The 283,602-nt window shown below is 41.9% G+C and overlaps 6 protein-coding genes across 10 annotated transcripts in view; 3 read left to right on the top strand and 3 right to left on the bottom strand.

Moving 5' to 3' along the window:
- mapk14a (mitogen-activated protein kinase 14a) overlaps positions 1-17,238 on the top strand; it is a 31,241-nt gene extending 14,003 nt beyond the window's left edge. Inside the window, exons 7-12 of one of the 2 annotated variants that reach the window (XM_061684943.1) lie at positions 1-15; positions 676-747; positions 6,005-6,084; positions 10,125-10,203; positions 12,159-12,332; positions 16,394-17,238. The exon at positions 1-15 is cut by the window's left edge and continues 100 nt beyond it. In XM_061684943.1, coding sequence (XP_061540927.1) covers positions 1-15; positions 676-747; positions 6,005-6,084; positions 10,125-10,203; positions 12,159-12,332; positions 16,394-16,458 — 485 coding nt within the window. In that variant the 3' untranslated portion in view covers positions 16,459-17,238. Of the gene's footprint in view, positions 16-675; positions 748-4,474; positions 4,555-6,004; positions 6,085-10,124; positions 10,204-12,158; positions 12,333-16,393 lie in introns of both variants that reach the window. The other variant, XM_061684942.1, reaches the window with a different exon arrangement.
- Positions 17,239-17,751: 513 nt separating this feature from the next.
- On the top strand, positions 17,752-43,578 carry srpk1a (SRSF protein kinase 1a). Of its 2 annotated transcripts, none has more exons than XM_061684940.1 (16): positions 17,752-17,856; positions 23,096-23,150; positions 23,951-24,078; positions 24,264-24,372; positions 24,494-24,581; positions 25,598-25,685; positions 26,265-26,371; positions 31,277-31,442; positions 31,520-31,545; positions 32,951-33,179; positions 33,467-33,775; positions 33,869-33,969; positions 34,938-35,045; positions 35,192-35,261; positions 37,675-37,767; positions 41,961-43,578. In XM_061684940.1, exons 1-16 carry the CDS (start codon positions 17,844-17,846, stop codon positions 42,143-42,145), a joined length of 1,875 nt encoding a protein of 624 aa, XP_061540924.1. In that variant the 5' UTR covers positions 17,752-17,843; the 3' UTR covers positions 42,146-43,578. The 2 variants fall into 2 exon arrangements, with proteins under 2 accessions (XP_061540924.1, XP_061540925.1); XM_061684941.1 differs by lacking the exon at positions 37,675-37,767 and adding an exon at positions 37,500-37,592.
- A 1,750-nt stretch (positions 43,579-45,328) lies between these two features.
- lhfpl5b (LHFPL tetraspan subfamily member 5b) lies at positions 45,329-49,610 on the bottom strand. The gene is made up of 4 exons (XM_061699045.1): positions 49,202-49,610; positions 46,325-46,573; positions 45,502-45,629; positions 45,329-45,364 (listed from the first exon to the last, which is right to left on the bottom strand). The coding sequence occupies exons 1-4, from the start codon at positions 49,608-49,610 to the stop codon at positions 45,329-45,331; spliced, it is 822 nt and encodes a 273-aa protein (XP_061555029.1).
- Positions 49,611-68,935: 19,325 nt separating this feature from the next.
- On the bottom strand, positions 68,936-188,826 carry cpne5a (copine Va). Of its 2 annotated transcripts, XM_061695065.1 has the most exons (21): positions 188,582-188,826; positions 167,865-167,905; positions 162,694-162,740; positions 151,094-151,197; positions 145,645-145,684; positions 144,178-144,192; positions 143,943-144,019; positions 124,445-124,508; positions 118,251-118,354; positions 116,357-116,461; positions 112,106-112,147; positions 111,921-111,996; positions 106,969-107,022; positions 106,570-106,631; positions 92,567-92,613; positions 90,363-90,544; positions 88,453-88,580; positions 85,047-85,149; positions 71,098-71,155; positions 70,578-70,651; positions 68,936-69,380 (listed from the first exon to the last, which is right to left on the bottom strand). In XM_061695065.1, exons 1-21 carry the CDS (start codon positions 188,692-188,694, stop codon positions 69,189-69,191), a joined length of 1,728 nt encoding a protein of 575 aa, XP_061551049.1. In that variant the 5' UTR covers positions 188,695-188,826; the 3' UTR covers positions 68,936-69,188. The 2 variants fall into 2 exon arrangements, with proteins under 2 accessions (XP_061551049.1, XP_061550958.1); XM_061694974.1 differs by lacking the exons at positions 111,921-111,996; positions 116,357-116,461; positions 118,251-118,354; ... (6 more) ...; positions 167,865-167,905; positions 188,582-188,826 and having other exon boundaries at positions 112,106-112,111.
- A 29,795-nt stretch (positions 188,827-218,621) lies between these two features.
- Positions 218,622-228,703, bottom strand: dclre1b (DNA cross-link repair 1B). 2 transcript variants are annotated; one of them, XM_061694755.1, is made up of 5 exons: positions 228,652-228,703; positions 227,592-228,559; positions 226,425-226,590; positions 223,009-223,191; positions 218,622-221,448 (listed from the first exon to the last, which is right to left on the bottom strand). In XM_061694755.1, exons 2-5 carry the CDS (start codon positions 227,784-227,786, stop codon positions 220,343-220,345), a joined length of 1,650 nt encoding a protein of 549 aa, XP_061550739.1. In that variant the 5' UTR covers positions 227,787-228,559; positions 228,652-228,703; the 3' UTR covers positions 218,622-220,342. The 2 variants fall into 2 exon arrangements, with proteins under 2 accessions (XP_061550739.1, XP_061550827.1); XM_061694843.1 differs by lacking the exons at positions 227,592-228,559; positions 228,652-228,703 and adding an exon at positions 226,687-226,752.
- A 40,764-nt stretch (positions 228,704-269,467) lies between these two features.
- Positions 269,468-275,354, top strand: adora1b (adenosine A1 receptor b). Its single transcript, XM_061694621.1, has 2 exons — positions 269,468-269,808; positions 274,392-275,354. Exons 1-2 carry the CDS (start codon positions 269,468-269,470, stop codon positions 275,164-275,166), a joined length of 1,116 nt encoding a protein of 371 aa, XP_061550605.1. The 3' UTR covers positions 275,167-275,354.
- The last annotated feature ends 8,248 nt before the right edge of the window (positions 275,355-283,602 follow it).

The raw sequence follows: 283,602 nt of genomic DNA, 5'->3' as shown, positions 1-283,602 counted from the left end.
ATTACAACATGACAGGTAGGGCGGCATCAAAATTTAGCATTATCTAGTATCGATACTCTTGTATTATGGCTGTTCACACTGCAGGTCTAGGGACTTTGCACGCACCACTTCCGCATTTGGGGCGAGGTTTGTGTGCTAACCTCCGATTGCCAGGCAAATGCTTTGCGATAACAATGACAGCATCAAACTCTTCTAGAAAGAAGATGCTTTAGAACTGATAAATATAAGAACATTTTGGTTCCGGATGCACAAAATCCTTGAAATTGCCACAATTGCATCAGGAATGAGACCTACACAAGGGGCCATGTTTACTTCCGTAAACACACTGTGCCACTTGACTTCAACTGTGTCAACTTCACAGACGCATTCTGTTCACATTAGAAGTTGCATTTGTAATATGAATGAATACATAAAAAGATCGGCTTTAACAAGAAATCCGAATTGGGTATCATTTGTGGATGTGTCAGTGTGGATGTCGCCTATGTGATGTTGGCCACTTAATATATTTTTCAAATTCCCAGGTCTCTTCTTTCAAAATCCACAAAGGATACAGAATGACATCAGACTGAGCAACTTAACAACAATGGCTTTATCATGATGATATAAAAACATTTTTGCACAATAATGTGGTGACCCACTTGTCTCATTTGTGTCTTCTCCTTGCGTGTGTTGCAGTGGATATTTGGTCGGTGGGCTGCATCATGGCAGAACTTCTCACAGGAAGAACTTTGTTCCCAGGAACAGACCGTATCCTTCACATGGGAGTGCCCCTTTAGGTGGTGACGCTTTGGCGCAGTGGGCTGCATGTCACTCATTGTTTTGGAAAAGAACTTCTTTGTGCTCTTATCCTTTGACACTTTTCCTTCCACATGTGAGGCAGCCTGAGGTTTTGATGACTATTTAGGTGCACATTTTTCTCACTTCCCTTCACGCCATGCGCTCTCCACTTCAATGTTTCACTTGTGTGCTCTACTTATTGTACTCGACACCGGCGGTCTCAACTGGTGGGATGGAAATTAACTCATTTACTTCCAGCTGTTTTCAGAGCAGCCGACCCCAAAGTGCCAGCTGTTTTAGTGCATTTTGACTGATTTTTCAGGGCCCACAGAATTTTGTGCTCTATTATGATATATACACTGAATCTACAAAAAAACCTGTGTGTGTGTGTATATATATGTATGTATATGTATATATATATGTATATGTATATATATATATGTGTGTGTGTATATATATATATATGTATATGTATATATATATATACACACACACACACACATACACACACACACACACAGTCATCTTTTGCCAGGAAAAATAATTTGAGTCTACCTTTTACCATTCTTTAGTAATCAGCAGTAGAACACAGGCTGGTTTCACCAAAAACGAGCTTTTTGTGAAAAGAAACATCAAGCAGTCGGGCTGGGCATTAAGAACCTCACGATTTGTTTCCGATATCGATTCAGTAAGAAGTAGAAATACACCAAAAATTAAGAATAAATATTGACAGTTTTGAAATTCTTGTTCTTTTTTAAAGCCATGTGAACTTCGTATGTCACATCACATTTTTTAAAGTGCATGTAAACTTAAATCGGATGGAAGGGGGTTTAAAGTTTAACACTGAATAACTTATGATAAATTAAAGCATTTAAATAAATAAAAAAACAATCACTTAAATACAAAGAAATTAATATTCATTCATTCATCTTCCGTTCCGCTTATCCTCACGAGGGTCAGAAAATGTAAAATCAAACACTTCCAGGGCCCTTCACTACCATAGCTACCATGAAATAAAGATTGAGATTTATAGCTGCAAAATATTTCACTGTGAATATGAGGTTTGTCTGCAACAAGCAGTGGCTGACTAAACAGGTCATTTATTTATATAATTTTACAAGACATACGGAAACATGTTGAAATAAGAGCAAACCATAACGACAGGCATGCATGTGTTTTCATGTATTCTGTTTTTTAACTTTGCTGCGAGGCCGTAACGATGCAAAGTGGACATTTTCCATCGCAACAGCGCCCCGAGTTGAAAAATGTTCAACTCTGGAGGGGCGTCGCTGTGCCGTCCGATGACGCATCCAACCGGAGAGGGGTTGGCGGAGTGATTTCAGAGCGCTAAAAGCAATAGACCTGCCTGCGGAAAAAGCATCCGTGCGACTTCCCGGTAGGCCGCTAAGCAAGTTCTTCCACATATGGGCAAGCTCGCACCGGAGTGCCGTCGACCGTATGCCGTCCCTCGTGCGCCCCTGCCCTGCGGTGAACACCAAGAAGGGTTAGGTAATTTAACCTAACAATCTTACCTAAATGAAAAGGCCTTAACTGTCACCTGAGATTTTTTTTTAATGTGGATTTTTCAATATGTAAATAAGCTTTGCTCTGATTGGATTGCTGTTATTCTACTTTAAATATGGATAACAGCTTTGCTCTAATTGGTCCTTGGCGATATCACAGCGTCTAGGAACTTGGGGTGGCCAAGTGTTCATAGCGACGTTACATTAGCATCTTTTGATGTCTTACTGTCATTGTGAAGCAGAATTCACCATGCGTTAAATTGTTGGCCTCCTAATAGGGAACGTGAGATGAAAGGGGACGTGGGTGAAACTAAAGAGAGGGGGAATATTGAGACGTTTAGGCTCGCTGTCTGCCTCCATTAATTTGAACATTATGTTTGTGTGCGCACATTTCGGCGAAAATGACCGCAAGCCTCACTATTTCATCCACTGTTATGTCATAAATTATGAATATAGTTTAAGTATTGTTGTATTTGAATGGCTTACTGGCAGCTAAAACCAGCTCGCTTAAAACCCCAAAATAATTACTTCCTAAGTCACAAACACCGAAATCTGAGCCGGTCATTTGCAAACTTTGTGCCTTGCCTTTTGCATTCAATCGACAAACTGCATAGTTTCCAAACTTAAATTCACTCATTTTGACCTATGTTATGCATAAAATAGTAGAAAAAAAATATTTTGGTGGAAGGGCACCTTCAAAATAAAATCTCCCATTTTATTTTAAGCAAGCAAATTATTTTTTTTTTTTGCTTTTTATTTTTGTCCCTGTCTGGGCTTTGCTTTTTTTTCCTGATATCAAAACAGCTTTGAAACTGTTTTTTTTTTTTTTTTCAATTATTAGCTTGAATCAACTTGCACAGAAATACAAGCAAAACATAATTTGTTCCTCATAGATATTGTGAAAATAATTGGCCGATTTAAGGATTGACTAAGTCCTTATTAAATTAGCATTAGTGTAATGTGTCTATTCTCATGTAGAGTTGTACAGGGGTACACATCGATTGACAACCAACCATTAGCATCCACATTTTGAAAAGCCTGGGGTCACAGTTACGCTTCAACGTTTTGCCTTTTTGTAAATGCGCCACCAGCGTAGGATGTGAATTAAATGCTTTGTCGCGGTCCACCAGTTGAGACTGTCCGCTCCAGATGGTCCCCGCACCACTGATTGCGTAGCCCCGCTCATTTTGGCACGAGACCCATCTCACCTGGGCTTCTTCTTCTCATGACAGCTTTCACACTAACGGCCGAGCTCTAAAGACGGCACAGAATCTTCGCCTCTTCTTCTTCTTTTTTTCTTCTTGCGCTCATTCTCCCCTGTCCTCCTTTTCCCTCCCTGCTCCTCCTCTGCCTTTCCTCCTTCACCTTTTTGTCTTCTTCCTCTTTCTTCTTATCCACCTTATGCGCCCCTCCTCCACCTTTCCTTGTCTTTCTCCTCCTTTATCCTCTTTCACCTCCTTCATTTACCTGATTCACTTCCACCTTCCCTTCCTCCTCCTGCACCCCTCCTTCTACTCCTCAGTCCTCAACTTCTTCCTCTTTGCATCTTCCACCGTCTGTTCCACCTCCTTCCTCCTCCGCCACCTTTCCTCCTTTCTGATCTTGTCCTTTTCCTCCCTCCTTTCTTCTCCTCCTCATCCTTCTCTACCCTTACTTATTTTTTCCTTTTCATTCTCTTCCTTCCTTTTCCTCCTCCACCCTTCCTCCTTAATCTCCTGTGTCCTTCTCCTATTCTTCTTTCTCCTCCCCTCTTCCTTTCTCCTTTCCCTCTTCTCCATCTACTCCTTGTCCTTCCCCTTCTTCTTTCTCCTCCTCCTTCCTCTCCTTTTCCGCCTACCACCACCTCTTCCTCTTCTTATACGCTTGCTCAATCGCCTGTTGCACCTTCTTCAGCTGATAGTCAACTGCTGTGCCTCCACCACACACCACTTTTTTCACATCTTATTCCTCCACTTCCTCCTTCATCTCCTCCTCCTCTATCTCACCCACTACTTCCTCCTCCCGTTCCACTTTCTCCAGTTAGGCTTCCCGATGCATTTTGTCTACTGTCTGTTGACGCGGTTGTAGAGTAGCGGCATGGTGGCGGACGTGGCGAGGAGGCTGAAGACTCCTGGGCGGGCCCTGTCGTCCCACTGTCCTGTCTGTCAGCGTCTTCCTTTAACACTTTCCGGTAGATATTGATCAGTTGAAGCTAATCATGCTGCTGGTTGGAACACCGGGGCCTGAGCTCTTGATGAAAATTTCTTCAGAGTCTGTGAGTTGCCGACGTTACGCCTCGTCAAGCCTCGGCGACACCTTGTCCGTGCGTGTTACCCCACTGACCGCATGTTTGCCTAGCTTAATCAAAACGTGAGGGGCTGTTGGGAATCGCTCACTAGCCGCTATACAGTGAGCCATTTTGTAATGTTTTTAGAATGTGGAGTGAGTATTTACAGTACTGCCGTCAATTAATTTAGAAAATTTAAGAATAACCGATGGTCACTAGAAAAGCAATATATCCCATGAGCCATTTGCCGTTTCATGATTTGTGGCGTGAAAATTATCTTTTCATATAAGTAGTGCAACACATCACAAGACAGATGGACAGAGTGCTTTGTTTGTATTAATTTAATAAAATATACTCAGCTTAAAACAACACAAAGAGTTTAGAGTATGTTAGAATTTTTGACTGATGAGCAGTGTCTGCATTTTTAATTTTTTTTTATTTTTTAATATACAGAACTGGCAGTCTGTGTATGCTCTGTAGTGGACAGTGTCTTTGTTCTCCAAGCTTGTGTTCATGTTCGGAGAAAGGCTACAAGCTTTCACGCTCATCTGCAACCCATTAAGGGTAAAGAGGCACGGAGTGAGATGTGGAAACATTTTCCTAACGGCTTACAATCAGGGCAAGGGGAAAGATATAAAGTCCGCAAAGCCTGATATAATTTACAGTGTGGCCAAACATCGTCAGAGTTGGAAGAGCAAAATGTGAGTGATTGTGATGCATTTAAACGACGAATGGAATGCTAACAAATGTAAATTATTTTGTGACTCGAAAATTTCTGACCCATTGGTTGCATTTTCCCTATTAATCACTATTGTTGTTTGTAGATGAGCAAAGTCGAGCACTAAGCAAGCAACTACGCAGCTGGATTGAGTCATACATTTGATTAAGACACATTTCTAAATAATTATGTAAGTGTATTGTTTACTGTGGGGGCAAAGCAAATGTGCTCAGATATATGGAACCTTCTTAATACATTGGCGAGGTATCGGATCAGACTCCGTATCAGTTGATACTCAAAATCAAGGGATGACTACTTGGACTCTGGTGCAAAAAATGTGACGGTGTAGCCCTACAGTATGAATGTCTTCAATGTTTATTACGGTAGGTCTACCAGCTGACGTTGATCCGATACGTTGTAAATATGCAACAACAGTGACGTGAGTAGTATCGACAACAATATAAAAATCCCTATTTAGTGATTAGGGAACGAGTGAAGGATTCCCAACACACACAAAGTGCGTTTGCTGATGATGGGTGCTGGCTTTACTCACTCACGCACTGACTCTTGTCTTTCCTCTTCCTTCTACTTCCATTCTGTACTTTTGGCTTCCAAGCGTGGAGTTTGCTTCTCAGTGTAAAAACAGTGTTACATTGAGAAGAGGCTTCCCTAACCAACTCTGCCCCTGTCGCTATACTCCCCTTGACAACAGCTTTATAGACATAAACCAGCTTCAGCAGATAATGCGGTTGACGGGAACACCGCCGGCGTCACTAATAAACAGGATGCCCAGCCACGAGGTGAGCACGTAGAGCAGTGGTTCTCAAACTTGGGGTCATGAGCTCTGGGTTCCGCAAAATAATTAGCAGTAATACTATTATGTCGTATCATTTTTTAAAAATTGCATAATTGATACATGGAGATCACCACACCAATAACGCAAATATAATAAACCAATTACTCCTCCTTACCTTGGTTTTGAGGCAATTAAAATCCTAGGAAGGAATTAAGTCCCATTTGATTTAAGAACAAAACTCCATTTTATTTATTTATTTAAAAGGTGGTTTCCCAGAATTAAGGGCATATTACGAGAATAAAGTTTTAATAAAATTCACCTGTTAAAATGTTTTTCTATCCTTAAGCTTTGACTTTGTCATATTGTGACTTTATTTTAATGTCATTACGCATTTTCTTCTTTGGAAAACATGAATTTATAATTGAAACTTTTAAACCTTTTTTTCCTCAAAAAAATCAACTTTTTAAAATATTGAAGAATAATATAGAGTTACAAAAGTGGTCATTTTGACCTTCAACAGAATAGGAGGGTTAACAATATGGTTATGATTCTGGTTGTAGTTTGCACTGACTGCCTCATAATTGAGAGCTGTTCTGAATGTTTTTTATTCTCATGTAAGATATGATAACCAAAACATTGGACACAGCTCTAATGCAGGCAGTGCAAAATATAAAAAAAACAATAATGTATATTATTAACTGAATAGCACTCTCTCACCGCCTGTCAAAACTGAACATTATTAGCTTTTGTAAACGCAGAATATTTGATAAAGCTATTGTACTGGATCTCGCTGGTCTTAAGGTTACATACAGTGGGTACGGAAAGTTTTCAGACCCACTTAAATTTTTCACTGTTTGTTATATTGCAGCCATTTGTTAAAATAATTTAAGATAATTTTGTCCTCATTAATGTACACACAGCGCCCCATAGTTACAGAAAAAAAACTTAACTGAAATGTTTGCTGATTTATTAAAAAACAAAAACTGAAATATCACACAGGCATAAGTATTCAGACCCTTTGCTGTGAGACTCGTATATTTAACTCTGGTGCTGTCCATTTCTTCTGATCATCCTTAAAATTGTTCTACACCTTCATTGGAGTCCAGCTGTGTTTGATTATACTGATTGGACTTGATTAGGAAAGCCACACACCTGTCTATATAAAGACCTTACAGCTCACAGTGCATGTCAGAGCAAATGAGAATCATGGGGTCAAAGGAACTGCCTGAAGAGCTCAGAGACAGAATTGGTGGCAAAGGCACAGATCTGGCCAAGGTTACAAAAACATTTCTGCTGCACTTAAGGTTCCTAAGAACACAGTAGCCTCCATAATGCTTAAATGTAAGACATTTGGGACGACCAAACCGAGCAATCACGGGAGAAGAGCCTTGGTGAGAGAGGTAAAGAAGAATCCAAAGATCACTGGCTGAGCTCCAGAGATGCAGTCGGAAGATGGGAAAAAGTTCTAGAAAGTCAACCATCACTGCAGCCCTCCACCAGTCGGGGCTTTATGGCAGAGTGGCCCGACGGAAGCCTCTCCTCAGTGCAAGACACATGAAAGCCCGCATGGAGTTTGCTTAAAAAAAAAAAAAAAAAAGACCTGAAGTACTCCAAAATGGTGGGAAAGAAGATTCTCTGGTCTGATGAGACCAAGATAGAAATTGTTGGCCTTAATTCTAAGTGGCATGTGTGGAGAAAACCAGGCACTGCTCATCACCTGTCCAATACAGTCCCAACAGTGAAGCATGGTGGTGGCAGCATCATGCTGTGGGGGTGTTTTTCAGCCTGCAGGGACAGGGACGACTGGTTGCAATCGAAGAAAAGATGAATGCGGCCAAGTACAGAGATATTCTGGACGAAAACCTTCTCCAGAGTGCCAATAACCTCAGGCTGGGCCGAAGGTTCACCTTCAAACAAGACAATGACCCTAAGCACACAGCTAAAATAACGAAGGAGTGGATTCAGAACAACTCTGTGACTGTTTTTGAATGGCCCAGCCAGAGCCCTGATTTAAACTCAATTGAGCATCTCTGGAAAGACCTGAACAGGGCTGCCCACCAACGTTCACCATCCAACCTGACAGAACTGGAGAGGATCTGCAAGGAGGAATGGCAGAGGATCCCCAAATCCAGGTGTGAAAAACTTGTTGCATCATTCCCAATAAGGCTCATGGCTGTATTCGCTCAGAAGGGTCCTTCTACTAAATACTGAGCAAAGGGTCTGAATACCTATGGGTGTGTTATATTTCAGTTTTTCTTTTTTAATAAATCTGCAAAAATTTCAACAATTCAGTTAATTTTTCTGTCAATATAGGGTGCGGTGTGTACATTAATGTGGAAAAAATGAACTTAAATGATTTTAGCAAATGGCTGCAATAGAAAAAAAGAGTGAAATATTTAAAGGGTTCTGAATACTTTCCGTACCCACTGTATATAGAATATATATTACTTAATAAACATTCCAGTTTATAATCCAGTTAGAAACATCAGTTATGAGGACTGCACAGTTAGGATGACGCAGTGATGCCGACGCATCACCTCAAAGCTCTTACTCGGTGTCCAATCAGATTGCTGATGTCATCCTTGTGCTGGGGCATATTTTCATGGCTTTTGGGGATTGCTCTGATATGCTGTGATGCCTTAACCGCTATTATAACAATCAAAGTCTGGCTTGTTGTTTTGTCTTGCATACATGTAGTTGGGTAATATACTATCTATAACCATAGTTGGTTGGACGTGCTCACATTGATCAACCTATCCACCAAAGGTTTATCAGTGCTTATCCTGAAGTTAGATTCCCAAATCCACCTTTTTTTGTCATATTAATATACTATTTGTCACAAGTGCAGTTCAGGGCTGGGCCATATGACAAGTTTTTGTTGTTGTTGTTTTCTCACAAAAAATGCAATTTTCGAATTGTAATTAAAAAAAAAAATAAATTCCCCCCTCACTCATAGTAAATTTCATTATTTAAAACAAGTTGTTTTTTCTTCTTTGGTTTACTTTTTTGTCTCCCAATACAATACAAGATTGGAAACTTTTTTTATAGTTTGTTTTCCACAGGCATTAACTTTCTTCGTCTTCATAAATAAGAGAAATTTTATATTTTTTCTTTTCTCATATGGAAATAGATGTATCCATATATGTCAACCCGAGCCGTAATTAACAGTTTGAATGTTCAACAATATCATAAAATGAGCCATCAAACTGCCTGTCTTGACTGGTCCATATCATTAGCCTCATAGACCAATTGCCCAAGTCATTGTTAACTTGTTACTTACAATATCAATAAAAAAAATAACATTGTTCTTGCTAAAAATTTAGTTGGTTCTTTCTTTTCCCGAAAACATTAAAATATGACCTGGGCAACTATGCTAATGATAGGTTTGTTGTACAAGAGTAGCAGCGCACCCCTCTAGCGCTCTCATGCTCTTTCCCCCCCCCCCCCCCCCCCCCCCATGTCATTTCTCAGTTGTACAGGTGAAGCAAGATGACCTCGGCAAAATAATTGTGGTTCGGAAGCACATACCTCGGAGCAAAATTGTCCTGTGTGGATATATGACTGCTTTAGCAATGTATAAAATGGGCACCATGTCTTTGACAATTCCCAGGGCGATTGACTTGATTTCTCCTCCAAGGGCTGAGAAAATGAATCTGCACATGTCGGTTTCTTTGCAGGTATTTAAGTTGCTAGTTTCTTTTTGGACAATACTCGCCTGAGGGGTCGGAAAAGTTGCAAAGATGTCAACACTGACTTTGATTTTGAAAACCAGCTATCTGTTTGCAGCCATTTTGTCAGTGTGGATGTGCTTTGAATTGCAAAATCTGCACACACACACACACACACACACACACACACACAAAAGATCCTAAGCAATAAATGCAAATTAATTGTTTAAATCTATGAAGCGCCCAGCCCTACGTAGGAGTAAGCGAGTAGAAATGAGTGAATGCGTGGAGCATGAAGTGATGTGCGTACATAGAAAGCGTCAAATGTGTTGTTGATCATGAGATGTTTTGACGGAACTGTTTGTATTCTTCCCAGGCCAGGACTTACATCAGCTCCTTGCCACACATGCCTAAGAGGAATTTTGCTGACGTGTTTATTGGCGCCAATCCGCAAGGTAATTGGCCGTGGCACAAAACTTCTAAACTGAGTGATTGAAAAAGTTATAGAACCCCAAACATGACATGAGGTGCAAACAACATACATTGTAGCCACAATATAGACATAACGCACACACACAATACTTATTTGTGGCCACCAAATAGCTGGAGCTCCCTACAGAACAGTTGGGTAAGCAAATGGAGTGCATCCTTTAATGTAAGAAACGGTAAGGTAGGGTTAGCGGCCGGTGTTAAAGCTTTGCAATGGACAGGGATAGTATGATTGAATTTTATTTTAGCCTGGGGATGATGTTACAAGGACATTCTGAAAAGCCTGGCAGCCTGGAATCGGTATTACCGAGAGGGATTTTAAAACAGTGGTACCTTGAGATATGAATTTAATTTGTTCCATGACCACACTCGGAACTCAAAACACTCGTATCTCAAATTATATCCCCATTGAAATAAATGGAAATGTCAATAATCTGTTTCACCCCCCCCCCCCCCAAAAAAAACACAAAAAGTTTGTCATGTGTTTTTGATAAGGAAAATGGCACTCTATAATAATTTTCTTTATAAAATCAGATAGTAATAACAAAATGAAATAGAATGTAAAGAATTAAGCATTTGTGCTTCATGATTTTATGCTTCAATTCAAGTCATTGTGTAATATAATAATCAATCATTGATGATTGACAATCATTGTATAATATAGGTCTACAGACACAAACGAAGACGAGTCACTGCTGCTGTAAATGATTTAGTCTGCTACAATAATATGTCTATTTTTGGCATAGGGTAATGAATTTATGGCTATTAGTATTGTGATATAACGCCATGACTGTCAATGTTAATCGCTAGCCCGTTGTTTTCCATTACGTGTTAGCATTAAGCTGGCGGAGGTGTTCTTAAGGCATAGTTCTTTAGTTGGTTTAAATAAATAATGTGTAATTCTCTTTGTTTTGTTTAGTTTGACAGTAAACTTCAGCTGTGATTGATATTAAAGGCCCCGTATTTCACCAAACCACCTTTTTATGGTATTTGGGATGTAATATTGGCTCGATGGCACCTCAGTAAACCTGAAATATGAATTAAAATCTTCTATGCATTCCTGAGTTTGACGTTTTTCTTCCAAGAGGCCTGAAATCAGGGCATTCGAATTTCTCAAGCTTATCTAAGTCACGACCGAAGACCTCCACCTACCTCTCTGCTCCCGAGCCAGTGCTGTCAACATAGCAAGCACGTGTGATCTCACAAGTGGGCCTTCTACACGGAAGCAACCAATCAGAAGAAAGGGGCGGTTTTAGCCAAATATGGTCGAAGCGGATACAAAACTAGGTCAAACAGAAGTAGCTGTCAGAGGGGGCCTTTGCTGGACGCTCGTATGACAAAACCAAGGTTTATTTTTTATTTAAAAAAAATAAAATCAAATTGACACTTTTATACTAAGTCCATGTTAGAGATTCCCTATATGGAGGGCGAGCCAAAATATGGGACCTTTTAACTGCTTGAGGCCTCTTTTTGAAAAAAAATGTTCTCTATCTGCCAAACTTCTGCTTTTTGTGAAGTGAATTGAATTAAATGCACCCATGCAGCGATTGTCTCATGTTAGTGCTCGCACGTCATGGCAAAAAGTCGGCCAAATGACGGCTCGAATCTCGAAAGACTCAAAAGTTAGGTCTCTCGTATCTCCAGGCATCACTGTATTGAGAACCAGGGTTCTAGCGAAAGGTGCGCTCCATTTCCTGACTTGCAGACATTCAAATTGATGGAAAGTTGATCATGGGAATGATATTAAACCCACAAATTAGTTTTTGTACACATTATACATAGTTTGTTGACACAAATTAATATTTCATGACCCTAATTAGCTTTTTTGTGTGCACATTTTATCCATATTGTGGCCACAATGTAATTCATTTCTAAAAAGTGACAAATGCTAACATGTATTCTCTCTCGCCTTGTTTTGAAGCGGTAGACCTGCTGGAGAAAATGCTGGTTCTGGATACGGACAAGCGGATAACAGCCGCCGAGGCCCTGGCCCACCCGTACTTCACTCAGTATCATGATCCGGACGACGAGCCCGAGGCCGACCCGTACGACCAGAGCTTTGAAAGCCGCGAGCTCGAGATCGAAGAGTGGAAACGTATGTCGTTATTCTTTTTCTGCGCTAAGCTCTGATGCTTGTTTAGATGGTGGCTACCTTCCAAGTTCTGTTTCTCCAATATTTGGACATTTGACAACAATCTTAAGGAGGATACATATTATGCAATGTTTACACTATTTATAGATTTCTCAATAGAGATAAGACAACATGAACATATCAAAATGTTCACGATTCGTATTATTACAGTATTACTAAAAGAAATGGCTACACGCTGTGAAGACCTTGCAAAATATTTTACTTTGAATAGCAAAAAAAATTTAATCGGCAGCCCTATGTATTTTCTGACACAAGAAATTGTAAACAGCAACAACCAAAGAAAATGAATCAGTGCCTCCAACAAAACTGCAGCTCTGCTTAGTTTTTGGCTTTGACGTACTAATACATCGTTTGAGCATCGCCATCACAATGTACGTGTGCGCAATAGTCACATTGCAGGGTCCTGCGCAATGTTGGTGTATTGATATGCAGTCAATCAACTGCAATATTAATAAGTGACCAACAGAGAGATGTGGGAGGACATGCTAATAAGATTAGCACCAATGTTACCCTAAATTAATAAACATCAAACAACCTACACGGAGCAGCCCAGAGTGTTATATACTATTTTTTTTGTATGATAACTATTACTGAGGACACAGGAAACAATTATACGCCTGCATTTACTGTATCATTCTTCAGAGTGTGACAGACAAATGCATGTCGCAATAGATTATACTTGGAGGGAGGGCGGAGAGCCACGGCATTATTGAAGGAACATACTTAAGGTGAACAGGTTTTTCTCTAATGCACTCAAACATAGAAATACTAATGCACATGTTTAAACATAGGCGTAAAATATGAAATTGATTAAAAACATGAATAATGTTGGTATTATGATAAAGACTACAGTTCAACTGGGCATGAAAATATTTTTACTTCATGACTGGCTGGACTATTGTTCAATACTACAGTGCATTTAAATGCAGACTTCATACAAATGACTCTATACTTTTGTGCATACTTATTCGAGAGAGGGGGAAAAGATAAATGTCCTGTATTTTTTAGCATCGCAATATATATCGCAGGGTTTAAGAAAATCTGTCATTTTTTTCCAATATCGTGCAGCCCTGCATCACACCCATGTAGGATGTGAGTTTCTACATGATAGTGTTTCAGACTGCCTAAAAATGGCTCTGGATCTAAACACAGCCAAACTGATCAAGTGACGGGTGGAGAAAGTCATTGTGGGTTGGCAGCATTATGTAAATTAGCCGGACTGTTACACCACAGTGGGACAAAATTGAGATGGTGTCGCTCACAGACACATTTCGGGAAATAGCAAACAAAAGGTTGACTTAATGTTTTCATTTCACACTTGATGGATGGGCAAACACTCCAGACACGCAACTCCTCATATGTAGATTTTAGGGCTGGGCGATTATGGAAAATTAATACTTACTATATATAGTGTTTGTGTAGATATTCGTTATTTGAAGGTAAATCACTCCCTTGACTGCTAATGCTATCTTTTGCTAGTCCGTCAAAAGGGTTTTCCATATAGTGCTAGCATTGAGTTTGCGACATTTCTAAAACAAAGTATGTGTTGTATTTAAATTACACACATTGTATATGTGTGATTCTTTTTGTTGTGTTTAGTTTTACAGTAAACTTCAACTGGCGTGTCATAAACAGCTTAAAGCACGTTCAGGGAGGGCAGAATAACATGTCACTCAGTGCATTCAGTGTGCTTTTACAACGAAGAAACTTTCTTCGATTATGTTTATTGATCGTGAGAAGCCAAAATCGAAATCATTATTAAATTTGAATTAATCGCCCAGCCCTAGTAGGTATGCAACTTTCTATACAAGTCATCCAAAACTCACTTTTACATCATGTTCACTTTGACTGATTAATATCGGGTTATCTTCTGCTTATACTTGACAATTATTATAATTATATTCATAATGTTATTTAAGTCACTTGTAGTGTTGGGCATCGTTTTAATTTGAATGATTCTGGTTCCAAACGATTCTTTATTTTATTTTATTTTTTTTGGTCCTATTCAGCTGCATGACCATGCAGAATGGTGGATCTGTATGGCTTTTGTGCTGTGTAACAGGAGAGTTTGAAATACTCCCTCTGTTTATTTATTTTCAATTATTCTAATATTTATTGAAAATGCAGCTGGACAGAAAAGGGCTTTAGGGGACAGACAGAGGGACAAAACTGACAAAAAGGGAGGACAAGGAGTGGATAAGCAAAGACGAAGAAAGCCATGCAAATTGCTAAGCTATCATTACATGCAGTTGTTAAAACACTGAAATTAGCGATTTGGTGAAGCAATACACTTGTCACATAGGTCTGGCTGGAACGGCATTTTTGCGGAGAGTAACCAACTTTGAACAACAAAATAAAAGGCCAATTAATAAGTGTTACGAGATAGAAATGTAAAATAATGCACACAGGATACCACGTCTAAACTGGAAATTAATTGGTACGTCACTGCACCAGTCACTTCAGAAAGTACGCAGGTTAAAGGTATCTTATTATTATTAATAAATATTTGTAATATAAGATAACCTTTATTAGTCCCACAATGGCGAAATTTGCATCGTTTCAGCAGCAATTGTGGATATAGAAAATATAAATATGTAATTTGTATAGCATGCAAGACATCTACAAGTACATTGCACAAAATGGAAACCAAAAATATTGTCCATACGTAAACTATCCAATTCAATCTATCAGCAATGTTTTGTTTTTGTTTGCAAAACAGTGCCTAGTTTCAATTTTGACGTTTGAGATCTGATTAATATGATTTAGTAGACTTTTGTTTTTGTTACCAGGGTGGAAAACAGAATTGGCACAGGCGAATTAATCCATAGACACAATGTTTTTGATGATGGCACGCCAAAATGTCATGTACTGCAACTTTGTTTCAGGCTGCAGCTGTGTCCACCATTAAAAGGTTGATGTAAAAAAACAAAACAATAAAATGACAAATATTTAATATTTTATTCCAGATTATAATTGACTGTACCATGGTAATGTTCTTGACAAAATGTGATAAAATATGAAAATTCTGACAAATTTGGACACATTGTTTCGGACGTTAATTTTTATAGGTTGGTAGCTCTGCTAATAGAGCTTGTGTTATAGTTGGTAGTCTGAGCACAAACACTTAAAGCCTATAGCAAGTCTATGGAACTGAATAAACACCATATCACATGCATGTTTGTCACCTGGTGTACGGCATTGCTGTGCTAGCACACCCGAGGAAGGGGGGGGCCCGGCCCCCTCCACCCACAAAGGGGGTGGATGGCTGCGCTGGGAACCCATCCCGTAGTCAGTCAGGGAGGTGCTACCTTCTTCCCAGGACCGAAGGCGGTGCCCCAGCCCAACTGAGGCGCTCTGACCAGCCCCCAATGGCTATTTATAATAGCTGCGCTTTCAGTACAATATGTGTCAGCATTGTAGAGAGTCTCCTTCGCTCACTTGGTAGAGAAAATAGCTATTCTAATGTTAGCTGGTTATTTACATTAACATTGCTCCACCGTAAAAGACACAGTCATTTAAGACACACTTTGAAACTTTGTAGGTTTTTGGCACTTCTTTGTTGATTCGTGGCGCGTTCTTCTTTGGGTCGGCAATTCTGCAGACTGTAGGCATCGAAACTAGGAACCGAAATGTTTAAATTTGAACGATCTGTAATCGATGCCCAAAATGTGTCATGAGTTCAGTACATAAGTAAAACATTTTGGGTGTTGACAGTTTAGACAAATGTCTTCAGATATACAGTTAATTGATCTCTATGGGTATCACGGAATGGATTGTGGTGGAACTTTGAAATGCCGCCGTATGTAGGTACTGGATTCCTAATATCATTATCGGAGCCTGTACATACCTGTTGACATATAGTAACATAATCATCTCGTCTTGTGTGACGTTTAAATCATCTCTCTGCCTTGTACTGTCCATATACTTGTGAAGTGTAATGACAAAGTTAAATGTAATCTAATCAGCCACATAGGATAAAAACACCATGTTCTCATGACTTACAGGGTTGACCTACGAGGAAGTGTGCAGTTTTGAGCCGCCCATATTTGACGAGGACGACATGCAGTAACAGGAAGTTCCTCTTGCCAGTACACTGACCCCATCAAGACAATTTGTACATTTTTGCCTTAGTCACCAACCAGACTTAAATGATGCTTTTACTCCCAGAAGACATCAAACCACTAAATATGATATCGCTTCTCGTCATCATTTAAACAAGGTCATTTTAATCTTGGGTAAAACCATATTTTGACTTTTCATTGTGACACTTGGATGCTGGAAAACCTGGATCCTTATAGCTGTTCTACATTGTGTTCTCTGTTAAGTGTTTTATTATTGAAAATCAAGAAAATGTTGGATCTACCGTTCATGTGAATCTGGAACATCGGTACCGTTGTTGTGACAATAACTTTCATTCAGAATTTTCATGACTTTTAGTGTTGACCATGTTTGCAAATTCAAAGTTGAGTGACTTTTCTGTCATTTTACAGTGTATTTTTCAAAAAGGGCTTCACTTAAGAATATTTGTTATGTTGTGCCATATTTAAAGTGAATTGTGCGTCACTGTCTCTAATCTGTCCAAATATCTTTTGTTTGCGTGAGTGCTTTACTGCTTTAAGTGTCATAATGCGCTGTTAGAAATCCTGCTTAAAATGTGTAAAGGAGCTATTTCAGATCTATTTATACTTTGTGGAGGGTGTATTTATAAATGAGAACTCCCAGCATCTATTTTCAGTCCAACAGAGTAATTACTTGTGTCATTTGACACGCAAAATAAAGACTATTTTTAAGATACTGCTTTTGTATGTTTTCATTGTTAAATTCAATAATAAAAATTTGTGACTGCTTACATTGCCTTGGTATTATTTAACCACAATTAGAACTAATATGCCATTAGTTTTCTTTGTCAGCTTGATCTTTTGGAAATCAACAAAATATAACTAAGTGTATATATATATATATATATATATATATATATATATTTGAGGGAATAGGCTTTCATGGAAAAAAATGACGTGCTGTTGCGACCCCTAGTGGGGCAAGCTGAAAGGAAGATTAAGATATAACTAGGATATGTAAGAACACATTAACGCACAAGTTGTTTATAGATGATGGTTTGAATTTTAAGGAAGGGGCAGGACAAGATTTTGCTTTCTTCTGCCCGTTCTAAAACTTTTGTACTTTTATGTGGACTTAGTGATATCATTTTGTATAGTCTTTTTATGCTTTATTGTTTTTATGCTTTGAAAATATTAATTGTTCGAGATTAATCAAGATTCAATCAAATCAAAATGAAAAAAATGAAACCATCCCTTTTCAAAGCAGTTGATCCGCAATAGTGTGCTTTGCGCATGCGCACCAGCTGAGCTCCATCTCAACCAATGCGCACACAGAAACTTCGCTCACAGGCGGTGTAGCTAACAGCTAAGCTAAGCTACGGTTGCTGCATACGACATGGAGAGAAAAGGTAAACGGTTGCCCCATGTTGTCTGAGAAACATTGGTCGGCGAGTGTGACGCCATGTAATCGCTGCTCTCCGACGTGTGCGCGGAGGTTTATTGGACATAGACGCGCGTAAATGGATCAATCGAATGCGTCTGTCTGTCGATCCCGTACGGCCAGCCGTGGAGAGCTAGCATTAGCCGTGTCAGGATTAGCTAGCCACAGAGAAGCTTCTCGCTCTTTCTGTGACATCTAAGACGCCTTTTTCAAAATTATTATTATTTTACATCAACACGCTATTCAATAAGTAATACGTTTGCCTATATATCTGATATTTATTCAATTGCAAATATTTGGTTAGCTTAGTGCTTTAATGTACTGCACAGAATTATCAAAAGATGAATAAGAATTCGCTGGCTTCCAGCGTCACACAATTGACTGATGGATGGATTGTGTGTGTTTAATAATAATTAAAACATTGACAAGCGACATCCCTCGCTATTCGCAGGACTCAAGGTAGCGAATAGTACACTCCCCCCACCATAAAATATTATTGCTTGCATTACCCTAAATATAATCCAAACTGATCTTTAATCAGTTTTTATTATAAGATCATTTTACGACACTGGTTTTAAATCAAATATTGTAGTGATTAATTCGATTAGTGGAATAGTTGGTTAAAATGTATTTTGCATGAATGTTTTTGCAAAATAATTTTTTATTACTGTTTATTAACTGATTAGTGTTATGTTTTTGATGTTGTTTGATTAAACTAATAAACCAAATAAACAACCATTAAGCAGTATCACACGAGAGGGAGTACTCAGCAACCTTTTTGAAACTGAGAGTTACTTCTTGAAGGGTTACCAGTGTTTGATGTCATACATGCAAAGCAGTCGCCTTTCAGTGAAATTGGCCGTTTTGAACTCAAAATAGACCCAATTAGTTTTTCCTTGGGGTGGCGCTGTCATCATGGGCTGTTTCGTACTCCTTGAACTCTGGCAGCTAGCGGTAACGGTACTTCTACTCCGTTACAATGATGTAAATGTCGCTCGCTGATTTTATTGATCAATTATTGCTTATTTATCAACTATTTCATGCGCGAGACTACAACTTCGACTTCCGCATTGGGCATCTAATTTAAGCGCAAAAGAAAGTCACATGACCTCACACAACGTCTTCTATTGGGCTTCCCGGGCATAGGCATTAACACGAGATAAGCCAGCCCAGTTGATTGTCGTGCCTAAAGGCCTCTGTATACCGACAACGATTGCATCATCGTGACCAACGCATTGGCCCGCGCAGCCCCTCTGCGTCACTTTATGCGCACACGGCAAAAATTGTTGCTGCACATAGAATGCCGCGGAGAAAATCTCTCGTGATTTGTCCGTTTTAGTCACATGCTGTGATGACGTACTCAGCGTGCCGCTTGGTTCCACATACCATCTACGCCGCCGCCGCCTTGATTGATTTTGCAGCATAATTAAACATATCATCTGGTCATCTAGGACCATTTGTTCTAGCAGACACTGTTCCACGGTCACCATTGTTGTTGCTTTGTTCCTTGTTACGAAAAGGAAAGTAAAACCAGCTACTGGAAATGGCCAAAAAATGCAGCGGAAACTCCACCCTGTGGTGTCGTAGCCAATACCAGCCGTAGCGACACCCCCGGCTTGGAGGAGAACTGCAGTACATTTTCAAAACTGCGCGCGTGTGTTACGCTCGAGTATAAAGGCAAACTGCGCGCGGTATAGCCGCACTGACGTCAGCGCGTTCGCCGCCTGCGCAAGTATAAAGAAGCCTTAAATGGCCACGATTTTCGGAAGGTCATCAATACCATGAAGGCAGTGGCTCGCTCCGCTTGTTGACATTTAGACAAACAAAAACAACAGCTTGCATGTATTGTAGTATTTGTCTGCCCAAATGTGGGTATTTCAGCTCACTTATAACTTGAGAAAACACCATACAGTAATTTACAATTTTAAAAAAATATTTTTAAATTATTATTATTGTTTGTGCTATTTACTCAGTACTTGAGTAATTATTTCACTGTGTACTTTTTACTCTTCAAGTATTTTTTTGGAGGACTACTTTTTACTTTTACTTGAGTCACATTATTGTCAAGTAACAGTACTCTTACTTGAATACAATATTTGTCTACTCTACCCACCTCTGGAGCGGACATCCTCTATTGCTACTCTTATATTTAAGCAACATTTTTGCTCATCAGATCAGCCAGTGTCGTATTTGTTGCACTGGTCTTTTGTATTGTCTTGTTGCGGTGCTGTGGGTCGTGGCCTTAGTTGCGGTCCCAGTGGAACCGTGAAGCACCGCTAGTACATTAGTATTAATTAGGAAAGGTGCCTACCGTTATCTAACTTGTTTATGTATGTTCATGTTAAATGTATTAAGCGACGAAGTGATGTTAGGGATGATGTCACAACACAGAATTAACTAACTTCAAATTAAGACATGACCAATAAAAATGAAAAAATACTGTACCAAATATTTTCCTGGAGGATGCATTTGGGATTAGCCTTTGGAGGTGGTAATACTGAAAAATGAAGTGAAACAGACAATGATTTTAGTCAATTATTTTCCAGAATGAGAGTGCTTAAAGAGTTATTGAAATAGATTTGATAATTGATTAGCTGTTGATTAAACAATTGTTGTACCTCTACATACAAGCACTTACAAAGTAACCTCTAGATGTACTTTATGAATGAGATGTTTAAAATGACAAACCTCTTCAGTCTTCCTTATTGGTTTGTTATTTATGAACCCTGTGTACTCTGGTTCACGGGTTTACCTTTTCATGGAGCTTCATAACCTTCTGGCGCTTAAAGGGCTGTTTGCCAGAAATTAGGGCTGCACAATGAATGTAGTTTTAATTGTGATCGCGATTTTTGGCTGCCACGATTAAATGAGCATGATCGTCGGTGAATTTTTACATTTTATATTTGGGCATTGCTGCATATGAAAAGTGCTTCATATACAGCAGTGCCCGCAACCTAGTCAGCCAGCCACCAGGGGGAAAACACATGGTTAAAGCTTCATTGAGCATAGGCAGCGCTCTGCGGGGCCAACTTAAAAATAAAAGCCAAATATGGCATTGATGTCCAATGAAGTCATATTTGAAGCTTTTATTTAGAAGTTGGACCTATAAGCATGTTGGTGGCGAGGCGGCATGTTACAGTAAGACACTATTTTCAGTCGTTCTAGCGGCTGCCTTGAGTTCAACTTTTTGGCTAGCCCCACCACAATGAAAAAACCCTGGAGTAAATGGAGAGAGAAATCGCAATTGTCGAGTTCTTTGCAGTTTTTGACCGTGCACGACTTGCCAATTGTCAAGCAGAACAACTGAGATGTACCGTCCTTGACAATTCACTATAATGACGACGGGGATTTTCAAATGAAAAGTTGGTGCTTATAGCCTAATGTTCTTGGCTTCTATGCATTAACTGTATTTGCTTCGATTAAGTTGTAATTCGTGATTGCACTTTGTAATAGTACATTAATTCAGTTGACCCTTGCTGAAGTAGAATTTGATGGGTATATTTTTTTTCTTTAATCAATGTCTATCATTTATTCTTATTTAAATAATCATTTTGCACTGAAAACTGTTCCATATTGTTTGTTGAAAAGTAGTGCGATAAAAATAAAGATTTTTCCCGAACATGAGAAATAATCGGAACACAATTTTTATCAAAATAATGGTGATTATTATTTTGGCTGTAATCGTGCAGCCCTACCAGAAATCTTAGAAAGAGCATGGTTACTACAGAGGTGCCAATGGGAGGCTTTTTTAACCTAATAATTTAGTAATGCTCCACAGAAACATTTGCCAGTAGGTGAGTTTGCCAATGCCGATTAACAAATCAGCAAGGGTTGACTTATAGTAGGTTTGCTTTTGGGATGCATTGATACCACTTCTCCCCCTCCCCAAGTACAAATATGGTACTTGCATTCATTGAGAAAGTTATTTACTCAGTTTCTTGTTCCTTTTAAATGACTGATGCAACTTAGGGTACATTTGTTTGGACAAATATAATGATGACAACAAAAATAGCCTATAAGAGTTCAATTTAAGAGCAGGTGTCTAGCCAGTGTAGCCTTTTTTGCATGGTTTTCCTTGATAGTAACCAAAATCACTGGGAATACAATTAAGATTAAGCATGTCAAGTAGGACATAAAGTATTATGGAATCAGCTGCATTTTTCTTCTGTTCATTGTATTCTTCAGGTGATATACTGTACTTTTAGTGGTACCAGGCATTAAAATGAACAATACATTTTATAATTTTTTTCCATGACTGCGTTTGAGTACTCGCTGATACCAAGTATTGATAATTTATAATGCCATTACGTCTTGCAATTGTGATGAAAATGTATTTTATTTTAATCAAATATTGTTCAAAAAGACCAAACTTTTCTTGAACATGGCATAATTTAGACTCAGATTTACTGACATTTTAAAACCCAACCATGTTTTTCTGAGTTTCTCATTTCTTCTTCCCACACATTTCACTTCAATATAGTCTGTAACACAAGGCATTTCAGTTATGTGGTGTCTAAGTCTGAACACTAGGGGCACTGTGTAAAAGGAGTGCATACTGTAGAATAGCGACAAAGAAAAACATTGAGTCTGGTGGATATACAAGTAGGAATATGGGTTTTATGTTACCTCCGTGTTAACTACAAAGAAAAGTGAGTTGAAAAGAAATACAGGACTGCCTCTTGAAAATACATTTAAAATCAAATACTGTAGATTAGAGATGAAGAAAAACATTGAGTCTGGTGGATATACAAGTAGGAATATGGGTTTTATGTTACATCTGTGTTAACTACGAAGTAAACTGAGCTGAAAATAAATACAGGACTGCCTCTTGAAAATACGTTCAGAATCAAATGTTGACAGGAAAACTGAAGTGACTTTATCACACCGATTGAAATGTATCGTCCATTTTGCAGTGTAATTTGCAGTCTGTTCACAAAATGTTGCTATCCGACTTTAACTTAAAGTTCCTCTTCATGGCCGACATGGGTCCTACTCAACCTGTCCGAAAGGTGGATGGGTGTCAGGCTGGTGGAGTAATATTGGTGTCATAGTATCGGAGAATTTTTGTATGAGTACAAACGTACAGTATCAGCACCGATACTGTTGTCTGTATCGGCGCATCAAGTTTCTCAATGGAAACAGTTTTTGCTTTACCTTGTGTGCACATCAACGGTGCAGTCACGTGACTGAGCCTCTTATTTCCACAGTTTTGGCTCTTCAGGCAAGGAAAAAGAGGAGCAAAGCCAAGAAGACCTGCAAAAAGTGAGTTTTTATCCTTCAATGTGTTGTTACTTCCTGCTCTGTGTGCTACATTGACGCGAGTTTGGTTTGTTGTTGTGGTCCACATATTTTAATCAGCACTTGGACTTGATTGTTTTTAGTGTCATTCAAATGGTTTTTCAAAAACCTACGCTTTTTGAAAAATAGTCGCTATAGGGGTTAGAAAAATCGCTAATCTGGAAACACTGACTATTGCTCTCGCCAAAGGAATGCCGTAAAAAACAACAACCTTGAAGTAATACCCAGCTTCATTTAAAGTACATCACAATATCCATGTAACAGCAATAAGGAAAACTCTTAATGAAAGAAAGAAAACACTTAAGTCACTCATCATTTTGTTGTGAGGCTAGTATGTCCAGCAGCATTATTTAAAAAAACAAAAACAAAACAGTTTTATGACAACACGATAATCTTTTGTCCCCCACCCCTAGCGAATACTTTGTGATAATTGTCAATCACTACAAGGAATAAGCAACATTCATGTTGCTTTACCATACTGATTGTTAAAGTTGTCTTTTCTCCCAACTAATCATGCTGTCAATGGCCTCCTCTAGGGTTGTTTTTTTTTCAAATCGAATTATTTGATATTTGACCAATAATTTCAGCCCTTCTCCCCGCGTAACTAAATGTGCTAAACAAAACATTACACTTAGCTCTCAGTATGCTGCAGTACAGTCATAACTCAAGCACACTAATTGTTAAATGAATCCCTTCCTGACAGTGTTAGTGAAAAGTCAGCATTACTAGATTTGTGTAAAAGCAGAATTATGGATTGTCAACAGGCAGCCGGCGAATCCCAGCAGTCGTCAGCAGGCCCAAAATGAAGCGTCGCCTCGGGAACCTGAAGAACCCGAGGAGATTCTGGGCTCTGACGATGAAGAGCAGGAGGATCCCAACGACTATTGCAAAGGTTGAGTCCTCCGTTTTGTTAAAACCTTCCTCTCAACTAGCCCGTCAAATTAACCTCTTTGTAAGAGTAATACGACAATCAATCAATCAATCAACATCGACAATTATCAATATTAATCAACAATGAATATCATCTATGGCTCTGTCGACCTCAGCTTTGGATGTAAAGACCGTTCTTGTTTCCAGGGGGCTACCATCATGTAAAAGTCGGCGACCTTTACAATGGAAAGTATCATGTCATTAGGAAACTGGGATGGGGACACTTCTCGACCGTGTGGCTCGCCTGGGACATCCAGTAGGGAACTTTACTCAATATTTTCACTGCACTGTTTTGGAGTCTCTATGCTAGGATGATTTCCAATGGCAGCTGACCCATACTGGATCTTAAAACAGTATTTTTGCTCTATTCTTCGCAGGATGAAGAGGTTTGTTGCAATGAAGGTGGTCAAGAGTGCAGAACACTACACAGAAACAGCTGTGGACGAAATCAAGCTTCTCAAGTCTGTAAGCAAAAGCTTGAAAGGTCCCCTTCCATCAGAATCAATTTTTTCTACTGTTTTATGCATAACATAGGTCAAAATGAGTGTGTGACATGGTTTGTTTGACATCTTTCTGGTTTGTCGATTGAATGCAAAAGTCAGTTAAGTGTATAAGCCTTGGAAAATGTGTGGATTTGAAATCGCTGACATTGTGATGTAATTTTCTCAATTCATATTCAAATACAGTACCTGCCCACTTTTTGTTTGGTACCCACCCACTCATCTGAGCTGAACAGCAACGGAGCATTTCCGGGTTTTAAGTGAGCAGGTCTCAGGGGCTGCCAAGCCATAAAAAACTGTTTATTAAGTATTCATGTGTTGCGAAGATCATCTCCCACCGCACTTGCAATTCAAATTATTTGGGAACGGATGACAAAATATACTTCTATAATATAATAATATACTTAATATACTCACGTTAAGTCCCCCACCCCCTTTTTTTGTAATTCTTTTTTTTATTTTCATCCACGTCTCCCTTTCAGTTTGGGGAATTGTGGATCACAATGATAGTAAGGGATGGGCTCGTCACCGGCCACGGGGTGGAGGGGTGAAAAAAAAGTAAGACATCGATGCATGCGTTGTCGCTATGAATGCTTGGCTGACCCTAGCACTGACACTGATATTGACCAATCAGAGCAAGGTTGTTTTCCATATTTAAATTGGTGAAGAAGATCAGTCCAAGCAGAGCTCATTTACATGTCCCATAATAATGAGAAATCTGACCCTTTCAAATGCCAAGTGGAAAACACTAACTTAAATAGCTTAAAAAAGGCATTTCCATCCAAAGTTATTATGCAAACCCAATAAAACTACATCAAAGATTATGAAAATGAAATAGAAAAACAGCAATGGAAGGGGACCTTAAATGAAGATTATAAACGGCACACAACAGCCCTTTGCTCGTGTTCAGCTGATATTTTATTGTCACACTCAAAGTACTTTTATTCCAGTCTGGTACTGATTGTATTTCTTTGTGCCCAGGTGAGAAACTCAGACCCTGATGATCCCAAACGCGAAATGGTGGTTCAGATGTTGGATGACTTTAAGATCTCTGGTGTCAATGGAACCCGTATCCTTTATCTGGTTTAACACCTACCTGAGCAGTCCTGATTTTGACTCACATTTGATCCATCAGGCTTACGTTTTCACTGCCTGCACTCCCTGCAGAAATATTATCCAGATTTAGTCCCCAGAAAAAGTAAATTGGAGCCAGAAAAAGCAGTAGGTTGCAGTGTACGGTATGCCTGAAAAGTCGTCAACCAAAGATGAAAAGGATATTAAGGAGCAACAGTGTTCCTCTAAAGATAGCTAGTCCTCTATTTACAATTACAATTATTCAAAGGCAATAAGCAATAACCTTATGCTAATTTTGCCACTAGGAGCATGTACAAATGAAGACAAAATTGTGTGTACTCTTCTGTTAAATGATGAAAAAGCCACAATGGTCACTAAAATAACTTGAAACTGACGAGATTAGGAATTGCCAAAATTTGCATTGACTATGCCACAAAGCTTTTGGCAGAATGTCCTTTGACAGATGCTTAGTCCTATCAGCTCTGGGCTCACTAAGCTGCATCCGGCACATCAAGGCATTTAGGAGGGGAACTACATGCACGTCATTGTTATGATCTTAACGTTTTGTATTCAGATGTCTGCATGGTATTTGAGGTTTTGGGGCATCACTTATTAAAGTGGATCATCAAATCAAATTACCAGGGTTTGCCCCTACCCTGTGTAAAGAGCATTATTAGACAGGTGAGTACAAACAAAACAAAACAAACAGTGTCACACCCTTAAGGCGCTGATGACTCATTACAGTGTTCCAGGTTCAGGTTGCGCTTGTTGTTCTTTTTTTGAGCCTTATATTGTCCAAACTTCCATCAAGCATTGAAATATTGTCTTCCTTATTAACTACGTATACAAAATATTAAGAAGTCCAGCACAAAAGCAGCTTATTTTATTTTTTTGGAGGGAGGGAGCTTTTTTTTTTTAGTGGAAAACATATTGGCGGTATATCCCCGCCTATTCAAGAATTTTTTGGGTTAAAGAAAAAAAAAGTGCATTTCTATGCAATTATAATGGGCATAATTTTTTCATGGATTTTTGCTATTCACGGTTGGGCCCAGTTCCAATTCCATTATGCCCAGTTCCACTATGACAAGTCTCAAAATGTTTATTTTTTCGTTGAGGAGCAGTTTTTCTAATCATTTCTTCATTTGAGGAGCAACTTTATCCAGGTTTATCACACAAGGACCGATCTTAAAATACGACTTAAAAATACGACAGTATAATGGGGGAATTTAATGTAGTACTGCAGCTATAGAATATTGTTGGTCTTGAGTATCCTGCGTAACCATCTGCTGTGTGGATACATAACCCCTTTTACCTGTTATGCCTCTCTGACCACATTTGCCACATTTTTCACCGAAATGACATAAGTAACGTTAGTGTTGGGAATATTCTTTTTCTACGCGAGCTCATTGAAAAAAAGTTCAGTTCACCGTTCCAAAAATGAACATGTTCAGTTCATAATTAACAATTTTGAACCAAGGTCACCATTCCACAAAAAGAACTATGAACTTGTTCATGTTCATAGTTATTTTTTTCCTCTATGTTGCTGACAGGCGATTACCCAACAAAATGCTGGCATTTAATTTCCCCCATGTTGCCACCAATTCAGTCCACACTAGTAGCCAGCTGCAGCTTTCACCCTACAATCTCAAAAACATGAGGAAAAACTTGTTGCTTGAATGGTCTTTTTCATGAGGAATTAAAACAAAAACAGTGCTTTTGTCCTTAATGTGCAAACAAAAACACGCAAAACAGTATGACATTAACGATGGTGAAAGGACATTCTTCATATATATGTATATATATATATCTATATATATATATATATATATATATATATATATATATATATATATATATATATATATATATATATATATGTATGTATGTATGTATATATATGTATGTATGTATGTATGTATATATATATATATATATATACATGTGTATATATATGTGTATATATATATATATATATCTCTATCTCCATCCATCCATTTTCTGAGCCGCTCCTCCTCACTAGGGTCGCGGGCGTACTGGATCCTATCCCAGCTATCATCGGGCAGGAGGCGGGGTACACCCTGAACTGGTTGCCAGCCAATCGCAGGGCACATACAAACAAACAACCATTCACACTCACATTCACACCTACGGGCAATTTAGAGTTGTCAATTAACCTACCACGCATGTTTTTGGGATGTGGGAGGAAACCGGAGTGCCCGGAGAAACCCCACGCAGGCACGAGGAGAACATGCAAACTCCACACAGGCGGGGCTGGAGATTGAACCCCAGTCCTCAGAACTGAGAGGCAGACGCTCTAACCAGTCGTCCCCCGTGCCGCCGCATATATATATATATATATATACACACACACACATACACACACACACACACACACACACACAAATAAATTGCCCGTAGATGTGAGTGCGAATAATTGTTTGTTTCTATGTGCCCTGTGATTGGGTGGCGACCAGTTCTGGTGTACCCTGCCTCTTGCCTGAAGATAGCTGGTACAGGCTCCAGCACGCCCGCGACCCTTGTGAGGATAAGCGGTCCAGAAAATGGATGGATGGATATACATATTTACAGCGGCTGAAATAAGTATTTAACACGTCACCATTTCACAAAAGTATATTTCCGAATGTGCTATTGACATGAAAATTTCACCAGATGTTAGGAACAACCCAAGTAATCCATACATCCAAAGAAAGTACAACAAATAAGATCAGACATTGTGTGTAATAATCTGAAATGACACAGGGAACGTATTGAACACGCCAACTGGTATTCATTTAATACTTTGTACTAGTCTTTCCACGATCCAAATTTTTGGGGCCGATCAGCGAGTTTAAAAACCGATCACCGATACGATCACAAGGTGGAGCAATTTGTCTATTTAAATGACTTGTTCATTAACTGTATATATTTGTATACTGTATCTTCAAAAGTATTCTCTTGTCAGGTCATGTATTCTAATCAGTCAGGTCAAACATTACAACATGACAGAACAAATGGGTGATAACTTATAATTAAATTACTTTGTTGTAATTAAATTACTTCACACACACCGAAACTTTAGAGCATGATTCGACAGCACGCCCGCATGTTTACATACAACCGTTAGTGGGAGCACGAGCTTGCTAGGCTACATAAAGTTTTGTTGCCTGCTTGTGAGCCGTATCGTATTAAAAGTATGTGAACATAACTCAAGCAATCCTTGAATTAAAGTCGTCTCACGAGCACCTGTGACCACCACCAAGTTTTTCCCCATTTTGTTCTCACGCGGCGATCCGTTGTTGTCGTCATCACCATGGTATCGAGTGTATCCGGTTGCGTTTGAGTTGACGATAAAGCCCAGTGATCGTAAAAGACGGGATGCGGCGGTATGCGGTAGTCTGACCTAGTGCAATCGTGAAAGACCAAATGTGTCTTGGAGTCTGATCCAGGCATTACGTGTTGTCTGTCTCAGACACGTTGTCTGTCCCATACCGCCAACATGTTTTTTTTAAAATAACTTTACTGGTGGTCAGATATTTACAGTACTACGCCAAAAGACGCAAATATGCTAAAAATAAATTAGCTTTTGGATTCAAATATTCTGTACACGATGGCAACGCGGAGTAATGTCTTTTGCAGAGTGATCGGATCGGCGAATTATGACATTAAAACCGATCAGCATAAAATGCTAATTATCAGCCGATAACGATCAAGCCGGTCAGATCGGTATAAAGTCTACTTTGTACAAAAGCCTTTGTTTGCAATGACAGCTTCAAGACCCCTCCTGTATGGAGAAACTGCTCGCATGCATTGCTCTGGTGTGATTTTGCCCCATTCATCCACACAAGCAGTCTTCAAATCTTGAAGGTTCCGTGGGCTTTTTTTATGGACCTTGAGTTTCAGTTATTTCCGTCAATTTTCAATTGGATTCAAGTCAGGTGATTGGCTGGGCCATTCTAGCAGCTTTATTTTTTTCTTCTAAACCAATTGAGAGTTTCCTTGGCAGTATGTTTTGGATCATTATCCTGCTGAAATGTCCACCCTTGTTTCATTGTTATCACCGTGGTAGATGGTCGCAGATTTTTGTCAAGAATGTCTCGGTACATTTGCCCATCCATCCTTCCTTCAATAATGTGAAGTTTACCAGTACCATTTGCTGAAAAGCAGCCCCACACCATCATGTTCCCACCTCCGAACTTCACTGTTGGTATGGTGTTTTTAGGGTGATGTGCAGTGCCATTTCTCCTCCAAACGTGGCCTGCATTATGTCATCCAAACAGTTCAGTTTTGCCCTCATCAGACCAGGCTATATTCTCCCAATATTTAACTGGCTTGTCAAAATGTTGTTCAGCAAACTTTAAATGAGCTTTGACATGCTTTTTCTCAGCAATGGGGTCTTGCGTGGTGACCATGCATACAGGCCATGGCAGCGAAGTACATTACTCACTGTTTTCTTTGTGACAACAGTACCTGCAAATTCCAGGTCTTTTTGAAGCTCTCCACTGGTGGTCCTTGGCATCTTGGACAACTCTTCTGGTTATTCTTTCTACTTCTCTGTCAGAAATCTTGCGAGGAGCACTTGATTGAGGCAAATTTATGATTTATGATTGGCTTTCCACTTGGGTATTATGGCCCCAACCATGCTCACTGGAACGTTCAGAAGCTTAGATATGTGCCTTTAACCAGTGCCATCGTTATGTTTTGCAACAATTAGTTTGCGATGGTCTTGAGACAGCTCTCTGCTCTTACCCATCATGAGATGTGTCGTGACTCACACTTTGGCAATGAGACCTTTTTATACGCCATCAATTAGGACTGAACCAGCTGATATTCATTTGCACTGACAAGGGGCTGGATTGCTGTTTGATTATTGATAGATTTTATGTGTTGTCTTGGCTTTCAATGCCTTTTTGCACCTCCCTTTCTTCATGTGTTCAATACTTTTTCCCTGTGTAATTTCACATTTTTAGACGCAACTTAATTCCTGAGCTCTTTGTATGTATGGATTTCTAGGGTTGTTCCCAACATCTGGTGTAATCTTCAGGTCAGTAGCACCTTTGGAAGTATATTTAGTGAGAAAAATGGTGAAGTGTTAAATACTTATTTCAGCCGCTGTATATAATTGGCAATTTAAAGAAAAATGCATACAAACCAATCGGGAGAAGCTTCATCATGCAGCAAGACAATGACCCAAAACACACTGCCAACACAACAAAGGACTTCATCAGGGGGGAAAAGTGGAAGGTCTTAGACTGGCCAAGTCAATCACCGGACCTTAACCAAATAGAGCATGCCTTTTACCTCCTGAAGAGGAGACTGAAGGGAGAAACCCCTATAAACAAATGAGAACTGAAAGAGGCTGCAGTAAAGGCCTTGAAAAGTGTTTCAAATGAAGAACGCAACAGTCTGGTGATGTCCATCGAGCACAGGAAACAAGCTATTCTGTGATTCGCAGTTTTACTTTTTCATGTGTTTTCTGAGGCGCAAAATGCGAATTTCTACTCTCATATAGCGATCTGAGACCGCTTAATTTGAGCCTTGCATTATGTTCAAATTGGATTGGTTGACAAACCCATACTTTGCTCTCAGGTTCTCCAAGGCCTCGACTACTTGCACACAAAGTGTCAGATCATCCACACAGACATCAAGCCGGAGAATATCCTGATGAGTGTCGAAGAGCCTTATGTTCGGAAACTGGCGGCAGAAGCCACGGAATGGCAGCGGGCAGGAGCGCCACCTCCCTCGGGCTCAGCAAGTACGAAATGCGCTTCTAATGTCCACGCAGGTGTGCTGACCACTGTCTTGAAACTAATAGTATTCTTTATTTCACAGTTAGCACCGCACCTGCTCCAAAACAGGTAAAACTTTTTTTTGGGGGCTAGTTTTAGTTTTACAGTGTCCGCAAATGTTCCTTATTATTATTTATTAAATTATCCTTATTAAATCTGCTGCGCAGTTGTCTTAAAAAAATGCCACAGACATTATAAAGAACATTGCTATATTTGTTGATGAACTTGGGTATGGTGGATGCCACTTTGTTTTTCTTGTAAATAATACAAAACTTTTTTATACATTGGTTTTCAAGGGCCACATTTAATTTGAAAAAATATGGCCCATATTCGACTATTAGTAGATTTAATTTTAAAATAAAGCTAACATGCATATCGTCGCTGCCGGGCAGAATCCTTTTATCTGCCAAAACCATCATATACTGTTGCGCACACACAGCAACACAACATCACCCAAAAATTGTTCAATTGCTAATTTAATATGCAAAAAAATTGCTAATTTATTACGCGGTCATTGATTAAAATAGTACGAACCATGCACATTAAAGTTTGCGGTCACACCGAGCCCCCGACCAGACAAAAAGCCTTTAATATGTCTCAAACGCAAATGGCTCTGTAACGTCATGATCACAAACCTTTTTTTTTTTTCTTTTTTTTTTTTTTCTTCAAAGGGCTGTGGTCATGAGCGTTGCAATAAATAAAACAAATAGCAGGCGGCGACCGCACTGGCGTCACTGTGGCTATCCCGCACGCAGTTTGCCTTTAAACTAGGCTTTACACAATCAGGATTTTTGGGGCCGATCACAAGATGGAGCAATGTGTCTATTTACATGACTTGTTCATTTACTGTATATACTTGTGTACTGTATACTGAGTATACTTAAAGTATTCTATAGTATATTCTCATTTTAGACAAAAGTTAAAACATCAATGACCTCTACGGGTCATTCAAGGATTGGCCACTGACATAACTTTAGGTCAAATTAACATTACAACATGACAGAAATAGTGGGTGCTAACTTACTGTAATGTAATTACTTTATTGCAATTAAATTACTTTAACAAATACTATTAATGACATGCTTACACTAACTTTCTCACTGTCCGGCTATATGGACGGACGGGTGTAGTCCAGAGTTTGCGTCCCTTTGGCTTTCACTTTTTTTTTCTTTCCATGCTGCATTGCTTGAACGCGGCATGTTCCTCCTTGTGTACATTCTTCAGGTGCCCGATCAAATATGTTGTGTTGAAGCATTTAGATGACGTTCCCCATGACGTACCTCAGTTGTGCACAGACTGTAAATAACATACGTGTTGTCTGTCTAAGACAGCGCAAAATCATCCCACACAGACAAGATTGAAAAACTTTATTGGCCGTCAGCTAGTTACAATACTACGCCACAAGACACGTAACAAGGCAAGATCGAACATCCACATTAGTTTGTGAGCTTCTTTGTACTTCCCTCTTTAACAGACTGTAAAAATGTCCAAAAACAAGAAGAAGAAACTAAAAAAGAAGCAAAAGCGACAGGCGGCGTTGCTGGAAAAGTGCATCATGGACCTGGAGGAGATGGAGAAGATCACAGAGGTGCGGGATGAAGACGACGAGGATGTCGACGAGGAGACAGAGTCTCCGAAAGGCCGGGCCTGTGCTCCTCTGAGGCAGATGTCTCTGAAGGATGTGGGGAATCAAGACGCACAAGGTTAGAAGCCATTTGGAAATGGTTGTGAGCTTCCCTTTTTTTTTGTTTTTTTGCCATTTTCCAAGTCCCCTCATTTGTTGTTTTACTTTAATAATCAGTGTTTCCCATCCTTTATAGCGCAAAGCCACATATTTTACATTAGAAAGATCTGACGCCACCAAAACAATGTCACAAAATGGATAATTTCCTGTGGCTTGCCTGATGATCTCTCACGGCACACTGTGGTTTGCGATCACTATAACAGCAACGGAGTGTGAAAAGCATTTGTCCTTTGTGGATGCTCTCAGAGAGTGGCATGAATGCAGACGGGCTGTCCGAGCTGAGCTGTAACGGACACACGGAAGCGGAGCAGAGATTGCCCAGGTGGAGAGAGGAAGACCAACATAATGGCAACGCTGAGGAGAAGAAACACAACTCCATCTGCAACGGTTTGGATTGCGCCGACCTCAAGGAGGAGCTGCACGCTGAGATCGAAGAAGCGGCTCACTGCAGCGGCTTGTCTGCCAGGCACTTTTCTGCCGGGCTGGAGAAGGGGTTGGAAGAGAGCATTTGTCGAGAGCAAGGAGACGATGGAAGCGAGGAAAATCTGCAAAATGGTCAGTTAGACAAAAGCAGTCACCATCTCTGTGGCGTACATTCAGCCACATTGCTATTCTTCTTAGCCCTTTCTTATGTCTGCTCTGATATAGGCAAGAAAACGGCAGGATCCCTGCTCGTCAACCCCCTTGAGCCAGTCAATGCGGACAAGATCAAGGTTAAGATTGCAGACCTGGGAAATGCCTGCTGGGTGGTGAGTTGTCCTATCGTGACCTGAGGGATTTCCTGATTACACGTCAGGCCTTCCAGAGACAAACACACTCCGTGTCATCCAGATACCAGAATAGAACAGCGTTAGGTGCTTTGTAGGGCTGGGCGATATGGCCTTAAAAAAAATCAGATTATTTTGACAAAAATCCGACTTTCTATTTTAAGTGACATATTTACCCCTTCGCTGATCGAAAAAGCAAATATTTATTTCTCCTGATACTGATGTTTTTTTTTTCTTCAATTCATTAGTCTTTGTTTTTATCTCAAAACTGCCTGTGTGTCCTCCCGCTGCTCGCTGTTGTCTGCCTTCTGGCTGTGATGGACATGCGCAACAGCCGTGATGTAGCCTGAAAAACTGCAGCTAACCGGCGATAGCTACGGAGCCCAAAAGTTTGAGGCTCTCACCCAGAATGCAAAAGAGGAATGCGATGCAAAACCTGCAAGACAGAACTTGCCCTTCATGGCAACACGTATTATGTGTTTGATTCAACGTTATCAACAAATGTGAAGAGAAGATAGATATGTTGTCGCAGGCGGGCGAAGCGACGTGCCTACATGACTAATCATACAAATAATCGGTGACTAGTCGACGATCAAAATATTTGTTTGTAGCATCCCTACTGCACAACAGTATATTTGGCGGCGGTGCCGGCTTAGGTTGCCAACACTGACTGCTTTTGTAAACTAGTTCCTTTCTCTTTGCAGCAATTTTGTTGGTTTAAGCAACCCACATCAGCTGTGACGCGCTTTCAATTGTGGCAGATGCAAAAAAAAAAAAAAAAATCTATTTCAAAATTATATTGTTCATCCTTACAAATACATTCAGATAAAAGCGATTATTCGCCCAGCCCTTCTTTTTCTTTAGTAATGTCACCATGATGCTACCGCTTAGCAGTTGGCGAGTGTGGAAGACAGTTGTTAATTTTTATTTTTTTTTTTAATTGCCCGTAGAACAAGCACTTTACAGAAGACATCCAGACACGACAGTACCGCTCCTTAGAGGTACTCATCGGCGCAGGGTACAGCACACCTGCGGATATCTGGAGCGCAGCCTGCATGGTAAGAGGCTGCACAGGACATTGCACGAAATAATAGATGTTGAACTCATGCATCCTGACAAGGCGTCTTACACCAGTACAGCTACCGGCCTGTCGTGCTTCATGAAATTCTTGTTGATGATTATGATGATAATTTTGTTGCCTCAGGCATTTGAACTCGCCACAGGAGACTACTTGTTTGAACCACACACTGGTGAAGATTATTCCAGGGATGAAGGTATGACTCAGCCCTCTTCCTCTTTCCTAGTTTTTATTCATTGCGTCTTATAGCTGTGCAGAGTTCTGTGCCCTACATAGTTAGATGACATCTTATTCTGTGCTTGAAGAGCATCCATGCTAATTTATGTAGTTGTTGTTTTAATGATTGCCAGGCAGTTGACAAATTTCAAGTTTTCACAGTAACCACGGCAACATGTGACCAGTTAAATTATCTCCCTATCCATATAGATGCCTATGCTACGACCCCAGTAAAGTTGGTCAGTTAAGCGCACATGAAGTGATATTGAGTAAAAATTGTATGATTAGGGTGTCACCATTCCTGTGAGTCCCCCCACTCTTCCCCAACACCTGAATACTGGAGACAGGTCCATGATCAGCGTCATTACCTTGTCTTCTAATTCTTCGTCTCCTTGACCTCCTACTCATTACTATCATTATTCATTTAACGTCATGCTTTCTGTTCTGGCTTGATGCTGCTCCAGCATGTTAGGATGCACTCATTTTCTTCCCTTGACACATTTGATTTTTATGAGAATTTTGTCCTTATTCCCAGTGCGATTGAAACAAATAGACTCCATTGCTATACATACAGTTGGAAAAAGGATAGCATCCAAAACTCACTTTTACTTTGATTATTATACTGTAACTGTGCACCCCTTACATGTTTAGGGTATCCAGTTGATAAGCACCAAAGTAAGGTGAAAATTTTTGTAATGATGTCATGAGTGTTCACAGCTACCAATGGAACACTTTTGCAGCAATGATAATTTTGAAATATTAATATTAAATATTCATCTGTTTACAAACAGATCTTGAAATGTAGACTGGACATGTGATGGTTTTCTTTAATACAGGGTCCTAATGTTTACATTTAACTGATTTTGAGTAATTGTTTTTATATTCAGTGATTTATATCAATTTAACTACTACTAATAATATTTTTTATATAGTATTCACCGCAAAGTCAGCATATTGTTTTGTCAAAATGATGTTATAATGGCCAAATCCAATCAAAAGTAATTGTTCAGTCTTATTCCCATGAGAGCTGTCTTTTATTGGAATACTGGTACCACATTGCCAAGCAGTACATGAATGGGGCAACTTCCAATTGCTCTTCCTTGCCACATCCAATGTAGCAGCCACATCTACATACCATTCAGCGCTCAGTATTCTGTCTACGTATGTCCTGTTTGTCTCTGAGAAAACATGGCCCCTGTCAGTCACATGACTACTGGCCATTATCTTCAACGATCATGACACTCAAACATGTTTGAGTGTCATGTTTGTTGTTGCACTTTTATGCTGTGTATCAGAGACGAAGGGAGCAGTGTTGCCCAAATGCCCAACCTTTATGAAACAAAGGCACATATATATTCTTAAGACCTTTTTTGTCTAAAAGTATAAAGAAGGCTTTAGCACTTCATGACCTTGCCCCTTCCGACATCTCTGAGCTGCTTGTCCCTCATTCCAACACACGTCCTCTCCGCTCCACCAGTCTATGCCTTTTAGCCATCCCTCGCACAAACTATAAATCAAAAGGTGACCGTGCATTTGCATTTTTAGCCCCAACTCTGTGGAGCCAACTCCCGCAATCATTTAGGTATGCCACACCTTTAGATTGTTTAAAACAAAACAAAAAAACGCCTAAAAACAAATGTCCTGTCATTTTTGTTTTTTATCATTTTACTCCAGTTTGATTTCCCCTTGTTGTCATGTCTACCATCTTGTCTTTTGTCTTCTTGCTTTTCCTCTTAACCTGTTCAACTTTGCATATATATGTGTTGTAAAGCACTTTGCAACTGTGTTTAAAAAATTCTTTCGAAATAAATAAATAAATGAATGCAGTCAATAAATAAATAAATAACACTGTTGGCATCCAGTCTGTTTAGAGGCGAGAGACAAGTAAAACAAGCATACATGCTGCACGTGGCACTATGTTGGGGCCGGAAAAATTTGGGTTGCGGGCCATGTTAAATGTTATTTTTTTACTTCATGTCGTGGGCCGTGAAAAAATTTATGGCGAGCCGCAACCCTGGTCTATTGCTATTTGAGTGAAAAGTAAATTGCCTGCTTATTCAAATGCTTTTGTGTCTGAATTGTTATGGCCTCTCATGCGCTGCTTACCATGTCAGGCTGTCATCCTCATCCATTGTCGAGCACTCCACATGACTGTTTGCCATCTCTTCTTTTCTCCACCCATTTCTTGTTGCTCTGCTTCTGATGGCCTTGTCTCCAGATCACCTTGCGCTCATGATTGAGTTGCTCGGTAGAATTCCTCGCCAATATGCTCTGAGTGGGAAATACTCACAGGAATACTTCACAAAGAAAGGTATGCCACTTGTCAGTCACTGACACTCTCGTCCATGTTTGTCTTCTTTTTTCCCCCCGGCAACTGTGTGTGTGTGGTGTAGACCATATAGCGCTGATCATTGAGCTGCTGGGGAGTGTCCCACGCAAACTCATAATGAACGGAAAATATTCGAAGGATTTTTTCACCAAGAAAGGTAAAAAAAATAAATTTGTAAATAAATAATAGCATCTGTCTGCCAGCAGTGAATTATCCTGTTTGTGAGATTGTTTTGTTTGATTGGTAGCATGTATATATAATATTAATTAATATTATTATATAATATATATTATAACACACAATACAGTGGGGCACGAAAGTATTTAGTCAGCCACCAGTTGTGCAAGTTCTCCCACTTAAAAAGATGAGAGGCCTGTAATTTTCATCAAAGGTATACCTCACCGATGAGAGACAAAATTAGAAAAAAGAAATCACAGAAATCAGAAAATCACATTGTCTGATTTAAAAAAACAAAAACAAAAAAACAATTATTAGCAAATTATGGTGGAGAATAAGTATTTGGTCACCGACAAACAAGCAAGATTTCTGGCTCTCAGAGACCTGTAACTTCTTCTTTACGAGGCTCCTCTGTCCTCTACTCGTTACCTGTATCAATGGAACCTGTTTGCACTCGTTATCAGTGTAAAAGACACAACCTCAAACAGTCATACTCCAAACTCCACCATGGCCAAGACCAAAGAGCTGCCAAAGGACACCAGAAACAAAATTGTTGACCTGCACCAGACTGGGAAGACTGAATCTGCAATTGGTAAGCATCTTGGTGTGAAGAAATCAACTGTGGGAGCAATTATTAGAAAATTGAAGACATACAAGACCACTAATAATCTCCCTCGATCTGGGGCTCCACGCAAGATCTCAACCCGTGGGGTCAAAAGTATCACAAGAACGGTGAGCAAAAATCCCAAAACCACACAGGGGGACCTAGTGAATAACCTGCAGAGAGCTGGGATCAAAGTAACAAAGGCTACCATCAATAACACACTACGCCGCCAGGGATTAAAATCCTGCAGTGCAAGACGTGTCCCCCTGCTTAAAACAGTGCATGTCCAGGCCTGTCTCAAGTTTGCTAGAGAGGGCATTGAAAATGAAACATGGCTGGGTCTTTCAGCATGACAATAATCAGAATCAGAATCATCTTTATTTGCCAAGTATGTCCAAAACACACAAGGAATTTGTCTCCGGTAGTTGGAGCCGCTCTAGTACAACAGTCAGTCAATTTACAGAACACTTTGGAGACATAAAGACTTTGACAAAAAACAATTGTGCAAAAAGATGCAGAATCCTCTAGCACTTAGAGCAGTTCGAATGACTAATATTGCAATAGTCCGGTGCAATGACCATTGTGCAAAGGCCGCTGAGACTTCAAGGAGTGTATGCGGTTTAAAGTGACGAGTAGTGCAATCATCTGGGACAATGTTGGTTGTGCAAATGTTACAGATACTCCTCAATCAGTGTGCAAATGGAGCAGATGCTACTCTGGCATGAGTGGCCAGTATATGCAAATAGTGCAGCGAGACAACTACAGTGAATGCACGAGTAATACATAATTGGCCCCACAGAAATGTGACAACGAACTCAAGTCAAAAAATTGCCATCTTATTGCAAAGGAATTATAGGTTTGGTGTTTAAGAAGTTGATCGCAAGAGGGAAGAAGCTGTTGGAATGTCTACTAGTTCTAGTTTGCATTGATCGGTAGCGCCTACCTGAGGGAAGGAACTGGAAGAGCTGGAGACCGGGGTGCGGAGGGTCTGAGAGGATTTTGCACGCCCTTGTCTTAGTTCTGGCAGCGTGCAAGTCCTCAATGGTGGGTAGGGGGGTTCCGACAATCCTTTCAGCAGTTTTGATTGTCCGTTGCAGTCGAAGTTTGTCCTTTTTTGTAGCAGCACCAAACCAGACTGTGATGGAAGAACACAGGACTGATTCGATGACCGCTGTGTAGAACTGTCTCAGCAGCTCCGGTGGCAGGCCGTGCTTTCTCAGAAGCCGCAGGAAGTACATCCTCTGCTGGGCCTTTTTGAGGACGGAGTTGATGTTGGTCGCCCACTTCAGGTCCTGAGAGATTGTTATTCCCAGGAACTTGAAGGTTCTCGACGGTTGACACAAGGCAGCTGGACAACGTGAGGGGCAGCTGTGGCGAAGGATGCCTCCTGAAGTCCACGATCATCTCTACAGTCTTGAGCGTGTTCAGCTCCACGTTGTGTCGGCCGCACCACAGCTCCAGCCGCTCCGCTTCCTGTCGATATGCAGACTCGTCACCGTCCTTGATGAGGCCGATGACAGTGGTGTCATCTGCAAACTTCAGGAGCTTGACAGTCGGGTTCGCTGAGGTGCAGTCGTTCGTGTAGAGAGAGAAGAGCAGCGGAGAGAGGACACAACCTTGGGGCGCCCCAGTGCTGATGCTACGTGTGGATGAGGTGGCCTCCTCCAGCCTGACCTGCTATGTCCTGCCCGTCAGAAAGCTGTAAATCCACTGGCAGATGGCAGGTGAGCCGCTGAGCTGGAGAAGCTTGGTTGAAAGGAGTTCAGGGATGATGGTGTTGAACGCTGAGCTGAAAGTCCACGAACAGGATCCTCGTGTAGGTCCCTGCACTGTCGAGGTGTTCTAGGATGAAGTGCAGTCCCATGTTGACTGCATCATCCGCAGACCTGTTCGCTTGGTAGGCAAACTGCAGGGGGTCCAGCAGGGGACCTGTGACACTCTTGAGGTGGTCCAGCACGAGACGTTCAAAAGACTTCATGACCACAGATGTCAAAGCGACAGGCCTGTAGTCATTCAATACCAAACACATCGCCCGGGCAACGAAAGTGTGGCTTCGTAAGAAGCATTTCAAGGTCCTGGAGTGGCCTAGCCAGTCTCCAGATCTCAACCCCATAGAATATCTTTGGAGGGAGTTGAAAGTCTGTGTTGCCCAGCGACAGCCCCAAAGCATCACTGCTCTAGAAGAGATGTGCATGGAGGAATGGCCCAAAATACCAGCAACAGTGTATGAAAACCTTGTTAAGATTTACAGAAACCGTTTGACCTCTGTCATTGCCAACAAATGGTATATAACAAAGTATTGAGATGAACTTTTGTTTTTAACATAATACTTATTTTCCACCATAATTTGCTAATAAATTCTTTAAAAATCAATGGGATTTTCTGGATGTTTTTGTTTCTCATTTTGTCTCTCATAGGTGAGATATGATGAAAATTACAGGCCTCTCTCATCTTTTTAAGTGGGAGAACTTGGAAAATGTTTTGCCCCACTTTGTGTGTGTGTGTGTGTGTGTGTGTGTGTGTGTGTGTGTGTGTGTATGTATATGTATGTATATATATCCTGTAGTGGGTGTGGCTGCGGTCACACCAATGGGTATAAAAGATGCCTGAAAGAAATCAGTTCTTTTCAGACTTGTATAGAATATTATTTATTTTCATTGGAGTGCACAACAAAATTCAAATCCTCCTTTAGTGTGATACAAAAAAGTGGGTAATTTCAAAGGCACACAAAAAATGTGCAAAGAGCAGTAGACACAATTTGAAAAGAAATGAGTAAAAGTAATGATGTATTAAATAAAATGCAATAATGTGAGCTGGTACTGTAGAGTTAAAAAAAAGGAATGCCTTACCAGCGCCGACTCCTCGTCTTCTCTTAATTTAGGGAGGTCTTTAGTGAATTGCAGGTGCGCTTTGGCAGTCTGTGAAAGCCATCAGGCCCCCCAAACATTTCTATGGAGGTAAATGCAACTGCTTCCTCGAGCCGTATTTTCCCCCACACCCAGACATGGCAAATACTTCAACAATGGGACATGTTATTCTAATTGCCACTGTTAGTTGAGCCATGACCTTCCCAACAGAAATTTCAGTATAACCAGGTGTAAAGAAAGCATGACTAGGATATTAATAAATGTCTTGCGGATGAATGGACAACAGAAAAGAACATCATTACATAAGGATAAAATACTAGGTTTAGAATTAATGTTGACATGAGGTGAAAATAGTCACATTACAAAACGGTAAAGACCAGAGCAAAGCAGTGCTCTTGTAAACAATTTGATTCTCTTGTGAGCAATGCTGAAATATAATGCACTTATAAACATGATGGTAATATTGCACTTGTATAATTGTACATTGTAAAATAGCACTGGGAGTATTGCATATGTAACATGTCCAAGTAATAAATTAATTTAATTAATAAAAATAAAATAAATTAATGTACAAGGGAATAAAGCTCTTTGACTTTCTAACACCGAAAATACTAAGATATTTTTTTGACACCGCTAAGTTTAAGTCGTACATAAAAATGATCTCTTCATAAATGGATTGTAACCCTGCTTTTCTGTCCGCAGGGGACCTGAAACACATCACCAAGTTGAAGCCGTGGGGGTTGCTGGAGGTGCTGGTGGACAAGTACGAGTGGCCTCGCCAAGAGGCCGAGTCCTTTGCCGACTTCCTGCTTCCCATGCTGGAGCTGGTCCCCGACAAGAGAGCCACGGCGGCCGAGTGCCTACGCCACCCCTGGCTGACCCTCTAGTAGACCTCTCTTCCCTTCCACTCTCTCCGGAGAATGCAACAGATCACTTTCCAGTTTGGGCATATCATATGAATATTTATTTCTCTCGTCGTTCTTTGGTTATCATATTTGTCGATTCTCTCAGCGCAATGGGGATGTTCCTCGGTCGGCTTCAACTGATGTACCGACCTAGCGAACCGTTCTTATTCTCCTAGTGACTCTTCCTTGTTTGTTCTACTTCTGCACAAGAACCACCCCAAACAAACCAAGGATATGTAGCCATGTCCCCACAAGTTCATTAGTGCTGTCTCTTTCTTTTTAACTGGGTCTTTTATTTTCTATTAAACATGTATGATATACATTTTTGTATTAGTTAAGGAGGCTTACGAAATTGCACACGGGGCTGGCATGCACACTGACAATGGTAACATTCTAGCAGCATTTCTCCAGGCAGACTTATTAAGTGAGACACAAGTCTCTCGTCTGTTGATGCACAAACGTCATCTTTGTCAAGTGTTTTGCTGTGTAATAGCTTCATAATAATAATATTAATGATAACAATAATAATAGATGCAATCGTTTGCGAATCACTTTCAACCTCTATTCATTTGAGAACAGTGCAAATGCACGTGAATGGGCTCGACTTAACATTTTGCTTGTACTGCATTCACCTGAATGTGTACCTTGAAAGGATTTGCAAATATAATCATATTTTTCCACACATCCAATATATGTTTTTTTTATTTAGCCACAGTTCAACTTAGCGTCAAATGAGCAAGCGCATTGTCATTGGATGCTGGTATTCTAGAATAGCGTTTCCCAGCCTTTATTGAGCCAAGGAACATATTAGGAAAAAATCTCACGCCACACCAATGAACAAAGTTCTGCCTGTCATTATATGTTGCTGGCAGAGATAGTTGAACAAAGATACATGGTTTGCGGTACTTAATTTTTGGTGTATTGGTTGGTTGGGAATCAACTGTTCTAGAGTGGCACAATTCAGGAATTGAGTGCAACAGAAAGCCACAAAAAAACTAGACCATCAAAAAGGAAAAAAAAAAAAAAGGAAAAATTGTATATATCTGTACCAAAGAGTTTACTTTCCTCTAAATATATATTATGGTCATGTACAGTTTTTAACAAATCAGTATATCTTGGCTAAAGTGATTTAGATGGTTAGCTGTGTTTTAATAAATGGATGAAAGATGTTTGTGCTTATGTGTGTGTGTGTGAGAGAGAGAGAGAGAGAGAGAGAGCTAAAGCTTAACAAATTCAACGTAGATTAAAGTTGCATACCACACCAGTTTCTATGAATTGTTCTATTAAAAAACTGTCACTCCTTTGCAAAGTCTGTATCTTAGAGCCTTTAGGCTGGTTCATCAAGGGTTTTCTGCGAAGAAATAAAGAACATGTATTAGAATTAGGAACGCTTTTTTTCTGCTGAACAAATTCAATCATTGTCTCAGCATTTTTTATTGATTTTGTTGTTTGTTAAATCTATGTGTGTGTGGTGAGAAGCAGACTGAGGAGAGCAAGTAGCGACATCATGAGGACGGTGGTGGAAGAGTTGCCAGCAGAGTGACATACGAACCAGCCAAGTTAGTATATACAGCAGAGCTCACCGTTCTAGCACAGAAGTGGGCAAAAGTATGGCCGCTCCCTTCTTTAATCCGACCACTGAGCATTTACATCAGAGGTTAACAACCTTTCTGAAAGTGAGAGCTACCAATTTGATACAAACTTATGGAATACGAAATTTGCTCAAATTATCTTTATTGATAATGAAAAATATTCATCTATGTGAAGACTTAATTTTTCTCACAATAATGATCAATGATTTAGAGATGTAAAAAAAAATGTGCAGATCTATGAATCTCTGCAAGTATTGACATTGAACATGAACACTACATGCAACATACCTAGGAAATTACAAATTATATTTACATTTTAACAACTTTTTACCCAAAGAGACAAATGAGCTCTAATTACATTAAATATCGACATGACATTTTTCTTGATTTTATCAAAAGTCCCCTTCAAATTTTCCGTTTTATTAATAACCTTCGTTGTCATTTTATCGGGGTTGCCAGATAATTGGGGTTGAAACTCCCCCGAATGTTCCTTTTCTAGCTATTCTTGTTGGTCTTTTCCCTCCTGGCAGTTGAGACAGCACAGTTTCCCTCATTAATATGCGACAAGTAAATTAGCTTTGCTCTGATCGGAGCGCTCATCAGATTTTTAATATGCAAAAAGCAGCTTCGCTTTGATTGACCTTGGACAATATCTCGGCCGCCAAACGTTCAGAGAGACCTCGTGTTTGGATCATTTTGATGTGGGGTCGTCTTATCATCGTGAAGCAGAATTCCACCAAGCGTTGAATTGTTCAGAGGAATGGAGGGTCCCATTCGATCCCTTCACCGAATCATTGCAAACTTGGCTATTAAATCCACAGTTAGCTATATTTGTAATGTTGAATATATAGTTGTAAACCACAACCCGCATGCTTTTATATACTGTGTTTGCATGACTTGGTGGCAGCTGTCCAAATCCAGAAATGCACTTGCAGCAGTGTGTAAAAGCTTGTTTTCAAAGTCAGCCTCGAACACAGCACGATTCTGGTTCTGAAATGCTTAGGAATTTCTCCAAAAGGAAATTTAAGACTCGTCTGAGTTTGGCAGGTGACGCAAAGCTTTGCACATGACGCAGCCGTGTTGTCACTCAAGCCAGTTTTCTTGAGTTGCAGCAACCACGAAGTGGGCAGCTACCTGAATAATTAGTCATTTGCAACGTCGCCTGGAAATCTGATCCGGTTGTTTTGCAAGCCTTATGCCGTTTATCGTCTTTTGCATAGAATCGACACTGCATCGATGTCAAACTTAAACCAAGTCACAGACTCCTTTTGACCTACAGTATGTTATGCATAAAACAGTAGGGGGGGGGGGGGGGGGGGGGAGAATTTTGATGGAAGGTAGCCTTCAAATAATCAGTTCATTACAATTACATTAGATGGAATTAATGAAAAACTATATATATATATCTCCCCCCCCAAGTCCCAGGGCAGGCGGGGGACATTGAGTACGAGTGGACCACGTTCCGCACCTCCATTGTTAAGGCGGCCGACCTGAGTTGTGGCCGTAAGGTGGTCGGTGACTGTTGTTACAGAAATCCCCGAACCATGGATGATGTCAAGCGGAAGAAGGGGTCCTATTGAGCCTTTTTGGCCTGTTCATCAAGGGTTTTCTGCGAAGAAATAAAGAACATGTATCAGAATTAGGAAATTCTGATACAAATTCACTGATACACTGATACAAATTCAATCATTGTCTCAGCATTTTTTTATTGATTTTTTTTTTTCTCTGCAGGCAGCTGATGGGTACCAGCAGGCCAAGCAGAATGAAGCTTTGGTGGTTCAGTGAGGTCCTGGAGAACGACTTTCGGACAGCTTCAAGGAAATTTTGGTCCACCATCTGGCACGTCAGGACGGGGAAGGAGTGCACCATTAAAACTGTGTATAGTGGAGATGGGTCACTGCTGACCTCATCACTGGATGTTATGAGTCGGTGGGTCTAATACTTCTAAGACCTCAGTTCCACTGAGGCGCCTTCCTATTAGGAAGCAGAGTCTCCGGACTCTTGAGTTGGGCTTTCCTATCTTCGGGGTTGAAATCACCCAGGTGGTTAAAAACTTGGTGGACGGGGCCCGAGGGTGGATGAGATTCGCTCGGAGTTCCTGAAGGCTCTGGATGTTGTGGGGCTGTACTGGTTGACATGCCTCTGCAACAACAATTCAAGTATTTTGGGGTCTTGTTCATGAGTGAGGGAAGAGTGGCTCAGGAGATCAACAGGCATATTGGTGCAGTGTCTGCAATGATGCAGACTCTTTAAGTTCTCAATTTACCAATCGATCTATGTTCCCACCCTCACCTATGGTCACGAGCTGTGGGTTGTGACCAAAAGAACAAGATCGCGGATACAAGTGGCCTAAATGAGTTTCCTCCACATGGTGTCCGGGCTCTCCCTTAGAGACCGGGTGAGAAGCAGAGATCTGCACATGAAGTGCAACTGAACAGCCTGGTGATTAAATTCTGCATGACTGAGTTGGTGTTTAAAAACATTGTGGTGCATTCTGGAAGCTGATTAGCAACTGAACAGTGAAAAGGGTCTCTCGGCCCCTTCCAATGTGCCCCTCCTCTGTTGAGACATGCGTGCCTACCTGCGCCCTCCAGCTCAAAGTCTTCCGGCAGCAGTTTGTCCTGCCGGTTGCCCAACGTAAAGGAGAGAAATGCCAGCAGGAGCGCGTCCAGGATGCTGATGATGGCCAAGATGTAAGCCCAGCGCACCGTGCAGTTCCCCAAGCTGTACTTGTCCGTCCCCTGGCCGCACATCTTCTTCACCTCGGGGGCGTCCCAGCCGTCGGGATAAATCATGCAGCCCATCACCATCAAAATGGCTGTGAAGAAGAGTAAAACCATTCGGCTCAGGTGTTCTCTGTATTAGAGCGAGCAGTTTTTTTCCACAACGAGAGGTCTTGCCGTTTGTACTGTTTATGGCACAATTGTCTCAATCAAATGGTCAGTGACCTCAAACCACTTATTGGATTGGTCACTTTTTGGTACAACCTTAAGCACTTTTCACCTAGTTAGACACAACTTGCAAACATTTTCACCAACTACCTAAAACTTGTTTTGCACTCTGATGCACTTGTATTTCATAATGTTAAGCACAGGTCTCGCAACATAAACACAGCAATTCAAATCTGATCACACTAATGGCGAATGACGTGAAGAAACCAATTTCATCCAGTTCAGTGCGCACCGGTTGTTAAAGTTTCACTGCATAGAGACAATCAGAGTGATAGAGGCTAAGTAAGACTAAGGTGTGGTTGAGCAGGAAGTGGAAAGAGAGGGGGTATAAGACAAAGAACAATTACATACAGTATTTCAGATTAATTACGGACACCTATCATCGACCATGTTTTTGTCCACGCTTTGACAATTTTAAAAATATTTTTATTACAAGAGCTAAAACAGGATTTTTGTTTCATTTTGTGAAATGCAGTTCTACCATGAACAATAAAGATTATTCTCCGGAATTATGATCTGATCATCGTGTTTTCTTTTGTGTCTATGTCGTGTTTAATGACTGTTCAGTGGTGTTTTTAATTTTGATTGACTCAGGACCTGTTTTGAGGCAATTGCTTGAGCGGTTCAGAAAATGGCTGGATGGATGGATGTTTTGTTTCGCAGGAAGAGTGGTGTTTTGTGATAGTGGTTAGACCATTGGTTTTTGTGTTTATAATTTACAGAAAACAATGGAGGTTTTCAAGAAATGTCTGATCAATTGAAAAAAACTAAAGGACCTACAGCATCCAGATGGCCTATATTTCACTAACAAGTTGTCTTTATGTATTTTTTTTTTGTTCAATATATGAAACTGGCAGTCATTTCCCAAACATTATGTTCAATCGCTAATTTAATATGCTAAAAAAATAGATAATTATTTTATGCTGCCGTTAATGAAAACAGTACAAACGTGGCCCTGGGCACCAGCCGTGCCCAACAAGGTTCGCTGCAGTTGGTAAACATTAGTATCACGCCTCGTATCTCATGCCCAGCCCTTCTTCTGCAGCTAAACATTACAGTGATCGAGTTTAACAAGTCAAGCCTACTCAAATGTATCTATCCATCCATCCATCCATCCATCCATCCATTTTCTACCGCTTATCCGAGGTCGGGTCGCGGGGGCAGTTGCTTTAGCAGGGATGCCCAGACTTCCCTCTCCCCAGACACTTCATCCAGCTCTTCCGGGGGGATCCCGAGGCATTCACAGGCCAGCCGAGAGACGTAGTCTCTCCAGCGTGTCCTGGGTTGTCCCCGGGGTCTCCTCCCGGTGGGACGTGCCCGGAACACCTCACCGGGGAGGCGTCCGGCAGGCATCGGAATCAGATGCCCCAGCCACCTCATCTGGCTCCTCTCGATGTGGAGGAGCAGCGGCTCTACTCTGAGATCCTCCCGGATGACCGAGCTTCTCCCCCTATCTCGAAGGGAGAGCCCGGACACTCTGCGGAGGAAACTCATTTCGGCCGCTTGTATCAAATGTATCTAACCTCACTATTTCACTCGTTATTGCCTAAAATAAATACAGACTACAGAACACATACAGTATTAGTTGAAAAAGGAAATGTCCTCGTCTTCTGTTGCTGTTGTCAGCAGGCTTGCCCAGGTTTCGACCTAAAGGAGGGCAGGTCAAAATCTGTTGTAAAATCAAATATGTCACCAGAAACCAAGCCTAAAATAACTACTGAGTCTATTTTGGAGGGAATTTTTTCTGTAGTCGTTTTTAAATCCAAAATTATGGAATATTCACAGGATTAAAGCAGTGCTTTAAATAGCCTTCTCCCCATTGTTACAGTGATTAAAATCCCATTTTTGCACTTTACTGTGTGACGGTTGCTTCCTGTCTTGGCATCCTGGTATTGTTGAAGGTGCAACTGCGCAGTTGAAGCCACACCTGATCAGGTGACTGACATGTAACTAAAGCCCCACCAGAGGTGTCAAAGTGTGCGCACTGAAACCAGACGCACAAAGCCGCACAAAAGCTCGCCTGCAACTCGAGGCCAGCATGAAAACACGCCCGGCCTCCGTTTCATCGCCAAAGGCTTCATAATGCTGTCAGTGTATTTCACCTCAAAGGCTTGTTGCAATGACCTAAAACCGGAAAAATGATTACAAGTACAGAATACACAGATATACATGGTACAAATATACTCTACTTGTGTATACATGGTGGTACGTGTTTTAAATGGAAATGATGCACTTGTCTCTGACATTCCCTGTGATTGGCCAGAGACCAGTCCATTGTTCGTCTATATGTGCCGTAAGCTTTACTAGCGACCAGTACAGTCTCTACTGCTTCTTCTCATTGGGTCATGGGTGAGCTGGAGCTTATCCCAGCTGACTGCCCTTTGTGCGCGAAGTAGAGTACACCCAGAACCTGTCGCCATATTGCAGGGGCATAACAAGACAAAGAACCTGGAAGTCAGGATTTTATTTCAGTATTTTTTTTCTTGATACCTTACCAGAGGCCAGCTGCATCCAGGCGCAAATCTTGTAGACGCTGCCGGCGTTGCAGAAGAAGAAGAGGCTGAAGCAGACCGTGGTGCCCACCACCAGCAGCATGGACGTGGCCACGAAGAACATGGCGGCGCGGAAGGCCGGTGATGGGATGGAGCCAAAATCCAGCAAGCTGCCCTTGCAGGTGAGCTCCGAGTTGAGCGCGTTGCCGATGCAGTAGTGGAAGAGGCCGAAGTAGCCCGCCTGCGGTGTGTCGACGCTGTCGCCGATCCAGAAGGGTTGGATGAACACCACCACCGCGATGATGACCAGACACACGGTGAACACGGCCCAGAGGACGCCAATGGCCCGGGAATTCCTCACATAGTTGGTGTGGTAGATGCGCGACGCCTCCTGGGCCGGGAGCAGGTCCATCGTCGGTGCGAGTGGCGATCGAGAGTTGGACTTCGGGTGGGCGGCCCAAAGCCTCAACGTCCGTCGGTCTGTCAGTCGCGCACCTGTTGAGTCGGCTTGCGTCGACTGAACTCGTGGCAGAGTCAGCTTTCAGAACCCTGGACAGAGGCGTGATCCCTGTGTTTTGTGTGTGTGTGTGTGGTGTTTTATGTGTTTGTTTGGTGTGTGCGTGTGTGTCTGTGCGCTGTGGTGGTTGTGTGAGGCTTGTATATGTACGGTGTGCACTTAGACATTTTCATAGGATTTTGACAGTCACGATGTTGCCACCAAGTTACTCTAATTGTAACTGTTACTAAACTGTAAGTATTGTAACGCTTACAAAGGAAAGCAGTCTGAATTGGATTCACTGTACCTCGTGACCGATTAGGGAGGCGCTTCTGGGTTTGCCGCGAGGTTTGACAGCAATCTCAACCCCTCATGGAGTCTCCATTCAAAATGTGTGTGTGTGTGTGTGTTTTATATACAGTTGCGGTCGACTCAGTTTGGATAAAGACTGTGTAGTTTGTATAGGCTAATTTTGTTTGAGCTTTGGACACTCCTGAATCCTACGAGAAGCTGCTCGTCACTAACCCAGCACGCTGGTCTGATATTGCAGCCGTTGGTGCACTCACTCTCAACCTGGGGGAAAAGTGGTCAAATGAGTTCGAACCCCAGGCGGGACCTCACTACGGAACTGTAGTTGAGGCTTATCAATTGCATTTGTTTATCAAAAGCTGCATTTCCCACTGTTTCTTATTTTATTCATGGGGAAAGTATTTATTGTGTTCACAGAAAGGAAGGTAAAATAAAACCTCAAATTACTGTACCCCGATTTAAAAATCTTGCTCTTGAATGAATCCATCCATCCATTTTCTGAGCCGCTTCTCCTCACTCGGGTCGCGGGCGTGCTGGAGCCTATCCCAGCTGTCATCGGGCAGGAGGCGGGGTACACCCTGAACTGGTCGCCAGCCAATCGCAGGGCACATAGAAACAAACAACCATTCGCACTCACAGTCATGCCTACGGGCAATTTAGAGTCTCCAATTCATGCATGTTTTTGGGATGTGGGAGGAAACCGGAGTGCCCGGAGAAAACCCACGCAGGCACGGGGAGAACATGCAAACTCCACACGGTCGGGGCCGGGGATTGAACCCGGGTCCTCAGAACTGGGAGGCTGACGCTCTAACCAGTCGTCCACCGTGCCACTTCTTGAATGAATCACTTAACGCAAAAATGATGATAAACTGTTATTTCTAAATAAGCACTTTCAAAATCCTCTGCCCTCTTAACGGTCAGATGATAAAGATGTAATGGGGTCAGTTAAAATTCGTAGTTGCATTGTTTATATGTAATACATGCACGTCACTTCCAGCAAGTTTTCAACCACAGTTTAGCTAAAAATTTGGTTTTTGTGACGCATATTGAGTCATCCCCGAAGGTCAAGACACCGGGGTGTGGTTACTCTATCCATCGCTTGGGCTACCGGAAGTGACGTTGCAATTGCCAAACACAACGCGCTACACATTATACGCAATGGCGAGCAACGTGTTGGAATATGTGGAGGAGGGGGATTTCGACATACAGGAGCACCCAACTGAACTCGGCGTCGTCAAAGCGTGCATGTTTGAGCCGATCAGACGGTGGCGACGACGAGCAGCCAAGTAGCAGCTGTACAACAGAAAAAGAGAGTGGCCACTGGCTCGGTGTGACGGTATGTCAAAAGCGTGTCTTTTTATACACTCATGGCTTGAAATAATGGCACCCCAGGAGTGCCAATATTCTTAGCATGACTATACATATTATACATTCTTATATGTTTCAGTGACACGGCACAAGCTTTTACATAGGATGCAGTATTCCTATATATTGTGTGCCCCTCGCTCGAGTCGCGTTATAACACGCCGCGCACAAAATCTTTGCCGTGTGTCTGTTGCCTTGTCGCATATAGGCAAAAGGTACAGACGACAGTACTGAAAAGTACTGCGTGGGTCTTTTTTTCCCCCTACTCCCCAGTGCATAGTAACCATAATAGAGTCGTAGGTATACACAAGGAAATGCTCACCTCTTGTCTGCGCCGCTTCGCTGCTGCGAGATTTAGTTCTCTTGCTGGCGGTTGAGGTCCCGATGGCCGTAGGAAATATAGTTGGCACCGCAGCTGGTTTCAGCTTCTGCCTCCGTATCCAATGCTTTCTGCTAAGTCTTACTCAAAACACGCCGGTTCGAAGCGATCGCCACAGAGTTTGGAATGCTTGGTAGGCACACATAGCTGAGCACGTTTCTTCCCCTGTCGATTGACTTTCCCTGTCCACTGGTCACGTAGTCCTTCTTCACTTGGAAAGCCAAAAAAAAAAAAAACTCTCGCCGCTGCCTGAACCATTTGTACAGCCAAATGCCACACAATAAACCACCGTGACATCGTTAAATCATACGACAACAAATATACAAGGACGGGAACAACAGCATGGAACAATAGCACACAACGCCGAATGAACAGGATGTTTGGCTTGTGTGACGTCACAGCGACGGAAAGAGACGAAGACCGGAAGGCAGAAAGCAGAAGGCGCATTCTGCTTCATATTTATCCATTTAACTGCTGTATATCTGATACATAATCACTTCGAAATGGCAATGGTGGTTTCTAAAGGGGTTCGAGAGTTATCAAGAAAAAATATACAATCTTTGTCCTCTCACCTTTAAGCCCATGCCATTTTCTCAAAGTGACAGAAAAACATTATACAACCTGCCATACCAGTGATGAGGAACAGAGAATATGTTCAAAAATAACATATTTTGCACTTTATGTTCGAAAATTACTTGGTCAAACATTGTTTTGTAATACATAGTCATTCACAAGAGGCAAAAAGACGCAGAAATGCAACGCAGCACATACTGTTTGTGGTAAAGATACAGTTGCCTGTGATTACGCACATGGCCAGCAGGTGGTTTCGTGTGCAATGAATTACTCGAACCAATGACTGAAGTGTTAACAATGCTTCGCGAAGCTTCATCTCGGCTTCCCTACTAATTAAATACGCAGATAGTTTCCACTGCATCATGGGATTTTGGTTGACATCGCGCACTACAAATGGATGCTTTTAATCATTGTGTTGCTAATGAGTCACACAAGGAAAACAGGAGGTCTTTGGGTTTGCAGAAATAGGCCAAAGTGAGCGTTTCAAGTAAGTGCGCACGTGTATCGAACTGTATCTAACTAGCCAACAGCTTTTAGGTTGCCAAGTTTCACCTCACATCACTTCCGTCAGCACACAGCAGACCTGACGGAGATGCCGGATTCTATTCTATCGCACACAACCCACAGTCAGTGTTTCAGGAAAACGAAGTGCAACGCGACAGCTAAATAAGACACACATTCAACGAGCTAGGGTTAACACAAACACAGACGATTCATGTTCTGTTAACCCCTATCGTCAGTGAACATTGAGGATGAACGTTTTTATGGCGCAATCCACGCTGGGAACCACGCAGCTTCACAATTCTGCTGCTTTCAAACGTAGCATAGCACTAATGTATTGTGTTATCACCGAAAATTCTCCAATACAATATTTGATTGTCAAATAGCAGCGTAAAAATAGTGATTTCCAAATAAAATTCTTGCTTTAGTACTTTACTGAGTTTATCCAAGTCTGCATTAAATCCTGCTTGAGTGAAATTTCAAATTGATATCGTCTGTTACTGTATTTCTACGTTTTTTTTGGTTCGTTTGTTTTACTGTAATTAATATGGACGGCACATTGTACGACTGGTCAGCACGTCTGCCTCACAGTTCTGAGGATCCGGGTTCAAATCTGGCCTCGCCTGTATGGAGTTTGCATGTTCTCTCCGCGCCTGGATGAGTTTTATTCGGGCACGTCCCAAAAACATGCATGGTAGGTTATTTAAAGAGTCAAAATTGCCCGTAGGTGTGAATGTGAGTGTGAATGGTTGTTTGTTTACATATGCCCTGAGATTGCCTGGCAACCAGTTCAGGGTGTACCCTGCCTCTCGCCCAGAGTCAGCTGAGTTAGGCTCCCTACGCCCGCGACCCTAGTTTGGACAAACGGTAGGGAAAATGGATGGATGTAATAAATGTGAGTTTAAAAAAAAAAAAAAAAAACTCTCTGGGTGACGTCCACCAAAATCCCATGACACAGTTGAAACCACGGTTAATAGTAGTTTCTGCTCTTAGCGTCCTCATGAAAGATTTTCCACGATCACCAGAAATGCCAAGGTCGAGGATATTATGCATCACAGGTGCGCCCCATTTGCTTACCCAGGCGTCCAAGTTGTTCGTGGGAAAGACCACAAATTTGCATTTCGTGCATTTTTGTGGCCACAAATAGGAATATTGTGGCTACAATTAATTTTTTCCCCCATGGCACGTCTGTGTCTCTGTGGCTGAGCAATATGAATATGAATCTAAATGTGAATGTTTCTTCGAGTTTCCATTTTGAAATCATAACACAATGCTTATCAAGCTCCATGATCTTTTTCGCTGTTTTCTCCCCAATGTAGATGTAGAAACAAGAGTACTTTCCAAACCTTTTGTTTTTCTCTTCATGTGGCTTTTCTTTGTTGTCCAACAGGGGGCAGTATGCCATTAAATGTACGGAGAACCAGATGGCATGTGCTCAGCTCAGCCAATCAGGAGGCATTACTGTCTGTTTTGTTAGGTACAAAGCAGCAGTAAAGTCATTAAAATGTCGCCACTGTGCTTGCGGACCATCATTAAATGGAAGCGAACAACTTGGCGACTGCAAGGTAACAACTCCACTTATTGTTTTTGTGTCAAACGCGTTTTGGGGGAAAAAAACAAAAAACAAACAAAAAACATTAGCTTTTGGCTTCACATCGTTTTCCCATTGCATTCTTTTACTTTTACACTGACAACGTTTACATGATGTTTCCAAGAACAAACGTGCACAAGAATCATTGTTTTTGAGGTATTAGTTTACAAAGATTGTTTGTTGTTGTTAGTAATGTGTGGATAAATACTAAAATATCGATATTTGCGATACCAGATCTTTATGCTTAAAAAAAAAAAAAAAGATTCCCAAATCAAAATATCGTTCCCTTTGAAACTTCAGTCATTCTAGTGGTAATCTACACTGAGATCGAGAAAGAAAATGCATAAAAAACATTGTATCTATATATCAATTATTATTTATAATCAATCTACATTTTATCCATATGTCACCCATTATTTATAATCAATTTAATTTGCTTTCACTGTCAAATGAATATCACTGCAAAACGAAAAATCACACCAAGTGAATTTATTTATTTATTATTTCTCAGGAAAAGATCTTACTGTGCTTTTTCCTAAGACGGTTTTACCTTTTTTTTCAAAGTTTTGAGCAAGAATCTTAGCAAGTCAATTCGTACGAGGTCTTACAGTACAGTACACATTCAGCACATTTTTATTACTCACACTGTACATATTTCGCACGTTGGGCACATTCACATCTCATTCAGGGTCCCGTGGGGGGCTGGCACGAGGCATGACGGAGCGGATCTGTGCTGGTCTTCGGTCTGGTCACCCCTACTTCTGTGCCCTCCCGGTCGTGCGGAAGGGTCGGGCTGCGGAGGACACTCGGCCAGGTGTTCCAGCACTCTGGCCCACCATGCCTTTCCCCCGCGGAATTTTAATGCACCACTTACATTCGCACATCCTTTGGGGAGCTGGTTGGCCTGGGTGGGGCTGACAGTTGCGGGTCATCATTGCCCCGTGACCGTCTTGCCTCACCCCCAACAGTCTCTCCAGTTTTAATGCACTACACCCCACCACACACAATCACGGTAAAGGGATAATGGTTGCCAGCCGGGGACCTGGTAACCATAGTAATAGGGTGGCTTGACTTCTGGGGCCTGCTCCCACCCCCCTTTGGTTGTCGGGCAGCAGGGAGGTGGGGGTGCCCTCCTCCCCTCCTTGGGTCCCCGCCTTCCTTTGCCTTCTCCTGGCACCGTTGCCCGTCAATGCTCGCGGCGGGCGCTTAACATGGGCTCGCTTTTAGCGGACTGTGACCTTTTTTTCCAGTAGTTTAACTAACTAATTACAAACTAAAAAACAAACAAAAAAACTAATTATTGCGGAATTCATTCATTTATTTCATCAAATATTTACTGTCAATTTCAACTTAAGATAACTGTGGGTGTATTATAAAAAATCAAATTAAAAATAGAATTTTCTTTCCCCTGTATTTAAATGGACAAACACTTCTATAGATATTCATATATATACTGTAGCTATTCAGCACAACGGCCACAGCTCCGAAGCAATGCAATTGCCTTTGAGCTCAATATTTTTCTGTGTTGTACATGTGAAATGTTCTATACAAGTAGAGTGTAATTGTATGCCATTAGCTGTCTTTTTAATTCTGGGCTCCTGGTAGGTTATTATTGTTCAGCCGCAAAGCAGGAGGGCAGGGGAGGTTTTGGCTCTATGTAAAGCTGAAACTACTCATTAACGGCTCCCACTGCAGTGTCCCGCTTCCCAGGTGGACGCCTGGATGATTTGGTCACGGTACATTTCATTAGGAGCAGAAACAACACAGTGAGGGGAAGACTTCTGAAAGAAAGCCATGCTCATCATCTCTCAGAGGGGCTTTAGAGACATAAATAAAACATGTAACAATGCAATGAAAATCTCATTCTAATGTGCTTATAATGTGATCCACAACACAAGTATCCCTACAGATTATCTGACTTGGGAATGGAGGAGTAACTTGCAAGATGATATTGTGGCAACAACACTATCCAGCCGCAATTAAAGCTGCAAGCGATGATAAATGAGCCCTCGTATTCTATTTTTTTTCTGTCTGCTCCAAACGATCATCATAATTTGACGTCCTCATTGCGCAAAAAAACCCTTGAGCTTGGCAATTTAGCGTTGACCATCTCTAAGGGATAGCTGCTTCTGATTGGACCTCATTTGAGCCAATTCTCTTGTGGGGCTTTGTCAAAGTATGAGTGCAACTACTCAAATTACTCATTCTCTCTTTCACAAAAAAATATTTTTTGCATGAGAAACTTTCCATGTATAGCGTAAATTGAACTATGCATTGAACTTCTCAAACTGGCACTTGAAGTGTACTCTCGAAACTGAGTAGAAGAGAGAACAACACTGGCATTCAGTGACATTCATAGTCTTGGTACATTGTCCCACCCCTCAGTGGTCATAGTGAGGACAAAAAGAGCAAAATTGTCAACATTTGTCTTTAATCTGAGGTTAAGGCAATCCATTACAAAGCTTTTCACAAACCACAGCATGACAACAATCATGTCCAACACCTGGTTTGGAAATTAATCAGCATGCAAGTCAGAGACCTGGAGAGGTACGGGAACCACCCGGGAGAAAAAACAGGAGTGTGTTGTGCGGAGAAGCCGTTCAGAACAGCAGTTGTTCTCCAAGTGTCGTACGCCAGCTCCCTCTAATGGTATGCAAAATAATCACTGAATTCAATGTTCAAACTGTGCTTAATGTTACATTAGCTGAAGCTTTCTTTGAAATTCAGTATTTAACTATCTTTAACTTTTAAGTGGAATTCCCCCCCACCCAATCATTTATTTCGGTAATTATTTTCTTTAACTTGTGTGCAATACATTTGAATTGAATCCTTATTAAAGTGCAGTTTTTTTCCCTCCTATATGTCTATATGATGAGTCTATGTGATGTGGAGTGTTAATTTTCAAGCCATTCTTAATGAGTATTTTTAGGTGGTTCTTGGTTAAAAAAGGTTTAGAACTACTGAAGTACAGTATGTATGTGATTAGAGAACAGAGCAGAGATGTGGCATGCTCCATCCGGCTACTTGTTATCTCCAAAGAACAAGTCAAGCAATAGTGTATGGCCGACATGCTCATCAAGCTCAAATGAAGACCTATTTGCCAACTTTGTCAGCACACACACAAGCGCAAGATCTAAAATTGCCAAGTTTGAACATTTTTTTGGGCATGGAATATTCCAAATGCGGGTTTTATGTACACAATGACAGCTCAGTTTGGAAGAAGAAGAGTCCTCAACGGCTGATATCTTCAGACATACAATGAAAATATATTCTTTCAACATTTCATGCTTTGTAGTTGCATAAGTGTCAAATCGCTTGTTAAAGTCTCTATGGAGACATAAAGAACAATACTGGCATTATTGTGCTAATAGTTGAACTTGGAAAAATAAAGATGGTACAGTGACTAGAACCTGTTTTAACCTTCCTATTACATATCTTTTTTTTTGTTTTTTTGTTTTTTTTGGTCAGGAACAGCCATGATGTTCCCGTGTTTCATTATTCAAAAGTGCCACAAAACAAAAGAAAAATCCCTCTCATGATTTCATGGCAAAAAAAAGTAGGTGAACCATTTGGAATGACCGAGATTCATGCATAAATTGGTCATGAAATCTGATGCAATCTTCATTTAAATCACAAAAAGAGACAAAGGCAGTTGTCCTAAACGAATACCACGCAAGCAATGATATTTACATGTTTTTATGGAACACAATGTAAATTCTCACTTTACAGAGTAAAATGTTAATCATGGTACATCTTCTGACAGCTCTTGTGTGCAAGGCGCGCGTCACATCAGGGAAATGCCTCTTGCGAATTAAAAAACTAAAAAGTGATATACGTCTTTTCTATGGTAGCGCAGCTTGAACTGACACCTCCAATTTCGGCACATTGATTGTATTCCAGGTTGTCAGACTCTGATTAGTCATTTGCCTCAGGGTTCACATACTTTTTCCACCTTGTGCTAGGAATGGGAATCGAAAACCACTTCTTTTTCAGAACTGCTTCCCTGTAAATGGAATCGTTTGTTTGATGATTCCACAAATCGATTCCTCTTAGTGTCCGAGATAGTAAATCAACAACTACGTGAGAGCCTTAAGTGTATTATTTCCTTACATTACCCAATGAGAATCCACGAGGAATCGGATCGATAAGCAGTATCGATAATGAAACTGGAATTACTAAATTATTATCACTTCCCTAACCCTACACTGCACTAGGAATGAAATCATCTCATTTTTTTGTGCGGTATTATTTTAAGCAGACTGTGTTTGTCTATTGTTGCGACTTACTGTAAATGGAGATCAGATCACATTTCATGACCAGTTTATGCAGAAATCCAGGTCATTCCAAAGAGTTTACACCAAGCAGAAGATGTTCATATCAAAAACAAGTTCAACTGGAGAACTTTAAAATAGGTCAATTTGACCCGCATCATACCAGGAGGGTCGAAGTGTAAGCATTCTCATTCATAATTCTTCATTTGATTGACCTACTGGAATGGCTTTTGGACGAGGTATTCTGGTGTATTTGTCCCAACAATGCGTGGCCTGATTTCACAAATGAATCATGATGAATTATATCATATCTAATGAATAAAATCCCCCTTTTACATTGTACTGGTTCCACCCCCAAACAGCCTGGTTGAATCCTGTGTGGTTGCTTTTCCATTACACTTTTGTGAGGCCGGGGGGTGACAATGTTCCTTAGAACCTCTTCCGATCTGATTGGAAAGTGGTGCTAAAACGCAGGCCGAGGAGGCTTGTGACGCCACTGTCATCTAATTGGGCAACAGATGTAGGCATTTCTTTAAGCACGGTGACTTGTCACTTTCACAATCATGGCGTCTAAAGGCTGCCGCACACTGAGCGACGTCGCCGAACCTGACTGAACTAGTATGCATGGTTTGGCGACTGTTTTAATGAGTGGCCGATCAGTCTGCCACTGGTTTTGCCTCGATTCACAATTTAAATCACCGTCTTAACGTCGCAGCTTACAACGCAGATAAGCTTTCGCTCACAGGGAAAACACATTACTTAACTTAACCTAACTATATTCATAATGTATAATGTGCCTATGAATGAAAAAGGGAAGCTTGTGACCAAAATGTACGTGAACGTACGTACACGCTGGGTACGTTAAAAAAAAATGGAGCCAGCCAGCCTCTTGCTTTTATTCTCGTCAACATCCTCTCTCCTTAGCAACCTGCTCCTTCCTTGACCATTTTTATAGTTTAAGAAATTTGACAAAGTATAACATACTGAATACACAGCATCAAACGCCTATACAGGCTCGATGTTCAGCGCACCCACTTGTGGATGGCTCAGTGTGCGGGTGTGCGTCGGCAACTCTACATGATGGTCCGGTCCAGTCGGGTTCGATCACGTCGCTCAGTGTGCAGCAGGCTAAAAGCAGCTTTTGTTCCGTGTTCAACTGAGGAGGTGAAATACAGCGAGATGGAAGGCACGACAAGAAATGAACGTGTCACCTTCTTGGTCCTGTCCCAATCCCTTCCACTTTAGATTGGTGCCTGTTGTAATGAAAAAGCAACAGAGGCCAGGCTAGGCCAAGCGTGGCCGGGGCAGAGCGGGGACAGGCCGTTCTGGAACCTGTAATGAATGAGCGCCTATAGAGCACCGTTCCCTTGGGCATAAGCGTACAGCAGTATCAGAATTAAATGACCTAAAAAAAATAGATGGAAACAAAGTGGACAAAATGATACAACAATGACATTGTCACATCTCTGTCAATGAGCTTGTTATTTTGGCAACAAAACCAACAAGTGCTAACTTTATCAATAGCCACAGTTGAATTGTAAACAGGTCTTGACTTGAAGTTTTGTACAAGTAATACTCTTCATTATATTCATTGTATAAGTAATGAGCAGGAAGTATAAAAAGTCGACACAACATATGTGTGTGTGTGTGTGACAGAGAGAGAGGGAGAGAGAGAGAGAGAGAGAGACGCCAGCCATCATTGGTCAAAATATTGATCCTCAGCCACATTTTCCATGTGGCACAATAACACTTGGCTAAATGAATTTGGATATGTTTCCATATTTTTAGGCACATTTGGATCAACAGACTGATAAGGATTAAATAGAATAATGTTGTTGAAGCAAATTTGTAAAATACAGCGGTACCTCGAATACCACAATAGTTGTGCAGTTTGGAGTTCCAGCAAAATGTTGATGGAAAATGACCTTTTTTCGGATCTTCTGTGATGGTGTGGTGCATTTGGCGCCATCCGTTTGTGATGTTGGACAAGAAGGAGCGCCGGTTTTGTATGTGCTGCACAGTTTTTATGTACACAGCTACAGTATGTTAGTCCGCAAAAGTTGAATTTGGGCAACTGGACTCTTGTTGGCTGTTGAGGATGTTTCATCTTTAATCAAAAGGGTTTCTTCAGTTTTAAATCTTAGGTGTGGAGTTCCCCAATGTATGTCTCTGGTGGGAGGTTGTTGTTGATGCCAGGTGTGGCTAGTGAATGAGCGTTTTGCATTGAGACCGGTCGTTCACCTGCCTGGTGACAAACCGCTCATTAGTGGCCACTTTACCGAAGGTGTGAGACAATCTTTAGGGGAGAGACCGCTTGTTGTTTAAGCCATTGACTTGTTGAGTTGATTTATTAGTCAGTTAAGTGGTTGGTTAGATGATGAATCACTGATTGGCTGGTTGTTGGTTTGGTAGCTTGGCCAATTATTTGCTTGGTTGGTTAGTTGATTAGTCAATCGCTGGGTTGGTTATTTAGTTTAAATTCTAATTAAGTTAGTTAATAGATTGTTTGGTAACTTGTCAATTGGTTGGGTAGCTTAGTCAAATATGTGTTCGGTTGGTTAGTTGATTAGTCAGTTGATTGTTAGTTAGTTCATTAGTCAATTGCTTGCTTGGTTGTTGGTTTGTGAGGTTGGTCAATTCATAAATTAATTGATTAGTCAATTGCTTGGTTGGTTAATATCCAACTGATTAGTTAGTTAATCAATTAGTCAATTGATTGGTTGCTTTATTAGTCAACTCATTGGTTAGTTAGCAATTTGGTTGTTTATTTAGGTAATTAATTGGCTAGGTGTCCGTTTGGTAGGTTGGCCAGTTGACTGGTTGGTTGGTAAGGTGATTAATGAATTCATAGGTTTATTGTTGGTTTGTTCATTAATTAGTCAATTCATTAGTTTGTCTGTTGGTTGATTAGTCAATTCCTTGGTTGTTTGGTATTTTTGTCAATTGACTGGAAGGTTGTTGAATTGGTTGGTTTGGTAGGTTAGTCAATGAATTGGTTGGTTGGCGGTTCGATAATTAATCAATTGATTGGTTGGTTATTTAGCTAATTGATTGTTTGGTTGCTGGTTTGTTAAGTTGTCAATTGATTGGTAGGTTGATCAGTTGTTAGTCGGTTAGTCAATTGCCTGGTTGGTTGTTGGTTTGGTAGGTTGGTCGACTCAACTGATTCATACAGTACTATGCATAGGGTTGGGCATTGTTTAAATTTGACCAATTTCGATTCCTCATTTCGATTCCGATTCTTTTCGGGGGCTGGGTCAAAAAGGTTTGCATGGTTTAAATAAAGGGTGTCCAAATTATGAACATCAATTTTCTTAGCAGCCTACAGCATACACTAAAATGAACATTTTCTTTATAACTAGTATCAATATCCAACCTATGAACTAAAAGGCAATGTGTGTGGTACTAACCCAATTGACTTAATATTCATTAATTATTGTTTCAGCTAAAAGTTAAACATAGCATTGTTAAAATAGTTATTTACGACTTTTTTTTTTATCCCGTCAAATGGTTTATATATGCAAGTTTTAACTTGACTTCCTTTTTTAAGCGTGTAGCCTTTTATTTTGAAGGGTACGCACCAGAACTCAGCATTTTGGCACGAAAAGTAACGTCACACAACAGTGATGAATTTGGAAAATGAAAGTAAACCTAGACGGCAAGAAAAAGAGTAATAAATGGGACCAAATATTTTAATACATTGATTCCTTTACCTACCCACCGATGAGACACAAGGTTAGCGTTTGTGACAAGGACGTCTTAGTGTACTTTCTTCTTCAGGCTCGGCGGACTGAAAGCATTGAAACTGGGAGCCGAAGTTTTTTTAATTTCAATGATTCCGGGAGAGCCGGAATGTCAGTCCCGGGTCCAATCGGTTCTCGATGCCCAACCCTAACTATGCATCACGGTAACACCCCGCCAACGAACTGCCAGGGGGGCATCTTCAAAATAAAAGCCTCACAAATAACACAAGGCATCAATGCTTTGGATTTAAAAATAATTCAATGAAAATGAGCTGGCACGGTGCGTGACTGGTTAGCACATCTGCCTCACAGGTCTGGGGACGGGGGTTCAAATCCCGGCCCCGCCTGTGTGGAGTTTGCATGTTCTCCCCGTGCATGGGTGGGTTTTCTCCGGGCACGCTGGTTTCCTCCCACATCCCAAAACATGCACACTCTAAATTGCCCGTAGGTATGAATGTGAGCGTGAATGATAGTTTGTTTCTGTGTGCCCTGCGATTGGCTGGCGACCGGTTCAAGGTGTACCTCGCCTCTCGCCCGAAGATAGCTGGGATAGGCGCAAGCAGCCCGTGAGCCTAGTAAGGATAAGCAGTGAAGAAAATGGATGGCTGGATGGATGAAAATGAAATAACCTCTGTTGTCACACAACTAGTCCACTTTGGAGGAAAGTACACTGCCCTAGAAATGCACCCAGGAAGGTTAAATTTAGAAGTACAGTAGCATTTTAAAAAAATAGTTTATTTTAAAATTTTTAAATATGACTGTAATTATACTTTATTCAATAAAAATAAAAAATAAATAAATTCAGTTGCCCCTGCTTGAGCCGTCACCTTATCATGGTGGAAGGGTTTGTGTGTCCCAATGATCCTAGGAGCCGAGTGGTGTTCTGTTATTGGACTTCTGTGCTCACCACGGATTGTCCATAACGAACACCATGTTCAAGCATAAGGGTGTCCACACGTGCACTTGGCACCAGGACACCCGAGGTCGCCGTCCGATGATCGACTTTGTGGTCGTGTCATCGGAGTTGCGGCCGCATGTCTTGGACACTCAGGTGAAGAGAGGGGCGGAGCTGTCAACTGATCACCATCTGGTGGTGAGTTGGCTCCGATGGTGGGCGAAGATGCCGGTCCGACCTGGCAGACGTAACGTATTGTGAGGGTCGGTTGGGAACGTCTGGCAGAATCCCATGTCAGAAGGAGTTTCAACACCCACCTCTGGCAGGTGGGTGTTGCTCGGGGGGAGGCGGGGGACATTGAGTCCGAGTGGACCATGTTCCGTGCCTCTATTGCCGAGGCGGCCTGACCGGAGCTGTGGCCGTAAGGTAGTCGGTGCCTGTCATGCCGGCAATCCCTGAACCCATTGGTGGACACCAGCAGTGAGGGATGCCTTCAAGCTGAAGAAGGAGTCCTATCGGGCCTTTTTGGCCTGTGGGACTGAGGCAGCTGATGGGTACCGGCTGGCCAAGCAGAATGTGGCTTTGGTGGTCGCTGAGGCAAAAACCCGGGCGTGGGAGGAGTTCGGTGAGGCCATGGAGAACGACTTCCGGGCGGCTTTGAGGAAATTCTGGTCCACCATCCGGCGTCTCAGGAGGGGGAAGCAGTGCACCATCAACACTGTGTATAGTGGGGATGGAGCGCTGCTGACCTCGACTCGGGACGTTGTGAATCGGTGGGGAGAATACTTCGAAGACCTCCTCAATTCCAAAGACACGCCTTCCCTTGAGGAAGCAGAGTGTGGGTTCTCAGAGGTGGGCTCTCCTATCTCTGGGTTTAAGGTCACCGAGGTAGTTAAAAAGCTCCTCGGTGGCAAGGCCCCGGGGGTGGATGAGATTCACCCGGAGTTCCTAAAGGCTCTGGATGTTGTGGGGCTGTCCTGGTTGACACGCCTCTGCAACATCGCATGGACATCGGGGACAGTGCTTCTGGATTGGCAGACTGGGGTGGTGGTCCTCCTTTTTAAGAAGGCGGACTGGAGGGTGTGTTCCAACTACAGGGGGATCACACTCCTCAGCCTCCCTGGTAAGGTCTATTCAGGGGTGCTGGAGAGGAGGGTCCGTTGGGAAGTCAAATCTCAGATTCAGGAGGAGCAGTGTGGTTTTCGTCCTGGCCGTGGAACTGTGGACCAGCTCTTCACCCTCGGCAGGGTCCTCGAGGGTGCATGGGAGTTCGCCCAACCAGTCTACATGTGTTTTGTGGACTTGGAGAAGGTGTACGACCGTGTCCCTCGTGGAGTCCTGTGGGGGGTGCTTCGGGAGTATGGGGTACCGAACCACCTGATACGGGCTGTTCGGTCCCTGTACGACTGTAATCAGAGTTTGGGCCGCATTTCCGGCAGTAAGTCGGACTCCGTTTCCGGTGAGGGTTGGACTCCGCCAAGGCTGCCCTTTGTCACTGATTCTGTTCATAACTTTTATGGACAGAATTTCTAGGCGCAGCCGAGGCGTAGAGGGGGTCCGGTTTGGTCGCCTCAGAATTGCATCTCTGCTTTTTGCAGATGATGTGGTTCTGTTGGCTTCATCAAGCCATAATCTCCAACTCTCACTGGAGCGATTCGCAGCCGAGTGTGAAGCGCCTGGGATGAAAATCAGCACCTCCAAATCTGAGACCATGGTCCTCAGTCGGATAAGGGTGGAGTGCCCTCTCCAGGTCGGGGATGAGATCCTGACCCAAGTGGAGGAGGAACGGGAGATTGACAGGCGGATCGGTGCAGCGTCTGCAGTGATGCAGACTTTGTATTGATCCGTTGTGGTAAAGAAGGAGTTAAGCCGAAAGGCGAAGCTCTCGATTCACCGATCGATCTACGTTCCTACCCTCACCTATGGTCATGAGCTGTGGGTCTTGACCGAAAGAACAAGATCCCAGATACTAGCGGCCGAAATGGGTTTCCTCCGCAGGGTGTCCGGGCTCTCCCTTAGAGATATGGTGAGAAGCTTGGTCATCCGGGAGGGGCTCAGAGTAGAGCCGCTGCTTCTCCGCATTGGAAGGAGCCAGATAAGGTGGCTCTGGCATCTGTTTAGGATGCCTCCTGGACGCCTCCCTGGTGAGGTGTTCCGGGCACGTACCACCGGGAGGAGACCCCTGGGACGACCCAGGACACGCTGGAGAGACTACGTCTCTCGGCTTGCCTGGGAACGCCTTGGGATTCCCTTGGAAGAGCTAGAGGAAGTGGCTGGGGAGAGGGAAATCTGGGCTTCCCTGCTGAGATTGCTGCCTCCGCGACCCGATCTCGGATAAGCGGAAGACAATGGATGGCTGGATGGACGACCAAAACGGTTCATGTGTATGGACAAAGCAGACTACTCTCGAGTCACAAAATCCGTGAACGTACGTGAAATGGAATGTAGCCAATTCAAAGAACCAACCTAGACTGACAAACATAAAAACTTTCCAAAGCAAGTCTTTTTTTTGGACGACATCACCATTTTACAATGCTCTCCCCTCTGGCAGCCTTCAGCAACATTCCGCAAACATCGGTGCATATCCGAAACTGTCTGCTCATCATTTTTATGAGATCACTCATGATCACGGGAAATTTATGCCTCGGAGGACTTGTTTCCAGACCAGTGGTGGAACACAATCTTTACTTGTGTGGTGTTGTGTGTTGAGATTATCGGAGCACACCACACACAATACGACCAAAACTGTTAAATGCCTGATTTTTTTATCTTCATGTATGGGGTCTGTCAAAAATAAAACAATCATTGATTGGAAAAATCCTTCTGTGTCTACCAGACCTTAGCTTCTCACGCTGGCCGTGGTACCGCTGTACTGTTCACTATTTGAGAAATAACACATTCAGTGTCGTGAAAAAGTATTGGGTCCCTTCTCAAATTCTTATATTTCTGCTGAGTTTCCCCACTTTGTTTAAGATGATCAACAAATGTAAATATCAGGCAAATACAACCCCAGTGAACTTAAAATGCTGTTTTTAAATGGTTATTTCATTTATGAAGGAAAAAAACTATAAAAAAGTAATGGCCCCCTAAACCTAATAACTTGTTGAGACATGCTCAGCAGCAACAACTGAAATCAAGTGTTTTCTCTAACTGCCAATGAGTCTTTCACATCTCTGCGGAGATATTTTGGCCCACTCCTCCTTGCAGAATTGTTTGACAAAAATGGGGGGTTTTCGAGGATGTACGTCCTTTTTAAGGTCATGCCACTGCATTTCAATAGGATTCAAGTCTGGACTTTGACTAGGCCACTCCAAATCGTTCATTTTGTCTTTTGTCTGTCTGGTGTGTTTTGGAGCTTTATCCTGCTGCAGAACCCAAGTGAGCTTCAGCTTGAGTTGACAAACTGATGGCCGAACATTCTCCTTCAGGATTTTCTGTTAAAGAGCAGAATTCATGGTTCCATCAATCACAGCCAGTTGTCCAGGTACTGAAGGAGAAAAGCAACCAAAGACCATCACACCATGTTTGACCTTTTCTGAAATGCTGTGCTACATTTACGCCAGATGTAACGAGACACACACCTTCCAAAAAGCTCAACTTTCATCTCGTCACGCCATATAATATCCTCCCAAAAGTCTTCGGAATCATTCAGACGATTTTTTGCAAGATAAGACAAGCCTTTATGTTCTCTTTGGTCAGCCATTTTTGCCCAGTCCCCTCTGTTATGCTGTTATGCTATGAACACCGACTTAAATTGAAGCAAGGGAGGCCTGCAGTTCTTTAGAAGTTGTTCTGAGTTTCTTTTGGGGGTTGGCATCGGGTCACTGAGGCCTCCTCTAGGTTGCAGGTTTTCGGGGTGCGTCGGTGGGGCCGATGGACCGCCCCGGATCCCTTGGTGTGGGACGTGTCCCGTCCACCGGGCCGCTCTTGGGTGGACTCCTGAGCCTGACCCCGCCTCTCGATTAGGTGGTGTGAGGTCCGCGGCCCCCGTGATACAGGCACAGTAATTACAGGACACTTCTGATGGTCATTGTGCATGTGAAACTGTCAATTCACTTGTATGTGTCCGCAGACACACACCCCTTGGACTTATTCACTGGGTGTGGGGCCCCTCACTCATTGTGACACATAACTTATCACTATGCAAATTTATTGGGTATTGCTTCACTCACACTGTGGTCCTACAGACATTTATAATTTGCATAGCCACTCACACCACACTTCAGTTGTACAGCCGGGTTCACAACCCTTGTCCTGCATGCTCCCCCTCCTGTCCTTGTCCTGTCCTATCTTCTCCTGTCCTTCCCTCACAGGGTGTAGCACTACTGGCCCATACAACACTCACTGACTGTAATGTGTCATTGTTCTAGGTATATAATGATTTACTTTCATCTTGTTTACAGTTAGTGCTCTGTCTTTTGTTGTCTTCTTTTCTCACTCCCCTCTAGAAACCTTGTTCTGGTCAACTGATCGACTTTGATTGTCAATAAATATCCATCAAAATACTAAGAAACCACAGTGGCATCTTAAAAAGTCCAATGTGACACAGTAAGACTGTTCCGGCATAAAAGGGATACAGAACGCCCTTTCTGCTTGACCTAACAGCCAAACAGGACGAAAACAAAAAACAAAAAAAACCACTAACAACGACGACAACAACAACAACAAAAAACAGCATTTTAAGTTCGCTTGGGTTATATTTGTCTATTTACAGTTGTTTCATGATCTTTCACATTAAAGTGGTTAAACTATGCAAAAATACAAGAGTTGGAGAAGGGGAGCCCAAATACTTTTTCATCTCACTGTAAAATGGGCTGTTGCTTTTATGTTAAACTGCGTAATGTGATGGAATAATAATTATAATTCATGAGAAAGAATGTCCTTGTACACACTGGATCACTTAAAAAAAATGTAACAGTAAATTATGTGATTATCTTTGTGGTGTGTGAGTTATTTTTTTATAGTGAGACTGGCATCACTCTTGTTTCTTTGGAGGACTCTTTAAAAACTATCCAATACAAATAATGGACAGTCAATTGTCCTTGCATGAATGGACCGGAAACCTTTGGCATGTCTCTTTCTGTGCTTTGATTGGCCAATCGGTACTTCAGGGGGTGTGGCTTAGCTAAATGTCAATGAAGTAGCATGAACATTAGCATTTGTTTCTGTGTATACGAGCAATTAAAAGATGCAAAGAATGGTGAAATCATCCTTTTGGTCAACAAGAATATTTAGCTTATTATTAACGTCATAATCTTTGTGCTTTTGATATAGGGTTGTAATTAGTGCATTGTTTTGATATAAATATTAGAAACAGGTCGGGGGAAAAAAAATAATTAGATTAAGTATGGCAACAGTTCATAGCAACTTGCACTCAGAAATGCTCCATAACAATTCATAAAATGCTGAATATATATATATTTTTTATCACATGCTTTATATATATATATTACAGTCCTTATCAAAATAGAAATTGCTATTTTGGGGGAATTTGATCAATATTACAATAAGACAAGCCAAAAAATATAGGATGGAAAACTACAGGGAAAATATGAATTTTGACCCCCCCCTGTCTAAAAGCCCATCCCAAGATAATAAATGCAATAAATCCGAATACATTTTGATTTTCTAGACACATCAATTGCAAAAGGTATCACAAACATGGTACAAGATGGCACATTCTAATAATATACTTACGCCCGCCCTCGCCATCCGTGACATCACTCACGACTTGGACAGGAAACAATAAAAGCTCCGTCGTGAGCTTGTCAATATTTCAAGCTGTCCCACAAAGGAGTCACATCCGTCCTTGGTTTGACTCTTCATTAGCAGGCCTTGCCCATCCCAAGAAAGCAGAGCGAGGGGCTTCACACGGCATTGCTTTGGGAGCGGTCGCCGGGCGAATACGGCGGTGGTGGGACGAGGTTGGGCTTGATGGCTCTGCTCTTCATGTAGGAGATGAGCTGGTCGGGGATCTCGGCCAGGACGTCCTTGGCCAGCCGGGCCATGCTCAGGACGTGATTGCCTGTGCGGTCCATGTAGTCCCTGAATGGGACAAACTGGTATAGCGGATGAGAGACAAGAACAGTCAGGAGTAGAGGAAGGGCAAGGGTTATATTTTTGTAGACACTTCGGGGCACAAATGCTGGCGGAGCCTGATTTTCGCGCATGCACAAGGCTCACTGTGTGCGTTTGCGCCAACCTGGCCATTCGGGCGAAGCGAGGGTATGTCCTTGGCGATGCGCCCCGTCTGAGTGACAATTTTCTGGTAGCGAGTCGGTCTAAACTTATGCCTGCTCAGACCACGTCGAACTGCCGGCACAGCCAGCTTTACTGCTGGTGTAACGCGATCTTGACGATTTTGATCGGCGCACAGGCATACAGATTCAAAACTCTGCGGACATGTTTAAGTCGCTAGCAGTTATCACCGGCTCATTTGGAGTATGCGCTCACATTGTCTGTTGGCACACCGCCCGAGAGCAGTGACAATGCTCCACTCACGCACGGCGAGCTGCGATTATGCATCGTCCTCTTCCGCACAGAGATGTCTCTGTTGCTACGATCATTGCACAGTCACAGTTGAAGGGAATGACAGGAGCCAATTTGATTGGAGGTGAAAGAAGTGGGCTGTAAACACACCCGCAACAGTAGTAGCCCGCCCACTTTTGGATCCGACGGGCTGCACTGGTCTACGAATTCACCAACACCGGTCTAACCCGCCTCTAGCGCACAGTTGCGCCGGAACGGATTTACGCCGTTCATGAAAATAGGCCCCAAGTCTTTATTTATGAAATTTAGTACGTTTATGTTAATTTATTGATTATGTTTATGAAAACACAGAAACAGCCACATTGTATCCCTCTGTTGCTTTTGTTCCATATAAACTGTATATCCATTCATTTTGTATAGCGCTTATCCTCGTTAGTGAGTGAGTTGTAGCCTATCCCAGCTGACTTTGGGGGAGAGGCTGTGTACATCCTGGACTGGTCGGCAGGGCACATGTAGACAAACAATCTACAACAATTGACTGATTGCTAGACCACTTTCAGGGTATTTATGTAGATAAACAATGGAATGGTCACTAGCCAATGGCAGGGCACATTTATACAAATAATGGACTGGTCGCCAGTCAATTTCAGGGTACAAAAAGGGAAACAATGAACTGGTCGCCATCCTGTCAGGGCATACATAGACAAACAATGATTCATCGCTTCACATAGTGTTATTATATATTTTTATATTTGACTATTTTTCACCTGTACAATGTCTCTCTCAGCCAACTTTCCGCGTGACGAAATCCTGATGTCGTCACCATCCAGCTCCACCATGGCTGCAAAAACGAGAACGTCGGCATCAAATGAGCATCTGTAGTTATTTACACTTGATTAGATACACCGGCACGACCAAATAACACCCCATACAAACATTCTGCCTTTCTGAAGATAATAATGTTCACCGTCAAGAGAGCTCTTCTTTTAATTCATAATTCATTTTCACTGCATCATACTGAGAGCTGTTTCCCATTGTTTGGCAGCCTCATGTAATTCATGAGGTTACAATTTAAACAAATTAACGTTCCTGATATGTTGCATGCTGTAGAATATTTGCAAACTTTATGTTTTTTCTCCACTTATATAGACATTTTGACATTTTTGCAGCCTTTTTTTCCCCCCCAATCTATCAATCCTCGGCGTATGACAATATTATTATGAGTTGGCGATTGGCGACAATATTAAGTGATGGTGAGCTACACTGATTGGTGATTGGCTGACTCACCGTCAAACTCAGCTTGTCCGACTCCAACGATGATGATTGACATGGGCAGTTTGGCCGCCTGTGGTGAGTGACAAGAGCAGTCAGTTGCAGCTTTACTAAGTTTCCAAATAGCAGGCGCTGAATTGCATGCTCTTTCTAACACAGTGGTTCTTAAAATGTTCACACCAAGTACCACCTACAATAAAACTTAGCTCTCCAAGTACTATCATCACGACCAACATTTTAATACAGTGGCATAGTAGCTTAAGTGTTCAACAAAAATGATGCAGAGGTTTTGTTCCATAAAAGTATATTTAATATTATTATCAGACACAGTTATGCACAGTTTGAACATTAACAAGCCCATTCTGTGTGATATTGCATTTAAAAGTTGGGACAGCACACCTAAACAATTGCTCTGAGAGTGGCCTGCGCCAATTGTCATATGCGCTGAAATGACCGAGACACAAGGAAATGCACAGTTGGAAGACATTTTGTCACAGGTGATATGGCATGACTCCTTCTTGTGACTGGAGGAACAAGTCAGCCCTTAGATAATCCAAAAGCTCCAGTATTACTGAATGGATGATTTGTCCTACAAATTTTTGTTTCTGGCATTTAGAAAGTGCTTAAACGAGGGGGAAAGATCTGTTCTCTCCATCATCCATCATTATACCGCCTCCTAGACACAATAACCGCGGTCATCGTTACGCAGAGCACTGCTGGTTTATATTTACCTGCCTTCAAGACAAGCTATCGAAAGACGCAAAATCAGCTACTGCAATACGTCTTGGATTAGTTGAATTACATTGTGCATGCTAAATTTATTTATTGGCATCTACTTAGAGTATTTTGCGCGTTAGGGTTAGTTCGGTGGCTGTTTTTTTGTGTTTGGCAAAAGCGGGTGTGCGCGGTTAGTAGCTCAGCTTCCACATTTTTTTTGCGTGAGCAATCAAATTTGTGCCCATATTTGCTTGTGTTAACCTTCAGCAAACACACCCAGGATTGTGTCTGCCAAAAAGGCAAAATTGCCATGCAGTTCATTTTGCCCATTCACGGAGGTCTAAATGGAAAAAAGTGAATTTAGTACACACAATGTAATTTGTTAAACCTCAGACAAATTGTGATGGATGACTTTTTGTCTTTAAATAGTGCGTCTAAAGGTTAGGTGCAGACAGCACTACTGTGCGGAACCAGGATAACGAGGCACCGGCAAAATGAGAGGCAACATGGAGAACTGATCTTTTCCACTTGTCTAAACATTTTTGAAATGCCAGAAACAAAAATTGTAGAGACAGTCTCAGGGTTGACATGTTTGCCAGTCACAAGAAGGCGTCATGCCATATCACCCATGACAAAACACTTTTCAGCTCTGCATTTCCTTGCATCTTGGTCATTTCAGCGCACTGTGACAATTCCAAAGCAATTTTCCAGTTGTGCTGTCCCAAGTTTTAAATGCAATGATACACAGGAAGGGCAGATATATCCAATTCCCACACACTCAGAACATGTTCAATCAAACCAAATATTATATAAAATGGATTTTATGCAGCTTTAAAAAAATTCATTGGGGCAATCTCTTTTCTAACTCAGTCATGGTTCTTTGCCTCTTTCACTAGCTCTTCCAATTCACTTCAAAGTTTATTGTGTGCTTGGAGTGCACTCCCAAATTTTCCATGGTGAAAACCATCAGGGATATGTAAAATGCAAAACTCTCTTTTCAATACAGCGGGCTCCACCACTTTTACCCCTGTTGCCAACAGCGCATGCAATGTTGGAATCTTAATGAGTACTACAATATATCCCATCATGCACTCCTGCCAAACCATTTGACGGATCCCCGGAGAAGGAACCGCTCCAAACAATAATAGAAATGCAGAAAGCAGAGAAACCTGAATGATAAATGAGATCATAAACGTTTCATGGCTTCGTTTCAGAGCACATTATATCGCAGTTAGTCTGAAGCGTCCTGGGTCTGAAAGGAAATACATTATTGAGCAATAGGGGCCCAAAAGTGGGTAGTTTTACAATCACTGTTAACTGGGCACATTTCTATTATGTGTATTTAGACATTCAAAAGAAGAGACTCATTTAGATGTCGGATTATTGTAGCAGATGGCCAAAAGTCGTGGCTTTAGCGCAAAGCAAGGCAAATTGTCGCACTTAAGGGCAATATTGGATTTTTGAAAATGGACAGATGGGCAAGCTCATTTGTAGAAAAAAAAAAAAAAAAAAAAAAAAAAAAAACGATGTAAAATAATGCATTATTTTCAATTGATATAATCATATTCAATTAATTATTTTATAAAATGAATCAACCCATTTAACAGCTGCTCTTATGCTGACCCTCCAAAAAGCCTTTCATACTTGTTACAAAAGAAAACAACTTTGGTTACACCAGTCTTTTGCAAAGGTCTTACAGCCATGAGTGATGCAATAAATAAAACGAAGAGGTGACAAAGCAGCGTAATCAATCTGCATGCACTTCATGGCTGACACGCTCCCTTCTGCGTTGAAGCATTACAGCTATCCATTTTTAACAAAACAGGCTTACTCAAACGTATCTAACCGAAGTATTTTTACTCATTCTCTAAAAAGTATCCAGGCTTTCAATCTCGAGACGACCTGATGCCGCATGGCTCCCACTGTGAGGGAAGAGGCTGAGTTTTACGACACTTCTCAGAGTTCATGCATTCAATTATACTGTAAGTTAATAGATTTGTTCTCAAGCTATTTTCAACACTTTAAATTGGTGAATTAATCGTAACAATAACGGACCACGTGGGGACAGACCAATAGTATCGATTTGTGAAAAAACATGAAATTTACCAAATGTGGGCATACGTATTGGGTTTCTACCCAACAGCAATAATATGTAAAATTGTTTATTTTAGCATTAAAAAAAAAAATTTGTTTACAATAAAACAACCACTGGTTAGCGCAAGCAAATCGATCCATGTAACAGTACACAGACATTCAATAACATAAGGACCAAGATTTTGCCCAACTGGAAAAAGGAGATTTAAGATTAGTAGTCTTCCCTGGTGCTCGGTTAATTTTCTGTTCAAAAAATCAGGAAAAAAAAGCACTTTTACAGAAAAATGACAGCAATTCCTCAAAAGGACAAAATAAAATACTGAGAGACGACCTATGCTTTTCAATCAATCAAGAATTAAATTAAAAGTTTACATTAAGCACACAAGCCCTCTGACTATAAGGGCTTTGTGACTGGACCAAAAAAATGCAAAGATTTCATGGTCAGCTAATCAGGACTAGAGTTCAGGCAGGTGGCAAACAACCACACAAGAGAAATTGATGCAACGATGGCGAGTCCGGAGCGGTCTCTTGAGTTAAAAGTGGCGTTTTCAGGCTAGAAGTACAGACACTAAACTACTTCAACATCATGTAACATACTATACATGTCAAGTGAATATTTTCTACCAGAGAAGACACTTTGTCTGCGTCCCTGGTGACCAACTGTAATCTCACGAAACATCTTGCAACAGCACACGCCACTGCATACATCAATTGTCTTGAAGCTGTGTGACAGTTTTTTTAAATTTTATTTTACACGGCATTTATATAAAAGCACTTCTGATTGTTGCACCTTTTTGTAGAGAAGAAAATACATTAATTAGGTGCAACAGTATGTCTACCAGTTGTGGTTTGCGGTCCAATAAAATTCCAGTGGAAGTTGTTCTACTCTACGTAACGATCCCTGTGAAACCAGCTAAAAAAAAAGTTTTTTTTCAGAGCAATAATCACATTCATGAGGGAGTAATAATGTTCCTAATTTAATTACTTTTTGGGGAAGTACTAACTATGACAAATTACTTTTTAATGTACATCCCCGATTCCAATGAAGTTGGGATGTTGTGTTAAACAAATAAAAACAGACAAATACAATGATTTGCAAATCACATTCAACCTATATTTAATTGAATACACTACAAAGACATTAAATATCTTTAATAAATAAATAAATACAAGATGGCGCCAACCAGTGTGGTCGCCTCGGTAATGCGCGCTCTAGTATTGTCTTTGTTTTTGTGTTTTTCGTTCGTCTTTGGAAACCTTACACGACTCACTTACACAAGGGGAGACCTGCTAACCATCAAGGAGGCTACTCCGGACTTTCTGTCACCAACTTTCGAATATCCGCTCAGTTTTTTCCCCGAGTTACTCACCGGAGCGGCGTCCGCGGTTTTCGGCGCTTGGAGACGGAAGCGGCGCCACAGAGGGAAGCGAGCCGGCATTCAGGTGAAACTCCGCAAGAGAGGACACAGATTGCCGTTCCCGTCGATCCACCTCGCGAATGTACGCTCCCTACCTAACAAAATGGACGAGCTTCATCTTCTGTTAAAGACCAGTAAAGACTTCGGACGTTCCTCGGCCATGTGCTTCACGGAGACCTGGCTTTGCGACGCTGTACCCGATGGCGCCGTCATGCTTCCCGGCTTCCACATTCATCATTCCAATCGCTGACTAGTTACAAGCGAGGATCCCCCCAAGCTGAGAACAATAGCACACTAGCCAACGACTTGAATACCTTCTACTGCAGATTTGTAAAGGACAGTTTCACACCACACACCCACCCGGCCGCACTCGCGACCACAATCACACCTCTGACTTCTGCGTTAACCATCCATGAACAGGATGTGAGACGCATCTTCAAACAACAGAAGATTAACAAAGCGGCAGGCCCGGACCATGTGTCCCCATCCTGCCTCAAAGTCTGCGAGGACCAGCTCGCTCCAGTCTTCACTCAGATCTTCAATAGATCTCTGGAAATGTGCAAAGTTCCATCCTGTTTCAAACGCTCCACCATCATTCCAGTCCCCAAGAAACCTGCAATCTCGGGTCTGAATGACGACAGGCCTGTCGCTTTGACATCTGTGGTCATGAAGTCCTTTGAACGTCTCGTGCTGGACCACCTCAAGAGTGTCACAGGTCCCCTGCTGGACCCCCTGCAGTTTGCCTACCAAACGAACAGGTCTGCGGATGATGCAGTCAACATGGGACTGCACTTCATCCTAGAACACCTCGACAGTGCAGGGACCTACGCGAGGATCCTGTTCGTAGACTTCAGCTCAGCGTGCAACACCATCATCCCTGAACTCCTTTCATCCAAGCTTCTCCAGCTCAGCATCTCACATGTCATCTGCCAATGGATTTACAGCTTCCTGACGGGCAGGACACAGCAGGTGAGGCTGGGGGAGGCCACCTCATTCACACGCAGCATCAGCACTGGGGCGCCCCAAGGTTGTGTCCTCTCTCCGCTGCTCTTCTCTCTCTACACGAACGACTGCACCTCAGCGAACCCGACTGTCAAACTCCTGAAGTTTGCAGACGACACCACTGTCATCGGCCTCATCAAGGACGGTGACGAGTCTGCATATCGACAGGAAGCGGAGCGGCTGGAGCTGTGGAGCTGTGGTGCGGCCGACACAACCTGGATCTGAACACGCTCAAGACTGTAGAGATGATCGTGGACTTCAGGAGGCATCCTTCGCCACAGCTGCCCCTCACATTGTCCAGCTGCCTTGTTCACCCCTTTGTGAACAAGTGTGTGAGAAAATAGTCGAACAGTTTAAGGACAATGTTCCTCAACGTACAATTGCAAGGAATTTAGGGATTTCATCATCTACGGTCCATAATATCATCAAAAGGTTCAAAGAATCTGGAGAAATCACTGCATGAAAGCGTCAAGGCTGAAAACCAACATTGAATGCCCGTGACCTTCAATCCCTCAGGCGGCACTGCATCAAAAACCGACATCAATGTGGAAAGGATATCACCACATGGGCTCAGGAACACTTCAGAAAACCAATGTCAGTAAATGCAGTTTGGCGCTACATCCGTAAGTGCAACTTGAAACTCTACTATGCAAAGCAAACGCTATTTATCAATAACACCCAGAAACGCCGCCGACTTCTCTGGGCCGAGCTAATCTAAAATGGACTGATGCAAAGCGGAAAAGTGTTCTGTGGTCCGACGAGTCCACATTTCAAATTGTTTTTGGAAATTGTGGACGTTGTGTCCTCCGAGCCAAAGAGGAAAAGAACCATCCGGACTGTTATGGTCGCAAAGTTCAAAAGCCAGCATCTGTGACGGTATGGGGCTGTGTTAGTGCCAATGGCATGGGTAACTTACACACATGTGAAGGCACCATTAATGCTGAAAGGTACATACAGGTTTGGGAGAAACATGTTCTGCCATCCAAGAAACGTCTTTTTCATGGATGCCCCTGCTTATTTCAGCAAGGCAATGCCAAACCACATTCTGCCTGTGTTACAACATCGTGGCTTCGTAGTAAAAGAGTGCGGGTACTAGACTGGCCTGCCTGCATTCCAGACCTGTCTCCCATTGAAAATGTGTGGCGCATTATCAAGCGTAAAATACGACAGCGGAGAACCCGGACTGGCAAGCAAGAATGGGAAATAATTCCACCTACAAAGCTTCAACCATTAGTTTTCTCAGTTCCCAAACGTTTATTGAATGTTGTTAAAAGAAAAGGTGATGTAACACAGTGGTAAACATGACCCTGTCCCAGCTTTTTTGGAACGTGTTGCAGTCATAAAATCCTAAATTAATGATTATTTGCTAAAAACAAAGTTGATCAGTTTGAACATTAAATATCTTGTCTTTGTAGTGTATTCAATTAAATATAGGTTGAACATGATTTGCAAATCATTGTATTCTGTTTTTATTTATGTTTAACACAACGTCCCCACTTCATTGGAATTGGGGTTGTAATTTGACCAACACTGGTTGTAGCACTGGCGATCAGTCCACTGTTTCTCTATATGTACACTGACATTGACTGTTTGATTTGTTGAAATAAATGATTTATTGAAATACTACTCATACTTTTGTCTGTTTGAGTTCCAGTGCACACGATCTTCATGAATTCCAACCTGTTAAGTGTCCTGTAAATAAATGATATATGCTTGCAGTAGAAATACATTTAGAATGATAAAAGTAGGTCATGGGCCTGATCCCGCCCCTCGATTGATTGGGTGGGGTCCTGAGCCGCCGCGGTGCGGCCACAGCAATTACAGGACACTTCTGTCAGTCTTTGTGCATGTAAAACGGTATCAATTCACTTGCAGACACACCCCCCTAGGACTCTTTCACTGGGTGTGCTGTCACGCACTTACTGCGACAAATAACTCATGAATATGCAAATCGTGTGTGTATCCCCTCACTTATACTCTCGTCCTATAGACTTTTATAATTCACATAATTAATGCAACCACACTTCAGTTACACAGTCGGGTTCACGACCCTCGTCATGCATGCTACTTCTCCTGTCCTTGTCCTGTTCTCTCTTGTCCTGTCCTTCCCTCACAGGGTGTAGCACTAAAGCCCCATGCAACACTCATATTTAATGTTTCATTGTTGTAGATAATGTAATGATTTACTTCTCTCATCCTGTTTACAATTAGTGCTTTGTCTTGTGTCTTTGTTTCTCTCTCCCTTCTAGAAACTTTGTTCTGTTCCACTGATCAAGTCTGATTCTCAATAAACCTCCATTATAATACCACAGCGGAAGCTTAAAAACGCCATTGTGACACAGTAAAACTGTTCCAGCATGAAAGTGATACAGATTTTCCATTCTGCTTGACCTAACAGCCGAACAGGACAAAAAAAAAAAAAAAAAAAGAAAAGTAGGTCATTCTTCCTTCCCGGGGAGCCTGAGGTTTGTGGAGCGGGGTAGCTTGTTAACAATGGGTGGAAAAGGTCCAAGGTATTTTCCTCCATCCATCTCCTCCATCCTTATTTATCCTCAACTGCTTGCTTTCACATTCACAGCGCTTGGCCCCGGACAGAAACATTTCCATAGATAGATAGGATCCTCAGAATGAATACAGAGATGAAATATTCAGCCTGTGGCATTTCCTACTCAGCCTGCGCCAGCACCACGTGTGTGGGAACATTGGGGTGGGCAACCTTTGAACTTGAGGGCCATGTTTGATTTTTAAAACAGACAGATGGGCCAACTCATTCAGAGAGGAGGTAAAAAAGTGAGTAAAATGTGGATGTAAAATTGTTTCTTTTGATCATGAAGCATTGGTAGCTCCGTCCCTCTAAAAGATATATTTTTTTGTGTTGGGGCCTAACCCCACTTTTTTGTGGAAACTGCTTATTGGCGGTATTTTCCTGCTTATTTACGTTTTTTCGGCTTTTTCACACTATTCGGAGAAAAAGAAATTTGGGCTGTAACCCACCCCAGTTTTATGCACGAACCCCATATTGACAGTATTTTGCCACTTATTCACGCTTTTATATATCCATCACTTGATAAAACCGCCCCCGATATAACGGATATCAGCTAAAACCGACAGTCGGAATTGAAAAATGTGTCCAAACAGTTTGGATTTGCCATGTTATTTTTGGCACAGTAACGGTTTTTTTTGTCAAGCCGTTTACCTTTGGCAACAGATTTGGAACTAGGAAGCACACTACTGTACGTCAACAATGTCACCATGCATGACCAAACACACCGGTGTGATAAGTTTGGATAAAATGTGAAATTTTCAAACAGTTTCAAGCTTTTTTAAAATATATTTTCAATAACTTGGTACTGTACTTCCGTTTTAGGCAAGAAAAAAAACCCTACAAATCAATAATTTTGTACTGTACAGTAATATGGGTGCATATGGCCTAAAAAAAAGTGCTTCAATGTAACAGACAATCGGCTATATGGGACGACCCCCCCACCCCTATTAGTCCGTTCTATTGAGGTTCCACTGTGTATTGATTTCATGGCAATTATAATGGCCATCAATTATTGACAGAGTTTTGCTTTTCACGTACTCTGCTTAATATTGCATTCATGGAATAAGAATTTAAAATGATAGTTCATCAACATAAGGGAGGCACCATGTTTGGCGAAATCGTCATCAGCTGCAGACCTATAGTGATGACAAAACGCCAATAGGGGGCTACCTGCAACCACAGCGCTCAATTGAATTGTGCCAGCTCACCATTGAATGTTTGGATTTTTTTTTTAGACAATAATGACTTCAAGTAGTTAGTTTAGATACATTTGACTAAGGATGGTTTGTTAAAAATGGATTGCTTTAATGCTTCAGTAGGAACTGCGACTGTGTCAGTATCAAAGTTAAGTATGCACATTCATTCAGCAAACCGATGATGCATTCATTCATTTTCCGAACCGCTTATCCTCACTAGGGTTGTGGGTGTGGCGGAGCCTATCTCAGCCGACTGTGGGCGAGTGGCGGGGTACACCCTGAACTGGTCGCGAGCCAATCGCAGGGCACATATAAACAAACAACCATTCACACTCACATCCACACCTACGGGCAATTTAGAGTTGTCAGTTAACCTACCATGCATGTTTTGGGGATGTGGGAGGAAACCGGAATACCCGGAGAAAACCCACGCAGGCACGGGGAGAACACAGGAGAGGCTGGATTTGAACCCAGGTCCTCAGAACTGTTAGGCGGATGTGCTAACCAGTCATCCACCATGCCCCGCTAACTTATTATTTAATGAAATAAATGAATACAAGTAATTTTTTTAAAAATCAATAAATGCATTTTTAATTAACCAATTATTAAATAAAATACATTAACTGTCTTTCTAAAATTGTTTATTTTTGTCATACTTTTAATTTTATTATATACAAATTAAAAAATACAATCATCTTTTTTTAATAAAATAAAAGTTAAATGTCAAGAGTTGAACGATTTGAAAATTGAAACAATAAGTGTCTGTTGAGAATGTGTAAAAGTTGCATAAAGCGAGAGTGGGATGCAGGCATGACGGATCGACCCTCGCTTAATGCAACTGTTACACATACATACATACATATTTTATTTTATTCTACTGTATTGTCACCTGTATACAAATGGTCAAGGAATAAGAGGCAGTTTATCATTTGAAAGTGTTGTTTAAATAAACATTAACTTGAAGTAATTATTCAGAACACTATAAAATGCAGCTTTTGCCGGCAGGCAAAATAAAAAGATGATTTTGAGAGGGGAAAAAGTTGTTCTCTTAGGGCCATATTGTCCCGTTCGTGCGCAAATCTGTTTTGTACGCGCCTGGTTTGCACACCTTCAAGTTCCGCGCATTCTCCCGTAATGTCTTCTGACACACTTACGTGCGTAAGTGGCTCATTTGTGCGCAGCATGACTCATTGAAGTCTGAGGCTTGTTGTAATTCCGAAGCAGATACGGAAGTTAATGATTGCTGCATTGCTGATGACGTGTCCATCATTTCATTCAACAAGCAATACTGTGCTCATGACTGACTGCAAATGGTGGGCCACCACCATTTGCTCTGTCAATAAGGATTACCTTTACTATAAATGAAAATTTGAACTCATCAATAACATTTTGAAAACAGGACTTAAAGAGTGGCTGTTTTCACCATATAAAAGAATGCTGAATTATATATATTACGTCTTTACTGTTATTGATTAAATTATATGAAAATGATCCCTATACACGCAGAAACCAGCGAGCCATTGGTATCGATATCCACAGTATGCTTTTCCTCGTCAGCCTCTCATGGCCGTTACAATTTGACAGCCTCATGTATGATTTGTAATACGGATCCACTTGGGTTCAAATACATTTCTGCATGCAAATACGCCGTTAGGGTCCAAAAGAGATCTTATTATCTGAAAACATCAAAGATAGCGTGAAACCCTGCAGGCTGCCTCCGTCGATATAGGAATATGTTAATCGGATATGAATTAATATTGCAGTGCCAAATTAGCATCGGATATGCCTTGTCATGGGTATATACACGCACGCATGAACGCATTAACACACGCACACAAAGAGGAAGCACTGAGTTAGGATTCAGTGGTGCAGTTGAAAGGTTGAGTTCCAGGTGAAGCAGCATGACGTTCAGAGACGTTGAGCAGAGCAGCAGACAAGATCTTAAAAGGAAGGTGTGGCTGTTCCAATGGTTTGATTAACAGTCGCAAATTCCCTTTAAACCCAGTCTGCTGGGGGTCTACGGGAGGCCATCCGCATGCTCCATGATGCCCCCCCCCCAACCCTTTAAGGGGATTGTTGTTGTTACAAGGATTCTTCACCAAAACGCTTAAAGGAAACATAGTTTGCATTTTTTTAGGATTGAAAAGTCTTCTCAGGTGTCTGTGGAATGTTTACATCATAAAACTCCAAGAATCAACAGTAATAGACATTTTTAACACATATTTCTTCCAAGTGGTGAAATTGGCTCATTTCAGGGGCGGACCTCCATCCCTTCTCCCGTAGCTGCCAACGGCATCAGCAAGCAGTCAAGAAAAAGGCGCATTTTAGAATTTGTTAACCTCAGAAAACTACTTAGTGAGTGCGACGCCCCGTCTGACGAACTATTCCCCCCCCACCACACATGCACTAAATAGAAAGGCAGCATTTATTGTCAGTTCATGTAGTGGCGTGGCATGAGATCAGGCCAAATACATATAACTCCCACATTGACATCGTGGATCTTAAACCGCCCACACTTAAAGGAAAACCCGAGGGGCTCTATGTTCATAGACGGCACATCTGCAGCGGGGCGCAAATGCCAACATATCCTGATTTTCGTGCAAGCGCAAGGCTGTGTGTGTGTGTGTGTGTGCCAATTTGGCAGAACGATCTGCGTCAAGCTGAGCCTTTCGGCGCACCGTGGGTGTGTCCTTTGACATGCGCCCAGCGGAGTGACAATTTCATGGCAGAAAATCGGTGTACAGTTACGCCTGCTGATACTACATCTACGTTTTGGCCCAGTGGGTCTAACGCACAGGGAGACAGATTCTGAGGTCCGTGAACATGTGTGGTGGATGTCAGAGGTGTTCCAAAAATACTGTATGTAACAGCGGGTATCAAAACCTCTGAATCATTGCAGAAAGCAAGTTGTTCAATGCATTATTATTATTATTATTATTAAATCATCTCACTGACCAGGACAGCTATGAGGGGGGCACACAAATGACTGGGGGGGGGGAATTGATACATGAGGTCTGCGGACATATTTAAGTCGCCAGGGGTTATCACCAGCTCATTTTGTATTTTCTGTAAAAAGGGGACCCGCTCATGTCTGTTGTCACCCTGGCCAAGAGCAGTGATACTGCTCCAGTCACGCGTGAATCGCTGCAATTACGCATCATCCTCTTCTACACAGAGACATCTCCATGCGAGACTGCGAATGCGGCATATTTAAAAGAAATGAGAGGGGCCGCTTTGAATAGCGGCGAATGAAGTCGGCTGTGTTCATTCCCACAGATACATATTCCGTCTTGAGCTCGTCTGCGAAATTACCAACACCCGGTTTTACCTTTAAATTGCCATCACATACTGTTGCGCACCAACATCAAAACAACGCTACCTCGAAATCATGTTCAATCACTAATTTCGTCGGCACAAAAAAAAAAATCTAATTCACTACGCTGTCATTGATTAAAATGGTACAACACAGCGCCAGCTGTCAACGACAGTCTGCGTTCGTGCCGCCCACCCCTCGACCAGACAAAACGCCTTGAATACTTCTCACAAAAGCAAACAACTGCGGTTACACCAGCTTCTCAGTCTTTTTTGAAGGTCTTAGAGCCGTGAATGATGCAAGAATTAAAAAGAATGGCCTGACTAAGCAGTTTAATCAAAATAAATGAATCAGCACGTACCTACCTTTTGTGGCTGACATAGTTCAGTGCATTAAATCATTACAGAGATCTCGTGTTAACAAAACAGGCTCATCTAACTATTTTCACTTGTTATTGCCTAAAAAACATCCAGACACTTAATCTGAAGGCGACAATTTGTCCGTACCTTTCCACAAAGTGAGGGTAGAGGCGGAGTTTTACATCACTTCTTAAGACAGTGGAGCATTCAAGAGCAATGTAGATTTGTTCTCAAGCTGTTTCCAACACTTTTAAAATGGTTAATAATGTGGAAAAAAGTAAAAAGAAAGGTGGGGATGACGTGGGGAAAGACCACTAGTATAGCACCTGCAAAATCACTCTCTGCAATGTGTCGGCCGAGACAATTCAATGGAGCGCCCTGATAGCGGTAACTCTACCGGCGCTTCGACGTCACGGCCGGTCTGCAACATCCATAACAACTTCGCCCCCATTTGTGGGCAGGCTTATGTACTGTAGATTAGAAAAGGTTTCTTTTACAGAATATGTTCCTTTAAGACATTATGAATAAAATATCGGTAGTATTTTACCGACGCAATTACCTTCTAATTTATTTTAACCTTGTGGTGACCACACATTGTATTTCTTCTTGCTGGCATTTCGAACTAATCCGCAATTCCATTCACTCAGTCAGCACGCATTACTCCTCTCCCCGTGGATCTGTAATTGGACATGTTAGTATCGGCTAGCTTTTTCATCACTGTTCACGCACCACTGGACGAAAGAGACATCAGTCATTATAGCAGCGCCACTAAATATTCAGATGTCACTCGCAGTGTGTGTACAAGCAACAAATAATGACTGAATGTTAATTCAGGGCCAGATGTTGAAGAGAACTTTGAAAGAAAGAGCATTTGTCATAAAGTGCTACAGGAAGTACGACAATGTAAAGTTAAAAAAAAACACCTAAATCAAAATGAAATAATAATGAAATAATCGCCAGTCCAAGAGTGAATACTGTACATGTTTGGGGGCGGGGGGGGGCGACATCTTGTCTAGTCACGGGAAATTGTTAGCGGCTTGCCTAACACTGCCGACAACAATCACTGGCACTTTACATGGGCTCTGTCTTAGATGGATGAAACAAATTCCCTTCAGATAATGTATATAAATCTCGAAAAAAGTCTGATTGACACCCCAGGCTCCCTGGTGGTCTTGATAACAGGGAACATCCCCGACAAGAGCGAGAGGAAATGCAACAGAGGAAACAAGTGGAGCAGAAAACACGCCACGGAGTCTCCAATCTGCTGCGACTGGACGCCGAAGCCTCGAAAGGTCACGGAAAGCCCGCGGCGGCGCTTACGTTCACGATGGCCTCCTTGGTTTGTGCCATGTCCGAAATGACGCCGTCCGTGATGATGAGGAGCACAAAGTACTGAGAGCCATCCTGCACCGCCGCTGCGTACCTGGGGGCGAGAACCACCATCAGACCAGTGGAGTATTGAAACCTAGGCACCTAACCATCCATATTCTGTAGCGCTTGTCCTCGTACATCTTGGACTGGTCGCCGACCGACATCAGGGCACAGACGAGGTACGTCGGAAAGGTACCGGGACTGGTATCACAAAAGATATACGTTATTTCAAATCCAAATGACAGTTGTTGTTTTTTTTCCTTCCGTGTAGTAACCCTGGAGACTAACACATGTTTTAGGAAAGTGGGACGAAACATGCAAACTCCACACATCCCAGATTAGAACGCAGAACCTCAGAACTGTGAGGTTGATGTGCTAACCACTCATCCGCTATGCTGCTCTGTCTGACATCTAATAATGTTCAAATGTAACCTTTATGAGGGTGACAGTGTGGACTCTTCCAAATAGAATTGTTCTCAGTGGGAAGTTGTTTTTTGAAAGTGGACCAAAAAGGTTTCCAGGAAAATGAGAAAACAAATGAATAAAACATTCCTTTTCACACGTATTATTTTACCCACGCCGCACAAACTTAATCTGGAATGTAAATAAGTGAAATATGCTGTAGCGCTCCGTGTCTCTGAGGTCTTTCCAGACACTTTTAGCAAAGCCAGTGGAGACGCCCCACAAAGTGTGCCCTACTTTCATGGCCTCGCGCTGGCTGCCTTATGAATAATTAACCCGACTGTTTATGCAAGCGCTGCGGTATATTCCATTCGCCTTCTCGTTTCCTGAACATTTGAAGAGGGACAGCGGGACAAAACAACGGCGCTGACAACCAATGGAGGCTCAAAGCATTTGAATGGACGCACGTGCTCGGCAGCAGGAGTCACAACCGTGAAGTGACATCGGTGGTTCCGGGGCAGCACGGTGGCCAAGTGGTTAGCATGTCTACCTCACACTTCCGGGGTCGGGGGTGACTGAATTGGTGCAGCTTGGCACCGGCCACCCGGATGTCGCTTCGTTTCTGGAAATTGATTTGTTGTTGTGAAAGCTCGTGTGCATTTTGGCGACAGAGACCCTCAACGATTTGCTTTGTAGCCCCAGGTGCATATGAAATTATAAATGCAGCGCTGCCCTGAGATACGAGTTTAATTGGTTCCGTGACTACGCGAATAACTCAAAACACTCTGAAATCTGAAATCATCTTTCTCCATCGAAAGGAATGGTGATGGCAGTTATCCGTTCCAGTTTCTTCCCCCAAAAAATAAGAAGGTTTTTTCGGAATGTGTTTGTTTAATGAGCCGAGTATCGCTCCATAAAACTATACTTCATAAAAACATGGAGTAATAACATAATTAAATAGAATGTAAAGAATTAATTAGTTTGTGCATCATAATTTAATGCTTCAATTCAATTCATAGTGCTGCTACTTCTGATGTGCCCACCTTTGTGGCACGATAATAACGTTCGACAGACACAAACAAAGAAGAGTTACCACTTTGCTCAGTGACTTAGTAAGGTACAATAATATTAGTCATTTTTTCTCATAGGATAAAGAATATATGTCTACGTGTTGCTCCACCATTTGTGTTCAAATATCTGTTGCTTAAAGCGTTGTATCACCATGATGTTAATAACTGATCATGTTAATGATTTCTCACAATAATTATCAACAAGATGTAAATATTTATATGCAACAATGTTTATATTTATCTCTGCAAGTGTTTACATTTTCAAATGATCACTTTTACAACATTGCAAGGAAATCAAAATCTCCCATCGCTGGTGTTTAAAAAAATATATATATATATATTTTTTGTATTATTATTATTTTTTAAGAACAGGCCCAAGGGCTACTGATGTGGCCCTTGGGGCTACTGGTGCCTGCAGGCAACATGTTGGAGATCATGGTGAAAGCATTTAACGTCGGCGGGGAGCAATAATAAATATATATATCTACAATATTTTCCCAGTGGTGAAATTATTTTTTAAATGAAACTTGGCAAACAATTAAAAATATATAACTATACAGCTATTATGCAATAATCGATATGATGCCCGTGACCCTAGTGAGGAGAAGCGGTACAGCATATGGATGGATGTTATTCCAACAATGCTGATTAAATCGCAATATTGATATATTGGCTGGAAAATAAATTAATGAGGCTTGATCACATAAAATAAGTTCGCTTTAAATGTTTTGCTATACATTTCCGGAAAGGAAATATTATTATTTGCACATTTGGAGCCTTTATTTATTTATTGCATCCATTTATATTGTAGAACTGTATTTTATTATTTTTGCCTTATGCCTTTGCCTTTTTGCCAATAAAGCCACTTTATTCCATGTTAACTGTGTGATCTGTTGCCATGGAGATCATAGAATAGAATAGAATCACCTTTTATTGCCATGAACATGCATGCATGCACATTAGATTTATTCTCTGCATTTAAGCCATCACAGCGAACACATACACATGTTAGTGAAACACACTGGAGCAGGGGGCAGCTGAAGCGCCCGGGGAGCATTTTGCTCAAGGACACCACAACCGTGAGTCCGGGGGATGTTGGCGGATGGTCCAGCCGGGGTCTTGAACCTAGGTCCCCCACGGTGCGAGGCGATGATCTTAACCATTGGGCCACGGCTGCCCCAATAGACCAGATGCTTTAAAAAACATTTCCCCCCCCCCCCCTCCCCCGCGTCATTCCTAATGTCACCTACATAAGAGAATAATGGAAAACGTCTCACAATGCTTTCATTCACTCATTCAACATTTATTTGAACTTTATGACTTGATATGCTGCAAAGTGCCTTTTTAAATCAAATCATGTTATGACACTGCCTAATAGTGCCACATTTCACATGAATAAGGCGTGTTTATTGCGCAGTCAATCATTTTCAATCCCCATTTGTAGTCTGGCCAGTAAATACATTGGATGCTAATTTCCTTATTTGCAATGCTTGTTAGAGGTGAATCAAGCGCGCAGTGTGCTCCATCACATGAAAAGCTCATTGATTTGTGTGGGTGTTACCCTCTTGTTATGTTGCTTGTCACATGGATCCGTTCTAAAGTTTAAAACCACAGAAATAAATATTTTATATGTTCTCCCCCCTATAAACACACTATATATACAGTATCATTTTAATTTCAGGGTTTTCCCATATTCACAAAAACTACGGTGTGTTTAAACATGCAGGAGGTCACACTGACCCATGAACATTTTTAGTGTACAGGAGCAAGAAAACCTAACAGGAGGGTTAAAGCGTCAATCAGGGCCTCACTGTGTCGGCGTGTTGAAGACAACTTTGAAAGATAGCACAAATGAGTGATCGGAGAGGTCGCTGTGCTGTTACCTTGCCACATGATTGACAACAGGAGCAAAGTTGGTGGGTCCGTACAACTGCACCGTCTTAAGGCTTTGATGGTAAGCGTCCAGAATCCCCTCCATGCCGTTGCAGTAAGGGTTCTCTAGGTTGCCGTTCTGGTGTAAAGAAAAAGAAAAACACCAGAGTAGCGTCATCAGTGAGCCCAAGCTTTTGTGGTCCCTGCACTGTTACTGTAAAACTGACAGTAACAGGGACGGACCCCTATAAAGTTGTAGCTTGACTAGTCCATTGTTTGTCTATATGAGCACTGATATTGACTAGTGACCATTGTTGAAAAGAGACAACCCACAGAAGCACAGAAAGAACATTCAAACTCCACACAGGAACCCGGATTCTAAACCGCGACCTCAGAATTGTGAGGTGGACATGCTAACCACAATGCAACAACAAAATGCAAAAGCGTAGCGTACATACATCGATAAAATGTCTATTTCACTTGAGGAGTAAAATGTAATTTTTGGAAGCCACTTGCAGGAAGTGACACGCAAACTCCAATGATGCACTGCCATGAATCTTAATTTGTTGACTTGAATGAAAACACGGAGCAGAAGTCGACAGCCCCTCTGTAGCGTCTACAATCAGCAGCCGGCTGAGAGACGACTCAAATTGATTTCACAAACCGGCCAGCCTGGCAGAAACTCATTTGCACTGGAAAAGATGCATGATCCATTTATCGGAATGATGTGCAGCATACGTGTGGAAAGCGCACACTTCCCGGCTCGCCCGTGCATGTATGCTGATGAGGGTTTAAAAATGTAAAAAAAAAAAAAAACATTCACTAGACCTAATTTCCGCCTGCATGAAAGGCTTTTTGAGATAGTTTTCGCAGAAAGGTTTGAGGCACAGTGTTTCAGTGCCAAGATAGATGAAAATGTAGTCTTAGGGTGTGATTGTGTTACTGGTTTCGTTCTGGTTTAGTTCCATTGTCTTTGGCCTGTTAGGACTCTCAGGTAGGTTTTTTTTTTTTTTTTTAAACTAAGTACTATGATTGTGCATCTGTCTGTTTTTGATGTTTTACAACAGCGATTACTGAGTGAAGCGGAAGACTGCTACGTTAGCTTCTTGTGCTAGCTATCAAAGCTTTATTTTATTTATTTATTTTTTGTCCTGTTCGGCTGTTAGGTCAATCTGCATCCCTTTTATGCCGGAACAGTTTCACTGTGTCGCCTTGGACTTTTTAAGCTGCCATTGTGGTTTCTTTGTATTCTGACGGATATATTTATTACAGTCAGAATTACAGTCATTCAGTCGAACAGAACAAAGTTTTTTAAAGGGGAGTGACAGAAAAAAAAACAAAAGAGTGAAAAGGTAACTAAATAATATAGGCAAAGAAGAAATGCAGAAATACCAAATTTATCATAATGTGATATCGTTGTCATAACGTGAGGGGTCGTCACTGCTGCCCAAAGCAGGAAAAGTACACCTTAGGATTTTAAAGCATGGTTGAATGTAATGTTGGAAGTTGAAGCCTTCATTAATGATTAGTGTAAAAAATGTAACAGGTCATGGGCACATGTTTTACATATAAAAGCTTCTAGACACAACTGAGTGACTGACAAGGATATTGTTTCAGGATTGAAATTTGTAACTGATCAAGACATTTTGTGTGAATGAGGTTTGTGAATAGTACTGCCACTGGGATATTTGGTGAGAAAAATAATGACTTACACGCAAAAAAAAAAATCTTACCTGAAGCATTTCCTATGCAGTTAATAAAGGTTTTATGATGCTGACAGTTTAGACTGATTAGAAATGAATTATTGGAAATAGAATTGATCTCAATGGCAACGTTTGTTTTGAAAGTCTGTTCATAAAATTTGAAGCAGCCTGACTGAAAATGAATTGGACTCACACTTTTAACATCTCACATGACTCACCAGGGGGAACTCATGGGAGACCCTCCCATCAGGGGGCAGCTTAGCACCAAATCCCAAAGCAGGGAACATCTTATCACTGTCATAGTCCTGGATGATCTCGCCCACCGCTTTCAGGGCCATGGCGTAGGCGTTCATCTGGTACGGGTTCATGTAGTGAAGCGAAGTGGACTGAGACGGATTGCCTGTCAAATCCAGAGAATACTCATTGATGCGAGCCCTCAAAAGCAAAGTCGGGATTTGACTGACAGAGGCTTTGGCCTAAACATGCGTGAAGTGGAACTGGGTTGCATGATGTGATTAGCAGAAAAGGTTCTACTTATTACAATTCACTAATATGACAGCTGCTGCACCAGAACATTTTCAAATTACCTGCATTTTCTCTATCAGTACTCTTTGCATCTCCATGTACGATATCTCGGCATACTAGCAACAATACAATGTGCTTTATGCTGAGAGCAGTTTTATACGTATGCTAAATGTAAATACCACATACAGTGTCTTTTGTGTGCGTGGCTTTAAAAGGCGGGGCCTGGCCTGGTGAGTGACGTGTGCCTTAGGCCTGGTACACACAAGTATTTTTCAGATCTTAAAAGATGAGTTCCCCCTGGTGACAGACCCCACACATGAAGATTTTGAAGACAGTTTTGGTCTTCATGTGTGTGGTGTACTCCGATGATATCAACACAGAACACCACACACAGAGAGAATCTGTTCCACCACCAATCTCAAAATCTTGTGTGTTCAATCATGAGCTCACAAAACCAAAGGAGGAGGGGAGGGGGGTGCTGGTGGTGCATTGCCGCCTGCATTGCTGTTTGATTGGCGCCGGAGAAATGAGTGTCCTAAAACTTTGCACCCATTGGAATTGTGCAACCCCCTCCCTGGTTGTCAACGAGGGGGTGAGCGGGATTTGGGGCTTTGGAGGGAGAGTGCCGCCCCTCAGAGAATGCCGCTCTGGGCGGCTGCCCATATTGCCCATTTCAGAAACCGCCCCTGGTTGTGGAAGCAAGTTCTGCTCCACCATGGACACAATGCACTTGAGCTTCTTTTTTTAAGTGTGAAGTGATCCCAAAAGTATTTTATGAACTCTTTTCACCTGGCTTACACTTATTGCTACATGAGTCAGGAGTAACATTTGTGTGGAAAAATGATCACCACAAAATCCTGCAATACAGTGGAAAATCCACATTTCAAAATTACATATGTACGATTTAAAAATCCGTCATACAATGACATTGTAAAAAGTGAAACGTGATACGACAATGCACAACTGGATATATTTGGGTAAAATTAACATTTTTGTTTTGCAACTACCAAAATCCTAAGATAAATATTGTCATTTCGAGCATTTATATGCAGAAAAGGAAAAATGGTCAAAACACCAAAAAAGGCCCAGTGTTTTTGTTGTTGCTTCTTATTTTTTCCCCCCTCAGAGTGGTATACACAGGGTTTCACAAGAGTCGCTATAACATTTCCTTTTTTTTTTTTTCCCCCAGGTATCACCTGAGTGATACAGACCTGCGACTGTCAGTATTTGACAACTTAGGCTTTGCAGTTTTTGTCAGCATATTATTACCCATGGGTCACCAGTTGATATTGGAGCAGCATTGCAAAATTGCAACCGAACGAAGTTTTACTGTCCCTGACTGCAGATCTGTTCCAGTTTGAGAAGCTTTATAGGCCTACATACATACAGACGGACAGACAGATACTTTATTCATCCCATGAGAGAAATTACTGTACATATTATGGCAGACACACGGCTCCATCGTCGAGAACGTATTTACGCTATCAACGGCAAATTTCTCTAAACAGGATCTGTTCTTGACAAACCACACTGCAGACGGTCTGCCACTACCATTAAAGGTGATAATGCCGAACTCCTAAAGCAGAGTTTTGCACAAAGCCACGGAGAGTCTATCCGGAGGCCTGATCTGGAAAGCTTGATTCAGTGGATGCTTCTGAGTGAGTAGCTAGCCCATACTAACTTCAGATTGTTCAAAAGCTTCAAAGCAGAAGATTATGATGCTCAAAACAGTGATTTCAACCCCAGTGGGGACTATATTTAATGATCATATCAAAACGCAGCTTTCATGAAAATGGGCAAAAAAAGAAAACACAAAGGGAAATTCATGACAGTTCCAATTCCAAATCCATTCATGTCAAAAACATGTATGGTGATCAGAGAGCAAAGAAACACTTACCATTTGATGCAGTGAAATCAATGGCCACCGTGAAGTGAATCTGCGTCCTGAAAGACACGAGCAGAAAGGGATGTTCCTCTCTTCAGAAAGGAAGCTTCTTTTCTGATAAGAGCAACAGGTTTCTATGAACCTCTTCATTCAGATCCATCCATCCAATAACAAACACTTTCCGTGCTTCCAGTTAGTACACTTTGATACTCGTCCGTCCATCAGTCCACCCATCCACCCTCAATGAAGCCATCCATCCATGTGTCTCTCTGTCCATCATTCTGAAATTATTGTCTGGTCAGCAAGAGTTCAAGGAGATGACCTTAGGTTTCATGACCAGATGCAGGGATCACATTTATTTATTTATTTATTCCTCAATTTATTTATTTATTCAGATATTTACGCGAGCCAAAATTTGAGGTATGAGCAAATGCCCTCACATGTGGGCAAGGAGAGCCACTGTCACTGATGCACTTTTAGCTGGTTATCCTCAAACCATATTACTATCTACTGTATGTAGGGATTATCTATCTTCTTCCAAACCATCTGCCCCAAGTGCCGATATAACCTCCAAGGAGATGTCAGAGACGCATGAACCATCTCAGCTCCCTTTTTTCCCCCGGGAATAAAGAGCAAGAGAGTGCCTGTGCATGGCTGCGCTCCTAAATGAGCCTTCTTCCAGCTGTTTGTATATACTCCTCAGTAGCTGACCAGTACCTCCTTCATGACATTTCTAGGCCAAGAGAGACCATTAAAATGGCCTCCACCACCCTGACCTTCCTTGAATGTCTGCCTCGACAATTAAATGTTTTTTTTAGTAGGGCCAATTGGACTTTAGGCATCGAACTTCCCTGATTATCCAAAACTTCAATTCGTTGTCACTTCGGGGAATAAAAAATTGTGATTGAGGAGTCTGGATTAAGTCAGAATACCCTTCAAATGGATTTTATACATACTGTATACAGTGGGTACGGAAAGTATTCCGACCCCTTAAATTTGTCACTTTATTTTATATTACAGCCATTTGTTAAAATCATTTAAGTTCATTTTTTCCACATGAATGTACACACAGCACCCCATATTGACAGAAAAAAAACAGAATTGTTTAAATTTTTGCAGATTTATTAAAAAAGAAAAACTGAAATATCACACAGCCCAAAGTATTCAAACCCATTGCTCAGTATTTAGTCGAAGCACCCTTTTGAGCTAATACAACCATGAGTCTTTTTGGGAATGAGGCAACAAGTTTTTCACACCTGGATTTGGGAATCATCTGCCATTCCTCCTTGCAGATCCTCTCCAGTTCTGTAAGGTTGGATGGTGTACGCTGGTGGGCAGCCATTTTCAGGTATTTCCAGATATTAGTCATTCAAACTGCTCTAAGTGCTAGAGGACTCTGCATCTTTTTGCACAATTGTTTTTTGTCAATATCTTTATGTCTCCAAAGTGTTCTGTAAATTGACTGTCTGTTGTACTAGAGCGGCTCCAACTACCAGAGACAAATTCCTTGTGTGTTTTGGACATACTTGGCAAATAAAGTTGATTCTGATTCTGAAGTCAGGGCTCTAGCTGGGCCATTCAAGAACCGTCACGGAGTTGTTCTGAAGCCATGCCTTTGTTATTTTAGCTGTGTGCTTATGGTCATTGTCTTGTTGGAAGGTGAACCTTCGGCCCAGTCTGAGGTCTTGAGCACTCTGGAAACGTTTTTTCTCCAGGATATCACTGTACTTGGACGCTTTCATCTTTCCTTCGATTGCAACCAGTCGTCCTGTCCTTGCAGCTGAAAAACACCCCCACAGCATGATGCTGCCACCACCATGCTTCACTGTTGGGACTGTATTGGACAGGTGAGGAGCAGTGCCTGGTTTTCTCCACACATGCCACTTAGAATTAAGGCCAACAATTTCTATCTTGGTCTCATCAGACCATCCATCCATCCATTTTCTTTGCCGCTTCTCCTCACTAGGGTCGCGGGCGTGCTGGAGCCTATCCCAGCTGTCATCGGGCAGGAGGCGGGGTACACCCTGAACTGGTTGCCAGCCAATCGCAGGGCACATAGAAACAAACAACCATTCGCACTCACAGTCATGCCTACGGGCAATTTAGAGTCTCCAATTAATGCATGTTTTTGGGATGTGGGAGGAAACCGGAGTGCCCGGAGAAAACCCACGCAGGAACGGGGAGAACATGCAAACTCCACACAGGCGGGGCCAGGGATTGAACCCGGGTCCTCAGAACTGTGAGGCTGACGCTCTAACCAGTCGTCCACCGTGCCGCCCTCATCAGACCAGAGAATTTGATTTCTCACCATCTTGGAGTCCCTCAGGTGTTTTTTTTTGTTTTGTTTTTTGAGCAAACTCCATGCGGGCTTTCATGTGTCTTGCACTGAGCACAGGCTTCAGTCAGGCCACTCTACCATAAAGCCCCGACTGGTGGAGGGCTGCAGTGATGGTTGACTTTCTCCAACTTTCTCCCATCTCCCGACTGCATCTCTGGAGTTCAGCCACAGTGATCTTTGGGTTCTTCTTTACCTCTCTCACCAAGGCTCTTCTCCCCCAATTGCCCAGTTTGGCGGGACAGCCAGCTCTAGTAAGGGTTCTGGTCGCCCCAAATGTCTTCCATTTAAGGATTATGGAGGCCACTGTGCTCTTAGGACCCTCAAGCGGAGCAGAATCTTTTTTGTAACCTTGACCAGATCTGTGCCCTGCCACCATTCTGTCTCTGAGCTCTTCAGGCAGTTCCTTTGACCCCATGATTCTCATTTGCTCTGACATCCACTGTGAGCTGTAAGGTCTTATCTAGACAGGTGTGTGGCTTTCCTAATCAAGTCCAATCAGTACAATCAAACACAACTGGACTCCAATGAAGGCGTAGAACCATCTTAAGGATGATCAGAAGAAATGGACAGCACCTGAGTTAAATATATAAATGTCACAGCAAAGGGTCTGAATACTTATGGCTGTGTGATATTTCAGTTTTTCTTTTGTAATGAATCAGCAAAAATGTCAACAATTATGTTTATTTTCTGTCAATATGGAATGCTGTGTGTACATTAATGAGGGAAAAAAAGAACAAATGGCTGCAATACAACAAAGAGTGACAAATTTAAGGGGGTCTGAAAACTTTCCCTCCCCACTGTATACTTAGAAAGTGCAATTAATGTAGAAATCGTGTGTCAATGCTGAAGAGCGAAGGATGGATTGAAACGCTGGTCTATTAATTAAAACGGAAGAAATGTTGAAAATGAGAATGAAAAAAAGCAGAATTCAAATGAGAGGTAATTTGCAAAAGGTCTCCATGTATTTAGAAAAAGTGCAAAACTGAAAAATGTGGGAATTCACGTAATGTGATAAAACTATGTCCTGAATGAGCTGAGCATTTTTAAGTTAGAATGGTTTGAATTGATCGAGAAATGTGGAAGGAGGAGGTCAACATGTAACATTTCTTCATTAAAAGTGCTATATTTTGACAAATTAGACCTCAGAGGGACTCTCTAACATGGACTTTTCAATTTCATTTAAAAAAAAACACCTTGGTTTTGTCAGAAATGGCCCCTCTGACAACTACTTCTGTTTGACCCAGTTTTGCATCTGCTTTGTACATATTTGGCTAAGACCGCCCCCTTTCCTCTGATTGGTTGCCTCCATGAAGAAGACCCACTTATGAGAGGACACGTTTGTCCTCTTTGTTAACAGCGCTGGCTCGGGAGCAAAGAGGGAAGGCACGGGGAGAATATGCAAACTCCACACAGGCGAGGCCAGATTTGAACCCGGGTCCTCAGAACTGTGAGGCAGATGTGCGAACCAGTCGTCCACCGTGGATTTCAGGCCTCTCTGAAGAAAAACATCTGGAACTAAGGAATGCATGGACGATTTTCATATGTCACATGTTTACTGAGGCATCATAGAACCAATATTACATCCCAAACACGAGAAAAAGTTGGTTTGGTAAAATATGTCCCCTCTAATGTTGGAAGGTTGTCATGTAAAATGTGGAATATTGAAACATTTGGGAATGTTGGGAATGTGAAATATAATTCCCAAGATGTCCTGAATGAGCTGCTGCAAAGTTTTAATGGGAAAGATGGAACTTTTTTTTTTTTTTTTTTTTTGCTGAATGTCTCATTCACACGAATGAGGTTTTGTTGTTCTGCAAAATGTGGCACTGTGGAAAAACAGAAAATGTTGTCAATATGAAAAATATAAACACAAATAACCAGAATTTTGTTTTAAAATGGTTGATAAAGTGTGGAAGGAGTAAAATGACAAAAAAAGTGGGTAGAATAATAGAAAATGAAGAATTTTAGTGCAGAATAACAGTTAGTGAATGATGTGTGCTTGTTGAATTCTGAAGAGGAGACGCTGAACTGAAGTGCTATAGAATTGAGTGAAATGGAGGAAATGTAGGTTGTGAGACTAGAGGGAAAAAACTAAATATTTCAATATTATTATTATTATTATTATTGTTAACAATTATTTTGCCTGAGTAGCCAAAGCACTATATCAGATTCATAAGGATTTTACATCTTGCCTTGGGGTCAGTTACTATTTCTTATGGGATGTGGTAAAATGCCATCATGCTAACATATAACAAAATAGCAATGTTCTGAATGAGTGGAACCGTTTCATGTCGGAATGGTTTGAATCGTTTGAGAAATGTGGAAGGGGGAGTTACGTACTCTATACAAAATGGCTCCATGGATTTGGGAATTGCTTCAATGAAAATGTTATTCTACAAAAGTGGGAATTTTTAATATGTTTTAACACTTTCTCAACTATGCTGAATGAGTCGAACATTTTGGAAATAGCTTAAATCGGTGGGAATGTGGGAAACAGTTTGGAAGGACAAACGTGGCAGAATAGAAATAGAATCCCTGCACCAGCAGAGCGGTGACTCTTTGCATTTACTGCCAATGCAACCAGACCCAAAGGATCTAATTGATCTTTACTTTATTATTCATTGCAGAATGTAAAGGCACAGACACCAACGTCTCCTAATTCTTGTTAGTCATGTTGCGCTTTTTGGGTACACAAGGCATGTTTGGGCTTTAAAAAGAAAATGGAGTTTCACAAATAAAGAAATCCTAATGATGAATTATAAAACCTGTTATGCATTGCCATTTGATTCTATACATTTTACAGAAAAGTATGTTTTATCGGCAGCAAGGTGAATAAGTGGTCAGCACATCTTCCTTGAAACCGACTGGTGACCAGTCCATTGTTTGTCTACATGTGCGTTGACATTGGCTGGCGACCAGTCCAGGCTCTACCGTGCTTCTTTGCAGGGTAAAGGCTCCAGCCCAACAGCCCCACTCATGAGGATAACCGCTATAGAAAATGGATGCCTGGATGGATATTGGTTGAAGTCCAAGTTGAAGTTGTAACATAGTATAATACAGTTGAGATATACAAATCCATCTCCAGGTAGTGTGTGTTTCCGTATTACTCCTGGCTCAAATGACTTCCTACGAGGGAGCACTGCTTGTATAAAAACATGTGGCTCATTGTGAGTGGTGCCACTTCCTTTTAAAATACCGTGAAGAAAAAGGATGGTCAATGAAGGATCAGGCACTCCAGGGTTACGCCTGTCCAAACACACACACACACATGCACACACAGAAACACGCCGTCTGTCTTGGCATTCGCTAGCTGTTTTCCTAATTTCCCTTCTGAGGTGTGTTGGGGATTAGTTGAGGAGCTGAGCCCACAAATGATTCCACGATGGGAAAATCAATTCGGAACGATGTTGACTGATGCTGCAGGATTGTCTGGCTTATGGCTCTTATTGCAAACAACTAATGGCCAGGCTGGGATTACTATTTTTATCCCTGCCTCCCAAGCTAGTCGTCTACAAACGTCACAGACAATCTTCCTTGGACTGATGTGGTGCACCGCAGACAAATAAATGTGCCATCATCATTTCCTGCCACCTGATCATCAGTCCATGTGTGAAATTGCTTCTCCCAGCAGACAACACTGTGTGGCTTCCCATCACAGTTTTTATGGCTATTCTCAGCTAGCCAAAGCCAAAGCCATACAAAACGGAAACGTCTGAACAGTGTCAAGCTAGTGTCTGCGCATGTCACTGTCCAGACTTTGAGTGGAACATGTACGGTTTGCAGAGTAACTGCCCACACCACACCCGTGCAACTGGGAGACAGACAAAACCAAAGCCTGTTCCGTGACCACACTTCTAACTCAAACCACTCCAATATCTAATCATCTTTCCCCATCGAAATGAATGTAAATACCATTAATACGTTTCAGCTTCCACCCCAAAAAACAACACGTTTTGCCGGTACTGCGTTAAATAACACATTTACTCAATTATTACAACTTTTTGAGGTAATGACCTATGTAATGCATTACTGTTTGTAAACTAGTATTGGGTTTATATTTTTACTTTTTTAGATCATCGTGCGTAACTTTATTGAGTATAGAACACACTTTAACATTACTGATGTAAGAGTTTACTTCAACTAAGGTGATTGCAGAAAATCGTGACTCGTTTGGAGTAGATCGTAATGAGGCACGTCAACGAACAGGACACATTATTCACGGACGGTGCTTGTCCTACGTTTAAATAGGCTCGTCAAGACAGTAAATACTTTAGGACAATATATTTTTCCAAAAACTATCATGATAAACAATAGTAACGTTGATGTTTTTTTAGGCCACGTATATAAATGATATTAGAGCATAATAATTCAAGTACATCCTTTTTAAGAACAATTAACTTTTAATTCTAAATAATATTGAAAACTGGCATTGAAATGTAGAACAATAAATAAAATAGCTTAGATAAAATAAAAAAACAAACAAACAAATAAAACAGACTCAGGCTCTGTTCACAAATACTCACATTAAAACAAATATGAAACATTTGGAACAGAGGTATAGCGAGTCATCAACCCACTGAAGAGGCCCAAAAATAACCCACTGAAATCATAAACAATAAGGCTCGCCCTCGAGCTGCAGGACTGTGCAGGCCTGTCTGCTGAAGGCGATGGAAACTGCCCTTCACCTGTCAAACAAATATGTTCGCTGTAATCAACTACTGGTTGAACGTTTGCCGCTGCGGATATAGTTAATAAACAGTTAACTTTCCTGTGTGTGCGTGTGTGTGTGTGTGCGCGCGTGTGTTACGGGGGACCCACACACAAAAACTCCAAGCAAGGCGCTGACATTTTAAACGATGTCGCCGCGGTCGAACGATCTGTTTCGCTAATTCGCTTGTTAGCTCGTGGGCAAGCGAATGCAATAAACAGTTAAGTTTCCCTAAAGTGTCTTGTCTCTGTTGTATATATCTACGTGAGGGGCTTGGAGTAAGGTTGTGGAGTATTGGACAGAGCCAACGCTGGTCCGTCGGTCAACGAGCCCACTAGCGGCTAATACTGTGCGTACTAGCGTAGCCGCTAGTGGCACACTACTGCGCAGCGGAGCCGTCAAACTCGCGGTCGGCTCGCTGCGTGAACTGCACGTGGGTCACCAAAACAGTGAGAATTTATCGAGTCGAGAAAAAAAAGGATCGTGTCCATTTTATTTATCGAATGATAATTCGATATCGTAATTATCGTGACAGGCCTAGGTTTGGACTCACTTTCAGCCGTTTCTTTACATACCAATAATAAAACACACTATTCTTAACTATTCCTAATTAAAAGGCACACAATGAACAACTGTGCATTATGAAAAAAAATGGCCAACTATTTACAGACGTGAGGCATTCTGGAAGATCACTTGTCCTCCCATGTGGAGGAGTGATGTCACGTAATTATGTTGAGTCAAAAAAGGTTGTCTTTATATTATTTTTAATAAAAGCTCTATTGTTAAACGTGCACTTCCAATAAAGTATTGCCAAAACCGGTTGTCATTTTTATGTTGAGGTGGTGATGTTTCTTGTAATCTAACTGAGTTGCTTTTAAAATCAAGTAATCAGTAGAGTAACTAAGTTACTTTTAATGTTACCTGTGGCAACACAGGCATTTTTTGATTAGACATTGGGCTGCTCCTTCTGGTGTGTGCTCATTGGCCACCTGGGTATAATACAGACAAAAGGATATCCAGTACATATTGACCAGGGGTTCTTAAGCTTGTTTACAGCGAATCACACATCACTTGCGAGTCTGCTTGTTACGTGTAGTCAAGTCACCACCTCATACGCTCCACTTCTATACTAGCGGTGGCGTGTTACAAAAATAAGAGTAATAAGACAAACTGACTTCCTTTTCAGCCTCTGCCACGGCTTGCTGCTAACTAGCTGTTTAGGCAGTTGTCAGTTATGTATAGTTACTTAGTTACTTCAAGACCTCATACTAGATAAGAACGAGACTATGAGGTCCAGACTATACCTAACAAAACAGGACATTTTAAGCACTCTAACCTCAAACTGTTCTCCCAAAGTATATGCACACATACTGTAAACAGTATTTTGCCACGGAAAAAAAAAAGAAAAAAGCCTACTTTTTTCCCACATCATTGAAGATCGTGAGTAGGCAGGCATTTCTGCGGATTAGGTCGCAAAAAAATCGGTGTAAGGGTGAATTCGCGACTGCCGAACCGCGAATGAATTGGGGTCGACTGTACTGTACTCCCTTCTTGATCAGGAGAGCGTTCTCCTCCTCCACCAGGCCCAGGATGGCCTTCTGCCGTAGTGACAGCAGAGGGTGTGTCGGACACAAATTCCTAAAGTCCAGCAAGCTCTTCATTACTTACATTACTTTCCATGTGAAATCCTATCTTTGCACCAGCTTGTCTTATACAGCACGGATGTCATGTTGACTTCCTGCTTTCCACTAAGGCAAACACAATATGCTGGGAGTCTCTGAAGTGAGGATGCCCTCCAGGCTTGGAAATGTGTGGTAGGTGGGGTACGGTACAACAGCTACACCTGTGTGCTCTGTTCTTGCTGGGAAAGACAAACGATGCTGTGAGCAGATTGCTGCGTTTAACAAGAGGATGCAGAAGAAAATGCTGCAAAAGGGAGCTTTTTTAGAAAAATTGACTTTTTCAATGTCTTTTGCGCTTTCTTTTTCAATGGTTTTAATCATGTAAAGCACATTGTTATATTGTGGATGAAATGGGCTATATAAATAAAATGGCCTCGCCTTTTAGCCGGTGAGTTCTTCAATCCAATGCCACATGTTCCTGGCGTCGCTACTGTTAAAAGTGTTCCTCGATGTTGTTGTTTGTACTCCCGTTTGGCCTCTTTGATGCCTCTCTGCAGGGACAAGCGTGCCTCTTTGTAGGTCTGCCTGATCTCCTCACATACGGGCATCATCGTGTGCTTTGAGCAGGGTTCGCACCTCGCTGTTGCGCCACGGTTTCTGCTTTGGGAACACTTCGATTGTTTTTGTTGTGGTCACACTGTGCAGACGTTTTTTCTTGGAAGAAAGCGCAGCAGATCTGTGAGTGTTCAGGCCTGTCGCCTCTGATACTATGGCAATGCCGTCCTGTAGGGGTGCTGTGGCTTCCTCAGTCCACAAATGAACGGTTTTTAGAGATGGTTTGTGTCTGCAGATCCTAGTCTGTTTGTCAATGGTGCGCTGTCGTGTTTCCATGGCAACCCTCGCATTGGCTATGACGGTCAATGTGATTTCTCTCGGTAGATAAAAGGGTGACCTAAGATACTCAATGTCTGGACAGCAGCAAGTGTCTTTGTGGCGTTAGTGCGCCATCTGTTGTTCACATACACACACAAACCTCCTTTGCGTGTCTTACCAGACTTGTTCTGTCTGCTCTGAAGCTCGCGTGCGCTGCTAGCTCACTGGCAGAGTCCAGGAATGAGTCCATTACCACCGCACAGTAATCCAGCCGGCGAGTGGTATTCTGCAGTTGTAGCTCATCCATTTTGTTGTTGACTGACCGGGAGTTGGTGAGGAAGAGACTTGCAATGACCGGATTGAATTGGTTAGCATTTAGCTTAGCTTTTGGCTTTTGATGGTATCGTTTCCTGCACCACTGCAGCGGGTGGATGTCAAGGAGAGGTCTGTTCATAAGCAGATCGCTGACGGAATGAAATCCCAGTAGCCCTTGGCGAATGAAATGGCTGTTGCAAGCCACACGCAGTTCTGACCTGCTGTACTACAAATGCGCTACAGCTGCTACACTCAGGAAAATTGAGGTAAAAACACAAATAAAACAAAGAAGCTACTTCTAAATCTGCTGCAAATCGAAGAGCGTCACATCCTCCCGTACCACCATTTTGTACAGCTCTAGACATATTTTTGGAATGTTGGAGGAGCACACAGGACAAAGGTGTACCCGCAACTGGCCCAGCAGTATATGGGGTTAACTGTCGCTGACATGCATGAGACAGAGCCGCCTCCCCAAAACAGGCTAATTTCATCGAGGCAAGTAATAGGTTGTGTAAAGTGTACTACAATTTTTTATTGCTGGGGTATTTTGACAAGAAAGCATCACACATGTTAAGACACCTGGAAACTGTTTAAATCGTGACAAAAGTGCATCAAATGTCTCCTCGAAGAAAAAATTGCAACCAAAGCTCAGTTTAATCATATACACCTTTAACTGATCACCTCCAATCTCGTCATATTATTTTCACTTTTGGTTGGTTGACTTGTGACTCTGATTATTAAGTTATTAGCCTCGGGATTCACAAACCTAAACTATGAATATTTACATCAGGGGTGTCCAAACCTTTTTTTCCAAGAACTACAGTGAAAATTCATAGGATGCAAGGGCCAATTTGATATTCGTCGCCTTTAATTTCTTTAAAACTTATCACTCAGTGTAGGGAAAAATATGCTGCGCAATTCTACATTGTATAGTATATGGGCAGTTAGGTGATGAAGCAAAAGGTCTAGCATTTTTCAGGATTTGGTGGTGGACAGCGATCCTGTATTCTACTAAAATGGATCCGTTGCAGGGGCGGAACAGCAGCATTCACCACATTCAACTCAAAAAAGAGCAATCTGTTCTAAACTGACCTTGACGCAGAGCAGAAAGCAGAACAAAGTCACGAATCATGCTTTTTGCTCCTCTAACTGAATTGTCTTTACAACTGGTTTAATCGGTGTGTCCAATAAAAAAATAACATACAATTGTTTTCTTTGTTTACACATTGTGTCTATTGTTGTGACCTACAGTAGATGACGAACAATTCAGGTAGGTCATTCCAAACTGCTCACATGTTTTTCTTGCAATCTTGATTAGCCCACTTTTAGCACCCGATGCATGTTTAGCAGTCCCACTGGGGCAAATCCTTTTGTCTTTAATGAGCTTTGAAGAGACTTTGATTGCAGGGTTAAGGTTTAATTTCACAACGGGGGTATCGTGTGAAGCCCTTGGAGACGGCAGTGGTTATTAAAGGTTGCACACATTCCTAATTAGCTTGTGTTCTGCAGAAAATAAGAGAAGTAATCATGCAAAGTGCTGAGTGTTGAACGAAGCAAGACCAGAGCTTCATCTGGCCACGGACAAACATGGACGTCTGTTGTTTGCTTTTCCGTGGAGACATTTCTTCATCTCTTCCATCAGGGAAAAGCACTTCACACGTCACTTCTCCTTATCTTGCTCCTTTTCCTAATTGGCCCATCAGCCATCATCATCATCATCATCATCATCCATCCATTTTCTGAGCCGCTTCTCCTCACGAGGGTCGCGGGCGTGCTGGAGCCTATCCCAGCTATCATCGGGCAGGAGGCGGGGTACACCCTGAACTGGTTGCCAGCCAATCGCAGGGCACATACAACCAAACAACCATTCGCACTCGCATTCACACCTACGGGCAATTTAGAGTTGTCAATTAAACTACCACGCATGTTTTTGGGATGTGGGAGGAAACCGGAGTGCCCGGAGAAAACCCACGCAGGCACGGGGAGAACATGCAAACTCCACACAGGCGGGGCCGGGGATTGAACCCCGGTCCTCAGAACTCTGAGGCAGACGCTCTAACCATTTGTCCTCCGTGCCGCCATCATCATCGTACGATTAGAATTTAAACAAATGAGTTTATTTGGCTTTAAGGCATAATCTGGAAGTTCATATGAGAAAGATTGAAAGCAGCTGATTTAAAAGTGTTCTTTTAATCTTGGGTATTAAAAAAACATTCAAAGTTCTTGTTTGATTTCATAAAACATGTCCATAAGTTGAAGTAGGTGGAGCGAAATGTGCAATTTGACGTTTTGCCACTGTTGTTTTGTTAAAGACCATGAGTGTATTCAAGAAAATGAACCCAGAGATGCTAATATTTTAATAAAACTATTATAAGTTCAAAAGACAGTGAATTTCAATATGTAATGTATAACATGCCCAACACTGGGCACCAACTTGATGGAACAAATTGGAGCAGAGGGATGTAGCAGTCGGGAATAAAAACACTGTGATTCAATGTGTGTGTACGACAGAGAGACAGATCTGGGACATTCCACCCTGGACAGCCAGGCAGCAGACAAGAAAAACCAGGGCATGAAGAAAGACGTCCATGCGCAACTGGTCGTCCGGCCTTAATTACAAGTTTGTCCGTCTTTTATCATTGTCATTGACATCGGAGCTGAGTGGAACTGAGTTTAAAGGGGACATATTATGGAATATACGCTGTTTTACTCTTTCATTTTTTCTAGATTCACTAATGCCACTTTAAAGACCAACAGGTGCATGTATAAACACACAGTCAGTATGGGTTAGGACTGTTTTAAATTGTGAAGAAGAAAAATGCCCCTTTAAAGTGTTTCTCCAAGGAAAAATTGTCGATCTGAAATTAGGGTGGGGGACTATGGAAGGCAAAGTGCTTCTGGAGCCAAGTACAGTGGAAGAGATGTGGCGATGAGTCACAAGTAATGCGTTGGAAGTGACTGGAATAGTTTATTAAAGCCCACATCATTGATTGACAACTCTCTTGTTATTACATTTGTCACTAGTAAAGTCACACCTCTCACAGCAATAGCTAATTGGCTTCCTGATGCCACAGTACATTTGAAATAAGTTGAACTAATGAAACCTCACAGTGCTTTCACACTAGCACCCCATTTTTACTGGACCTAAAGTCTCGGACCAAATTAACCAAGACCGCATGCAAGAGGTGGAGGTAACATGAACTGTCAGACAGGTATAAAATAAAATCGGTCACTACTTCATGTAAAGTATTAAAGCACAATACATGCATCAAACACTTCACATCATAGGCATATCATTAGCCAAAGAGCATACGTCCCCAAGTCTTTCTTTCAAAATTCTTAGAAAACAAGAAAAAAACCCACAACAAATTCAACAAACAAGACGTCTCCATTTGTCTACATTCAACCTTTGCGGATTGCCATGACCTGGAATACTGAGAATCTAAACAGACGTAAAGAAAAGACACAATTTTTAGCTAGTACATAGGTATATTTTCATGATATTTTGACAGTAAGTTAAAAATGACTTGGACAATTATGCTATTAGTCTAACAATATGCCAGCAAGCCAGTCAGCGGCTATCTACCCATCCGTCCAGCCATCCATTTTTAGACACTTAAATGAAAAACAGCAAGTACAGAACAAACTAGTTGATGGTAGCAGTTCTAGTTTGAATGGTGCCCTGTGGAAGACCCCCCTTTTCCTTAACTTGTTGGTATAGCCAAACCAGCTTAAAAGCCGAAAACGTCTTTTTTTTATATAGTAAAGGTGTACAGTAGAATCAGGGTAATACAGCTGAGTGCGAGGTTGGATGTGTACCGCAGACAGGTTGGAAGGAAGGCCAAAGGCATCCTTTCTGACTGCACATGTTCCCTTTTTTGGGAGTTTCACCTTTTGCTTTTTGGCTCCAGGTACAGATTGCCCTCTATCAGGAAAAATAAGTTCAGAAACGCCTTCATCCACACAGCTATATCATATGGTTTAATGTCAGGATAGGAGCCAAACTGAAAAAGATTTGTTGTATTCTTCCATCCAACCATTTTCTCTACCGCTTCGCCTCATTAGGGATTGGCCTGTGCAATAAATTCTCATTAATCGATAAAAACAAGAAACCACCCAGCCCTACTGTAGCAATTGAAAGACAACCTGAAGAACTCACCCTCCTTTAATGTAATCCAAGAAAGTGTGCTCTGACTCCACGCTGAATGACATCAAGGACACCTGATGATTGGGGGGGGGGGGTGAAACAAAGATTTTATGTTTGCGCATTAATAGGAGCGAAAGCTACTCATCTACATGAACACATTAACCAGTCACCTCTGAGCACAAAATGCCTCATCCATGCCCAATAAGTGTGAGGCATGGGCAGAAAGTTTAATGTTCTAATCACTGATGAATATATCAATTACTAGAGCGTTCATCAGTGCACAGTTGGCCCCGGACAAGAGCATCATTATAGAGGATTACAACATCCCGCCAACTGTCCGCATTGTAAACTGTGACATTGGGAGTGAGCGGAATAAAAAACAGAGCTGAGCTTCCTGTGAGATGCACTCACCGTCCCAGAGTTGACGTATCGCTTTTTCTTGAGCTTCTTCTTGGCATTCGCCACCTAGTAAGGAGACAGAGTGGAAAAGTGGGAAATATGAATCAAAATGAATGATCATATGAATGATTCTTTTTAGCCCGCCCTGGGCGATAAACAATGAAACATCTTTTGCACTCGTGTGCCATGCCTGAGAGGGTAACAGAGCATACATACACCAAATCCAATAGTAGCGTGAGGGTTAGATAGCATAGATCGTGCCGCACAGCAAGAGCTACATTATTCAGACCGTTGCTGGAGTGCGCTTCTCCTGTGAATTACATTGTGAGGTACAATGGAGGCATACGCAAACGGTGTGCCTTCGAGGTGATAAGCAAAGCAAGCTGCTTCAGCCATGGACAAATCATTCCTTGACAAAAGAGTCTGTCTCTTCTTGGATCAAAAGTAATATAAAAGGCTGCCGGATACCACCACAACACTACCAGGATTCTTGCAAAAGTGAAATATAGATTTGACTCACAGGTAACTATTTCTACAGTCCCAAATAAAAACACAACAATGGCTCTGTATTCTGTAATGGGATACAGTTACACTTATCATATTAAGGTTAAGTGAGTCATGGCTGTGAATATTCTCATTCATCCAGGTCATTTCATTCTCAGGGCATTGAATCGATCGAAGAGTGCTGTTTCTCTTGGAGATGCAGGTAGATAGCTGAGTCTTGACCTTAGGAGTTTGCCCATCTGTGCTGTGCCATGCGTCTGCTCAGTAGTTGCTTGGTTTCCCCAATGTATGTATCTGTGCAGACAGCAGACACACGCAGAAAAGCAGTCTGGTGTATGTGGTCAACAGCACTCTTTGAGGACAAAAATGTGTATATTTTGGACAGGAAAGACTTTGTTCGAAAGACGGGTGAGAGAGGCCATATACACAAAGGTGGAAAGACCATCTCTTAACAGAGGAGGGGGCTTACAACATCACCTATCTACTACCAACAACGCCATCCTTTCATCCATTCCTAAGAATCTCTATAATTCTGCCTCCAACAAACAGCATGGCCTCCTTAACTTAGGTAACTCCACGACCACTTCTGAATGGAATATGGAATGGAATATCAATGAGGGAGTTTGAGCTTCCACCCAACGACTGGTGGATTGACAATGGTCTCTCGGCCAGCCAGTTTAATGGCTCTCACCCTTGTTTGCATTCCAAAACAATAATTCCACACTTGGTGTTACATGCTTCTAAATTGGAGCATAAATAGTTGAGTCTTCCACACAAACACTGGATAGTGGATCCTAACCAAGCCTTGTTGCATGAACTGGTGAAGCCTGCTCAGAACATCTTCTACGACAAGCAGAACAGTCCAGTTGCGATCAAGTCAATGCCCTGAGAACGTTAAGTGAGTCATGCTATAGCCAACTGTGCCCTAACAATCATACACTATTGTAATCAGAACAATCATTCTCGAACTTTCTGTGGAAAAACAATCACATGCTCGTCCTGTACGATCAAACTACAGTATGTCTGGCATAATAATCACACAAACTTGTTGTCCAAACATTCACTCCAAGCTCTGTGTGGCATAACAATCACACACTCTAGTCCACAAACCAATCACCTCTAAAGCTATGTGTGGCATAACATGATTGTGTCATCAAAACAATCACCCCAAATTATGTGTATCATAACGATCACATGATTGTGTCTTCAAAACAATCACACCAACTATCAACTGTCTGTATTATAACAATCACTCTCAAGGATATTTGTGGAGAAACAATCACATGATTGTCATCAAAACAATCACTCTTTACGCTAGGTGGTGGAAAAACAATCACATACTCTCATTGTCAAAACAATCACTGCAAGGTATGTGAGGCATAACAACCATACGCTGTTTTCACAGTCGCTCTCCAAAGCTATGTTTGGCATATTACATGCTCTTGTCCAAACAATCACTCTCAAAGCTTTTCCAGACATAACAATCACATGCTCGTCACCAAAACAATCACTCTCCAAGTGATGTGGTGCAAAACAATCACATGCTCTTGTTGTCAAAACAATCACTCTGCAAGGTATGGGAGGTATAAAAACCACATGCTCTTGTTGACAAAACAATCACTCTCCAAGCTACAGTGTGTTTGGCATATCACATGCTCTTGTTGTCAAAACAATCAATCTAAAAACTGTGTTAGACAAAAAACAATCATATGCTTGTCGTCAATCAATCTATGCAGCAAGCTATGACTGGCATAATAATCACACACACTTGAGATGCTGTCATGTTTTCCATTGTGTTTTCCTGATGTTTTCCCCTCGTTGGTTTTATCATGTTTCGCTTTTTGTGTTAACTGATGTTTTCTATTCAGGTTTTCTGTCATGTTTTTCCATCAGGTTTTTCTGCAGGTTTCCTGTTATGTTTTCCTGTGATATTTTCTCATCAGGTTTTCTGTCACGTTTTCCCGTTCCCGGATTGCAGCTGTAACCCCAAGGACAACCCAAACAAGCTCCAATATGGCACGTGGCTCTGTTGCTCATTTGTATACCTGAATTGCTGGTCCAGTCTGCCCCCTCCACTTAACCTCTTTCAGGCCACATGGGACAGAAGCAGCCGGATACCCATTTCCAATAGCTTAGCTTTAATAAGCACGACTCGCTGAGTCTTCTGACTAAACGTTGGATAACGACAACGTCACCTTACCCGGGCAAAACAGGCACTGATTTTCTCCAATAGTAAAAAGCCATTTGGGATTCAGCACACAGACATTGAGGTGATTCATTTGTCCTGATGGATCTCCTGCCTTGGAATAAAAGCACCTTAACTTTGGACTATGCTTGATTTAACCCTATTGTTATATTGTGGGTCATATTAATGTGATCCTTTAAGGATAAAAACTTCTTCTCCAGGCTTTAAAAAAATAGTATTTTTTTAATTTGAAATGTTCTCTCAAATCTTGGAAAGAATGGCCTTTTTCAAACCTCATTATGCCCAAAAAACTAACACAAAAAAGTATTGATTTTATTAATCTGTATTCATTTATCCATCCATCCATCCATTTTCTGAGCCGCTTATCCTCACTAGGGTCGCGGGCGTGCTGGAGCCTATCCCAGCTGTCATCGGGCAGGAGGCGGGGTACACCCTGAACTGGTTGCCAGCCAATCGCAGGTATTCATTTATATTATTTATTAATTAGTGAATTGATTAACTGTAAACACAAAATTACTGAAGTTTTACATATACATTTCATTCGTTTTACTGTGCCGGCACAGTGGACGACTGCCTCACAGTTCTAGGGACCGGGGTCCAAATCCTGACCCCGCCTGTGTGAAGTTTGCATTTTCTCCCCGTGCCTGGGTGGGTTCTCTCCAGGCACTCCGGTTTCCTCCCACATTCCCAAAACATGCATGGTAGTTTAATTGTAGACTCTAAATTGCCCGTCGGTGTGAATGTGAGCGCCGGCAGTAAGTCGGTCTCGTTTCCGGTGAGGGTTGGACTCCGCCAAGACTGACCTTTGTCACCGATTCTGTTCATAACTTTTATGGACAGAATTTCTAGGTGCAGCCGAGGCGTAGAGGGGGTCCAGTTTGGTGGCCTCAGAATTATCTCTGCTTTTTGCAGATGATGTGGTTCTGTTGACTTCATCAAGCCGTGATCTCCAACTCTCATTGGAGCGGTTCGCATCAGAGTGTGAAGGATGACATTCTTCCCCAAGTGGAGGAGTTCAAGTATCTTGGGGTCTTGTTCACGAGTGACGGAAGAATGGTACGGGAGATCGGCGGGCAGATTGGTGCAGCGTCTGCAGTGATGCGGACTTTGTATCGATCCGTTGTGGTAAAGAAGGAGCTAAGCCGAAAGGCGAAGCTCTCGATTTACCGGTCGATCTACGTTCCTACCCTCACCTATGGTCACGAGCTGTGGGTCGTGACCGAAAGAACAAGATCCCGGATACAAGCGGCCGTAATGAGTTTCCTCCGCAGGGTGTCCGGGCTCTCCCTTAGAGATAGGGTGAGAAGCTCGGTCATCCGGGAGGAGCTCAGAGTAGAGTCGAGTAGAGACTCGTCCCTGGTGAGGTGTTCCGGGCAGGTCACACCGGGAGAAGAACCGGGAACGACCCAGGACACGCTGGAGAGACTACGTCTCTTGGCTTGCCTGGGAACGCCTCGGGATCCCCTCGGAAGAGCTGGAGGAAGTGGCTGGAAAGAGGGAGGTCTGGGCTTCCCTGCTGAGGCTGCTGCCCACGCGACCCGACCTCGGATAAGCGGAAGACAATGGATGGATGGATGTTTTGATTTTGGAGGATGGTCACGGAACAAATTAAACTCGTGTCTCAAGGCAACATTGTATGATTAAATAAAAATTAGATTATGTAATTTATTAAAATATTTATAAGATAAAATAAATGAAGGGGCGGCACTGGTTAGGACGTCTGCCTTACAGTTCTGAGGACCTGGTTTCAAATCTGGCCTCATCTGTGTGGAGTTTGGGTTTTCTCTAGGTACTCCAGTTTCCTCCCACATTCCAAAAACATGCATGGTAGGTTAATTGTAGACTCTAAATTGCCCGTCAGTGTGAATGTGAGTGCGAATGGTTGTTTGTTTATGTGTGCCCTGTGATTGGCTGGCGACCAGTTCAGGGTGTACCCTGCCTCTCGCCCGAAGATAGCTGGGATAGGCTCCAGCACGCCCACAACACTAGTGAAAGTAAGCGGGATGGAAGCTGAATGAAAATCAATTCATGTAAAAATGTTAATATTTACTGAATCGATTATTCCAAATACTTAATTTTAGATATACAGTTTAACTGGTTTTGTTTTACTTTTTGCCGATCTCACCTACGAATGATCTGACCCATCTGTCCGTTTAAAAAAACAAATGTGGCTGTTTGAGTAGAAACGTTAGCAAGCCCTGCAGGCCTATGGTGAAAATTTGTGTTCGTGCTGTCTATGTAAATCTGCACTCACCTCATAGACGTTTAATTGGCTCTGACCCCGACATAACTCTTTGTAGCTACTTGTGAATTCACCAATGAAGTCGTGGCTGTTAGAGAATAACACCAACGGGAAAAAAAATTCATTACACGCTCATATGGGAATATTTGTGTGTGTGCGTGTGCGTGTGTGTGTGTGTATGTGCACATTTGTCTGACCTTCCATCTCTGTCCCAGTCATAGACTTCCACTTTGATTGTTCTGTAAAATAAATGAAAAACAACAGGATGAACACATTTGTTATTGTCAAGGTGAGCGTGTGTAACACTGAAGCAAAACAAGCTGCCAAAAATTGATTCATGACAGGAAAAAAAAACAACAACGTAGACTGCTTTTATTAGAACAATGACAAAAAGAATACATTTGAAACAATTTTCAAAGGCTATAATGCAGCACCACCTTGATGTTTTCAACATCCCAAAAGATACATACGTACCAAAATTCAAGCAATAATACCATTCATGGGAATCTTTTGTAACTGGCATGACTCATTCACTTTAAGAGAGTGTTGAAAGAGTGATGCTACAATATTCAGCCGTCATCATTTCAATGGTATCATTTTTGCCCTGACACCAGTTGATAAATTCAAACACAAAAGCAGACACCCCATTTTTTTTTTTTGTGAACTGAGTAAAATATGTGTTAAAGATAAATATTTTTTTATTTAGGGTGTTCTAAGTTAAATATAAAGTAAATTAAACAATTAAGAGGATGATTTAATGATCCGCATGTGTCAAACTCAAGGCCCGGGTGCCAGATCCGGCCCACATCATTTTGTGTGGCCCGTGAAAGCAAATCATCTGTGTCCACTTCATGTTTCTTGCTAAAATACCAAGACTGAAAATTGTCTTCATGTTTAATAACGTTGAGCTATTACAAGGATTTATTGTTATCAATCCATCTTTTGAAATAAATGAAATATTAGTTGAGCATACAATTTTTGACAGGCTTCTGATTTCAAAAGTAGTTATCCGTCATTTTGTTTTGCACAACCCAATTCCGATGAAGTTGGGACGTTGTGTTAAACATAAATAAAAACAGAATACAATGATTTGCAAATCATGTTCAACCAATATTAAATTTAATACACAACAAAGACAAGATATTTAATGTTTAAACTGATAAACTTGACTGCGATTGGCTGGCGACCAGTTCAGGGTCTACCCCGCCTCCTCCCCGAAGATAGCTGGGACAGGCTCCAGCACTGGCGCAACCCTAGTGAGGATAAGCGGCTCGGAAAATGGATGGAGGGATAAACTTGATTTTCTTTAGCAAATAATCATGAACTTAGAATTTTATGTCTGCAACACGTTCCAAAAAAGTTGGGACAGGGTCATGTTTACCACTGTGTTACATCACCTTTTCTTTTAACAACATTCAATAAATGTTTGGGAACTGAGGATACTAATTGTTGAAGCTTTGTAGGTGGAATTATTTCCCAATTCTTGCTTGCTGAACAGCTTCAGCTGTTCAACAGTCCGGGGTCGCCATTGTCGTATTTTACGCTTCATAATGCGCCACACATTTTCAATGGGAGACAAGTCTGGACTGCAGGCAGGCCAGTCGAGTACCCACACTGTTTTACTACAAAGAAACGCTGTTGTAACACATGCAGAATGTGGTTTGGCATTGTCTTGCTGAAATAAGCAGGGACGTCCATGAAAAAGACGTTGCTTGGATGGCAGCATATGTTTCTCCAAAACCGGTATGTACCTTTCAGCATTAATGGTGCCTTCACACATGTGTAAGTTACCCATGCCATTGGCACTAACACAGCCCCATGCCATCGCAGATTGGCTTTTGAACTTTGCGTCCATTACAGTCCGGATGGTTCTTTTCCTCTTTGGCCCGGAGGACACGACGTCCAGAATTTCCAAAAACAATTTGAAATGTGGACTCATCGGACTACAGAACACTTTTCCACTTTGCACTAGTCCATTTTAGATGAGCTCAGGCCCAGAAAAGCCGGCAGTCTTTCTGGGTGTTGTTAATAAATGGCTTTTGCTTTGCATAGTAGAGTTTCAAGTTGCACTTACGGATGTAGCTCCGATCTGTATTTACTGACATTGGTTTTCTGAAGTGTTCCAGAGCCCATGTGGTGATATCGTTTACACATTGATGTTGGTTTTTGATGCAGTGCCGCCTGAGGAATCAAAGGTCACGGGCATTCAATGTGAGATTTGGGCCTTGCTGCTTACATGCAGTGATTTCTCCAGATTCTCTGAACCTTTTGATGATATTATGGACCGTAGATGAGCTGCTACATTTCCTTTCGGCTTGTCCCTTTAGGGGTCGCCACAGCGCCTCATCCTTTTCCATGTAAGACTATCTCCTGCATCCTCCTCTCAAACACCAACTGCCCTCATGTCTTCCCTCACGACATCCATCAACCTTCTCTTTGGTCTTCTTCAAGCTCTCTTGCCTGGCAGCTCCATCCTCATAATCCTTCTACCAATATACTCATTCTCCCTCCTCAGGACATGTCCAAACCATCAAAGTCTGCTCTCTCTAACTTTGTCTCCAAAACATCGAACCTCGGCTGTCCCTCTGATGAGCTCATTTCTAATTTTATCCAACCTGGTCACTCCGAGAGAGAACCTCAACATCTTCATTTCCGCCACCTCCAGCTCTGCTTCCTGTTGTCTCTTCAGTGCCACTGTCTCTAATCCGCACGTCTCATCCTAGCAGAGACTCTTCTGTCACATAACACACCTGACACCTTCCTCCACCCGTTCCAACCTGCTTGGACCCGTTTCTTCACTTCCTGACCACACTCACCATTACTCTGTAAGGTTGACCCCAAGTATTTAAAGTCTTGCACCCTTGCTATCTCTTCTCCCTGTAGCCTCACTCTTCCCCCACCACTCCTCTCATTCATGCACATATATTCTGTCTTACTTCGGCTAATCTTCATTCCCATCCTTTCCAGTGCATGCCTCCATCTTTCTAACTGTTCCTCCACCTGCTCTCTGCTTTCACTGCAGATCACAATGTCATCTGCAAACATCATGGTCCACGGGGATTCCAGTCTAACCTCATCTGTCAGCCTATCCATCACCACTGCAAACAGGAAGGGGCTTAGGGCTGATCCCTGATGCAGTCCCACCTCCACCTTAAATTCGTCTGTCACACCTACAGCACACCTCACCACTGTGAACTGAAGAAATCCTTCAATTCCTTCCAATTGTACGTTGAGGAACATTGTCCTTAAACTGTTTGACTATTTTCTCACACACTTGTTCACAAAGAGGTTAACGTTGCCCAATCTTTGCTTCTGAATGACTGAGCAATTCAAGGAAGCTCCTTTTATACCCAATCATGGCACCCACATGTTCCCAATTAGCCTTTTCACCTGTGGAATGTTCCAAACTGGTGTTTGATGAGCATTCCTCAACTTTCTCAGTCTTTTTTGCCACCTGTCCCAGCTTTTCTGGAACGTGTTGCAACCATAAAATTCCAAGTTAATGATTCTTTGCTAAAAACAATAAATTTGATCAGTTTGAACATTAAATAACTTGTCTTTGTTGTGTATTCGACTATGTGATGTTGTTCTCCAAAACTATTACTTTATATAAAATGTTTAAATATATATGACTTTGTCTAAAAAAAAGTACACCTTTTACTGTAACTAAAAACAAAAAAAAACAAAAATCTGTTTCATAAAAAATAGGAGTCTCTAAAAAATCTAAGCGATTATTCTCAAAATGTTTCATTTTCTTGAAAAACTGCAACCTTTTTAAGAGGACGTTTTACTTGGAATACTAGGATTTGTTTTCTCCAAAACTAGGACTTCACATAAAAAAAATATGACTTTATCTAAATATCACTTTATAAAAAAATATTTTCATAATATTATGGCTTTCTTCCCCAAACCCCGATAACTTATGTAGAAAAATAAGACTTTTACAAAGAAAATACAATTATCTCGAAAAATATGACTCTGACAATGTATATTTCTTGAAAAAAAATACTTTAAAAAAACTTATTTTAAAATATGTCTTTATCCCCCAAATGGTACGTTTTAATAAAGAACAACTAAAAAAATCATTCTTAATTTCATACTTAAAAAGAATGAAATTTTCATTCTTAATGTATGTATGCATATGTGAAATTTTCATTCTTACTTTCATTCTTAAAAAAGTAGTGCTTTTTGAAAAAAAAAGAAAAGAAAAAAAGAGCCTTTATTCTTGTAATGCAACTTTTCTTGAAAAACTAACTTTTTCATCGTATTTCTTCAGTTCGGAATCAGGCCTCTTCCAAATGTTGCTCAAAATCTGATAAGAATCTTGTAGAATGTACCACTGTGCACACTGAAGCTGAAAAACAGTGCTTCTCAAATGCCACGAGCTGTAGCTTTGGGGTCCACAAAACAATTTGCAATAAATGATGATATTGCATCATGGGGCTTACCTGTCGTAGTCTCCGTTGCAGAGCGCCCGCACAGGGATGGAGAAGGGCTGCCACACGGGGTTCAGCGTGTTCTTCACCACTTCAGTCTTGTGGCAGATGGTGAACCTGAACATGAAAGATCAATGGGAATTTGAAGCGTACTGTAGCACCACAAGACCTTTCCCTAGTCTGCCTGCCTCTGATTTAGGCCTGGTACAGTTTTCAAATTCAAACACATGAAGATAAAAAATATGGCATTGAAAAGTTCTGGTTGTACTGTGTGTGGTGTGCTCTGATCATTTCAACACAGAACACTAGTGTTGTGATCAAGAACGCAGAAGAAGAAGAAGACCAAGACAAGCCCACGCTGTGACAAGACCAATTTAAAAACCAAAACAAGCTTGAACAGTTGAAGAGCATCCATCCATCCATTTTCTTTACCGCTTATCCTCACTGGGGTCGCGGGCGTGCTGGAGCCTATCCCAGCTACCTTCGGGCGAGAGGCGGGGTACACCCTGAACTGGTCGCCAGCCAATCGCAGGGCACATATAAACAAACAACCATTCACCCTCATATTCACATCTATGGGCAATTTAGAGTCTTCCATCAACCTACCACGCATGTTTTTGGGATGTGGTAGGAAACCGAGGTACCCGGAGAAAACTCACGCATGCACGGGGAGAACATGCAAATTCCACACAGAGGAGGGCTTATTTGAACCCGGGTCCCAGTTGAAGAGCATTCACTCTATAGTTAAAAATGTTTTTTTTTTTTAAACACGTGACAGAGAAAACTCTATACTGCAACTATTTCAAAGTGCAACATGGCAAATTCTCAAACCTTAAGAATTTTTCTCAACTAAATTCTTGCAAAAAATATATCTTTGTATGTATTTAAAAGTGAAATGCGAGTGGAAAGCTAGTTTACGAGTGCTGCTCATGCAAAGAGTGGAAAAATTAGCCAATTTAGTTGATTTAACATAAGCTACAGCCAAAGTGTAAGACTGTTAAATAAAGCCAATTTAAGGTGGAATTAAAACCTCTTTCCCAAAATATTCATCTCAGAAAGACAAAATTAAAGTCGCTGTGTTACCTACAGCTAACAATAGCTTACCTGTGTTTAACACCTGGGTTAATAACATGAATTGAAGGTATTTGATGTTTTATCCAGTGATTCTCCTTATTAATGAAGTTGAAGAATAGTAGATCAGTGCTGGTCTCGACCGGAAAGTCCAGCCAGTCCGAGACTGACAAAACCCCAAGACTTTCGGTAGTCGAGTCCCAAACGAGACCAAGACTTTCAGAATGGGGTCTTGTGTGTTACAACACTACAGAACACCACACACAAAGATTCTTTTCCATCACTAAACTAGAAAAAAGACCTCCAAGGCAGACATCTCGCATGAGCACGTTATCTCACAAAAACGAAGAAGGGCAGGAGTGTTGTTGAATGGCGATGTCAACAAAAAGACTTGCTTTGGAAAATATTTCTTGCTGTCTGGTCAACCCACTTATATGAAATACAACATCGGATATGTCGTCAGTCAGGTCGCTGCTTGATTGGCTACATTCCGTTTCACGTCATAATTCACGGAGTTATGACTTAGGAGTCGTCGGCTTTCCACATATGCGAAGATTTTTGGTTGTAAACATTGAACACATTTCATACAGTATTTAAGATTGTCGGCCAAGATCTGTTTCCCACCCTATTATCAGGACAAATTAACACACCTCAGACCACAGAATAACTTTACTGGATAATCTTATAAGATATGAAACGTAGAGTTTGACATTAGTCATCCTTGGTCATAAAGGGGCAAAATTAGGACAAAAACAGCCCCATTGTCTTTATGTGTGTACTGGGCCTTAGCTTTACGAGACTTACGCTAAAAAGACAGACAAAGAGACAAACTTACGTGCCATCCTCATTGCTCCTGTAGAAAACCATGAAGGGGTCTGACTTCCCAAAGAAGTCTTTCTTGTCCAGCTTGTTGGCACAAAACTGCATGGTGGTGTAGTCCTTCAGAGGACAAAAAAAAGACAACCTCAGAGGATTTTGGGAAAGTTCCAATGCATTTTTGTTTCAGTGCATTTTGGTTAAAACACATTATCAACTTGCGATGACCAGACCAAGTTAGTACGGTCAATTTTATGGAGCGCTATTTTCCTTATTAAAAACACATTAGAAATTGTCCATTCATTTCAATGGGGCTAAGATTAATTGTGGAACGAGTGCTTTGACTTATGGGCATGGTCACTGATCACTTATTATTATTAGGATTCTGATGATGATAATGATGACTATTATGATGATGATGATAATAACAGTATGTCATACAATGCCTGCATTATAACCCAGTGAGGGCTATCACAGGGAGACTACCTTGTTGATCATAATAGCAGGAGATTAGATTGGAATGGCTGTGCGTGGAGGAGGGGGGCCTTCGTACACAATGCGTGCCCAGGGTATGTGTGAGTGCAGCTAATAATACGTTAGGCTCCATTAGCATAATTACACCCATTTAGGCACCATTTGCATGTAGACAACATTATAAAGACAATGAACATGGCCTGAAAAAGCTCTTGCTATCAAATGGTGGTCACGCTCTCAGCTATCGTATACCAATGAAGTTGCGTGGTGGACAGGTCAGTGACATCGTACAGTATGTAAAAGCCTGATGTCCACTTATACAGTGGACCACTGCTGTATCACAGATCTTTAGGTGAGAGTTTGTTATGGGTTTTTACAGTGTACAGGCAAGTCCAAATGATACCTTTTCACCATTAAATGTGACCTACAAGCTGTACAACACAATTGAAAATCTAATATTTTGGAGAGGGAAAGTAAAAAAGAAATGAGATAATGTAGTTGCACAAGTTTGCACAGCCTCATATAACTATGGATGTGGCTGTGTTCAGAATCACATTCAAACTCATGAAAAAATGGGAGTCATTACATACATGGCACTGTTTGAAGTATCTGCGATTAACCCAAAATAAAGTTCAGGTGTTCTAGTTGGCGTTTCCCGACAATTTGTTGTTGTTGTTGTTGTTGTTGTTTTCTAGTAGAGGCCTGAAAGTTTTGTAAATACACTGAGCATCATTCACTAATAGTACGTAGGCAGAAATTTGTCCTTAAATCGTATGCATGTATGTTGGACGTACAAATCTGTGATTCATCAATATGTTCGTACTTGTTTTTGTTCGTACTAGATCCTCCTCAGACCATGCGTATATATACAAACAATGATCAGCTTTCGAAAAAACTTCAAACATCTTTTACACAAAAAGATGCACAACATATTGAAACCACAGTCATTTATAAAAACAATAATAATAAATGTAAACATAATGACTTAAACGGGGAATTTGCTAATGAGTTGATTGTCCTAAAAAATTGTGAAAAGGACACTTCTCATCACTTTTACCCTCATTCCGTTCAAGTGCTTTTATGTGCACGTCTGCCTGCAGTACGATGTTGTTACTCAATGAGCAAGTTTCGCAACTGGAACAGCATTCGGACCGCTCACAGTTCCTAGTCTATCCAAGGCTTTAGTTATTCTTTCAAATCCCTCAGACTTAAATGTTTTTCTTTGATTTTGCATGTGCCAATGTGATGCACCATAATTTCTCGTGTTTAATGCGCACTGATGTATAATACGCACCCCCAAATTTGACCTCAAAATCCTGGAAAACCCTTCTACTTATGTATAATGGATTTTTACAATGGATGATTTTGTTTCTACTCATATGATCAAAACATGAAGTATTATTTGTATTTTTGTTCATTTTTTCAAAGAATTATTCTGAAGTTAAGCACTTTATTTGAACAGATAATACTTTATTTTGATTTACATGCTCTTATTTTGAAATTGAATATATATATATATATATATATATATATATATATATATATATATATATATATATATATATGGCATTTCGGAACGAAAGTGTACAGCTTTTTCATAACCACTAGATGGCGGCATACATTTATACAATCTTTTTCATTTTCCCCTATACCCATGTATAATGGGCACTGTTGACTTTTGACAATTTTTGGGTGAAAGAAATGCGCATTATACACGAGAAATTATGGTAATTTGATCAATGCGGGCCCACATCTGCTGCTGGCGTGGTTGCTTGTGACGTAACTCCGATTGACAAAATTGGCATACAATGCGAATTTCCTGAATTTTATCAATTACAAATGCCTCTATACTGTGCTATATTTATTCATTAGTATATATTTTATACATATATATTTTTTAACTTAGAAAGTTTGTGCATCTTGGCTCAAATATTTTTAGTCTTAGTATGTGTTTTGTGCCACATTCTCTCATTTAACTTTAAAATTAATTAAAAATGATTAACATGATGAATACAGGTTGTCAGTTTCTGTTTTTTAGTAAGCTTTCTGATGAGGTCAACCTTTTGAAAATAGGATAAAGATTAAGAATGTTATGAAAGTTTTGGCGCAATCTTTTGTGACTACACCTCCGCGTATTGTCTGCAGACGGATGTCCTTTCATAGGGAAATAGGGGCGCGGTTTATGCAGTTTACAGCTCATGGGCACAAGCTTGTCATTTTTAATCAATTCTAATTCACTAACATAGGCACGAAAGGTGTGATAAAAATTGGCCAGTGCGCACATGTCATGCATGAATCCGACAGTGATTTTGCGTATACCCTCAAATTGTGCGCAGAATAAGAACATTTCTACGCATTTGTTTGTGACTGAGACCCATTGACTGCTAATTCGAACTGTTCATAATTCCCTCCACCTTGACTAAGCTGAAGAAAAACAGCCCCTGCGCCAAAGATACTTTTTGGAATTATGGCTAAAAAGTTCAACCTTTGTTTCATCGGATCAAAACACATTTCCCCACGTGTTTTGTATACTTTGGTACGTTGATGAAAAAAGATGATTAATATTTTGGTCCAAACACAACAATACTTATCAGGTTGATGGCTAATTTTATGTTAAACTGTGAAACAATTGAAATGGTAATTCATTCAAGACTGTGTTTACATACTTGTTTTGACAAATTGACCCAAAAATATTTTTGAAGGCCATATCGCCCAGCCGTGGCTAGTGTTAGCATAGGATGAGGATAGTGGAGGAGGGAAATGGAGACAGAGGACTGAAACTTGTGAATCTCATGTTAATTGTATTAATGCTGAATGCGATGATGTCGTGCAGGTGTCACATTCGCATCAACACACCGATGACTGAGCAGCATTGTTGACTCCTCCAACTCTCCTCCATCTCAGAGAGAGGGAGAGTGATTATTTCATGACACCTATTAAAGCTCCTCCGCATTCTCGCTGTTGTTTCCAATCATACAGTTTATGTTTCCAATCATCACGGTGGGGATGTTGAAGATAGTGAAGAGTTGATTAAAACAGTCAGTGGTGGTAAAATGAATCAGCCTCTGTTTTTTTCTTTTTTTTTTTTTTCTTTTTTACCCCTCGCATTCGTGTCATTACCAGCACTATTGTGAGATTCTACTTAGCCCAGGAAGTCCACAATGGTCTTTTTCTTCCCCAGATGGTTTCACGGTCAAGTTATAGAGCCATTGCCACAAATTCATATCCTCCCTCTGTGGGTTTTTAGGGCTTTTTAACAAAACAAAATGAAGTCAATTTAATTTAAAAACAATCAAAAAAAATAATTATTTATGTTGAAAATAGCACATGGGGGGCGGGTGTATCGTTTTAAAATGAAGGAAATTTAAGTTAAAAAAAGTACATACGGAGGAATGACCCATTTACAGTCAGAGACCCCCTGAACAAGTGGTAATAAAAGATCACTGTGTCCTTTTATTGCTGTGTGTCATTGTGCTTTATTTGCATCTGCCAGAAATCCTGCCAGAATGCTGGTGAGGATGTTAGGGGGAGTGAGTGTTAATAGGGAGCACTAAAATAGAAAATATTAGCACAGAGCCAAGTCAATTACCCATGCAGTAGCTGCCTCAGGTAGACGCGGTGGAAAATGTGGCTTAATGAATGAATTAGTTCGCCCGGGAGAGTGAAAAAGAATTGACCAGTGATTTTTGTCAGTGATGAACTCACTTCAGCGCAGGCTTTAATCATCCAGCACAGCCTTTCCTAAATGTCCCCGAAAGCCACGTGCAGTCCCCTTCAACAATCTGAAAGAGTTGGCGCACCCCCTGTCCCTTGCACACAGCCTAAAACCACATCAAAACAAACCTTGACACATTCCTAAAAAAATATTAAATTAAATTGATTAAATTAAATTTTAAAAAATTATGAATTATTATTAATAGTTTGAACCAGAAATATACTACATACTGTAAACCCAAAACACATAATTTCATACTCATCTTACATTACCCTTAAAACAAATGTCTTACATACGATTATATATATATATATATATATATATATATAAAACTTATATTTTTTAACGTACCAGAAGAGCACGTACTTGCACATGAACGCAAACTGAAGACTCTCCATAACTTTTTAATAACCCAGGATTAATTTAACTCCTCCCTGATATACAAAAATGTTAGTCTCTCAATTGAGATGCATCACTTCAACATACGGTACTTCTTTGACACCAATTACTTTTCTATAAGTAAGTGTTTGTTGTATCTAAGAGCATTATAGAAATACCACAAAAACCACAAATATCAAATATGAAAAAAACAGGACAAGATGAATTTGTGACGAGCAAAGCGCAAATAGGCAGGTGCGTCACTATATTGCTAAAAGATTCCATGCAAACTGCAGTGGAAAGTAAAATGTCATTAACCAAACAGAGGACTATTTTATGACCATTGTGCAAAGTAGAAAAACTAAACATAAGGTATAGAGGTCATGAAGCTCAAAGAAAAACATTGAATAGTGGAAAAAGATTGTTGAACAACAATAACTGCTTCTCTCTCTTAGTGTCGAACATAAAGTTAGCACATATCCAATTATTTGATGCTTGCTTGCCTTTGCACCATTAAACATTCATGGAGTAAATGTATGCTGCTCCACTGAAAACCTTATAGCAAAGATGAAAACGAGATAGTGAACACTAAGTCTTTCCCCAGCTTTCCAGGCAGCACGTAATGCTTTTTTTTTTTACCATACTTATTGAGCCAATGGAGATCACAGCAGATTATAACACCAGTTAGTAGGGTTACTTAAAAAATGTATTCCGATACAGTTACTAGTTACATGGTTACAAAAAATGTAGCAATGTACCAGTAATGTAGTGTACCACAATAATAGTGTAATGTAACTTAATTACTTTTAATTACTATATATATATATATATATATATATATTATATATATATATATATAAATAAATGCTCGGACTCTGATTCTATATCCCCACTTGCGATTCATGAGGACGTAAACTAGCAAATAAATCAGATTTGAATGGTTACTGGTTGTACTTTTCCAAAATAATAGTATTGACAGACAGACAGACAGATTCTGTAGGTACTTTAACAAAGTTATTAAAACCTTTCCACATGACTTGTCGTTCGTAATGACAAAAAAAGAGGACAAATTAAGATTTACAAACTCTGGCAACACTTTTTTTTATTCCCGGTGACAGCTAGTATTGGTAATACAGTGTTTAAATAGTCATGCAGTGGGGGATTTTTGCCGGGATAGTGAAACGTCTACTAAGGTGTGGGCGTACGTCGAGCCCGCTGCTAGCTCCTCCATAGCCGAAGTCTCCAGCAGTCAGGATGACTTTGACAGCTCACGCTGTTCTTTGTGAATTTTATCCAAAATTAATAAATCCTCCAGTGACTATGATCCTAGACCAGGGGATGTTGTTGATTTTTGTGAACTGCAGGCCTCTGAAGCCCTTTGAGAATCTTTTGTGAATAACGTCTATCAACAAACTTTTCTTGACTTTGGGCAACAGATGGCGTACACCCTGGATTGGTCGCCAGTCAATCACTGTGCACATATATAGACAAGTAAGCATTCATGGTCACATGTACACCTATGGACCATTTCTTAGAGTTTCGAAACCAGGACCTCTGAACTGTGAGGTAGATGTGCTAACCGCTCACCACCGTGCTGCCCGATGCATACTACTGTATGCTTTTAATGCTCTGAGCCAAAGACTTACTCTGCAGTTGCCAAGTTCCTCAGCAGACAAGATAATGGTCCCACATTTCTTCCCGGGTATTCCACTGCAGACAGAAAGAAAAACACAAATGATTGGAATGACCAGGGCATGTGTCACAACAGACTGATGCGGTGGAGTAAAAAAAAAAAAAAGTAACGGCGTAACTACTTCTCCCGCACACATTTTTTATGGAAAAATGCCGCAACAAGACACTGGAGAATTGTGTGATTTCTCTAATAAGCGCATGATTTGGTTTCTCCGCTCTAGCTATATCTCCGTACATCTTGTTTTTTAAATTTTTGTATCTATTTATTTTTTACTTTTCTCATCTTGACACAATGTGGTGGAAAGCTGGTGAAACACATGAGCACATGTGATCCCTATCTGGCTGCAAAAATCCCTTCTGAGCATAAAGACGTATTAGAACACCAGAGCGGCTTAGCCATCCTATTACATGAACAACACATTAGTCGATCAGTTGCTCCGGAGATAACTCATATTTAGTTGTTTTTCCAAGCGGATCTTGATAAAGTTTTCTTTCAATCACAGCATCATTTGCATTTACTGAAACTGCAGCAAAAAGGCAATTTGTGGGTAGACTTCAATTACACTACATCCATGCATTCACCCATCCATCCATCCATCAATGTTCTATAGCGCTTATCCTGATTAGGGTTGTGGGTCAGCTGGAGTCTATATTAGTTGACATTGGGCAAGAGGCGGGAATGTTCGTCATCTAAAGTCAAGGCACATATTGACAAATAGTGGACAGGTTGCCACTTAATTGCGGGGTATATAAAGATGAACAATGATGAGCAATGAACTCACATGACAAAGCTAGGGTAACAAGACAATTAGAAATGGTGTATGGCCAGGATTAAAAAAAAATCCACAACCTCCATAGTTTTATTATATTTAAATCTAAATATCCATTAGATGGCCCCACGTGTCAATCATTATTGCAGCCCCACTGATCTCCAAAGATGTATTACAAGTCTGCAAAAAATGGAACATACTTCGTAAAACTTTATAACGAAGATTTACATTTGAAATTTTCCTGGCCCAATGTTGTGATCATGACTCACTCGCTTATCATTATTTTCTGCCAAATTAATGGCGTTTTCGGGAGCCTTAAAATGCCTGAAAACCCAACAATATTTGGAAATGTGTATCTGGGTGTATTTGAGAGGTTTCCAGCATAACCCCTAAAGATTCCCTCAGTAACACCCCACTAGGAAGATAGATTAAATGATCCCCTGAGACCAGTTTCATACAATCATAACCAAAACAAGAAGCCTTTTTGAGAAGTGCTGTCCCTGACATGCCCAAATACGGTGATCTGTAAGGGGGGGGAAAAAATTTCATTTGTAGTCTAAACATAAACGTTTTCTTTAACATGTTTTTTAGAGACTCGAACATCAAAGTCACTTTTGAAAGTGACTTTGTGCGGTGTACCCAGTACTCATTTGACCAAAAGTATGTCACGATTAAGATCCTGTGTTTGAAATTGTAACGTGGGGCTAAGCAGCTCTAATACTACAAATCCTACATACGCCCCTGCTACGCCTGATCTTTTGATGAGGCAAGAATACAAATGAAGCATTGAGGGTAGACGCTCTCTGGTTGCTTCTTCAAGCTCCACGGGGACCCATTTCAAGGTGAATTAAGCGTCCTTGAATTATTGATGTTTCCAGAGGAGTCACTGTTTGATGGAAACCTCCAAAGAGCCAGTAAACATTTCACTGCTCAGGCCAAGTAATAATGGCCGGGCTGTCAGTGTGTTCATGTCGAGGTACATTGGCTTCAAAAGGATCTTTTCAAACAGCCAAGTTATTCAGTGCTAAAAGGGGACCTACTGTATGATGAGTGACTTTTAAATGTGATATAAAGAAATCTTCTGGGGTTCACAGATTACCGTTAGATAACAGTGTTAGCTTCTGAAATGCAATACTTGGCGCCATTGAGCTGCTGGCATGACGGTGGTATAGGGTTGTTTGTATTTAGAGATTTGTCCATCCACTGCAAAAATGTTGTTGGGTAGTCGCCTATTTTCCCCATTCTGAACTCTGCTAGAAGGAAGCATCCTGGCACCGCAGTGAAATCTACCCCAATGGTTGTCAATCTAATGAAAGCTCGGCTTGCCATTGGCCCAGCAATACTGGAGGAGAGAGAGAGAGAGAGAGAGAAAGAGAGAGAGAGAGAGAGAGAGAGAGAGAGAGAGAGAGAGAAAAATTTGATGTATAGCGCCCTGCCAGCGACAACTCCACCAGCCATCACTGATTTTACATCAATTAAAAAGAATTCATTCAATTTCAAACCCCTCGGGCTAAATGTTGCCTGACAATTACATCAGTCCAACCCACAACTGGCCCCTATCAACTTGATATTCTTTTCATCTGAGAGGTGTTCCCTGAGGATTAAAATAGTTATTTTTTCAATAGCAGCACTATTTGATTTAATATTTTATCAGATTATTAATTGGTGTCTTTTGTCTCAATTGAACACACAGAAACTCTTGAACCTCACTATATATCATTCATCTTGGAGCTTCTTAATAGGCACATTGTCAACTTTGTTGCAGACTACCATAACCTCCTTGATTACTACTAGAAGCTGTGGACCAGCTACACTGTAGAACAGGGGTGCCCAAACGTTTTGGCTCAGGGGCCACATTGCCGTAAAAAAATTGTCATGTGGGCCAGCATTAATTTTACATGCTACCGACGAGGGGAATGCTTTTTTGTATTTTTATTTTACTAGTTTTACTATGCTGTCTGCTGCTAGGTAGATCTTATAACTGCCTGACCTGGATAAATTAAGGTTAAAATAAACTGCAAAATAAATGAAATGCAAAATAAAGTATTTTTATGAAATTTGACTCAAACTCAAACTTTATTCATCAGAATCAACAAACAACATGTTTGCATTAATGTGAAGGGTGATACTGAGATCTCGACTGCAGTAAATGGGGCAGGTCTGGCTCAAAAGCGATGGTTTTAATGCGCAAGATGTCACGCAGGTGGGAGTCACTTAGTCTTGTCCTCACGCAGTTCTTATTCATGTTCATGACTGAGAATGTCTTCTCACACAAGTATGTCGAGCCAAACAAGCTCAACATTTTCTTAGCAAATGTACGAATCTCTTGGAACCTGTCTTTATCCAGCTGCTGGTAAAAGTTGACGAGGGAGTTGTTGGTACCGGCTGCGACACTCTGTGTCACACTGCAGCTCAATGAGCTCCAACTGCAGGTGGGGTGGAACGTCACTGAGATCCACGGAAACGGTTTGGCACATAGAACTTTTTGGTGAATAATACAATGGAGTTTTGTAGCTTTACCTCCTTCTTCGCTTACTTTGTGACACACTAGGGTGGATAATCCACTGTGCTCGCCAACCATGGCAGGTGCGCCATCCGTAAAAATCCCCGTGATTTTATTCCACTTTAATTTGATGTCATGTACGGCGGAACAAACAGAAGCAAATAAATCTTTCCCTCTTGTTTGGTCCTTAAGGCTCTGGAGGTCAAGTAACTCTTCACGCACGTTCATTTCACTGTCCACTCCTCTAAAAAAAATCAGTAACTGAGCACTGTCGGATGCATCCGTGCTTTCGTCACAGGCTCACGAAAAAAATTCAAACTCCACTCCTTTTGCGTCCAACTGTCTCTTAATATCAGAAGAAACTTCTTTGATCCTTTGTGACACAGTGCCACGAGCCAGGAAAACATTGGCGAACTGTTGCTTTTTCTCAGGACAAATGTTCTCCACCATTTTCATCACAGTCTTGAATAAATTCACCCTCAGGAAAAGGTTTGCAGTGCTTGGCAATCAGCGTTGCCACCTCATAGCTTGCCTTTGTTGCATTTTCATTCGACTCACTGGCTCTTGTGAAAAAGTGTTGCTGTGCCGTTAAACCAGCTTCCAGTTGCTTCAATTTTTCACTGCGTTCGTTCCCAGTTAGCTTGTCGTAATTTGCATGTGGTAGTGCTTTTTTATATTGAACTCCTTGAACACAGCCACAGTCTCTTGGCAAATTAGGCAGACACAGTTGTTTCTAAACTCAGTGAAAAAATATTCAGACTTCCATTTGTCCTGGAAACGTCGGTCCTCGCAATCAACTTTCCTTTTCTTACTTCCAGTTGCCATTTTAGAAATGAGCAAAAAACAGATCATGCGCAAAACGGCCCCGCGAGAGTTCAGCCACAAGTTTACTGCCATCCTGTGGTGAAATATAAAATTGCGCGTGTATTTTGTACTGCCGGGCCACATATTATTGGTTTTATGACAGAGGCTTCGGGCCAGTGGAAATATGAACACGGGCCGGATTTGGCCCGGGGGCCGGACTTTGGGCATGTCTGCTGTAGAACCTCTAGAACATTCTTAATACCCACAATCATAAACCTGAAATGGACTCTCAGGACCTCTTTGATCACAACTGGAACTGGTTGCAGAACATCTAGACGTTTAAAAGCTCAGGACCATTCTTAATATCCGCAATCAATACCTTGTAGTCGACGACCAGAACCTCCATGATCACCAATATAAACTTTGGTAGAACACCTAGACCAGTACATCATCTAGAAACTTCTTAAGAGGCAAATTCTAAACCTTATTGCGGACTACTAAAACCTCCTGGAGGACTACGAGAACCTCTAGAATCTCTAGAACATTCTTAATACCCACCATCACAAACTTGAGAGTGTACCTACAGTCACAAACTTGGAATGGACTACCAGAACCTCTTTGATCACCACTAGACCATTGAGTAGAACACTTGGACCCATAGAACCTCGGAACATTCTTAATGATCACGTTCACAATCTTATGGTGGACTACCAGAACATCCTTGATCACCAATAGAACATGCTGTTGAACATCTAGGCTTAAAGAACCTCTAGAACCTTCTTAATGGGTTCATTCGCAACCTTGGAGTGGACTTCAATAATTCACTGATCACCACAAGAACATGTAGTAGAACACCTAGACCTGTAGAACCGCTAGAACATTTTTAATAGCCACATTCTCGGCCTTGCTGTAAACTGCCAGAACCTCTTTCTTAATGAGCACATTTGCAAACTTGGAGTGGACTACCAGACCAAGTCGATCACCAATAGAACATGTAGTAGAACACCTAGACCGATAGAAACTCTAGAACCCCCTTAATGCTCACTTTAACAATCTTGTAGAGGACCGCCAGAACCTCTGTGAATCCCATTAAAACCTGCTGTTGAACATCTGGACCCTGTGGCATGTTATTAAGACACTTGAGAAATTGTAAAAACCTCCTGTATTTGGAGGAAAGAATACAGTAAATACAGATGCTGTGGTTTTATCCCCCACTGTTTCATTTTTCTTTTTTTGGGGGTGAGGTGGTGGTGAGGGGCGGGGGGGGGGGGGGGGTTGCCTTCGGTGAAATGTCGGCTGCTGATTGGAATGCTCCTGGATCATTTTGATGATGAAATGATGTGAAATGTGCTGCTTCCTGCGCCAACCGACTACACGGACGCGCCCTGCTGCAGGTGGTGTGCAGCCAGCAAGTGAACACCTCGTCAATCTGATTCATGTTTTATGACATGCAGACAATCCCGCCTAAACTGCGATGCCGTGGCCTGAGAGGTGTGGCACTATAAAACATTGTGTGTTATTTGCTATGTCAAATGCTATGCATTATGGAAAATCGGGAAAGTACACTCTGTGAACATACTGTGTGCCATAAAATGTGCAGAGGCAAAAAAATCATGATTAAAAACAAAATGGAAAGATGAAAACCAAGATCAAATACAAACATAAAAGTGGGATAAATTAATTGATCAAACAAAACAGTAAAATGATAAAACATGGATTAGCAAGTTAAAATTCATCCATCTATCCATCCATTTTCTGAGCCGCTTCTCTTCACTAGCGTCGCGGGTGTGCTGGAGTCTATCCCAGCTATCATCAGGCAGGAGGCGGGGTACAGCCTGAAGTGGTTGTCAGCCAATCACAGGGCACATACAAACAAACAACCATTCGCACTCACATTCACACCGACGGGCAATTTAGAGTTGTCCATTAACCTACCATGCATGTTTTTGGGATGTGGGAGGAAACTGGAGTGCCCGGAGAAAAGGCGCAGGTGGAGAGAGGCTTTAGCAACGAGACGTGGAAGGTTGGGTGAATTTTCAAGGACAGTGGAAGCTTCAACTGGACGGAAGTGGGATTGATGATTTTGATAATCGGGAAAGGACCAATGAAACGGGGTGTGATTTTACGGGATTCAGTCTGAAGTGGGAGGTCATGAGAAGAAAGCCAGACAGATTGGCCCACCTTGTATTCGGGCTTCGGGGAGCGATGACGGTCCGCAAGCTGTTTGTTGCGTGTGGCGGACCGGGTCAATGCCGCACGGACGTCATTCCTTACAGCCTGGATCCGCTGGAGATTATTCTTGACTGCGGGGACTGCCACTGCCCGCTCCTGCTACTTGAACAATGGCGGTTGGTAACCATAGCAATCCTCACGGAACTGGTGAGGGAGTTGTGGGCGTACTCTATCCACGGGAGGAATGAGCTCCAGGAGGAGGGGCTGCGTGCGGCAACACAACGGAAGGCTGATTGGTTTGCCCGCTCCGTCAGGTCGTTGGTCTGCGGATGATATCCTGATGACAAGCTGGCTGCTGCGCCCACCGCTTTACAGAATTCCTTCTACAACAGGGATGAGAACTGAGGACCTCTGTCAGAGACAATATCGATGGGAATACCGTGGAGTCTAAAGACATGCTGGAAAAGGAGCTCAGTAGTTTCGAAGGCGGATGGTAGCTTGGGGAGAGGTATGTAATGGACAGATTTGGAAAAACGATCGACAATGGTGTGAATGACAGAGTTACCTTCAGAAGGAGGTAGACCAGTAACAAAGAACAGAGCATTATGGGACCAAGGGCGGTTAGGGTTAGGCAATGGACGCTGCAGCCCAGCTGGGGGCAGGTGTGTCGACTTTCCTCGGGCACAGACGGAGCAGCGGGCTTGGACAAACTCCGGGGTGTCTTGAACAAGGCTGGGCCAACAGAAATGCTGCCGGATGAACTGAATGGTGCGGGTGATGCCAGGATGACAGGTGAGTTTGGAGATATGAGCCCACTGAAGAACGTCAGAGCATTCAGAATCTGGTATGAACAGGCGGTTTGGAGGCCCAATCTTGGGATCCGGGTGAGTTTTTTGGGCCTCCTTAACCACCAGTTCGATTTGCCTAGTGGGAGCACCAACGAAGCACGAGGAAGGAAGAATGGGTTCCGGTTTGTCAGGGCTGGTGGTGGGTGAGTAAAGTCGAGACAGGGCATCAGGTTTGCCGTTTTTGGAGCCAGGACGGAAGGAGAGATTGAAATGAAACCTGCTCAAGAAGAGAGCCCAGCAAGCTTGTCGGGGGTTAAGGCGTTTGGCGGAACGGAGGTAAGCGAGATTCTTGTGGTCGGTCCAAATGATAAATGGTTGTTCCGTCCCCTCCAACCAGTGCCTCCACTCTTCCAAGGCCCATATAATGGCCAGTAGCTCTCGGTTGCCGACATCGTTGTTCCTCTCGGCAGGGGACAGACGACGGGAAAAAATGGCACAGGGGTGCAGTTTCTGGGTTGTGCCCGAGGCGTCAACCTGGACCACAAACTGGAGGAAGGGGTCGGGGTGGCAAGGAATGGGCGCACTGGTGAACAGGGTCTTGAGTCGGTTGAATGCTTGGGATGCTGCCGGGGTCCAACGAAAGAGGGAGCTGGCGGATGTGAGGCTAGTGAGGGGAATAGCGACCTTGCTGTAATCACGGATAAACAAACGGTAGAAATTGGCGAAACCAAGGAAACGTTGTAGTTCTTTGTGGGTGGTGGGAATGGGCCAGTTAACGACTGCTTGGATCTTGGCAGGGTCGGTTGTAGTTGAACTTTGCAGACGACGTAGCCCAGGAAGTGTACGGAGGAGAGGTGGAATTCGCACTTTTCAGGTAGCCGGTTTTCAAGGAGATGCTGAATGACTTGGCATACATGGAGGCGGTGTTCTTCGGGGGAGCGGGAGAAAATGAGGATGTCATCAAGGTATACAAATACGCACCGGTTGAGCATGTCACGGAGGACGTCAGTAATAAATGTCTGGAAAACTGCAGGTGCGTTGGTTAAACCGAATGGCATGACCAGATACTCGAAGTGTCCGAGAGGGGTATTGAAGGCGGTCTTCCATTCGTCCCCCTCTCGGATACGCATGAGGTGGTTGGCGTTCCGTAGATCCAATTTGGTGAATACCTGGGCGTCACAGAGGGGTTCAAACGAGGGGTCGATGAGGGGAAGCGGAGATTTATTCTTCATGGTGATATCATTGAGACTACGGAAGTTAATGGTGGGGTTATGTCTTTTAAGCCAGGGGATTCCAAGGACTAATGGGGTATCAGGAGAAGGGATAACAAAAAGGGAAATGTTTTCACGGTGATTTCCTGAAATAAGCAAGGTGAATGGCACAGTTTGGTGGGTAACAGCGGAGATGATACGGCCATCCAGGGCTGTGACCTTCATCGCAGACGGAAGCAGTTGGAGAGGAATTTGGAGCTGGTGAATTATGGCTTCATGAATGAAATTGTCATCGGCACCGGAATCAATCAGGGCAGTGATGGGGGCGTTAAGAGCCGAAACTATAATGCAAGCGGGAATGGTCATGCGAGACAGCGAGCTTGAGGGCATGGACGTGTGGCTCACCACGACGCTCTCAGATTGCGGTGAGCTTGGTCTTTTGGCCGGAAGGGACATGAGGAAATAAAGTGACCGGTTTGACCGCAGTAGATACACAGCCGCTGGGCGATACGACGCTTAGGCTCGTGTACGCTCTCGCAGTCTGTTATCCAGACGGATGGAAAGGCCGAAAAGATCCTCGAGAGAGGAGGGCTTGTTCCAGACTACTAGCTCATCCTTGAGCGGCTCAGAAAGGCCATTGGAAAAAATCCCCCGAAGTGCCGCGTCATCCCACCCACATTCACCCGCTAATATCCAGAACTCTACGGTATATTCCGCTGCAGAATTAGCGCCCTGGGTGACTGTGAGGGGAGGACAGGTGGCTTCTTTGCCCTGAACGGGGTGATCGAACACTTTACGAAGTTCGTCGGAAAAGGAATTGAATGAGTGGAGTACTGGGGAGGAGTTTAGCCATCAGGAAGTGGACCATTTAGCTGCTTTGCCGCAGATGAGGTTAGTGACATACGCTATTTTGGATTGTTTGGTGGGATAACTGTATGGTGGAAGGTTGAAAACGAGTGAGCAATTGAGTAGAAACTGGCTACATGCACCTAGGTCCCCGGAGTAGGGCTCGGGCGGCGGAACATGAGGTTCTTTATACAGGTGGCACTGAGGCTGCAGGCTTGGAAGGCGTACTTACAGGTGGAGGGTTAGCTAGCATCGTCGAAGAAAGGAGGGATACCTGTTGTGTGAGGGAGTGTAGGGATTCCGTGCGTTCTTGGAGAGTCTTTTTTAGTTTTCCTACGTGGGCTCCTTGGAGAGTGAGTGCATTCATCAGTTCCTCTGGAGTTGCTGGGTCCATAATGGCCGAAGTATTCTGACATGAATAAAGTGGCTGGATCCAAGAGCAGTCGGAGGCAGATGTGAAAGGATAAATAGTTTATTGATGAAAGGTAATGGCTTACGTGGATCAGGAACATGGGTGGAAAACACACTGGAACAAGGAGACACAGGAGTCAAAAAGGGAACGAGGAATAGGGTGACTTACGGGAAAGTAACTGCAGGAAGTATATGAGAAAAAAAAAATCACACTATGTAAAATGCACAGTGATAACAAGAAATCATATTTTTGATTCATGAAAAAGCAGCATCTGGAAACACTCAATAAGCCTGAGAGGTCTGAAAGTCTCCTCTGGAACTAAAAGGTCTTCAATATATTGAGGTCCAAAGCCATTCAAATCTTTGCTTGGAAATGAACAGTAAGATTTAATAATCTACTGTATTCTTTGACTCACAGGAAGACAGTGTAGATATTTTAGGACTGGTGTGAAGTGATCCAGCTTCCTGGTACCAGTAAGAACTCAAGCAGCAGCATTCGAGACCATTTATTTAGACCCATAAAACCTTTTTGCAATAACCCAATATACTGAAAAGGAATGCGTGAACCAGCATTTCTGTGTCTTGGTTGACAGAGATGTTCTTCAGGAGGAAATTAATATGTTGACTTGGTCACAGCTTTTAGGTGACTTTTAAAATTCAGCCAATAATCACTGACTGACTAAGACGCGTTGAGCCTGCTTTTATTGGGGTTAGTTGGATGGATGGATGGATGAATGCATAGATAGGTTGATAGCTGATGGAAGGATGGATGGATAGAAAGATGGATGCATAGGTGAATAGATGGTTGGATGGGTGGATAGACACACAGATGGATGGATAGATATGTAAAATATAGCGACCATTGTCAGAGCTTGTATATTATTGTTATTCTGTAGGCTTATCCAATTAAATGGCTGGTGACTGTATATTATGTTAGGTTACCATTGAACATACAGTGGACCCGACTTAAGAATTTTTCGAGATACTGAATGAGCCATAGTTTGGTCGATTTCTTATCAGAATCATCTTTATTTGCCAAGTATGTCCAAAACACACAAGGAATTTATTTTTGACAAGTAGGTAAAAAATTGAGATGGGACCGCTGTACGGTGGCAGTAAACTTAACTCACTTGGCAACAAGCAGCAGTTTGGCAGATAGTGAACAATTCTTCAAAAAATAAGCTTCTGACTGTGTATTGCCACTCCAAATTGACATTTACTCTAAAACCAAACATGAAACAAAGCAAACTACATGTTGTGTATTGAAAACAACCAAATACTGTAGCTTTGTCTGTAGTAAAGTGTGTTGAGCATAATGCTGACAAAATCACTGCAAAACGCCTTAGACAGGCTAATGTAGAGTGCTATAACCCTTTAAGCAACAGATATTTGAACTAATACATATAGGACAGATCATATAACTCACAGCCATATATTCTTTATCCTCTGTGACGAACGATTAACATTACTGCAGCTTCCTGAGGACTGACCATCTTCATGTGTATCTGGATGGCTGTATTACACTGCCCCCAGGTAGCCAAGGTACATACACCAGAACGAGGAGCGCAATGTCCACTGAACTGAGGCAGAAAGTGTGCCAAAAGGTGTTTAATTCTTTACATTCTATTGAAAAAAAATATGTTTTTTTATTAAGTGCAATTCCATGTTTCCTAGTTTCCTTATTAAATAGCACAATCCCAGAGGCTGGAACGGATTAATGGGATTTCAATTCATTTTAATGGGGAAAGATGAGGCGGCATAGTGGACAACTGGTTAGCACATCTGCCTCACAGTTCTGAGGACCGGGGTTCAAATCCCGGCCCCACCTGTGTGGAGTTTGCATGTTCTCCCCATGCCTGCGTGGGTTTTCTCCATGTACTCCGGTTTCCTCCCGCATCCCAAAAACATGCATGGTAGGTTAATTCAAGAAACTAAATTGTCCTTAGGTGTGAATGTGAGTGTGAATGGTTGTTTGTTTATATGTGCCCTGCAATTGGCTGGCGACCTGTTCAGGGTGTACCCCGCCTCTCACCCGAAGATAGCTGGGATAGGTTCCAGCACGCCCGTGACCCTAGTGAGGATAAATGGTACAGAAAATGGATGGATGGATGAGGGAAAGATGATTTGAGTTATGAGTGTTTTATAATTACGACTGTTGTCACAGAACGAATTAAACTGGTATCTCAAGGCTCCACTGTATTTCTTCCTTTCCGGAAAAAATAATAATCAACAACGATTAATAATTAATTATCAATTTATGAATCAATAAACTGATTTAAAAAATATATATATTAAAATGTTAGAAGTGTGAATTGCACCCCTCCAAATAAGTATCTTTAGGCTCTACTGCAGGGGTGTCAAATTCATTTTTGTCACACGCCACATTGTAGTTACGGTTTCCCTGTGACTGTGAACCCATAAAAATCTTTAATCACCTCATCCTTTGTTTTTGTTTTTTTTGGTCCTGTTCGGCTGTAACAGCCTCACAGCCGAATCACCTCATCATATTATTACACCCGAAATTTATAAACTAGTTTTAGAATCAGAAATCAAGGGTAATGAGTTTTTCAACTGTTGTTCATATTTGGTAACACAAAAATGCTGTCAATATTTTATGTTGCAATGTTATTTACAAAATAATTTAAATCTTGGTACAGATAACAAGAATCATGGAAGTTGACACAGATGATTTGCCTTTGCGGGCCACATAAAATCATGTGGTGGGGGGTTGGATCTGGCGCCCGGGCCTTGAGTTTGACACCTGTGCTCTACTGTATGCAGGGCTTCTATAATATGAACAACTGGAGACAGCCTTACATTTGACCAGGGTGTTTCCCAATCCCGTCGTTCTGTATGCGAAATGTAGTTGGCTGTGATATTAAAGTCCGAAAGGAAGGAAGCAATTGTTGATGCTGCTCACACGGGGTCATTAAGATGAGGGATGCGCTTGATATTTAACAACGCTGCAACGTGTCATGCGAGAGAAAAGGGGGGAGGGTTGTCTGCTCAACAGTCCGAGGGTGAGCGCGCAAGAAGATGAAGATGATTTTTTTTTTTTTCATACAGCAGCTGGTGCAGGGTGCGGTCTTCAAGTTTGCAGTGTTATGCTCAGAAGAATCAAGAATACTCACAAACCATGAAAGCATGTAACAACATATAAGTATTAAACATTACATTCAGTTTCATCGTCCTGATTTTAACCTCCTGTTATGTTGCAGGTCACATTGACCCGTTTGACATATTGACATATTTACATTATCATTTGGTTGTCTTTGCTCTGTAGCAATGCGAGTGCCCATCGAGATTAAACTACATTTGCACTGGCGAAGGCAGCATTTGATCACCAAACCACTGAAACACACTGTCATATACAGTGGTGCCTTGAGATACGAGTGACTCGACTTACAAGTATTTCAAGATACAAGCCATTGTTTGGCTGATTTTTTGAGTGCAAACTTTAGAAAAGAGCGCTGTACAGCTGGCAATGAACTCAATTCAACTTTCTTCACAACAAGCAGCAGTTTGACACGTTAAATTAGTGAGCAATTCATCAAGAACGTCTTCAAGATGTTTATTGCCACTCCCTGTTGAAGTTGACTGTCAAACATAAAACAAACAGAATTACAGTCTGTGTATTTAAAACAACCTCATACTGTAGCTTTACCTTTTTTGTCTGCTAACTTAATGTTAATACACAAAATAGGAAATACCATAGAAAGATGGGCTAACAAATAGTATCTATATGGCAGTGTTATAACCCTTTAGGCAACAGATATTTGAACCCAAAGAGTGGAGCAATGCATATAGACAGATAATATAACAATACTCACACATATAGGTGCGACGATTACTCGATTAATCAACAACTAATTAATTACCAAATTAATAAATTATTTTTGATAATTGATTAATCGTTTAGAAACCTTGTTAAACCTAAAATTGTCAAAATCCTCAGTGTCAGCCTCTCAACAGTAAATATGAATAATTATCCATCCATCCACCCATTTTCTGAGCGGCTTCTCCTCACTAGGGTCCGCGGGCGTGCTGGAGCCTCTCCCAGCTGTCATCGGGCAGGAGGCGGGGTACACCCTGAACTGGTTGCCAGCCAATCGCAGGGCACACATAAACAAACAACCATTCGCACTCACATTCACACCTAGGGGCAATTTAGAGTTGTCAATTAACCTACCACGCATGTTTTTGGGATGTGGGAGGAAACCGGAGTGCCCGCAGAAAACCCACGCAGGCACGGGGAGAACATGCAAACTCCACACAGGCGGGGCCGGGGTTTGAACCCCGGACCTCAGAACTGTGAGGCAGATGCTCTCACCAGTGGGTCACCGTGCCGCATGAATTGCATATTCATTATAATAATGAAGCAGTAAATAATAATTATGTTTATTATAATAATAATAAAGCAGACTCATGAAAATTTCATTTCATTAAAAAAAGACATATCTTTTATTTTTGCCTATTTTCTAACATTTTACAGATCAAAACCAGTAATTGAATCATAATCAATTTATGTTTGTGCATTTTCTGCCCTATCAATTTAAACTAATGTCTTTTATTTAATGAAGGGATGGAAATGTAAAAAAGTGTTGAATAGCTCCACTGTCTCTCACACAGAAATATTTTCAGAAATACACAGTTATCTAGGTTGTTTAATTTCACACTTGATGGATTGGCAGGTACTCCCGACACACCACAACAGTATTTGGATACAAACATTAAAGAGTAAAATGTGTCCCCTTTAAACAAAAATAATTGTCCTGAACTGTAGTATTTGGTGTAAATGGGGCTTCAAGCATGTGGCGTAAATGTGTTCTTCCCTGCTGATGATCAAAGGCCTTTTTCCTGAGGACATCATGACATAATTTCGAATCCCCTTAGCAAGAGCAGAACATCCCACTTTTTGAAAGCCATGCTCTCTTCACTTCTTTATTTACAGATGTGTTTTGGCCTTTATCCGCACTTCAGTTTCAGCCCGCTGGCCGGCTGCTCGCTGCTGAATAATGTAATTCATATCATTTTACACGGGGTCACCTTGACCTCCCAGCGGTGCTTAAAGTCGACTGTAGATTACAATCCGCACTTCATTTACGTCCGATGAATAGATTGACGAGTGGCGAGGGTTCATCTTGAGTGACTCTACGCGCCGCCGCTGGTGTTCTGGAGTGCATTCATTCATCGCAGCAGTGAAGGTGTTCAAGCCACGAAAGAAAAAACACATTTTACACAACGAGCATGACGCAAATGTTTATTTGCGGGGAACAAACGTAAATGAAGTTTGAACTCAATTCAACAACCACAGGAAAGTTTCATCACTATATCTTCCGTGGGACCATCGTATCGGAATTGATTTCAATCCTTCAATCCATTTTCCGTACCGCTTATCCTCACTAGTGTCGCGGGCATGCTGGCGCCTATTTCAGCCGAGTCTGGGCGAGAGGTGGGGTACACACTGAACTCGTCGCCAGCCAATCGCAGGGCACATAAAAACAAACAACATTTCGCACTCACATTCACACCAATGGGCAATTTAAGGTCTTCAATCAACCTACCACGCATGTTTTTGGGATGTGGGAGGAAACTGCAGTACCCAGAGAAAAGCCACGCAGGTACGGGTAGAACAAGCAAACTCGACTCAGGCGAGTCCGGGTTTGAACCCGGGTCCTCGGAACTGTAAGGCAGACGTGCCAACCAGTCGTCAACCGTGTCGCCCCTACATTTATTTTATGTATTATACATATTTTAGTAAATTACGTCATCTCATTTTTAATTAATTATACATTGGTGCCTTGAGATACGAGTGTAATTCGTTCCGTGACCATCCTCCAAAATCAAAACACTCGTATCTCAAATGATCTTTCGTGCTGCCGATTTCAATCCAACTTCGAATATTAATAATAATCCGTGAATCCAGCATTTCAATAGGTGCAGTGAAATTGCTTCATGCACATGCTATCCTCAAAAGCACTCCTATGTTTCAGCGCACGTCTGTAATTTGCCAGGGCAGCTGTATAAGGTTACTGTCATCTGTATAATAAACTCCATTAGCATGTAACGTGCAACCTCTTCCTACAGGCTACCACAAAATCCCAAACATTGGATGTTGCTTTCACCTGCATCAGTCACTCATTTAGCCTTCCATTTGCTCAACCATCAACAACAACCATGCATGCCTCTCATTAAAAGCCGATTATAAACGCAGGCTTAGGACCATCATAGCTTTTCCTGTCCTAATAAATACTGTAGATATGGTACATGTTATTGTAATTATTGTGTAGGATTTTTACCTGTAGTGCTGCATGTACATTGAAGGACATGGATGGCACAAAAACCGAGTCGCAGTTGAGCTGGAGCCTATCCCAGAGAGTACATCCTGAACTGGGCGCCAGACAATTGCAAGGAACATATAGACAACCATTTACACAATTTAGAGTCTTGAATTAAGCTAACATACATTTTTTAAAATGTGTGACGAAGCCGGAGAAAACCCAGTCAAGCACAAGGAGAAGATCAGGAAGGCTGGAGCTCAGATCAAACACCCAACCTCACCCTTCCTCGATGTGCCGACTCAGCAACTTTGTACATCAGTTGACCAACATGCATGTGATATGGTGTTCATGCACTAATAAGTTCAATAGAAACACTATAGACTTCAGTCACTTGTGGAATCACTGTCTCCCATTCAAAATGTGTGGTGGATTATGAAGCATAAAATATGACAACGGAGACCCCGGACTGTTGAACAGCTGTATATCAAGCAAGAATGGGAAATAATTCCGCCTACAAAGCTTCAACAATTAGTGTCCTCAGTTCCGAAACGTTTATTGAATGTTGTTAAAAGAAAAGGTGATGTAACACAATAGTAAACAGGACCCTGTCCCAGCTTTTTTGAAACGTGTTGCAGCCATAAAATTCTAAGTTCGTGATTATTTACTAAAAACAAAGTTTATCTGTTTGAACATGAAATATCTAGTCTTTGTAGTGTATTCAATTAAATATAGGTTGAACGTGATTTGAAAATCATTGTATTCTGTTGGACTCTAAATTGCCCCTAGGTGTGAATGTGAGTGCAGATGTTTGTTTGTTTGTATGTGCCCTGCGATTGGCTGGCAACCGGTTCAGGGTGTACCCCGCCTCCTGCCCGATGACAGCTGGGATAGGCTCCAGCACGCCCGCGACCCTAGTGAGGAGAAGCGGCTCAGAAAATGGATGGATGGATGTATTCTGTTCTTATTTATGTTTAACACAACGTCCCAACTTCATTGGAATTGGGGTTGTACAAATAACTGTTGTAATGTTACTTGTGTTAAAATATCAAGACTGTCTCACTATTGTTCTGCTGTGGTTTTCACCCCACTTCACAGTGGATGACTGGTTAGAGCGTCTGCCTCACAGTTCTGAGGACCGGGGTTCAATCCCCGGCCCCGCCTGTGTGGCGTTTGCATGTTCTCCCCGTGCCTGCGTGGGTTTTCTCCGGGCACTCCGGTTTCCTCCCACATCCCAAAAACATGCAGGGTAGGTTAATTGAAGACTCTCAATTGCCCGTAGGTGTGAATGTGAGTGTGAATGGTTGTTTGTTTATATGTGCCCTGCGATTGACTGGCAACCAGTTAAGGGTGTACCCCGCCTCCTGCCCGAAGATAGCTGGGATAGGCTCCAGCACTCCCGCGACCCTCATGAGGATAAGCGGCTCAGAAAATGGATGGATGGGTTTTCCCCCCTAGTCCCCTTTGTCCCTCTGTCTGTCCCCTAAAACTCTTTTCTTTCTGGCTGCATTTTCAGTAAACATAAAAATAATAAAACAATAAGCAGAGGGAGTATTTCAAACTCCCCTGTGGCACAGCAAAACTGTTCCAGCACAAAAGGCATACAGATCCACAATTCTGCAAGGCCATGCAGCTGAACAGGACAGGTTAAAAAACAAAAGAAACAAAAAAAAAAAAAGGAAACTTTTTTTTAAATTCTACAACCCCAATTCCCATGAACTTGGGACATTGTGTTGAACATAAATAAAAACATAATACAATGATTTGCAAATCATGTTCAACCTATATTTAATTGAATACACTACATCACTTCTTCATCACCCCTGTTTCCATTACCAACATGTCCATTACAATCTGCACCAATCAAGACTCTCTCTCTGTCTGGGATGCTCAGAACTACTTCATCTAGCGCCTGACAGAATTTCTCTTTCACCTCTAGCTCACATCCTACCTGAGGGGCATAGCCACATTATACAGAACACCCTCAATTTCAAGTTTCAGCCTCATCACGCGATCTGATACTCTTCACCTCCAAGACATCCTTAGCTAACGCTTGCTTTAAAAATAACACCTACTCCATTTCTCTTCCCATCTACAACATGGAAAAATAATTTAAACCCTGCCCCTAAACTTCTTGCCTTAATGCCTTTCCACCTGCTCTCCTGGACACACAATGTATCAACCTTTCTCCTAATCATCATGTCAACCAACTCCTGACATTTTCATAGTCCCATCATTCAAAGTCCCCACATTCAGTTCTAGGCTCTGTGCTTTCCTCTTCTCTTTCTGTCTAAGAACCAGCTTTCCACCTCTCCTTCGTCTTCGACCCATAGTAGCTGAATTTCCACCGGCGCCCTGCAGGTTGACGAAGCCATTGGCGGACCTTGTTAACCCGGTCCACGACCGATCCGGTATGGAATTCTTTGGATGAACGCTCATATTTGTTTGGCAAAGTTTTAAGCCGGATGCCCTTCCTGACGCAACCGTCTGCATTTATCCGGGCTGGGGACCGGCCTACAGTTTGCACTGGCTAGTGCCCAACCATAGGGCTGCATTGCTGAGCCATTGTTTATGAACAAATATTAATGTTTAGATTTTCATAATGGAAAATGCTGAATGAAGCCTATTAACGCCTTTATTATCATGTCAGCAACTGAATTATCAGCATTGGTGAGTGCTGCATCAGTCGAGTAGTAGAATCAATACTGTTAAAGAGTCCACAGCCTGAGTTTGCTGCTTCTCATCCTGCGATCAGCACTTACGGTACAACTCGCGATACCATCCCCATAAATTGTTGTGAAGAAGGAAAAATGTGTAGAGATGTAAAAACCAAATACCCAAAACGTCTGTCCGTCCAACCAACCAATCTATCCACTGCAACTATAAATAAACATCATGACACCTGACATGTTCGGACAATCTAACCTGACACGTGAACACAATCACACCTGACCACTAAACACAATCAGACCTGTACTGTGAAGACAATTAGAGCTGATCTTGAAACACAATCACATCTGTAAAAACACTCACACCTGATATGTAATTACAATGGCACCTGACACGAACCCCAAGCATTTACCTACTTACTTTCTGGGCCAGTATCAACCGCAACCAAACACATTAAATAAATGTATGAAAAAACACTCTCTATTGCCATGATAATCCAATGAAAGTAAGCATTTTTAAAGCAAGAAAAAACAGGCAATCAAGTGGCATAGCAGCATGTGTCTCACGGTTTCAATTAACTTCTTGCTAGATTGTGTTGCTAATGACAGTCATTTATTTGTGGAAGCCCTATGTCGTGTTCAATTAGCCGTCCCCTTTGCAAGCTCACGGTCTTATGATGCAGACTGATGTAGATGCAGATGGCGCACAGACATTGATCATCGCCTTGACTTTGTTCCGACTGTTGGCATGAAGCGGGAATAACGCGCCACATCTGAATGAGCTTTGACCTTCTACGATTATATTCAAGGGTTTATGGAAAGCTCCTTGACCTTAAGGGGTCACAGCCATGTTTCTACCAAGTAGTCGGTGGGTCGAATTAAAGAACGAAGTGGGCCGTATGTGCTCTGCCCAACCCTAGGTTAAACTAAGTGCTTGGGGCAGCCGCGATGTAGTGAACTGTACTATTTGGTGGAAATGGGGGTCAAAAGGCTAACTCACCTTAGAGACTTTTCCAGGCGACTCGCAGGAGAGCCCACAATCTCTCCCAGTGTGCAGTAGACCTGTCCCAGGAAGTCCTGCCATGAGGGGGACAGTAAGTGCCACGGAGAAAGGGCGCAGGTTGGGTCAAAATGTAGGGCGGCATGTTCAGGCGGGAGTAACAAAAAAATGAGTTGAGCATCATTAAAGGCATTGTACAGTCAAAATTGAGAGGATGTCTGAGGCTGACACGTACGTTAAAGTCGGACGGCTTTTTCCCAAGTGTGGAGAAGGAGGAGAAGGAAGAGGAGGAGGAGGAGGAAGATAAAGAAAGAAAGAGACCGGGCAGCAGTAGCAGTGAAACAAGAGAGCATATCATGGAACAGAAGACACACGCTACTCAAATTATCATCAAGCAAGATGGAGAGCAAAAAAGGTTGATTTGGGAAAGACTCTGTCGGCATTACGGCAAGGGGTGGGGTATTAGGGCAGAATGGGAAGTATGACGAAATGAAAGCATACAAAGCAATAGGGAGTGTGAAAGGGTTTTAGAGGCCATCTGCTTCTGCAGCACAACTTCACAAAATAAAAAAGCAGCACAGATGCTGGAATGGTTGGTTGTATGCGAAGCAAAGATTATTTTCATAATACACATTAAGTAGCTAGGTTGGTTAGTTATGGAGATTAGGTAGGTTGGTTATGTATGGAGATCATGTTGGTAGGTAGGTAGGTAGGTGGGGGAACTGGCAGTTAAGTAGGTGGGTTAGGAATGAAAAGATCAGGTAGATATGTAGTTAGGTAGGAAAAGGTTGGGTAGGTAGGTTGATTAGCTATGGTGATCAGTGCAGGTGGGTAGGTCGGTAGGTCTGTCATTTAGGAATGAAATTTAGGTTGGGAGGTTGATTAGGGAAGTAGGTAGGTAGCTTGGTCGGTTTGGTTAGATATTCAGGTCAGAAGATAATTTGGGCTTTACGTCATTTGGCGAATGAAAACAATTGGTAAAGAAAATGGATAGTCTGATAGAACTAACTTTTATGAAAAATATTCGGCACAAAATGACAAATATTTTATCCATCCGTCCATTTACTTTATTGCTTATCCTCACGAGGGTCGCGGGCTGCTGGAGCCTATCCCAGCTATCTACGGGGCAATTTAGAGTCTTCAGTCAACCTGCCATGCATGTTTTTGGGATGTGGGAGGAAAACAGACTGCCCAGAGAAAACCACACAGGCAGGGCCGGGATTTGAAGCCCAGTCCCCAGAACTGTGAGGCAGATGTGCTGACCAGTTGACCACCGTGCCGGCCAAATATTTGATAAATACTGTACATCTTCATCTTTTTAAGAATTGCTTTTCTAGAGATTGGAAATCTGATGTCCTGAAATGCTTCAGCAATGATGCACAGAGCTTTGATTTTCAATTCAATTTAAAGTGTGAAACTTGTGCGTGCTTGAGTGTGTGCTGCAACTGTAATTTGGATTAGTATTTCTCCAGGGGAATTAAAAATGTGTTTTTTCCACTTTGTCGGGATTGGAAATTAAAGAAAACAAATTAATTTAGCACATGATGCATCATTTACTCAAATAGAAGCAGACAACCAAAAGGTTTGAGACGTGCACATATATTTAAAAAAAAGAAAAAAAGAAATAAATCCATGACGAATCACATTGAGGGGCTACGACTTGCTTTCACGCTCCAGGGCACATATAAGGAGCTTCACTTACATGCTTGGCCAAATCGGGACTTCTCGAATCAATATCAAACCTGAAATCACAAAGAACACTTCAGTGTGTTAAGTGCTCCATTTTCCAACAACAGGACATACAAGCTGCAAAACCACCGCAGCGCTCAACACGACGACTTTTGAATGTGTTGTATACAGATAGTTTTCTGTCTGGTCTGCCTGCCACCCATCAAATATGGAAAAAAAAAAAGTTGATATTTTGTTAAATGAGGCCATTTGTGACTACCAATACAATAGTTTCTCTGCCTCAGACTTGGCAGCTAGGTTGGGTGAAGAGTTGCAATTTTTAAGCAACGACACAGAAGCACAGTTCCTTATGTTTGGTATGTACAATCATTCTTATGCTGTTTCACTCTTTTATTGTTTTTAGGTTTTATATATATATATATATATATATATATATATATATACACATATATATATATATATATAGAGAGAGAGAGAGAGACTGATTGATGTTCAGCTATCACTGATTCGACATAAATAAATAAAAAATTCATTCATTCAATTTCAAACTCCTGGAGCTGCTTTACTTAGAAATTCAGTCTCAGTTCCCCCCCCAAACCTGTGGAGCAAGGTGCTCATTTGCATGACCTATCCCTATTTTGGTCTCCCATTGAAAATGTGTGGCGCATTACGAAGCGTAAAATACGACAACGAAGGCACCAGACTGTTGAACAGCAGAAGCTGTACATCAAGCAAGAATGGAAAGGAATTCCACCTACCTTCCTACCTACCTTCAACAATTAGTGTCCTCAGTTCCCAAACGTTTATTGAATGTTGTTAAAAGAAAAGGTGATGTAACACAGTGGTAAACGTGACCCTGTCCCAGCTTTTTTGGAACGTGTTGCAGCCATAACTTTTTAAGTTAATGATTATTTGCTCAGTTTGAACATTAAAATATCTTGTCTTTGTAATGTATTCGATTAAAAATAATTCGAACATGATTTGCAAATCATTATATTCTGTTTTTATTTATGTTAAATAAAAACACAATGCCCCAGCTTCATTCAAATTGGGGTTGCATGTTTATGTTTTATGCACAGCACTTCATTACAGCTACGGTTGTTGTTGAAGTACTGTATAAATAAAGTTTCGATTTTAACCAGATTATTACATGTCATTTGAATTATGAAAGCTTTTTCAATTATTTTTAGGCCAAACGTAAACACACCGAGGATCGGCTTAAATAATCATCACCAGCCACCGTAAAAGTCATCGGTTCTAAACACTCAGCTATACAGTGACAATGGGTACTGTGCAGCAATTGAATAAAACATGTTTGTAAGCTACGATGCAAATTTACCTTCAAAATTGCTTTGAAATCAATAAATAGTTATTCCACTCCGAGTCCCACCATTTTTAAACGTCTGCACCTCTGCAGACTGGCTCACTCGAGAATGGGACCAGAAGAAATGTGGGAAGATGCAGCTCCATGTATGGGGTGGGGGGGGGGGTTTAAAGTTATAGGAAAACATGTGCTGGATTTCAACACCCTACCTCAGCACTATATTTTGTATTGTACAGGACCAACTACACATTTCAAACATTTAACGACAGTCAATGCGAAAACCTCTAAGCATACTAAACTGGAAGTTGTGTCATAAAATGAGACAGCCAGATGTAAACTAATTAATTTTACTCATCATTAACTTTTTATTATTTATCTTACTCATCTAAAAATATCTATACTGTGTAATATTTTTGCAGTGGGACGGCGCCCTAGTGCCCTCCTATTCCCCAGCCGCCACTGTGTTAAATGTGCATTTAGTGTATGTAAGGGTTAAGACACCAGGGAACTATTTTGAATTAAAATAAAAAAATAGTAAACGAGGCCTTAAGTTGCAGGCGTCTGTCAGGCTACGTAAAAGTAATTAAACTCCAGAAGGCCTTGACTCCCTCCTCCTCCTTTTGTGATAAAAGAGAGATGTAAATGAGTCCCTCTAATTGCAAAGGGAGAAACTCCCCACTGTCCAAACCCGCACTTCCATCAAGATAGCATGCAAATGAATTATTTAAGCGAACAAAACTCCCAGGAAACCTAAGAGTCCACCAGAGACTTGGTGCTTGCAGTGAGACGAAAGAAAGCACTCTTTGTAAGATATCTCTGAGTTTCAGGAGGAATGTTGAGTGCTCCGTCTGGCCCTCATTTGATTCTATATTTTATATATATATATATATATATATATATATATATATATATATATATATATATATATATATATACATACACACACACACACACACACATACATACACATAATATTTCACAAATTCTGCCTGGATATGTAAACTTATCAGCACAATTTTACATATATGCAGTCATATGTACCCTGTCATTTTGGAATGAAAGTGTAGGCTACACCTTTTTCATAACCTCTAGGTGGCGGTTGCATATTGGAATTAAAGTGTACAGCTTTTTCATAACCATAATGGCTGCATACATTTATAAAATGTGAAAGTTTTTTTCATTTCCCCCTATAACTATATATAATACGCACTATTGACTTTTGACAATATTTTTTTGGGAAAAAAATATGCATTATACACGAGAAATTACGGTACATTTTGTTTTGAGATGCCTGACTGACCTTGATAAATGGACCTTTCACTAATTATTTTTTTTTATTTGTGGCCCTTTAAGATTTGTATTTTAGTAACCCTGCTCTAAATGAGAGCATTTGTATTTGGAATTTGGGCGTTGTTAGTAGTTTCTATAATAAAATTAATTTTACACCAATATGTATCTATAAATTGCAAAACGTGTGTGTGTAGGTGTGTTTGTGTGCTTGTGCGCGCGACTATGTGTGTTTTTGTTTGCGTGAGTCTCTTTTTGTGTGCAAAAGGGATGGGATCTTGGCAAGTTTTATAAGACTTGCTTAGCTTTGACAGCGGGGGAGATTAAGGATAAAAGTTGATATGAAATATGTATCACCCTCATAGCCATCTATTGAGACACAGTGCCAATGAATAATTCCTCACAAGAGAGAAATTGAGAGTCAGGTGAGAGGAAGAGTGAATGAGGACATTGGGGTATATTTAATGTCTTTTCATCATGAGAAGCAGACGTGCGAGGCACAATTTTGACTGCTAAATATCTGAAATTAAACAAAACTGACCAGTTAGTATAGCGTTAACGTATGCACAGCAGACACTACAATTCCCAGAATACAGTGCAATAGCTGTTGTGTTGTCATGTATCCATTCCCCAGACCTGGGTGAGCAGTACAGTCACTCATTCACACTCATATTGCTCATCTAAATCAAGTTAAAAGAAAAACATATGCATCCTTTCCACAATTTAAAACAGTTCACAGGTGTCTTAATAAAAGCCCTTTACACTGCGTTATGGAAATGATTTTTTTCTCTGATTTTCCTAAATAGTCGCCACAAATGCAAGTAAGCTTAATTTTTAAGTTTTCAACCGTTTGAGCAAAATTGGAATGTTTTTGAACAGACCTCCCAAATATAACTATTTAAAAAAAAAAAAAAAAAAAATACCTAAAATGCGTGTTCCAGATTACTGTGTTTCGCACAACAGAGTTTCAAGAGATTTTATAAGTATTAAACAACTGAAAATAGTAATTCATTGGGTCAAGTTACATTTGCACATAGGACCCCTGATTTGATAGCAGCTTCACAATTCTTACGTCCATAAAAGCATTGATTCTCAACTGGTGGGTCTGGGCCCAAAAGTGTGTCACGGACCCATTTTGGGTTGTGGACAGGTCGTCAAAAAATAACAAGGTCTTTCGGTTTACAACAATTTGAGGTTACAGAATATGTTTTCAAGCACCACAAGAAAGCACCATCACTTAGCAAAGTTAGTGTTTTTCATACACATATTTACTGTAATTAAGGCTTTAGTACTATGTTAGCATTGATAAGTGATGGACAATGGCACGTTACGACCTGCATACAAATTCGGGCCACGTCGCCACCAGCAGGGAAATATTTAAGGTACATCCATCTCACGTCAGACTTGCCTGTTATTTGGAAAATAAAAAAATGAACAGGCATGTGTCAGAAACATAATTGTTTCGAGCATTTACACATTAAAAGAAAGCCATTGGTGTTTTCATAGCATGACTCAGACCGTTGAAACTGTTATAGTTTGGTTCTTTCATTTCCTTCATTTCCGATAAAGAAGAGATCAGTGTCAAGATAATATTTGTACATGCAGTTGTTATGTTCACCCTCAGTTTCTAATTAGGTGCATTGAAAGACACTTTGAATATGTGAGCATGTGTCATTATTGTTAAAAATATGACATACATGTGTTTTCAAAGACTATTTTTGAACAATAGTGTTCTTTATGTTCTTTACTCATTACTTTGCAACAAAAGAAAATGCTGCTCCCAGGTTGACAACAGTTCAGGATCATTGCATTTGAGTTTATTTTTTAATATCTGAGCAGGATGTCAGAATAGCCTCCTAAAGATGCTGTTTGGATCCCACACTCAGATGTATCACGAGTGTCTCCCACCCTCATAAATCTTTTTCTTGAGGATGCTCCAAAGGTTCCCAACGGGGTTAAGGTTAGGGATGGATAGGGGCCACACTTGAGTTTTTTTTACATTTGTGCACATTGCAGCCTATGATGCAGAAGTATTCCTTGCAGCAGGAGATGTTGTATTGTTATGCATGAAGAGGATTTTGTTGAAACTTTCCAGTGGTTATTTTAACACACACACATACAAATATCTCCATCCATCCATCTGTACCGCTTATCCTCACTATGGTCGCGGGCGTGCTGGAGCCTATCCCAGCTATCTCCGGGCGAGGGGCAGTGTACACCCTGACCTGGTCGCCAGCCAATTGCAGGGCACATGTAAACAAACAACCATTCGCACTCACATTCACACCTACGGACAATTTTGAGTCTTCAATCAACCTACCACGCATGTTTTTGGGAGGAACCCGGAGTACTCGGAGAAAATCCACGCAGGAATGGGGAGAACATGTAAATTCCACACAGGGGAGGCCCGATTTGAACCCGGGTCCACACACACACACACACACACACACACACACAGATATATATATATATATATATATATATATATATACACACACACACACACACACGGTACGGTCCATACCTTGGATTTTTGGGGCACATTGCGATACATTTTTGTATGTGTTTTGTGCTTTGTCAACAAAACTACATTTTAGTGTACTGAATAATATATCGTCTTGCAATTGAACCGTTACCTCTCCGAATGGTGAACAGCCTCTTATTCCTTGACTAATGTATGGAAAATGGATGGACGAATATTGACTTCTTTCTGAGTCTTTAGGGGTGAGCATGAGCGGGTAAGCTATTGAGTATGTGGTAAAGAAAGCTTTGGAGCAGCGCTTACATGTGGATCACGCACACCTCAGCCTCGGCGTGTCCTCAAAGGAGCTCTTCAAAGCGGACAACTTACACGTCAAAGCGCAGGTTCTGCTTCTCTTCAAAGAAGTAGTCCAGGATGTATTTCCTGACAAAGTCTGGGTTCAGCGTGTTGTCTATCACTTCCGTTCTCCCAAACTGTGTCAAAACATGGAGCGATAGCAAAATAGGAATATGATACTTGCAATATTTTGCCAATGATTATATCACAATAGGATATATTACAATGTCTATAAAGGAGAAGAGGGAGACATTATTGAGCATACAAATATTGAAAAAATGTATATATTTGAATCTATGAAAACACTAATTTCTCTCATCATAGTTCCATAATGATGACAAAGACTGATCAAAGTATGGCATCAAAAGTCAACATAAACAAGCGTTAATTAGATTTAGCAGACCAAAGGTACATGTATATTTTCAGTCATCACTGTATGTCGTATGTGTACCTTTTCATGTTTAGTGTCCACGTAAGATGTGTTTTATATGTGTTTCCTCACCTTTTAAGAATATGCAATATAGTAATAGTAAAAGTACACTTTAGTTAGACATACGAAAGCATTGTATTTATATTTTACAAATAATTCTGCAGAACCCATAAGTTAATGTTAGCATTAGTCAGTAACTCCAGATGACCAAACTTGCCTACACATGGTTACACAAAATTGGTGGTTTACATGTGCAGTGCTGACAGAATGTCAGCACAAAAGCGACCTTCATATCCCATACAAATGTTTTTGCCTTTTTTATTATTATTTTTTTTTAAACTACAAATGTGTGCAATTTGCATGCAAATAAGAGGACAGGCAATTAGGATAAAATGATCACAAGGGTGTTGTATCACAATTACAGAGTGATATCACACCAAGAGACATAATCCCATCACCATGTGTCTCGGGGGACACGCTAGTAAATTAACACTGCAACACATGCTCGTCACGTTCAACTTGGCCGCAAGTGTGCAGCGACACATTTTTAAGGAGATGTTGACCAATACCCAATCAATCAATACCCAATGTTGGTACATTGATATTGTACACCAGTTGGCTGTAGGAACGTTGTGATATTCAATCGCTGCCAAGGGTGACACTTGGATCTCAACATCAGAAGATCCACCACAATGACACTGAGACAATTGAAGACAAACAAGGAGCTTATTTTATGATCTCCCAAGATTGGATAAACACCAGACATGTAACGCAATCATACCTGAGAAGTAAACACAATCACCACTGAAAGACCAACATATATCGTATTTTCACGACCACAAGACGCACTTAAAAGTCTTAAATTTTCTCCAAAATTGACTTTTTAAATTTTTCTATTTATTTATTAAATTTGTTGTTGGAGCATTTCCTTCCAACCTGCTGCTTACACAGAGGAAAAGCGGACGTGGCTGAGGACCGGGGAGGTTGCGTGAAGGAGGACGCTAAAGCCACGCCCCCATGCCGGGGAGTTTTTTTTTTTTTTTTAAAGAATTTATTTATTTTTTTACTGCTTGACTGACTGGGACCATTTCTGGGGTGTGCATTGTACAAAACAACATCGGTTTGGCTAAGGACCCCCAAAAATGTCACCTACGAAGAGACACGCTTACGAAGCACAGTTTAAACTGGAAGCTATCAGTTACGCGTAGGAACATGGGAATCGAGAAGCCGTGAGAATTCAAGATCAACGAATCCATGCTTCGCAAATGGAGGGAGCAGGAAAACGAGCTTCGCCAAGTCAAGAAGACGAAATTGAGTTTCCGCAGAAAAAAAAGAAAAACAAAACGCAGAAACAAGGCGAGGTGGCCCGAGTTGGAAGACCAACTCGAGCAATGGATTAATGAGCAAAGAACAGCCGGGAGAAGCGTTTCTATAGTCACCATTCGACTGAGTGCAATAACCCGAGGCTTGCCATCATTCCGGGAGGCTTGACGACATCCGTGTAAACAGGGTGTTCAAAGTGAAGTTGCGACCGGCGTTGGATGCGGTGGATGACAAATGGCGAACACAGCTTTACTGAGACTAGGAGGCAGTGCCGGGCGAGTTACGCCACAATTTGTGAATGGATTGCGGATGCTTGTTCGAGCTTTCGCACGGCAACGAGACTGACTCGAACCTGGCGTATTTGATGGAGAACTTGCCCAGCTGTTCATTTTGGATACAGAAGATGAGGACTTTAACGGATTTGTGGATGAGGATTGATAAAAAAATAACAGGAGTACATTGTTAAATATTTCAATAAAGTACAACCGAACTCAGTTTTGCTCCCGCTGCCTTTTTAAAAAACATTGTTTTCGCGTGCATGCATGCTACCGTATGTTTTAAGCTAGCGTATGTTTTACCATGCCTGCGCCCAATAAAACGGTGCGCCTTATGTATGTGTTAAATACAGAAATAGACCCCGTAACTGATACTGCGCCTTTTAATACAGTGCCACAGCCGTTGAGCACAAGCACGTCTTCGTGCGCGTTCTTCTTCGTTGGTTTTCTCTGCTTCTTCAATGGTTTTTGCCACTTACTTTTTTGGGGTCGGCAGACTGTAGGCATCAAAACTGGGAACCAACATATTTTAATTTGTATGATTCCCTGGGGGAACCGGAATGTTAGTCCTGGTTCCAATCGGTTCTCTATCCTCGATACCCAACCCTAACAAAGACAATTACACCTGTCATCTGATCTATCTATCTATGTAATGTATCTATCCATCCATCCATTCATCTATCGCAAAAGTTAACTATATCGCAGTATGGATATTTTGGCCCACTCTGCCAATATGAATTAATCGGAACTGGGATTGGATTAGCAACATTCAATGATTGGACAATCATGCTGCAGAAAAGAAAGCAAGGTGAAAAGAAAACACTTCATAGGGACCAATTACACTGATTTCATTAATAGCGCATTCACACCACTGCTGCTGGATCACTTCACTACAAGACCCAGTAGATTGGACACGTTAGCACAGCATCTGGGATGTTTCCACGTTTGAGCCTGGTAAAATGTAACTGCTTCTTCCTCTTCTTCAAGAAGAGGACTAAATAAATGAGCGGTCTCACTCCGAGCGACGCCTCACCCCCAACCAGGAGCCTTCATCAGCAACGAGGATGACAAAGGAGAAGGAATAAGCAACAGATAGTGCAGATGAAGTGACATGTCCTACTGCTCGCTGTTTGTCCTGTCTTCTGAAGGCTAAGCTGCAGATAAGTCAAGGAGACTTCTTCCCTTTTTCATAACTGGCAATTGGGAAACTCCATGTTCATCCATTTTCCAGCATCACGAGGCTACTAATTCCCAAGCACTGCCATAAAACATCATCAGGTGTGATGTGGGAAATTATGGTGTTACATTTAATTTCTCTGTAAAATCTTTATTGACAGTGATCCCCCACCTCTTCAGGAATTCAATTATCCCCATGTTTCACTGTGGAACTTATCCTAAGCTATTTGCTGAAAAACTCAACATATTTTTGGGCTCTTTCTATTACACCCAAAAAATGCCAAATGATGCCTCCAGAGCCCTGGCTCATAGGAAAATCGTAATTGGTGTCGAGGAAGTATGCTGAAGTGATACATCTCAATTGGTGTGAGATCTTTTCATGTCAAGGAGGAGCTAAGTTTATTCTTGGTTGTTTGAGCAAGTTAAGGAGGGTGCAAGCATTTTTGCTCTGCTCAGTGGCTATAGGGTTTCATTACTTGACATTTGCTATTTTTACATCTTGAGAAGATGACATAGATGTGCACTTCAAAATCAGATCATCTATAGGCCATTTATTGTTAAGGGTAATGTTGTAAGATGAGTTTTTGACATGAGATGGCAGAAGGTACAACAAACCAGTGTAATCCACCTACTATTTCCATTCATACAACAGATTCAGTTATGGCTTATTGTGTGTTTATCAGCTTTGTGTCCAACTAAAAAGGCCCAAAAAGGCCCAGATTTCACACTGATTAAGTCAATCCTTGAGTAAATTGCCTAAAATGAAGACAATCATTATTTCAGCACAGTGGTCCAGAAAGGTTGTGATAGATGCTATGTGAGGCCAGCCAAGTCAGACAAAGACAGGCAGAAAGATAAAAAATAATTTGAGCAGGATTTGAGCAGCATGTACTACATGCATTCCCTCCCACCCCAAAAGCCGGGAGTCCTCATATCCATACATAGTGCAGTGGTAACTGCGCCAATTGTGGGCCTGATGAGCACCTACTGAGATTGGGTCGCAGTAGTTTCTGTAATATTTAAAAGCAACACAGATGTCCAAAACAGGCTCTCCAGTGGAGCTTAAAATTCACTTTATCCTCAAGCATGTCAGCCAGTTGGAGAGTTTGTCCTCCAGAAGAATAATTGGATCACAGCTTGTTGGTAAGAGAAAGGTACTCCATCAGACCCACCAAGCCTCCAGACAAAGAACAAACAAATTACACGGCCCACTTAGCTTTTTCAATAGCTCAAAGCTTGACTGGGCTTTCAGCAGCACCAGCAAGCCCAAATGTGCCCAGATCTCCCACGTGGCTGCACCCACTGGTGGTGAGCTCCAGGTCGGTTAGAATCACTGGAGATGATAGTGGTGAGTCGTTAAAAGATCTGCCTCACAGTTCGGACGTTCAGGGTTCAAACCTGGGTTCGTTTCCTCCTGTGTGGAGTTTGTGTGTTCTCCCCCATTCTTGTGTGGCTTTTCTCTGGGGGTGCCTTTCATTTTTCAGGTTTTGATTGTCATTTGTTTTTCGAGTTTGTTATGCAAAAACAATACCATGAAATTGTATATGGAGGGCGAAAGGAAGACCTCATTCAAGTTGCAGATGTATTTATTAATGCCAATTTTTGCTGTTATAGTTAACTTGAAATGGGGGCCAAGTGGGACTGTGATCCATCAGACCCATTAGAATGGCGCACTGGTGGAAAAAAAGTGTCCAGCGTGTGATAGTAGGGTAGATGCACAACCACCTACCGTATTCGACAAAACAGGTCAAAGCACTTCCTTCCGGCTCGGATAAATGGCTCTGCCCTAGATCAGGAGACCGGGACAAAGCAGCCATAGGAACTTAAAATGTCTACAATGTCATTTGTTTTACAGAAGATTGTCTTCTAGAGCAACCAAAGATGACAATATCCAACGATGAGGCTTTGTTCAGATCATATCATATTATATCATACTTGTATAAATAAAAGATAAACACGTATTTAACTTTTGTCTAAAGACACCAGCGATAAATAATTTTATTTATGTATATTTTTTTTAGGAAGTTAGGCTTAAAACTATAATTTCATCAACCCGTAGTGATGCTCATTATTGCACCATACACAGCAAGTCAGCTGACCTGTTAAAATCTCCAGTTTCGGGCACGTGATGTTCCACGTATAGCGGGTCGGTACCCACTTTCTAATGACCGGATTTGGACAGTAACCAGTCGAAGGTCATCAGCCAGCAATGTTTCATAATTTTATGTAAGTAAAATAATAAAACATAATACATACATAAAACAGTATCCCTCTCAATCACCAATGACAAGAGTTGGTTAGCTCACTAGTGTAGCGTATATTGGTTTCGATAAAAGCGTAATTAATTTGGAAAAGAAGAAGTCGGGAAGTAAACGCCTGCATTTACTTCCGGTGCAATTCGACGTACGTCGAAGGTTACAATCAAACTATCTTTGCCTCATATAGGGCACAGTGTCTCTTTTTGTATTCCTAAATTTTGGGAAAAGGGATGAAAATTCTCTATCAATCTTGGCACTTCAGAAGGCTTGCTACATTAATACAAATAAAAGTTCTCGATTTCAGCAGTCAAGTGTTTTGGATTCAAACACACAGTAAAGTGTAATTTTAGAGAACATTTTAATGACACTCACAGGGGAGTTTGGGGAAAAATGCACAGGGACTTTACTTCAAAAATTACAGAAAAATGTACGTAAACAACAAGATATAGGGCGAATGACTGAATGTGTAATGTGAGCCTGAAACGAGTTGAACCATAGTGAGGGAGAGTAAAGTTGGGATTCGTGGGAGCTCGCTAACTTAACCCCAAATTATGATGCACCAATTTGTACTTTCTAGTAATCACCGCAGTGTTTTACTCACGATCGTAGATCACCAGGGGCCTCATGTGCAAAAGGTGCGTATGCACAAAAACGTGGCGTCCGTTCTTTTTCACGGCAAAGTTCAGCTCTATCAAGAGTGACATGACCGTGGAAATGTGCGGTGCCTCGCGCCAACTGCATGGGTGTCGTACGCACGTTTCTGCAGCTTTTGGTGCTTTGGTGACACTTAGAGGTGATGCTGGGAAACCGTTCTCATAAATCTGCACACCAGAGACACATGAATAATTAGCACTGATGAACAATTCATGCCTCGCAACATTTTATTTCAACAATGCAATTGAGGCAAGGACTGAGAATTCATTTGTTAACCAGCGTATTTAATGAACCACTGATATTTGTGAGGACACCTATTGATCGAGGCGATCATTTATGCCGCCTATTGCCCTCACAATCGCTTCGTGACTCCAGCACATGCACTGAAAAAAAGAGTCCTTTGAATTTACTTCATTTGAACATGTACATGATTAAATGTCTTCATTGAGCAACTTCACATTCAGAAAAAATATTCAGAAAAAATATTTTTCTTCATTAACTTGCTCAGTTTCCTTTTTTTCTGATCATGCAGAGATCAGCATCTCAGGTGCAGGGTTCATTTAAATATGATTTGCATATTCAAATGTGGGCGTGGACAGGGAGGGGTCGGCTACTCCAACATGTGCGCTCATTTCCACGTTGATTGGAATGTACGAAGGAAATGTGCTTGGAATCATAAGTACGCAGAGTTTCATACATCTGGATATTTTTGTGCTGGAATCGTTTTCTGGAATTGAGCGTACGCCATGTTTTAGGAGGAAATCCACGCAAGTCTTTGTACATGAGGCCCCAGGTCTGGTCTTTTGTAGTTGTCTCAGGAGGAATTGAAGCAGGTTTAGTTGAAGACGAACATGCACAAAAAGTAAAAACAAAAAAGATTCAAAAAGAAAATGTTTGTCCCGTTGGGGTGTGCTTGTAACTTTTCCTGCTGTTTGAACTTGTTGTGGGCCCCACTCTTGCTCTCAACTGTGGGCGTAACTGGTAAGAATGCCAGGAGTAACTTCCTGGGGATCAGATCGAAGCCGCATGGCTGGCTTCGGACAGCGCCGCCGTGGTCAGGGGTCGCTTGTGCCATGTGGTAACACGAAAAAAGAAAAAAAAAAAAAAAAGGAGGGAAAAGGCGGGAGTGGGAGGTTATGGCTGTAGTCAATCACAGTAGCTAACAAGATATTAGCCAGGAAGAGAGAGCGTCAGAGAGCGAGCAGAAGGGATGTTGATGGTTTTTGTGCTAACTGAGGCGGGGGGAAAAAGACCACACCCATCGACTTGGGTTTCCATGTTAAATTTTGTACTATCTACGTGAGCCGTGCCCTAAATACGTGTTGAGACTCAGCATATAAAAAAAACAAACAAACAAGCAAACAAACAAAAAACGATTCCCAAATTTGAAACTGTCTCACGCATAGATCAAGCATATAAAATGATTGTTTAAACTTTAGTCTTGGCAAATCAACTACTTATTGTTCAATAAAACATCATTACTATACTGTTTGGCTTCAAATTAAGAGGAATGGTTCTCAAAGTCTCGTAGCTAGACCTGTAAAATTGACATTAATAACACAGACCTCAAGATACACATTCAGAATATTTATAAAGGTTTGTGGGATTTCTTAATGTCATTTTAGAGTCCACAGGCAGTGTCTCCAATCATCACCAGGGGGTGACAATGTTCCATTGTTCAACAGTCATCAATCACTTCCTTCCCCCAATCATGCTGGGCAAGTCATGAGGAGACCCTCAATCAATTTATGGCTTCAGATGATATAAACAAGGTTTCTTGTGTCTTGTGAAAACAGGCCGGCTGACTGAGGGTCAGGAGGCAGGAATGAAAAGTTTATCAGCTCTTGGGAGTAGCCGTTGACAACTGTGCCATAGTGTGTATTCGCTACACTAGCTCGTGGCTGATGTAAGAAGTCTACATCTCCACTCGGTCCTCGTTGTCAAACATCACGAAGACTGACCTCAGCAGTCACACAATCTCCAAATTAAAGACCTTTGCGCACAAAAAGCCCTCTCCTTGAGCTGTCACCTTATCGTGGGGGAGGGGTTTGTGTGTCCCAATGATCCTAGGAGCTAAGTTGTCTGGGGTTTCACGCCCCTGGTAGGGTCACCCATGGCAAACAGGTCATAGGTGAGGGACCAGACAAAGCACGGCTTCAAAAACCCCTAAGATGAATAAAATAAATGGATATAGGTTTCCCTTGCCCGGATGCGGGTCACAGGGCCCCCCTCTGGAGCCAGGCCTGGAGGCGGGGCAAGAAGGCAAGCACATGGTGGCCAGGCCTGCACCCATGGGGCCCGGCCAGGCACAGCCCGATAGGGTAATCTGGGTCCCACTACCCAGGGGGTCACCACCTGTGGGAGGGGCCATAGGGGTTGGGTGCAGTGTGAGCTGGGCAGTGGCCGAAGGCGGGGACCTTGGCGATCTGTGTCCCAGCTACAGAAGCTGGCGCTAGGGACCTGGAATGTCACCTCTCTGGCTGGGAAGGAGCCCGAGCTGGTGTGCGAGGTTGAGAAGTTCAGACTAGATATAGTCGTGCGCGCCTCCACACACAGCTTGGGCTCTGGTACCAGTCCTCTTGAGAGGGGTTGGACTCTTTTCCACTCTGGAGTTGCCCATGGTGAGAGGCGTCGAGCAGGTCTGGGTATACTTATTGCTTCACGGCTCGGCGCCTGTATGCTGGGGTTCACCTCGGTGGACGAGAGGGTAGCTTCCCTCCGCCTTCGGGTGGGCGGACAGGTCCTGACTGTTATTTGTGCCTATGCATCAAACAGCAGTTCAGAGTACCCAGCCTTTTTGGAGTCCTTGGAGGGGGTGATGGAGTGCTCCATCGTTCTGCTGGGGTACTTCAATGCTCACGTGGGCAATGACAGTGAGACCTGGAACGGCGTGATTGAGAGGAACGGGCCACTCGATCAGAACCCGAGTGGTGTTCTGTTATTAGACTTCTGTGCTCACCATGGTTTGTCCATAACAAACACCATGTTCAAGCATTAGGGTGTCGACTTTGGGGTCGTGTCATTGGACTTGCGGCCGCATGTCTTGGACACTCGGGTGAAGAGAGGGGTGGAGCTGTCAACTGATCCCCACCTGGTGGTGAGTTTGCTCTGATGGTGGGGGAAGATGCTGGTCCGACGTGGCAAGCCCAAACATATTCTGAGGGTCTGCTGGGAACATCTGGCAGAATACCCTGTCAGAAGGAGTTTCCGAGTGGCCGTAAGGTAGTCGGTGCCTGTCGTGGCGGCAATCCCCGAACCCGTTCGTGGACACCAGCGGTGAGGGATGCCATCAAGCTTAAGAAGGAGCCCTATCAGTCCTTTTTATGACTGTGGGACTCCTGAGGCAGCTGATGGGTACCGGCTGTCCAAGCGGAATGCGGCTTTGGTCGCTTAGGCAAAAACCTGGGCGTGGGAGGAGTTTGGTGAGGCCATGGAGAACGACTTTGAGGAAATTCTGGTCCACCATCCGGCGTCTCAGGAGGGGGAAGCAGTGCACCATTAACACTGTGTATAGTGGGATGGGGCGCTGCTGACCTCGATTCGGGTCGTTGTGAATCGGTAGGGAGAATACTTCGAAGACGGCGGGCTCCGCTATCTCTGGGGTTGAGGTCACCTAGGTGGGTAAAAAGCTCCTCGGTGGCAAGGCCCCGGGGTGGATGACATTCGCCCGGAGTTCCTAAAGGCTCTGGATGTTGTAGGGCTGTCCTGGTTGACACGCCTCTGCAACATCACATGGACTTTGGGGACAGTGGCTCTGGATTTGCAGACTTGGGTTGTGGTCCGGAAGGTGTGTTCCAACTACAGGGGGATCACACTCCTCAGCCTCCCTGGTAAGGTCGATTCAGGGGTACTGGAGAGGAGGGTCCGTCAGGAAGTTGAATCTCAGATTCAGGAGGAGCAGTGCTGTTTTCGTCCTGGCTGTAGAACAGTGGACGAGCTCTTCACCCTCGGCAGGGTCCTCGAGGGTGCATGGGAGTTCACCCAACCAGTCTAGATGTGTTTTGTGGACTTGGAGAAGGCGTTCGACAGAGTCCCTCGAAGAGTCATGTGGGGGGTGTTTCTGGAGTAATGGGTACCGAGCCTCCAAATACGGGCTGTTCGGTCCCTGTACGACCGGTGTCAGAGTTTGGTACGCATTGCCGGCAGTAAGTCAGACTCGTTTCCAGTGTGGGTTGGACTCCGCCGAGGCATCCCTTTGTCACCGATTCTGTTAATAACTTTTATGGATAGAATTTCTAGGTGCAGCCGAGGCGTAGAGGGGGTCCGGTTTGGTGGCCTCAGTATTGCATCTCTGCTTTTTGGAGATTATGTGGTTCTGTTGGTTTCATAGAGCCGTGATTTCCAACTCTCACTCCAGCGGTTCGCAGGCAAGTGTGAAGTGGCTGGGATGAGAATCAGCACCTCTAAATCTGAGGTCCTTAGTCGGAAAAGGGTGGAATTCCCTCCCCAGGTCGGGGATGTGATCCATCCCCAAGTGGAGGAGTTCAAATATCTTGGGGTCTTGTTCATGAGTGAGGGGAGAATGGAACGGGAAATCGACAGGCGGATCGGTGCAGCGTCTGCAGTGATGCGGACTTTGTATCAGTCTGTTGTGGTGAAGAAGGAGCTAAGCTGAAAGGCGAAGCTCTCTATTTACCGGTCGATCTACGTTCATACCCTCACCTATGGTCACGAGCTGTGGGTTGTGACCAAAAGAACAAGATCCCGGATAAAAGCGGCCAAAATGAGTTTCCTTCGCAGGGTGTCCAGGCTCTCCCTTAGAGATAGGGTGAGAAGCTCGGTCATCTGGGAGGGGCTCAGAGTAGAGCTGCTGCTTCTCCGCATTGAGAGGAGCCAGATGAGGTGGCTCGGCATCTGTTTAGGATACCTCCTGGACGCCTCCCGGTTAAGGCGTTCCGGCCACGTCCCACCGGGAGCAAACCCCGGTGACGACCCAGGATACGCTGGAAAGACTACGTCTCTCGGCTTGCCTGGGAACGCCTTGGGAACCCCTCGGAAGAGCTGCAGGAAGTGACTGTGGAGAAGGAAGTCTGGGCTTCCCTGCTGAGGGTGCTGCCCCCGCCACGCAACCTCGGATGAGCGGAAGACAATGGATGGATGGATGGATGCTCACAAAAAGCATCTCCCTACCAACTGAGCGTGTTATTAGGACTCAGACCCCTCAGATCTATGAGACAGATTTGCTAGCCACTGGTCCACTGTGCTTCCTCAGGGGAGAACAGAGACTTGAATTATTAATTGGCCTCTTGTTCCATTTGCGATATTGCTTCCTTGTCCTTTTTTTTGACGGAGATAATGATGACTTCAATTTGACCACTGGGTCTAATTGGTGCCCAATGGTCAACAGCCTGGGGGGTTCACGGGAGATTGTTATACTGATACAGATGCCACAATCTTTGCAAAGTGATTAGCATTGTAAACAAGTACATGTATGTCATATAGAGGTGACTCGAGTGGAGTGAGACTGGCATGGGTGGGCTGGGGTAGAGATTGGCATGGGTGGGCAGGGGTTCTTACCTCTCGCCACTGTTTGCACTCCACACCCTGTGTGTACAACACCACCACTGTGGAGAGACAAGAAACCACAACAGATCAAATAAACTGTGTTCCATCTCAAATGTTATATACACTATTACATATTACTAGTAAATAGTCACACTTGCAAGATGTCTGTCTCCGAACTGTACTGAAATATAATACTTCTGAGATTGTTTTCAAACAAAAACCATGGTAGAATTATTAAGGACGACCACATTTAATCCAGTCATGACCTTTAATAAGACAGCAATCCACAAACATCGTGCATTTTCATTGATGCTTTGTAATTTTTCAAAAATCAAAGAGATTTATGTTGGCCTAATGATCTAAATTCGGTTTACTCAATTTATGGCCCTAAATAAACTAAAAACAAATAAAGTTGCAAGCAGGAACCCCATTTTCATGGCCAATCCTCCAAATGATCAAATCCATCAATCAAACTTTGATGCCATGCTCTACCGATATTAGATGGCAGAGCACCTACCTCTCTCTACCTCTCAGACAACTTCTATGTCTATTAAGAAAAGAGTACATAATGAGAGTACTGCCACTTAGTTTATGGAGACCATAGCTGTGCCACAAACTGTGAATGCTTAGACAGTTGATGAACCTTTGGAAAATGTCACCTCGAAAATCTCAAATGTCATGAATGCTGTCGCTCCTATTAAAACTAAGACAATCTTGAGGGGACCTAGAACACTGGGGAGGAGCACGATGGTAAAGACCTCTAAATCAAAGCGTAGGAAACCAGAACGTAAGTGTAGAATAATTAAACTCCAAATTGACTATGACCTCTACAGACAAAGTCTTTGTAATTCTAACCTAGAGTTAGTCAGGGCTAGACACTTTTCTGAAATCATCAGTAAGAACATCAACAATACACGCACTCGGTTTTCTGTTTGCTGTGGTTGACAAGCTCACAAGCCCCCTGAATCAGATAGCTCCAGAATGCCTAACAGCAGATAAATGCAATGAATGTGCTTGTTATTTTAGTGGAAAAAATACAATCCATCAGGTTAAAAATCAGCACAAATCAGCAAAATTATTAAATGATACTATTACCATGTCAAAATTTGATACAGTTGACCAAAAAACTGAAGCTTTAGAATAGATTTTAAAGTTCTGCTACTGGTCTATTAAATCACTAAATAGTTTAGGTCCTGAATACATTAAAGAAATGCTAATGGAATATAAACCCAGCTCTGAGATTGACAGACTCAGGTCAAATAGTGACGCACAGAGTCCAAAGCAAACCTGGCGAAGCAGCATTTAGCTATTATACTGCACACAAATGGAATAAATTCCCAACAGAAGTGACATCAGCCCCAATTGTGCATGTTTTTAAGCCAAGGTAAAAATCTCTTCTTTTTTTCTCATGCTTTTTAGAGCATTTCCTCTTTTAAATGATATTTCTTGCGCTGTACGCTGCTTCATTGAACTTTTATTTCCCCCCCTCTTTGTTTTAAATGTTTATAAGCTGTTTTTTTTTTTTACTTTTTTAAATAAATGTTTTTGATCATGTAAAGCACATCGAGTTACCTTGTGTATCAAATGCGCAATATGAATAAATTTGCTTTGTTTTGCCTTCAAGTATAAGGGCAGAATTCCTGTTCAATTTTCCTCAGACCTTTCTTGCGTCCTGTTTTTCTAACCTTTTCTAACTTTCCAAGCGACAAACAAGCTTTTTGATTGTCAAACTTTGACCTCATCCTCTGACAACATTAGATGGTGTAGGCAAAAAAATTGGGGATGAACAAGTACCGAAGTACCAAAAGGCGGACTACACCCTGAATCGGTCGCCAGTTAGTCGCAGGGCACAAGAGCGGAAGATCTTTATTCAAAATCATTTGTCATTGTGGTAATTGAAATTATCCATCCATCATCTTCCACTTATCTCACATGCAGTGATTTCTCCAGATTCTCTGAACCTTTTGATGACATTATGGACCGTAGAGGATGAAATCCCTAAATTCCTTGCAATTGTACGTTGAGGAACATTGTTCTTGAAGTGTTCGACTATTTTCTCACACACTTGTTCACAAAGAGGTGAACGTCGCCCCATCTTTGCTTGTGAATGACTGAGCAATTCAGGGAAGCTCCTTTTAGACCCAATCATGGCACCCACCTGTTCCAAATTAGCCTGTTCATCTGTGGGATGTTCCAAACTGGTGTTTGATGAGCATTCCTCAACTTTCTCAGTCTTTTTTGCCACCTGGCCCAGCTTTTTTGGAACGTGTTGCAGCCATAAAATTCCAAGTTAATGATTCTTTGCTAAAAACAATACATTTTATCAGTTTGAACATTAAATACCTTGTCTTTGTTGTGTATTCAATTAAATATAGGTTGAACATGATTTGCAAATCATTGTATTCTGTTTTTATTTCTGTTTAACGTCCAAACTGTGTTGGAATTGGGGTTGTAAATCCATATGGTTTAATATGATGTTGGTCTACCCTTTGTAGCTGTAAGAGCAACTCTTGTGGAAAGCCTTTGAACAAGGTTTAGGAGTGAGTTTATGGGAATTTTTGCCCATTCTTCCAGGAGCATCTTTGTGAAGTCACACACTGATGTTGGACAAGAAGGCCTGGCTCATTGTCCACTCAAAATCAATCCAATCCAATCTCAGGAGCTAGAATTTTGTACATTTCCAACTTTATGGGACCATTTTCAAGATGGCTCCTTCCTGTTCCAACATGCCTGTGCATCAGTGTACAAATCAAGGTTCAGAAAGACGGATGAGAGAGTTTGCTGTGGATGAATTCGACTGCCCAGCACAATCCTGACCTCAACCCTATCGAGCACTTTTGGATGAATTAGAGTGGCGACTGAGAGTCAAGCCTTCACGTCCAACATCAGTGTTTAATCTTACAAATCTGCTTCTGGCAAAATGGTCATAAATTCCCATAAAAACACTCCTAAACATTGTGGAAAGCATTTCCAGAAGAGTTTAAGATGTTATGATTGAAGAGGGTGGGCCGATGTCATATTAAACCCGATGGATTAAGAATAGGATGTCAAGGCAGGCGAGTGAATACTTTTGTCAATATAGTGTACTGTATTTTAACGCCATAATGCCGAACCTAATCCCAACAGTGAACAGAAATCAATCATCTCGATCAAGCCCACTTTTCTTCCTTTTTGCAGACATTCTTTATTAATTACCTTGACACACCTGATGTAGTGGCACATCTGATGACGCCGCAATGAATCAAAGTCACATGAAAGGAGCGAGCAAGCTTGCTTCAAGGCCACCTGCATCCACAACTAAAGGTGTGTAATTAAAAAAAATGTTTTACAGTACGATTTCCTGTCTTCCTATTCGATTTTACAACCTCAAATGAAGCTGAGGAGGGTTGAACGCAACGTCGCTGAATACAAAGTAGGCCGATTGTCAGATCCTCAGCACCGGCGTGTTTACACAAAGGGCTTGAACCTCCTTCAGATTATGTAAAACATCACCCTTGATTTGTGTCTTACTGTTAGGATTCCCGGAAATGCAGTCAGAGCGCTTTTTCCCCCCGAATAAGTTTAGATAAGACAGACTGCATTACAGACTGCATTACAAATTACTTTATATGAGTTGCGTGTTCAGACTGAGTTTCAAAATGAGTTTGGATCAGAGTGAGATTCTAATGGGTTTAGATCAAAGTTTAGACTTTCAAATTAGTTTGGATTAGGTTTACACTAAGGGCTCTATTTTCGTACACAGTGCATCTGCTGGTGTATCCTGATTTTCATGCAAGCATAAGGCTCGCTGACCGGTCTGTGACAAGCTGGGCATTCTGGCACAGCGAGGTTGTGTTCTTGGAGATGTGCCCGACAGAGGGGTAATTTGGCGACAGAAAGTCTGTCTAAACTTATGCCAGCTCAGACCACTTTAACTGCTGGTCTAATGTGATTTTGGTGAATTTGATCGGGGCACAGACAGACAGATACTGAGGTCCGCAGAAATATTTAGCTTGAGTGGTTATCACCAACTCATTCTGTATTTAACGAGGGTACCCGTACACATTGTCTGTTACCACACCATGGCCAGAGAAGTGACAATGCTCCCCATATGCACAGATTTCTGCGATTACGCATCGTCCTCTTCCACACAGAGACGTCTTCGTCGAGAATGTTATTGCACTACATTTAAAGGAGAGGAGATGCTTTGATTGGCGGCTAATGCAGTCTGCTGTAAATACCCCCAGAGTGGCGCAGCCCGCCCACTGTCTGATCCGTCGGGTTGAGCTGGTCTACAAAATTACTAACACCTGTCTAACCTGCACCTGGCGCACAGTTGTGCTTCCCACCACGCTGGATTTACTCCAGTCTCGAAAATAAGTCCCTGAGTGTCAAATGAGTTTGGATCAGGTCTGGACTGAGTTTCAAATGAGTTTAGATAAGATTTAGACTGAGTTTCGAATGAGTTTAGATCAGCGTTTGACAGAGTTTCAAATGAGTTTATATCAGGCTCAGACTGACTTTCAAATGAGTCTGGATTAGGTTTAGACTGAGTTTCACATAAGATTATATAAGGTTTAGACTGTTTTGAATGAGTTTAAATCAGGTTTACACCATCCATCCATCCATCCATTTTCTGAGCCGCTTATCCTCACTCGGGTTGCGGGCATGCTGGAGCCTATCCCAGCTGTCATCGGGCAGGAGGCGGGGTACACCCTGAACTGGTTGCCAGCCAATCGCAGGGCACATACAAACAAACAACCATTCGCACTCACAGTCACACCTACGGGCAATTTAGAGTCTCCAATTTATGCATGTTTTTGGGATGTGGGAGGAAACCCACGCAGGCACGGGGAGAACATGCAAACTCCACACAGTCGGGGCCGGGGATTGAACCCAGGTCCTCAGAACTGTGAGGCTGACGCTCTAACCAGTCGACCACCGTGCCGCCGGTTTACACCATTTCAAACAAATTTTCATTAGGTTTAGACTGTGTTTCAAATGACTTTAGATTAGCATTAGACCGTATTTTATTGTGCAAATGATATGCCAATATTATCGAAGGAACACTTTGAAACAGCAACAACGACAATCAAAGTGAAGCTCAGCAAAAATTAGACTTGCGCATGAGGGACCATGAAATGTCTGGTCAAGGAACAAAAGATAAACTGCAATTAGCATTTAAAACAAAAAAAATAACTTACGTGGGTCGGATTTGGAAAAGGTGTCTCTGTCCAAGAGATTTCTGCAAGAGAAGAAGAGATAAAGTTTAAATTGCTGTTCACGCCACCGCTTGACATGCTAATGCTAATATCAATAGCATGCCATATGACAACATGAAGGCTTTTTTCCTGTCAGGTTTTTACTCACATATTTTTTATATTTTATATTTTTATATTGTGTCAGAGGCTTGGTCCCACCTCCTGGCAAACAGCGTCAGTTCAAGCTAATTGTGTGTGTGCGTGTGTGTGTGTGTTTTACCTAAAGAGATCTAAAATGATACAGTTACAACAGGACACATTGTCATTCACTCTCAGGGACTCTTGTTATCGCCTCCACAACATAATATCCAGTTCTCAGTGAGGGCTTTTAAGCAGAGCTGTACCAATAGATAGATTGCTAGCACCTTGTAACAATCCTCATCCCTCTCATGACCGGCGAGAATTCAATGAATAGAGATGAGATTTCCGGACAGAATCCAACCAAGCAACAGGGTGCCATTGCCGTGATTGTCATTCCGAATTCCTCTGCCACAGGAACATGTGCGGTGCTAACAGAAACAGCTTTGTGAGGTATTAGCCTCGGGATGACCTGACTCCTGTTGGAATTTTGTGATCATCATTATCATTGGGAGATAAAAAAAGGCAAATCCCTGACCGACTATTTTTCTGTGTATTAGCTTGTCATCCATTGCCCTCCACAGTTAGCGCCTCCAACACTTTGGCCTGAAAAAACAGCCAAAACTGGTGTGGTCGCTTTTACAACACTACTTAAAACGTCTGAACTTTTTGGGGAACATTTATTTCCAACAAGCAGTCCAAAAATTCCCAAACAAAGACAAAATTGAGAAGATACTGTAAATATCCCAAACGGAAACACTATGAAATACTAGTCTGAAAATGAGCAGGAAGAAGTAAAAGGTTATTTAAATCCTACCACTTTACCCTTACGTAAGACAACTTATTCATCGAGAAGTGCAAATTGATAGCATAGATACATACAATAATTTATACATACAGTAAATATCAACATGAATCCCTATACACATACAGTGCCGAGAAAAAGTATTTGGCCCCTTCGCAAATTCTTTTTTGCATATTTTCCACACTTTAATGTTTAGGATCATCAAACAAGTGTAGTTATCAAACAAAGAAATAAATTAAAAAATTGGAATGAAGGAAGGGGAAAAAATATTCAAAGCTACCTGGCTCTCTTTGAAAAAGTAATTGCCCCACTTGTTAAATCATGAATTACTGTGGCTAATCATTTTTTCTTGGGAAGCCAATTTTCACTGACCACACACACACGCCTAATTCCCTCCACACCTGTTCAGTCCATAAATCACTTCAGTAGAACCTCGCTGACAAAATCGAGTTGGAAAACATTTTAAAAAGCTCCAACAAAGTGCCACAATCCAAAGAAATTCAAGAACAGATAAAGTAATTGACATCTATCAGTCTGGAAAGGGTTACAAAGCCATTTCCTTGTGTGTTTTGGACATACTTGGCAAATAAAGATGATTCTGATTGTGATTTCCAAAGCATTAGGAATCCATCAAACCACAGTGAGAGCCATTATCCACAAAGGGACAACAGATGGCACAGTGGGGAACCTTTGCAGGTGTGGCCCGACTACAAAAATTACCCCAAAAGCACAGAGACGACTCATCCAGGTTGTCACAAAGGAACCCAGGCCAACATCTAAAGAACTGCAGCCCCCCCTTGCCTTATTTAAGGTCAGTGTTCATGACTCAACAATAATGGCGAGACTTGGCAAAAATGGCATCCATGGCAGAGTTCTAAGGACAACACCACTGCTAACCAAAAAGAACATAAAGGCTTGTCTTACTTTTGCACAGAAAAATAAATAAATAACTAATAAAAATTTTAAAAAGCACTGAAGCCCCCCCCTAAAATAGGCCTAACGATGCCACTGGATTGCTTTGCCAGTCAATTTCAGGGCTGATACAGACAAAGAAATACTCCCACTCACATTCACACATCTGGTCAATTTCTTCAAGTAGACTCTTCAATGAAGCCCTCTGGGTGGGACCAAGTGATATACTGTACTGTAAACAATCACATCTAATTATAAGATACGTTAGCTTTTTTTGTCTTTGAACAGGATTTGCCCAAAACAATGTCCAGCAGGGGCTTAAACTGGTGCATGATTTCATTGCACTATTGCTGTAGTTTTAAGCCTGGTACACACAACAATTTTTCCACTCTTAAAATATTGTTTTATCTGCTACAGTCCCCACACATAAAGATAAAAAAGCAGCCATTCAAGAGTTTTGGGTGTCATGTGTGTGGTGTGCTCTGAGAAACTCAACACACACCACACACATCAAGAGTCTGTTTCACCGCAGATCTTGAAATCTCACGTGATCACACATAGTTTCACAAAATCAAAGAAGATGAAACAATTCTGGGTATGCGCTGATATTTTCCAAACGTTCACGAACGTTGGCGGAGCCAAGAGCCTTGTGAAATGGCGACGTTCTCAAAAAATGACGTGCTCTGAAAAATACTTCTTGCCATCTGGGGAACCCACTTTTGCACATAAAATGACATAGGGTAAGATATTTTTGTTTTCATTTACAGGTCCTTTTCGTGTTTGTCACTCTTGAGTGCTTCTCTGATTGGCTACATCTCGTTCCACGTCACCATTCTCGGGCATCATGATTCGGGAGAAGTCGGCATTTCCCACACACATGAAGAGTCTTGGTCGTAAATATTGAACACGTTCATTATTTAAGATTGTTGGCCCCGAACTGTTTCGGACCTTGAAATCGTCACAAATCCACTCTTAACACACGTCAGACCTTAGGACAATATTACATACATATACATATATATATACACACACACATATATATATATATATATATATATATATATATATATATATATATATATATATACACACATATGTGTTTTAGGTTACACAACCATGTGTGTGTTTTAGGTTAACCACGTCATTTGCTCCCATGCATTGGAAATTAACCTGCCACGATCATCTCTGGCAAAAATGAAAGCAAGCTTCGTTATTTCATCCACTGTTACATCATATATGATGAATATAGTTACTAAGTATTGTTGTAAAACGCAACATATATATACTTTTTTTATGGAGTGGCAGCCCCTGAGAATTATTCGCTTAAATCCTGGAAATCCCGTGTTGCCGTTCCTTTGAGTTAAGTGAGTGGGTAGCAACCACGAAGTGGGCAAGTTCTTGAATATTAATTGACAAAACTACATCACAATGTTAGCGATTTCAAATCTAGCTATTTTGCAAGCCTTATGCCGTTTATTGACTTTTGCATTCAATCAACAAACCGCACAGATGTCAAACTTAAATCATATCACAAACTCATTTTGACCTGTTACTGTATGCATATAACAGAGGAAGAAAAAAAAAAAAAGGATTCTGGTGGAAACATTAGATTAGTGCCTCAATGGTCAGTACTTGGGTTTTTAAAACAAAGTTTTCAGTCCTACTAAATCCTGTACTTCCCCACCATTCGAGCTAACTTACATCATTCACATTTTTGCTAAATTAAAGAATGGCCTTGGGGCGAAGAGAAATCTTTGTAAAAGAATGTGCACTTGTAATGGCTCAGCTGACCTCCGCCAGGTCTCTACTATCCGTTTGTTGGTCCGTCCATGCCATTTACTTTGATTGCTCCCAAGCTGCTCGAGGCGATGTTGGACAAAGAAGGTACATTGCTGAGAGACCGCTAAGTGAATGGAGATGCAGTGTCTTTGCTCACTTGAAAAAGAAAAAGATGGCCGCGGGGTAGAGGAGAAAGCTAAGTAAAGGAAGCCTGCAAATGCAAACCCTCCCTCAGGCTTTCCTGTTGTCGCTAATGTCATACGGGAACTTTCCAACTCTCTCCACCGCTGCCTCAGACTTCACTTTCAAGTCCCTCGTTTGTCCTTCCGAGAACCAATGAGGCAGTAGATCGTACTGGAAGTAATCTTTTGAAAATTGGAAGCCATTACTCTCCAAGAAAATAGTTTGGGATTAGGAGATGACACATTACTGAAGCTTCAGGTTTCTCAGTTACTTAGCAGCCACATGGCCCAAGGACATGCTAAGCTAACATTATGTGATGCACTATAGCGTAATGTTGTCACACTCGAGACATGTCTCGAGACCACATTTGGAAGGTCTTGTTCTTTTCTCGGACTCGTCGCCCAAAAGTCTTACTCTTGTCAAGACCATTCGAGACCAGCGCTGATCTGTTATTCTTTAATTTCATTAATAAGAAAATAAGGAGAATCACTTGCTAAAACAACAAATACCTTAAATTCATGTGTTACTACTTCACACACACACATAATCAGAAGTCAGCCCTTGGTCGTCATGGTAATAAAAGCTGTACTTGTAATTGAGAAATGGGTCAACCAAGTCAGTGTAGCAAGTTAGCTTCTGCTAAGAGCCACATACTTGAATACTTAACTGTGTATAGTTGTCCATGTGGGGATGGGGTGGTATTTGCCGTTATGCACAGATCTGCTACACTTGTGATGGTACCACTAGTGGTAACTGAGTCAATGCCCAAGTACAGTTCAGTTGTATTCAACTTAAAACAAGTTCAATACATTCGCATTCCATCTTCGAGAACTGCTTGTTTTTAAACATTTATTTAGGCACAATTGTATTTACCTTGGCACGGTGACCGACTGGTTAGAGCGTCTGCCTCACAGTTCTGAGGTCCGGGGTTCAATCCCCGACCCCGCCTGTGTGGGGTTTGCATGTTCTCCCCGTGCCTGCGTGGGTTTTCTCCGGGCACTACGGTTTCCTCCCACATCCCAAAAACATGCATAGTAGGTTAATTGACAACTCTAAATTGCCCGTAGGTGTGAATGTGAGTGCGAATGGTTGTTTGTTTGTATGTGCCCTGCGATTGGCTGGCGACCAGTTCAGGGTGTACCCCGCCTCCTGCCCGATGATAGCTGGGATAGGCTCCAGCACGCCCGCGACCCTAATGAGGAGAAGCGGCTCAGGAAATGGATGGATGGATTTTTTTAATAACCTATTTTAATTTTCTTTTTTATTTCAATGGTTATTTATTGAATTTTGACACAAACTAACCCTGGATATTTTGAGGTGGATCGAGACTCAGCCCGGTCGTACATAGCAAAAATCTTTTGAGTAATTGACAACCTTCCATAAAAGATTTGTGTGCCTATACATGCCACAAGATCATTTATGAAGGCATGGCCCTGTCTAAATGAAGCCCCTACCCTCGCTTAACTATAATTCCTTGGCACCAACATGCCACAAGATTGTGCCAAAGCAACACTTTTGTATTTGGGCTTCAATATGAGCCCCAAAACAGCAAATTGGTGATTTTTTTTCCAGTGAATAAAGGATGATAGGTTAAAAAAAATAAAAGGCGGCACAATGGACGACTGGTTAGCACGTCGGACGACTGGTTAGCACGTCTGCCGAGCACTTCTGCCTCACAGTTCTGAGGACCGGGGTTCAAGTCCCGGCGCCGCCTGTGTGGAGTTTGCATGTTCTCCCCGTGCCTGCGTGGGTTTTCTCTGAGCACTCTGGTTTCCTCCCACATCCCAAAAACATGCATGGTAGGTTGATTGACATCTCAAACTTGCCCTTAGGTGTGAATGGTTGTTTGTTTCTATGTGCTGTGCAATTGGCTGGCGACCAGTTCAGGATTTACCCTGCCTCTCCCCCGAAGATAGCTGGGATAGGCTCCAGCACGCCCTGCGACCCTAGTGAGGATGGGCGGTAAGGAAAACGGATGGCTGGATAAATAAATAAAATAAAAATAAAAATCTGCTAATAGGTGACAAAAGACCAGTGAATTGCAAATATGGGAAGAACACTATTGCATATTCATTGAGGCAAAAGCACAAAAGAAATTGTTCTGTTATTTTGTCCGTTTGGTAGATGCAATCATGGGTGCGCCTTCAACATCTATTTGCATGCAAGTGTGTGCCTATTTAGAGCGTAAACCTTCAGTAAAAGCGTATATTCTTACAAAGACAGACAGAAACGTCCTGTTGGCGATAGTCTAACTTGGATGGATTGAAAGGTGGAAAATTGAGCAGATTGTGTTGTAGACAAATCCGCTGACTGTGAGAAGTTCAAATTGCCACAGAGGGAAAAGGCTCCCAATGATGTAACACTTGTAAACCTGTCAGTCCTTTCACATCTCCTAAACCAGCGGGGTGTTCAGAAAACAAACTCCTGAGCCTAAAGGGCTATCTGAAAATAGTGACAAAAGCAGTGTGAGTCCTGTGAGCCAGGAGGGGATCGCCTTGTTTTCACTTGTGGCTTTTTCCGGCCATTCCTGTCAACACGCTCCGACTGCACTGTTACAAATGATGATGAAACAACGAGCAAAGTAAATGGTCATCATGGCATATAGTTCAGTTCACATTGTAGGATGACATCACGTAGTCAACATTAGCCATTCTCACTAATAACTCCACTGACCGTATCAATGTCACAAATTATTCATGATATGATATTCAAGTGACTAGCTCATAATAGCTTTTATAATGCATCTACTCCTTAAAGTGCTGCAAAACTGGCCGGTCTTGTAAATTCAACACACCACAGAAAAGCAAAGAGCAATGTTAACAAGATGGACAACGAATGAATGGATTTAAAAAAGTGTGGTGTACGCAGTGCTGCGGCTGCCGAGTTGCAGGCTTCCGCGGCCGCAGCTGGGTGTCGCACCCCCCACTTCTCACCCGCGATGCATAATGGCTAACAGACATTCACCATGTACTCTAGCGTGGGGCTGCGGGGTGGTGGATCCTGTAAAGTTTGCTGCTGTTTCGCAACATAATGCGCATGCGGCCAGACGCCAAAGACATGTTGGGCCAAATAACACCAAACACATTGCACAATTCCGCCAAATGACCACTGCATGAAATAAGGGCGCTTGGTGTTTATATAGTGGGGGACAGAAAGTATACACCCAAAACTCTTGATGTCATGAGGATAGTTTTTAGCCTTGCCCACAAATTCAAAAACATTTAGAAGATGCATGAGTCTTAAGCAACAATTCAGTGCTATATTGTTGTAAGAATTTTCACATGTTTTCAGCACTCATCTTCAAACATTTTCAATGAATTTAGAAAAAAAACAAGGATTTACGTTTTGAGGCACTTTAATGGTCACCATACCTTCCCTGGTTTCTGGCACTGATCGGGAGCCACCACCATAAACTTTCCATCCTTTCATTCAGAACAGTGACACCAGCATATATAAATATTATCATGAGTTCATGCTTAATTATGTGCTTCACTGACTTGCGATCTTAAACCCAAATTTTTTTTGCGGGGGAAAATCTTTGTGCCCCAGAAAAATTTCTGCAAACATTGAGAGAAGCCATGCATTGGTTGCCAGCCAATATTTGGGCACATTGACAAACAATGGATTGGTCAACAGTCTACATCAGGGCACATTTACGCCAAACATTCACACCTGTGGACAATTTAGAAATCTCGACCGTGACTGCACGCATCCACACTGGAGAGCATAACCATTACCTTATCGTGCTGCCAGATCATCAGTGTATTAGAGTATATCATACTTCAGAATTTCACTCTACATGTGGAAGTTGGGGAAGTCTTACACAACTTCTGTGTGTAGGGTGAAATTCAGAAGTATTCCAGCTATGTACAGGTACAGTATCTAAGAGCGGTGTAAACCCCCCCCCCCATGGAGCGTCAATCAGAGAACCAGAATCCTGGCTGATTCGCGGTCACGTCCAAGGTAATGAGTCCCTCGGGAGCAGATTGATTCCGTTAGTTACCCCCTTCCCCCTCCTCCTCCCAGCTATGGAATGTATCGATTGGATGCTACACTGCTGTAATCAATCAATCACTGCGACTGAATGTTATAAAGCGGAGTGTTTCCAAAGCCTTACTGAGCCAATGCACAAACTGTATTTTACATTAGGAAAATCTCACAGCAAACAAACAAAAACATCACAAAAAGTATGTAGATTTAATTAATGATGAAATAAATCAATATCTAAAATTAATAAAGCAAATGCAAGTAAGACAAAACAGGATTGATGTGGCCGAACCGATGAGATTTAGACAAAACCCAAGGACAAAGTGAAGTCTATGAAGTTCTGCCTCCACCACTACTCAGCATTGGTTCCGTAGAATATGGGGTAGGGTGAACTGTCACTCATTTTAATGACACAGGACCACCCCCTCAAAACAGACTAATGTCAGCTAGGCTATTAAAAAAAAGGAAGATCTTGGGATATTTGACAAAAGCGTGTCACACGTTACAAAGACACCTGGGAACTCTTTCAAATAGTGGGGGGGGGGAAAAAAGACTTTCATATCAACACACAAGGCGATCAGCAGAGATGGGAGTAGGTCACGTGAAAGTCGTAAGTCTCAAGTCTTAACCTTCAAATTTCAAGCAAGTGCCAAGCTACTGTGGCAAAAATCTAATTGAGTCTCCAGTAACTTTCAAGCAAGTTAAATCAAGGCTTGACTTAGTAAGTCAAGTCATAAGTCAAGTAATACAATCTTGCTCAGCCACAACATATAAAGAATTTGCCCTTTACCCACTTTGCACTCAATATCTACTTGAAGAGTTAGTTAGCTGTACTATCACAGTCGCAATATTTTAGTTTAGTTTATTGTCTTTTCAATTAAATGCATAACAGACATGTGGCTTAGATAATGTTTGACCAGCTATTGATGAGCTAAACTGTAAATATCAAAGAAAATAATTTACAGTGGTGCCTTGAGACAAGAGTGACCCGACTGGCGGGGCTTTTGAGATACGAGACGTCACTCGGCCGATTAATTAATTTTTTTGCTTTGAGTTGCGAGCAGAAATTTTAGACTAGCATTGTATAGTGGCAGTGAACTCAATTCACAACAAGTGGCAGTTTGGCACTGCATGTGTATTTAAACCATCCATAAAGCATATGCTAACAACCAATGCAAATGCCATAGACAAGCTAATTCATAGCACATGTAGACAGACCGTATAGTAATACTTTCAGGCATATACAGTATTGTAGATTTTGTGCAAAAAATGGCTAATATTACTGCAGCTTACTGAGTCACGTACAGTATTTGTGAAACATCTTCGTGTGTGTCTGCATTACTGTATTATACTGCCCCAGGTGGCCGAGTCGCCAGAAAGCTTCGCAATGAATTTATCATCAGGTTTAATTTCCTTGACTCTATTTAATTAATGTTTTACAATATGTTTTTATGGAGCACAATATTACAGTTATTTTCCATTTAAAAACACATCAAGCATTTTTGTTGAGTTTTTGAGGAGGCTGGAGTGGATTAATGGCATTTCCGTTCATTTCAATCGGGAAAGATAATTTTCGATATCCTTTTGGGTTAGGAGTGTAGTCACAGAGCAAACTAAACTCGCATTTCAAGTCACAACTATATTTGGAATTTGCAGTAAAATTTCACAAACAAAAGTTCAAATAAATGTGGCGAGTATTGAAAGGGTAACTGAAAACAAATTTATCTGTTGGAAGCCTCACATAAAACAGCTACAGTCCAAAGTTTTAAGAACAATTACAGTAGTATAGAAAGCAAAAAAAGGTCTTGGATAACACAATCTCTACTGCTCGTTAGTTTTCTTACATCTAAGTTACCGTGCAGAGATATGGGGCGTCAGCTACGAGACTTCAAAACAACCTGTACATATTCTGCAGAAGAATAGCTATCAGTATAATGGGGAGTCACCCATAGGGACCATACACAATTATACTTTTTACAGTCAATGGATCAAATAGCATGTCAAACGGCACAAATCGGGTTCCGAGGCAAAAACTAATCAATTACCATGAAATAGAAAAAAAACATAAGAAGTTACAGAAGTTTTTTTGTTTCAATATGTGGCTTGACCCTGTGGAACACTTTAAACGACAAATTCAAGCAATGTCCAAACATGAATCACTTCAAGATTACGTATAAAAACGTGACTCTTGAGCGATATCGGAAGGTGGGTGTTAAACCACTGCGTACTTGCTTTTCCTTTCTTGTTCTACTTGCTTTTCTCATTATTGTTCCTATGTATTAACTTTCATTTTGTTGTTGTGCTTTTCTGTTTTTTTTTTATTTTTACAAAATGTAATGAAAGGCATTAGGAAGTGGAACAAGTGATTTTATATACGATTGTGGAAAAGGAGTGGGATTGCTTCTTCTCACCCCTTTTCGAATATGGATGGTTATGCTTTTTGTTTGTTTTTGTTTTTAATGCTGTTGTTGTAGAAAAAACACATTTCATTTTATTTCATTTACATGTTCAAAATAAATACGTAAAAATCTAACATATCTGACCTCTCTCTAGATTTGATAATGACAAATAAAGTAGATGTAGTTGTTGGATCTCTTTGCGTTGCAAACCTTGCATGTTGCCTTCTCTCTTTCCCGATTTGATATACTGTAGATATGAAAATAATCCTTAAATCCGAATGTAATATCTTTTTGCATTCCGTCCATATTTGATTAAAGAAACTGTAAAGTGAATTCAGTACATTCTACATGTTTGAAGATAATTGCTGAAAACTAATAGACTAAGAACTACAGTATATTGTTCAAGCATATACAGGAGGGATGTGTACTGTAGGTATAAAAAAAAGTTGCTAGCAAAGTAACATTCATTTTTCAGTGGGTCGTGGTTTCACGCATACAGAGGACATGTACAGAACCTTTGAGAGCAGCGACAGTGACTTGATTTTTCACGATTTTGAAGCCTCCTTTTATACACTTGTTTTTTTCCAATCATTCAAATTTAGCAGGGCTGTTAACAACCCTCTTCTCAGTGGTGTGTCAAATTTACAATTCGTACAGTGGTGCCTTGAGATATGAGTTCCATGACCACACGCATAACTCAAAGCACTTGTTTCTCAAATCATCTTTCCCCACTGAAATGAATGGAAATGGCATTCCTTTGTTGCGGCATTCCCGAGAAAAATCAAGAACAACTTTTGTAATGTGCTTTTGAATAGCACTCTAGAATATTGTACTTTATATAAAAAAAAAACATTTTGGAATAACACAATTAAATAGAATGTAAAGAATTAAACAGTTTGTGCATCATTGTGCTGCTCCGTCTGATGTGCCACTGGGGTGCAGTATAATGCAGTCATATAGACTACCGAAGAAGAATCACCACTGACTCAGTGACTCAGACTGCAAAACTAGTAGTCATTTTTCACTTGTAATAAAAAAAGCCTGTGAGTATTGTATTTTCTGTCTGCATGTGATGCTTCACTGTTAGTGTTAAAATAGCTATGGTATAAAAGGGTTATAGCAGTGCAGCCATCGATGCGAATCATAAGTAATGCTAGTCATTTCTAAGGCAATGTTTAGTTGTTTGAAATACACAAAGTGTAATTCTCTTTTTGTTTGCTTTTAGAGTAAACCTCATCTGGGAGTGGCATTAAACAGCTTGAAGCCTCTTTTTGCAAGGATTGTTCACCACCTGCCAAACTGACGCTTGTTGTGAAGTTGAGTTGCCTTCACTGCCACCGTAAAGCACTCCTATCTCAAGTTTGCACTCACAAGTCCCAAAACATTTTTTTGAATAAATTAATAAATTGGCCGAACAACCGTTCGGATTTTGAAAAACTTGTCAGTTGGGTCTCATGTATCTCAAGGGACCACTATTTTATTTATTTCCCCCCCCCCACTTTACAGGGACATGAATGAGTTGACACTCTGCATTATAGCCTACTTGTGGCTTGCCAGGTGCAGGTGAACTACATTCAAATGAACTTTTCTTTCAAAAACACACCATAATGGAATACTAGAATTCTCAAGTCTAGTTAAGTCGTGTCTCATGAATACCACGTCAAAGTCAAGTCATGCAAGTCCAAAGTCCTAAACTTGTGTCTGACTCGGGTCACATCATGTGACTTGCTTCCCCCACCTGTGGAGATCAGATTGTTGGAACAGCTGTGTGAAGAAACCATCTTATTGCCGACTTGGCGCAAATCCCTCAGTACGAGAAGGGAGATGCTCAGTGCTAGAATCGCTGGCTGACCCGAGAGAAAAACCAATCAGAACCTTTGACGTGAAGTATTGTGCCGTCACAGCGATATGCACTTGCTTTGATAAAACCCTTGTCTGGCGCCCGGTCTCCAGTCACACTTTTTTTCTTCTTTCAAGGGTCTACTGCAGGAATATTGGCAGATAATATAAGAACGCCTGCAGGGCTGCACGCTACAATTCAATTCCGAGTGCGCCGCAATCTCTGAGTTCCAGGCTGACTAAATAAATGACACAGCATTGTGGAGCCCCTCAGGCACCAGACACCCACTTACTTCTTTTTTTCTCCAAATACTGTACACATCAACAGTCTGTGTTGAGACTATGATGTCAGGATTTGAGGTTTGTGGCGTTTGGGGGAAGGCAAAAGGTGGACCCAAGCCCAGGGAGGCAGGCAGGCAGGCAGGCAGGCAGGCAGGAGTGCAGGATGTACTAAAAATAAAAACTAGATTTATTTCAAAGGGCAAAAAAGGCATGTGGAAGCAAAAACTAAATTAACCAAGTCCAAAAAACAAGACTCAAAGTAAGAAATAAACAAAACACTCACTACTACAAACTACAGGAAAACTGACCTGATGAGACTCAGGAAACATGACGTATGAAGACGATCCGACACAGACCGACAGAAAATGGAATTAAATCTGACGAGGAAACGAGGCGCACCTGGACAAGGGCTGATTGGTAGAATCAAAGAACAGGGCTGACGAGAACAGGTGGAAAAAAAGAACTAAGCAAGACAATACAAGACTTGAACATGGGACACAGTAAACAAGACGAAACTAAATATAATCGAAATAACAAAAACACAGATTATGACATGTGGCGTTGGTTATGATGATTTGAACCAACTATTCACCTTTAGGGGGTGTAATCATACCAGAAAATGTAGGTGCAAGTGAATACAGTATATCCTGGTGAAAATGTATACATTTTTCAAAACTCACCCAGTAAAAAATTGGATCCCGATTCCAATGACCTCAACACTCAAATTTTTGCAAGAGCGTGTATCCTATGTGAAAAAGTATAACGTGATGGGGTCCTTAACACAACACCCCCACCAAAACTCACAATTGGGTGACAATGTCGATCATAACAGGGTACATGAAAAAGTCTCAAGGGCACACGAGGTGTTTCATCTCAATGTAACTCGCAAAAGCATGGAAAAGTGTTCTCCATCTCCAATTTACAAAACAGGAGTGAAATAACAAATAACAAAATCAGTCTATCGTAAGAAATGAGGGGAATGGCTACAAGCATTTAATACGTTCCGTGACCACGCTCATGACTCAAAACACTCATATCTCCAATCATTTTTCCCTGTTGAAATGAAAGGAAATCCCATTAATCCGTTCCAACCAGCCTCCCCAAAAAACAACATTTTAATGTATTTTTTAATAACAATAAAAAACACGATAATATTGTACTTAATAATAATATACAGTAATGACAAAGTTTAATAGAATATAAAGAGCTAAGCAGTATTTTCCACATTTGTTGCTTCAATTCAGTGGACATTGTGCTGCTCCTCCTGGTGTGGGCACTTTGGCCATCAAAGGGGCAGTATAATACAGACATAGAGACACACGGAGGAGAGATCCACAAGTGACTCAGTAAGATGCAGTAATGTTAGTAATTTTTCACAAAGGATATACAATATATGCCTGTGAATATTGCTATATTGTCTGTCGACATATGTTGCGAGACCATTTTGTGCTCAAATATCTGTTAAAACACTGATGCTATTTGTTAGCCCATCATGGCGTATTGCATTGCTTGTTAGCATTAAGCAAAGCATACTCTATAAAGGAAAAGTTATGTGGTTGTTTCAAACACACAATGTATAATTGTCTTTGTTTTATGATTATTTAACAGTAAACTTTATCTGAGAGTGGTAATAAACAGGTTTTTTTTCGTGTCTTACATTGCTCCCCAGAGGTCTGACCAGTGTGAAAATGAGCCGTTGCGCTGAAGTCTCAATCAGACAATCTCTCCCGACTCGCTCAAGGCAGCAGAAATGATTTCCCGATCCTGGAAAAAGTGTGGCCAGAAGCGAGTTTCGGTTTGGCGAGACGTTAATGACAAACAAGGGAGCTGCAGAACGACAGCGCTGGGAGGCATCAACGCGTATCGCGAGCTTTAAGTAGGAAGATGGGGGGAACAAATCATTGCGCATCAGAAGGGACACACTGAAATGTGCCACAAAATGAAGAAGCAAATGAAACAGAGCGGGGGAGTCTAGGGCTACAGCCGTCGGCCAGCAGCTTTAATGTCCACTAGGAGGAGGGGGTTAGTGTCATGGGCCCACTGTTGTGATAGGTTATTCTGTACGTACCTGCTTTCGCCTGCTACTGTCTATGCTAAGCCAGTCAAATTAGGGCCACGTGTTTATGTCCCACCCATTTTCCCAGACTGTTGCAGCTGACTATCACCTGTCAATCACTCTTCAGCTAACGGTACGAGAACCTGTAGATAGATCGGCAGCCTGACCAGAGTTAAGATGGACAAGAAAAAACAACCTCCAAAACAAAAAAGTGGTGCTGAGAAGTTGAGGGATTAAAAAAAATCATGATAAAAAAAGGAAATCCCTTGAGGAAGTGGCGGCCACACATAAGAAAATAACAGAGTTATTTGGTGGTCGTTCGAGTTTGGCGACGGCCACACAGGAGTCCGTTGCCGGCGCAAGCCGCGGTGAGCCTGGCCCTCAACAGCTGGATATCGACATGAAAGTCCGACTGATATAATGGTAACTTATGTTTTAAACTGTGATGCTTTCGGTGAAAATGCTTATTTGGCTAACATTAGTTTGCTTGCTCATGTCGTGAAGTGTCTACTGTAGCCTAAGCTGCCTGGGCCTACATTTCACAGAATTCAAATTTAGCATCGTTCAATGACCAAACGTTTTCTCTATTTGTCAACCTGCTTACTGATAATCCTTTTCTGGTTGAAGCCAACCTGCTACTGTCTTTGAGCTGACTCTGCTACTAAATGAATATGAATGAATAAATAGCTTTTTAAGTTTCCTGTACATGCCCCATCCTACATACAACGCCAGTTCCAATGAAGTTGGGATGTTGTGTTAAACATAAATAAAAACAGAATACAATGATTTGCAAATCATGTTCAACCTATATTTAATTGAATACACTACAAAGACAAGATATTTAATGTTCAAACTGATCAACTTTATTGTTTTTAGGAAATAATTAGAATTTAGAATTTTATGGCTGCAACACGTTCCAAAAAAAGCTGGGACAGGATCACTTTTACCACTGTGTTACATCACGTTTGCTTTAACAACATTCAATAAACGTTTGGGAACTGAGGACACTAATTGTTGAAGCTTTGTCGGTGGAATTCTTTCCCATTCTTGCTTGATGTACAGCTGTTCAACAATCCGGGGTCTGGTGAATGTGGTTTGGCATTGTCTTCCTGAAAAAAGCAGGGGCGTCCATGAAAAAGCCGTTGCTTGGATGGCAGCATATGTTTCTCCAAAACCTGTATGTACCTTTCAGCATTAATGGTGCCTTCACAGATGTGTAAGTTACACATGCCACTGGGACTAACACAGCCCCATACGATCACAGATGCTGGCTTTTGAACTTATAACAGTCTGGATGGTTCTTTTCCTCTTTGGCCCGGAGGACACGACGTCCACAATTTCCAAAAACAATTTGAAATATGGACTCGTCGGACCACAGAACAATTTTCCACTTTGCATCAGTCCATCTTAGATGAGCTCGGGCCCAGAGAAGCCGGCGGCGTTTCCGGGTGTTGTTGATGAATGGCTTTTGCTTTGCATAGTAGAGTTTCAAGTTGCACTTACGGATGTAGCGTTGAACTGTATTTACTGACATTGGTTTTCTGAAGTGTTCCTGAGCCCACGTGGTGATAAACTTTACACATTGATGTCGGTTTTTGATGCAGTGCCGCCTGAGGGATCGAAGGTCACGGGCATTCAATGTTGGTTTTCAGCCTTGCCGCTTACATGCAGTGATTTCTCCAGATTCTCTGAACCTTTTGATGATATTATGGACCGTAGATGATGACATCCCTAAATCCCTTGCAATTGCATGTTGAGGAACATTGTCCTTAAACTGTTCGACTATTTTTTCACGCACTTGTTCACAAGGAGCTGAACCTCGCCCCATCTTTGCTTGTGAATGACTGAGCAATTCAGGGAAGCTCCTTTTATACCCAATCATGGCACCCACCTGTTCCCAAGTAGCCTGTTCACCTGTGGGATGTTCCAAACAGGTGTTTGATGAGCATTCCCCAACTTTCTCAGTCTTTTTTGCCACCTGTCCCAGCTTTTTTGGAACATGTTGCAGCCATAAAATTCGAAGTTCATGATTAGTTTAGTTAATGATTATTTGCGAAAAACAATAAAGTTTATCAGTTTGAACATTAAATATCTTGTCTTTGTAGTTTATTCAATTAAATATCGGTTGAACATGATTTGCAAATCCTTGTATTCTGTTTTTATTTATGTTTAACACAACATCCCAACTTAATTGGAATTGGGGTTGTAGATGGGATCAACAGCAACCACAACAATCAGTAATTTCATTCCAGAGTGTTTATTAGGCCTGCATAAAATAAGAAAAAAACTGCAATATTACAATATCCATCCATCCATTTTCTGAGCCGCTTCTCCTATATTACAATATGACTTGTGATAAATAAACGTGTATCGCTACAAGATACAATTGGTTACCACGGCTTAATTAACTTTCTCGTTTATCTTAGCACAGGTTGTCTTGGCAATAAGTTTATTGTAGATGATGTCAGTATCTCTTGATGATGACGATTTGATAAATTGCGCAGCCTTATTGTGTATGTCTGGCTTAAGCAGGCCAAATATCCTTACATTGTCTCATGTACATACTGTACTGCAAACATTTTCATGTTGCACTGGTTCCATAGTATAATTACCAATACAAATTTTTTATTCCTCAATATTGCAATTGCGATTTAATTTGTGACTATTTTTTTCCAAGGTCCTCTTTCCATGTATTTTTGAACAAACCCAAGCAATAAATTAATCTGTACTCCAATAAACAATAGCTAAATCTAGGACCAGTAAAAGGTGGGTGGGGCGAATCTAAATGAGAGAAGGTGAGTGAATGAACCTTGTCTGTCAGTCAGTGCAAGATAACCAGTAAACAGAGAGAAAGAGAATAAGAAGCAACTGAGCGTGCAGATAGCTGTTTGCCAGGGCTTTCATAAACATGTTTTTTTTTTTTTTTTTGCATCTTAACACGTACTGCATCACAGTTTTGTGATTGCAGCTAATTGTTTTAAGTTTCATCCAGTGTCATTTCAAGTGTGTACTCACACCTTGTGACTTCATTCTTCAGGGTGTGTAGATGGTAGTCCTTACTCTGTTCCTTTCGTCGTTGTTTATATTTTTAGTTTTAGGTTTTTGAGGTTATCATCTACTCCATAAATTATAGTCCAAAAGAGCATCAAATTAATCTTTTAATGTTATTTTTTCTCACCAGGTTACAGGAAATTTGTGTTGTCTGGCTCTGCACGGCGCGCATGAACTGGGCCGGTTTGTCCATGACTCCGGGGCCACTTTTTCCCCCAAGTCCGCTGCTGCAAACTAAAAGCCTTAGAATTTGGCCAAAATGGCTGCTTAACCCTGAGATGCTCAAGTGGGTTAAAAATGACCAGGAGATATCTTTTTCTTCTAATAACTTTATTCACCCTTGGAACTGCTGCGTGGGTAACTCAACGTCTTCCTAAAGTTGGACCGACACAGTTAGTGGTTATTGTAAACTAGCTGGGCGGGGTTATGAATGTTACCCTGGGTTTTGATAGTATACCCCAAAATGGGTTAAATGTGATTTTGCTGTTGGGTTAATACAATGTGACCCAAAAGTTTAAAATATCCATCCATCAATTATCTCTACTGCTTATCCTCACTTTTTGGGAAAGTAGGAGGAAACTGGAATACCCAGATAAAACCCACATAGGCACGGGGAAAATACACAAACTCCACACAGGAAGACCGGAGCCCAGATTTGAACCAATGACCTATGTACTGTGAGACCGAGGTTTTAATCAATCGTCCACTGTGCCGCTGGTCTAAAATATAATTATATGATGTTATGTTGGTCGAAACGTCATCATACTGAAGCCACTCTTTCTTCTGGAAAAGTGTTTACTCGTTAGCATTAATAACATAGTAAATAAAATAGTCCAGTCCAAAGCAGGTCCCAGTCCCAGGTGAATGAAAAAGTGGGAATCAGAAACAAAAATGGCGAATTTGAGAAGATGGGTGTTTTCCAACCCAATAGTGGTGTGCCTTTAACCCAGTGTGGATGATCAAACACAAATCTAACAGCCTATACCAATAGTTGGGTTATGAAATCAATGCATTTTGTTTTATGTTGTGAGCGGAGCATCACTTGCCCAACAGATGGTTTAATAATTTAATCCAATGTTTGGTAAAACTGACCCGACTTCTTTCCCAATAGGGTCAACCCAACAGTTGAATTACAAAAGTCTTTCAGCTATGATTGTACCGGTTGGTCCAGTTTTTTAATTATGTTAAAGGCACTGGAGAGAGCCTCATTATGTTGTTGCAATACACCAGAGGGATCTGTAAGCTGAAGTACCAGGATGAGGCAGCCATTTTGCATTCACACAACAGCAGACAGCAAAATAAATGGTGTTCTTTCTGAGATATGGATGAATACATATGGATTGGAGGACATCCCTCGGTATATCATACTGATGATGCATCCATCAGTATAATGAAGTCCTCCAAGTCCGCAGAGATTCACAGTTTGGATTCATTGGCAACTATACGCTATGTTAGAAAATAAAAGCTGATGCGTTCCAGAGCGTGGTGGATCACAAGTGGTGGATGAAGATGCAACAAAGAAAAAAACCTGAGGTAATCACATTCTACAGCCACACAAAAGGGGTAGAGGCCCGGGACCAGATGGTTGCCACCTGGACCTGCGAGCGACAGACACAGAAGCGGTGCATGGTGCTGTGGCACAACATCCTTGACATCGTCATCCTCAATGCCTATTTCACAGCCGATCGGCTCTTTTTCTAATGAGCTTTCAATGGAGATCGTCACACCACACATGAGAAGGCGTGTGGAAGGTTGTCCACAACTGTAAACGCCGCAACTGAGAAGCACAGTGTTTCTGCCTGCAACAACTGTCTTAGGTGACAAACAATGGAGAGGAACTGTCGGGACGTTACAACACACACAAATGCATGCGCACACACTGACCATGCAGGTTTTCCACAGGGCAATTCAATCAAAGTTAGGAGGCCACACCGGTAAGCGGTGGAATCCCAAGATGAACAACAAGACGGAGACGGGGGCAGGTGTGACACTAATTCTCTGCTCCTTTCTTGCGTGTCTCTCTCATACATGAAATTAAACTCATCCATTATATATCGCTGAATGAATAATGAAATCGTCGTCGTCGCCCAGCGAGTACACCTAGCTAAAATGTCTTAAACGCCAAGCCATGCGAGGATGGAGAGCAGCAGGCGCAGGCAGGCAGCCCTGCCCCACCCTGAGCGAGCAGCATGCAAGATCGTATTTGGAGGAGGGGTCTTTGCAGAGCCTGAATTAAAAATGAGAGATGGACAATTTGAGTGCTTGAGCTTGTGTGACAAATGATTCCCAGGCCTGTGAAGCACTTGCACCCAAAGGGTGAGGGTGGCAGCAGAGTGAGAGGCAAGAGGTGACCCGGAGTGAGGCAACGAAACTCCGACACGGTCGATATCAACAACACTCACGCACGCACGCACACACACACACACACACACACACACACACACACACACGTTATATAACATAATGCTAAAATTGATGACATAAAAATGATATTTAATGTTGCAATCAAATCTTCCAAAGGCTGAACTTTATGACCAAAAATGATGAAATATTGCAGTCAATTAAATGCTCAAATTGGACACACAATTGATGTAATATTGCAATTAAATCTCGGAGATGGTAAAATGTATGCCCACATTTTTTTTAATATTGCAATCAAATGTTGGAAATTCAAACAATTAAGACAAGAGATGAAATATTGCACTCAAATATTGGAGATGTTAAAATCAGTGGCATCCCAACATGGCGACAAGGGGTCATTATAGATTGAATTTTTCCCACTTGCAATAACGTTTTTCGCAAGTGAATTCCTTTTGTCAACGCTGGGGATGGGGCTGGGTTGGGATGCCCACCCAAACATGTGGATGGGCACCACCAGCCCACCTCCCACCCCCACCGGTCCTTTGCACGCTACTGGCTAAAATGTTTGACAAGAATGATTAAAGATTGCAAACAAATATCGGAAATACACATATAGTTGGGGGGGTTAATAAATAATATATATATTTTTTTTAGTTAATATATAATAAATATATATAATACATTTATTATATATTTATTAATATAATATATAATATATATAATATATATTGCAACCAAATGTTGGAAATGCTCAAATATGTGAAAACAATCATGAAAACATTGCAATCAAATGCTGAAACAACACAATCATCACCTGAGCATCATCAAATGCAAATAGTTTCCCCGATGGCAGCGCGTCCTATTGCTTTTATGAAATGTGTTCCAGTCATTTTAACGTCCGTTTGATTGGTCGCATGCATTCGCTCACCTGCAGGAGACGGTGATCTCCACTTTGGTAGCCGGGATGCTCCCGCTGTTGGGGTCCAAGTCACACACCGTCGTCGCTGTGGACTCCACTTTATCCATCACGTCACCCTCCATGCTGCCGGGAAAGCCAGCCCAGGCGGAGTGGTGAGATCCGGTGCTCCGGTACAGGGGAGCCTTCTGAGTGCTGTCCGCGGAAGAAAGAGCTTGAAAAGTTGACGGCTGCAGCTGGCTCACATCGGCCTCCAGGACTCCACGGCAGGCGACGAATGCGAGGTGCGCCGGCGGTGGAGCGCAAACTGCGAACTCCACCCACCTCCTCTTTCTCCTCCGTCGCCGCCTCCTCCTGTTGTGAGTGCATTCCCCTACACGCACGCATGCAGGGGCACATCCAAGCTATCGATCCGCTCGCACGGGGGCTTCAAATTGGCTTGAACAGAAAACAAGTAAGTGAAGACTTCAATTCAGTTGGGAATTTCTGTGGTTCTGACAAAGATGAAAATGTTCCCCGATCTAAGCGTCTAAAATCAAACGTTCGTAGGATCCGTCTACAATAGAAGCCCAGATGTCCTATATATATATATATATATATATATATATATATATATATATATATATATATATATATATATATATATATAATTGTTTTCTGTGAAGTTTGAAGTAATTCCAGGAATACGGTTTCTCTCAATTTGACCAGGGTAAAGAAATGGCCAATTTAAACATCACATTTTCGTGCTTAAATACTGCTTCATTTTCATAAGTAGAGCTCTCTGTTGTATTGTGTTAAAAAGTTTCAACAGACCACAAAGCGTATTCCACAATGCAAGCTTTTATTAACAACTAAAGGCAATTAACAAGCCCCCCCGGCCTGCTCGGCAAAACTCGGAAACATTGGGACAACGTTGGCGTAATAATACATTCTGTTAAAAGTTGTCGCTTCACACTAAAAGCCCACCAGTATAATAATAGTTACACCACACTTGCTTTGTCTCTTTTATTTTGAAGCCCTGAATTTGACAGGATGATTTTGAATGAATACGTCACTGATGGTGTAGTGGAACACTCGCCAGACTTTAGTGCGGGCAGCGTGGTTTCAGCTCCCACTCAGTGATGGTGCGAATGGTTGTCCGTGTCTATATGTGCCCTGCGACTGACTGGTGACCAGTTCAAGGTGTAGTGCGCCTTTCGCCCAAATTCAGCTGGGATAGACTCCAGCGCCCCATGACCCTAACCAGGATAAGCGGTGTTGAAAATGGATGGATGGATGGATTTTGAATGAATTTGACAACTACTGCAAATGAGGCTAGATGTGCACGAGCGTTGCCATTTAGAACTGGTGGGATGTATCAACACACATTACTTACTCGTGTGCGTACGACAAAATCTAAATTCAGATTTTGTTTTGAACTGATACACATTCTAAATGTAAGTCCTACGAATGAACTTAGAACCTGTTCTACACACCTTTTGATAAATGAGGCCCCAGGAAATGGCCAAAGATCCAGCCTACTGGTTGTCAGTCTATCTGTCACAGATGAAGATTTGTGTGGTGGAGTTGGTGGCAAACGTGGAGGACCAGAGTTCAGGGAAGCAGAGAGGAAAGGAGGGAGTGCAGGTGTCTCAAAAAAAGGATTTAGTTTTAAAAACAAAAAGTGGACGAGAAGTGAGTGCCTGGAGGGAGCTGATTGGTTGACACAAGGAACAGGCTGAGGAGAACAGGTGGAAACAAAAACCTAAAGAGCAGACATGACATGAACAAGAGACACAGGAAAACAAGACGTAAACTGAAATTAAAGTAAATATAATCTTAACAACAAAAGCATAGATCAGGAAACGAACGAAATCCAGGCTCACCATTGGCCCAGCATAATGTGAGGCAGGGATAAGGTCTGACGCACTCCATGAGACCAATCTGCCAATTTCACCAGGGCAAAAAATGTGCTGTAGAAATATCCGGTTGTTGATCTTTGGGGTATTTTGACGAAAGCGGGAATCATATACATTTATGATAGTAGGACATTTGTGAACTCATTTAAATTATGGCAAAATTGCACTATATGGTTAGCATATAGTTAGTTAAGTTAGCATTTTAGCAGTGTAACTTTGACACCACAGGAGAGGTGTCCTGGCTGGTCCAGCAAGATTTTAGACTGGAGATTCCCAAACTGCAAGCACCCTCCAGGGGCTTGTGTGGTTAAAAGTGTATTCACATTGTAATTACATAGCAATTTTTGGGAGGTTTTTACAGCATCTTCTACATATTGTTTACACAGTTTATATACCTTAGACAATAGAACATGCAGTGGTGCCTTGAGATCAGCTTTCGCTGTTTGTAATGTGTTTTTAAAAAGGAAAAAAGCACTCTATGATATTGTACATGATAAAAAATCCTAGAAATAACATCCATCCATCCATCCCTCCATTTTGTACCGCTTATCTGAGGTCGGGTCGCGGGGGCAGTAGCTTTAGCAGGGACGCCCAGACTTCCCTCTCCCCAGCCACTTCATCCATCTCTTCCTGGGGGATCCCAAGGCATGCCCAGGCCAGCCGAAGGATGTAGTCTCTCCAACGTCTCCTGGGTCATCCCCGGGGTCTCCTCCCGGTGGGACATGCCCGGGGAGGCGTCGGGAGACATCCGAATCAGATGCCCCAGCCACCTCATCTAGCTCCTCTCGATGTGAAGGAGCAGCGGCTCTACTCTGAGATCCTCCCGGATGACCGAGCTTCTCACCCTATCTCTAAGGGAGAGCCCGGACACCCTGCGGAGGAAACTCATTTCGGCCGCTTGTATCCGGGATCTTATTCTTTTGGTCACGACCCACAGCTCGTGACCATAGGTGAGGGTAGGAACGTAGATCGACCGGTAAATCGAGAGCTTCGCCTTTCGGCTTAGCTCCTTCTTTACCACAACGGAGTGATACAAAGTCCGCATCACTGCAGACGCTGCACCGATCCGCCTGTCGATCTCCCGTTCCATTCTTCCCTCACTCGTGAACAAGACCCCAAGATACTTGAACTCCTGCACTTGGGGCAGGATCTCATCCCCGACCTGGAGAGGGCACACCACCCTTTTCCGACTGAGGACCATGGTCTCAGATTTGGAGGTGCTGATTCTCATCCCAGCTGATTCACACTCGGCTGTGAACTACTCCAGTGAGAGTTGGAGGTCACGGCTTGATGAAGCCAACAGAACCACATCATCTGCAAAAAGCAGAGATGCAATACTGAGGCCCTCTCTACGCCTCGGCTGCGCTTAGAAATTCTGTCCATAAAGGTTATGAACAGAATCGGTGACAAAGAGCAGAAATAACATAATTAAATAAAATGTAAAGCATTAAACAGATTGTGCATCATTGTTAATGCTAACCACGTACATGACACTTGTGGTCTACAGTGATTCATGGGTTTACTGTAACTGCTGCTGCTGCTGTGTTGATTCACATAGAAATGCTGCACACGTAAAACAGGAGTAACTTAGCAATTCTCTGGTATCATATCCCCCACATCACACAGTACACACCGTGAGATAATAATAATATAAAAAAGAACAATTTATGGAGAGAGTCACTGATGGTGTCGTGGTACAATCGCCTGACTTTGGTGCAGGCAGCGTGGGTTCAGTTCCCACTCAGTGACGGTGTGAATGTGAGTGCGAATGGTTGTCCATGTCTATATGTGCCCTGCGACTGACTGGCGACCAGTTCAGGGTGTAGTCTGCCTTTCGCCCGAAGCCAGCTGGGATAGGCTCCAGGGTCCCACGACCCTAACCAGGATAAGCGGTGTTGAAATGGATGGATGAATTTATGGAGAACTGTCATGCATGGCGGAATCATCAACTTTCATAGTCTGATAATCTTCGACGTCTGATTGCAGTGCAAAAGAAAAAAAAGCCAGCCCAATACAATGACATGAAACCAAGTGAGTGAGTGAGACGCAGAAAGCGAAAGACACATAACAGTGTGCGTGTGTGTGTGTGTGTGTGTGTGTATATGTGTGTGCTTGTGAGAGAGTGAAACAGTGTGTCTGTGTTAGTGAGAGTGAGTGAGTGAGTGCTTCACTGCATCTCTCATATCCTGACAGCGCAAATCCTTGCTAATCCAAATAGCTCATCAATAGCAGAAGGATTTTTAAACCATACAGTAAAAAAAGACAGCAATAGTTCATCTTATTTTATTGAGCTAGGAAGATTATGATATATATTTCTAGTTGCCAGGGATACCACTCATTTCTAAGCAGGTCAGTGCTCATTGTTATTCTTCCCACAAATACATTTCCTATTGTGGGGCCTCAACATGTCTGGAAACTCATTTTGCCATGAAAAGGGGGGTGTAAGGTCCAGTTCTTTGCTGCTTTCAGACTTAATTATTATTCTACTTATATGAATTATAATATGTGATTGGCATAATCTTCATTACCTTGTGAGAAACACACACACTGTCATCTTTAATTATTAAATACCTTTCAAAGAAGCACTTGGCATTTTAACACAGCTTTTAGTGTCATGTACTGCCCGGCAGTACCATTTTTGGAACCTGGATGGCGCTTTGCACCCTTTCGTCCTCTCTCTGCCCCCTCCCCTCTCTTTCAGCACCTTCCTCAAGCCGCGCACCTGTCACCAATCAGCCCTCGAGTCACTACCTGCATATAAGCCTACCTGTTCCCAGAAATCCTCGCCAAAGTATTGTAGTTACTTCCAGCGGTACCACGGCCCACTTGTCTCACGTAAGCCACTCGATTCCTCATTCCCTTTTTGACTCCTGTGTCTCTCCTTGTTCTCAGTGTTTTCCCCTGTGATTCTGATCTACGTCATTCCTCACCAAGACTCTACACTCCCTTGCGCAACAGGTCTCCCTCCTATGTCAAAAGATGCAATCCGTTCAACCCCCCCTTAAGTACCCGTTCTGAATCCGTAGTCTCCGAGCCACCCTGCTTGCCTCACAAAGAACCTCATGTACCGCCACCCGAACCCTACTCTGGGGACTTAGGTGCTTGTAGCCAATTCCTTCTCAACTGCACCCTAGTTTTCAACCTTCAACCATACAGTTATCCCACCAAACAATCCAAAGTAGCCTATGTCACTAACCTCCGCCGCGGCAAAGCAGCAGAATGGTCCACTTCCTTATGGCAAAACTCCTCCCCGGTACTCCATTCATACGATTCCTTTTCCGCCGAACTCCGTAAAGTATTCAATCACCCCGTTCAGGCCAAAGAAGCCACCCGTCGCCTCCTCAAGCTCACTCAGGGCGCTAAATACGGAGCGCAATACTCCATTGAGTTCTGTATATTTGCAGGTGAATTCTGGTGGGATGATGCTGCGCTTAGGGAGATTTTTTCAAACGGCCTCTCCAAACAACTCAAAGAGGAGCTCACGGTCCGGGACGAGCACTCCTCTCTCGAGGATCTCATCGCCCTTTCCATCCGTCTGGATAACAGACTGCGAGAGAGAGTACAAGAGAGTGGGGTCCGCTCCCGCAAAACCCCAAACTGTCAGCTTCTCACTCGCCTCCTGCACCGTCTACTACACTTTAATTACTCCCCGTAGCACCCGATGAGCCCATGTAAATTGGTAAAACACGCTTAGATCCACAGGAACGTCAGCGTCATGTCATCCAGCGGCTGTGCATCTATTGCGGTCAATCAGGTCATTTCATTTCCTCTTGCCCCCTCTGACCAAAAGACTAGGATCACCGCGATCCAAGAGCGTCGTGGTGAGCCAAACCTCCATTCCCTCGAGCTCTCCCTCCCACATGACCGTTCCCGCTTGCATTATAGTCTCTGCTCATAAGACCCTCATTACTGCCCTTATCTATCTGGTGCCGACAATTTTATTCATGAAGATATTATTCACCAGCTCCAAATCCCTCTCCAACCACTTCTGTCCCCCCAAAAAAGTCACAGCCCTGGATGGCCGAGTCATTTCCCCTATCACCCACCAAACCGTGCCAATCACGCTCCTTATTTCTGGTAATCACCGTGAGAACATTTCACTCTTTGTCATTCCTTCCCCTGAGACTGCCTTAGTTCTTGGAATTCCCTGGGTAAGAGTATCATGACCTCTCCCCAGTATTCAGCAAGGACTCTCTCTACCCCTCCACCGCCTGTACGACTGTGCCATTGACCTCTTGCCGGGAGCTCCACTTCCCACCAGCCGACTGTTCAATCTCTCCCATCCGGAGAAAAAAGATATGGAGGATTACATCAGAGACACCCTGGCTGATGGAATCATACGCCCCTCCTCGTCTCAGGTCGGGGCTGGGGTTTTTTTTGTGGAGAAAAAAGACGCCACTCTCCGCTCCTGCATAGACTACTGAGGACTCAACGACATAACCATAAAAAAACAAGTCACCGCTACCCCTGATCGACCCATCCTTTGAACCCCTCTGCGAAGCTCAGATTTTGACCAAATTGGACCTCCGAAACGCCGACCACCTCATCCGAGAGGGAGATGAAAGGAAGACCGCCTTCAATACCCCTCTCGGGTATTTCGAGTACCTGGTCATGCTGTTCGGCTTAAAAAAACGTCCCTGCAGTTTTCCAATAATTTATCCATGACGTCCTCCGTGACATACTCAACCGTTTCGTATTTATGTACCTTGATGACATTCTCATTTTCTTGCTCCCCTGAAGAACACCGCATGCATGTGCGCAAAGTCCTCCAGCACCTCCTCGAGAATCGTCTGTTTGTCAAACGTCAGAAATGCGAATTCCACCTCTCAATAAAGGGGCAGGATCGGGCCCAGGGGTCCACCCGAGAGTAGCCCAGCGGACGGGTACCCAGGGTGGTCCGCCGGCCCCACCGAGGCGCCCTGACAACCGGTCACCCAGTGGGAGCTGCAGGGACCCAATGTCACCCCTCGAGCCAACCCAACCCACCACACCAACCGCCCCGCCACCCCACCACGCCCAGGAGAGCCTGACTCTCCCCCCAACCCACAGGGCCCGCGATGCAGCCAGTCCCCGCCCAGCCCGAGAGCGGGAGAGTGTCCCTTGTTTGTTGGAAAGGAGGGCGGATAGGGGCAACCGACAAGGGAACTCAAAGAGCAGCCGCGGGCCATGAGGGTCACCCAAAACACCAAGCAGTCATCCAGCCCGGGGGGCCCGGCCTCAGAATCACCGCCATGCAAGTAAGTGAGACCCCCCTCCCCCGTTACTATGACTGCCTTCCTTGACTGGCAGTTATTGGCCCTTCCCCATGTATCAGTGCACCCACGACCCACCAATGTGGTGCATTAAAACATGGGGAGTGTGTCTGATGCATTTAAAATCCAGGGGGGGCAGGCAGGGTGGAGGGGCAGGGCGCACAGACTGGGAAACAGCACAGATGTGCTGAAACCCGATCAGACACCCACACCCTCCCGATCCCGAACCCTTTGATATGTGTATGTGCCCAGATGTGATTAGTGAGAAAAATATATACAGTGAATGGTGTGAGTGTGTGGTAAGTGAGTGATGAAGAGGCATGGCTCCTGCATGTCAGGCCCATTAGGACGGACAACCACCAATGAAGAGGGCCATCCCACCCAGACCCGCAGCATCACCCACGCCCCTCCCCGCACACACACACTCCCGCCAGCACCCACTACCCACCCCTGAGGTGGACCCCCCCCCGCCCCCCTCCAAACCAGGAAGGGAAAAGAACCCCATAGCAGGCCCCACAGCCTGCAGGGGACCGCCACGGGAAGAGGAAGAGGCGACCGCAGTGGGACGCAATGAACGGAGAGAAGAGGAGGAAGCAGGGGGATCCACCGCCCCCACCAGCAGCCAGAGCGGGGGACCCAGGCGGCTGGCCCTAGCACCCTCGGAACATGGGCGAGTCACCATCACACCACCATTACTCCCCAGGAGGTCGCCCCAGTGGTCCCCCCCCCCCCCCCCACCTCTGTGATCAGGAAGGAGTGAAAAAAAGTCCTGCCCCCACAGAACAGCAAACACAGGGACAAGAGGAGAAGATCCCCACAGCATGCATGTCTTTTCACAATCCAAACCGATCTAAAATGTGTGAAACGAAAAAGAAAAAAGAAAAACTAATAAAATAATAATAATAAAACAACAACCTCAACAACAAAGAATATAGAATTCCATTGTTTACTTTCACACTTATGAAAATAGTCTATTGTCAAATGTCAAACGGCACCCTACTCAGGCAAAGGAATCAAGAGCTGTCCCCTTGCAGCGGGACCCCACGACCCAGAAACTACACCCCTGTGCTTTTTTTCCCCATTGCCTATCCCCTGCGGAGAGGAATTATGATGTCGGCAACCGAGAGATGCTGGCCATAATATGGGTCCTGGAGGAATGGAGGCACCGGCTGGAGGGGACTGAACATCCATCCATCCATCCATTTTCCGAGTCGCTTCTCCTCACTACGGTTGTGGGCGTGCTGGAGCCTATCCCAGCTGTCATCGGGCAGGAGGCGGGGTACACCCTGAACTGGTTGCCAGCCAATCGCAGGGCACATGCAAACAAACAACCATTCGCACTCACATCCACACCTACGGGCAATTTAGAGTCTCCAATTCATGCATGTTTTTGGGATGTGGGAGGAAACCGGAGTGCCCGGAGAAAACTCATGCAGGCACGGGGAGAACATGCAAACTCCACACAGGCGGGACCGGGGATTGAACACTGGTCCTCAGAACTGTGAGGCAGACGCTCTAACCAGGACTGAACAGCCATTTATCATTTGGACAGACCACAAAAACCTTGCTTAGCTCCGTACCGCTAACCGTCTCAACCCTCGACAAGTTCGCTGGGTACTATTCGTGAGCAGGTTCAATTTCAGTCTCTCCGGAATTCTGCAAGGCGGTGGGCGTAGCAGCCATCTTATCCTCAGGATATCATCCGCAAACCAACAGCCAGATGGAGCGGACTAACCAGTCCCTAGAATCGGCTCTCCGCTGTGTGGCCGCACGCAACCCCTCCTCATGGAGCTCATTCCTCCCGTGGATTGAGTACGCTCACGACTCCCTCACCAGCTCCGCTATGTCCCCATTCATGGCTTGCTGCGGTTTCAAACTGTACAAAGTACAGGACCAGGCGGTGGCAGTTCCTACCATACAGGATCACCTCCAGAGAGTCCAGGCAGTGTGGAAGGACGTCCGGGCGGCGTCGACCCGGGCCGCGGCACACACCAATCAGCTCGCAGACAGTCATCGCTCCCCGACGCCCGAATGCAAGGTGGGTCAATCTGTCTGGCTTTCTTCCCATGACCTCCCACTTCAAACAGAGTCCCGTAAACTCACTCCGCGCTTCATTGGTCCTTTCCACGTGACCAAAATGATCAATCTCACTTCCCTCCAATTGAAACTTCCGCAGTCCTTAAAAATTCACCCCACATTCCACATCTCTTTGCTTAAGGCTGCCTCCACCTGCACCCTGTCTCTGAGGTCTTCAGGCAGTTCCTTTGACGTCAAGATTCTCATTTACTCTGACATGCACTGTGAGCCGTAAGGTCTTATATAGACAGGTGTGTGGTTTTCCTAATCAAGTATAATCAAACACAGCTGGACTCCAATGAAGGTGTAGAACCATTTTCAGGATGAGCAGAAGAAATGGACATCACCCGAGTTAAATATGAGTGTCACAGCAAAGGGTCTGAGTACTTATGTCTGTGTGATATTTCAGTTTTTCGTTTTTAATAAATCAGCAAAAATGTCAACAATTACGTTTTTTTTTTCTGTCAATATGGAGTGCTGTGTGTACATTAATGAGGGGGAAAATGATTTTAACAAATGTCTGCAATATAACAAAAAGTGACAAATTTAAGGGGGTCTTTAAACTTTCCGTACCCACTGTACATATATTTTGAAATATTGTTTCCCTTTTCCCACTTTTGCACCCTCTGTTGACCAGCCCTCACTGCCTGCGATTGAAAATCAGCAAATCAGCACAATCCGTTTGCTCAATTTCGTTTGACCATCTGTTTGTCCGTCCTAATCCCTCGTGATGGCCTCCTTGCTCTCTCTCTCTCTCTCTCTCTCTCTCTTTCTCTTTGTGCCTTGCTCTCCCTCTCCCCAATCCCTCTCTATCTATCAAATTTTCTATCTCACCCTATCTATTCCTTTTATTGATGAATGTTTGCAACCCCTAACCCTCTTTTCCCCTCTCTCCCCTCACTCTCTTGTCCACCTTCTAGCTCACTTTCCTTCTCTCTCTCTCTCTCCCCAACATCATCTCACACCCTCTTTCCCTTCGCTCCCTGCCTTTTTCATGTTCCTCATCTCTCTTTATAACTCTCTCTGATGAACGGTTGCAATTAGAGGTGCGACAATTAATCGACGAATCAACAACTAATTTGATGAACAATTAATCATGTAGGGACATTAACTTAGAATTGTCCAAATTCTCATATTTCAGCCTCTCAACAGTAAATATTCTCATATTTCTGTAATCCTCCATGAAAGCAGACTGATTAATTTTGGTTTTCATCAAAATAAGAGATTTGAAAACATCTGTTTTTACTTTGAAAAACAATGATCAACATTTTACAGATCAAACCAGTAAAAGAATCATAATCAATTTGTTTGTGCATTTTTTACACTGTCAATTTGAAATCATGTCGTGTTTTTGAATAAGGATATGGAAATTTAAAATGTTTTTTTAAATTTGATTCACTGTTTAAATCAAATAATCATTCATTGCAGCCCTGGTTGCAATGCCTCTCCCCTTTTAGTTCCTCTGCCACTTTCTCCCTCTCTCCCTCCATTTCCCGCTTCACCTCTCTCTATTACTCTTTTCTCAATGAACGGTTGCAATGCCTCTTTTGCTCTTCCACCCTCTCTCTTGCACTCTCCCAATCTAATCCTCTCTTTCTCTCCTCACTATCTTCCTTTCTGTCTTTTTTCCTCTTCCCAATGAAAGGTGGCAACACCCACTGCTTTTCCAGCAATTTTCTTTTTTTGTACTGGTTTTACACGCAACGGGTCACATTGACCCTTGAACATGCGACACAAAACGTAACAGGTTATTAATATGCTTTCTGATGGTTAAACTAACCTTAAGCACAGCATTCAGATATTCCTCAGGAAGAAAAATGAGAGCAGAACAAAATGCGCTTGATTGGCAAAAAAAAAAAAGAGGTCATCAATCCAAAAATGACACGCATGCACTTTCCGAGAGCGGGCGCCTTCCGTTAAGCTACACGCTTGATTTTGGCGGAACCCAGTGCGGGAAATCTCCTCGGCTCACAACTTCAAGAAAGCGGACAGCGTGACAGCGCCAAGTGGAAATCAATGAAAGGAAATAAATTGGATGTGAATCTTCCCTTCCAGGCCTCTTCAGCATCGGCTGCCCATTCCGGCATCGTCATCATGGTGCGACAGCGGCGCATCCGCTAATCGCGTTTCTTGCGAAAAGAACTGTTTGGATGCTTTCATCGACACTTTTTTCCAAATACAGTACGCGTCGTTCAACTCGCGGATGTGTAGCCTGCTGCCTTTGTGATGCCTCCCCGATCAAAGTTTACTTTCCGTCTTGTGCAAGAGGGACTTTCATTGCAATTATCTCCCAGAGCTATATCAATGCAAATCATCACAATTATCCCCCGTGTGCTAGTAAGGCGGGAAATGAACGCTCGCCCACGGACGTGCGAGCAGCAATGCTCGCAGCAGGTGCAGCCGCATAGGAGTAATGGCGGCGTTCCTCCCACACAGCGACGCTGCGAGGGGCTGCTGAGCCAGATCCACCAGGAGCAGTTCAGCGCCACTCATCACAAATGATCCGGCTTGCCGTCTGTTGGTACACTGAGCTTCCGCCTCCATTTGGTACAGTCTGCAAAATAAATATTCTGTCCATCCATTTTCCACAGTACAAGCCCTTGTTGTCATTTGGGTCACGTCAGAGAGCACCGAGAAAAACAATGGAGTGGTTACAAGCCCATGTCAGGGCTGAATGTGCATTGACGACTATTTTTTTCCACTTTACTCGAACGGTGGCATATCTCAAGACCGTAACTGAAATTTTGGCTTGCGACCCGAAGCAAAAAAAGAAAATCGTCCAAGTGGCGGCTCGTAAATGGAAATAGTCGTAAGTTGGGGCACTCGTAAGTATGCTTTACGCAATCAGGATTTTTGGGGCCGATCACCGATCAGCAAGTTTTTTAAAAAACGGTAACTGATCACCGATCCGATCACAAGCTGGAGAAATGTGTCTATTTACATGACTTGTTCATTTATTGTATATACCTGTGTACTGTATACTGTATCCATCCCTCCATCCATCCATTTTCTGTGCAGCTTATCCTCACAAGGGTTGCGGGCGTGCTGGAGCCGTTCCAGCTCAAATTATTCTCTAGCATTTTAGACAAAAGTTAAAACACCAATGACCTCTAGGGGGCATTCAAGGATTGGTCACTGACATAAGTTTAGGTCAGATCAACATTACAACATGACATAAATAATGAGTTCTAAGTTACTGTAATTAAATTACTTTATTGCAATTAAATTACTTTAATAAATACTGTTAATGACATGCTTACTCTGACTTTCTCACTGTCCCAGCTATATGGACGGGTGTTGTCCAGAGTTCGAGTGCGTTTGATGTTTGTTTTCCCCAAACGCTGCGTTGCTTGAACGCAGCATGCTCCTCGTGTAGATTCTTCAGGTGTGCGATCAAATTGGTTGTGTTGTGTTGTGTGACGTTCCCCACGACGTACTTCAGTTGTGCACAGACTGTAAATCACTTAACGTGTTGTTTGTCTGAGACACCGCAAAATAGTCCCACACCGACGACGTGTTTTTTCACCGACAAGATTGAAAAAACTTTATTGGCCGTCAGATAGTTACTGTACTGCGCAACAAGACACGTGACAAGGCTAAAAATAAACTAGCTTTTGGATTCATACGCGACGTAGACGCGGAGTGAAATGTCTTGTGCGGAGCCGATCGATGACGTCCTTGATCGGATCGGCGACTTATGACATGATAGCCGATCAGCATAAAATGCTAATTATCGGACGATACCGATCGACGTAAAGTGTTCTGTAAATTGACTGTCTGTTGTACTAGAGCGGCTCCAACTACCGGAGACAAATTCCTTGTGTGTTTTGGACATACTTGGCAAATAAAGATGATTCTGATTCTGATTCTGAAGTCTACTCGTTAGTCAAGCTCCCACTGTAATTCAGGTGCGTAGATGAAGTTTAGTGGGAGCGCTTGCCTGATATGATGACATCTCGTACAATGACAGTAAGAAATTATTGGTTTCAAGTGATGCAGGTACAGTACGTGTTACTCTTGTTTTTGTAACTAGTATTTAACGTGTTACTATTTTCAGACCAGTAATCCGATTAAAGTTACTTATCCAAGTCAATATGCGTTACTATTTTTGACATTTTCTGTCGTAAAAAGATATACCGCGCATTATTTGCTGTCTTTTTCCATCTCGGAGAGTGAAATTACATGTGCGCCAATTCACGTTTTCAAGCAGGTGGAAAGATTTGCTATGAATTTCAAGCTGCAAATGCAGTCACTATTTTGAGTTTGTATCAGTTAAAAATGAAAATATTAAGCTTCGTTTTACACCCGGTGCTGGCGACAAGGTGTTATCTAGCTTCAAAAACACTTCATCAATTTGAAAGAAACCTTTGGAGTTGCAGCACGGTGCATTCAAACTCACTGAGAAAGTCCCACCAGGTTGTGTGAAGCAGAGAGCTACGACAATAATGCAGGAGGTCCTTCACCACTCAGACAAAAGCTGGACTTCGGCGCAAAAACAGCAGTAAGTAGAGCGGCTTTTTAATTTAAGAAGTTTGGTGCTCACGCCAAGAACAAATAGACTTTGAGGTTAGAGAAGCTTGCTACATTCGTGGTTTACTCGCCCCACTCCAGTTTCACTCATCATAACATGTGATTACAATTTAAGATTAGGCCGAAGTAACAAAAGTAGACATCAGACCTTACATGTAATGCTATACTCTTGTTTTGGGGGAAAAAAAAACAGTCCTTGCTGCTCCATTACTGTGAATAACCGGTTCAATGTTTATAACAGCGCACATTACAAATGTTAAGTTTTGCCATTACAGTATTAACAGTCAAATATGTCAGGTCAAAACATACTGTCTTTATTGTATGTTTTATAAAAACAAGCAGCCTATTGATGTTAAGTGAAATTAAGAAAGACTTACTGTATTCTTTTGTATATATATATAAAAAAAGGCTATTTATGTTGACTGAAGATAAGAAAAACTTTATCCATCCATCCATCCATCCATCCATTTTCTGAGCTGCTTCTCCTCACAAGGGTCGCGGGCGTGCTGGAAGCCTCTCCCAATCGCAGGGGACATAGAAACAAACCACCATTTGCACTCACATTCACAAACCTTTTACCTTTTAACCTATTATTAAACATTACTGTTAAATTTGCACTTCCAATAAAGTTTGTCCAAAACTTGTTGTCATTTTTTATGTTCAGCCGGTGTTGTCAGCAGATGCTGAATGCAACTTCTACTCTTAACTCAGTTTCTTTTCAAATCAAGTAATCATTAAAGTAATTAAGATACTCTTTCCAGGGAACTGATGCAACACTGTCCGTTTCAATTTGAAACAGTCCAACATTTGTTAGCACGGTGGGCTTAAATGTCAAGATTGCCGTGGTTAAAAGGGCTCGCTGTCAAGCGCGTGTGACACTGTGAACTGCTGTCAGCACACGTGACGGTGTGGTTAACGTGACACCCACATGTCAAGATAATGAGGAGAGTTCGCTCACCAGCTGAAACACCCCCGCTATCTCTTCACATCCACCCCCACCACCGTGCCAGAGGACCCCCTGAGCACAACGCGCCATTACGCCATTCTTCATTAGGGGAGCAGCAGGAGCTTAGTGCTCGATGGGCATCTGTAGGCCTGAGGATGGACGACGACTCCGGTAGGGAGCGGCCAGCAGCCTTTTGCTTTTTGAGCCTGTCCTTAGCGCCCCACCATCGCCAGATGACACTTTCCAAAGAAGTAATAAGTACGCTCCACGCCTCTCTCGTATACCGCCGTAGAAGCGCCGCACTGATTCTTTTTGAACAAAGGCAGCATTTTGTTAGTCTGCACACAGTACGTTTGTTTTCCTTTGTGATAAAACAGACAAAACAATTAGCCACTCTTCCACTATTTAGCTAGTCAGCAAGTACAGTTGTGCCTTGAGATACGAGTGACCTGAGACAAGTTTTTGAAGATATGAGCAATTATTCAGCCAATTGTCTGCAAAATTTTGAGATACGAGCCTTGTATGGTGGCAGTGAACTCAATTCAACTCACTTCACAACATGCAGCAGTTTGGAAGATTGTAAAAACAAATTCGACAAAAAAAGAGGCTTCAATCTGTTTATTGCCACTCCAGCTGGTTTACTGTGAAAGTAAACGTAAAACGAGCATACAGACTTTGTGTATCTAAAGTAAAGTGTTGTAGAAAGGCTAAAGAATAGCATATATTAGCAATAATAACCCTTTCAAAGCAAGGAATGTTTGAATACAAACGGTGGAGCAACACATGTCACAGGCAATAAAGCAATACTCACAGGCATATATTTTTGATTAATATTACCGCTATACTGAGGAGCTGTGATTGGCTCCATGTACATACAGTATATCCAAATATTGGTATTTACTACCCTCAGGGGACCAAGACGCACAATCAGAAGGAACAATATAATATATACATATTAATAAAATAGCTGCATGGAGTCCTATTTTGCTTATTAAAAAACAAATCATTTGGGTTTTTTTGGGGTTGGGAGAGTGGAATGGATAAATGGCATTAACATTCGTTTCAATGGAGAAAGATTATTTGAGATACAATTGTGCTGCGTTACGAGCAGTCATTAGAGGTGAAACAATGAATCGATGAATCGAAAACAAATCGATTATTAAATTAATTGACAACTATTTTGATAATCCATGAATTGTTTCGAGACATTGTTTGACTATTTAAATTGTCCAAATCGCATCCAATATAAAATACTGATCTGCACCTTCAAGGCCATCAATCACCTTGCCCCGCCATATCTTGGTCTCTCTCAGATCTTCTTCCTTCATCCATCTCACTGTCTCTTCTGCCCATCTGTCCACCATGGGGGACAGAGCCTTCAGCCACTCTGCCACTTGTCTTTGGAACTCACAACCACCTGACCTCCGAAACACAGACTCATGAACCCTCTTCAAATCCAAACTCAAGACATACCTATTCCAGACTGCCTCTTCACTTTAAATATTTCCCATATAATATGCCATTTTAATTGATGTTTTATGTTCCGTTATTTGCTTGTAGTGCTTGATTTCTTCTAACTATGGTTGTACGGTGACCTTGTGTGGTTTGAAAGGTGCCTATAAATAAAATGAATTATTATTCATTACTATTATTATTATTGAAGCCTCCCGCGACCCTTGTGAGGATAAGCGGCTCAGAAAATGGAGGGATGGATGGATTATTGAATCCCCTAAATTTCAGTTTCTTCGTAAATATTCTCATATTTCTGTAGTCCTCCATGAAGGCAGATTATCTTTGTGTTGAATCAAAATGAAACATTTGAAAACATCTACTTTTACTGTGGAAAACAATTATCAACTTTTGAGTTAGCTGGGATAGGCTCCAGCAGCCCGCGACCCGTGAGGATAAGCGGTAATTAAAATGGATGGATGGATGGATGGATGGGTCACTGATGGTGTAGTGGTTCACTCACCTGACTTTGGAGCAGACAGCGTGGGTTCAGTTCCCACTCAGTGACGGTGTGAATGTGAGTGCGACTGGTTGTCTGTGTCTATAGGTACCCTGCGACTGACTGGCAACCAGTTCAGGGTGTAGTCCGCCTTTCGCCCCAAGTCAGCTGGGATAGGCTCCAGCGCCCTGCCACCCTGAACAGGATAAGTGGTGTTGAGAATGGATGGACGGATAATAATCATAATAATAAAACAGTGAAACCTCATTTTAACGGAGCCGGCCGGATTTAACGGCTACCAGACATAATGGCCATGGACACGTGGAAATCGCATGTAAATTAGCCATGTGTGCTGGCTGGCTGTACTCTTGTAAACGGCAGGCTAATCCCGGTTGGAGCAGGTAATTTTGGATAAACATTTTGAAGCTTTTTTTAAAATTTATTTATTTACAGTAATTTTGTACTGTAGTGTGTGTTTTAGGCCACGAAAAAAAGCTTAAAACAAAATCATTTAGGCCATGAAAAAAAGTGCTTATATAAAAGAAATTCGGCTGTAATGGACGACCCCCCCCATTAGTCCACTAAACGATCATAACAATCTGTAACAATCATAACGATAATCATAATCGTAATCACAATCACAATCATGATCATAATACATTTATAGAGCGCTTTTTAAAACATAACCGTAGGAATGAGCAGGTAGGAGTCTGTCCAAACTGCAGTCAAAACGCAGAGATGGTACGCTGTCCAGCCTTGTCAGACGCAGTGGGGACGATGAAAGAAAGCGTCCAATCGCTGAGCCCGAGGAGCACAGGGGAGCGCCACAACCGGAAAAGCCGGTGTCCGGAAAGGAGATGGATGTCGGCCACAACATAAATGGGAGAAAGTGGGACAGGAACAACCGCTGTACGGCTGATGGAAAAGAGTCGAAAGTGGCGTGTGGTAAAAAATACATTCGGTACAATACAGAAACAAGTGAAACCATACTATTTTAAAGAAATAAAATACTAAATAAATATGATAAGTTTCTTGCTCATGAACTTTAACTAAGGAGGGGAAAAGGGAGGAGGACTACAGCTCCTCATTGAACAAGAGCCTTCTCCCATAATAACACGGGGAAATTCCGATTTCGGTGTTTCTTTTCGAATTCATTGGTTGATTTGGGCACAACAAACTGATCCAGGAAGAAAGATTAATTTCTCGATTGGCCAATTTGCTGCACATTTCCTTTGATCATTTTTTTTTTATTGCCTCGCTCACGCTATCACCGGCGAGCGCTTTCTCAGTTTTGTCAATCTAATAAAGAGCACAAAAAACAACAAAGATACAGTGCCCATCTTTGTGGCATTGCATGACACACAGTCAATGCTTGCACACCGCACAGAGGTTCCTGCCCATCTATGAAAAGTGCTTCCTAACACTATCTTTAGCAGTTTCCATTTGATCTTGCGTGCCTTTCTGACTATTTGGTTTACTTCTTTTTTTTATTTCATTTTTTTAAGAAAAAGCTTCACGCAATGATAGTGCTCCTCGTTTAGTCTTCATTCATAATGTGGCGGCTGCTGGTTGCATTGATCGATTGGCTGAATGTGCATATAGGGAACTTCCGCCGAGCAAATAATCTCCATCGTGCTATTTTGACATGATTATGCCGACATTAATCATTCGTTGTTTTCATTAAAGAGAGACTACAGTTCAATAAATAACATACATACTGTCAATAGTGACGGAAAATAAAATTCCGGATGGGGTGGTTTGGCTACAATGGTGTAAATTATTGTGGTGATAATGTCATAGTGGTTTAACATTGCTTTTGAAATGTGCATGAATGTTACACACTTGTTGTCATTGGTTCTGGCCGAATGGTTTTTCATTGACTGATTGGACCCCCCACTATAAACACTATGCATACTCGATCGAGTTTGATTGGGAGGTTGATCAAAAAAGGCAACAACACATTCTAAAAGCACTTAGTGTCTGAGGGCTCACTGTATGTTTAATGTAGACTTTTCATTTCATTCCTGATAGGTTTGAAAGTAATATTTCTTGGTGGAAATGATTAATTTTTCAGTTTGTGGCAATTGTCTAATTGTTAGACCACACGTGGCTTTGGGAATGATTGTTTTGATGAGACGTTTGGCATTGTTAGGCCACACATCTTTGAGAATTGAGATTGATTGTTTTGACTACACAAGCATGTGATTGCTACGCCACATGTAACTTTGAGATCAAAGCAAAACCTTACTTATACAATTCTATGCTATTAATATAATATGATATATTCCCTTGTTGGCCTGATCAAGCTCGAACACGCATGTCTGTCAAATCAACAAATAAAGTCTGTGTAAATGTCTGGTTGTTAAATTAGTTTTGTTGCACTGAAATGCAAACAACAAGAAAACAACACTCGACAAACAAAAAACAAAAAAAGTATAAAATTATAATTTAATGGAAAATCAGTATTACAGTGATGATAGTAAAAAAAACACTAATTGTAGTAGACAGAGAAGATAATATGCCGCTTCAGCTTGCCTTGCACTGACGAATTAACTCGCATGTCGGTCTCCTGTCCTCTCATGACTTTATGTGTAGTCTGTTAAGATTATGGAGACACCGTCTGACCCACGGCCCGTGTGCGTGCTTGCTTTCATGTGCCTGACTGACTCAACATTAGCCGATAGCTTGAAAAAACGGCTGCCTGCGTAAGCTATCCCACGAGGACACCAGGACGAACGATTAAAATCACTCATGAGTTAAGATGACTCATGAGTACGTTCACTGCGTGGTAAGTCGTTCCTTACGGGAACGAATCAGCTCATCGTAGTAGTTCGCAATGAACTTCCGCATGAATCATTGCATCAGTACTAATAGATCGCTCCTCAGAGGATCGCCGACGAAGAAGCTCGACGAACGAATCACTCATGGCTGACAGTACATTGCGTTCCCTTCAGCACATTCAGTTCAACATTACATTCAGCTCGTCCCTCCGCCGCCGCCTGTGCGGTGCTGCCTGATGCTGGCAGCTCATTGGTCATTGGCCGAAGATTCAGAAGTGAGTGACAGAACGCTACAGCAGTTCCGTTTTCCGCTCCCAACCGACTCGCTCACGGCAGCGGCCAAGCTCAAAGAACGGATCGTTTCATAAACTGATTCAGATGAGCACGTTCACTAAAAAGATTTATTCGTGGACGAAACAACACTACATCATAGTCAGTTGACAGCTAGCAGGAGAAGCTAATGCAGCAGTCTACACTTGGGTTGTCGCTATCGAGTACAGGTAGACCGTGAATTGGTTGCCAGTCAAAGTCAGAGCACATATAGACTGGTCTTTGTTTTTGGAATGTGGGAGGAAAACGCCCACAAAAGCACACAAACAACGTGCTAACCACACACAGGAAGGACTGAATCGAGAGTCAATCCCACAACCTCAGGACTGTGAGTTAAAACGTGCTAACCACTCGGCCTCTATGTTGTGTGTGTGTTTCTAAAAACTATAAGGAAAAGCCAGATAGTGGTAGGATGTGGGGCTAATGGTGACACGCTACACGGCTGGGTTCGAATGAAGACTGTGTGCTTCTTAGTCGTGTGCTGTTGAACAAAAACGATCATCAGCGAGGCCAAGGAGAAGGCCGTGGCACAGCTTCCCTTTGAGAGAACGCAGAGGTGTTTTCACAGGAATGCAATCTGTCAGGAGGACTGAAGGATAACACAAAACACACGACGCAAACACACGCGCACACACACACACGTCAATACCAACCATGCAAGACTGAATTTATGGCGGAGGCTGTGAGGAAAAAGACACCTCAAGGAGTACACCTGGGAATCAATCTGAACAAGTCATTTTATGTTAGGATTTATTTGCTGTGGAGGATTCGCAAACCAAATAAATCCAGGTCAAGCATGATAAGAACACACAGAACAGCCAGAGAGGACAACATAAAATCCATAGATCAATGCGTATAGAACCACTGTCAAAAATCCCATCACATAAATACTGCATAGAGATATTGAATCATAAATAGATTTAATTTAGATTGAGACTTTATGCTCTTTGTTCACAATTTGAAACATTTCCTAGGCGTCATAATAACAAAGGATAGGGACTAACAACACACTTATCATCCACTTTGAACACTCTGCTAAAATTGGCTCCGTTCTGAGGGGGCGGTGCTGTCTAATGCAAATGAACCACTCCTCACCCTGCCCCCCTCTGCTGCTGGGCCAATGCCGAGTACGATTTCTGTAACCATATTCATCCATAACCCCCCCGCAGAAAGACCAAGTAAAACTATCATTTGGATTTTCACTGGTGGCGGCGGCACTTCATCACCAAGCTGCCCGATTACATTTGTCATTGTGTAGCGGAGCTGTGCATGTGGCACATGCAGCAGACTTATCGCCAAACACAAATACATTGCACCCCAATGACCACAATTTGTGCGAGCACTGCAGCTCTGCTTACCTGATGCCGTTGACATGATAGTTCTTCCAGTCGCTTGAAAATGGAAGATATTTGCCCAGTCTAGCTGCCAATTCAGAAACTCAGAATGGGGTCGGTATGTATGAGGCAAGATGGAGAAGACTCAAAGACAAGGAACTAAAGATTGACTTGTTTTGTAATATCACACTTGAAGGATGGGCCGTACATAAATAAAAGCAAACATAAAGCAGAAAACTCCAGATGTACAACAATTTCAATACAAACATTAAAAAGTCAATTTTGAACACTGATTGGGTCAAAGTTGACCCGTTTTCCCATTTGACAGTAATAAAAATACCCTAAATGCCATTTTTTCACCCTGAAATGTAATTACTTTTCCTACAGTGACCGAAAATACATACAATTTTAAATGTTTTAAAATATCATTCTTTTGTACATGTGCTATAAAGTTTGTAGTTTTTAATACATGCATAGTTACATAAACATATAAACAATGAGGACTGTGGCAGTCAAGCCTTAAGACACATGGGAGGCGCTGCAAGAGAGTTAATATGGTACTGACTGGTTTTATACAGTATTTTTAAAGATGTACATTTGATTAAAAAAGGAACATTTATTATATATTTAATTTGTTACAATTCTGATTTCATTTGTTATTATTGTGTTTTCCGCTTTATCTTTGCTGATATTTATGGTCGGGCCTTTGTTTCACCTGCGGTGGGTTTTTTTTATTTTTATTTTTTTTTAAAAGTGCTCTATAAATAAAGTTGGATTGAGTTAAGTAGTTTTGACCCTTGTATACTAAAATGGATTTTAGATTGACCAGTGTGTGTGAAATCAAGAATATGGTGATTGATTATTTGGATACAAAAGCCACTTTTCCAAAGTCATTGTTCTTTTTCGTAACATATTAATTGCAAGCTTCTGCAATTCATATTTTGACTGTGGAACCCAAAGTTCTCATCCTGAATTGCTTTTGATCAAAACTACGTCTGTTCATGAACCAAAAGGTTCACCAAGAACACAGTAGGCTTCTCGGTACAGTTCCTACGTTTCAAATTAAGATCGTTTCAAAGTGTATGATCATTTTGCAAACTGCATCTCTCACCTCAGTGCCACAACATCCAAGTCTCACTCACACTGTGCTATGAATCATCATTAGGCTGCTGATAAAGAACTAGAGTGTTTTGCAGAGCTCTGTGGGCTGCAGTGGGAGGTTTCCCATTAAAGCGCATATGAGCTGACGTGTCGGCCGGGATAAGCGGCCGCTCTGGAAATATAATAGTGATGAATGATTCTAATTGCTGTGTGTCGCTGTCACTGGGAACAAACACAAACGTGCCGTCGCTTTGTTTACCTGCTCGTGTTTACATTCTAATAAGAGGAAGCGGCGAATGACATGCTTAGTGACATTCAAAAGATGTCAAGCCATAATGGAATGGTATCAGAGGACCGAACCGGCCATATTTACTGTTGTTAGCCGCATGCTGGAACTGCCTGGTGCCCCATAAAATGCCTTCCCATTAGGGACACAAACAACCTTGAAATGGAAAATGTCAAGGATATTTTAGTGATTTTATTTGATTCTACTTGCCAGTGCAAACACGTGGAGGAGAAGATAAATAACATTGCCTGAGGCTAATAAACCGAATACCAATGCAGCAATGAGCTGTAATTGTGTTACTTTTGTAACGTGTTCCCCTCCACACTGTCTGTTTTTTTTTTTCCACATACGGGGGTGGGAAATTGCAAAGTAACTTGTGATTGCCGTGATGCAGTGTGCATGCGAAAATTCATATGGAGACTTCTCCAAAATACCATAAATCCATCCATCCATTTTCTCTTGTGCTCGCCCTCATTTGGGGCGCGGGTGAGGTCGAGATTATCCCATCTGACTTTAGCTGGATTGGTCGCCAGTCAATGTCAGGACATAAATAGACAAATAATGGACTAGTCATCATCCAATTGCACAGTCACATATGAATACACAATCACTCACACATTCGCACCCATGGAAAATTTAGTCTTCAACTAACCTCAGCTGGCTTTTGGCTAAGAGGAGGAACAGCAACTGTGTTTGCCTATTTTTGTGATTTTGGATTGGACTGGTCACCAGTCAATGTCGGGGCACATATAAATAAAAAAAACTGGTCATGCTCATGCACAGTCACACCTGTGCACAATTTAGACTCTTCAACAAAGCTAACAATGTCATCTGATTTTTCTGTAAGCAAAAGGGGAAAAAAATGGAGTCAAACCACCATTGTTTTTTTTGTAGTTGTAAATATCTGCGATTTTCTTTTAAAGCCTTACCGCCCAGCTCTAGCCGCTCCAACTTAAGAGAATCCACAGGAGGAGAGTGACTAACGATGGGGTGAGGAAGAGCTGCCTGGAGCACCGAAGAGGGAGAGGTCGCTTATGAATAAACGAGATTAGAGGCAGCAACACGAGAGAGGCTGTGAAAGAGAGTATGAAGAGTACAGCGCGAGAGAGGAGGGGAAGCTGGAGACCCCCAAGGGAAGCACTCGTGAGTGTGTGTATGTGTGTCATCAACCAGCAGTTTCAGCTTGAGTTTAAGCCAAGTGAGCCGCAGATCATGACAGCAACAGAGAGAGAATGATCAATGACATCTCACTAGCTAGTTGTTTTCTTTCCCCAATGGCATATATGCTATTATTTTAGTTTTGACTTACTGAAGACCTCTACTGTTTGAAAGTTTGGGGTCCGTTGTGTACAGTATATAACCAAGTGTTCATATGTTCATATATTTTTGAAAGAAAATAACTGCTTTGTTTTCAACCACATTCACTATGTTTTCACTGTTTATCTGATTGATTTAATTTCATTGAAAAAAAAATGCTTTTCTCTGGAAAATAAGGATGTTTCTAAGTAACAGCAAACTTTTAAACAGTAGCGTAGATGCTCTCATTTTTAAAATACATACTGTACTCGACTGTATATGCCCAGACATTTCTTGGCGACCAGTCCATGGGGTATAATAATAAAAAAATAATAATCGACATAAATGGGAGACTGGGGATGATTGTAACATTTTGTCATTTCAGTCTCTAACTTTGAAGTCTTTTAACCACATAGGGTGTTCAAACTGCTGCACAAACTAGCTTCAATTGTCTCCTAATAAATGGAAGTGACAATGTCTGTGTAACACTAACAGAATATGCATGGCTTAATCTCAAATACAAGAAGTGAAATGTTACAATTGACCCCATGCCCCGGGTCAGTTGTTACATACTTCAGGGTGAAATGTAACAATGAAATAAAGGCCATGAGAATGATTAAAGAGCTTGAAAGCTTTTTGTTCCAAACGTTTAAACAAAATTGCTGTGGTTCTGCAGCGTATGGGACTTAAACTACACTAACATCTGAACATGTACAACAATAATACTGTCCAAAAGGTGCCACTGTGCACTAGCTACAACAATAAAACCTTTTTTGGGGCACGCTTATTACAACTGTCCCTGAGCTTGGCTTACAGCTAACAGCTAAAACATTACTACAATCTAAATGAAATACAGCTAAACAGACAGTGGATGAGTTAAACTACAAAGCAGGCTTTGGAATCACAAAAAGAATTTTAGCACAAAAAAAAAAAAAAAAAAGAAATCATTCTTTCTTACCCCAAAATTTTGTTTGCCCTCACAAAATTTGCTGTCTGCTTTGTGACACTGCATTTTCACAAGTAAGTAAACTAAACATGTGCAGGGTGAATCGGGTGATTCATAACTCGTTCCTTGATGACACTGATGCATTTACTCGATTAAATAAGTGTGGAAAATGTGATCTCTCCGGGAAGCAATGGCCTCTCCTTGCTAGATGAGCCCACCACCTCCATGAGTGGAAGATGAAAGGCAACGCTGCTCTCCTGCCATTGTGCTCACCAAGATCAAACAGTAGAACACGTCGTAAATTAACAGCGTCCACTGGGCCGTTATTTCTGACGGACTGACTAAAATCCAGCAGACGACAGAGAACTGCTGGCTTGGCGAACGTGACCTACATCTCTAGAATCCTCCTGCACATTGCCATACACAAGAAAAACTTTAGTACAACCAGTACTGTAATATCCAGCTATAGTGATTTTTTTTTTTATAACTGCCATTATTATTAGTTTAAACTCTAAATATACCTCAAAATATGATTCCATAACAGTTTTTGGTAAACCCCCTGATATATCACGATCCAGTTTTCACAGTCCTGGTATTTTCCTTTTGCAGTGTAATTACAGTTGTTACTCTATTTTTTTAATACTGTTTGCACAATATTTTTGTGTCATCCATTTCTCTAGCTCTCTTTCAATATATTATACTGTATGTGTTTAAATGTGTTTGTATTGTTTTAAAAGTGTGTTTAAAGTCCTTAAAAATGAAGTGCCATCAATGCTATAAAACATGCCTATGCTGTACTTAAAGAGGGTATTTTTATTTTGCAGATTTTGCCTGATCACGTGGGGAGTCTGGATCATAACTCCAACAATGGAGGTTTTTTTTTTACTGTCAAATCATTTCAAACTCATCTCACAACATTACTCTTCAAGATAAATGGCCACTCGAAAACATAACAACAAAAAAACATACACATGCTGCAAAGACTCACCACTAATAATCCCAGCTAAACTTTGCTCCTCAACATATGTTTCAATCGAAATGCATAACGTCAACATACTCCATGATTCTTCACGTACCACTAGCGGAAACGTGCCTACTGCAACACTTTGAAAATAGCTGCTTTAGGCTTTACAGTGATAAGCAAACTGTGTTGCTTATTTTTGTAAATTATGTGATGATCACATCCCATTTTATGACCAATTCATGCAGAAATCCAGGTCAGTCCAGAAAGTTCACATATATTTTCTATCAACTACGCTGGCTTTATCTCAAAATCGTCCTTATCACCCTCAATTCAATCCTGTTCCTTCACAAGATTCTTGTACATCTGTCTGGCGGCTCAATCCGCCACAAACACAGTCAGAGGCCAACAAAAACAGCTGGGCACCGTGAGTAGACGCGATAACAGTCAGCGGTACCGAACACAAAAGACAATCTGCCACTATTTGGTTTCGCCTCCAGTTTAAACTCTTCTCGGCTGACTGAAGTGCAGAGGGTTGAGGTTCTCTCCCGCTCAGCCGACCGTTTCAATATTGAGGCTCAACAACGAAAGCGAGCGAGAGATGAATCTCTTCATGGTACTGGGAGCCCACTGGGAGCTGTCCCTGGTGCTGAAAGCTCTCAAAGCCCTCCTCTTATGTTATGGGTCAAACTGACCCAAATATTTGCGGCCCTGGAAGCACATACCTCGGGTCAAAAGTTTGCAACATGGATAAATGACTGCTTTTGTAATGGATACTTGGGCACCGTGTATTTGGCAATGTTCAGTTCAACTGACGACATGATTACCTACCACTGGGTTCACACACAAACAATGTGGAAATTATTACACTCATAATATCTGTTTATTTTATTTTTTTAGTAGGAATATAGTATGTGCGCCACCTACTACAGTATTTGGCAAAACTAGTCAAAGCACTTCCTCGCGGCTAAGGTGAACAGAACAGCGAAGGGGACCGTGATAAAGCAACCATAGGAACTTTGCCAATGTCCTTTTTTTTGTCAGAGCCACCAAAGATGACAATAGCTGAGGTTGCAGCTTCATTCGTGTTTATCTACTGTATATCATATCGTATTTGTACAAATAAATGATATACAACCCCAATTCCAATGAAGTTGGGACGTTGTGTGAAACATCAATAAAAACAGAATACAATCATTTGCAAATCATGTTCAACCTATATTTTATTGAATACACTACAAAGACAAGATATGTGATGTTCAAACTCATAAACTTTATTGTTTTTAGCAAATAATCGTTAACTTAGAATTTTATGGCTGCAACACGTTCCAGAAAAGCTGGGACAGGTGCCAAAAAAGACTTAGAAAGTTGAGGAATGCTCATCAAACACCTGTTTGGAACATCCCACAGGTGAACAGGCTAATTGGGAACAGGTGACAGGTGGGTGCCATGATTGGGTATAAAAGGAGCTTCCCTGAATTGCTCAGTCATTCACAAGCACAGATGGGGCGAGGTTCACCTCTTTGTGAACAAGTGCGTGAGAAAATAGTTGAACAGTTTAAGGACAATGTTCCTCAACGTACAATTGCAAGGAATTTAGGGATGTCATCATCTACGGTCCATAATATCATCAAAAGGTTCAGAGAATCTGGAGAAATCACTGCATGTAAGCGGCAAGGCCGAAAACCAACATTGAATGCCCGTGGCCTTCGATCCCTCAGGCGGCACTGCATCAAAAACCGACATCAATGTGTAAAGGATATCACCACATGGGCTCAGGAACACTTCAGAAAACCAATGGCAGTCAATACAGTTCGGCGCTACATCCGTAAGTGCAACTTGAAACTCTACTATGCAAAGCAAAAGCCATTTATCAACAACACCCAGAAACGCCGCCGGCTTCTCTGGGCCCGAGCTCATCTAAGATGGACTGATGCAAAGTGGAAAAGTGTTCTGTGGTCCGACAAGTCCACATTTCAAATTGTTTTTGGAAATTGTGGACGTCGTGTCCTCCGGACCAAAGAGGAAAAGAACCATCTGGACTGCTATGGACGCAAAGTTCAAAAGCCAGCATCTGTGATAGTATGGGGCTGCGTTAGTGCCAATGGCATGGGTAACTTACACATCTGTGAAGGCACCATTCATGCTGAAAGGTACATACAGGTTTTGGAGAAACATATGCTGCCATCCAAGCAACGGCTTTTTCATGGACGCCCCTACTTATTTCAGCAAGACAATGCCAAGCCACATTCTGCCTGTGTTACAACAGCGTGGCTTCGTAGTAAAAGAGTGCGGGTACTAGACTGGTCTGCCTGCACTCCAGACCTGTCTCCCATTGATAATGTGTGGCGCATTATGAAGCGTAAAATGCGACAACGGAGACCCCGGACTGTTGAACAGCCGAAGCTGTACATCAAGCAAGGATGAGAAAGAATTCCACCTACAAAAGCTTCAACAATTAGTGTTCTCAGTTCCCAAATGTTTATTGAATGTCATTAAAAGAAAAGGTGATGTAACACAGTGGTAAAATGACCCTGTCCCAGCTTTTTTGGAAAGTGTTGCAGCCATAAAATTCAAATTTAATGATTATTTTCTAAAAACCATCAAGTTTATCAGTTTCAACGGTTAATATCTTGTCTTTGTAGTTTATTCAATTAAATATAGGTTGAACATGATTTGCAAATCATTGTATTCTGTTTTTATTGATGTTTAACACAACGTCCCAACTTTATTGGAATTGGGGTTGTACGTGTATTTAACTTTTGTCCCAAGACACCAGCCATAAAGAAAGCAAAATGTTAGCAGGATGGGCTTAAAACCATCATGTCATCAACCCGTTGTTTTGCTAGTTATTGCGGCATACACAGGAAAACCGCTAAACTATTTTCCTTTTTTGGTCACATGATGGCGGCATGGTGAACGACTGGTTAGCACATCCAGCTCACGGTACTTAGGACGCAGGTTCGAATCCGACCTCCTCTGTGTGGAGTTTGCATGTTCTCCCCGTGCCTGCGTGGGTTTTCTCAGGTTACTCCAGGTTTCCTCCCACATCCCAAAAACATGCATGGTAGGTAAATTGAAGATTCTAAATTGCCCATAGGTGTGAATGTCAGTGTGGATGGTTGTTTGTTTCTATGTGCCATGCGACTGGCTGGCGACCAGTTCAGGGTGCACCCCGCCTCTCGCCTGAAGATAGCTGGGATGGGCTCCAGCACGCCAGCGACCCTAGTGAGGAGAAGCAGTATGGAAAATGGATGGATGGTCACATGATGTGGATTAAAGTCGAGATTTGCTTTTTTTAGGGATTGTAAAAGTCATTTAACTGGCAATGCTGACTGCTTTTGTAGAACAGTTCCTCTCTGCTGGCCGCAATGCTGTTAGTGCAAACAGTGTACGTCAGCAAGGATGTGCTTTGAACTAATCGTTAACCCAAACCCAAACTATTCTAAAAATAGGTTTCCTTAAGTGTCCCCATGAGCCTTAAACTCGAATTAATTGATAAAACTCAATTAAGCTGTGGACCGTCTGACAGCAACAGCATCAATCTTTGATACTGACGTATCAATACTGAATTTTAATGGACATTATGATGGCCTTTTATCCCACTAGTAATCCCGATTGTTGAAATATGGAACTGCACGTTGCATTTTCCCATCAGCACATGGTCAATGCTCATCAAGTCTCCATTTTTTTCTTCTGCATAAAAATAGCAAACCTTCAAAGTCGACCGGAATACAGACGATTCCCACAGTTGCTTTGAATTGCTTTCACAATACTGCCATCTGACGGCAGTGTGGCCACATTGCAATCGGAACTGTTCACAGTCTATCCATCCATCCATCCATCCATCCATTTTCTGAGCCGCTTCTCCTCACTAGGGTTGCGGGCGTGCTGGAGCCTATCCCAGCTATCATCGGGCGGGAGGCGGGGTACACCCTGAACTGGTTGCCAGCCAATCGCAGCTGTTCACAGTCACATTTTGCTAAGCAGAATACAAACACATTTACACGGAGCCCACCTGGTGCCAAGGTATGAGAAAAATAAAATTAATTGATAATTTGTACCCTTAGTTTAGTAAACTGTGCCCTCAGTTTACACTGTGGAGTAATCAGACATTTTTGGAACCACAAAAACATCAAATGTTTTATGTTGCATGTTAACTCATATAACATTTTGTCATTATTATTATTTTTTTTTTCAACAAGACCTTTTGAGGACCTCAACATGGCTGAAGGTGCACCTACTTTTGCATACATGTTCTGCTGAAAATCCTGAACACAACTCCCCAAAAACACCCAGAAACGCCCCACCAGTGATCTTAAAAAAAAAAGACCCCCTGATACAAATTTCACCAACCACCGTGACAATAGTTGAGCACATCTATCATGACAGGACGCACCCAAATATTTCAAGGAGCCACTCCTGGAATTGAACAGGAAAGCAGCCAATTTGTTTGAATCGGCCATTTTGGGGTACATTTCTTGGCTTGTACTTTGACGAACTCGAAGCAGGGAATTGACCCAAATGAGCCCCAATCGGAAGTAGGATTACTAGACAGACTGGCTAAACTACGAAGATTTGGCCCATCATGGGAAAGTCAAATCTGCTAACGTTTATGCCCACTTTCCTTAACCTTTGTGGTCCACGTCTTGGGATCAAGGAGAGATAAAAGGTGCTTCCTTTGGAACATAGGAAAGTATAGCCCTGGTTCAAACGAATTCGATTCCACTTTTCCTAAACGATGTCATCACGTGATAGCGAGTATTGACAACGCGAGTCTCTACCTTGCTGTCTTTTCTTTATTTTTCAGTTTCATCCCCTCACAAGTTTCTGTATTTTATTTTTGGTGTTTACAGGTTGTTGTTTTTTTTTTTTCCTCCTATGGAGAGTAATGTTAGTCTTACATTTTTTTAGGCCAATTTTCATGTTCACATTGCCACTGTTTTGTACCACTGTACTCTTGATGCATGTTTGTTTATATATACTGTTTAGCACTTTTTTTTAAAAAGTTGGACGTTTTTCAAAATTACATTTAGTCTCTTGCGTAAACTCTCGAGCGGCTTTACATAATCTGTATACTTCATCAGCATCCAGGCACCTTTCTTCAGCATTTTCAGGATTTGCACGACATATCCTTCAAGTACTTCTAGATTATCTCGCCCAGATGGAAAAGGAAAGGTCTTAACAAAAACAAGACTCCAAAGAGGCCGTTTTTCAGGGTTTTTTTTTTTTTTTTTTTTTTTAAACGTACGCCATCAAACATGGCATCAAAGTTTGATTTTTTTTGGAGGACTGGTTATGAAAAGGTTGTGTGAGTGTAATGAAATGTGTACAATATTAGATTGTTTTTGATCTAATGGTCTCACACATAATCAAGCAGATCTATGAACTCATATATGTTCTAGGGCTGCTTTGTTAAATCCGACAAAAGAGTGTCTTCAACCTGTGCTGGGTGCAAACAAATCTCAAGACTATCAAGGCATTCTGAAGCAAACCGTGCTGCCCATTGTCAGAGAGTTTGGTCACAGTTGAAGATCATGCCTTCCAACAGGATGAAGAAACACATGCACGCACATAAAAATAAAGAAATAAGAATAGGTAAGAGCAAAACATCCGACTATTCTCAAGTTATGGTATGTAAATAAATACTATTGGATATCTGTGAAAGAAGCGCAAACATTCTGTTTGGAGAAGGCACCTTTCAAACCTGAGAAGGTTGGAGCACTTTGCTCAGGAATAGTGGGCAAAATAAGAATAAAATACCTGCCGAAACATGCTAAAAGTCTATGAGAATTACAGAAATAATTTGATTGCAATCAATCCCTAAAAAGGTTGTACAAGTGAATAAGTTAAGGGTACCATCCTTTTTGTCCACGTCAGAAAGAAAACTATGTCTGATTTTCATTTGCATCATTTTTATTTATTATTACTTTATTTTAGTGATCATTGTGAGTTTTTCTTTCATAGATACCTTTTGTGACATGTTTGTTTGTTGGTGTGCCATGTGGGATTTTTACGATGTAAAACGTGTACCTTGGCTCAGTAAAGGTTGGGGAAAAAGTGCACTAGGGTTAACAGCTATGATACGTTTAGGCCATGTTTGGCTTGCGTACAGGACAGAGAGCAACCATTTGCGCAGCCCTCTCCTTCAGGAGGCAGCACGGCTTCAAGTCCTCCGCTGAGAAAACCAGACGCTTCAAGATGTTGTTTTCAAGCTGTTCTATGTGAGCCTCAGAACACTGCAACGAACCCGACAAATTGTCAGAATCGTGGAAACTATAGAGGAGTAAAGAGTCACTGTCAGAAACGCTCAAGTCGTCGTTGTCCTCCTCCGCCTCTTCGATGGTACACCGCCACGGCCTTAGGCAAACGTCTGCGTTCCGCAGGATCTCCACGGGGCCGAAGTTGCTCTGGCTGAGTTGACTGAACGGCACCGACTGCGCCGTCAACATCTCCTCCGGGACAGTGTGCACGAAGTTGACCCTCCACGTGTCCAGGGAGTCTCTGCGGCTTTTGTAGGGGGTGACCTTCTTACTGGATTCGACGAGAATGCAATCAACACTCTCTGTGTCCATCTCCTCTTCCTCTTCCTCTTCCTCCTCCTCAGAAGAAGAACCCTGACCCAGACACTCCCTGGGCTTCTTGCTTGAACTCCCAGGAGAGTCAAACACCACTCCTTTAGGCACAAACGGTCGGAAATGTTGGCGCTGAAGGTTGGTAGATGATTTGTGCCAGTTTTCCGGCAGCCTCCTCATGTACTGTTGCACCGACTCTGGCAACAGGAATTCGTGCCTTTTGCTCGGTGATAAGGTGGAGAGGCTTCCCGGGATACCGTTACCAACAATCGGCACCAGGGAGGAAGGTTTGAGTCCAGACACAAAGTCCCCCAGCTCTTGATAAGATGAGTGGTCTGAGTAGGGCACCACATAGACTTTGGGGTGGAAGAGGGGGATGGGCCTGCTGGTAGGATAAATGGCCAACGTGGGTTGTTCACTATTCCACTGGCACAGGGCGGCGAAGGTGATCTCTCTTTGTTCCACAACACGGATACGACCGGCGCCCGGCTCGGTGGTGAAGACGTCGGGCAGCCCGAGCAATCGGAGGGTCTCCATTCTGTCAAAGCTCACCTCGATCCAGGTTTGAAACTCCATAGCTAGCTCCACCAATAGAGACTCCTTGCCCAGGGCATACAGACCTGCAACGCAGTGGGGGATAGCAACACACTCTGTCAACAGCCTTAGGGCTTGGCAATTCATTGCTTGTATCGATTCATTCCAGTTTAGCGTTGCAGTTATCAAATATTTGTAGTATTCTCCTGATTCTATTAATAGAGTAATCGGATGAAAAAATTACTTAACATTCTTAATTAATGATTATTAATTAACCAACACAATACAATAAAGTGCACGTGAGATGCAGGTATTATTTTGTTCCACTTGGGGGTTGCCATCCTCACGTTCTACATTGTGACTTTGAGGGTGTGTGGCTTTAAAAGGCTGTTGTTGGCTCATGTTAGCGGCTGTCTTTTAACCGTCTAACTGTCAGATGTGGCCCATAGAAGAAATGAAAGTGCTTATTATGTGTTAATCTTACCAACTTATATCTACTTGGAGTGGTGCATATATCCGCAGTAACATTATTCCGTGTGGGAAAATTATCCCTGTGAAGCTTCGAAGCAGAGACCTTGCGTCAACCTCTTTTGTAATGAAAGTATTTAAGTTAGTCGATCAGTCTTTTCAGCCCTATCCAAGTTTATTTATGGGAATGAACAGGAATACACCCTGACTTTACCAAATTCAAGGTTGGCTCCTAATTGGGAACGTAAATGTAGCTTGGGAACATTTTGGCGTAATCCTGACCAAAACAAGACGATTTCATGCAAGTACAGTTGAATATCTGTGCTATTCATCAATCAAATGTATCGCACACTGCTTACGGCAAGGCTACTGAGACCAAACCCCTAGATGCAAATGTGATTTTGTGGCTATTTTTTAATTTTATTTTTATTTTATTTTATTTTTTAAATGGGTTGGGTAGTGCACCAAGAGTCATAATATTTAACTCAACATGTTCATATTTTTGTTCTTCATTGAAATAAATGATTGTTCAATAAAACATTTAAAACTTGACAAAGCACTTTTAACAAATAAATCAATTGATTATTATGTTTCTTTGTTGAATTGTTTTGCATGGATGTCTGCTTAGTTTTCCATGAAAATTGACTGTAAACATTTCAGAAATTTACAAGACAATTTCCACCAATATAGCAACCCTACTCAGGACATTTTTTGTATGGGTTCCAAACTCCAAAATGCACCTTCGCTGCCATGCACTGCTTACACTAACAGCATGGCTGCAAACTGAGAGGAACTAGTTTACAAAAGCAGTCAGTGTTTGACAGCTTAACGATTTGTTCGCTAAATTTAACGGCTTTTCCGAACCCTCTAGCAATTATTTTTCAAAAAAATAGACAAGCTAATTTACCTCACTCTACAACATGAGTCTAAATATTTTCACATTGTTTTGCGTATGATACGAATGGATCAGTCAATGGCGCTGGGTCAATCTTCTGATAATGTGTTTCTTGTTTAGCATGATGAGAAATAAACCAAATCCTAGAAGGGAAAAAAACAACAACAAAAAAAAACTAACGTCTAAGTCTAATGTCATTGTAATTTGCCTTTTGTAAAACAATTACATTTCTTTAAATTACAAAATAACATAGGGGATTTAAAGAAGTCGTGGACAAAGTTACCTAAGACAGCGTTATGGTCCGGGTGGCTCCGGAGGATTTCCTTGATCTGCTGAGTAGCTTGCTTTCTTGAGGGGATACTGCGGTTGGGGTCACAGTTGGTGTTGTCCAAGTACAGGACATCGATGGTGGCACTGGTCGCCAGGCACAGCTCGCGCAGCATTGACGGGGAATATCTGAAGTCGCCTGAATTTTAGAAGGCGTTAGCAATAAAAGATATGCCAGGCAAACATTGTGTGGATTGTAGAGATGAAACGACGTGAAAAATTCATGTCACAGTTATCATGACCAAAACTATCGCAATTATTGGTATGATCACAATATTACAAAAGAAAGAGATTGTATTGACGACAGGTCTGCATTCAAGACTGTATGATAAGGTCCTCCTCCTTGGACTCACACCATCCCTTTTGCAGCCAGGTGCCAAACTTCCTCAGTCATTCAATTGGGGAATCGGACATCAAAAATCATTTAGCAGTGACGGCTGTCCCCAAGGCTGTGTGCTGAGTCCACTGCGATACATCCTCTTTACTTAGAATTTTGTGGCTGCTAAGAAATAACACCAAAATGACACCACGGACTGATCAGCAGAGAGGAAGCGGCAGATGATAAGGAAAATAACACACTATAATATTGTGCTTTATAAAAACATTTAGTATTGACATAAGTAAATAGAAAATAATGACATTTTTTCTTAAAAAAAAGAGGATGTGTTCCAACTACAGGGGGATCACACTCCTCAGCCTCCCTGGTACGGACTATTGGCCGTGAAACAGAGGACCAACTCTACACCCTTGGCAGGGTCCTCGAGGGTGCATGGGAGTTCGCCCAACCAGTCTACATGTGTTTTGTGGACTTGGAGAAGGCGTTCGACCGTGTCCCTCGTGGAGTCCTGTGGGGGGTGCTTCTGGAGTATGGCGTACCGAACCCCCTGATACGGGCTGTTCGGTCCCTGTACGACCGGAGTTTGGTCCAAATATCCGGCAGTAAGTCGGACTCCTTTCCGGTGAGGGTTGGACTCCGCCAAGGCTGGCTTTTGTCACAGATTCTGTTCATAACTTTTATGGACAGAATTTCTAGGTGCAGCCGAGGCGTAGAGGGGGTCCGGTTTGGTGGCCTCAGTATTGCATCTCTGCTTTTTGCAGATGATGTGGTTCTGTTGGCTTCATCAAGCCGTGACCTACAACTCTCAATGGAGCAGTTTGCAGCTGAGTGTGAAGCGGCTGGGATGAGAATCAGCACATCTCCAGGTCGGGGATGAGATCCTGCCCCAAGTTGAGGAGTTCAAGAATCTTGGGGTCTTGTTCACGAGTGAGGGAAGAATGGAACGGGAGATCGACAGGCGGATCGGTGCAGCGTCTGCAGTGATGCAGACTTGTTATCGATCCGTTGTGGTAAAGAAGGAGCTAAGCCGAAAGGCGAAGCTCTCGATTTACCGGTCGATCTACGTTCCTACCCTCACTTATGGTCACGAGCTGTGGGTCATGACCAAAAGAACAAGATCCCGGATACAAGCGGCCAAAATGAGTTTCCTCCGCAGTGTGTCCGGGCTCTCCCTTAGAGATGGGATGAGAAGCTCCGGGAGGATCTCAGAGTAGAGCCGCTGCTCCTCCACATCGAGAGGAGCCAGATGAGGTGGCTGGGGCATCTGATTTGGATGCCTCCCGGCCACCTCCCTGGTGAGGTGTTCCGGGCACGTCCCACCGGGAGGAGACCCCGGGGACGACCCAGGACATAAGGGATAAGCGGTAGAAAATGGATGGAAGGATAATGACAGTTTTTTCCACATTTTTTCATTCAATTCATTGCATATTGTGCTGCGCTTCCTGGTGTGCGAGCCTTGGCCACATGGGGCAGCATAATACAGAAAAACAGATATAGTGTACATGGAGCCAGTCATAGCACCTCAGTAATCCACAGTAGTAGTAGTAGTAGTAGCCGTTCTTCGCAGATGATAAAGAATATATGCCTGTTGAGTAGGGCTGCACGATATGAGAAAAAAAATGTCATATTTTTAAACCTGTGATATACTGTGTATTGTGATGTGACATAATACAGGATCAGTGTTGGGAAAGTTCATTTTCTGTGCGAACTAGTTCAAAGTTCAGTTCATTGTTCAAAAAAAAATGAACCAGTTCAGTTTATAGTTAATAAACCAGAATTTTTAACTAAGTTTACTGGTCCAAAAATGAACTAGTTCATAGTTGTTGTTTTTTTCCGACTATATTGCTGATGGGCTATTACCCTCAAAATACTAGCATTTTATTTCCCCCATTGTTGCCAGCCATTCAGTCTACACTAGTAGCCAGCTGTAGCTTTCACCCTACAATCTCAAAAACATGAAGAAAATGTTTTTTTGTTTTTTAAAATGAGGATTTAAAACAAAAGGACTTTTGTCCTTAACGTGCTAACAAAAACACGCAACACAGTATAAACAATGGTGAAAAGACAGATATTTTCGCATTCCTCGCAGCAAGTGTACATTCTTTCCCATGTCCTCATTCATAGTTATCATACAAGGAGATAAGTATACAACACTATGGGCTGTTCCGTGTGTTGGTTTAAGTGTTATAATTTACCTTAATATGGAAGGTGCTAATCTTATTAGCATGTCCAGACCGGTCCCTTTTCTGGTCACGTTTAATATTACAGTTGCGACACTGTATATTACACTACACCAACATTGCAGCAGAACCTGCGATGTGACTATTGCGCACACGTACATCGCGATGACGATGCTCAAGCAAAATACAGTGCAGCCCTATCTGTGAGTATTATGTTATCTGCCTATATGTGTTGCTCAACCATTTGTTTTCACATATCAGGTGCATGAAGCATTATAACACTGCCACATAGATGCTGTTCGTTAGTCTGTCTATGACATTACCCATTATGTGTTACCATTAAGTTATTGGACTTTTAAGGCAAAGTTATATTATTGTTTTCAATAAATGTGTAATTCTCTTTTTATGTTTACTTTTAGAATAAACTTCAACTGCGAGTGGCAATTAGCCTTTTTTGTTCACTAGGCGGCACGGTGGACGACTGGTTAGAGCGTCAGCCTCACAGTTCGGAGGACCCGGGTTCAATCCCCGGCCCCGCCTGTGTGGGGTTTGCATGTTCTCCCCGTGCCTGCGTGGGTTTTCTCCGGGCACTTCGGTTTCCTCCCACATCCCAAAAACATGCATGAATTGGAGACTCTAAATAGCCCGTAGGCATGACTGTGAGTGCGAATGGTTGTTTGTTCCTATGTGCCCTGCGATTGGCTGGCAACCAGTTCAGGGTGTAGGAGAAGCGGCTCAGAAAATGGATGGGTGGATAGATTCGAGCTTCTCGATATATCACCCAGCACTACCTGAAATTCAAGCACACTTTACCGTAAACCGTTTCACTCCTACTGTGCTGAGAGAGACACGTACCAGTATATAGTATGGTGCCAAAGTAGCCCTCAAAGAGGAACATGACGGCGCCTGGGCAGTGGTTGGCGTCAATCAGTGTGACCGTCATGTTTTCCTTGCCAATATCGTCCAGAGGGAGGAGGTATGACTCGCCCAGCTCCAAAGGGTGGATCCACTTCTCCTTCACCTACACACAAGAAAAAAGAAAAAAAAAGAACAAGCAGGATTAATATGAATAATAATCACGATAACTGGAGACAAATTCCTTGTGTTTTCAACATACTTGGCCAATACTGTAAAGATGCTTCTATCTTTCTATCTCTCTCTCTATCTACACCAGTGGTTCTTAACCTTGTTGGAGGGACAGAACACCGCAAGTTTCATCTGGAGTTCACGGAACCCTTCCTAATTAGACAAATAAAATTGGGTTTTTCAAATTCAAAACAGGTATATTTTATTGTCTGTGCAGATTCACAGTCATCCAGGTTATGCACAAAATGAACCACGCATCAGTTGCACACAAAATCATTGTTAAAAGAACAAAACCAACAAAACATGAATTTCACACAACAAAAAAAATCAAGTCAATGAAAATTTACCGTCAGTGAATTTGCATTTTGCTGTTGCCATTCCCCTTGATAAGTGCCACTCTCATATCAGAGAAATGGACTTCGTTGTGAAAATTCACAACAACATCTGTTCCTTTTCTTGATGTTATTTCTACAATCCTCGAAAAGGGTTCATAGGTAAGCGCAGATTTCTTGCGCTCTTTATTATTATTATTGGAGCGACACGGTGTAAGACTGGTAAGAGCGTCTGCCTCACAGTTCTGAGGACCGGGGTTCAATCCCCGGCCCCGCCTGCGTGGGTTTTCTCCGGACACTCCGGTTTCCTCCCACATCCCCAAAAAATGCATGGTAGGTTAATTGAAGACTCTAAATTCCCCGTAGGTGTGAATGCGAATGTTGTTTGTTTATATGTGCCCTGCGATTGGCTGGCAACCAGTTCAGTTCTCTTTAAAAAAAAAAAAAAAAAAAAATACATAATAATAATAACAAAATAAACTCACTCTCTTTTTACTGGGGAATGCAGCTGTGTTGAGAATTTACCATTACAATACATTTACATTCATACTCAAACAGTGAAGTCCACCACCGTCCAGCAGCATAAATGAACGACGTGTATCACCTGCAGCCTGACGTGGAGCAGCGAGGCGGTGACCGGGGAGCAGTAGATGGGTCGGTTCGCCCATGTGGACGTCAGGCCCACCGTGTGGTCGCTGTGCATGTGCGACAGGAAGAAGAGTCTGCTCTCTGGACTTCTGCGAACATGCCAGAAGTCAACGGCCAGAGGAGTGCGGGCGATGATCTTGCCATTGGACATCGTCTCAGGCGACGCAGGACACGCTCCAATCGATAAACGCAGTCTGGGATTGATCGTTTACTTGTCATTTGCCATCTAGTGGCTCGTTTGAGGCTTTTGGTTGCAGCGCCACGTTTGAGCGTTCAGAAAATGGTCCGTTAAAGGAGTTTGATTTGTGACAGCTCGCCACGGCTCCCCGCGCCAACTTAAGCGTCACTTACGCGACACGCCCCTGCCAACCACAACTGTCGCTCCTTAAAGTCGTCATTATTGCGCTTAACAGGCGCGTCATTAGGAATTCCCATAGATACAAAGTCGAGGTGCGCCAGCACGGCGTTATTAGGAAAATTGATATCTTCTATAACATGGTTATATATCTCTATGATTTTGATTTACACGCATGTTCTTGACAGATAGGAACGTTAATAGATACGAACAATAGCTATGCCACTACGCTGTAGCAGCCCGGCTAACCGACGTGCCTTACGTGGCGGCCATGTTGGGGAGGTCGTCGTTCCCATAGAATGTAACGCATGGATACTGAAATTAAGTCGTGGTCTCTTTCACACTGCACTTGGCAAGGCGTCTAACGCCCTCGACTCTCCGATTCATTGTGTGTGTACTGAGGGGGCGTCAGCGTGAGTCCCACTGAGCGGGGAAAGCCTCCCGACTTCCTCCGAGGTTGTTGCGTCACCTTCCAAATATGGGATGGCCGCACCCCTGTTACTGTCGTTGCCGTTGTCCTCCTCAGCAAGTGCAGTATGAAGGCTGTTTTGTGGATGCTAAAGCGTATGCTAACAGTAAACAACATTTTATTTTATTTTTTTGACATGTTAAAGGAACTCACAGTTCGCTTGCCGCATCCGTGGTATTTTGGTTTTCTTACCGTTCACATGCACGGAATGCGCTCACGACTTCGACTTTTTTTTGCGTCGTCGTCGGCACGGAACACAAAATGGGCGTGTGGTTTGTCGCAGGGCTGGTGTGTCACTGCCCCCTACTGTCCATCGTATGTAGTACAACCTTATCTAATCCAATTTTCTGATTTGGGTTAGTCCTGAAAAGGAGGGTATTTTCTGTCCCCTCTCCTCACGCACATAATAACATAATTAAAATAATTCGTGCACATTATACAGAATCATGCACCTGTATAAATTATAGTTTTCTTGAGACAAAATCTAACCCTTGTTGTAGTAAAAGTAATCGTTCTTGAGCACACCCCTGATTTGTTTTTTCTCTTGTCCTTCCCTCTTGATGACCTTTTTAAATACCCAGGATAAGACATAAAATACATTTTAAAACAGCTTTTTTGGGCTACGGTTTTGTTAATGTCTTCCTTGCTATTGTTAAAACGTTGTTTTTATCACAGACATACAGTGTAGCTACAATAATAATTATGCTCTTAAAGTTGTCTCTCAACATGCAACCCAGTTGCTAAAAACATTTTTAGACGTCCAGAGCGAGTGAAAAAAGTGAGCAACACGACTCAGCAGAAAAGGACATCATCAAGCTACTGGCTCTGATCATGAGTAGACCACACATGTAAGTCCTTGTTTGTATTTTTCATTTTATTTTGATGTTTTCAGCTGTAATGAAGTGTTATCACTCCAACACACCCAGCCAAGAAGACCCTGTTACTATTGTCAAAAAAATAAAATAATTATAACAAAGTTTTTTTTATTGTTTTTATTATGTATATAATCTGTATCCCTTTTAGGGAGGAACAGTTCTACTGTGCAACATTGGAATTCTCCCCCCTCTAATTTCCCAAATACTCCACATTTCACGTCACTTCATGCTGTTATTGTTATAAACGTACCATCTTTGTTCACACGAGGGCGTTAGGAGAGAAGGAAAGCTATGTAGGCCATTTGCTTCATTTCTTTATTTATTATTAATCCAGCACAATGAGATCTTCGTTTTCATAATTTACCTTGGTTCTATTTTAATGGGGATTTTTTTTCTTCTTGGTACTGTTCTATGGATAAGAAATGGCAGTAAAGTAAGCTTTGATCATACTGATTTAATTTTGTTTTCGTTTACATGCGTCAGTGTGCATAATGTGTCCATCATATTACACTAATGCTGTTATTAAATGCATTATGGAGATGTTTTAAAAGCGGAATTTACTGTGCAAATGTGAAGATGAAGTCTCTTTTGCTCAGTGTCCTCAGTTCTTTTCTAATCGAGAGGGGGAGGAAAGGTAGTCTAATATACAGTATTTTCAATTTCGGTTGGGGGAGGGAGGTTACAACCAAATGGGGGCGTTACTATGGTGACGGCACCCTACATGGTCCCCCCCCCCCCGCTCCCCTTTACAGTTTCTTCCACAGGACTACTCACTTGTCAGGATTACACTTGCCAGTTCCTCTCTTACTGTAGCGTGTGGCTTCTGCTCCTCCCCCTGAAGCACATGCATCACAGGCTGCTTTACTACTAATTATTTGACTCAAACTACACACTGCACTCACACTAGAAGAGAGGTAGGGGGTTGGAAGCTTGTTACCGCTCACATCTTACTCTTGCTGAGAAGCCATAAGGTACAGCCGGGTGCCCTTTAGATTAGTAGCACACTCTGCATGCGGTCTACCTCTCTAATCGGCCAAGAAATCATGATGAGCAGGAGTAATGAGGCGTAGCTGCACTGTGTTCTTCAATTGTTTGCGCTTCAGTTTCAGCCACGCCCTCCATTAACAACAAAAATAAGTCAAGATGTATCAGTTTAATACTAATAATAATAATAATACTAATAATACATAATAATACAGTTTATACTTCCGTACTACTTTTGTGGCATTACATAAAGAGCATAAAAAGGTGTGTTTTTCTGCAAATAGATAAATCAGGTGAATCCATAAATAGCGAATAGGCAAGGTTTCTCTGTATAATATGTTTGAACTATTGACTGAATTCATGGTGAGAATAATAAGCACATGTTGATAAAAGTGTCAATGCTTGTGTGGTTACGAGGACGCTGAGGTCAGACTTGTCTCCTTGCTCCTGGATTTGCATGCAGAGCAGAAGAAGCAGAAGTGCAGTCAGACGGCAGCGGTGACAGCAAAGCAGTTTGCTCCTGTCACTGTTCTTCACGCCGTGCGCGGCCGTCCTCTGCGTTAACAGTTCCTTGGACCTTTTGTCAACTTCTTTCAAGCAATGGCAAGCACCCAGGGCAGATGATATGTCCGACCTTTGGATTTGATTAGATCTGAACGATTCGTCCATCTTGTCGATTAATTTATTTTAGTTTATTTTTTTAAAAAGAGACACTAGCCAAATTAACATGTATGGTGTAATTGGTAGCAATGCATTAAATGCGCCTAAAAGCTGAAAAATACACCTATTACACTTTTATTGCACTATTTATTGCACTTTTACAGCAAAACATTCAGTGGATTGGGTGCGTCCATGTTGGCCGCTAATCACGGAAGTGACATAACAGGTGCGTCAACTTGCCGGTTTGCTCCTTGACAATGCTCACTTGTACACCGAAAATGAGTCAAACAAACAAAAAATTCCATACTGTACAGCAACATTTTGTATAATTTTGGACAAATATAACCCTTGGCATGCACATAGGCGTTGTCTGCCAGGAAAATGATTTTTACACAGATCTCCGGGCAAGGTTGTGCAAACAGGTGCTGGGAAGAAAAGTATCAGCTACTATACTGTATTGCTGACAATTGCAAATGCAAGTTCCAAGAGAAAAAAGGCCAAAAATGAAGACGAAGGTAAGCATGTGAAGGTCACATTTACAGTTACACTGCAAGCAGCGTATTTATTTATTCGTTCAATTTAGGGGTTTCAGTCAATCAAAAGTCAAGCCAGCCACCAGAACTATTGTACATACTATGCATTATGGTAACATGCCGCCAACATGCTGCGCGACCCCACTTTAAAATTAAAGCCTAACAAAATGTTGATGTTCACGTATTATTTGTTAGGCTTTAATTTTTTAAATTGGTTCTCGCAGTGCATTGGCAGCCTGTTCCCGTAATGCATAGTATGAACAACGGTTGTGGTGCTGCCTTGACCGCTTAGTTTGTGCCTGAAAACACGACATGCGGCACTGGATCTTTCTCATCTGAAGGAGGATGTGTCTCTGTCGGCCTATTTAGTCATGTTGGCTCAAAAGCATACGGCCAAATCCTTTCAAGATTAACGCTAGAAGCATTTGCGTCGATATAGCTGACCTGCAGTGTTTGCATAAACAAGACTGGCGCTAGTTTAGAAAAGCACAGTCACTATTGACAACGTTGCGCTTTTTGGTCGCTATCTCTAATGACTTTTCTGACCGCTCTGGTTACAAGCAACTTTAATTCCCACTAAGAAAACGGGTAACATGATGTCGAACATTTAAAATGTAATTTATTAAGGATAGAGTTCACATACATGTGGAAAAAAGGATATGTCCCCCCCGCCCCCAAGATAAAGCACTTTTTTTTTCTCTGTGTAAACAAAAACATAATGACTAACTTGCGCCAAAGTTGAAGCTGACATGTTCCTCTCCTCTTTCATCTTTGCTGCCGTCACAAGAATAGACATCATGGAGTAACATCACCCTCCATTGTTAGAATTAGTGTACTGCAAGACTCCCACTTAATTTTTCAATGACATTTGGAGAGCTGTGCACTCTTCCACAAAATGTCAAGAAAATACATTTGTAAACACAATTCATATTTTTCACATCTTTCAAGACTTATTGTAACCAGTTTACCCGTCAAACACAAACAAAACAGTATTTAAACAGGAACGAGTCCAGTTTCCCCCTTAAGATTGTTAAACTTTTGCTTTGTCAATGGCATGGTCAATATATCTGCTTTCATTTATTTATTTATTTATTTTCTTTTTTAGCTTGCACAGCAGGTGTTCCTGCCCAGGTTTTATGTATCCCTCTGGTTGTCTTCCTATTGAATGTGGTGTTGAAGTCCTTGAACTTGGACATGTCGGGGATGATATGAGACGTAGTAGCCCCTGTGTCCACCCTAAGGATTCTGCATACAGGTCTCTCTCGCTCCCTCATCTTGAACATGAAGTCAGCGTCGCCATCTTTTGAGATTTTGCTCATGCTGTCCTGTCTGTCCTTGTTCTTATGCATGCACAGAGTTTCTTTGTCACTTCTGCGATGACTCCACCATATCTTCTGTTAACATGTTTCTCACCGTGGCCTTTGATGCCGCCTGTGAAGAACTCCATCTCTGTCCTTTTGCATTTTAGTGCTACAACTATCTATTATTTTTATAATCGGGTAATCCATCAGGCAGCACGGTGACCGACTGGTTCGTACATCTACCTCACAGATCTGAGCACCCGGGTTCAAATTCCATCCCTTTATTCATAAACAGAATTGTTTTTAAATCAAATGAACTGTGCAGAAAATGCACAAACATAAACTATTATTTAGTTACTAGTTTGGTCTGGAATATGTCAGAAAATCGACACAAATGTTGATAATTGTTTTCCAAAGTAAAAACAGATGTTTGCAAATCGCTTATTTATTTATTTTATTTGCTTCTGCTTTCATGGATGACTACAGAAATCTGAGAATATTTACAGCTGAGAGGCTGAAATTCTAAAGCATTTTGACAATTTTAAGTTAAATAAGGTGTCTGAACGATTAATCGATCTATAGCAAAATATTTGTCATTTAATTTGCTAATCGATTAGTTGTTGATTAATTGTCACTCCTGGCAGGGGATAAAAAATAACTTTTTGAATAATGTCGTCTTTTACTTTTTTATAAAGAAGGAGAAAAACATTGATGAAAAATATGAAACTGATTTTGGTTAATTTATTTTAAGGGTATATCACTCACCTCTACTTTCAATTGCTTTCTTTGAAATAAATGTTTTCCTCCCGCGCTGCTGAACATCGATCTTCGATGAATGACGAGCGGATTATACTTATTAGCTTCATTCATCTGAGGCAACACGTTGACATCGTCAGAGGTGATGGCGGCTTTATTTCCTTCCAGGGATAATGTAGTGGTGCTATTTTCACACTCCTTGCAGAGATATTTATGGGCATGTCTGAGAAGCCAAAGATGTCCCTTGGGGTGAAATGTTCGTTGCTGGGTAGAACTACCTGGTGGAAAATTTCTATTTCTCACTGGTTCTCCTGCCATCTCTCCTTCATTCACTTATTGTTGCCTTCAGCAGATTTCTGCTGACCAAACTCAATCGAAACGGGCCACAAAATACTTGGCGCAACATTTGATTTGAGTAGATCTGTTCAGGCGGAACGCTGGACGACTGGATAGAGCATCTGCCTCACAGTTCTGAGGACCGGGGTTCCATCCCCGCCCCCGCCTGTGTGGAGTTTGCATGTTCTCCCCGTGCCTGTGTGGGTTTTCTCCGGGCACTCCAGTTTCCTCCCACATCAACCCAAAAAAACATGCATGGTAGGTTAATTGACCACTCTAAATTGCCCGTAGGTGTGAATGTGAGTGCAATTGGTTGTTTGTTTATAATGTAACCTGCAATTGGCTGGCAACCAGTTCGGGGTGTACCCCGGCTCCTGCCCGATGATAGTTGGGATAGGCTCCAGCACGCCCACGACCCTAGTGAGGAGAAGCGGCTCAGAAAATGGATGGATGGATGGATAGATCCGTTCATTAGCCATTGAGGAGTGAGCTGATTGGATGGGGGCTCCGTGATGCATCATTGCTCTGCATCACTTACAGAGAGGAGGAAGACTAATTGAGCTCAGCCAGGCGTCGCAATAAGTGCATTGTTGTCTTTAGAGCAGACAAAGGTTTGCTTGTTGCTTTTTGTGTTCATGGGTCACGGATTTGAACCCGGGTCATTTAATTTCTAAAGCTGACAAATGGGAAATGTCATAATACTCTCCATCTATTTAATATGTAAAATAGTACATTTAAATATTGAAGTAATAATGGATGCAAATTTGTAATTGTATTGTTTAAAATGAGTTGCCAATTATTTCTTCAAATAAAAAGTGGACATTTTTTTATTTTACTAATATTTTTATTTTATTTACAATACATGAATTATTTAATGAGGCAAATATAAAAAAAATGAATAGATGCATTTTAATGAACCAATTTTACAGGACTCTTGAAAATGTAAATGTGTGAAATCAGTGTTTCATTTAATTTATGATATTTTGTCATTGCAGTTACAGAGAAACAACCACAAAACACTCAAATAAAAATTAAATTGAGAGGTTATGAGCTTTATTTATTTATTTATTTATTTAATTTAATTTAAAGGTCCCCTTCCATCAAACTAATCTCTTCCATCAAACTAATCAAACTTCCATCTCTACTAACACATTCACTATCACATCACTTTTTTTCTCTGCATTATCTATTATACTTAATGGCTTCTCAATTTAACGTGCAACCATCGTGAAGGTTGGTTTGTGTGTGACTTAATGTAGCTTAGCTGTCTTTGTAGCTTTCATATTTCACACCAACGATTTGGCGTGGGGATAGATACATGAGGCCCGCAGACATACAGCGGTTATCACCAGTTCATTTTGTATTTAATAAGCATACCCGCTCACTTTGTCTGTTGCCACACCGGCCGAGAGCAGTGACAAAGCTCCAGTCACGAACGGATCGCTGCGATTACGCATCGTTCTCTTCCGCACAGACATCTCCATGTGAGACTGTCATTGTGCCATATTAAAAGGGGAATGAAAGGACCTGCTTAATTGAATTTTGTTAACGATGTCCCTCTGCAAAATTACGAAAACCCGGTCTAACCCGCCTCCGCACAGATTTACGCTGCCCACTGCGCCACATTTATGCTGGTCACGAAAATAGAGTGCATGTAGTTCAAGTCTAAATCGAGTCACATGAATATTAAGTCAAAGTCAAGTTGCATCTGATAAGTTTTAAGTTCCAGGTCCTGTCTTAAGTCTGACTCGAGTCCAGTCATACAACTCGAGTTCCTCACCTCTTAGTGACGTCACCATCTGGTGAAATTGAGAATATTTTGCTTCCAGACACATTTTTGGAAGTGGGCAGTTAATAAAAGATTGACTTGGTTGTTTATTTTCACACTTGATGGGAGAGCAGGCACTCCAGACGTGCAACTGTTTCGATACGAGACATACAAGAATTCCACAAACTTAAAACCAACTTTGCCATTGTGTCGTCCAGACGTTGCTTGAAAATGAAATATCTTCTCCCTGCCTAGCTGCAAAGTCATAGACACAGAAACTACAGTCGGTGAGTGCAAGGTATTATGTAAATTAGCTAAATAGCAGTGTCGCAATCTGGAAAAATTCCGAATGTGTCACTCGATGACACATTTTCAGAAATAGACACCTCCAGAAATTTACTTGGCTGTTTAATTTTATACTTGATGGGTGGGAAGGGACCACCAGACACATAAGTAATGACAGTATATACAACACACTTAAAAGTCACTTTTACATCATATGTCTCCTTTAATAGTTGGGGAGAATCCGTAATTAGTTAACAACACTGTTGGGAGTGTAATTTTTATTTCTTTCTTTTATTTATGTGTCGCCGTCGACAGAAGTGTACGTTCGTGTCAGTGGGTGTTCCGTACACTTAACTGTAATAAAATACACGATGCATAATTGATCACAAAGTCACTACAGAGCATGCTCCGCGGGGCCGAGCGTTTCCACGTGGATGACAACTGATGTGCATTATGCATGTATGGAGCAGGAGAGGAAATAGCAGCATTTAGAGCAGGGCAGCTGCAAGAGGTCCTTATCTAACAACACTGCTGGCGTCACACAGGCCCTGAAATATTGCCCGGTTGGGATGGTAGTGGGTGAAAATGCTGCTGCTCGGGTGTATGAGGAGCGAGAAGGTTCATTTGCCGGAATCAACCTCCAAGTGAGTTAATGTCATGTAGTTGTAGGCTGTTGTAGGCTAAAATCTGGTTTATGCTGTTACACGCAATATGAGGACATTGCATGCACTTGAAGCCCACTCCAGAGCCAATTAATCCTCCTGTTATTTTTTATTCTTTGGTATCCTGTGGATATAAAAAGTCTACACACCTCTGTTCAAATGCCAGGTTTTTGTGAGATAAAAAGATTTGATCAAGATGAATAAATTGAAACCGTTTTCCACCATTAATGTGGCCTATATGCTGTACCACTCAACTGAATTAAAACAAAATGTTTTTGAGATGGGAATTAAAAATAAATGGCTGAAATAATGTGGTTGCACAAGTGTGTACACCCTCTTATAACAAGGATGTGCCTTTGTTCAGAATTAACCAATCATATTCAAACTCATGTTGAATTTGAGTCGACTGGCATTTAAAGTGCCTCTGATTAACCTCAAATTCATTTCAGATATTCTAGTTGGCTTTTCCAGACATTTCTTTCAGAAGCCTAAAGGTTTTGAGCTAACACTGACTGCCATTTTGAACTGTTCATAATTCCCTCCACCTTGTCTAAGGCGCCAGTCCAGCTTAAGATAATTTAAATTTTAGGCCATATTGCCCAGCACGACTTTGCTGGCATGTGACTCTCGCAAAAGCGAAAATAAGGTCAGGAAATATGAAATGTGGATTATATAGACTGCAGCACTCACTCACTTGGACAGCAGATGGAATTCAGTCACGCTCATCTGCCAATAAATTTGCAAGTAAAGGAGGTGAGGGAGTGTGGAAGAAATAGAGTGTTATAACAGTACGTCGTGAGCGATAAATTGTGTCCTGTTGATACCGTATCGTTGCAGTTCTGTTTATGACGAGATAGCCGGGGGCCATTTTAAATGAGTGATGGCCCAATAAAACAAGCAAAATCAGACTGGGCTTTTCTGTCTTTCTTTTTGACTGTACCAACTTCTCAAGGCTGTATGTCATTAACACAAATTTGGATTCCCACTGTGGAGTGGAAAGCGATTGAAGCTTCTTCATGCAGCTCCAATTGGGCTGACATAAAAGATGCTGCTTATACTTTTTTTCTTCATGATGCTGCTTCCATCCTACCTTACTGTTGTCATTTCCAACCCCTTCTCATCTGCCTTTGAGCTTTTGTTGGCTTTAAAACCACTATATACCGACTGCAGTCTGCAAGGTTTCGTTTGATGGATTAGATCGGTGTAATATTCAGCAATGTTTTAAGGTTTTACAAGGTAATGTGTTTGAAAAAAAATATTGACACACGTCGAGGTCAGGCTTCAGTGCCAGGTGGCGTAAAGGGCCAGAACCTCTGGTTTGTGGAAGGCATTTTCTCACAGGTACAATATTTATCAAATGTTTGGTTGGGTTGTGTTTAGTATTTTGGCAAAACATAATGGCTAGCCTGCTAGTGCAGGTAGACTACAGCACGCTATCAATTTCACTGCCAAAAAAAGCATGTCTGTGGCATTAATCTGAGCAAAAGAAAATTCCATTAACTAGCCTGTCCTTCAATGATCATGCTAAATGCTGAATTTCCACCATGTCTAATGTTGAAGCAACTTACCAGTTCATTTGTAAATTACAGCCAACTTTCCGTCTACTTGCATTTTATTTTCGACTGACACTTAACACATTCAGCGGCACGGTGGACGACTGGTTAGAGCGTCTGCCTCACAGTTCTGAGGACCGGGGTTCAAATCCCGGCCCCGCCTGTGTGGAGTTTGCATGTTCTCCCTATACCTGTGTGGGTTTTCGCCGGGTATTCCGGTTTCCTCCCACATCCCAAAAACATGCATGGTAGGTTGATTGAAAACTATAAATTCCCCGTAGGCATGACTGTGAGTGCGAATGGTTGTTTGTTTAAATGTGCCCTGCGATTGGCTGGCAACCAGTTCAGGGTGTACCCCGCCTCCTGCCCGAAGATAGCTGGGATAGACCCCAGCACTCCTGCGACCCTTGTGAGGATAAGCGGCTTGGAAAATGGATGGATGGATGGACTTAATACATTCAAACTATGGCTGTTTAGAAAAAGGCTAAATTGCGCCCTGCCTTGGTCAAAATGACATGGTAGGGTTTGTTTACCAGGGGTGCCATCAGACAAAGCTCTGTCTACTGCCACATACAGTGGTGACTTGTGATACGAACCATCGTTTTGAGATACGACCGCTATATGGTGACAGTGAAGAAGGGACTTCTCAATAAGAAGTCCCTTCTCAATAAGATGCAGCTTTGTAAATATTGAACAGTTTATCAAAAAAAAGGCTTTTTTGATAGGTTTAGGTTTACTGTCAAACTGAACCTAAAACAAAGAGATTTGTGTTTGTGTGTTGTGTACATAAAACTATCACTTTGCTATGACTTAGGCATGTATGTGTAGCTTAATGCTAATAAACAATGCAAAACACCATTGACATTCTAACGGTACGCAGTGATGGTTTGATTGAGGAGCAAGGAATATTTGAACACAAATGGAGGTGCATCACATGTAGACAGATAATATAACAATACTCACAGGCATATATCATTTGTCCCCTATGAAAAATGACTACTATTACAGACACTTAGTGACTCACAGTAGTAGTAGAAGTACTAGTCTTCTTTGTTTGTGTCTGCATGACTGTATTATACTGTCTCCCGGTGGCCAAGGCAGGAACGAGAGAAGCAACACAATGAATTGGATTGCAACATTAAATTATAATGCACAACATGTTTAATTCTTGACATCTGTTGGATTTATCTCACCAAACATTATAATGAATAAACACAAAAGGAATGAAGACGTTGGTCATTTTACTCATGAGGAGGGCGCATGGGAGATTGTTCAGGCTACTAATGCAAAATACTAATGCAAGCTAAGCAAATAAATGATAACTACTAAGATATATCTAACAACATCATATTTAATTATGTTATTATGTTATGTTTTTATGAAGTACACTATTATAGAGTGGCGGAATAGTGGATGACTGGTTAGCACATCCACCTCACAGTTCTGAGGTCCCAGGTTCAAATCTGGCCTCACCTGTGTGGAGTTAGCATGTTCTCCCCGTGCCTGTCTGGGTTTTCTCCAGGAACTCCGGTTTCCTCTCACATTCCAAAAACATGCATGGGAGGTTAAATGAATACTCCAGATTGTCTTTGAATGTGAGTGCAAATGGTTGTATGTTTATCCTGTATGTGCCCTGCAATTGATTGGTGACCAGTTCAGTGTGTACCCTGCCTCTCCCCCCAAAGCAGTTGAAATTGGTGCCAGCACACCTGGGACGCTAGTGAGGATACGCGGTTCAGAAAATGAATGGGTAAATATTACAGAGTGCTAGTTTTCATTATTAGCTACACAAACAAAACAATTTGGAGGGGGGAGGCTTGAACCAATTAATGGCATTTTCATTCATTTCAATGGGGAAAGAACATCTGATCATCAAATGTTTTGAGTTACAAGCGTGGTCACGGAATGACCACCTGTATCTCAAGGCACCACTGTATTGTGTCCAGGATGAGCTTCCTAGAAGTCCAGAAGTTTTCTTCTCAACCATATCCCTCCCAGTCCATGAGGTACTTGAAATTCCCAACCTGACAGCCAAGACCTTCCTCACTGTGAAGGCCGGGTGACCATCGCCGATAAATGAGGGTGGAGGGGTTCGGCTGCAGGGCTGAGATCACTGGCTGACACGTGGAACGAGGGGTATAGCCTCAATTTGACCACAGTGGGGTTAATGACTTTCTCAATCCCAAAAGGTCCAATAAAACAGGGGGTGAGCTTAACTGACTCAGTTTGAAGGGAAAGGTCAGGGGAGGACAGCCGGACCCGTTGCCCAGGGCGGTATTAGTGGGTGGGGGAGCATTCTTTTTGGAGTCGCGAAAATAAGACAGCTTCCTTTGTATCTTCTCTGGTCGAGGCAGCACTCCATTAACAAGCCACCCAACTGCACTTGTCAATTTGACCTTGTTCAGACTGCAGGCAAATCCATATTTAAAAAAAAAAAAAAATCTAATCATACCAGGCGGCGCAGTGCCCAACTGGTTAGAGCGTCAGCCTCACAGTTCTGAGGACCTGGGTTCAATCCCCGGCCCCGCCTGTGTGGAGTTTGCATGTTCTCCCCGTGGCTGCGTGGGTTTTCTCCGGGCACTCCGGTTTCTTCCCACTTCCCAAAAACATGCATGAATTGGAAACTCTGAATTGCCCGTAGGTGTGGATGTGAGTGCGAATGGTTGTTTGTTTGTATGTGCCCTGCGATTGGCTGGCAACCAGTTCAGGGTAGCCAACGACTTGAATACCTTCTATTGCAGATTTGAAAAGGACAGTTTCACTCCACACACCCACCCGGCCGCACCCGCGACCACAACCACACCTCTGACTTCTGCGTTAACCATCCATGAACAGGATGTGAGACGCATCTTCAAACAACAGAAGATTAACAAAGCAACAGGACCGGACCATGTGTCCCCATCCTGCCTCAAAGTCTGCGCGGACCAGCTCGCTCCAGTCTTCACTCAGATCTTTAACAGATCTTTGGAAATGTGCGAAGTTCCATCCTGCTTCAAACGCTCCACCATCATTCCAGTCCCCAAGAAACCTGCAATCTCTGGTCTGAATGACTACAGGCCTGTCGCTTTGACATCTGTGGTCATGAAGTCCTTTGAACGTCTCGTGCTGGACCACCTCAAGAGTGTCACAGGTCCCCTGCTGGACCCCCTGCAGTTTGCCTACCAAGCGAACAGGTCTGCGGATGATGCAGTCAACATGGGACTGCACTTCATCCTAGAACACCTCGACAGTGCAGGGACCAACGCGAGGATCCTGTTCGTGGACTTCAGCTCAGCGTTCAACACCATCATCCCTGAACTCCTTTCAACCAAGCTTCTCGAGCTCAGCGTCTCACCTGCCATCTGCCAGTGGATTTACAGCTTTCTGACGGGCAGGACACAGCAGGTCAGGCTGGGGGAGGCCACCTCATCCACACGCAGCATCAGCACTGGGGCGCCCCAAGGTTGTGTCCTCTCTCCGCTGCTCTTCTCTCTCTACACGAACGACTGCACCTCAGCGAACCCGACTGTCAAGCTCCTGAAGTTTGCAGATGACACCACTGTCATCGGCCTCATCAAGGACGGTGACGAGTCTGCATATCGACAGGAAGCGGAGCGGCTGGAGCTGTGGTGCGGGCGACACAACCTGGAGCTGAACACGCTCAAGACGGTAGAGATGATCGTGGACTTCAGGAGGCATCCTTCGCCACAGCTGCCCCTCACGTTGTCCAGCTGCCTTGTCGGTCCTGTGTTCTTCCATCACAGTCTGGTTTGGTGCTGCTACAAAAAAGGACAAACTCCGACTGCAACGGACAATCAAAACTGCTGAAAGGATTGTCGGTACCCCCCTACCCACCATTGAGGACTTGCACGCTGCCAAAACTAAGACAAGGGCGTGCAAAATCCTCTCGGACCGTCTGCACCCCGGTCACAGCATCTGCTCCATTTGCACACTGATTGAGGAGTATCTGTAACATTTGCACAACCAACATTGTCCCAGATGATCGCACTACTCGTCACTTTAAACCGCATACACTCCTTGAAGTCTCAGCGGCCCTTTGCACAATGGGCATTGCACCGGACTATTGCAATATTAGTCGTTCGAACTGCTCTAAGTGCTAGAGGACTCTGCATCTTTTTGCACAATTGTTTTTTGTCAATGTCTTTATGTCCCCAAAGTGTTCTGTAAATTGACTGTTTGTTGTACTAGAGCGGCTCCAACTACCGGAGACAAATTCCTTGTGTGTTTTGGACATACTTGGCAAATAAAGATGATTCTGATTCTGATTCTGACCCCGCCTCCTGCCCATTGATAGCTGGGATAGGCTCCAGCACGCCCGCGACCCTAGTGAGGAGAAGCGGCTCAGAAAATGGATGAATGGATGGATAATCATACCAGATCTTGAAGGTCGACTTGCCTCACATCGATATTTTAGCCAAATAATTGAGTATGTGTCAGCTATCTGAAAACAACTACTTAGATTTGTATAGCGACTTTCAAGGGCCCCAAGGATGCTCAATAATAAATGCTCTGTGCTAACAATGCAGCTCTGCTTACCCTTTGGTTTTGATGAGACAGCACTTCCCTGTTGTCGCTTGAAAATGGCTGTCATCCAATGAAAGATTGAGTTGGTATTTTAATTTCACACTTGAAGGGTGAGCAGCCACTCCAGACACACAACTGTTTGTATACACAACATTTAAATGTCACTTATACATCTCATTTCCCATTTAAATAACATTTTAACATTCTTAATTGTCCCTTACGTGTAAAATTTATTAAATGTAGACTGGCCCATCACGGCACAGAACAGATTAGTTCTGTCGAGTTCAAGGATCCAATGACAGAAAATATAGTAGATGAATTTTTCTTTTTCTGGGCACTGTTCCTTCTGTGGTCGTGGTGTGTTCGGAAAAAAATGCTCTTTTATTTCCTCGCATGGCCACTTTTCTGCACCCCAACGGCGTGCAATACTAATGGACGGGCTTCAAGGGATCAATTTCAGTGTTTGTAAAGTGAGGGGAAACCAGCGCTCGTGTGGAGGAGTGACCGAGGCAGCTCATCTTATACTTTGAAAGGTCATTTGCAGAAAAAGGGCCTGAAGTGGAATCTGAATGAACTTAAGCCGTTCATGAGCACAATGTATTGTAAATTACTGCAGGACCTTGAATTTCAGTCTGGGACATAGGCCTACTTATACCAGAGTGGGCAATTAGATTTTGAAAACAGACAGGTGGGCCAGCACATTTATAGAGTAGGTGAGGGTGGGGAGTTAAATTGTGCATGTAATGTGAAATGTAGTGGGAAAACTCCAAATCGTAAGGCATTAACAACATATCACACAATAAGCATTCATTTAATTAAATGAACTGACAGTGTGAAACTGCTTGACCAAAAAGCAAAGTGCATCTCTGCGGCTCAATGGCGTGAGTGCTGATGCTTCCTCCGAACATCATTTGTCTTTGCGCCTTCACAGACTGCTACGTGAGTAAACTGTATAGCCCGATTCAAGTTTAAAACTGGAACAGAGCACAGTAGAACACGGGGATCATTCCAAATGGAGACTTAAAAAAAATTTGAGCAAGAGCTAAACACACTCATCCTGGAGTCCCATCAATGTAACGAGATTGGATGTGTTGGTTGAAACCAGACCGGTTTTGAGTTTTATTTTCTCAAGAAGAATTTCTTGAACAAAAGAGCTCTCAAAATGCTATAACATACCATATTTTAGTTTAAATAGAACCCACCAGGCAGGTAAGCAGTTAAGCTGCCACCACCTCTGACCGGTCTGTACCAGAGTCAGAGATTGAGCACACACATACGTACAGCACAGAGCCACGATGTACACAATATAATCTCTTTATTAAAACTTCACTAAATAAGAGCAACTTCTCTGAAGGAAGGGGAAATGCACAGCCCGACCTTTAACACTTCTCTAACGAACGCTCCCATCCCACTGGCTAACAGGCCGCCCTCCGTCACAACACACCAAATCACCCTGTATAGGAACGGAAATTTACTTCAACCTTTGCCCCGCAGAAGTCCACACTAAGCCTGCTGTGCGACAACCACGACACAACAATTCACCAAATGGAGATACGCATATGGCACACTTAATTTTATCCTGTGGTATTAGATAATTCACCTGCAGGACAGATGACAATCTTTGCCTAAGAGATGCACCGCATCTTTACCACAAATAGGCTGTGATTGTGGTTATGCAGTTTTTAAAATCCCTAAAGCAATTAATGTGACCAAAAAAAATACACGAAGACAGTAAAAGGCAAAACATTGAAAATGTACTATTGTTACATTTGAAATAAGCGCCCACTCAACTGGCCAGGTGGCCAAGACCCTTCCACGGGGCTGGGGCGCTGGCCCGGCTCTGCTCGTAACAAAGGTCCACAGCGGGAAATGCCGGTCCAGGTCTGGAACCACCGACTTCTGATGCTGCAGGTTCTCGAAGTCTGGTCTGGGTCGCATTACGCGTGGGACCACTCCCGTGGCCCGACACAAGGCAGATGCTTGACTCAGAGTTGGGCAGCGGATGGTACAGCACTCCTACTTCCTCGACCCTCACTACTACTCGCCATATAACTGGAACGTCGACATACGCCTCCCTGTCTTCGCCACCGGCAGCCCTAACTGCCTACAAATGTTGCCGTTGCAGCATCCTTGTTGTCTCTCAGCTCAACTCGCCCATGCAAACCAGCCACCCCCGCCAGTAAATCACCCTGGTGCCTTTCAACTTTGCTCCCCAGATATGCTGTCCTCAGTCTTTGCCCTCCACTTAATTGTTTGCCTGCCCAATAACCTCCAGCTGTAGGCCCTCTCTCTGAGACTGAGGTGAAACTCAATAAGCCTTACTGGTTCCCATCTCCTAGGGCAACTACCCCCTCAGTCCACTACATTACCTACAATTAAGAATTGTTAACTCGCATGAAATTGCTAAGGGTCACAAGAGTATCTGAAAGCCTTCATGTTGATCAGTCAATGGTAAGACACATCGTCTAGAATTGGAGAAAGTTCAGCACTGTTGCTACTCTCCCTAGGAGTGTTTGTCCTGCAAATGACTGGAAGAGTGCAACACTAAGTGCTCAGTGAAGTGGTGAAAAATCTTAGCGTCAGCTAAATACTTTTTCCGCCCTGTACTGTGAACTGTGTTGTGGCCAGTAAAAACATGGCATACAATTGTTTGCATGGGATTAAATAAGAAAACTGTTTTCCATTGTGACTTCAGTGGAGATCAGATCACATTTTATGAGCAATTTATGCAGAAATCGAGGTCATTCCAAAGGATTCACGTACTTTTTCCTGCAGCGGTATAGTGTATTAATTATCTAAGTGAGCAACGAGCTCTTTGGTTCACACAGGTGGCACTTAATTCCTTGTTGTTCCAGGGATGCTGTACTAGATCAGGGGTGTCAAACCCATTTTTGTCACGGGCCACATTGCTGGTACAGTTTCCCATCAGAGGGCCGTTATGAATGTGAAACCATATAAATGTTTCATTGCCGCATCATAGTGTTACAATTTGTCAATACAACAAATTGACGGATAACTAGTTTTGAAATCAGACGTTAGGATAATAGTTTGTTCAACTATTGTTGAAGTTACTGTAAAGAGGGGTTTGGCAACAAAGAACAAAAATGATTGCGATATCTTCACGTTATTTATTACATATAACGATTTGAGCAAGAATCATGGAAGTTGACACAAATTATTTACTTTCGCAGGCCACATAAAAAAAATAAAAAATAAATCATGTGGCGCGTCGGATGTTGCCCTGGGCCTGAGTTTGACACCTGTACACTAGATTCACTATGTGTACATGATACTGTTAGGTTGGAGTTACCCTGCATTGTCAAAATTAAAAAGCGACCAAAGCTCAAATGTGCATAATGGCTTTTATTTCCATATGTGCAAATACATTGGGAATGCTGAAAAAAATCCATCAAATTTGTTAGAAAAGAAAAACAAAGCTGAGTCAAAAAATAGTAGTTCTTTACAAACTCAAATATATTAACTAGGGGACAAAAACCGTGACCCTCTGTTTCTGAAGCCCAGGTTACGAAAGGTGAGCTACTGCTGCCTCAATGTCAGTTAAACATGTTTAATTATTCCAAGATGTCAAAAAGCAATACCCCAAAGCATTTATATTCATTAGCAACCATTTAAATCAGAATATAGTGCAGTGCCTCTCACAGATCATGTGGGAGGTATATAATGACCATCATAATTTCAGCGAAATGAAGTGCGGTGTTCTACAATTCTCGTTCCCTGCAGTATTTTGACAAAAGCCAAAGAAGCCTGGCAACTGTTGAGGTCAATAGTGGAAAAAAAATGCATAATCAGAATCAGAATCATCTTTATTTGCCAAGTATGTCCAAAACACACAAGGAATTTGTCTCCGGTAGTTGGAGCCGCTCTAGTACAACAGACAGTCAATTTACAGAACACTTTGGGGACATAAAGACATTGACAAAAAACAATTGTGCAAAAAGATGCAGAGTCCTCTAGCACTTAGAGCAGTTCGAACGACTAATATTGCAATAGTCCGGTGCAATGGCCATTGTGCAAAGGGCGCTGAGACTTCAAGGAGTGTATGCGGTTTAAAGTGACGAGTAGTGCGATCATCTGGGACAATGTCGGTTGTGCAAATGTTACAGATACTCCTCAATCAGTGTGCAAATGGAGCAGATGCTACTCTGGCATGAGTGGCCAGTATATGCAAATAGTGCAGCATGGCGAGACAACTACAGTGAGTGCACGAGTAATACATAATTGGCCCCACAGAAATGTGACAACGAACTCAAGTCAAAAAATTGCCAGCTTGTTGTAATGGAATTATAGGTTCGGTGTTTAAGAAGTTGATCGCAAGAGGGAAGAAGCTGTTGGAATGTCTACTAGTTCTAGTTTGCGTTGATCGGTAGCGCCTACCTGAGGGAAGGAGCTGGAAGAGCTGGTGACCGGGGTGCAGACGGTCCGAGAGGATTTTGCACGCCCTTGTCTTAGTTTTGGCAGCGTGCAAGTCCTCAATGGTGGGTAGGGGGGTACCGACAATCCTTTCAGCAGTTTTGATTGTCCGTTGCAGTCGGAGTTTGTCCTTTTTTGTAGCAGCACCAAACCAGACTGTCCTTTTCAAATCTGCAATAGAAGGTATTCAAGTCGTTGGCTAGTGTGCTATTGTTCTCAGCTTGGGGGGATCGTCGCTTGTAATTAGTCAGCGATTGGAATGCACGCCAGACTGATTTCGAGTCGTTCGCGCTAAACTGAACTGTTAAACTGCTAAACTGTTTTTCCAACTTTGCTGCATAGATCCTCTTTGCAATGTTAATGTCTCCCTGAACAATGTCAAGTCATTCACCAATGGATTATTGGCAATGGTGTTTGTTGCCGTGGAGGCCAAGGTAACCAGGGGCAGCGAGGGCTTTGTCATCTTTCTGGAGCAGAAATGTGGATCCATTGTGCAGCCTTCCGATTCAGAGGCCACTACATGACCACCTGAGCCAGGCTGCTCCCCGCTGATGCATTTTGGATATTTAAAAAAATGAACAATGTTCAGTCTTCCGTGCCTAAGCCAAGCTGTGTTTAAACAGTGCTTGTGCATCCAGGTTATTTATCCTGTGCCAGCATTTACAGATTTCTGTGTGTAATTAAAATGCTTGTTCCACTGCAGGGACCTGTTTGGCTCGCCACAGCTGCGTTCGGCTCTGCTCGCATCAAGTCGCAGGACACTGCTCTGATGATCATTTAGAACAAATGAAAACATTGGAGGACAGTCCCCCCCACTCCTTTCAGCAGCACCTCAACATTCAAACGTCCCAAATGTTGGACAACTTGGAGTTTTGTTAGAAATACGCCCCAGAATTGAAGTTGGACCATAATTCGTTGTATCAGCTGCAAGCGCACCTCGCTAAACCTCATTTCAGCCAGTATCATCAAAGGATTAACTGCATTTGTGTTTTATCATGTTGAAATAAACCAAATCTGTCCACCAGATGAAGCCACTTGTTATTAAAACAATATTTTGTGCGTGTTGTGTTTTATGATTTGACATTTACAATATTGTGGTTGAGTTCATGTTATACCTGAGAGCATTTTATAAGGAATGGTTAACTTCTGATTATATTCCCCCCCCCTCCATTTTTGTTTAATCTACCGAATTTCGTGTTGATAGGGCCAACTACTGTCATGGGCAGATTTTTTTTTTTTTTTTTTTTCCCCAAAACTTTCCAGGGGCACTACTGAGGGAATTTGCCTAATGGCTGCTTCAAACCAAAACGTCTTACTACTAGTTTTCGCCATGGGTCTTTGAGACTTTTTGGTGCATCTTGTTACGAAAAACACATCCACTGATTTGGTGTTTATAATTCGAATTGGTGTTGGGGGTTAATTTATCAAAAACTTTCTAGGGGGGCACTACTTAGGGAATTTGCCTAAAGTGGCTGCTTCTAACCAAAAAGACAGATTTCCTGTTCACTTTTGGGCATGGGTCTTTGGAACCTTTTGGTGCATCCTATTACAGTAGACATGTCAACCTAATTCTGTTCTGATCATTGAAACTGGTATCTCGGGCTGATATTCACCCCCCCACCCCCCAAAGTTCTGGGAACGATGATCATCAAACTTGGACGGCATGTTCTGCCTGTATTAAATAGCAAAAAAATAAAACGCTTGGCAGATTATTGTCACCCATCTGTCGAGCATGACATTCAGCGCTGCAAATTTTGTTCACTCAGACAGAGTGAATTGCCTGGACTCCACGTAACATATTTGTCAAGTGGAAAATGATTAATTCTTTCCATCTTAGGTTTGACTCTGACGCTGGTTCAGATTTAGTTAATTAATGAGATAACCACAGAGTACTTAAGGAGAACAAATAATCTAAAACCAAATAAGCAGCACTAGGCAGACTCCTGTCTTGTTGTACCACAGAGGACAACTAAGTAAGCACCCCCGTGGGACAAACCAAATAAATAATTGATGGCCTGGACTGCCAGCTATAAAGAGGAAGTCATCTAAATGGAAAACTTTTTTTAAGAACACTGCAGGATGGATAAAGTGGCAAAGAGCAGGGAAAGAAGAACAGAATTAATCTCAGGGGAGAGGTTGGTTTAAGAATAAATATGCCATTTCTTGTTATCCACTCTGCTGCTTTTCGCAATCTTTCAGTTCCAGATTGTCTGTTTCACTGCCGAATTTTTCCCCCCCAGGTTACCAACGTTTGCATTATATCGTATGTAGCAGTTACTCTTTTTCCTACTGGTTACTCATCACTTTTACAACGATTCTAGTTAGGCTACGAGACAGTACTCAATTTTCTTGTTCTTCAGTTCATATTATATTTCTTTGTGATGAGAGGCACTTGTGTTTTATTTTAATGCCATATCCTGACTAAGCTCTTTCTCTTACTCCCCCTTGTATCTGCTTTTAGTGCCGCAGACAGCTACCCTGCATAACGAGGGGAAACAAACAAACTGCATCAAAAGATGAGGCCCTCAAAGTTTCCTTATGAGGAGAAAAAAAAACGCAGGCGAAAAGTAACAAACACTGTACTGATCAAAAACAGAAGCGAGACACGTAGGGCCCGTGGGGTGGTTTACTTTCATGTTGTACTTTCTTTGAATTGTTACTGTATGTCCATTGTCCCCTGTACTGCAAGGTATCTTGCCGATTTTCCTGTCATTTCTGGTAATGTATGTGAATGAGGGGCTGTGGATTGAAATCAGCTCACAGAGCTACATTCGGGTCCAAAGCATATTTTCTTCCATTGCACATGGTCCCTACTATTAAACTACATCAGGGGTTCTCAATTTTTTTCCCAAAAACCCCCTCATAAGCCTAACACTAATTAAACATCAAACTACCAGGTGTACCCCAACTGAATTAACTGAATACAAAATTAAACAAAATTAAAAAGTCATAATGTTGCGATAACAAATTGATATTTTTTAGAAGGGAAAAAAATATATATAATATATATATAATGAGAATAGTTGTATTTAAAAAAAATAATTTAAAAAATATTTTCTTACATTTTCTCGCATTCACACTGTCAGCGACCCTACTTTGCACACTCCTGGTGGAATACCTCAGTAAGATGATAGATACACGATTGCTATTTCTGGAAGCAGGGATTCAAATGCAACTTCTCAGTGGAATGCACTTGATGACATGAATAATTAACATGCGCTCATGCCGCTCTCAAAATAGTCTGCTGTCGACATGGCGGCCGTGATATTGACTATTGGATTGCATCTCATGTTCCTCACATCAATACCTGACAAACCAACATCCTTTAGTACAGGAAGCAGACACACCAAAATGATATCATAATCATATAAAGGCTACACCACAGTATCATGTCAGAACCAAAAAATAAGTGGAGCTGCAGTTTTTTCACTGATCAGCATACAGTGTTAGCTTTGGATGAGCAGCACGGACTTGAATGTTTGACAAACTTGTGGGCATGAGGATGGGGGCTATTTGTTTTTGGTGCAATGTTCGCTTCATGCGCCACATGCACACATCTTTTACATACACTAAGACAATGTCATGGGCGGAACAAAGGACAGGACCCAAAATGCACGCCTCCAATTCAATGGACAGTTTCAAAAAGAGTAGTTTAATCAACGGGCAGGGGTCGTACACAGACAGGCAATCCGCAAAGGCAACAGTATCCAAAAATGTGAGGCAAAAGGCAAGGTCAATAATCAACACAGCGTCTAGGCTTACTATGAGTCAGTGACGTGGAAATAAGGAATGCTGGAACGTGACAACAAGGTACAACGAACTGGCGACCAGAAAGAATGAGAGTTCCATCCATCCGTTTTCAACACCGCTTATCCTGGTTAGGGTCGCGGGACGCTGGAGCCTATCCCAGCTGACTTGGGGCGAAAGGCGGACTACACCCTGAACTGGTCGCCAGTCAGTCGCAGGGTACATATAGACACGGACAACCATTCACACTCACATTCACACCGTCACTGAGTGGGAACTGAACCCACACTGCCCGCACCAAAGTCAGGCGAGTGTACCACTACACCATCAGTGACCAGAATGAGAGTTAATGAGGTTAAATGCATAGGGTAATTAGGGTAAAGGAGGCACAGGTGGGGAAGATGCTCTCAGGAGCAGGTGTGTACGAGGAAGTTGGAAGACAACAACCAGAACACGCACCCATGACAGACAAGTATAATTGGGCAGGTTGGTGATTAAGTGCTGCCTCCACCAGTGTAATTACAAACACTGCTTTTACTTCGTCTTCACGGTATTGCTCTCTCTTCACTCTCGGCTGGTGGTAAGCAAGTAGGTGCTTGCCCAGTGGCAACACCCTAGCTCCGTCTCCAGTGGTCATGGTAATAAAACCAATACTCTGCATTGTACAGCAGAGCGGGGTCCGCAGTGAATCACTTGAAAGAAACAGAACCAGCCCGCCCAAAACAAAGTGATTTGAATCAGACTGTTCCAAGTGGGTGTCCTGTAATTCTTTAATCTCGTAAGAAATAAAGTATACATGAAGAAAACAGACCTTTGCCTCTGGGGAAATGTTTTTGAGAACTAAAATGGCTACAAATATGAACACTAGCATAATTTCCTGAGTGTAATAGGCACTCGAGTTTAATACACAAAATCACAGGTTTCCCCCCCCCCCCCCCCCCCTTTTACCGATGTATAATGAGCCACCCTAATTGCCGATATCCATGCTAAAAAAAGGAAATATTATCCGCATAGTCAATTGTATTTTTTTTTTTTTTTTTCAAAGGTTCAACCTGGTAAGGAGGTGAGTGTACCCATTCTTTTCCCATTCATAGCCCAGAAGGCTGGATTTAGTTGCCGAAGGGGAGTTAGTTGTCAGGAGTAGTTAATAGAAGCTAGTTGCGGTAGTGGCAGAAGTCAGGTAGGGTCCTTACAAATGAGGGCTTCCCTCGGAGCCTACAGCGGTGGATGAGTAGAGTCGTTGGTGGATACTCCACTATATGTTGTTTTTTCCACGGCCAGTACGGAGAGGCTGGCAGCTGCGAAAGCTAGCGACAGGGCTTAGCGACAGGGGTTAGCTTCCTTAGCGACGCAGAATATTGATTGAAGAACAGTTTAGTTTCCGAGCGAAATGTTTAAAGGTAGCCAACTACAAACCAACTGGAAAAAGGTAGGTGGAATATATCAGACAAAATCAAAAGATAAGATTACAGATATCAATATGGCGGCGCCCACAAGACCGCCATGACACCCAGTGAGCAGCAATTGTGTTATTTTATATACATTTGTAGCATTAGATGTTGCATAACATATTGGAATGAAAGAACATCTTTTACACAACCCTAAGGTGCCTATATACAGCTACACATCCATCCATCCATCCATTTTCTGAGCCGCTTCTCCTCACTAGGGTCGCGGGTGTGCTGGAGCCTATCCCAGCCATCATCGGGCAGGAGGCGGGGTACACCCTGAACTGGTTGCCCGCCAATCGCAAGGCACATACAAACAAACAACAATTCGCACTCACATTCACACCTACGGGCAATTTAGAGTCTTCAATTAACCTGCCGCGCATATTTTTGGGATGTTTGAGGAAACCGGAGTGCCCGGAGAAAACCCACGCAGGCACGGGGAGAACATGCAAACTCCACACAGGTGAGGACCCCACTCCTCAGAACTGTGAGGCAGACGCTCTAACCAGTCGCACATCTACACAATGTGACAGAAAAATAAATAAAAATTTCCTTGTGCTCACGTATAATATGCACCCTTGAATACAAGAGAAATGACGTTTCTTCCATTACTTCAAGCAACATAGCTGTGGATAAGAGAATATTAGGTTCATAATAATGAAAAACTGAGACCTGAGATTTAACTGTGAGACACTTTTTACCTTCTACAATAGAATAGAATAGAATAGAGTGTGAAAGAGATACTCAATACATCCTTCGACTGTTAACTCTCCTGTTATGTTCCTTCCAGCATAGTAGTAATGCAATAATATTCATGAGTCAATTTGACTCAGAGCATCTTAATTATGTCAGAAACTAATAGAATCCCAAGAAAAATTGTTTATATCTAATTAGTAACTCCATGGCTAATCATGTCAATAATCTTTTAGTGCATTACCTCTCACAGGTCATGGCTCAAGAAGGATAATTCAGTTATTAATCATTAAGGAAAATGATTTTTTTTTTTATGTCTAAATATGTGAAAGAACCATTTTTATTGTATGTGTTGATTGAACGTATTTGGATGCAAACACGTGGACTAATTACTGAAATAAATTACACATGCATTGTTTGTTTGTCAAAACCCACAATATCAGCACCCTGGATCAGCCTAAGGCAATTAGTATCTGTTCCAAAGTAGACACAAGCCAATTGTTTTGCATCCCTGCTGGCGAATACAATAGACCCTCCTGCTCAAAAAGTGATAAAACAAATATTTCAGACACTTCACTGCCACTCACCCATCAAGGAAATTCCACATTCCAAATGTCAGCAGTTCTCCCTCGTGAGTTCACTATTTCACAACCTCAGTCGCACAAGCAATTTGTAATAATTGGGGAGGCTACACGGGGTGTGAGGGAGGCAGAATTAACCAGAATCCTCTTGGTGATTTGCTCCTCGCTTTCCAAGAAGAAGCACAGCTAAAATGCGAGCGGCTAATTGTCCGAATGGGATGAAGTAAAGATGGCATCCAGTGTATTCACACTTTATCAAAAATGCTCCAGCGACTTTTTGTCTCTGCGGCGCTTTGAAAGTCAACTTTGCAAACAGTCGAACCAAACCTGAGCTCGAAGCTGACATAAGAGTTGCAGGACACGTCCTGGCAGAGATTTTGACCGAGCTGCAGTATCAGCCTGAGATAAAAGGACTAAAAAGGTCAAAAAATGTGAGTAAAACAGCACAACTCCATTATTTATCGACATATCTCCTCTCCCTTATTGTTTTGTCTGCTACTCAGGGAACCTTTTCTCCGATTGGCTGACAAATTCCAGTTTAAAATATCCACCAATAAGCTGGTCATGGCCTGAAATTTCGAGGGCTTCTTTGAGCTGTCAAAATTACCGCAACATTTCAAATGGCGTCACTTGCCCCAAGGTCTCGACTTACTGTAAATAGAGCAAATTTAACATTATTTGTGAGAAGAGCAGTATGTGCAGTAGACTAAGCATGTACTTTAGTCATCAATTGTTTTTTTAAATTATTTTTGAAAGAAAATTCAACATCGAATTTGGAGTTTAGATGTGTAAAGTGTCAGGCGAAAAGCAGATGTTAGCTGAGGTAAACTGTATGAAATGGAGATCCAACGGTCTCTGTAAATGACGTTCCAACATGTACAGTAAGTTGATTCAAAAACAGATGTGTTGAAAATTCGGACTTTTCGGACGTTTTTTGTTTTGCAAAGGTTATCTGCTGTTAGTCATCAGTATGCATAGAAGCAAAATCATGACGTCCTGCCCTTGGTTAATGGCCACGACGCTCCCGAGGCTCCTTTAAAGCAAATTGATAACCTTGACCTTGGCTTGCATTATTCATGAGTACTTACAAGAGCACTTCTTCTCAAAGCCCCAATATACAGTATTTTAATTTAAGCACTAAACTAGAAAAGCACTAAGCTAGAAAAGGGACGAGGATCTTTCAATTGTGGCACGAGAAAGAAAAATAAATGGTAAGGGGTTTATTTAATTGGTACGGTGGACGACTGGTTAGAGTGTCTGCCTCACAGTTCTGAGATCCGGGGTTCAATCCCTGGCCCCGCCTGTGTGGAGTTTGCATATTCTCCCTGTGCCTGCGTGGGTTTTCTCTGGGCACTCCGGTTTCCTGCCACATCCCAACAACATGCGTGGTAGATTAATTGACAACTCTAAATTTCCCATAGGTGAGACAGAGATGAGAAGGATGTGCAGCAGGTTAGGGTGATCAAATTGGAAATGTGTTAACTGGTACCACTATGCTAAATAGATGGAAAGAATACTTTGAGGAGTTGAGGAATAAGGAAAATGAGAGCGAAGGAACCGTCGAAGAGACAAGTGTGGTGGACCACAGAGCTGGAGGTGGATGAAATGAAGATGTTGAGGTTCTCTCTAGGAGTGAGCAGGCTGGATAGGATTAGAAAAGAGCTCATCAGAGGGACAGCCAAGAGTAGATGATTTGGAGACAAAGTTAGAGAGAGCAGACTTCGATGGTTTGGACACATCCAGAGGATAGAGAGTGAGTATATTGGTAGAAGGATGATGAGGATGCAGCTGCCAGGCAAGAGAGCTTGTGGAAGACCAAAGAGAAGGTTGCTAGATGTAGTGGGGGAAGACATGAGGGCAGTTGGTGTTAGAGAGGAGGATGCAGGAGATAGGCTTACATGGAAAAGGATGAAACGCTGTGGCGACCCCTAAGGGAACAAGCCGAAAGGAAAAGAAGAAGATTGTATGTTAAGCTAATTTACATAGTCATTACAGAAGCAACGTTTTCACTCTGCCGGTGTGACTTTGGCTCACGAAATAGCACAAAGTCAGGTGTGATGGCTTCTTTGTGTCCGACGGAATCAATTCATCCACATGAATATGCTAACAGAGTTAGATGCCGCTAGCTGTTTCTTGTACCACGTCCAGCTTTAAGAACGTTAGCAGCATTGACACTGACTGGCACTGAGCCGAAGAATGACCTAGGTGTGTTGCAGCCCATCGTTTTGGGGGGAGGCCGATATGGCCCTGAACGGCTAATGAGGCATGACTACTCCAATTGCCTGCGCAAAAATAAAGAAAAAGCTCATGTTGACAGGCATTTTAGCTTCATCAAAAATGTTATGCATTCATTTTTAAATCCCCTCATTTCCTCTTTGGCTGGATTTAAACGACATGTCTAAGTGCCCCATTCCCATTTATTGCTGACAGCATATGAAAAATGGAGCCCGCTATAACAAATATCAGCTAAAACAGTCCGCCGGGACTGGGCAATGTGTCCAAAAATAGTTTCCATTTGACACTTAAAATGCAGTTAAAAAAGTACGTTAGTTCCAGAATTTCCCGCTGTCGTTTACTGGCACTGTGGCGCAATTCAGGCAGAAATGGGACTGATGAATTTCTGTGTCACAAAAATACCCTAAAAAAAAAAAAAAAAAAAAAAAAAAAATATATATATATATATATATATATATATATACACAATTCCAAAAGACGTGCCTCCCGTGTCTACCTTGTAGTCATGTTGAATCTGGAGCATTGATGTGGCGGCCATGTCATGATGGCTATATTTATTGTCTATTGTGCCAAGAGAGCGCAACAGGGCGAGAGAGGCATGCATGGAGGCAGTGTTAACTCTGAGGAATATAAAACACATCTCTGGACTCTAGAACATGCTATTTTTTGTACAGTACCAGGAAGCACGATAATTCATGAAAGCATCTCATGAAAGCATCTCTCCTATAATGAGTCATGTACATCAACAATGTCACCATAATCAAGCACACCGGTGTGGTAAGTTTGGATAAAATGTAAAACTTAAAAAAAAATGTAAGCTTTTTTTTAGATTTATTTACAATAATTTTGTACTTTTGATCTTCTGAAATTTTGTACTGTACTAGGCACTATTAGCCCATGAAAAAAAAAAAAAAAACCTACACAACAATTTTGTACTATACAGTAATACAGTAATATAGTACAAATACAGTAATATACAGTAATATAGGTGCTTGGGTATATATATATATATATACATATATATATATATATATATATTATTTTTTTTAAAATATATTTTATATATATATTTTTGTTTTGTTTTGTGGAAATATTTTTTTTTTTTTAGAAATTTCTAGAACTTCTGTCCCCAAAATATAAATGCCTCCTTTAAGAGTAGACTTGGACAACTGATGCTAAAGATATTGAAGTTATTATGTGAATTTGTAGCAAAATACAAAGTTGTGATTTCCCCCCAAACGCAATCACATGTATTCTGAACATCAAGCATTCAATGTGAAATGAGCCCAGCCGATAAAAGTGTTTACATACATCACTAAACATCGCTCAATCAAGTTCTCGCCACCGGGAAATATTTTTGGGATCATATTGGTTCCCACATTGATGTCTGTTGCCATAGGAACATGGATTCCCACATGGCATGTGGTGGATGATGAACACTGAGGAATGTAAAGCAAAACATTTCATCAAGATATTATTATTCATTCATCTTCCATTCCGCTTATCCTCACTAGGGTCGCGGGCGTGCTGGAGCCTATCTCAGCTAACTTCAGGTGAGAGGCAGGATACACCCCGAACTGGTCGCCAGCCAATCGCAGGGCACATATAAACAACCAACCATTCGCACTCACATTCACACCTACGAGCAATTTAGAGTCTTCAATTGACCTACCCTGCGTGTTTTGGGGATCTGGGAGGAAACTGGAGTACCCGCAGAAACCCCACGCAGGCACGGGGAGAACATGCAAACTCCACACAGGTGAGGCCGGGATTTAAACCCCGGTCCCAGAACTGTGAGGCGGATGTGCTAACCAGTCGTTCACCATGCCGCTGAGCTGACATTCTTATTATTATTGTTATTATTATTTTTTTCCATGCTGACACTGAGCACTGCAAGCTCAGGAACTCATCGAAATACATTTCTCATCAACATGCAAAGCCATCACGCAATCTGCGTAGTAAACCTAACAGCATGTGCAGATGTACCTAATGTATGCACATTTTGTATGATACTCTGTATTTTAAGTTTAATAAGGTGCTGTCATGTGGTGATTGGGAACAAACTGTAACATCCCAGCATGTGGATGCTTGACATTTCCTGTATCTAGAGTTAATTACAAATAAAATATAAATTATAAAATTATTATCAAGCGCCATACCCAGACAAGCAACAGCAAAGTCCTTCAGTCTGTCGGGATGGCACGCAATGATTCTGTTCCACCATTTTGACCCATTTTACCTTAATGACGGCAATACTTTGACATCTGCTACAAAATCAATTTGTAATATTAATAGCATTAAAGGTGCTGATCACCATAGAGTTCTTATTGATAATACAATGAATGCAGAACACGCTGCCTCCTCACATATCAGCACTGCAATCTCTCCATCTTCTCTTAGGCTCTCTCTCTTCCTCATTTTATTTTCTCCCCATCTCTATTGGCCTTCCTCGTTTTCTCTCTCTCTCTCTCTCTCTCTCTCTCTCTCTCTCTCTCGCTCGCTCGCTCGCTCCCTGTTTCTCTCTCTTGCTCTGCCTACTGTCTCCTCTCCACCACTCTCTGAGGTTTCTTCCTCAGGGGGATTTTCCGTTTTGCCCCCATGGCCTTGTTTGCTTACGCAGAGTTCGGCTGGTCTTTTCACATTTGGGGAGAGCTTCTAGACATGCTCCATAAAATAACCTCTGTTGGGAATTGCCGCTGTATAAATCAAAGTGGATTGAATGCCCTTTGCCAATAAGTAACTGCATGGTTGGTAAAGTACCACGTCAGCAATAAGGTCATAATTAGTATCCTATTGTTTGGCAGTAAAAAATAAACAAATAAATAATAAGATAAAAAAACAGGCCAACGCAATGCTTCTCACAGCAAGATTTGTTACACAACATCTCTTCCTCCATTCTCTTTCATGAGTGTTGCTCATAAGAAAGCCATATTTTACAAGAATATGCTGACTATCGGGATTTAGAAGCGTTATAGATGCTATAATTATCCTACCCCCATGAACTGCAAAGCGTCTGGAACAGGTTTATGCAATAATAAGCACTGAATATTATGGTATGCAGTCCTTAGCGCATTTGCACTCTCTGTCACTGCCAGCAGTTGGTGTACGCACAATTGAAATACAGAATCAAGACACAGTGTTAAAGTTACTTTACCAAAATATTCATACTATATCACCAGTTACTGTCCGTAATTTCTTGTACTACTTGCACCGTGCAACCAAAAAATTTACCCCTCGTCAGTCACGCCTTCTATCACTGATTGGTTGCTTTTCCTCAGGCACTGTGGTTTCCTCCATATCAAATTAGAGGCACAAGATGGGGACAGACAGGCCTGATTTTTTTCACAGATTATTTTACAAATTATTTACCCCAAAAATCAGAGGAGGAATTGGATTGTCCAAAATAAATTTTAGACACTGGAATTGTATGTTACGTGTACTGTAATTTTTTATCATGTGGTTTTTGACAGAAGAATGTCAGAGAGTTTTTATTACGACACCTCGGTTTAAATGGTAAAAAACATGTGTAATGCGTCTTTAAGAGTTGGCCAGATTGAATGAGAAAGCATCAGGCATGCTGTGGGAAATTACCCACTTCCACTTAAATGGTCTGAAAATATTTTTTTTTGCCTTATGAATAATGTGTCTTTGTTCATCTATCTTTGCCAACGTGACTGGCAGAACATTGAAATTCTCCACCACTAGATGGCAGAAGGTACATCGATCCATCCATCCATCCATTTTCTGAGCCGCTTCTCCTCACTAGGGTCGCAGGCGTGCTGGATCGATGCATGCATGATCGATGCATGTTTTTGGGAGGTGGGAGGAAACCGGAGTGCCCGGAGAAAACCCTCGAAGGCACGGGGAGAACATGCAAACTCCACACAGGCTGGGCCGGGATTTTAACCCCGGTCCTCAGAATTGTGAGGCAAATGTGCTAACCAGTCATCACCGTGCCGCCGAAGAAGGTACAATTAACCCGTGTATACACCTTTTACTAATCAGCCAACAGAATAACATATTTCCGATTCCAGATTTCACACTGTGTAAGAACATTGGTGAGTAAATTGCGATGAAATTATTTCAGTATTTATACTTTTGTGATGTTTTTGTTTAGTGGTGTGCGGTGAGATTATTCCAAAATAAAATATGTGCTTTGCCGCAATAAAGGATGGGAAATACTGGACACTGTGCAGCTGTGGTTTGTTGTTATTATTAAAAAGATTATTTTCCATCTCCAATGACAAACTATCTTCCTCACCTGTGTTTTGTGTTTGGAGTCACTTCAACTAAAACGACACTCGGTCATTTGAAAACCAGGCCCGTCTAGAAACTTTGTTGCCCGTCTCTGAGGACATCTGGGCCAGACTGCAGCCATGTTTATTTGATCTGACACAGGCTCCCCGCTCCCTTTAGAGAAACTGTTTAGCCATCTCAAACAAGACCGGTGGCTGTCGAGAAGAAGAATTGCAGCGTTATCATCAGGGACACGAGGCAAACAGAAGCGACAGGAGATGAATAGCCTCATCACTCGTTGTACGCAAGATGGAGATGTCTCTTGTTGTAGGCTACTTGAGCAGTTTGCCAGCACACGGGCCGACTCGAGGAATTCCAAGTGAGGACATGATATGGAATCATGTTTTTGTCATTGTGATATTTGGCCCAGTGGTGGAAGGAGCGTTGGGATTAGTAGTTTTTCCTGGCGTTCAATTTATTTTGTTGCCCCCCCCAAAAAAACAACAACAACAAAACCAAATGTGAAAAAATAATTTTACAGAAAAATGAAAAAGAAAAAAGTCTGGCCTAAGGTCATAAGTGGTTAGCATGTCTGCCTCAAAGTCAGTATGTTGTGGGTTCGAATCTCAGCTGCGCGATTGTGTAAACATAATGATATGATGACATGATTATACATTATTATGATTTTCACAGTCATAATGACCCTTTGAGGGAAACCATAACTACATAGTGAACCGCAATGAAAATGAGTTTGACACCCCTGACTTAGCACATCCATGACAGTCAGAGTTGTCATTTGTAAGCAGGAAATCCTTATGCTGACTTGAACACTTGGGAAAAGTAGATTGTTTAGTTAAAAACTGCAGCAAAACGACTTGTGGTCAGCATTGCAAGCTTACAACACGTGATCTCGCCTGATCTTGACCCACACTATGCACACTGTACACACATGCACACACACACGATTTAGCCACGCAGCACATCCATCCTCGCCGGTCAGCAAGCTCAGACAATATGTCAGCGGTAAGGGCAAAGGATGCTCTGATCGCCTGCCTGGAGCACCTCACGTTCGTTTGCATCGGCCATAATCCGGTGCCGTCGCAACGTGCAGTTAAAACCCCGAAAATCACTTTGGATAGTCCGATGGCATGGCCACTTTAGAGTGCCTCGTTGTCAGTCGTGAGTGTGCGCACATCGCCAAGAGAAAGGTGGAGGAGCAAGGAGGGTGGATATTTTATTTTTATTTTTTAAATGTCCAACTTGACAACAAGCGTTTGGACATGGACTTTGGATTTCGTGGTCTCATTAGGGTGCCTCGTTATCGCAATGTGGAAAAGCCCCACGATGACGTGGTGCAATATATTCAAGCCACTGAAGGTTTTAAGCATATATATTGTCACGGCTCATACATGTAGTTATGTGTTGGCATAAGAAAGATGATACACGAAGCAGGACCTATTTTTCCAGGTCATAGTAGTTGTATTTGATTGACAGTTGAGTGGGTGTGGTTCAGCAGTCACGCCTACAGTGTTTGAAAGCATTGTTATATATATTTGGAAGTTTATTTTAAACATTGAAATTTGACCGGTGCCCTGCGATTGGCTGCCGAACAGTTCAGGGTGTACTCCGCCTCTCGCCCGAAGATAGCTGGGATAGGCTCCAGCACGCCCGCGAACCTCGTGAGGATAAGCGGTACAGAAAATGAGGACCCGGGTTCAATCCCCGGTCCCGCCTGTGTGGAATTTGCATGTTCTCCCCGTGCCTGCGTGGGTTTTCTCCGGGCACTCCGGTTTCCTCCCACATCCCAAAAACATTCATTCATTGGAGACTCTAAGTTACCCGTAGGTGTGAATGTGAGTGTGTATGGTTGTTTGTTTGTTTGTATGTGCCCTGCGATTGGCTGGCAACCAGTTCAGGGTGTACCCCGCCTCCTGCCCGATGACAGCTGGGATAGGCTCCAGCACGCCCGCGACCCTAGTGAGGAGAAGCGGCTCAGAAAATGGATGGATGGATATCATTTTTAGTATTATCCGTTATGTAATAATTATTTTTATTATAATTGTTTTTATTATTATTATTGTGTTTGATCTTATGTATAGCATCTTGTTACACCTGTGGTTGTTTTTTTTACAATTCTTTATAAATAAAGTGGAGCTCAGAGATTTAAAAAAAATATGATTTCTATGAAGCAGAGTTTTCCAAGTAGATGTTAAGTGTGCTTTAATTCTTTATCCTTTCTCAACTTAATGCAACTTTATTTATAGAGCTCTGTGGATTACGACCACAGAATATGAGAGTGCTTTTATTAAGACACCTGGGAACAGTTTTATATTGTGGAAAAAATGCATAATATGTCTCCTCTCACATTTGGCCAGGCTATTAATCATTTGGGTCTCAACTGTATAGCAGGCGTAACACTGCTCATTTAGTATAAAATAAACTGAATGTTGTATAGAGGAACGAAGACAGGAACGGGAACTATGGGACATGTTGGCAGCTTTTGGAGGGTATTTTTTAAAAGGTGATTCCCCACAGTGGCTCTTGGTGTAGTCCACTTCGGGATGGAAAACAAAGCCAAACCGCAGACTCCGTCACGCAGCTGCACCCACGTCATCGAACAGCAGCACCCAAAGAGATGGCTTTGCAGAAAAGGCCGAGCCTCTGAAATGTTCTGCTGCAATTCAGCGCATCAACGCATCCATAAAAATAAAAATGACAGCAGTGAGTGTTACTCAGGTATGTAATTCACACTAACCACACGCAGACTGAGGATGACCCGCACAGATGCTTTAACAGGAAACAGCTTGCACATGTCTGCTATAAGGCCCACACGCTGAAAATGTGTCACTGAACGTGAAATTCACACCAGAGAGGCGCGTGGTGGAGGTTTCTGCTATTCCTGACTGCTTACATGCAGCATCTGTATATACAATAGACCTACTGTATATACTGTACTGTATTTACACACGCACACACACACACACACACACACTCACACAGGTAACTCAGTATAGAAAGCACATCTGCCTCACAGTTCAAAGGTTCAGCAGTCAAATCTTTGGTCCGACCGTCCTCTATGTAGTTTTATGTTCTCCCCAGTGTTTGTGTGCGTTTTTGGACAGCCAATTTCAGGCCACACAGAGACAACCAACAGACTGCTCGCCAGTAGGTCACATATAGACAAGCAAGTATTCATACTACATTCAGGCATATGGACAATTTAGATTCTTTAATGAAGCTAAAAAGCTAACATGTTTTTGGAATGACAAGGAAAAACACACACAAGCACTGGGAGATCATGCAAACTGCACACAGGAGGGTTAAAATCCAGATTCGATCCCCAAACCTCAGAAGGGGTGAGGCACACGTTAGCCATTCAATCACCATGCTGCTCAGAGAGTAACTACTAATATACTATGTAACTTCCACCTTGAAGTGGTTTCTTGGGTCATGGTCTGCATCCCCGAGCTAGCTGGTGTCCCCGTCCCGGTGCGAAGACCATATGCCCAGGTCCTTGCATCAGTACGGCACTTCGGCTTGTCCTCCGTGCCGCATGCTGAGCAATCACGTGGCCACGCAGATGGGCCGTGCCTTCAGACAGCACGTCGCCCTGTGACCATGTGCACCACGGGCAAAATATGGCCATAATACTGGTTGTGAAGTTGGAGGCAACGGAGTGAATCAATTGCTGCATGCTGACCACAGTCTTGTTTTTTCCCTGTCCAGCAATGGTCTGTAACGGCTTGTTAAATGCTTTATTTACCAGAGGTGACAAAAATGGCTTAAACTCTGTGTTTAAGCAGAAGTACAGACCTCCAAAACAATACTCTGGTAAAAGTAGGAATTTCTTCGCTTAATGGTCTCTTATTCTGGCTAATTAGACCTCCATAGCTTGACTCTCTAACATGGACTTAGTATAAAAGTCTTAATTTCATTTCAAAAACCTTGTTTTTGTCATACGAGTTTCCAGAAAATCCCCTTTTGGATCTACTTCTGTTTGACCTAGGTTTGTAACCGCTTTGTCCATATTTGGCTAAGACCTCTGATTGGTTGCCTCCGTGGCGAAAACCCACTCGTAAGAGCACATGTGTTTGCTATGTTGACAGCGCTGGCTCGGGAGCGGAGAGGTCTTCGCTAGTGACTTACATAAGCTTGAGTAATTCTAATGACCTAATTTCAGGCCTCTCGGCAGAAAAACATCTGGAACTCAGGAACGCGTGGACGTTTTTTATTTCATATTTCACGTTTACTGAGGCATCATAGATTCATTACATCCCAAACACTGGAAAAAGTTGGTTTGGCCTTTCGATATCTTGGTGTTGATCCGAAGGTTGCGAAGGCTGCTTTTGCTTTCACTCAGCTGAATGCAACCCCTCTGCACGTCACGGCTCGATAATACATAAGCGAACACCTCATCGTACACGCCCGGCGGTCATGCCTTCCTTCAGGAGGTCATGTAATATAATCGTAATGTAAGGTAATGACCCTGTCACGGTTGCACCACCACCCTCGGGTCCAATTGAACTTTGAACCGCAGTATGTCAACACAAGACGCCGATGCCACGCATGTGTACCTGCGACTCTGGCAGTTCAAGGTTCATCATGTGTTCTTCTAGATGTGACACAATAGGCCAGGCGGGTGTGTCAGTGAAAGGCCAAAGGTCAAAATCAGAAGCATAAAAAAGAAGAAAAAGGGGGAGGAAAGGAAAAAAAAGACAAGAAAAGAAAAATGAGGGAAAAAAAGAACAAATTAAAAAAAAGGAAGGACTCGATTTCAAGTCTTAAATCTCTCTGGGCTCTCTGCTGGCCATTTGTGTGTCTACCTTGCATCCTGTTTTTTTTTTTTTTTTTTGGGTGGGGCAACTGAAACCTATGAACACTAGATTTTTAAATTCTTTGTTATTTCCTGGATTAAGTCATACAATTTGGGTAAAATGGCTTTCATTCAACACTCAACATTTGAAAATGTTTTTTAAAATTTTTGTTAATGTTAACCACCTTAAAAAAAAAAAAGTACTACAATGGTGCCTTGAGATACAAGTAACCCGACTTAGACATTTTTCAAGTTCTGAGCCTTCATTCAGCGAATGCTTTGCTTTGATTTGTGAGCAAACATTTTAGACTTGAGCGCTGTATGGTGGTAGTGAACTCAAGTCACTTCACCACAGCCAACAGTTTGGCTGAGCTTCAAAAAGAGACTTCTAGCTTTTTATTTCCACTCCCAATTAAAGTTTAGTGTCAAACTAAACATAAAATGAAGAGAATTACACATGTATTTAAAAAACCATATAACTTTTCATTCAATGCTAGCTTAATGCTAACACATAATAAGGAACAGCATAGACAGGCTAACAAATAGCATCGGTGTCGCAGGTTTGTAACCTTTAAGCAAGGGATATTTGAATGCAAGTGGTAAAGCAACACATTTAGACAGATGTTATAATAATACTCACAGTCATACTGTATATTCTTTATCCTGTGTGTCGCTGAGAATGTCTCCAATGTATTGTAAGTCCGTATGACTGTATTTTACTGGCCAAATCACTCATAGCAGAAGGAGTCACACTATTTCCATTGAATTTAAGCAGAAAATATGAATTTTTAAAAATGTATTTCAGATCTAATTAACTACATGGCTTCAGGGAAGTCTGGGCGTCCCTGCTAAAGCTACCGCCCCCGTGACCCGACCTCGGATAAGCGGTAGAAAATGGATGGATGGATTGATGGCTTCAGCCATAATGGAAGGTATACACCTGCACAATTCAAGAGCTGTCTCACATATAAGGATGCCTACTTTTCATAGACACCGTCAAAATGTATTAATTTAATGAGGTTTTTTGGGATTACTGCGATTGGCTGGCAACCAGTTGAGGGTGTACCCCGCCTCCTGCCCGATGATAGCTGGGATAGGCTCCAGCACTCCCGCGACTGCTGTGGATCACACCATGGGCCAAAATATTCATAAAACAACTTTTAAAACTGCAAGCACAATTCAATTTACGAGCAGACATGAAGGGGTCCTGGCACCCCATTTCTCATGGCAATCCTCCAAATGATCATCAAAGTTTGACGCCATGCTCCACCCACATTACTGTTGATGGCATCACGAAAAAGCTTGACAATTTAGCGTCTCGCATCTGTCTCCGATACTCGTGTCCCATTGGGGTGAATTGCCTTGAAGTTTGTCAAAGTACAAGTCCTGGAATTTGCCCAGAAAGGCTGCTCTGAATCAAAATTAATCACTTCAAGTTCCATTTCAGTGCATTTCGGGTGGATCGGTGAAGCTGGTGTTGGGAGCTGCTTTTGTATTTTTTAAACTTATAAAATGTTTGTTAACTTTCCGGGAGGTGCTACTGAGTGAGGTTTTTTAGATGGTGGTGTTGAGGACCCCTAAAATACAGGAACTTTCACCAGCTTCGCATTTATTAGCATATCTAAAAGCTATTCATTGGTCAGATGAATAATGATCAACAGCGATTCCAAGTCGGCATGACAATAAGTTTGCATTTTTGAATGAGCTCGTGTGTTGGATATTGTTAAAGTAGTGCAGGTGAGTTATTTGTGATCCTCCCATCTTATCAACGCCGTTAGCGAGAGTCCAAGGTCCAAATCTGTGCACTTATGTTTGGGACGGTCCCGTCCCAGGAAGGACGCTGCTTGGCTCGGATTGCGCTGACAAATTATGTGTTATATTGTCTTATGTCTACAATATATTCGGGGTAAGCACATTTTGAAAAATAGAAATGACTAAAAGAGTACCTTGGCTTATGAGTTTAATTCATTCCATGACCAAGTTGGTGACTCAATGTACCTGCTATTAATCCGGTGTAGTCGACCTGTGTTTATAATAAAGAAACCAGCACTGTATAGTATAAAACATGGTAAAAGAGAATGTCAATAAAATAATAATAATAGGCTCCAGCTCTTTCGTGACCCTAGTGAGGATAAGCGGCTCAGAAAATGGATGGATGGATGGTTTTGCAAAGAGTAATTTCTGTATGTTGGGACACGCCCAGTCAATAGTGTTGTATGTGTGCCTTTAAAGTAGTGTGTGGCCATGTGAATGACGTCAGGAACATGGCCATATCGTCTTCGTGCGAGCTTCTGCAAGTGAGTTTTAGCTGAGCTATTTGCTCTTTTTATTTGTGCATTGGATTGTCCGTTGCATTCAATAAACACCTGAAAGTGCTTCGGCTAATGTGGCTCTTTTTTTTTTTTTCATCTGAAGCTCGATCATAACTCAAATTTTGGCTGACAACATAGAGCAAAAAGTGTACCAAGCAATGGCTTGTAATGTAAAAAACCCGTAAATTGGGGCGCTCGTTACGAGAGTCAAGGTACCACTATATTGTGATATTGTCTGTCTACAAGTGCTGCTGCACTGGTTTTCATCATATATCCGGGTTATAACACGGTGACATTGATGCTAGTTCCGTTAGCCGTCTATGGCGTCTTGCATTGTGTGTTAGCATTAAGCTAGCAGGCTTTCATCAGTCAAAGTTATGTGGTGCTTAGTTAAATACGTCTCTTTTATAGGTTTAGTTTGACAGTAAAGTTTAACTGGGAGTGGCAATAAGCACTCATAAGCACTCGGCAAATCAAACAAATGAACAATTACTGTTCACTACTTGCCAAATTGCTGCTAGTTATGAAGTTTGCTGGTGCCATGGTTAGCGCGTAACTCAATTCATTGCTCATAACACAAGGCAAAATTTTTTTTAAATCGGGCAACTCTTAAACGGGGCATTTGCAAGTAAAAGAAAAACCCAAACACCTTTTGTGATATTTGTTAAAACAGTCACTGTCAAAGACAGAATGTGTGACTCAGCAGGTGTCAGTCATTTGTCACACACTTCCAAAAAAAAAAAAAAATGAAATTGCAAACCTATAACATTTAGTGTAATAGTAACCGTCTAATACAAATCTGGTGCTAAGGTAACAGATGCGACAAATGATGAACATTTGATAAGTCAGGTCTTCTGTTGCTGATTGGTTGCATTCCTCAGCCATAGTAGTTTCTTGCATATTAGATTAGAGCCACCAGATGGGGCCAGAGAAGGCAGATTTTTTTTTCACACATCATCTTTATCATGTACAACTGTCAAGTCATAAGGACTGTCTCAACAAACATGACAAAAAGTGTTGTTTTTTTTTAAATGACAAACTCTCCCTCCCACTGTACCTGCAAAAATACACTTTTCCTTTTCTCTGAAACATCGATTAAAGATTATTCATCTATTTATTAATGCCAGACAGGCTATTACCATAATTTCTATTGTGTATAATGCGCTCTTGAGTACAATACGCACCTCCAAAATCGCACTTTCACAGCTGAATTTTCCTTGTACCTATATATAATACGCACCCCAGAAATGCTGTTATCCATGCTCAAAAATTAGTTTTTTCAAACAAATGTTCTCTGAAATAATCCCAAAATGTCTACCGTTGTACATGCGACAAACAAAACAACATCGGAAAATTCTTGCCTAGCTGTGTGCGCATGCGCTAACGACACCGATACTTCCATCTACAAGTGTTTCTGCCATCTAGTAAACGCTGATGCCGTGTTACTACAAACAACATAGATACCACTCTACAGCTATACAAAGTAAAATCACGAAGCGGCAGTAGCAGGGAAGTTTGTTGCGTTGATTTTCACCAGCTCAAGGCTGACTAATTTTTCTTACACCTATGTGAGTGTGCACCCTCAATTTTAATGAAAATCTTTATAAAAAAAAGAACCTGTATTATACATGATCAATTCTGGGAATACATTTTGAAAATATCTGTAGTTCAGAGTTTGATATTGACAATTATTATGATGATATTCTTGGCTCGGGCTAAAATTAAACATACTGTATGTGTGACTAGAACATAAGCATTAAAGTTGAGAAGAAGGGAAACTGACACAGTTGACCACATTTTCATTTTGATGTGGGACAATGTACACATTTAAATCAATACTTTTTTTCCCCCAGTAGGTGCGCATGAAAATGTTACTATTTTGAAGCAAACAGCACGAAAGCTGAGGGGGAGGAAAAGGAACTGGGAGGCGTCCAATGCTGTTTGGTGTATTATCTTAAAACTCCTCTTTTGTTCAGTCGCAGAACCCCCCCCCCCCCCTCCCACCACCACCTCCCCCTCCTCCTCCTCTTGCCCCACGCGCATGAACGGAGGAAAGGATGCTCCTCTCCTCCTCTTTCCTCCTCAAGCAGGAGATGCAGCCAAGTGGAAGCATCATGCATCCACGCCGCGGACGCACGAATCTCCGCACCTGCTCCCGGACCAGCTGAGCAAAAAACACGCGCGTACGTGTGAAACTCAAAAGAGCTCTTTTTTTTTTTTCCCTTTCTTTCTTAGCTTGTTTTCCCCACCCCCGACGACATCCTCTTTAAGGATGCCCGGAGCACTGCTCTCCTCCCGGTCCCTCTACATCGGCATGGAGGTGGCGATTGCCGTGGCATCTGTGGTGGGCAACGTGATGGTGGTGTGGGCGGTGAGGATCAACAAATCCCTGCGGGACACCACCTTTTGTTTCATCGTGTCGCTGGCGTTGGCCGATATCGCGGTGGGGGCGCTGGTCATCCCGCTGGCCATCACCATCAGCATCGGGCTGCAGACGCACTTCTACAGCTGCCTGCTGGTCGCCTGCACGGTTCTGGTACTCACGCAAAGTTCCATCCTGGCACTGCTCGCGATTGCCATCGACCGATACCTGAGAGTCAAGATCCCCACCAGGTAATACCCAGGCACGAGCACAGACATATTTGGAGGGAGGTGCCCAAGCCAAAAAAAGTGCACCTATCGCCCAAATGATTCATACAATCAAGAAAAAAACAGTAGTAAATGGATTATATATTATGGATTTATTTTTGTTAACACAATCAACACAGTCAATAATACAACTATTAGCAAAGGAGGTGAAGGGAAGTTACTGTGGATACACACCCCTAGCAGGTTTTTGTGATATAAAAATGAGACCAAGATAAATAATTTTAAAACCATTTTTTCCCACTTTTAATCAATTTAATGAAATTCAACATTGCAGCGAGTTGAAGTAAAAATAAACAACTGAGATAACGTGGCTGCACAAGTGCACACACCCTCTTATAAATGGGTATGTGGCTGTGTTCATAATTAAGCAATCATGTTGAAACTAAATGGAAATCCACACACAGCTGCCACAATGTACAGTGCACCTGATTAACCCGAATAAATTACTGCTGTTCTAGTAGGCTTTTCCTGACATGTTTGTAGTCACATCTTACAGCACAAGCCTGGTCCACAGAGAGCTTTTGCAGCATCAGAGGTGTCTCATTGTTCAAAGGTATTAGTCAGAAGAAGGGTACAAAAAATTCCAACCCATCAATATCTTATGTATAATTCTCCCAAGGACTCAAATAATTGCCTGTCAGATATCAAAACACTTAGGGTGCAACTGATGCCACAGATGGTCATTTTAATTTTTTTTGAATATTTATGAATAAAATTAAAAAAAAAAAAAAAGGGCAGAAAAAAAGGGCACTTTTTTCATCAAGGACAAAAGAACAAATGCTTGAGCACCACTTGGGGTCTATGTGTGCACATGTCTGATAATACCACATGATCAGTAATGTTTTCACTTAGTTTGCTACACGAGGTATTCCCTGTAGTAAACTGTGGTGGGCTATCGCAAAATAATGCATGTGGTAAATCAGGGGTGCAAGGCAAACCTTTGTCCTCAAGGACCTGGTCATCCCCAAATTGGAGCACAATTTAGGCACCAACATTTTTGAAAACGTCTGATTTTTATTGTGTTTTTAAGAAAAACAGGTCATAATTAAAAATAAAATGATTTTATTTATTTAGCTCAACGAATCTCAAACAGTACACTTATAATGAGATAATTTTATGTCATATCATATCCAGTGTCGTCTTGAGATACGAGTGACCAACCTTAATATTTTTGTAAGATAAGAACGATTTTCTGCTTTGACTGTGAGCACAAACTTGATATACAAGCGCTGTATGTTGGCAGCAAACAATTAAAGTCACTTCACAATAAGCAGCACTTTGGCAAACAATTGGTGAAGAATTCTGCAAAACAAACAAAAAAAAAGTCTTCAAGCTGTTTAATGCCACTCCCAGCTGAAGTTTACTGTTAAACTACACAGAAACTAAACAGAACAACATACTGTATAGGTAAAACAACCAAATAACTTTACCTTAGGAATGCACCTCCTAGCATAATGCTAACACATAATAGAAAACACCATTGACGCGCTAATTGAATAGCATTGATAGTCGCAGTGTTATAACCTATACGCAATGGATATTTGTACACAAAAGGTAGAGCAACGCATGCAGACACACAATAATAAAATACTCACAGGCATATACTATTTATCCTCTGCGAAAAATGACCAATATTATTGCAACTTACTGAGTCACTGAGCGCAATGGTGACTATTCTTTGTATGACTGTGTGTGTGTGTGTGTGTGTGTGTGTGTGGGTGTGTGTGTGTGTAAAGAAGACACACACACACACCCTCAGTTCTATATAGCACTATTATACACCACTGGGTTTCTATATAGCACCCATGATTCTATATACTGTATCACCATGGATTGGTTCTCATATTTATTGTCTTATATGCAGTAAAACCATGAGATAATCCATCCATCCATTTTCCGTACCGTATTATCCTCACAAGGGTCGCGGACGTGCTGGAGCCTATCCTAGCCATCTTCGGGCGAGAGGCGGGGTACACCCTGAACCGGTCGCCAGCCAATCGCAGGGCACATATAAACAAACAACCATTCGCGCACACATTCACACTTAAGGGCAATTTAGAGTCCTCAATCAACCTACCTACCATGCATGTTTTGGGGATGTGGGAGGAGAAAACTCACGCAGGCACGGGGAGAACATGCAAACTTGTATTAGATAATCATTGGTTCTAAATAAAAACTACTAAAAATGTTTGCTAAATATAGAGCACCACTCCCCTCTGCGTACAAGCCAAAGAACCACATTTGGTTGATTCTTTAGAGCAGAAGTCACCAACTTGGTCCCCGCAGGCCCAAGCACCCATGAGTAGCCCGTGGGGCTGTTCTAAATGTAGCTCACTAGTGATTGGGACATTATGATTTTCTATGCAGAAGTGATCATTTGAAAATGCAACCACTGGCAGAGATTGGCAGAAAAAAAGTTTTGCATATGGATTTCGATCTGTCTCGTAATTGATCAAGAAATCATTGACATGATTGACATGACATGGGTCTTTCAATAAATGAATATCATTCATTCTTAATAATAAAATATAATATTAACAACCTATTTTAAAATGTAATTTGAGAAAAATTGTTCTTTCAAAATGTTTTATCAAACTTTTCACCCATTGCATTAATCAGTCCCCAAAAAGTAGTCCTCAGTCTCAAAACGATTGGTGACCTTTGCTTTAGATTGTAGCTAGCTACTAAGCTATGTGGTCAAGAATTTAGCTAATAGCTTTATAATAGAAAAAATAACTGTGTAAATGTCTTTTTCTGACAATATGAGAATAGGGTTGCGTTGCTTCGAGTGACACACTTCATTACGGCTGAAAACTATGAAAAATAGAAGAGAGGGCTTACCTTGGGTGGCCTGTGATTGGCTGTACCCCGCTTCTTACCCAAAAGTGAGTATAAGCGAGATAGAGGATGGATGGATGGATGGATGGATGCATGGATGGATGGATTGACTTACGTCAGGTCTACCCATGGTCGGAGCAATTTTGGTTGATGATGTCATTTCTGCTGAATCATGTAGCTCACTTCTGTCCCTTCTTCTACATGGCTAATTTTAGTCACACGGTCGTGTACAGTGAGACACAACTTCAGAGTATATTCACTCCAATATGATTGTCGTGATATTATAATGAATTAAACAGTTATAACATCAGACAAACAAATACATGTTAACTGTACCTTTTCACACAGAACAAGGATACAGGAAGAAGCCAACTGGTCATGCAGGCCTAATGTGTGAAATACTCGCCTTTTGCTCCATTTAGAGACGCGGCCGTCCCAACACCTACATCTCTAGTCAATACTAATCCAACGCATGAACGCCGAGCCTAATTGCAGCATTTTCTTTCGCCTCAGGCAAGATGTGCGCAAATGTCGGAATGTCTGAAGTCTGGATTTACACTGCAGGTCCAAGTGCACGCTTCCCATTTAATGCTGTCATCCCATTTTTTGTACTGTCTTTTTCCATATACATTTACAGTGACACACTTCCCATATGACTATTTTTACATTCTTGGAATATATGAAACTAGATGCATGCGAAAAGGCCAAAATTGTATCAAGAAGTTAACAAAAATACATAAATAATACAAATATTAAACGTTTCATAGTGTTAAGTTGGCCTGTGCTCACTCTTTCCCCCATTGATTTAAATGAGGGAAATTACCATACTTTATTTTACTTATTTAAATAAACCACACACATCAAATGTATTGAGCATGTTCACATCATATTTGTTGTCTATGCACTTCTCATGTTGCATATTTCCATCATATTTTATGTCTTTGCACCTCTAGCATTTCATATTTCCATTACATTTATAGTTTATGCATTTGTAATGTAACATATTTAATGTGCATAGTATTTTTTTATGTGCCTCTAATGTAGCATATTTACATCATATTAAATGTTCTATACATCTAATATAGCATATTTAATGTACATAGTATTTAATATTTTCCCCTAATATAGCATATTAACAACGTATTTAATGTGTAACTTTAATGTAGCATACTTACATATTTAATGTCTACACACCTGTAGTGCAACATATTTATTCTATATCATATTTATTATTTTATACATTTCTAATGTGGCATATTTAATGGGCATACTGTAGTTGTCTTTTCCCCTCTAACGTAGCAAATTTACATCATATTTAATGCGTACCTTTAATGTAGCATATTTCCATTATAGTTCATATTCTATTCATCACCGATGTAACCTATTTACTTTATCACAACTAATGCTCTATACATCTCAAATGTAGCATATTCGATGTACAGTACATCATATGTCATGTTCTATTCAGCTCTAATGTAACATATTTAATGTACTTAGTATTTAATGTTCTCCTCAAATGTAGCATATTTACATAATGCTTATTGTTCTATACAATTCAAATGTATCATATTTACATCATTGTCAGTGCTTTCACTATCGTTTGGATTTACAACACCTGTGCCCTTACCAGTGAAAGGCTTGAACACCCACACTTTCCCACATTTAATTTTGGCACTGACCCAAGGCTGCTTCTCTGTGGGCCCCCGCAGGTACAAGCGGGTGGTGACGCCCCGGCGTGCGGGCGTTGCTGTTGTGGTGTGCTGGGCGGTGGCTTTCGTGGTGGGCCTCACGCCCATGTTGGGCTGGAACAACCTCGGGCGTCTCCAGCAGAACGGCTCCGTCGGCTCCGACCTGCTCGTCACCTGCCAGTTCGAGAACGTTATCAGCATGGACTACATGGTCTACTTCAACTTTTTCGGTTGGGTGCTGCCGCCCCTCATGCTCATGCTGCTCATCTACGCCGAGATCTTCTACATGATCCACAAGCAGCTCAACAGCAAAAAGTTGACCGGCAGCCACAGCGACCCCAGCAAATACTACGACAAGGAGCTCAATCTGGCCAAATCCTTGGCGCTGGTCCTTTTTCTCTTTGCCGTCAGCTGGCTTCCCCTACACATCATAAACTGCGTGACGCTCTTCTGCCCCGAGTGCCAGAAACCCATTGCTCTCCTCTACATCGCCATCCTGCTCACCCATGGCAACTCGGCCGTCAATCCCATCGTCTACGCCTTCCGCATCAAGAAGTTCCGCACGGCCTTCCGCAAGATCTGGCAGCAGTACTTTTGCTGCAAGGACACTCCGGCTCTAGAGATGCAGCCCAGTGACAGAAAGTGGCAAAGTGTCAATCCCGAGCAGGGGCGGTTGTCGCCGCCGAGACCCCCGGAGGAGAGCAGCCAGATGCCCGCCGCCCTGCAGCAGAACCCGAGGAGCGAACCCCTGCAGCGGAAAGAACACCCGCCCTTATTGGAGCTGAATGCCATTTAACCTTCAAAGCACAAGAACACTGGTTCTAAATGTGGTCCGATGAGGGGCGCCGCTTCCTCTTATGTGCTCGCGGGAGGTGACCGACCCTGTCCTTCCAAAACACAGCAAAAGGATTGGTCTTAACTCAGGAGGAACACACTGAAATTGACCTTTCCACCTCGACATCACAGGTACTGCGAGGTGGCAAAACTCCAGCCATCTCCGATGGCACCCCTTGTAAACCATCCCTTACGTCATTTGACCAAGGCAGAGCAACTGAGAAAATAGGGTGAATGCCTTGAATTGTGATTTTAGCCCTTCTTTGTTACCAGTGTCATAGTGTCAGTCTAAAAGATGATGTTATGTGAGGTAAAATACTCAAAAGGGAGACTCAGTGGTGATGTAATTTACATTTCAACTGGTAAGCTGACTCAAAAATAGATGTGGTGGAAATTCGGACAAAATTAATGTGATCGTTGAGGGACTGGCTCATTAATTGACTTTTCTGTTGCTGGGATTAATGGCACAGATGAGCTCCTTTGACGCTGAACTTGAGAGTTGTTGTTGTCTACTAGTAGGCTAGCCATAAAGCTTTGCTAAATTACTCAAAGACAACTCAACCCAACATTTTATAGATACATGAGAAAAAAGGCTGACCACAAACCCGATGATGAGGTTTGGTTTTACGCCTATCCCTTCAGACGTGGCTACAACTCCACCACGGAGTCTTGCAATCTTCTCACTATTTATGACCTCCACTCCACCTTCAACGTTTCCGCTGTATTAATCTTGTTCTTTTTTAAGGACGTCGAAAAATACCCAAACCTTTTAGTGTCCTTTTCTCATCATTTTCACTTCGAGTCAGCGGTATCGCTTTACTGCCACCCGGAAGTATCCCGGTGCCTACGTTTGTAAAGATTGTGAAAAGGTCTCTAAACCTGCAATAATTTCATAACGTTATGATGATGACCTGCTGTCAGTTGTAGTTCTCAAACGTTTTGGGTCTGGTGACACCTTACAGGGGAGACATTTTTCCAAAAACCTCTTCACAATCCTAACTCCAACTAAACATAACTACCACATTTACCCTTAAATCAGGGACGGGCAGTTTATATGATGACGGGGGCCACAATTCTTTTGTCAGCGCTACCACGGGGCCACATGGGCGTGCAACTTTCTTGGTTGAGATTTCTCTTGCCGCAGCTTTTCACCATTACGTTATTATTCTCTCTTCCTGCTGATTTTCATCAAGGCATCACCACTCTTCTTTGTTGAAGAAGATCTGGTGCTATAGTAAGCGATGTCTGCTATATAGCAGTGAATGGTATTGCAACTTAAAACTGTTCTATTATGGGAGAGGAAACGTATTTAAAAAACTATTATTTTTTTTTTTTATTAATCTAGGGGCCACTCCGTGTGTGGGCGCTGGCCTCATGTTTCCTCTACCACATTTAAAATTATAAAAAAAATAAAATAAAAATCGCAAAAATTAATTGAGAGGCTACTCCAAGTGTGGCCATGTGGCCTTGCGGTCCGCCAGTTGTCCATCACTGCCTTAAATGTTATAAGAATTCAAAAGTCACGTCTTTTCACAGAAAAAGTCAATGTAACCATAAATTATTTTTGGAAGGGGAGAAAAACGTAATATTATCGGAATAAAGTCATACTTTTTCAAGAACAAAGACTCTCGTAATATTTGACCTTTTATTGAAAAGACCAAAAAAAGACATCTTTACTCTCTAAAAAATAGGACTATATTTTTGAAAAAAAACGCCTTTTGTTTTTAAAAAGAATAGGACTTTATTCCTGTAATAATACACCTTTTATTAAAAAACACACCAAAAACAATGACTTTGCTTTTACAACTAATGCTTATTTATGATATTTCACAATCATATCAGAGCTTTTAATTGGCCCAGAGCAAAGGTACTGAAAAGTCATTTGTTTATTATCTTTGTTTTCCCCATATTTTAATGATACAACTTAATAATTTATTACAAATTATTTTGCGGACCATATTGTGGAACCCAGTTTGAGAACCACTGATGTAAGCGATGTTATGCTTGAAGCTGTTTACTTTGTTTTTCTTGCATCGTTGGGTGTAAAATGTGGGAGTTGACGTGAAAGAAGAAGAACACAATCAACGGGGAAGGTTCTTCTTCTGTTTAAGGCTGGATTTACACCGCATCCTCCGTAAGCACAATTCGGCTAAGCATCATGCAAATGGGATATCCTCAGGGTTGAAGTGACACATATTCCATATCATTGTGTTTCACATTAAATGAACACCTGAAACGTCGTACCTGTGGGGGATGTTGGTGTTGCAACACCCACACTTTCCCCTCGAGGGCGTCGCACCCATGGAGGATGTGGGTGTGGTTGTGAGGCAGTCTAGACCAACTAAACGCTATGTCAAATGAAATATTTGTATTATTTATTTCAAGTGTTCAGTTTCAACAACGGACAGGAAATTGGGTGGACATGTCTGTCATGACAGGATGCACACAAAAAAATCTCAAGGACCCAAGTCTGATTTGGAAATCTGTCATGGGCAGTACGAGGAGTAGAAGCCAAATGCAAGACTCAAAAGACAGTTCCAAACAACACCCTGTTTAATAAACAGGATGGTTTCGGTACACAGGTAGGCAGTCAGCGAGGGCAACGGTATCCAAAAAACGGGCAGCAAAAAGACAAGTGCCTCGGTGGGTGAAAAGCCCTGCCACGACCCCATGGGATAGATTTTAGGCACCAAAGGCTTTAAGCGTGAATATTTTCACGCTTCAAACTTTCCAGGTTGTAGAAGTGGTATTTGATCAACACTTTGTTTCTTTGTTTGTATGTGCCTTGCGATTGGGTGGCGACCAGTTCAGGGTTTTGATTTGAAGCAGCTCATGAACTCGTAATTTGACAAACTCCAACTAGAGAACTCACACAAATGAGCCCCAGTCAGAAGCAGGTATCCCAGAAGATGGGCAACATTAAATTGCAAATATTTTTCGATTACATCATCGAATGTAGGCGTAGTATAACATCAACATTATTTGGAGGATTGGTTTTGAAAAGGGGGGTGGAGGGGGTCCCTGATTTGTTGCTTACAGCTTTAAATGTGTTAATGGTGGAAGCATTCACACTTATGTGATTCTATACTTTTTAACTTTATTATTTTTATTATCCACCCTACTGTTTTGATGTTCAACTACTTCCACATTTCTGGACCGATTCAAACCATTCCAACCTTCAGCAAGGTCACACCATTCCTGCATTTTCCATTCCCGATGAAATGTTCAACAAAATAGTTCCGCATCACTCGCATTCCACGTTCAAAATGTTCAGCTCATCCAGAAGGTTTTTCAAAACACATTTCCACATGGCAAAAAATTATCGCATTACCCAAATCCCACATTTTCTGCCAAAATTCCACATTTTCACATTAGAATTCCACTTTTTTCCATGTTACAGTAAAATTAACACATATTTGACATCATTCCCTCCTCTTTCAATATTTCTTGAACAATTCAAACCTTTTCAACAACAAAGTATTTTCTACATTGCAAAAATTCCCACATTACCCTAATTCCATTTTTTGGGGCCAAAATTCCAAATTATTCCACGTTAAAATCCCCACATTAAGACATTCTACATTATTCCCTTCTTCATTATTTCGTGACCGTTTCAAACATTCCAACAACAAAATATTTTCCACATTTTACCCAAATTCTACATTGTTCACCAAAAGTCAAACCTTTTTCCACATTAAAATTCCCACATTAAGACATTCTACATAATACCCTTCTCCTTCAGCATTTCTGGAACGATTCAAACCATTCCAACTACAAAATATGTTCCACTTTTTGAAAGTTCCCACATTTCCAACATTCCAATAGCATTCGATATCATTCCACATTTAACTGAATAGCCTTTCAGTTCAGCGTTAACTTTTTAGCATTCGCAGACAAGAAGTTATTGTATTGTTATTGTTTCGAGTTATCGTGTACTTCTGCGTTGTCGCTGCCTCAAATTGACACTTGACAAATGTGTGCGACTTGAAAACACACTGACCCACCGTGTAAATCCAGCCTTTAACACTGATTGGACGTGTTGTTATATGAATGTAATACTCATGTAAATAGATCACATGACGTCTTCAAAGCACAACAGTGACACACAAGTGGCGCAATGGGACAATATTTTGCACAAACGTGTGCGTGTATACAAATTGTCATCCCCTCAACACCCTCATTGATCAAGCCGAGACGAACATGCGGGGACGACCACCTTCAACACAGAGATGGCCCACTTCCCTTTCGGCGCCCCCACAGTGCTCATACCCTCCTAAACGAACCGCCCATTCAAACATTTTCTAATTTAATGGGGGCAACTGGGTAAACATGTCCCACGCATCAATGTTCTTTGGAATTGAACCCTCCTGTTATGTTGCTGGAGCAAACTGACCTGGATGTAGTTTTTGGGCATGACATTTCTGCTTCACTCAATAACTGTAATCAGTGAATATAATTCACTTAATTTCAAGTTGACTTAATGAGATGTAAATGATGTTTATCAGGATTTTTTCATTGAGTCTTTTTGATCTTTTTAATGGGGACAAGTGGGAAAACAAAATGAACATGGTTATTATTTTGGATTTGTTTTTTGGGGTGAATTTGACCCCAGGCTGCATTAGCTGACAACTAAGGCAAAGATTCTATTAGTAACCAATATCTTAACACTCCTGTTAGGTTATGGGTCAAATTGATCAGATTTATTATGTATTTTTTTCGTTTAGAAACTTCTGCTTTCTTCAGCAAATGGAATCCCCCTTCTACTTTACAATGAAAATTCTGTTGAAAGGTGCTATTTAAATCTAAGCTATTTTATTGCAAATAATGTTTATCGTGTTTCTTTTTTTTTTTTTTGCCCCACGTCAAATTGACTTTATAACAAACATAACAGGAAGGTTAAACAAACAACAAAGGCCCATTTGAAGGCACATCATGTGATGTTATGTCGTAGAATGAGACTAACAGTAGCTGTCATTTATTTATTACATCGTTAAATTTTGGAAGAAGTACTCTTGTTTATCTTTTTTTATTCTGTGAATGTGTAAAACTCACAGTTTGGGAAACCCTGAACACAAAGAAGCAAAATAATGCAGTTTGAAGCCAGTGGCGCTTCCTCTGCTTCTAGAAGACTTGGTATGAGATGTTGGAGTACGGCTGTGCAAGGTTTTACCTGCCATCTCTGTTCTATTCAACAAAAGACCAGCCTTACCCAATGAAGACACGCCTGGCACCTCAACCAAGGCCAGCCTTGGCCAAGGGATCAGAGAGAATCCCAGCCTTTGTACACGTTTGGATTGCTTTTGGCAGTGGTGTAAGTTGCTAACTGATGCAGTAGTCCACTGCTCAAGATCAGCTACGGTAAATAGTTATTGAATCCTTTGCGATGTATGTGCAGTGGTGCCTTGAGATATGAGTGAACCGCAATTTCGAGATACGAGCTGTCGTTCAGCCAACTTTTTGTTTTGACTTGCAAGCAAAATTGGACATGCAGTATGTGCGCTGCATGGTGGCAGTGAATTCAACACAACTTACTACACAACAAGCATCAATTTGACATAGTGAACAATAAATAAAAGGCTTCAAACTTTTTAATGCTACTCCCTGCTGACATTTACTGTCAAAGTAAACATTAAACAAAGAGAATTACATATTGAGTAATATTTTACAAAAAACACATAGCTTTGGCTTGAGTCCACTTAGCATCACGCTACCAAACGCCATAGACGGGCTAACGAATAGTATGCATGTGGCGGTGTTACACTTTAAAGAATGGATATTTGAAAACAAACCATGCAGCAACACATTTACAGACCCTATAACAATACTCACAATAAACATGGTCCACAATAATAATCATAATAATAATAGCTTAGATTGATACAACACCTTTCAAGAGACCCAAGCACACCTGTGAAACACAACTAATATTACTGCAGCTTACTGAGTCATTTACAATAATTGTGAAATTCTTCTTCGTTTGTGTCTGCATGACTGCATTATACTACCCCCGGGTGGCCAAGTCACATATACCAAAAGAAGTGAATTCATCATAATGCATTTAATCCTTTATATTCTATTTCATTATGTAATTACTGTTTTATCAAGTAAAATAGGCACTTTGCTATTTTCTTCATTCAAAAACAATAGAAAAAGTTGAGGTGGAGGCTGAAATGGATTAATTGCGTTTCCATTCATGTCAGCGGGGAATGATGATTTGAGATAGGAGTGTTTTGAATTCCAAACATGGTTACAGAACGAATTAAACTCGTATCTCAATGTACCACTGTATTGAAAAATTCCCATCCAGGAAACGACCGCCTAGTCACGATTTGCTATTCACAAATTCACCTATTCACGTTTTTTTTGTGCCCTTTCTCTAACCCCTTAAGATGTAAAATGATGCTGCCAAATTCCTGGCTAATAGGAAAATAGTAATTGTGTCAAGGAAGTATTGTTGAAGTGATACACATCATCTGAAAGGCTAAGATCTTGTATCAGGGATGAACTGAGTTTAGCCTGGGTTGTTAGTGGAAGTTATATAGAGCCTTGTGCAATTATAAGTGCACTCCTGGTGCGTTTTTTTTTTAATGCAATCATCTGTAGACTATTCATTTAAAGGGTAATGTTAAATGAGGTTGTAATGATATTAAAATATTTTGGGATTCCATTTTTTGCAATATTTACTGTATGCCTTAAACTATTAATATATATAATAATAGTTTAAAACTATTTTTAGTTATAAACTTCATAAGGTTGGTTGTTTAGGTATATCTATTGTATGTATCACTGAGGCAAAAACAACAAAATGGCTTCATTTATATAATAATAACATACACGCTAGTGTCCCCAGGCTTTCCAGTGCATTTTTCGAATTTAAAGTTAGAAAATAGTTTGAGTTCCTTTCGTGTTTTGGTATCATAATTTTGTGTTATAGATATAAATAGAGTACTATTTGTGGGAGTTAGGGACCGTGACTAGCAAAAATCCGCAAATAACTGACATCCACCAAAGGTTTCCGATTTCACATAAATGCCACGAGATGGCGACAATGCACTTTTTTCCATTAGACAATGGTGTGACCTGAGTAAATGTAGCTCGTCCCCTCAGTTCTACATAGTTGCTTTGCACCAAGCTGTCACCAGATGGTGCCAAAGTAATTTCTTTTTAATATTAGACATGGCTTTGGATGATAGGTTCCCCCCCTCAAAATTCTGAAAATGGGTGAATTTGTGAATGGCGAAATATGCAGGGGTTAACTGTATCATGTTAAAAGGCCGATACTCCCAATGGCACCTTGGAGCACCACTGACCATGTGACCCTCTGGTGGTGCCTGGTGGTCATTTCCAGTTCCAACCACACGTAAGAAAATACCTCCAAGTCACTCAAGTTCTGGTGCTGACTTCATCAGGGATCGCAGCACGCCTCTATGGAACTTGCTTTATGCACGCTGGGAGCAGCGATTGACCTTCTTCCCCTAACTCTTCCCAAAAAGATGGAATTGTACAATCATCCAAAAGGACTTTTAAGAGTCAGGTCTTAATAATGAGGAAGAGGTGTACCTCTGTGATTTTTGTCCTCATGTTGTCACTGGATGATTGTGTGAGTGTCTTAACTACTCTGTAAGATTAATATTTTGCATCATGACACATTAAATGATGTTCCATACCACTGGGAAAAAAAAATCAGCATGCGAGCATTTTTTTTGGTAGAGGTTCTCAGGCAATGAAAACAGTATGACAGCTTCACATCAAAAGGAGGTTTGGGATTACGTAGTCTTTCCTGGTGTTCCTTCGTTTTACAATTTGACAGAAAAATGGAAAATATACATAACAGACATACATAAAAAAAAAAAACTTAAAAATAAAAGACCTAATGCCATTAAAAATGTCGGAAATTTTATTTCATCCAGAGAACCAGTTGAAAGAACTTTCGTTTGGGTCTTTTTTTAAACTAAGAGAGGGAATATTTAATTCAGAGGAGTTTTTATTTTTGGAACTTGTAAATTGAGAAGAAATATAAAGAGCAGATGAGTTTACTGAAGTTAAAATTTGGAATGATCTTGATGATAGGTTTGACTTAATGAGTTCTCTGTTCATCTTCAAAAAGTCTGTAAAAAAACAAAATACTTTGTAACTGTTGAGGGGTGTATTGTACAAGAAAAAAAAGAAATATAAATGGATACAAATGTCCTTTTTGGACTGTCAAACTTGATGTGAGTCTTTTATGTTGATCTATGGGACGGGCCAAGACGCTTTTTCTTCAGCCCATTCCCTTTCGGTTGTTGAAATGAAGAGACCCTTGTCGTGTATCATTTATCAACAATTGTGCAACAAGCAAATATATTTTTTTAATCTGAATACTGTCTACTGTCGTGGGCCGAAATTTTCATCAAAAACG

This window comes from Phycodurus eques, chromosome 1, assembly GCF_024500275.1.
Source record: "Phycodurus eques isolate BA_2022a chromosome 1, UOR_Pequ_1.1, whole genome shotgun sequence".
Classification (NCBI taxonomy): domain Eukaryota; kingdom Metazoa; phylum Chordata; class Actinopteri; order Syngnathiformes; family Syngnathidae; genus Phycodurus; species Phycodurus eques.
The sequence above is the reverse complement of the archived record's forward strand: the minus strand, read 5'-3'. Positions and strand labels throughout refer to the sequence as shown.

Coding starts and splice junctions, on each gene's coding strand:
- srpk1a (XM_061684940.1), top strand. Junction 24,079..24,263: donor TCCCAACGACTATTGCAAAG/GTTGAGTCCTCC, acceptor TCTTGTTTCCAG/GGGGCTACCATCATGTAAAA. Junction 33,776..33,868: donor CGAGGAAAATCTGCAAAATG/GTCAGTTAGACA, acceptor GCTCTGATATAG/GCAAGAAAACGGCAGGATCC.
- lhfpl5b (XM_061699045.1), bottom strand. CDS start 49,610: ATGGACCTGCTCCCGGCCCAGGAGGCGTCGCGCATCTACCACACCAAC. Junction 45,630..46,324: donor GGGCGCAGGTAGGCACGCAT/GTCTCAACAGAG, acceptor CACTATACACAG/TTTTAATGGTGCACTCCTTC. Junction 45,365..45,501: donor TCATTCTGCTTGGCCTGCTG/GTACCCATCAGC, acceptor ATTTCTTCGCAG/AAAACCCTTGATGAACAGGC.
- cpne5a (XM_061695065.1), bottom strand. CDS start 188,694: ATGGAGGGTGACGTGATGGATAAAGTGGAGTCCACAGCGACGACGGTG. Junction 107,023..111,920: donor GCCAATTAAACGTCTATGAG/GTGAGTGCAGAT, acceptor TCTCCTTACTAG/GTGGCGAATGCCAAGAAGAA. Junction 71,156..85,046: donor CCAAGGAGGCCATCGTGAAC/GTAAGCGCCGCC, acceptor CACTCACCACAG/GCGGCCAAACTGCCCATGTC.
- dclre1b (XM_061694755.1), bottom strand. CDS start 227,786: ATGTCCAATGGCAAGATCATCGCCCGCACTCCTCTGGCCGTTGACTTC. Junction 226,591..227,591: donor TGCTCCACGTCAGGCTGCAG/GTGATACACGTC, acceptor TCTTGTGTGTAG/GTGAAGGAGAAGTGGATCCA. Junction 221,449..223,008: donor GGACCATAACGCTGTCTTAG/GTAACTTTGTCC, acceptor ACTGCGTTGCAG/GTCTGTATGCCCTGGGCAAG.
- adora1b (XM_061694621.1), top strand. CDS start 269,468: ATGCCCGGAGCACTGCTCTCCTCCCGGTCCCTCTACATCGGCATGGAG. Junction 269,809..274,391: donor AGAGTCAAGATCCCCACCAG/GTAATACCCAGG, acceptor GGGCCCCCGCAG/GTACAAGCGGGTGGTGACGC.